This window comes from Xenopus laevis, chromosome 4L (genome assembly GCF_017654675.1).
Source record: "Xenopus laevis strain J_2021 chromosome 4L, Xenopus_laevis_v10.1, whole genome shotgun sequence".
Lineage (NCBI taxonomy): Eukaryota > Metazoa > Chordata > Amphibia > Anura > Pipidae > Xenopus > Xenopus laevis.
In genome coordinates this window covers 81,090,417-81,378,774 of record NC_054377.1, presented here as the reverse complement: position 1 = coordinate 81,378,774, position 288,358 = coordinate 81,090,417, and the positions used below count along the sequence as shown (strand labels likewise).

Genomic DNA, 288,358 nt, shown 5'->3' with positions numbered 1-288,358 from the left:
ACCCTTACACTGGTGAAACATGTACATTTGCTTACTACAGTTTATAAAACAATCTGCTGGGTAGCCTTGTGGGCAGCGATTCTAGTTGGAATTGGGCTATAGGGTACACATTTATATAAACAGATGTTTATAGAAAACAGGACATTTTGTGGCCAAGAAATACAACACTTTATATTATTACTGGTACTTTACCATAGACAATATATCGTGTGTTCTACCATACCTGTATGCAGCCACAGTTACTGCTCCTTAATGTGTTATACAAGAAAAAATGGAAAATAATGTGAAACACTTATACATAAACATCATCAAGAAATAAACAGTGTAATGGTTTGTGCATGGGCAGAGATTGAGCCGAGTGACTGTGAACAGAGATGTTCTGTGTGTAACACCATCGCTAGTCCCAGACATTTTCATGGTTTCACTAATGGTATATTATAACTTCTATAATGAAAACACAAATTCACACAGAATGCGCTGTTTGGGACTTTTTTAGAAGTAAAATTGCAATATCTAACTATATCTAACTATATCTAACTATATATATATATATATATATATATATATATATTGTATGGGACCCATTTACTAAGGGTCGAAGTGAATTTTCGAAATCAAAAACTTCTTTTTTGGGTACTTCTTTTGGGTACTTCAACCATCGAATAGGCCAATTCGAATCGAATATTTGACCATTCGAAAATCGAAGTACTGCCTTTAAAAACTTTGACTTCTACACTTCGCCACCTTAAACCTGCCGAATTGCTATGTTAGCCTATGGGGACCTCCTAGAACCTATAGCCAGTATTTGGCTAAGTTTTTAGAAGTCTAAGTTTTTTTTTTTGAAAATTGTTCGATCGATCGATTAAATTGTTCGAATTGAATGATTTCTACGTTCGATCGAGTGATTTGAATTCGATTGAAAACGGCTAAATTAACTCAAAAAAAAAAACTTTGACTATCGTTTTACCACTTCGAAATTCGACCATTATTAAATGTGCCCCTATGTGTGTGTAACTAAATAACTGCTCAAAATCTTTTTACGTCTAGTTTATTTTAACTAATTAGACATCTTGAAGTCTTTGCATCTGTCAATTGCATCTTCTCCAGCCACCAGAAAGAGAGTATATGCATACACAGATTAAAGGACAATTGCAATAATTGTTACAAAATACTTTTTTTTCTTTAAAGAAATATCTGTTCTAAATAATATCTTTAATATCGATGTACATTGTTCACATGATGACTAGATAGCTGTAGGACTGTAGGTCATTTGGTAAAATCATGCTTGGTATATTTGTGATCCAGTGTAGAGAAAAAAAATATTGTGCTACAATTGGGATGTTATGGGCTTTCAACCAGAAAGGACAGCTGCCTGGAATGCAACCAAACATTGCAGTGCAGAGCAGAACGCTTCCAGGTAGCAACGCTCTTCAGCCAACACTTAACACATTATTCAGATAACTGAGTAAAGTAATTCCTCTGCAGATATGAATAAAATAGCAAGTGGCACATGTCATCAGTATTAGCACTTGGGTAAACATTTGCATGTTTATCTCAACAACCGATTAAGTTTAAGCCCTTCTGCATAAATCTGGCATTTACTACATAGTTAATATACAGCTGTATTAAGTACTACACTTGGCATAGAAATGTTTTGTCAAAGGCAATTCTATATCATTGTGTAATCTGATTTATTCTGGCCAAAGTAATGAAAACAGCAAAAACATTTTCTTTTCTCATTATGTACAGGTAGAATTTGTTTGTCTTTTTGTATTTCCAAAGGAAATTAGATTTTTATACTTATTGGTCCCTTGCTATTACTTTCCATTTATTTTTAGTTTAGTAGTTGATTATTTTTAAATGATAAGTTTGGGGTTGGAAAAGAGTTGAGATGGGAGGGGAAATAAAAAAAAAAAACAAATATGCAAGAGAAAAATTAATAGAGAGAGGAAAAAATAAGACAGAATTTCAGAGAAGAAACACGTCGGGAGTGAAGAAAAGACAATAGAATAAAAAAATAAAGCAAATAGCATACAAGTACATACGAAGGAAATGTTTAGAATATCAAAAATATAAGATCAGAGAAGGACAAAGAAGAAGAGAAAAGAAGAAGGTACAAGGAAGTAAGGATGGCAAAATTGATAATGAGATGGTCAAGAGAGAGTGAGAGAGAGGGATTGACTGGTAGAAGCATGAAGAGTTTGGAAAGAGACATGAACTGGAAGGGGAAACAGGAAAACTCTTGAGTGTATACCAGAAACCTAAAATAAAAATATAATTGACAAATGGGTTATGAAACAGAAAGGGAGAAACAATTGGAAACAGGGATAGAGGCAAAAACAAAGGTAGAGAGATCGAGAAGCAGGGAATGAAGAAAGGTCAGACAAGAAATTTTTTTAAACAACTTTCCATTTATGCATTTATTATCAAATTTCAATTATGTTAATGTTATTTGTAAATATACTTGAAAGCAGTTTCTGTCTGTCCCTTCTTGCACTGCATATTCTGAGTATTAAAGGAGAAGGAAATTCCCTGGGCGCAAAAACCCTCCCCTGTGTTGCCCCCCCTCCCTCCTCCTCCTTCATGCGCCGAATGTCATGAAAACTTTGTGACATTCGGCGCATGCACAGTAGATCCGTATCCAGTAAATGCTCCTACTGCGCATGCGCCAAAAACGCCGGTCAAAGCAGGAAGAAGACCGCTTGGGAGAAGATGGCGCCTGTGAGCTTTGTGGACAGGACCTGCGCAGAGAGGTGAGTAACAAGTTAGGGGCATTTGCCCGGGGGGACAGGTAGGCCAGGGTGGAGGAGGGAGGGGGGCAACACAGGGGAGGGGGGAGGGATTTTTGCGCCCAGGGGGTTTCCTTCTCCTTTAATACAATATAGAAGAGGCCACTTGAATAACAGACCTTAGAAATAGCATGTAAAGCCTTAAAGCAGTATAAAACTTTGCTCGGAGTGAGCTGCAAAAAAAGCCCATTGACTTTTGTACTAAGAAAAAACTCCTATTGACTTAGGGCTAGTCCACACGGGGAGATAGCGACGCGTTTGCGGTCGCGGCGACAAAGCGCCGCGACAGTCGCCGCGACCGGCGCAGGCGACAGTTTTGTATGGGCGCCTATGTAAAAACGCCTGTGCTAACCACACGAGGCGATGCGCTTTTCAACAGTCGCCTGAAAAAGCCTGGCGAGGCATTTTCAGGCGACTGTTGAAAAGCGCATCGCCTCGTGTGGTTAGCACAGGCGTTTTTACATAGGCACCCATACAAAACTGTCGCCTGCGCCGGTCGCGGCGCTTTGTCGCGGCGACCACAAACGCGTCGCTATCTCCCCGTGTGGAATAGCCCTTAAATGCAGTTGGAGTGACAAAAAAACCTCCCATTTACTACAATGCATTAGGCATGAGAAAGAACTTAAGAAAAAACTCCCATTGACTTTAATGCACCTGGAGTGAAGAAAAAACACTACAGAAAAACGCATAATGACTTTAGTGCACTTTGAAAAGTTTTCCACAGTTTCCCAAATGTTTTGCTAAAGCGAAATGGGACAGATTCACTCATCACTATTAATGACTAATTACAATAATATAACAGAATTAAAATGTATGTATCATATATAGTGTGTTTACTTTTACTACCCAGTTAATTATAAGTCACAAAGGACTTTCATAACTAAAATATTTGTCAATAAAGGACGCATTTATTATTACTAATTGGATTATGACGTGGCTAAATATATAATTCTTAGTTGTCAGATATATTAATAATTTTAAATAATATTAATAATTTAAAATTCATTTTTGCTGTTGGTTTATTCAGAGAATTCCCAGTAGATATAACATTTTTGTCTATATATAGGTTTGTGTCCTGTGTGGGTTCTGAACACTTCTAGCACAGTGAGCACTCAGAGTAATAAGGACCAGTACAGGCTGAACATTTGTCAGACTCCCCAGAGAATGCTCTGGTTTAAATATGAAAGATTATTCATAATCCAATCCTTTTGCTAATGGATGACCTTGCTATGCAGTTATCTGCAATGTATCACAAGCCCAAGAAAAGATTTGAAATCAGTGTTGTTATTGGGAGCTCTAATATATTTATGTGAGTATTGCCAATGATTTCAGCAAAATGTAAAAGATATTTCTCAGGTGCAACCTTGTTCACTAATGACAAAAGGGGATCAATAATATGACAATTGTATATAAATAGTAACATTTATATATATATATATATATATATATATATATATATATATATATATATATATATATATATATATATATATATATATATATATATATATATATATATATATATATATATAGTCATTTTGTTGAACCGGCACTCACCGTTAACTAGTCATATCCCGGGTGCTTCTTCAAAAAAAGAGCATATAGAGTAGTTAAGAGCACTCACGGGTATTGTGACAAAAAGCTTTTATTGGAGCATTACAATCGACCCCACATCAACGTGTTTCGGTTCTCTCTGAACCGTCGTCACCGAAACGCGTTGATGTGGGGTAGATTGTAATGCTCCAATAAAAGCTTTTTGTCACAATACCCGTGAGTGCTCTTAACTACTCTATCTATATATATATATATATATATATATATATATATATATATATATATATATATATATATATATATATACACACACACAATAGTCCTCTGCACTCAACCCATTATCAATATATTTTAGACATTGAGACTAGAGATGCACCGAATCCAGGATTCGGTCCGGGATTCTGCCAGGATTCTGGCTTTTTCAGCAGGATTCGGCCGAATCCTTCTTCCCGGCCGAACCAAATCCTAATTTGCATATGCAAATTAGGGGAGGTGAGGGAAATTGCGTGACTTTTTGTCACAAAACAAGGAAGATGTTTTTCCCTTCCCACCCCTAATTTGCTTATGCAAATTAGGATTCAGTTCGGTATTCAGTCGAATCTTTCACAAAGGATTTGGGGGGTTCGGCCGAATCCAAAATAGTGGATTCGGTGCATCCCTAATTGAGACATTTTGTGCATACAGCTACTAAAAATGCCTTACCCTTTAAACAAAACAGGGATTGTTTGTCCATATATTGCAATATATTTAAGCTGGCCAAGTCATCCCATGTCTGGCCAGTCCTACACTCAAATTGCATCTGATTCATTAAGAATTCTATTGCTTCATTATACATTTTTCAAAGGGACTAAGTTTTACCTGAAGCTTACTTGCTGCTTTTAAGGTTAAAACTCCCAAACTTGGTTGCCCTTTTATTGGCCACTACTGGGATAACCTGACTGTAGCTGGGAAGGGTGGGAGCTTGACACACACACACACACACACACACCACACACACACACACACACACCATACACCCCATATTTCCAATAAACACACACCAATATTTATTGATGGGGTACCTTAAAAGCTTCTCTAGAAAGCCTTAGATTGTCCTGGATTGACTCTGCATAGCAAATGTCTATTGGATGAGAATCAACAGGAAACATAATACAGTAGTATTTTTCTGTCACTACTTTGGCCATTTATAAATGCTGGCTTTCTGAGCATTTTTATACAATTAAACCAGTCCAAGATCAATTCACAGCTGAAGGACATTTCAGTTGAATGGCCTGGTTCTTAGCAAATGTCAGACAATGTCGGCCCTAAAATGATTTCCAATTTATTTAATCAGGTTAAGAAAAGAGATGGAAAATTTGCTGATCTGAGACTGTCAGGGAAGATGGAAAGTGGCCAAGTTAGCAAAGGAGAATATTGACAGGGACCAGCTGTAGAAATCATGTGTCAGCCAGAGAAGCCCAGATATTTCCCCAAACATTGAGCATAAGCATATTGTTCCTGAACACAGACAAGAAATCAAGTATTCAGTTGGTGTATATGATCAGGTTCCTAATGGAGCATGGTTAACCATTCTTATTTATGCATCATTAAAATAAATTATTTTGCATAGATAAAACAGTTCAGGGATGTGCCTAATATACATACAAATCTGTTTTAAACACTGCCTACTTAGTTCCAAATGTTGCATTAATTATTCATCTTAAAATATGAAGCATAACACGTATAAGAAAGCTTTCACATTTTCACATGTGTGTTTTTGCTAAATTGCATAGTAAGAAATGCTGGCAGTCTGTAAGGCCATGCATTTGACATTCTAGCGCTCAACAAAAACCTCTATTCAAAATACAATTTAGACTAAAAGTCTAAATAAATATTTATGCTGGAATTAGCTTTGTTGGCAGAAATCGTAATCCTAAATCCTTGTTGCAAAGAGAATGAAAAGAGTTTGGATACCTGGCCCACTACCTGACATCACTATAAAATGATTATATACAGTATGGCCAGCTCTAAGGACAGATCGGAAAAAGCTACTTAAATGAATTGCATATAACCACAAAAGGTTTAAATATTAGAAAGAGACCACCCTTCAAGCCATGACCCAACCTGTGTTTAAATGAGTGTCAACCCAAATCTTCTTAGTCACAAAGCAGCAGCCGATAGCTTGGGTGAGGTTAATACAGATCAATGTTTCTTTCATTGCCCAACGTTGCCCAAAGTCTTTAGTGGTCGGGTCCCCACTGAAGTTTAAAAAAAAATGTTCTCGTCCCTTCCTTGGTATCCAACCATCAACATTTCTTGGGGGGGGGTTCCCCAAAATAAAATAAATTATTCCACTAAGCTTTGACTCTAAGAAGGTTATATATTAAAGGTTGAATTTTAGAGCTATGTGAGCTTTTTTAAAGCTCGAATGAACTCGCAATTTGAATGGTTTGTAATTTAAGAAAGAACTCCCATGGAAAAAACTCAAATCAGCGAGTTCAGGGTTAACAACCTGAAACTCGAATTTATCAAGTTTTACGGCAAAAAAAACCTTGAATTCATTGCGTTCTCAAGCGAAACCCACCAAATAAAACCTTGGACATCATGAAGGCTATTAACATCTTCAAATAGTTCAAGGAACCTTAACTATTGACTTCTACATAACCTAGATAGGTTTTAGATGGTACATTTTCAGATTCAAGCTATTTCCAGGGTTGGGGGTATAATACATTTAGAAAAATTTTAGTTTTTTTTTTTCATTGATTTTTGACCAAAAAATAACCTTGAAAAGTTTTATGGAAAACACAACTCGTCCCTTAATATACCTGCCCCTTAATGCTTTACTTGCATGAAGAGTCAAAGCTTAGTATATTAACAAACATATTAAAGAATGTGCAGTAAAGTGTGTATTCAATGGTTTTACCCAAGGCAATTTTAATTTCCTGCTATATAAATGTTTTTTTCAGGTGCTTTGTCACCCCACAGGAAGTATGATCTCCCATGGCAAAAGGAGCACCCACTGTGCCATCATCCAAGACAACTAAGTATGTTGTCTGCCTGGAGAAAAGGTGAATCCACATCGATACTATTGTGTTTCCACACTGAAATTGACAAGTTGATGTTGTTCCTGTCGGATAGGCTTTTGCAATGTGTCACTGGGAGTGGAAGTAAAACAAAAGAAGGGAATGTACCAGTGGCGTAACTTCGGATGCCAGGGCCCCCCTGCAAAAAAAAATTTCAGGGCCCCCTCTGCACATATATAATAGTGGGAGAATCAGATGGCACAATTGCAACTTTGAACATTAAGGCAAGGAAAGGGGTTAAAGCAGTGTCGGACAACACCCATTTTTGTGGCCATTTTACACAATTTGGCAGGTTATGAAAGTTTGAACATATTTCTGTTTTTTTCAGTTATTACAGTTTTGCACAGTGCCACTCCTAGAGACCCTTTACCAATTACTTTGTCCCCAAATAATTTTTTTGTAGGTTTTTGGATTTTTTGTAGGTTTTTTTGTAGTTTCTTTGTAGTTTTTTTTCTCAGTTCTATCTGCCCCCCCTCCCTGCAACAGTTCAACAGTCTGACAGTCAATTTTACCCCCAGATCACTTTCAAATGGCTACAGAACCTCCTGCCAGCCTGGCCTGACTGCCCCCTCCTCCCCCCTCACGAGCCAGTCAGACAGTCCCAATCCCACTCTTCAAAAATATACTAAAACAAAAAAATATATACTAAAAAAAAAAACGTCACGTCAAGCCCTGTACAAATATGTCACAGCTGCCTTTACACTAAGTGCAAAGTTCTTTGCTGCTTTCTGTTTTTCCAAAATAGGGTCTACAGTATTTTAACTGTACAGATCTGTTGGCATTTTCCTGGGCCAGATACGCTTGTTAAGTAGGTTTCATTATTTTTGTTTTTTTGTGATCATACTAGGTCGAGTTTTTTTTCCAAAGAGTGGCACTTAAAATTGGAAAAGAAAATATAGTGAAATGAAAAAAAAGTTAGTACCTGTGTCACCTTATGTAATGCAATGCTGCAGCAGAGGATTCAGTAAAGGCAGTAAAGTCTGGTTTGATGTGCCAAAGCCAAGATCTGCACTTCTGCTCTCAGTCTCCCCTTGTTCACACTCACTAAATAATCCATCCCCATCTGCATCAGAGAGCCGGACCTATAGAAGTGCCATGTGGGATGAGTTAAGTCTGCTGTCTCCTGCTGCCTGAAACGTAGGATTTACGTTCAGACTGTTCACTCGTGCAGGCACAGCACAGGCCAGCCGCCAGCATCAAAGAGACGGCTCCATTAATCACATGAAGTTGATGACGCAACATTTGGGTCCTCGGCTCCAAGCCTCCACTGGGACGGGTTACAGCTCTATCGGCAGATGCATAGTAATGCGAAAGGCTGGTGTGCACAGAAGGCTCTGCTGATTTGGTGGGGGCCCACAACCGGCATTTTTAACTAATGGCTGGTTGGCCTGCCTGGTAAAAAATTATTTATTTTTGTGGTGTACTGGCAAATTAACTAAAAAGATGGCGTAGGGGCCCACCAAGGCCGGTTCCCCGGCAGGCCAGTCCGACCCTGTCCAGGCCCGGGCCCCTAGAGCTAGGCGGGCCCTAGGCAGATGCGGGTACCTAGCGGGTAATCCGGCTCTGGGGACAGCAGGTTGAGAGGTATGCGGTATCCCCATACTACTGAGGAAGCAGGCCCTGTCCGGGCCCCCTGTACTCCGGGCCCCCCTGCGGCTGCGGGGTCTGCTTCCTCGGTAGTTACGCCACTGGAATGTACTAAAAGTTGTTAACAGAAAAAATATCTAAAATGCAAACATTTATTCAAAAATGTTTTCTTTGTGCAAATGTAATGTAATATGAACTTGGAAACTACGCCTGACCTTATCTGCAAGTGAAAGAAAGATTGTCAATTTATGCACTTGTGTGCAGTATAAGTAATACAATTTGTACTGAAAAAGTTATTTTTGTGTAAAAAGAGTAGGCCACATTTAAAGGAAAGTTCAAATCACTAGGGGGTGATAAATGCTAGGCTACTCCCACCAGAGCCGGGCCAAGCCGGCCGGGTACATTAGGCAAACTGGCCTGGCAAACCCCCCACGCACGCGCTTGTGTCCTGTGCGACTAAGAGAGCTACTGTAGAGGAGGGAGTCGGCCGGCCAGACTGATAGAGCAGGGAGGGAACCGGCATGAGCCGCACGACTGACAGAGGAGGGAGCCTACTGACCCAACTGATAGAGCAGGGAGGGAAGTGAGAACAGGGAAGGAGCCTGGCGGCGTGACTGACAGAGTAGGGAGGGAAGTGAGAGCAGGGAGGGAGCCTGCCGGCGTGACTGGCAGAGGAGGGCGGGAAGTGAGAGCAGGGAGGGCGCCTGCCGGCGTGACTGGCAGAGGAGGGCGGGACTGACAGAGGAGGGAGGGACTGACAGAGGAGGGCGGGTGCCAACCCGACTCAGAGAGAAGAGAGGGGTGATAAAGGGAGTGGACAGTGATGGAGAGGAGGGTCACAGGAGGGAAGGAAGACCAATGAGTGCTGACTAGGGGTAGGCAGAGGACAATTTTAGAGGTAGCTGCCCAGCGCCCCCCTATCACTGCGCCCTAGGCTGCTGCCTCTTCTGCCTATCCCTAGTTCCGGCCCTGACTCCCACTGATTACAGTCACTTACCTGAAACCCTGGAACAGTGCTCATGTTTGCTGAACACTGCACCGACCTGGAGTATTTCTGAAGGCCTCCTTCATTTAAGAGATACTGACACCAGAAAATAATCTTTTTTAATATCTATCATAACATGTTTGATTTCTATTTCTAATTTTGCCATAAAAGTATCTGCCTGATGCTTTTACATTACTTTTCTTACCCCCTTTTTCCCCCTATGAGCGTGCTGCCATATTTGTGCAGTAGAAGTCTGTTAGCATTAGAAACTCCAGGGGGCCCATTTACTAAGTGTCAAAGTGAATTTTCAAATTCAAAAACTTCGAATTTCAAAGTAATTTTTGGGTACTTCGACCATTGAATAGGCCAAAATTCGATTCGAATTGAACATACTTCACAAATGCAACCATTCGAAAATCAAAGTACTGTCTCTTTAAAAAACTTCGAATTCGACACTTCGCCACCTTAAACCTTCCAAATTGCTGTTTAGCCTATGAGGACCCGAGTGTTTGGCTAAGTTTTGAGTAGTCAAAGTATTTTTTTGTAAAATCGTTCCAACGATTTAATCGATCGGTCAAATGATTTTTACTTTGATTATCCTGTTTTCAATCAAAAAAATACTTTGACTCAAATTCGATGTTAACTTTTAACTTCGAAATTCGATCCTTAGTAAATGTGCCCCTTACTGACATGTTGAGAAGGGACAGTCAGGTTGACAAAACAATCAGGTTTAGTAACTTCAAGTAACAATTACTTACAAAAGCAGCTCTATCAGTGAAAAACGATCAGCATGACCTATAGGTAACTTTTCATGTAGATTAATATTTTGAAATAAAAAATTTTGTGTCGGTATCACTTTAACACCGCCAGTGATTTGAACTTTCATTGTTCTTTAAGCAGGCCTTATTCTGTGCACAATTTTGAAAAGTCATACTCCTCAAAAAAAAAAATTCACATTAAAGCGATACTGACACCTTTGTTATATCCATCATAAGATTATCTTTGAATGCTATTTATAATTTTGCCTGAGCTTTTACATTACCTTTCTTACCCCCTCTGTTCCTCTATGGGCTGCCATATCTGTGCAGCAGTAGTTTGTTAGCATTGGAAACTAGTGATGGGCAAATTTATTCGCCAGGCGCAAATTCGTGGCGAATTCCCGTGATTCGCAGCCGCGAAAATTTGCTGGCATCCAAAAAAAAACGGACGCCGGCATCAAAAAGGGATGGCCCCAGATAGCCCAGTTTGATACTGATAGCAGCCCACCATTCTGTAGAATCCATCTGCACTCCCTTCCAAGTCTCTGATTAATACACACAGTTACATACTGTAAATGCAGCAGGCAGCTGCTTTGTAAAAAATTGTACGTACAGATGAGAGATTCTGATGTGTCACGTGTGGGGGGGAAAAAAAAGAGAGATTGTAAAAAAAAAAAAAGAAGTTGGACAGACTGGTCTTATCCACTTTCCGTTTCTTTCTGAATCAAGATTGGGTCTCTGTACTTGTCAAGCTTCATTTAAATCTGGTCTTTTACTAACGCCTCCTTAGCAGCGGAAGGTCAGAAACAATTATTGTTTTGCCTCCAGGGACTTTCCTCTCTGTAAAAAATTAACAAAAAGATTTCTGTCTGAGTTTTAGAAGCAGGTCCCACCATCCCCCATCCCTCTATCACTTTCTCTCACTCTCTATCTCATTCTATTGGCTATGCAGATTCCTCATAATACTTAATCTTGCAAATAAAGTCCATATGGGCTCTGGATAGCTGCAATGTAATTCTGTTCAGGGACTTTCCAGATGAAAGTCCAGCCAGTCACCAGACCTACTCCAAGAATGGAAATCCCCTTTTTTCCCTTTAACCTGTTTCTGTTAGATTAGAGCTACATTCCGATTTGAGTTAAAGAGCAACATTGTGTTTTAACAGGTTATGGGCAGATGAGTCATTTTTATGGGGCTGAGAAAAAGAATGTGAAAATGCTTCTTGTTTATGTTTATAAACACAGGAACCTGTAGTCTGGTTACCATAAGCACAATGCACAAATAACACTGAATTGGTTTACATTTTCTGTAAAATATTTCTTATAAGACTGATGCTTCATTTGCATGGCTCAGCTATATGGCTATGAACAACTTTAATGCTATAATGCACAAGATTTATGACTAAGCTGTAAAATGTATTACCATCACTTATTTGTATCGTGCCAACAAATTAAGCAGCACTTTAAAGGGGTTGTTCACCTTTGAGTTAACTTTTATTATGACGTAGAGAGTGATATTCCAAAAAAAAAAAAATTGCAATGGTTTTCATTTTTTATTATTTGTGGTTTTTGAGTTATTTAGCTTTTTATTCAATAGCTCTTCAGTTTGTAATTTCAGCAAACTGGTTGCTAGAGTCCAAATTACCCTAGCAACCATGCATTGATTTGAATGTGACTGGAATAGGAGAGGCCTAAATAGAAAGATGAGTAATAAACAGTAGCAATAACAATACGTTTGTAGCCATACAGAGCATTTGTTTTTTAGATGGGGTCATTGACCCCCATTTGAAAGCCGGAAAGAATCAGAAGAAGAAGGCAAATAATTCAAAAACGATAAAATAGAAAAAATGAAGAACAATTGAAAAGTTGCTTAGAATTGGCCATTCTATTACATACTAAATGTTAACTTAAAGGCTAACCAGCCGGTCTTGCAAAGGCAATTTGTAACAAATGTTACATATTCCTATAAATACAGGAACACAGGGCCCTATTCACATGACTTTACAATCGAAAAGGGAAAATAATTGATAAATAAGATTGATTGGTAATAATTATTTAAGCTATTTTAACATCTTGTGTAGGATGCTGTTCTCCAAACAGGTGGAGCATTGCCATATTAATTAGAGATTAGTGATGTCATCAGTTGTAATCCGTGCTTAGTGATATCACTTGCGTAACAAGTTATTTTTATGCATTAAGGGTGCTTACCCCATTTATTGTGACCACCTATGTATCAACATTTTAGGGGCAATCCTCCCTTTGTCAGAATAAAGACGAAAGGTGGGTTGTGCCCCTGAAATGTTGCAAGTAACCACACTGCCTTAACATTGCGCATGTGGGGCTCCTTATAAGTATTCATATTGCTGTTTGACTTTGCTAGTCATGGGAGGAAGTCTGCACCACCAGTGCAGTGAAGTGTGAATTGTGTGGTTTGTGTGGCTATAACTTTTCTTAATTAAAATTTTGATGAAACCAGGACAACATTTTGGCTTGACAATTTTCTCCAGCAATGCAGCAAGAAAATACAGATTGGCCCCAGTGTAAAAAAATAAAAATAAAAAAAAGTTGCTACTGAAAAAACCCCATTGATTTCAATATATTTTGATTGGAAAAAGTCCCCACAAAAAAAAACCCTGACCCGCACATCACTAATATACAGTAATACAGGACATAGTAGAAACAAAATAACATTCCTCCAGAACCCATGGTGCTATACATAAAACTATACTGGGTACATCAAGTGTGAGTTTTTGAAGTGAACATCCCTAGCAGGTACACAGTCCCGCTGGGCAAGTCGGGCATACAAGGTGGGGCATACATTTTAGTAAAGTAATTCAGTGGTTTTATTCAGTTCCCTCATGAATGTATTCAGTTCAGTCCTTGGGAGTTGAGATGCCTGATGACAGAGCCAGAATACTGCGGTATCTTTTACCGGATGGCAGGAGGGTAAATGTGCAGATCATGTGACAATGCTGGCAGCCTTCTGGAGACAGCGAGTGTGGCAAATACCCATGATGGCGGGAAGCGAGACCCCAATGATCTTTTCCACTGTCCTCACGACCTGCTGCAGTTTCCATACCAGGTAGTGATGCAGCTGCATAAAATGCTTTCAATAGACCTTCTGTAAAAGATAGTGAGGATAGATGGTGGAAGGTGGGCTTTTTTCAGCTTTTGTAGAAAGTAGAGACGCTGCTGTGCCTTCTTCACTATAGAGCTGGTGTTAAGGGTCCAGGAGAGGTTCTCCGCCAGATGTACCCCAAGGAATTTGGTACTCAACGATTTCCACCAGAGATCCGTCAATTTACAGTGGAGAATGATCCCCACGTGTTCTCCTGAAGTCAGCAACTATTTCCTTTGTTTTGTTTGTGTTCATACAGACAGATTGTTAACTTTGCTCCATTAGCCATTTCACCTCTTGCTGACTCTTTGTTTTTGCTGATGAGACCCACCATGGTTGTATCGTCAGCGAACTTGATTGGACCCATGACTTGCCACATAGTCAGGAGTCAGCAGTGTGAACAGCAGTGGACTAAGCACACAGCCTTGAGGGGCCCCCGTGCTCATTGTTATGGTACTGGAGATGTTTCTTCCCATTCGGACTACCTGAGGTCTCTTGGTCAGGAAGTCCAAGATCCAGTTTCAGATAGAGATGTTCAGGCCCAACATGTTCAGCTTAACACTCTGAGGAATGATTGTATTGAATGCTGAAAGTCTATGAACAGCATTCGTACATATGTGTCTTTATTGTCTAGGTGAGTAAGTGCCAAGTGCATGGTACTGGCAATGGCATCGTCCGTTGAGTGATTGGAACGGTAGGCGAACTGCAGTGGATCCAGAGATAGTGAGAGCAGGCCTTTGATGTGTCTCATGACCAGCCTCTAAAAGCACATCATTATGGTGGATTTAAGTGCGATAGGACTATAGTCGTTAAGGCAAACCCCCCCTTTTTTTAAAATGCAAATTGAAGTGCTGGAGGGGTAAAGGTGATTTGGGTGATGGTAGAGTTCACTCAACACCGGGTCCACCATGGCAGGCAGCTGTGTAGCAAGTCTGTCCCAGTCTCCTCCTCTGCCATGGCAAGAGCTGCTGTCTGTCATCCTTACATTTAGGGCATTGCCGTGGTGAGCGACAACCGGGAGTTGGGGGACATAGTGCTGTGACCAGGCTCTGAGGCTCGGGCTCTGTGTGGCTGGTGCAGGGTGATTTCATTGGGACGGCACAGATAACTGTTTGGTCAGCAGCTCCTGACTCTGTAGGCCTGATGTGCACATATCGCTCATCCCTAGTTAGCCCTGCTTTGTGCTTAAAACATACACTCTCAGCCATTTAACGGCTTGCTTAGTATTTGGCACACAAACTTTACTGAACTGCGCTTTTCTCACTTAGAGGCAAATTCACTAACAGGCGAAAATTCGCCAGCGATGGCTTCGCGCACATCGCAACATTTCACCAGGCGTATATTTGCCTGGACAACGCTAATTCAAGATGTGATCCGAAGATCCGAAGTTGCGCATAGGTTACTGAACGCTGGCGAAATTACGCCTGTGACATTACGCTCTGCAGTTCGAAGTTACGCTAGCGTTGGCTAATTAGCATATGGCGTGCAGTTAAAGTACAATGGCCGTGTATGCTGCAACAAATATATTACACTACACAAGTCCAGGGAACCTTAAAAAAATTATATAAAGTTGTTATAATGCCCTACACATGTAAAAATGTACGATCTTTTTCAGCCTATCACTCTTTAAACAGGAAAAAACGCCAGCATTTTTTGGGACTTAGAAATTTTTTTCTGAGGAACTCCTATCTACTCTATTGCACTTCGCCTGGTCTGAGGTGGCAAAGGCAAGTCTGGCGATAAAGTTAATGGTCAGTAAAATCAAAAACGTAGTGAATTTGCGTAGTAACGCTCTTTGCCAGACTGAAAATTTGCCTGGCGTTAGAGTGCGAAGTTGCGCCAGAGTCTATCTCCTTGGCGAAATTACGCCAGCAAATTTACGCCAGCTACCATTAGTAAATCGGCAAAGTGCCGAAATAACGTCACACTGGTGAATTTTTGACAGCGTTAGCCACTTTGCCCTTTAGTAAATTTCCCCCATAAAGTGAGCGGGTAATTGGTAACTTTTTGTTTTTTAGACTGCCCTAGCTTGTCTGTTCCTGATATGGGGGGGGGTAGGGTGAATCCTCACAAACTGCTGTACATATGCAGCAGCTACATCTGCCGAAGAATGCAGGCATGACACTAGGAGGGTAAATTAACCTTCAGGCTGGAATAAAGAGGACCATGTGGAATAATGATTTATGATGAACTTCAATGGGTTTTTCCTCTTTAATGTAGAAAAGTTGTTGTTCCAGACACTGCATTGATTTTATACCCTTATTGTTTTGCTTTATTTTATTAAGATTTTCAGTGTACAAATTGGGTTAAAAATTTGAACATGCATGGACATTTTACTACTTGCAAAGTGTAGAGTTTGAGTGACAGGAGGAGGAGGGCATCACAAAATTGGCGTCCATTTTACTTAAATGTGACAAATTCCCGGCCTGCATCCCACAAAGTGCATGTAAAGCTGCCCATATCAATACTATAGAATGAAGCACTTGTTGGTAGGTGTATGGTCTTCCTCTGAGCCTGACAGATTGAACTAAAATATACAGGGACAGAATTCAGGCAAAATTGACCTTCATAAAAGCTGTTGTTGATTTCCAGAAGAATGCTGCTAAGGCATGCTGGGAGTCGTAGTTATGAAACCACGGCATAGTCACATCTCTGATATGAAAAGTGAACTTGAAAGGTTGTGACCTGTATCATGGCATGGGGCCACAGACCCAGTCCCAATATATTACACAATCCCATCCTTCAATAACATTATGATAAGTTCCCTTTCAGATGCCTATCACCACTTGTTTACAAGGCATGTGTTCGCTCAGGCACTGACATTTACTGCTGCAACAAATGCTGCTGTTTATTCATTCCGTTCAATAACGATTCATTGCTCCTGATGACTAAAACACGACACATATTGTAATTTATACCACACTAGACTGAAGGGAATGAGTCTGTCAGGAACAAAGCTAGTCTCTGGGGGTGGGGGGATTAGGGGTAAAGAAAGGGTCAGGTCTGGGGCCTAATTTCAAGGCAGCTGTTTGAAGCTTCTCCTTTCACAGGGGCCTTGCTTCTTCTGACAAGGTGCCGCTTGTTCTTTTCACTTTCTCTGCCCTCTGAATCAGCACACTGTCATGTGACCACACAGGACTCCTCGCTGAGTCACAGCAATGATGGGAATTGTGCCGCACACCATAGATTCATTCCCAGAAACCCCAAGCAATACCAGCAGGGACACCGTTTACCTGAAACATCACTTAGCCTCTTTAGAAACTAGATTGCTTTAAAATTTAACATACAGTGTAATGAGCAGCATTTTGGAACAGAGCTGGTTTACTGGCATTGCTGTGTTAATGAGTATTCCAAGGAAGGGTGCATATTCTCAAATGCATTATGTATTTATAGCAGACCGTTTTATAGGGTATGATAAAGCTGAGATCTCTTACAAACATAAGCCCTTTGCATAGGTATCTGATATTATACCAAATATTTATATGCTTTTGTAAACAAGTTGAGATGGGGCGCAAGGTGGTCTCCTGGCAATGCACAAAAGCTGTGGAGAAAAACAATATATATTGGGGTTATTTAGCTTGTGGATCTTGTGAATAACATCTGCAACTTGTATGTTTCTGAGACATATATACTGGAAATAATAAAATGTAAACAATATTATGTATATGTAAGGGGGCATCATATGTAAGGGAGAAACATAATAATGGAGGGCCCTGGTGCAAGACTGGAATTTGGTGCCCACCCCTTCCTTGAAATAAAACACAATAACTGCAGCCAGTATTAAAACCAGGGGGTTCCCTAAAGTTTCTGGTACCCCCACACCATACCTCCTAACATTTCAAAAACAGAGAGGGACAAAAAGGTCTGCCACGAGCAGCATGGAGAAAATCTTTTTGACCATGCCCATTTTATGGTAACACCCCCTAAATGCCATGTCCATTTTACAAAATTTGAAAGGTTATGGAAAGTTTGAACACATTTCTGGGCGTTTTAGGGCAATGTTTTATGTGTTATAACAGCTTTGCTAATGAAGGTGAATAGCTCTTTAAGCTGTAGTTCTCCCAAGAGACTTGCTTATCTTAAATAGTTATGAAAAATATATAAAAAAAAATAGTTACGTAAATCATTATGAATGTATCAAAGTGCAGGTGCTGAGCATTCTGGGCTCTCTGCCAAGAGCTTCATTTTCTTAAATTTCAGAAACTTTGTATCTTTTTAGGCTGTGCAGGAGATCAAAGAGAAAGTCAGGACATTTCACTAACAATCTGGGACTGTGGGCTGAGCTGTCAAAATTGGGGGGGGGGGGCAGTTGGGAGGTATGCCACACCACTGCAGGTCCGGACTGAGAATTAAAATAGGCCCTGACATTTCAGGTACACAGAGGCCCACTCAGCCCACATAGAGGCCCAAACAGCCCCCAGCAGCCCACTAAATACGGACTTTCTATGGCACATTATAACAGCCCCTCTGGCATTTGCCAGAACCCACAGATTGCCAGTCCATGGCCTGCACCACTGTACACCCCTGTACTGACCACACAGCAAATAGTTCTGCCCTAGGCAAATTCCCTCTCTGATCCTCCTTTAAAATGTCCCTATGCCCTTGGTAGTCTGTTCCAGTTTTCTGTTATTATTGTTTGCTTGTGTAGTTGTGCTGCAGTTGGTCAGAATGAATGTGCACAACGCCTATACCAGTGATGCCCATCCTGTTGGTCACCAGCTTTTGTGTAGGAAGTTGCTGGACTTTACAGTACAAAAACAGTTCAATGCAGGGGCACATTTGATGGAAGGTCCCACTTATTATCAGAATACCTATGCCCACAAAGACTTCCTAGTCCCACAAAATGAGTTAGTTATTTATACCTATAGAGCCTTTTATGGTCCTAGTGTTATAACCCTACTGGAGGGCTGTAAGATGGAACTTCCTTGTCTCCACTTTAGTAGAATTGGTATATGAATATAAGCATGAATTTTCACTCTTTCTTTGTTATTACAAAGAGTGGGCTAGAGCACTGATTAGCCAGTAAGCAAAAAAATACAGCAGTGAAATGTGAGACTTGCAGTTTCCATTTCTATTTCATGAATGTCACTCATACAAAGTGTTGGTAATTATGGTACAGACTGTTATTCACATTATTTTTATTGTATTATTATTCACACACCATCTGGATTCCCCCATTCTATATTTAGTAAATCTGTCCCTAAATGTCCCTTGAGGTAAATATACTACAGTATAATACACAGAGCAGGACCATGTCGCTGAAGTGTTTGTGAGGGTTGACGGAAGATGGGCCACCCTACAAGATTGTTATTAATAGCCACATATTCAAATCTATTTCTCCATCTGAAGTCAATGCTTTCCAGCTAATCTGTATTCTGCCCACCATAGAGGCAGTGAGACTTCAGATCCCAGAATTCATCACTTTAACATGGAACAAAGTGAATAATTCTTCCAACCTAAATCAAGGGTAGAGAAATGGTCCATGTGAGTCAGATGCAGACCATTGTGGTTTCCTCTTAATCTGTGAAATCCAATAAATCTCTATAAAAAATATACATTTTTGGCGGTATTTTCTCTTTTCAAATTAAAAATGTTTAAATTTAAACATAAATTGTGAAGTTTTTAAGATACATTGTGAGGTTTGGCAAAGGATATTTCTGTTGTGAATTTGTGTGTCTAAGTAACCTAACTAGATTGTAAGAAGTATGGGGCAGGGACCTCCTACCTCTTGTCTCTGACACTTAGCGCTTACTCTTTAATGCAACTGTACTTCATTTTATTGTACTTTGTACTGATGCCTGTTTGTTGACTTGAATATTTTGCTGTTAAGTACTGTGTACATAAGTAATGCTATATAAATACAAATACACATAAATACAAAATGGATGTGGCTTGAAAACTGATTATATCTTGCCCATGCTACTCATCCAACATCTGAATATTACTTTTTAAAGGAGAACTAAAGTTTAACTAACAAAGTAGTCTAGAAATGTTGTACATTATGTTTTTGGCTTCTGTACCAGCCCAAGACAACCACAGCCCTTTAGCAGGGAAGATCTGTGCCTCCAAAGGTGCCCCATTAGCTCCCCATCTTTTTTTCTGCTGATTCTTTGCACATGCTCTGTGCTGCTTAGGGACCCACTCACAATATACAATAAACATAGAATATAACTGTCACAATATATAAATACATGTTAATAATAATAATAATAAAATATGAGGCTGATTAGTAATTAATACAGATAATTATTACATGGCAGCACTTGAACCAGTGCAACTAGCATCAGCCTTGTAGCATCAGCTTATACTACAAGCCAACCTCATTTTCTGCTTGATATTTTGCGACAACCCCTAAGCTTAACTTCTCAACAGCTGCTCAGAGCCCACTGAGCATGTGAGTGTCACAGATACTTTCCAAGATGGTGACCCCATTTGACAGGTTTGAAGTCCTGGATCATTGCTGCTATTGAGAAGCTGAAACTTTAGGCTGGTGCAATAAGTTAAGTATATAAAATAATGCATTTTAGCCATATTCATTTTTTTAGGGGTTAGTTCTCCTTTAAATCTGGTCACAATATCCATACTGGAAAATCAGTAACAGGTGAACTGCTACAGGTCAGCCAAGAGTTTTTGCGGTATGAAGATCGTGCTATCCAACACCATACTCAAGCTTTAGAATAGTAGTAATTGTTAGGGATATTGTAAATAGTTGCCAAAATAGACAATATATTAACTCAATTAATTTTCATTTTAGGAAAGAAAGCTTAAGAAATGTTGTTTTCAAGACAGAGGAATATTAATGGGTATGTGCTTATTATTTATGGCATATGGCTATTGGGATAAACAAAGGGTTATTTTGCCAGCTCTTCAACATACCTCTTCTGATTTAGAAGAGCACCATGTATCTTATAGTTCACAGTGACATTGCCATCATAACTGGCAGTTCTGCATAAGCTGTAAAATATTCATAGGCATGCACACTGAGTGATTAAGAGAGAGAGAACATGTAATCGATACTTTACTTGATTATGTGCCATAAAATGCCATCAAGCTGCTTTTAAGAACCAGCCTTGAATCCACAAGATATTGAGTTTCATTTGTAATCTTGCTCTGTAATGCACCACTAACGTTTGTGGTTGGTGTCAGAGTACTGATTCTGTGAAAAGATATCACACTTTAGAAAAGACACATATAACCAGTGGAAATGTGTTCCTTCTAGCCAATCACAAAAAGCATCATGTTCCTGAAACATTAAATCATATGTTGCAACATCCAGAAAAAATAAAGGAGTCATCAATCAAAAACCATTACATTCACTGGGGATTATTTTAAAGGAGAACTGTGGTACAAACTATGAAAATGAACATTTTGTATAAGCTTTATCTCATGGAAATAAGAAACTTTCTAAATATAATCAATTAAATATTCTGTACTATGTCTAGAAATAATCAAGATAATCTTCTCTATTCCTCTCTCAGCAATCTGTCTAAATGCAGAAGTCAGATATTGATTATTAAATTGACAGAAATTTGTGCTGGAATCCCTTATTTTGAAAAAGTGAGATAGTTACATAGTTAAATTGGGTTGAAAAAAGACAAAGTCCATCAAGTTCAACCCCTCCAAATGAAAACCCAGCATCCATACACACACCTCTCCCTACTTTTAATTAAAATTCTATATACCCATACCTATACTAACTATAGAGTTTAGTATCACAATAGCCTTTGATATTATGTCTGTCCAAAAAATTGGCTTGGATGATTTTTTGGACAGACATAATATCAAAGACTATTGTGATACTAAACTCTATAGTTAGTATAGGTATGGGTATATAGAATTTTAATTAAAAGTAGGGAGAGGTGTGTGTATGGATGCTGGGTTTTCATTTGGAGGGGTTGAACTTGATGGACTTTGTCTTTTTTCAACCCAATTTAACTATGTAACTATGTAACACATCTAGGCAACTAACTGTCAATCAAACTCTGACTCCTGCTTAAGACCGGTTGCTGAAAGGGGGATAGAGTAGCTTAGAAACAGTACCACACTTTTAATTTTAATTTATTTTTAATTTTAATTATTTTCATTTTTTTACTTTTCATTTTAACAGTTACCTGTGAGGCAAAACCCCTGGGACTGCTTTCTAGATTGCTCCCTCTTGTGAACAGGAGACTGCTGTCAGGAGAGGTCTTCACTAATGCCCTTTTGGGGCCCAGAGCTTTTTGCTGCAGTCCAACAGGGAACCCAAACATAGCAGAGATTGATCCAGAATGTGGTACAACAAAGGGATAAAAAGAATAATGTGGTCCAGAATGCTTTTTCCTCCAATACTGCTCCTCCTCCTATACTGCTCCTCCTCCTGTTTCTGTTGAAGGGCATCAGGAAGATTGTGGACTCCCTGAAGGTCAGAGTTAATAGCCATTACCTTATACACTGGAAGGGGGTTGACAATAAGGAGAAGTCCTGGGTTTCAGCTAGGGACACCCATGCTCCCTGTCCCTTTTCCATAGAAAACTTCCTGAGAAAAAGGGTGTAGGAGAAGACTGGCCCCTACAGGGGTCTGATTGGATCAACCTCTGCTGTGTTCAGATTCCCTGTCAGTCTGCAGCAGAAAGTTCCTGAGCCTAAAAAGGGTGTCAGAGAAGACTGGCCTCAGCAGGGGTCACTATATTTTGTCTTCAGAAGCCATTTTATCTGCTGTTGATCAATGATCAGAATTAAGACAAATCTATAGATGCTAGTGATATAGCATACATGTGTAGAATTGTGTTTAAGCCTCTTTGTAAATTATATAGTGAATAAGGTACCCCTTTTGTGAAATATATAGTGAATAAAGTACCCCCACTTGTAAAATATAAGGATATTATAAGTTACCTCTGAGTTTCATGACCATATAAAAACACATGACTCACAAATTTCAGTGAGTCATGTGACAGAAATGACATCAGAACTCACCATTTATAATGATATAATTTACAAGATATTCATAGCTTTTGTGTATTATATAGTGAATAAAGTACCCCCTCTTGTAAAATATAAGGCTATTATAAGTTACCGAGGAGTTTCATGACCATATAAAAACACGAGGCCGAAGGCCGAGTGTTTTTATACTGGTCATGGAACTCCGAGGTAACTTATAATATCCTCATATTTTACAACTGGGGGTACTTTATTAATTATAATACACAAATTTTAGTGAGTCATGTGACAGAAATTACATCACTACTCACCGTTTATAACTGATGACATCACTACTCACCGTTTATAAGGATATCATTTACAAGATATTCATGGCTTTTGTGTATTATAAGGCTATTATAAGTTACTGAGGCCTTTGTGTTTTTATACAGGTCATGGAACGCCTAGGTGACTTTAAATATCCTCATATGTTGCAACAGGGTCTACTTTATTATAATACACAAGTTTCAGTGATGTGACAGAAATGACATCACTAAGCTCCGATTATAACTGATAACATCACTAAGCACTGTTTATAAAGATATAATTTACAGCATATTCATGGTTTTTGTGTATTATATAGTTTTAATAGGCACTCCACACAATGTTCCTTCTAAGCTGTGCACTCGTGCACGCATTCAAATTTTGAGGCCAACACACACAAGAAATTGTGGTGCGCACAAAGAATTTCTTGTGAAAACACAACATTTTGCATTCATTCTTACCTGTGCACACCGTTTTTAAAACTACTTTTTTTTTGCGCGCATAGCCAAGAAAAAGTTAGAGGGAACATTGCACATGGTTAACTTTTATGTCAATGAAGTTTTAAAATTCATGTCATAATATGACATCTAATAAAAATTGCATGTAGAGCATGAAAACTGCATTACGAATCTCAAATTTGAGCTTTCCTAATAGGGATGCTAAAGGAAAGTAAAAATTAAAGATTTTGGATGCACCTGTGTTGCTATTGTTCAGCTGATCTAGTGATTGTATGTGGCCAATAAAATATGTCAAAAAGTCGATAGGATGTTGACCTGTGGCCATTGATTCAATATGCCATGTTTCTACTACGTATGCTTACTACTAACCCCCGCATCTTGCTACCTGACTGCACTGATATAAATGTATTATGAGATTCCTGCACTGAAATAAATGTATTATAAGATTCAGTTAGAAAAGGTTACATAATCACAATTTGGGGGCCGATTCACAAAGGGTCGAATATCGAGGGTTAATTAACCCTCGATATTTGACTGGGAATTAAAATCCTTCGACTTTGAATATCGAAGTCGAAGGATTTTAGCGCAAATAGTGCGATCGAACGATTGAAGGATAAAATACTTTGAATCCAACGATTCGAAGGATTTTAATCCAACGATCGAAGGATTATCCTTCGACCAAAAAAACTTTGGAAAGCCTATGGGGACCTTCCCCATAGGCTAACATTGACTTCGGTAGCTTTTAGATGGCGAACTAGGGGGTCAAAGTTTTTTCTTAAAGAGACAGTACTTCGACTATCGAATGGTCGAACGATTTGTAGTTCGAATAGTTCGATTCGAAGTCGTAGTCATAGTCGAAGGTCGAAGTAGCCCATTCGATGGTCGAAGTAGCCCAAAAAACACTTCGAAATTCAAAGTTTTTTTTACTTCGAATCCTTCACTCGAAGTTAGTGAATCGGCCCCTTAATGTTGGAAAAATAGGGTAAGTATCAAAGTCCAGTATATATTTATTAGGTTTTGATGCAGTTGTTCCAATTTAAAAAATACAGTAGGCAAAATTGCGATTCTATTCTTCCTCCAATTGTGTTAAAACAGGAGTTCTAAAATGTAAACTCTTGCAAAAAAAAAAAGACTTTTTGTTAACTAAAGTTACATTAAAATGTAGCCATCCAGAAGAAAGTTATTTTAAAATGGGCCTTGCAATGTGTTCCTTGTAGCCACTCTCCTTTTCTATGCTCCAAGTCACTACTGCACCAAGTTAATTAAAAACGCCGACACAGGTGTTAAGCTTACAATATGTTTTTACTACCTCCATTTACAGGACATTTTAGGGTCCAACAGATGCCAGCAATATAGGAAACACATTTTATGGCTTTTGAAAAATCATTTAATTCTGCATTGGAAATGTATACCATGGAAAACTTTTTTTTTCTTCTTGTTTATTCAGCTTTATTATACTAAAGATCTCACATTTTCAGCTCTAACACACTAGTTATGTGATGAATGTATTTCTTATTTAGTTTTCCCTATTGATTGGAACTTTTTAATGTTAAAATAACCAATGTAATCATTACCGTAACAGACACGGAGTGTGAAAAGCAGAGAATATACAACTGTTTGAATTAGATTATTTCTGTTCTCTGTGGTTTTACCAGTCCCTACATAGTTCTTTGATAGCAGAAAATCTGAATCAAAAGGCATGCCAACATTTTGCTAGATTAGTATTCATGCCCTTTTAATATTGTGATTGATATTAAACACTGTACATTTTAATCTAAAAATATTTTTCAGCAATGCAAGTGTTTAAGGACACATGACCCAAAGTAATCAAGGCAAAGATCTTCAGCATACATGGTTGGATATAATTTGAGACAGGTGCTATAATTCCGTTAATTCATTTCTGAGCTTTTTACAGAATTCAATGATTTAAACCCCCCCCCATATGTAAAGAAACAGTCTGGTGACCAGTACTGCTTCCTGCTGATTGGTTGCTATAGGTTACTGCACCTAGACAAACACTGTGCCTTAAAGGAGAAGGAAACCTAGTCGGCGCAAAAACACTCCCCCCCTCCCATGTGTTGCCCACCCTCCCTCCTCCCCCCTGGCCTACCCGTCCCGCTGGGCAAATGCGCTTCTGCGCAGGTCCAGTCTACGGAGTTCACCGACGCCATCTTCTTCTATGCTATCTTCTTCCTGCTTTGACCGGCGCATGCGCAGTAGGAGCATTTCCCCGGAACGATCTACTGCGCATGCGCCAAAAGTCATGAAGTCTCGGAAAACTTTGTGACTTTTGGCACATGCGCAGTAGATCCGTACCGGCGAAATGCTCCTACTGCGCATGCGCCAAAACGCCGTTCAAAGCAGGAAGAAGATCGCGTGGAAGAAGATGGTGCCTGTGAACTCCGTGGACTGGACCTGCGCAGAAGGGTAAGTAACAAGTTAGGGGCATTTGCCCAGCGGGACGGGTAGGCCAGGGGGGAGGAGAGAGGGTGGGCAACACACGGGAGGGGGGGGTTTTTGCACCGACTAGGTTTCCTTCTCCTTTATGTTGCACAGAGTGCTACCCTGTGGATTTCATAATACTTGTTTACTAGCATTTAATAAAACTAGGCACATAAATGCTTGTCTTTTCCTTGTTTTTTTTTACTGTATGCAACTTTTTTTAACACACAAACGCATACAGATACATTTCTCTTTGAAATTATTGTTTTGCGTTATCTCAAGGTGAATTCACTGCAAAATAAATTATTGACATTAAATTACTTTTAATATTTGTGTCTCCACTTGTTCAAGATTACTGCTGGGGCCTCTAAACATTTGCTTTGTTTTGCTATCAGCATTTGTAAAAAATAAACAGTAGTTTTGGCAAAACCTCAGGATTAAAGGACAAGGAAAGGCTGGACCCCAAGTATGCAGTATGTAATAGTATCCCCCATGCTGTATCTGATTGCTAAAGTAATATGTTTAAATACTCTAAATACTTTGTTTTCTTCTGCTGTTCCCACTGATACTACCTTCTATAAATACCCTGTTGTGACTACCATGTTCCTTCCCCCGATGTCACTAAGATGGCCGTGTTGAACGACCTGAGCTAATTCTTACTCTTACTTCATAGAAGATGCGCTCACGAATAATATTAATGCGCATACAGGATCGGACTGTAGCCTTCGGGGCCCACTTGGGCTGCAAACGAAGGGCCCTCCTCGCAGTCCTCGAGGGTCCCCTTCCGATTCCCTGGTCAGGACACATCATGCTCTGCGCACATGTGCAAACACTGCATGCAGGCTTAATTATTTTTTACTTAAGTCAGCGGTTTTTACTACAGTGTTGCAATTGAACTGAAAATGGACTTCACACAGAGAATGAATATGGAAGATGGCAACACTGGAGGTATGTCTTTCAATGGAGGTATACTCTTTACAAACTTTTCCTTGTCCTTTAAACTTGGATAAAAAGGAATACATTGACATACCTGGAAATTTATGCATATATTCAGTATTATTCCTGTATCATCTAACCATTTTGGAGAATTCAATAAGTAGTCTAAAGTTTACTAACCCATAGCAACCAACAAGACTGGAACATTTACTGGTCAGTTGTTTGAAAACACACATCTATTTAAATATTAATGGGGTGGTTCACTTTTAGTATTTTAACTTTAGAATGACTAGTTCTAAGCAACTTTTTAACTAGCCTTCATAGTTTTTGAATTATTTAACTTCTACTTCTGACTCTTTCCAGCTTTCAAATAAGGGTCACTAACCCCCAACATCTAAAAAAACAAATCCTCTTTATAATTTTATTGTTATTGCAACTTTTATTATTGCTCATCTTTCTATTTTGGCCCTCTCCTATTCATATTTTAGTGTGTCATTCAAATCAATGCCAGGGTGCTAGGGACCATGCTAAAAGTTGATTTACAGGTAAACAACCCCTTTAAGTAAAACTATTGCTTAATTAAATAAAAAACAAAGCTTACGTTCAAAAAAACATAAGTGGAAATTAAGGCAGTTTATGTTTATTTTTACATGCATATGTAAAATATGGGGAGAAAAGGGGAATAACGTGATTTTGTTGTAAGTATTTGTTATGAAGACGTAGTGTCATACAAGAATTCCTTCTAGGTATAACACCATGAAAGGTGCAAATATCAAAGTATATTTAATCTCTCTGTCTGCTGGCTCATAATCCTGAAGCTCTCAGATGTTGCTTTGGTTTCCAAAAAGGTTGCAGCTGAAGGACAGCCAAAAGTACATGGCGTTTCCTTCTTGTCTGTGTCATTGAATCAAAATATGTTTTGTCTTTGTATTTTACTTGAATCATTTAATTCTTTAGTGTACTAGTGCGCCTATACAGTGCTTGGCAATAACATTTGTTTTTTTTGTGAGGGTAGATTAACATATATTGTGGTCTTTTCAAACCGGAAGGAAATACAGAAAATACAAAATAAGAAAATTAATAAATTATCTCCTGTCAAATGCAATGTTAAAAAGCCAAACTCCTCCAGTACTCATATTTTTAAAATATATTTCCACAATGTAAATACCTTTATAAATATGCTTTATGTGTGTAAGAATGATGGCATTCACTTGCTGATAAACTTTTCTTTTGTGTTTATATCACATACTGTGTCATAGATATGATGCCACAATGACACCATCAATATCTTTCCCCTACACTAGGGGTTTAATTGCCTGAATTTATTTAAATCTTAAGAGCAGCTGCATTAAATTAATATTTTTGACCTAGATAAGGTCAGTGAGTACCTATTTCCTTCAAAACATGGACACGCATATGGAGCATATATTCTGTATCCTCCATATACACTATATATATAGTGTGCAGCAAAGGGCAGCCAAGTTTGGGAGTTTTACTTTTCAAAGCAGCAAGCAAGTTGCAGGTAAAACTTAGTCCCTTTGTAAAATGTATAATGAAGCAATAGAATTCTTAATGAATCAGATGAAAATTAAGCGTAGGACTGGGCAGATATGGGATGACTTTGACGTAGTTGGCCAGCTTAAATATATTGCAATATATTGACCAACAATCCCTGTTTTTTTTTTAAAAGGTATGGAATTTTTTAGTATCTGTATGCACAAAATGTCTCTATCTTAAATATGTTGATAATGGGTTGAGTGCAGAGGACTCTATATGTATATATTTGAATGCATGTAACTGCTCATTACTCATTACTGGCAACACCAAATTGGTTGGGTTAGCTGTCTAAATGAACTAGGGATAATCCATAACTTTTGGATTCAACTGAATACCTAATCCTCTGCAAAATGTTTGGCTGAATATTACATGAAATACAAAACTTCATTTGTATATTGTTTTCTTTTATCCATAACTCTAACTTATATGACTTTATGAATTAGCTACAGTTCAGCATAGAGTTCTGCCTTTGCATTCCCCTAACTTGTTAGTTAGCGACTTGAAGGACATGGGACATAACTGTTCAGTTAGTTACACAACAGTTATGATCCATATGGCCCTCCTTCAAGTTACTGATTGGTTACTGACTGGTATAATGATAGAGAGCTATAAAGGAAAAAGTAGCGTTCTGATATTCAGTCAGTCCAGCTTTTATAGATTACAGCAAAGCTGTTGTGCACTGCAATTGTAAATTTGTTTTTGTTTCTTATAGAAATAACTTTTCCTCTCAACCATTCCTGTTCTCTCCTCCAATGGTTTTAAGCAGGAGGCAAGGAAATTAAAAATAACACCCAGGATTCATGTGGAAATGATCCAAATTGCACAGTTTATCTCAGTGTAAAGCCCTTGCTAGATGGTTGATGTCATTGGTACTTGGAAAGGCACAATCCACTTTTAGGGAGGCATTACAAAATCATTTGAAGGTGAAGTTCATTTTGGAATGAACTTCGATTATGTTGTAGATGGGCCTATATTAAGTAACTAAGTAGTGTTTATTTAGTTTGTTTTTTTTTTAAATTATTGGCATTCCTATTCTGCCTAATTCCAACTTGCAACTAACAATGATATGAGGGTTAAAGCGCAGAACAAAAGAATGAAACAAAATAATTAAATATTTCATTTAAAAATGATAATAGCAAACTGTCTTCCATCAGTTTATTGGGTATTCAGTAACAGGGGTAAGTCGGTTCTTAAGGAGATAATAGTTGAAATGATATTAATAATGCTGTTGCCCTGCTGCTCGAGCACTTGCACTTAGGCAATGGTTTGTGCAAATTGGGCTTTGAATCTTGTGGCAGATGAAAAAAGGTGTAGAGTGGCATAGAACTGGACTGTATCTGTTACTGCTCATAAAAGCTTATTTATTTTGATGAAATACTTTGGGTGTTATCTTACTAAACCTCAAATTTATCTGGTTAGGCTTTTTTGGGCAAAAACTCAAATTTTTTCAAGGTTTATTATACCCTGATACTGCAAAAAACCCGAATCCAAAAATCCGTCATGTCAGACTTGTCGAGTTCATGTATAAGTCAATGGAAAATATCCCTATCCCAATTGGAAGATATTATATAGTATATATTTTAGTAAATAACTGCCTTTATTATAAATTATCTGCATGCCCAGGACCCCCAAAGGGCTCACCAACTCCACGCTTACCAATTACTCCCTAGTCCCCCTACATACATATAATTTATTACAATAAAACAGTGTGAGAATTATTGCAATCCTGAATTCATAAGTATGCACATCCCATATTCAAGAGGCACCTATACTTATAGGGCACTAAGGGAGTTAGCCAGCATTATACTTTACAGTTCAGCATGATTGGTGACTACCACACCATGCAGCTTCCAGTACCAAGCATTATCTTTATACTGGATAGTAGTTATTAGTAGGTATAGTTATATTCACCTGGGGGCACATTTTCTAAGCTCGAGTGAAGGATTCAAAGTAAAAAAACTTCGAATTTCTAAGTATTTTTTTGGGTACTTCGACCATCGAATAGGCTACTACAACCTTCGACTTCGATTCGAATGATTCGAAGTAAAAATCGTTCGACTATTCGACCATTCGATAGTCGAAGTACCGTCTCTTTAAAAAAAACTTTGACTACATACTTTGCCACTTAAAACCTACCTAGGTACAATGTTAGCCTATAGGGAACTTTCCCCATCAGTTTTTGAACCTTTTTTTGATCGAAGAAAAATCCTTCGATCCGATATGATTTCATCATTCGATTGAACGATTTTTACTTCGATCGATTGATCGGAGGATTTGCGCAAAATCCTTCGAATTTGAATATTCGAATTCAAAGGATTTTACTTTGAGGGTCGAATTTGAGGGTTTATTAACCCTCGATATTCGACCCTTAGTAAATGTGCCCCCTAGTGTTTCTCCCCATCCTATTATCACTGTTGACTTCAAACAATATATGCTTCACAGTAGTGTTGGATATTACCTCCACAACTCTCATGGCCTTTCACATGTGCCCCACGCCCACTCTCTCCTCTGTCTGGCACTTCGTTATCTGAACTTCAGCTCCCCATTTGCCACTCCACTCTACCACCTCATTGCCTCCACGGATCCGAAAATGCTGCACTGTTATACACAACACCTCTTTTGGGTAACATGCCCCAGTTACATCATATTGACCTTAAATACCCATACTTATTGCAATTGTAGGGATTAGTGCAACCTTTCTCATGGCATACAATACCCCTTGCAATACAGATAGTAAGAAATTTGTAAATGAGCTCCATTACAAATCATATTAAATTACAGAGCTGTACAACATATGGTCGATTTTATTTCTACTGCTTGGAAACTCAGAATTCAGAATTTTGCTTGCTGATGGTAATGCAATGCTATTATATTACAAGGTGAAGTGGCAGTCAGTAGCTGTAGGCATTTTAATCTCTTTGGTTCTACCTGAGGGCACTGAGGTGCTCAATAAGACCTTGCCTTTAAAGCTATAAGAGTTTTGTTAAAACATTAACAACAGTTTAAACTTATATAAGAGTTTTGTTAAAACATTAACAAGAGTTTAAACTTACTGAATGTGATCCACAACATCCCACCTACCATGACTGTGAAATATGACACGTAAATACATTTGTTAAATTACTGTATAAAATCATAAGCTGCATAGGTTGGAAAAAAGGCAAAATCATACACCAATGAATATCGAAAAGCAAAGCAGCTGGTTCTCTTACTCACGCTGCCACAGATCTGGCAATCTGCCATTCTCTTCTGTCCCACATAGCAACCATCTGGGCTTTTCCCAGATCATTCCTTATTAATACAGTATCAATATCTCTTTGTCATGTTTGGTGTCCAAATGCTGCTATTACTGTTTGTGAAATGAGTACATAAAATGCTAGTAGTTTGTGACAGCAGATGGTACTTTCTCTCTAAAATAAATCAGTTGGAATATAGACTCAAGACTATATTTTGTATGTTAACAAAAATGAAGAACACACTGCAGAAAAATTGCCATAAGGAACCTGTCTGCAAATTCAAGCAAACACTTGTACACAGAAGCTATAAATAGGGCAAAATTATAAGGTGCATTTTGTAAGACTAACTCAGTAAAGTGCTTGCTGGAACAAGTTCTTTTTGATGCTACAAAGATAACAGGAGCCATATAGACACTCCCTGTTATTAATGCAAATGTTTGTTACTTCAGCACTCAATAACCAGGACAGAGCATTTTAGACAAATGCATTAATATAAACCTAATTATGTGATGAGACAATAACCCTAGCTTCTTTATAGTCAGTGTAAATCAGGTCGTATATATAGGTAAATAGTCATTAACCTTAAAGGAACCTTAATGTCATTTGAGGAAAACTGTGCTACAGTTCTACATGTGGAAGCATTTTTGTTAAGGAACTTCTTACAAACATATAATTAAAGATACAACTAAAAAAGGCATTCTACATTTTTAGTTCAATATTTGCATTTGTGGGGGGGGGGGGTTCACCAACTGAAAAAAAGGTTTTCATTCTAGGGTTGGCTTATATGTTTTAAAGGAAAACTATACCACCCCAAACAATTGTGAGCGAGCTATAACACGCGCCTGTGCCTGAAGGATCCTGTAAGTATTATCTAAGCAGGGATCCGGTGCAGGTAACTAAGGCAGCGCACAACTTGTCTTTTTGTATCTTTGAGGCTGAGCAAGTGGAGGAGTTGGTTCTCGGGAGAGAAATATTGCTAAGAACCAGTCAAGGTGCAGGATACATACCTGGAACTTTGAGTGACCTGAGGCTATCTAAAGTCGCTTGAAATTAAGTGAGACTCTTATTTGGAACAAAGGTTTTATTATAGGAAGCGCATACAAATCTTCTAAAGTCATATATATTTTTGGGGGTGGAATCCCTTTTGTGTGATTGCGCATCCACACAAGGTGCAAATCTTGTGTCTTTTGCTTCAACACTTCTTCCTGTTACAGTTAGAGTTGTAGTATTTCTGGTCAGGTGATCTCTGAGGCAGCACACAGACCATCACGAAATGGTGGCTCAAGGCAAGAAATGTAAAAGGGCAATATTTACTTAAGTATATAGAACAGTTTGGTAAGATTCTTTATTATGCCACTTAATATGATATAAACTATCTGTTGCTTAAGTGTTCATTTTGGGGGTATAGTTTTCCTTTAAGGTGGCCACATACAGGCCAGCAATAGCAGGTTCACGTTGTAGTTTTTGATATTGGTCCTGTCCCCTCATCTTGAAAATATCTGTGCATGTAGCCATATTTGTACTGCAGCAAAAGACAAATGTATGTGTATGTATGTACAAATGTATGTGTATGATCTAAATTATACTGTATGTTCAATACCTGTTTCCCAGCACTCAAAAGAATAACTGTATATACATTCTGCCTCTACCAACTACCTTCTAATATTATTTTCATTTCAGATCTCTTATAAAATATATAAAATGTCATACTGTATTATCTAATCTTATTGACGAGAAAAATAGCCAAATACCAGCATCATCAACCCAGGCTGACGTTATTTAGCTTGAAAACTTCTCTATTTTACATTGTAAGAAATCATTTTTCTTGAAATAATCTGGAAATCCCTACAGATAACCAGGAAACCATAGAAATTTCCATCTGAAAATTATACTAATTATAAGTCTAATTATAACTCTGTATAATAATATAAAGTACATTAGGAGGGTTATTTATCAAAGGTCAAGTTGTGTTTTTCATGAACATTTTGAGTTTTCAAGGGTAGTTTCAGTAAAAACTAGAATTTTTCGAGATTTATTATACCCCGAATCTGCAAAATGCTTGAATCCGAAAATACTCCACTTAAAATCTGTCAAAGTCATTGGCATAGGTCCTTTGAACCATTTGAAGATGTTTTTAGCCTTCATGGTTTTTGTATTATTATCAGTGGTTTGCACGCTATCATTTCGAGTTATTTGAGGTTTTTTTCACTGATTACTCCATCAATTTGAGTATATGAGTCGCCCCCCCCTCCCCGATTGCATTCAGTCAAGTTTTTACATTTAGGGTTTTTATTAAATAAGCAAACATATGAGTTGTGAGTTTATTTGAGGTAGAAAAGAACCTCACAAACTCGACTTTTGATAAATAACCCCTGCTTAGATGAATACAATTAAAATTAACATAAAGGGGCAGATTTATCTAGGGTCGAATTTCGAAGTTGAAAATGCTTCGAAATTCGACCATCGAATTTAAATACTTCGAATTCGAATATCAAATTCAAAGTTTTTTCAGCAAATTTGGCAATCCTGCGATCGAATAAAAATCAAACAATTCGAAAAATTTCAGCGATCGATCGAACGATTTTTATTCGATGTGTAAAGACTTGGAAAAAGTTTGTAGAAGGTCCCCATAGGCTAACATAGCAATTCGGCAGGTTTAATTTGGCGAATTATTGAAGTCAAAGTTTTTTTTAAAGAGACAGTACTTCGATTATCGAATATTCGAACTATTTTACTTCGAATCGAATTCGAAATAAATTCAAAGTCGTAGTATCCTATTCGATGGTCGAAGTATCCAAATATTTTTTAACTTTGAAAATTCCATCGAATTCACTTCGACCCTTGATAAATCTGCCCCAAAATGTAAGAAGAGGTAAAAAGTTTATATCCTCAAATTGAATCTTGCCCATGACTTTTCACGTGCTAAACTATGACATAACTTTGTTCTGAACAATTGTGAGGTACGGTAATATGTATGGGAAAAGTGAAAGCAGGCAGTTTTATAGTTTTTTCATTATTAATATATTTGGTCACAACTGGCAGGAAAAGCCTCTTTAACTTCTATACTTATGAATCTATATATGTACCATAGCTTTGCCACCTGATAAAAATAAGGCTGTAGGAAATAATAATTAGTTAGTTAGTTATTGTGGTTCAAAACGTACTATTTAGTACCCTATACAGAAGACGATAGAGCAGAGCTGCCCAAAAGGTAGATCTGGATCTACCAGTAGACCTTTAGCTGGTGATTAGCTTAGTAAACATCCGTTTACTAAAGCGCAATAAAAATATTCGCAGAAAATATAGACAGATTTGTTGCAGAATATGTTTTCGCCAGTTAACTAACCTGCGGTAAATATAAATTTGCAAATTTTCTTGCGCAAAAATATCGCCACCTATGTAGTGGCGTAAAAGTATTTTTTCCCAGAAAATTCTCAAGGGGCAGGAAATATCCCATAATACTTTTTTTTTTAACCCATCATTCTTTGCTGACAGGAGAGAGAGATCTGTAGCTATTGCTGACAGGATGTTTTGGCTTCTGCTTCTATCTGCTGCAACAGCAGCAGTTTCAGCTCAGAGGCGAATTATTGACAGCGGGCATTCGTCAACCTCTACTATTTTTTTGGTTTCATTGTGATTGGCTACATTATACTGTGCATTTCTATGAAGCAAAGAGATTGACTGGTATGATTTCTTGTTCATATGATTCTGTTGGCAGAAGGTTTTATATGATGCATAAATGTTTGATTGGTGTTACTCTTGTAATGTTGTTGGATGGTATAATCATCAGTCAATAAAGTTTATGAGTTTTGAAGATGCATTTCTGGCCATAAATATCACAGAAATTGCCATAATAACCGCCATAAAACAAGACTATTTTATAGCATAAATATTTGCAAAAACGTAATTTGTCGCCAGAAAATTCGTAACTCGCTAGTTACCGCAAGTGATCGCAATGACTTCTGAGCACATCGCTGTTTAGTAAACTTGGTCCCTGCGAATATTCTGGCCGAAAAATATTCTCAGCGATAAAATGCGGAAACTTGGGGGCACATTTACTATGGGTCAAATATCGAGGATTAATTAACCCTCGATATTCGACCATCAAAGTTAAATCCTTCGACTTCGAATATCGAAGTTGAAGGATATACCGCAATTCGTTCAATCGAACTTTTAATCCATCGATCGAACAATTTTCCTTCTATCAGAAATTGCTAGGAAAGCCTATGGGGACCGTCCCCATAGGCTAACATTGGTGCTCGGTAGGTTTTAGGTGGCGAAGTAGGTGGTCGAAGTTTTTTTTAAAGAGACAGTCGAATTTCGAATAGTGGAACGATTTTTAGTTTGAATCGTTCGATTCGAAGTCGTAGTCGAAGGGCGAAGTAGCCAAAAAAATACTTCAAAATTCGAAGTATTTTTCATTCTTATCCTTCACTCGAGCTTAGTAAATGCACCCCCTAAGGTCAGATTTACCGCACTTTAGTAAACGGACCCCATCCTATATACTAACCGAAGGCCTATCTATGTCCCGAGTGGAGGGGAGGCAGATGCGCACGCAACTTCGGTTAGGATCTATGAGATGCGCGCGCAACTTCAGCCGAAAGACATAGATGCGGCCTTCGATTAGCAGATGTGCTGGAAGGTTAGGATCAGAACAGGTTAGGATCGGGGAGGCAGATGCGCTGGAAGGTTAGGATCTAGGGAGGCAGATGCGCTCACCGTCTCCTTCTGCCTCCCGCCGCCTCTTCTTTCCTGCTCACTCAGGCGGCGACCGCTGGAAGGTTAGGATCTAGGGAGGCAGATGCGCTCACCGTCACACTAGGGGAACCGGTTGCGTACCTGCACGAAAGTCTGTATAAGCGTCGGCCATCTTGCTACTCCTCTGCGACTTTGTCATCCGCCCACTGCCAAATCCGCCCACTAAAGTCTGTATAAGCGTCGGCCATCTTGCTACTCCTCTGCGCGTTTGTCATCCGCCCACTAAAGTCTGTATAAGCATCGGCCATCTTGCTACTCCTTTGCAAGTTTGTCTAATGGCGGCGCTAGCGTCACTCTAGGAGGGGAACCGGTTGCGTACCTGCACGAAAGTCTGTATAAGCGTCGGCCATCTTGCTACTCCTCTGCGACTTTGTCATCCGCCCACTGCCAAATCCGCCCACTAAAGTCTGTATAAGCGTCGGCCATCTTGCTACTCCTCTGCGAGTTTGTCATCCGCCCACTAAAGTCTGTATAAGCGTCGGCCATCTTGCTACTCCTTTGCAAGTTTGTCTAATGGCGGCGCTAGCGTCACTCTAGGAGGGGAACCGGTTGCGTACCTGCGTGGGTGGCCATTTTTAGCAAAACGGGCTATATTATCTCCAAAAAATATTGATGTTGACATGATAAACAACCAAGTGATTGCATTACTTCCTGGACAAAGCTGTGTCTTTCTGAGTACTGACTGTATTGATTCTGAAGACGAAAGTGAGAAACTTAACTTCCCATTAGAATATTTAAACACTATCAACAATGCTGGATTACCACAACACAATCTTATACTCAAAGTAGGAACAATAGTCATGCTGTTAAGAAACCTTAAGGGTAGGGGCACACGGCGCGATTTCGCCGCGATTCTGCGCTAAGCGAGTTGTCGCTGCGTTTTTTAAGCCGAAATAGCTTTGCTAACTTTGGCGCTGGCGTCAATGCAAATCGCGGCAAAATCGCTGCGCTAATTCACACGCGGCGATTCGTTTTCTATTGTCGTCCGAAGTTGCCTCGCTGAGCGTTTCCGGGCGACAGTAGAAAAAGAATCGCCGCGTGTGAATTAGCGCAGCGATTTCGCCGCGATTTGCATTGACGCCAGCGCCAAAGTTAGCAAAGCTATTTCGGCTTAAAAAACGCAGCGACAACTCGCCCAGCGCAGAATCGCGGCGAAATCGCGCCGTGTGCCCCTACCCTAACACTAAGCAAGGTTTATGTAACGGTACACGGTTGGTTGTGAAGAGCATGAGACAAAATGTTATCAAGGCAGAAGTGCTTACAGGATCCCATAGCGGTGATACTGTTTTGATTCCCAGAATTGACCTTACCAGTTCTGACCAGGAATTACCTTTTAAACTTAAACGACGACAATTCCCCATTAAGGCTGCATTTGCCATGACAATCAACAAATCACAAGGACAAACATTGGATAAAGTCGGCATTTACCTATCTGAGCCTGTGTTTGGTCATGGTCAACTTTATGTTGCATTTTCAAGAGTGCAGCGTTCATCTGATGTTAAAGTCAAGATTTTAAGTACAGCTCACCAGGGAGAACTCATTCAAGGACAGGAGAACATTTTCACAAAAAATGTTGTTTATAAAGAAATTTTTCAGTAACACTTTACTACCAATAAACTCAAAATTTAAGAATTCTAATAGCAGATAGGTAATAACAAGCAATAGGCACAGATTCACTCTACATCCCCACAAATTAGCGTCGCCAGTTGCTGCCTGGGGATGCAGAGTGAATCAGCACCCATCGCATTTTGCTGCCTCACTGTTGTTACCATTCTTTCATTAACGATTCTTTAGAGAATCGGGGGTTTACTGGTTGTCAACTAACAGCTTGTCTAAATCACATTCCTGTTTCTTGCTTTTCATTCAGATATTTATTATGTTAAGGTTACATAAGAAATAGTTGTTTGTTAAATATAACAATATACATAAATCAATGTTTAAGTAATATTTTCCATGGAACAGAATGATAACAATGTTTTAATGGATGTAGATCATAATGGGACATCACCACTAAAAAGTAGACCTCCCATTAGTAAAGTATGAACACTCCTGCAATAGAGTAATGCTGCCATCTTTGAAATGCTATACAAAAACATTGATATTAAAAATGCAGTAACTGTTCAAATATGCATAAACCAGACCCCAGACAGAGGGCTCTCTGTTACAGGTATGGGATCCATTATCCGGAAACCTGTTATCCAGAAAGTTCAGAATTATGGGAAGGCCATCTCCCATGGACTTAATTTTAATCAAATAATTCAGATGTTAAAAAATGATTTCCTTTTCTCTGTAATAATAAAGCAGTTCCAGGAAATTGTTGCCATATACAGTATGCAGATTTATTCCATACATAACTGAAATTGCCAGGGTTGTTTTTAAAGTCTTTGCAAACGTTTTCCTTTTATTTTTTGCTCAGTCTTTGACACTTCATTGCTGGGCTTCTTGGTACTTAATAATTGATCTCACTAGTGGAATGTCTCTGAAGGCCAAGCACCAAGCTGTCAAAGGTTGTACTCTGTGTCACACGCACAGCACAAAGAGAGGAGTGGAGTGAAAAATAGTTTTACACAGCCTACTGAAAAGCAGCAAAGAAGATAATCAAATTAGATTATGAATGTTTATGAGCATTACAATGCTCCTATTCTTTAGACATAAGTAACCTTTTTAGCACATGATCTTTTTATAATGTAAAGTTTTCTATTCTGTTCCATGCATTCCTTATTTCCCTTATTCCTCTATGTAATCATCCTTCCTATGCATTTTTGCTACAACTTCTTCTGCTTTGTTACTTGAGTAGCCTGCCGGCAACAAGGCATTCAGTGTGATATTTTGTTTCCATCAGCTTTTTTGGTTCACAATTAATTGCCACAATAACCCAACATACTTTTTTTGTCAATATGTCAAAATGCTAGCCGACTTACCATAAAGTACATGGTACTGTTTTATCATTATATACAGAGACAAATTTAATTATTTTTGTAAAAAAAAACTAATTATCTGCTTAAAATGCAGTCTTTGTACTCCAATGAACTTTATTGTGTCTTTTCTTAATTTGGCACTTACTGAATAGCAGGTTTAATTTTCAATCAGCTTTTAGCATTATAACACACTAATTACTGATTCCCAGTCCCTGATGTATCTTGAAGGCTTTGTGTATGGAAATTACCATTATGTTTGAATTGGTCTTCAGACGTGTGAGCAGTATGTTTCTGTGTGCTCCACAATTTGTTCGCTGGTATCAAATTCATACGTGTGCTTAAGGGTGCCAAGCTTAGTGGGAACACTGACTTTGTTTGTCAGGTACTGCCATATAATCCCTGGTTTCTGAGTCAGCAATGTCTGTGACCTGCCTCGGTACAAGAATGTTGGCATAGTACCTAATATTTTAGTACATTAGGTCACGATTCCTTGAGTAACAACATTGCATTGATTCCCAAGCCAAGTCATTTGCCAGCATGGCAGCTGAGCTCCATATATTCCTATGTGTGCTCAGGGGTGCCAAGTTTAGTGGGAGCACTGACTTTGTTTGGCAGGTACTGCCATATAATCCCTGGTTTCTGAGTCAGCGATTTCTGTAACCTGCCTTGGTACAAGAATGTTGGCATAGTCACTAATTTTTTAGTGCATTGGTTCATGTTTCCTTGAGTAACCGCATTACATTGATTCCCAAGCCAAGTCATTTGCCAGCATGGCAGCTGAGCTCCTCAGTTTACACAATATTTTATCATTCTATTTTTCAGATTGTATGGTCTTGCAAGCAAAGCCTTATAATCATACTGTTGAATTATATTTATTAATTTGTTGTAAGGTTCCTGCTTATTATGTTATTGTAATAAATACCACTTGCGATGATGATGAGTGCTGCACCCTTAGCCTTGTCTGTGTAATGTGGCGGTGCTGAGTTAGCAGACACAAGACTGAGCAGAACTTAGTTTTATTACAGAGCTTCTCTCACACGTGCTCTCCTTGTGGGCATGTCCAGATTCACCATATTGCTTCCTATTACATTACTAGCTAGTGCAGTGCTGCTGCTACAGGTGCTGACATAGTCCAATATACTACAGTCTGCTTGTCTGTATTTGCAATTGCTCTTGGATTCTCTCATGTTAGTACTGTGGTTTAAAATTATGCCCTATATCTGTAAAGTGCTGCATAGATGGGGTGCAGAAGTTTGTATGTCATAGGTGTATTTGTCTCTTGTCTGTCTGCCATTTGCTCAGGATTGGGCAGACATTAAAAAATAAACAAAACCGTCTGTTTTGAGAGTGCAGGCTAAATGCTTGCACTGTCCCTGAATTGGGACATAAGCAGTCTGTTTAATTACAGGTTAACTCAGTTCACACAGCACAATATTCCTGTACCTGTTTTTTCTCTGCCAGTATTGCTCTGCTGCCAGGAAACACACTAGTTTATTTGTATTGCACAGGTGCAGACCAAACATTCCCTCCAAATGCAGCAGACATAGTGAAATACACATTATTTTATGTTTTTAAAGGCAGATGAAATCAGAATTACCCATTTATACATATTTTAGACCTGTACGTCTCAGTTTATTGATTCAGCCAAACATACGGTGCTCTGTTCAGAGTAAGGATTTAATTCCTTAGTGATATTAAGGAAATATTAGACAAATTTATTATCTTATAGCAGTTCAAGGGACCTGCTCTAAAACCAAAAAGATAAGGTTTCTGCATTTATGGAAGGGTTTGGGTTTAAGTTCAAGTTATGGGTTTTGGGTATATGTAATCTGCCCTTTACAAGGCACTGTTTGGCTTCACAAACTCTCCATAGTGGAGTAGATAGATCCATGGGATCCACCAACCATGTGTAAAGGACTGTCTGGAAAGGTTGAGCCAAATATTAGTGTATCTGAATATGCTCAGCTCTAGAATGTTAGTCTAGTTGATTATCTTAGTCCAAGTGAATCAGAAGGTGCAGTTTATTATCAACAAAAGAATAGTGAAAGGATGCCATAGACTGCAGAGCTCTGCTGCGTTAGTGCTTTATTGTACACACAAAGGAGTGCCTGCTATTGCAAAGATTGGGGATAAGCTGGTAATTCGTTTGTTGGAGTGCAGTTTATTATATACTGCTCCATAAGTTAGCTTTATGCTTTATGTAAAGGGATGCATTGCATTGTGTAAGTGATTGGATGCACATGAACAGATTTAAAGTGATTGCTGACTCATTACAGCTTGCCTTTATGAGATAACTAATAAAACTAATTCAACACTGTGTGCTAAACATATATGTAGCATATTATAGCTCACCCTATATCCATTGTATATAGGTACATTTACCACTGTCGATTCTAGGTGCATTCGGCAGTGTAATATATGTATAATAACAATAAAGCTGTTCTTTTCTGTAATATCTTGTATCTCATATGCACAGTATGACGTGAAACATACAGTATACCTATCAAAGCTTCTTTTGAATCTAAATATAGACATTAATATGCAGCCTACTGATGAACAGAAATTTTGTATCATTGGACAAGACCAAAGATTAATAAAAGATTATTAATGTGAGTGGGAAGATCTGGAAATAGAAGCTTATTTAGTCGGACAAATCATTTTATAATGTTGTTCTCTCCAAGTAACTTACATTCGTTTATTTAACAGTATGGGGCAAATTCATCAAGGGTCGAATATCGAGGGTTAATTAACCCTCGATATTCGACTGGGGAATGAAAATCCTTTGACTTCGAATATGGAAGTCGAAGGATTTTGTGCAAATACTTCGATTGAACGATCGAAGGAATAATCATTCGATTCGAAGGATTTTAATCCATCAATCGAAGGATTATCCTTCGACCAAAAAAAGTTAGGCATGCCTATGGGGACCTTCCCCATAGGCTAACATTGAGCTCGGTAGCTTTTAGGTGGCGAACTAGGGGGTCGAAGTTTTTTCTTAAAGAGACAGTACTTCGACTATCGAATGGTCGAATAGTTGAACGATTTTTAGTTTGAATCATTCGATTCGAAGTCGAAGGTCGAAGTAGCCCATTCGATGGTCGAAGTAGCCAAAAAAACACTTCGAAATTCGAAGTTTTTTTTCTTCTATTCCTTCACTCGAAGTTAATGAATGGGCCCCTGTGTGTCGGAATGCTAATTTTTTGTTGTATTTTCAGCAAAGGATTGGGTTTCCAAACCTAGAAAGTTGAGTTTGTAATGGTTTTCAGTGATAGTTTCTTTACCACTTCTAGGTAGAGTTATTTTCTAGTGCTAGGGGAAATTGTATTTTATAGTCTTTTTTAGTAACTTGAAAATAATGAATTGTTTCTCATGTAAGTTGTATTTCCCTTTAAAATCTGTCCAGGTAAACATAATCCCACTTGTGGATCTACTGCTTCTTTTAGTAAAAAATGTCTTTGTTTTTCAGATTGTAGTATATGTATGATCCAACAATGTGAAATAAATAGTTATACCTTATGATTCAGTGTCCAAACAATCGAGACCCTGGGCAGACGTACATGAGCACTAGGGGGTGCTAATAGAATAAAATATTAAATGTGTGGAACATTAAGGGGCAGATTTACTAACGTTTGGCTTTCTTTTTTTCCTGAATCGTATTTTTTCCTCTAATAATTTGTGATTTTTAAAATATTTCTAAAATTCAAAAATGTCAAGATTTACTAAGGGTCGAAGTGAATTTTCGAATTTTAGAAATTTGAATTTCGAGCTATTTTTTGTGCACTTCGACTAGGGAATAGTCCAAATTCGATTCAAATTTGAAAAAAATTAGAATACCGACGACTCGCCATCTAAAACCTGCCAAATTGCTGTTTTGGCCTATGGGGGGGACCTCCTAGAACCTATTTGGTATAAATTGGTTGACTTTGAAAAATCTAAGTTTTTTGGGAATAACTTTGAATCGAATTCGATTGAATGCTCTATTCCTTCGATTCGTACCTAGTCGAGCAAAATATAAACTTAATTTCAGTTGGTCTTTTTGAATTAGAATTTTGAAGTTTTTTCAATTCGAAATTTGACCCTTGATAAATCTGCCCCTAATTGAACCATGAAAAACTCTAATACAAAACTTTGCCAAGTAAAAGCAGTTGAGGTCCCAAAGAAGTCAGTGGGAACTGCGCTGATCCCAGCATTTTTTTGCATTCAAACTTTTTATAATCAGATCTTTTGTTAACTTTCATGGTTCTAGAGAAAATGAGTTTAATCGTGGTTTCAAAAATCTCTCATATCACTAAAATTCTAACTTTTTAGAAATGGGCCTCCCTGTCTATTATTTCATTTCTGAAGAGATATTCTTTCTTTCAACAAAAAACTATGCATCAGAGCCATCGGCTCACATGCCTTGTGAATATTCAAGTTATTCATTGTGTTTGATATCTCAATAAATCACTATCTCAAAATGACCTTTAAGGACTGTACACAGATGGTGATATATATTCTCTGTGAGATGAATCATACATATCATACATATATATATATATATATATATATATATATATATATATATATATTGACTTTACAAGGGTAGCACTAACAATCTATCTCTACCAAATATTAGATTATATAAACAGGAAAAAGGTGGTATTGACACTGTTTTGGCATAAAGTTGACTTCTTCAGCTAAAAGACTTGTAATTTTCTTATTCAAACAAGGCACACGCTTTCCAAAACATTGAATGTCTGGAACTATCCTTACTATATATGTATGTTAAATAGACTCAGTGTCGGGAATTCCTTTCCAGATTGTTAACCCTTCAGCTGTCTCATTTCAATGCAATAGTAGAAAATATTCATTTCAGATTAAAGTTCCAATTAAGGCCTAAAATGTTCTATTTGTAACATCTTTGTTTGTTTTTTGTTTTAATTATTTATTTTAATTGTTATGCACAGCTGTTTAATTGATTTGGTTCTGTAGATCCAATGTAATTTTCATTAATTAATTTAATGGATGTTTAATTTATTTAATTAATTTATTAATTTAATGCCATTAAATAATTAAATCAAATCATTAATTAATGTAATAATTTCCATAATTAATTTGGTTCTGTAGATCCAATGAACATTGCCTTATTAAAACAACTACCACTCAAGAATATTTGTAACAATGTCAATAAAGATACAGTACATCTGTATACTTTCATCAAATTTGCAAAACCATATTCTAGTGCATTGGTCCCCAACCAGTAGCTCGCGAGCAACATGTTGCTCTCCAACCCCTTGGATGTTGCTCTCAGGGTCCTTAAAGCAGGTGCTTATTTTTGAATTCCAAGCTTGAAAGCAAGTTTTAATTGCATAAAAACTGAGTATAGTGCCAAGTAGAGACTCCTGTAGGCTACCAGTCCACATAGGGGCTACCAAATAGCCAATCACAGCCCTTATTTTGCACCCCAAGGGACTTTTTTATGCTTGTGTTGCTCCCCAACTCTTTTTACATTTGAATGTGGCTCACAGGTAAAAAAGGTTGGGGACCCCTGTTCTAGTGTATGATCCTGGTTTCCAAGTAATATTCTGTTCATTTGATTGGACAGTTGGCCCACTACAAAGTCTAGCCCTACTTGTGAATATTTTGTTTATTATGTAAATAATTATTGTTCAATAATAACAGTAACTCGCACTTGATCCACACTAAGATATAATTAATCCTCCATGTATCGAGTTTGGTCAAATTCAAAACAAATTTGATTCGAGTTTTCTGGTCGGTAAAATTTTTTTTCTTTAATAGCCCCCAGGTGAATCAGAGCATATTCGAATTTACAGGGGGTTTTAAAAAAACTCACATGAATTCGAAATTCGTCCTTTGATAAATGTGCCTTAATTTTTCTATGGTCAAAACTGTCAAATTCGACTAGGGAGCAATTCAAATTAGATCTGAGTTTTTTAAAAATTCAAATTTGATTTTTGAGATTTATCATACCCTTTAACAAAGCGAATTTGACGATTTGCCACCTAAAACCTGCAGAATTGCTGCTTAAGTCAATTGGAGAGGTCCAGGGAACAATTTGGGGTTGTTTGCAGCCTTCCTTACATTTCGGAGAAAAAACTCGAATCAAGTTTTTTAAATTCGAATTCGAGTTGATTTAATTCATCCTAGTTTTAAAAATTAAATTTTTTCAAATAAATTTAGATTGGTCGAATTTTGAATTTATGGGAGTTTAGGGTAGTTTTTAAAAACTCACATTAATTCGAAATGCGACCTTGATAAATGTGCCTCCAAGTGTTGCCAGTAAACACGCAATTGATTTTTAGCAGACATAAGGTCTGTTGATCCAAATTACGTAAGGATCCTTTATCCAGAAAACCCCAGGTCCAAAGCATTCTGTATTATATGTCCTGTACCTATAAAAGGCTTAATTATAAAAACTTCATTCTACTGTAGGTAAACTTACAGAAATGCCATGAAAAACAATTGTGTATATCCTTTTCTGGGCAAGACTTTAATTGGAAAATATTTTTGTAATTATGCACTTTCGCTTTGCTTTCTGCTGACATTGCATATTTGCATGCCCATTGCCCATACTGCTTCTCCTTTTAGATTGTATGCTCTTTTAGAGCAGGACCCTCTTTACATATGATATATAAGTTGTACTTTTGTATGTAATCTGTATGTTCAGTAAATATACCCGTCACTGTGGGGTTGGTGCTTCATAAATATGTAATTGTTATTATTATTATAATTCCGTAGAGGCAAGCAAGAATAGAGCTAAGCATGATCCTAAAAAATCTACTGAGATTTAAATTGGTAGCTAAAAAGACCCACCCTAAATTGTCATTTTATTTTTTAGCAACAAAAACAACCAGATGATCGCCCCTCCTCTTTTTTCTAGTAAGTGCCCTTCAGATTAAACATTGCTAAGGACATGTGTACCAAGTTCACTGTTGACTGACAGATTGCTATAAACGAGAGCACACAAAAGCCGGAAACACCTGGATGTCTAATATTACTGTAAAAGTATCTGTTACCTTCTTTGTCCTTGTCACCAATGAAAGGCTACGAAAAGAAAGGCTTTTTATATGTGTCAACAAAAAAGACTGAATAACATAAAAGACTTGAGCATGAAAATCTATCATCTGCTATAGACCACCTAGGTAGCCAATTCAAGGGTATCTTCTACACTGCATAAGATACAACATGTTACAACATGTTACTATATATATATACACATATATATATATTGTGGCTGTGACCACAAAATTCATACAGACAAATACAAGAGGTCCTTTGCACTCAACCCATTACTGATATATTAAGGACATTGAGACATTTTGTGACTTAAATGACTAAAAATGCCCTCCCCTTTAAAAAAAAAAAAGGGGGTTGTTTGTTTGTGTATACAGTATATATATATATATATACTGGCCAGTTGCCCTAGGCGACCTTTTTTTATTTTTTAAAAACATTAGGCGGGGGTGCAATGAATCAGATGAAAATTAAGCGTAGGACTGGCCAGATATGGGATGACTTTGACGTAGTTGGCCAGCTTAAATATATTGCAATATATGGACAAACAATCCCTGTGTTGTTTAAAGGGTAAAGCCTTTTTTAGTAGCAGTATGCACAAAATGTCTCTGTCTTAAATATATTGATAATGGGTTGAGTGCAGAGGACTCTTGTAGTTGACTATATGTATTTTGTGGTCACACCCTCATTGCACCCCCCGCCTAATGTTTTTAAAAAATAGTGGTGAGCACAACTTTCCCTTGTTTGTTATAGTTATACAGGAGCAGTGACCAGCTCCATGTTGTAGCTCCCACCCTTCCCAGCTATAGTCAGGTGATCCCACTGGTGTCTAATAAAAGGGCAGCCAAGTTTGGGAGTTTTACTTTGAAAGCAGCTAGTAAGTTGCAGGTAAAACTTAGTCCCTTTGTAAAATGTATAATTAAGCAATTGAATTCTTAATGAATCAGATGAAAATTAAGCGTAGGACTGGCCAGATATGGGATGACTTTGACGTAGTTGGCCAGCTTAAATATATTGCAATATATGGACAGACAATCCCTGTTTTGTTTAAAGGGTAAGGCATTTTTTAGTAGCAGTATGCACAAAATGTCACTGTCTTAAATATATTGATAATGGGTTGAGTGCAGAGGAATCTTGTATTTGACTATATGTATTTTTTGGTCACACCCTCATTGCACCCCCGCCTAATGTTTTTAAAAAATAGTGGTGAGCACAACTTTCCCTTGTTTGTATATATATATATATATATATATATATATATATATATATGGAAGACCAGCAGCATCATGATTTCTTATGAAATTAACAATTGTATTAAAAAGTGGGCTGCACATGCACTTTTTAATATAATTGTAAGAAATCCTGTTGCTGCTGGTCTTCCTTCGAGTAAAAAAATATATATATATATATATATATATATATATATATATATATATACACACACACAGAGAAAAGGGACACAGATGGGCAATATCATTCTATCGGCTTGCGGAGCACCAGCAGGGGTCATGAAGGACCCCAAATATTTGTATAATAATAAGCAGTATAAGGTCAGCTTAAAATGAGCCTAGTTTGTGTGTGTGTTTTGAGTCAATGTGCTTAGATTGAAAGCTCCCCTGGGACAAACATGATAAACAAAGTGCTGCATATACATAAATACTGACACAAAGGGGCAGATTTATCAAGGATCTAATTGCAAATTCAAAGCAAAAAAAAAGCAAATTTTCAAGCTATTTTTGTGTACTTCGACTAGGGAATAGACCAAATTCGAATCAATTTTGAAAAAAATTTGAAAATTCAAGTATCGAAATTTATCATGTACTGTCTCTTTAAAACTTTGTCTTCAACCAATTGCCATTTAAAACGTGCTGAATTGCTGTTTTAGCCTATGGGGGACATCGTAGAACCTATTTGGAGTCAATTGGTGGACTTTGAAAATTCTAAGTTTTTTTTTTTTTTTTGAAGATACTTTGAATGTAATTTAATCGAATATGATATTACTTGGAATACAGCCTATTCACCTGCAGAAAAAAACGTTGAATTTTTTATTCGAATTTTGGAGTTATGGGAGTTCCCATTACTTCGAAATTCGACCCTTGATAAATCTGCCCCTTAGGGTCCCATTTACTAACAATCAAATGTAATTTTTTTAAAAGAATCTCTAAAATGTTGTGGTCTTCGTATTTTTTTTAAAAAAGCTCTAAAAATGCATGTCTGTTACATGAGTCCAACAAAGAGAAACTTAAATAATGCCATGCTGTAGACAAAGAATGAGTTTGTGTGTGTGTATATATATATATATATATATATGTTTAATATATATATATATATATATATATATATATATATATATATATATATATATATACAGTCCAAAGCTGGTGCACCCGTCACTCAAAGATAATGCCTGGGTGCTGGTTAAAGGAAGTAATCTGTAATGCACAAAAAACCGCACACACAGGTCTTTGTAGTGAAAAAACAAAGATGGTTTGCTTTATTGCGACGTTTCGGCTCCTAAACTCGAGCCATCATCAGGAAGTGAAACCCCAAACACAACAACCCCTTTTGAACCCTAAAATGGCGCCAAGAATCAGGATGTGACATCATAGGTAACAGAATAAAAAGCATTGGTGCGCTGCCCATACTGTAAATAATACAATGCTAGTGAGACATCTCAGTGTGAAGGGCCCAGGTCCCCGTGCATGTACAACGTGAGTATCTGTGTCAGCGCCTGTCAAAACTGTGTGTAACATCTAAGTGAGAGTGCGCACAGCCAATCTCTTAGACCCGCACTTACCAGCAAGGATCCAACTAGCCCGACGAGAGGGATCAATTTCACAGAGAAGAATCGTAGTGATTTCGCCAATACTGCAGGCAACGGACCAACCATCCGTGTCACACGTGTGTCAGCGGACCATCAATTCTCAGGTATTGTAAAACGCCGTCAATGTTTACAAAGCTGGAGGCGCGTGCTGTCCTTCGGCCCGTCACTTCGGCCCATATGATTTTTGTGACTGAATGGTCCGACACAAGCCCGCAGTTGAAAGATGCCTTGAAGGACCGATGGGAAATAATTAACACTGATAATAGCTTACCTTTTTTTGGACAGAGAGATCCAATGTTGGCATACAAAAGAGGACGAAACCTCAGTGATTTACTTGTGGTAAAGGACTTACCGAGTGATCCTACCGTAAAAAACACCTGGTTACAGAGACCACTAAAAGACGGTTGCTATAAATGCACCAATTGCCTTACATGCAGGGGGATGCTACAGGGCACACACTTCACCCATCCTAGGACTGGAACTAAATTTCGGATCAACCACAGGGTTACTTGTACTACAGATCACGTCGTATATATGGCCTGGTGTCCGTGTGGACTACACTATATTGGGAAGGCATCCACCACATATCACGAACGGATGAACAACCATCGTTGTGCCATCAGAAGTGCCCTGACTACGGGGAAAGCTGATCAACCCATTTTGAAACATTGGCTGAACAGTAAGCACACCCTCCCACAATTTCGGCACATGATCATAGATCATGTGCCTGTTCCTAGGAGGGGTGGCAACAGAGGCCTCCTACTACTACAGAAGGAATCCATGTGGATTTACAAACTAGATACCTTGGCACCGAAAGGTTTGAACGAAACTCTTCCTATGTCCCCCTTTTATTGAGATCAGACCATTGGGTCATAAATAATCCACATTATAATTACCTCAAATGAAGACTTTGACAATGGAGTTTGATTAACTTTTATTGTGTTGGTTTTTATGATCATGTGCATTTTTTGACCCTTTATTATCTGGACAATATGAATATCACAACAGTTAAAACATAGATTTGTAGGTATGGGCCCAGGCGGCTGGGAGCCGGACTCGTCGTCTGTGTCCAAATTGTTTTCTCTTTAGCATTTAGAGCTGTTCGTTTTCTCACATTCCAGGATGCTGGAGTCGGTCTGATCCAGCTATAACAAAATATGTACAATAATATTCTTGATTAATGACAGGTGGCTTTTCTGATTGTGCTATAGGCTACTAATGACATACGGATTACATATATGTTATCTTTACTACAGGCCAGCTTCCATAGTGACGAGGGGGACAACAACAGAATACTTCGGTCGGCCCTTTTGCATGATGAAGGACCAACCAGTCATATATGTGCTAAGAAGTCTTACGAGAGCTAGCTCCCTAATTAGCACACCACACTGCACTAGGTCTGATAGGAAACGTGGCTCGGCCGTCAGGTACATACAGCCTAAATATGCCCAGTGGGGTGTGAGCATGGGGTGGACCTTTCATCTGCCTCTAACTGACATTCCAGGGCAGCGCTGTCTGGACGGTGTAACGAATCCACAAATATGGTGTTTTGACCAAAGGACTGCAGTATCCCTTGTAGGGATTCCCTCACTGGGCGGTGCGTGAGGAGGTGTGGCTGACAAATACGAATTGTAATAGGACGGAGCTTCTCGTGACGGGCCGAAGGACAGCACGCGCCTCCAGCTTTGTAAACATTGACGGCGTTTTACAATACCTGAGAATTGATGGTCCGCTGACACACGTGTGACACGGATGGTTGGTCCGTTGCCTGCAGTATGGGCGAAATCACTATGATTGTTCTCTGTGAAATTGATCCCTCTCATCGGGCTAGTTGGATCCTTGCTGTTAAGTGCGGGTCTAAGAGATTGGCTGTGCGCACTCTCACTTAGATGTTACACACAGTTTTGACAGGCGCTGACACAGATACTCACGTTGTACATGCACGGGGACCTGGGCCCTTCACACTGAGATGTCTCACTAGCATTGTATTATTTACAGTATGGGCAGCGCACCAATGCTTTTTATTCTGTTACCTATGATGTCACATCCTGATTCTTGGCGCCATTTTAGGGTTCAAAAAGGGTTGTTGTGTTTGGGGTTTCACTTCCTGATGATGGCTCGAGTTTAGGAGCCGAAACGTCGCAATAAAGCAAACCATCTTTGTTTTTTCACTACAAAGACCTGTGTGTGCAGTTTTTTGTGCATTATATATATATATATATATATATATATATATATATGTTTAATACATAAAAGTAGATTTTTCTTTACTTATTTTAAATGAACTTAATATATATTATACCCAATTTCATTAATAAATATATTGTTTGTAATGTTGTTGTGTGTAAAAATTTATAAAGGGTGTGTAAAATATTCTCTGCCAGAAAATTGGCTTTTAAACAATAGCAGGTATATTAAGCTCTATTTGTTGTCCTTACATGTATGCCATTGTGATTTTATTGTGATACTGGGGGCAGATGTATGAAGGGTCGAATATCGAGGGTTAATTAACCCTCGATATTCGACTAGGAACTAAAATCGTTCGACTTCGAATATCGAAGTCGAACGATTTATCGCAAATCCTACGATCGAAAGATTATTCGACGATTCGAAGGATTTTAATCCAACGATCGAAGGAATATCCTTCGATCAAAAAAACTCAGGCAAGCCTATGGGGACCTTCCCCATAGGCTACCTTGAGTTCGGTAGCTTTTAGCTGCCGAACTAGGGGGTCGAAGTTTTTCTTAAAGAGACAGTACTTCGACTATCGAATGGTCGAATAGTCGAACGATTTTTAGTTCGAATCGTTTGATTCGAAGTAGTAGTCGAAGGTCGAAGTAGCCCATTCGATGGTCGAAGTAGCCCAAAAAACACTTTGAAATTCGAAGTTTTTTTAATTCGAATCCTTCACTCGAGCTTTGTAAATGTGCCCCTAGAAATTCACTACAAATACGTCATCTTAAGCATAGTTATAAAGGTGTATAAATTTAAATTTTATTATTATTTTTTTTAATCCAGACAAAATATTAAAATAATGCAGATATTTTATATCACTCTAGACCTGGCAAAAGACAACAGGACAAATTCAGGTGACAAATAATTTCTGGCATAAAATACGTTGTAAAATCTGGCATATAAAAGTAATAATACACAGTGTACCATGGCATGTTTTTGTATATTTAAAGGGTGTTTTACAAACATTTCTAAATCTTCACTCAACTCATCTCTTTTGACAGTGCATTGTTGATTCCACCCAGTTTATCTATACATTAAGCAATGGGCATGGGTGTGATATGATGAGTTATTTTTACCATCTGCTAGAATTATTAGAGACAGCTTGACATAAACTTCACACCCTCCATATCTTGAGGCTAGAAATGTTACTATTCAATATTGATACATATATTTTCTTCTTCTAGAATCGCCAAAGATAATACGTTTATATTTTTTTGCTAAATGTGACAGTAAAGAGTCAATGCCAAAGTACATTTGCCCTGGGCTATAATGTTATTTGTCTTTCAGTATGGCATGGAAAATACCTAACTGTTTAAAAACAGCTCACAGTTTTGTATTTTTTTTTTTATTCTAGTTTATTAAGTTGCTACCAGTGTTTCCGAACTGTGATTATGTGCAGGGTAGCAATTTTGAAGTGTCCTATAAAGCAGCCAATGCTGCAAAACACAATATGGGTTCATTGAATGTAGTTATGAAGCAAAGCAAAGGACAGCAAGAGTATTTTGTAGAGTACTATAATTTTTCGAAAACAGTGCCTGAGTAAGCAATACCAAGATTCTTTTATGTCCGTAAATTGTAATGTTATAATGTGCATGACCACCCTGGTAACAAAAAAAGTCTATAAGGTTGAACAGGGAGCTTTGTACATCTGTATTAGGCTTATGTTTTGTTTCTTGGAAGTCCACTTCAATAACTTTCTTTAATGTAGGATATACAGGTTTACATTTGCTACACTCTACACACTTGATTATAAGGACTGCAAATGCAGTTGTGGCATTGACTCCATTCATTAACGGTATTTGGTTCCAAAGTTGCTCCACATACTTGTGCTTGTAGCTGTTGTGTCTGTACTGCCTTCTCTTGTGAATCATGTGCAAGTGTGCCTTGCAGGCTGATTTCTGCCCGTCTGGCCCTAGCCTAATACCAGCAAATGAAAAACTTTTGTATGCATTTAAACACAATATACTGTTACACCTGACTGGTCAAAAGTGTGTGTTTGTTTCAGAAGGACTGCAAACGCTTATATGAACAAGTTGCCATGTAGCCATGGGGGCACCCATTCAAGTTGGGCTAGAGGGCACACATTTACATAGCAGATACCAGATAAGCTGTGCAGAATACAATGGTTTTAGTTTTAACACAGAAAGATAACCAGAGGTCAAATTCCTTTTGTGACTTTCTACAGAACTATAGAATGAAAGCCTCTTTCGTAAAAATGTTGCCTAGAAACACTTTATTCATAGGTGCCGATGAACAGATGCAAACTTGAACATGTAAGAAAAAATATTTTCATTTATAGCATTTAAAACGTTTTATTCTTTACTGTGTTTATTCTTTACTATTTTACTATTTTAAAAACCCTTGTTTGTATACCGTTTACTTGGTTAATATCCCTATTGGACATCTAACTGAGCACACTAATAATGCGCTGTTGTCTGTTTTCAACCCAATTGAACTGTAATTATGTAACTATAAGGGGGAGTAAAGGATTCGAAGGTAAAAAACTTCGAAGTTTATATGGGGTACTTCGACCATCGAATGGGCTACTTCGACCTTTGACTATGACTTTGAATCGAAGGATTCGTAGTAAAAATTATCCTTCGATCGTTCGATCGAACTATCTGCGCTAAATCCTTCGACTTCGATATTCGAAGTCTAAGGATTTTAATTCCTAGTCGAATATCGAGGGTTAATTAACCCTCGATATTCGACCCTTAGTGAATCGGCCCCTAAATGTTTTGGTTTTACATATAAATAGTAAAATATAAGACAGTTTCCCCACACCGCCTTTGATGACTATCTTGCAAAAAGCCAATAAGCTCATCACGCAATTTGTTTGGGCTAATAAGTCACCCCGAATCAAAAAGTCAGTATTGCACAGGCGCAAACAGAATGGAGGAGCAGGCTTGCCCGACTTATATACTTATTGGCAAGCAGCAACCTGCACTAGACTGGTAGACTGTTTTCACCATCGGGATCAAAAAGATTGGATTCAGATTGAACAGTCTCAGGTGAAGCAGCCTTTAGAGGCGTTGCCTTGGATTATTCCCAAAGATAGGCAAGACGCTTCGATGCTACCCATAACTATACACAATATATTATTGACATGGGGCAAACTCATACGTCTAATACCCTTGTCGGTTAGGACAGGGCCAATGACTCCCCTGATTGGGAATCCTACATTTCCGCCAGGTATGCTTAGTAAGGGTTTCTTGGCTAAACGACAGAGGGAGAATTATCCCTTTATACAGGTGAGAAGTTTGACAGGTGTGGCCCCTCTAGAAAATATTTTAGAAACTCCCACGCAGTCCTTTGCACAGAGGTTTATGCACCATCAATTGACCCATTGGTTTCAAACGCACCCGGGGAAAGACTTGCTATTGGCGGACAGTACAGCGTTTGATGATCTCTGTTTAGCTAAATTGAAACCTGCCCATACTCTAGCGCAGGTGTACTCCATACTCTTGGAGCTGAAGGGTACCCAAGAACTTAAATTTAAGGCACACTGGGAGAGAGACCTCAATACTTCCTTCAGTGATAAAGACTGGGAACAATCCTTTGTTCTTACTCACAAATTGGCAACTGCGTGCAAAGCGCAGGAGACTAACTATAAGATTCTCACCAGGTGGTATAGGTGCCCCACGACCCTGCATATTATTTACCCCGGGGTGCCCGATTTATGCTGGCGCTGTAACGTGGAGAAAGGGGATATGACACATATTTGGTGGGGCTGTCATTTATTGCAACCCTTTTGGGTGTCAGTCTTCCAGCTCATCTCTCAAGTCATTGGGGTAGATATCCCACCTGACCCCTCATTAGCACTGCTAACGATACCTTCCCCCACTGCACAGCTGAAAATTGTACCTAAAGGCTTTGTAGCATTTGCAATAGCGGCAGCCCGAACTGTCATTCCTAGATTATGGAAGTGTACTAGACCTCCTACAGTGGCTGAATGGGTAGTGGAACTTAACCAGATACAACGTATGGAAGAGTTATTCTCATACACAACCAAATCCCCCACCAAGTATATCGAAACCTGGGCATCCTGGACCCTATTCAAATCCTCCCTGGATTATACCCGTGCTTTAGCTGCAGTGTGATGTTCCTTACTGAGATGGGTAATGTCTGCATCTGTGAACCTCTTTTTTCTGTGCACTAGATGATAGATCGTGATGATGATGATGATGCTGTTGTATCAGTAGTATTTGTTTGATTGTGATGTACTGATCCACCCTTGTCTTTTTATTATTTTGATGACCCTTACTACAACTGATTAAAAGGAAGTTCATGGGTTCTACTTATGCTGTTTCCGAGATAATGTCAACTATTGTGTACTACTGACTGCATTGCATGTATATACATCTTGTGAATGCTACCAGGGGTCGCACCCTTCTGATTTTATTTTTTATTATTCTTATTATTTTATGTTTTCTTCTTTCTGTATATTGTCTTTGTTTTACCCTTTTGAAAAAGAAAAACCAAATAAAGAATATGAAGAAAAAAAAAATATAAGACAGTTGAGAGTGGGACCCAAAAATTAAGTATAAATGGAACTTGAGAAAAAATATTACATATTCAGTGAAGAGCATTATATACTCACCTGCTTACTGCCTGTCATAAATGTCTGGATTATTAGATAAAATGCTGTCTGGCAAAGCAGAAAGAGCAATTCAATTCTGCTGTACCCAAATGAATAACTCAGCAGGTCAAACAAATCAAATTTCTCATTGTTCTTGAAGTTAATATGTTGGTGAGAATACAAAAGGTCTTCAAAAATAAAGCTATCCCACTTCTGAAATGTTCAAATGGCGTCAGACAAATTATGTTCTGGTGTGTCTCTAATTAATGATGTGTTGTTGAAATGCAACCTTTTTCTTCTGCTATCACTTATATATCTTGAACAAAGAATATATCAAGGGGAAATATATTGGCAAGTTACAAATGAGATGTAATGTTAACATACAGTATTTAAATGACTTAAAGACAAAACTCACCATGTTTTTTAAATCCACAATGTTCTTTGTCATAACTTGGAAAGCCTATAGGCACAGCATAAAGATAAGGTCCTCTACTAGTGATGAGCGAATTTATTCGCCAGCCACGGATTCACAGTGCAATTCCGAATTTTTTGTGCAAATTTTTTTGCGAAAATTTGCTGCGGAAAATTTTCCGCGGACAAACACCCACAAGAAAAAACACCCATTGACTTTAATGCATTTGGAGAAAAAAGTCGCCATAAGAAAAAGCACCCATTGACTTTAATGCATTTGGACATTTGGGCATTTGCAGTTTTGCAAGTTTTCCAGCAAAGCCAGAAATTAAAGGGATTTGGTACACCTGAGAATGCTACATCTTTCACCAAACCCATTATGCATGAGAGCAGGCATAAATTGCAAATTGCGCTCTGAACTAATACACAGGAGCATGGGAAATTTCTGAATGGCAATTTTGCAGCATTTTTACACCCTATAGAGGTTATGTAATACAAGGTGCAAAGTTTGCTACCATTTTTTATCACTTATAGCAACAAATTTGCATGTAATATTTCCTGGCAAGATTTGTGCTCTTTATTACATATGGGTGAGTGGGTTATATTCTAAAATAAGCTCTTTAGATTATTACTACTATTATACTATGATTAAAGTATAATAGTAATTATCATATAGAAAATATTATTTATATCAAATGCATTACTTTAGACAATAACTTAAAAAGCAAAAAAATTGTTCTTAATTTCAAGTGCATTATTTTATTAACTAAGTAAAAATGTATGTAAAGGACTGAGTTGTGGGCAGTCACAGCTTAGCATCTCAGAAAGCAGGTGCTCGCACTGCCGTTTAAATAGATGCAGTATACTGTATGCAGGGAATGTGTGATGCTTTTGGCAGCCATTATCTAAAACAAAGTCTTTTCAGCTTGGATTTTCCTAAAAAATTCAAAGAATGCACAGGGCAACAAGAAGAGAAAGAAACTGAAGAATCAAAAGGGCTAACTTTGGAAGCATGCACACGACTTCTTACATGAATGGATGTTGCTAAGCAAAAGGAAATAAAACACACATGCAGGAACGTAAGTTTTGAACATGGAATTCCATGATTAATGCAAGGAATCTAATGCTTGTGCATTTTTACAAGACAATTTCTATGGACAGAACCCTTTTGAATTTGATCAATTCGTTTGGGAATCAAAGTCAATAAAAAGAAAAAAAGAAGGAAAAGCTATATACAATATATTGCTTTATTTATTTATTTATTTTTACAATAAATGCGATATTCAACATGGTTTAAATAAACAAAATCCATAATATTTTCACTATATTTTAGCCAAGCTACTGAATAAGGCACAAAATAATGAAACTAAATGTATGGCTGCCCATTTCATTTCTGCCTTTTCCCCCCAAATATATCCCGTCTCTCAAAATTGCATTATCACAAGTGTTAACCACTGCAGCCAAAAATATTTAACACAGGGCCATACATACATAGTCAGCTGATGTAGTTACTGGACAAAAGCACATTTTTGCACAAAACCCAAAAAGGTTGGACTTTTTGGGCTAATTCCAGCGCAGACCACAGAAACTTCAAAATAGTATGGGGACCTGTAACGTTCACAGCGGGAAACCGCTGCAATGGGAGATAAATTCACACTTGGTAGTGCGTGTGGTGGAAGCCCAGGGAAAAAGCCACAAATACTTGAAGCAGGCATGGTGAATAAACAGGATTTAATGGAACTGAAGCAAAACAGGAGCAGGTCAAAAATAAAGTCTTTACCAGGCAGGCAAATTAAAAACAGGAACAAAAACACAGGAACAAGACTGGAACTTGAAACAAGGAATATCCAGGAACAGAGCAAAATATAAACAGTTTCAAACTCATACACAATGACTCAGCCCTGAGCAAAGCAAAGGGCAAACAATTAGTGAATAGGAGACACATGAGGGTGAACAAGGTGGGTGGAAAACAGGGAGGAAACATACTGAGAACAGGCAGATGAACAGAACCTTAAACACAAGAGTTCATGATAGCCCAAAGAGCCCCCAGTGGCTCACATTTGGTAAGTACACCGACTGTGCACTGAAAGTCCAGTAACCCCAATCCCAGTGTTCAAATCCTGGATGGTCCTTACAGGACCTCTGCCATTGACTTATACACAACCTTGGCAGGATGCCGGATTTTCGGATTCTGCCTTTTTGCTGCATTGGACTTTAAAAAATCTTGAAAAATTAGAACCTAGAAAAAACAACTAAAAATTAAAGTTTTGTCCCATAAAGCCTGACCAGAGTTTAGTAAAAAAAAAAAAACCTTGATGTCAATGAATTTTTAATTCTTAACATATGCTGTTTTGTTTTTTTCCTGTAGGACATTTTTAAATAAGAAGGAAAATTAAATTGAGACCAGAAAAACAGCAGGTCCTCAATATTTTTCTAATGATAAAAACACATTTTCAGCCTGATACATTTGTGTGTTTTTCCAAGGAGTCAAAGCAGCTATAAATGATGTCTAGAATTTGCAGCACTGGCCCTACCTAGATTATGGGTCTGGAAGAATAAATGACTTCGAAAAGTTATGTAAAACATACGAATGTATTGAAAATACATAGAGTGAGGCATACATTTCTTAGACCACAGACACATGCATATTAGAGGAGTCTGGGCAAATATTTAAGATCACTATATTTTCCTATTAATCAAAGTCAATTATGCAGCCATTACAATATCCTCATTCATACTTTAATGATGAAGAAAGAAAATCACTATGTAAGTTAATGCTCAACAAGTTACTTAGTGATGCATTCTGAGGTATTTACAGGACTTATAATTATGAAGTTTATCCCTCAACAAATCTGACATTTTACCTTCTTTTCTCTGAGGTGCATTTCTATTTACACCAATGTCTGTGAATAAATCCCTGCAGCAAAAATACAATATTTACTTTCTTATATTCCCCAAATTCTTTATACTTATACATACCTATACATACTTATAATTTAAGCATATGTACATTGAGGGGGTTATTTATCAAAGGTTGAATTTTAGAGCTTCGTGAGGTTTTTTTATACCTCAAATTAACGCACAGCTCAAATTAACTTTGATTTAAGAAAAAATTTGAATGGAAAAAAATTGAATCTGTAAATTCGAGGGGAACAACCCAAAAACTCGTATTGATCAAGTTTTCCGCAGAAAAAACTTGATCGCTCAAATTGATAGAGTTTTCGAGCAAAATCCACCGAAAAAATCTTGAACATCATAAAAATGACTATGAAATTACTAAATAATGGATTTATTATCAGTTTTCTTTATTTTGCTCATGATGAAAAAAGGTGTATAAAGGTGTATGCCCTTGATGTTGACTACTTCTACCACCAATGTGTATTTTCTTTTTCATATATCCTCAGGCTTTACAGATACTGAATTCAGTGCATCCCTGTGCAATGCAATCCCTAGATACATTAAAGCTTCATTTCCAGCATTCATGTGAGTCATTTGAGAACTTCTGTACATTTATTGCTTTGCTAGTCATAAGTTACATTTATATTTTATATGCAGCAGGGACAGTATTAATTTCATACCGCACAATGAGAAGGCAAGACAAGGATCTGAGAGAACCCAGAGCTCTTTATTTCACCTGGAAATTGAGTATGGTAGGCAGGCTCAGACTGGCAATCTGTTAGTTGTGGCAAATGCCAGAGGGGCTGCTATAAGATGTCATAGACAGTCACTTTCAGTTGGGCTGGTGGAGGCTATTTGGGCCTCTGTGTACTTGATATGCCAGGGCCTTTTTTAAATCCAAGTGCCAACCTGATAGTATATTAGCACTAGAAATCATTGCATATGCTCTGGGTCACAAGAAGTAGGGCTAATATACCAATTGACCTTGTCAATAAAAATGAAACTGAGATCACAAACAAACAATGTCAACAAATCAAACAATGTAACAACAATGTAGCTTAAGAATTATTCCTGTTGGAATAGGTTTTTGCTCATGTTGGGGAGTTTCCCACCCAATATGCAGTGTCATAATGTTATACACCTTAAAAGTCCCTACACAAATTCCCCAGTAAAAATTCCTCAGAAAAATAGGCTTGCACAGAAAACACAGTGGGGTAGATATTAAAACACAGTCCTGAAACTGCATGTCATCATGCCTATGTACCGACATTTTAAACCCATAGCTCATTCCACCATCCGAAAAGCAAGTGCATGGACCTAACAGGATAGATTCAAAGAAAGAATCCAGGGTACTTCATATTTTTAAAAAATAAATACAATGTTTTTGTAAGTTTACCATGTGCTTCATATTTACCTACTTAAAATTAATTTTTGTCTGTCATTTTTTCTCTAATCATGCCTTGTCAGCTTGCTCTCTTGGGGGTATATTTATAAAAGAGTGAAGTTAGAGATCTTCACAGTCCGCTAGAGTGAAATACCACCACTCTCCATTCATTCATTTCTATGGCCTGATGAAGTGTTGCGATGGCTGCTAAGCCAACGCTGTAGAATTTTCGCCATTTCGTAAATTTACCCCCTAATATCAAGGAAGATGAGCTTCCTTACACATTTCATGGATCACCATAATGCATGGTAGACAAAGTACACACAAAAATGCCTTGCCTAACAATTATATAACTTATTTGCTACAGCAGCAACAAACAGGGATATTGCTTATGGATTTATATATTCAGACTATTCTTATCCTATTTGCTCTTTTATCCTCACTTTACTGTTGCATTTATGTGCCCTGCCATGTATATACAGTAATTAACAACAGTACAATATCTTACTAAAATGATTGCTTTTTATAGAGACTGCAATAATACATTTCTCTAGTGTAAATTTCAAGACAAGCACAAATCCATTTCTCTTTGTTTAGCAACCTTTAAAAATCTTTGTAAGTATCGGTGTGATTAATGTTTAGGCTGAATACGAAAAATCAATGTTTCATTGACCTAGCAGTTAAAGATTCTTTAGCCATATTTGCTTTTAGTTAGCTTGCTGTATTTTTTTGTATGAACTCAGTGACTTATCAGACTGCTGCTGTAAAATAACATTTTGTCAGTTTGCTCAAAGTGCTATCAGATTTGTCCCAACTTTGTTCCAAGAATCTAGTGCTTACAACGATGACCTTTTGTATGAAGAATACATGCTGTAGTTTCTTTTGATGTCTGTGCAATGCACATAGACTGAACTCTCAACTACCTCCAGTGACTTACGAGTAGCAGCAGCATATTTCTAGTAGAGACCTAAACTGCCAAGAATAACATTGTTCGATTATCAATTTCGCCTGGCTAAATCTAATCCTATAGGTACAAAGATAGGGACACTTTTGACAGTAACGGGTGATGCAAATAGGGAGTCAGAAGGGTGCTAATAAAAGGGGGCCTGGGGTATTGCTCCTCTTAAGTCTGATGAGCAAGTATATTATGACAACATAATAGCAGGGCATGCATTAGTTGTACAACTACTGTATGTCTGGCTAGACATGGTGGGAATAGGTCCTCTTCCTGGCATGTGTTCAAAGGGGGCAGATAGTTGGTAGGTAGTGATGGGCGAATTTTTCCTGTTTTGCTTCGCCAATTTGATAACTCCGGCAACAATTCCAACATGCATTAAAGTCAATGGCGTGCGTTTAATTGTCGCCGGCGTCTGAATTGTCGTTGGCATCGGAATTGTCGCCGGCATCAAAAAACCTTTGATGCTGGCAAATATTCATGGCAAACATATTCAGCTGTTGCGAAACACGGAAATTTGCCGCAAAATTGCACCTGCCGAATAAGTTCGCCTTTCACTATTGGTAAGTGTTCTCTGAAAGGTCCCCTAACTTGTTTATCATTCAGATTTGCAGGCTGGCCCCGGGGACCCCAATGAGCAGTAAAGCTGTGCATTTGTACACACCAGTACTTATTGCAGGTATTACATACATGGCTACCTTGCATCTGACATCACTGTACTCTACAAATTCTGAGCAAGAGTGCAACCAGAGCAGACTGTCGCTGCCATAAATTAGCTCACGGCATGTGTATCCAGCCATACATGTGTGTGATTGCAGAGTGCGACCTTTGATTGTAAGCTCAAATGGAACAGGGACTGATGTGAATGATGTAAAATCTCTGTGAAGTGATGGCAACTATATCAGTGAAATATAAATAAAGAGACTTGAAAAATATTCTGCAAATTTACTTTCACTTTTTCAAAGCCTTTATTTCCCCTTCAAGCAGGAAATCTTTAAAATCATTTCATCAGCTACTTGCAGGTAATTACTTAATAAAACATTATTTTGTAAAGCAAAAATAATAGCTGCGCTTGTTGCTTTTTACACCTCCAGTTATTTGAATTTCTGAGCAATCACTTGTGCTTGTGAAACAGAAATCTTCCTTTACAAATACATCAAACAGAGCAGAAAGAATGACAGAACACATTTTAATGAAGGATAAAAGGGTTTAAATATACTGTTGCTAAGTTTTGGCGCTCTCGTTTTGGCCACATAACAAAGTAAAGATCAGGTTACTTTTTAACTTTTTCTCATGAGAGATTGCCTACAGGACAAAACAACTGGGCCAATCACCGATAAAGAAAGACTGACAAATCAGAAATAAGCTTACAAAAGACACACACACCAGCCTTTCAAACAGGAATTTACAGACGCACAGAGACATTGCAATCTAGCGTAATCTTTCAGTTAAAGCAAGTAAGTGTCTGTTACCAAACAGTTGCTTCATTGAAGTCAGTTTTTTTTAAAAAGAGAAATACAATAATTAGCACTTAGTTATGTGAATGCAGCTAAACTACATACAGACAGGTTTGTTTCTACATTTTCCCTTCACTAGAGTATGTCTATGAAAAACTAAATATACAGATCTGCAAAGGAATCTGTTCCATCTGTCACAGGTCATACTTTGTGTTCTCTTTAAAAGGGACAGTCACTTAGGTCAAATTATACTGTGTGTTTATATTCCAAATAAAAGATTGGTGTTCTGGAAAAATATAGTTTTCCAAAGAGTTTAGTTACTCTCTTATTATTCCATATTTTTGTGTTGGAAAACTACATTAACATTCACTAGTACATTGCTTTAAGTAAAAAAAACTTTATTTTACATTTACTCAAATGTAAATGTTTCCTCTTGCTTGATAGATATTTTCAAAACAGTTCCGATTCCTCGTCTATTCAGCTATTAACTCTTCCACCTATGTTCTTATCTGTGGCTAAATTTAGTTATCCTTTAACAGCCTACGCCACTTTCATCCCATGCAAAACAGCAATGTCCACCTATAACTGCTCTCATGCTATTAAATGGAACGTTCCCTATCTGAACCAAACAAAGAGGTGACAAGCAGACCTCCGCACAGAAACACTCTGAGTGTTTTGGATAATATCATGGTTTTTCAAAGGCAATAGTTGCAGTATCTCAATTCAGAACAGGAGACAGGAAAGACTAAGGGGTAGATTTATTATAGGGTGAAGTGACTAATGCTGTTGAGGATTCGCCAGCGTTACCGCTTTCAGGGACATTGCCATTTTACTAACGGGCGCAGGCGTCACTTTGCTACTGAAGAAGATAGACACTAGCAGTGATTCGAACTCTAACGCCAGACGACTTTTTGCTCTGGCGAATGGACTCTGCAAATTCACTAAAATGCTAGTTGCAGCTAGTCTGCGGTGGGCAGGAAAATTTTCAGACAGTCTGCTTCCGCTATAGTTACGCCACAGAAAAATGCCATCTCTGGTCCTCTGGATGGATGCATGGCTTTAGTACAGTATCAACTTTCTAGTATACAGTATAGTAATTACTAATGTTCAATGCTTTTAAACGCCCTTGTAAATGTAATTGCTATTAAAAAGCAGCATCTACCTGTCTGCACTTCTGGTTCTGACTCCAGAGGCAACTGACTGGAGGATAAGGAACTATGTTGCTATGTTGTTGCAGGCGTCAAAACCAGATAACAGAAGGGATAAACAAATACTGAATACAAGAACTTAACATATTGAAAAGCGGCTTAGAATTATTTTTTCATTATGTAAGAAAAAACTGTTTGCTGTTTAAGAAGGAATGTGTTTGTCTTCATAGTATGAGGGTAAGAAAAAGTAATACTTCTAACTAATTCAGGTTGTCAAGGATGTTGAAAATCCTTCCTCAAGAAACAATGAAACCCTCAAACACTTTGGCAACATGGGTCGATCCACAACATAGCCTTCTTGATTTATCATGTCATATGCTATGTCTAAAAACATGAAAAATCGCCTAGATGTGGCTAGTTCCATGAAGCCTTTCAGACAAATGGAAATTTTTGAGATTGAGTGGAAATGTAATATTCCATTTTCAGTCCTACGCATTCTACCTGAAAAAGAAGTCATTTTCACAAAGTCTGGATCAAAGCTTCATGTTTACTGTAACTTGGACGTCTGCCTCTTCAGACATGTACATATTTAATATTGACTCAGACTGCTTCTTAAAATGGTCATGTAAATATTTATTATTCATTACAGCTGTTTGACTTAACCTGTGTCAAGGGAAACTTTGTACTCAGATGAATAAAAAAGGCTTCATATTTTGTTTTCCAGGATTTTGAGAACAAGAGCAATTTTTTTGTGCTGTGTTAGCCATCTTAAAGCAAAATCAAGCCACACTGTAAAGCAAACACACTTAATTTCTTGCTTGCTCTGTTAGGAATTTGCTAACGGCAAAGGGTTTTCTTTTCTTTTGTACAGGACCACATTAAAGGAGAACTATAGGCATATTATGTTTGCCCAAATAGTCAACTAAAGGTGGCCATAAACTGTTAGAGTTAATCTGCCGATTCAGGCCCTTTTCACTGATTCAACAGTTTATCTACCCATGTATGGGGACCTCTGATGGACTCACCCGACCAATATATGACTAAAAATCGGGCAGATGTCAATTGGGCAGGCCCGATTTTTCAGTTATATTGGGGGGGCTACATCGGCTAGTTGATGCAGTCCTCACTCTGACGGCTTATATTTCTGCCATTGCAATTTGATTGTTTTGGCATATCGGGGAAAGATTCCCTTGTTTAAAGCAGTCGCCAAATGAGCATATCTTTCCCGGATATGCCCACCTAAACTTGGAAATATCTGTCTTTAATCTAATCTAAGTGTATGACCATCTTTAGTCTCCCATATACCCATATCAGCAATACAATCTGTAGAACACAAACATTTTTATATATTTGTATGTTTTTACTGTGTCTCTATAGCTTAGTTTAGCTCACACCCTCTAACATCTTTTAGGCAGGTTATCTTGCCTGTGAACATGTTAAGTGAACATGATAGTAGAATTATACTGTGTACTTCTGCAAGTGGGGACTGATGTTGATGAATAATATCTGTAAAATGCTGCTTGGCATGTCAGTATTGTATTAAGAAAGGATAGCATTTAGCACTTACAGTATAACCTTGTACTGTATATTCCCATTTACTTACAGTATGTCTTTGGAGCTTATTTGCTTGATCCCAAGGAAGTTACTACATATAGCAGTTGTGGTAAGGGCCATGGCACGAATGGTGATTCTAGGCATATAGAGTTGAAAATCGCTTTCCGTTCATTTTGGTGCCAATCATGTGGACTTTCGGATAAACTTGTATGCTGACCTGTGAGTCCAGGCGATGGTGTATGGTAATTCTGATACAGTTGTATTTTCCAGTACTACACAGCTTTGTGTCGTTATGCCTATTCATAGGGGAAAAAAATTAGAATCTTTTTAAATCTACAATTAATACAGGGAATTCTCATTATTTACAATATATAGAGGCCTATTTATTAAAGGAGAAGGAATACCATTTTACACAAGGGGGTGGCAAAAGTTAGGCATCCCCAAGTGATTACTTTTACTTAACTGACACCCTGGGCTGGTGTTCCTATCAGCAGAAAACCGCATCGGCCTGGGGTTCTTCTGGCAAGCAACATGGAGTGATCCTCTTCCTGCTTCTTCGGGTTTTCTTGTGGCTGCACATGTGCAGTAGAGCGAAAAGCCGAACTTTAACGAAAAAGCCAACTATTTCGCTCTGCTGCCCATGCATCTGCCCTGGGAAATTTGAAAGCCGAAGCAGCAGGAAGAGGATCACTCTGTGGTGCTCGCTAGAATAACCCTGGGCTGGTGCGGTTTTCTGTTGAAAGGAGCACCGGCCTGGGGTGTTAGGAAAGTAAAATTAATTACTTGGGGGTGCTTAACTTTTGGCGAAAAATAATTTTTTTAGCGATTTATTATACCCCAAAGCTGCTAAAAATCTGAAAATACTAATACTATAGCTAAAACCTGTCTAGTTTATGTGGTGATCTCCTCTGGTTTTCGTGCAATAATCCACAAAAGTATGAGTTTCGGGTGACAACAAAATTTGTATAATTGCATCAAATTTTATATAGTTGTATGATTTGAATTTTCACATGATTTTGTCGACTGACTTTTTCAAGCTGATTTTGTGATAAAATTAGGAGTTAGGCCGACTTTGTTTTAACAAAAAATGGGATAAATTCGAGTTTTAGTAAATACCCCCATAGAATTTCCAGGGGAAATGTTTTTAAGGTCACAATCACTTAAGGTTGATACCTCTATTGAGAACTGCTTGTAAATATGTATGCATATTTAGATGCTGCTTGTTAAACTTTGGTGATTTCAGCAGCAGTCCCATTTTATGTGCTGGGACTTGCCAGAATATTAAAACAGGTCTGTAGACAAAATAATCAAAGTAGTCACTTTGTTGGTATTAAGTTGTAACTATATTCAAAGAAAGTATGAGAAGGATACAACCATAATCCACGACTTTTTTGTTTTTTTATGGCACTTCACTTGAAGAAGAGGCAAGTAGACTTGTTTGTGTCACAAGGTTTGCCCCAGTGCTACCCACAAGAATAGCACAGGCAGCATAACTGATCATCAAAACACTAGAGACATTATAATGCAGGGAAAACTGCAAAAGAGAAGTTGGCCAACTACATAGTAATGGGCAGACACTTTCTGTGTACATGCACATCCATTAACCATAAAGTGTACTTCTTAATGGTGAGAATAAATACCTTTAAAATTGTTCCTTGAAGTCTTATAACCTCAGTCTTTCTCTATGCAGATGCAGTAGGCAAGAATTCTGTTTAAGTTTACATATTGTTTATGTTTTTGTTATTTCTTGAGCTAGACAGAGCAAACAGGGAAACTGAAGCTACTCCATATTTCATCCTTGCTAGGTAGTTTGATTTCCAGTATATAACCGCCTGTCTACCCAGGCCCGGATTTGTGGCGAGGCCACAAAAGCCTGTGCCTAGGGTGGCATGATTTCTGGGGCAGCATGCCACCAAGCTGCACCATCTGCCAATGCATAGAGGACTGCGTGCATGGCAAATTTCCTACTTACTTACATGCAGTCCTCAGTGCAGATAGGGTATGGGGAAGTTTGCTTGTGCACCGGAGGGGAGGGGGCAGAGCCGGCCTAGGGGCACCGGAAAGAGAAATCCAGCCCTGTGCCTACCCCCAACTGTTGTGACTGTTTTGTCACATTATGTGTGGGGATTATCTGTGCACTGATAACGTAAATATCTACCAAAACCAAACATGGATTAGCTTCAAATTCCCTCTGTGCCCTGTTTAGCTCAATAAATAACAAAACCATATATTTTTCTTCATTAAAACAATAGACCAAAAGTATGTTCAGCACAAGCCCTATTCATTGAGCTCATGTTAAACAAGGGAGTATACTGCCCATTTAATCGCCCTTTCTTTCCTGCAGGTTTCACAAATGTAATGAAGGTTTATTTATCATGTATTCTTTTAGTTGATCTATGGTGTCTGTTTTACCAGATTTCTTTAGCCAACATACAATAAGAACACTTAACTTCTTTGTGGGCTGAAGCCTGTCTGCAGCTGAGTTGTATTTGTAGGTCCAAAGCCAAAGGTGGTAGCTAGAGGAAGAAGACCATGCTAAAGACAGTACCCTTCTGTGTCAGCTAGCTAATAGAAAACAACGTTACCTTGCATGAAGGTAACATTTTGGCCACAAAGCTCAGATCAGTTTCTCAGAGGGTTGAAAAAAGCTTTTTTCTTTTTTCAATCCTCTAAGAAACTGAGTTAACAGATGCCTCTACTATTGCTGGGTCACTAACTACCTATCTTGAAATAGACAGTGGGCCATAGACAACGTGACATGGCATTTTCAATGAATAACATATATATACAGTGTATATATATATATTGTTAAATGCAGCACCCTTACTAAATAAAGCATTACAGTCTTACCTTATCCCAAGAATAAACGCTAAATATAGCATTCCATTTATAGCTCAACCAAAGCCAAAGGTAAATATAGCTTTGTAGCCTTTGTTAGTGTTATAACATAGTGCTGCTATCGGGGGAAAGTGGACCCATGTCATAAGACTAATAAACCAAGGCTGCTATATTAATGCCCCATCTTCATTGCCATTTAAAGCTAATGGAAGCAATAGCGATAATTTTTAAAGGAGAACTAAGCCCCCTTTCTAATAAAAACACCTACCCCCTTCCTGCTCCCGAAGCACAGGTGTTCACACAAGTAAATGCCCCATAGCTGGTAATTACCCCTCATTGGAGAGTCAGCGCAGTGGAGCTCATGAAAGGCCATCTTATGCTTATGCTTATAAAGTAAGCACTGTATCGGCTCATGCACAGTTGTAGCAATATTACGGTCCTGAACAACTGTGCATGCGACGAAAGCCATAGAGATTGCCGAAGTGACCCAAAGATTCCCGAAGCGCTGCAAGATGACGCCTGTGAGCTCCACTGCACTAACTCTGCAATGTGGAGTATTTACCAGCTATGGGGCATTTACTTGTGTGAACACCTGTGCGGGGGGCAGGGAGGGGGGACTATGGGGGGGGGTAGGGGTTTTTATTAGAAAGGGAGTTTCGTTTTCCTTTAGGGCAGAACAGCACCCAAACAGGCACACATGCTGCATATTGTTATTCTACACCTAGCAATAACAGCAACTGGTGCATTTTTCACATGTGTGTATGTATGTATACATCTTCCAACTGCTATTTAGTGTACATCCTGAGAATTTAGAGTGCTTCTAGATCCTGTAGATGCCATCTTGCTTCTGTAGATGCCATCTAAATATTGCTGCAGGTTCAGGTATTGTTGTTGTTATTTATAAAGCTGCAACCTTTTATACAGCTCTGCACAATAGAACTATCTATTTTATGCCCATCCAGGGCCACTCCTGCAATGAGGTAAGGTGAGAGCCTTTCATCAGGTGGCAGCAAGTGCCGGCAAATAGCTGCCTTTGGTAACTTTAAAGGGGTTGTTCACCTTCCAACACTTTTTTCAGTTCAGCTGGTTTTAAATAGTTCACAAGAAATAAAGACCTTTTTCAATTACTTTCTATGTTCTTTGTGTGTCTGTTTTTCTAATGTAGAGGGGCCCATTCATTAAGTTCGAGTGAAGGAATAGAAGAAAAAAAAACATAGAATTTGTTTTTTTGGCTACTTCGACTATCGAATGGGCTACTTCGACCTTCGGCTTCGTCTTCGAATCGAACGATTCGAACTAAAAATCGTTCGACTATTTGACCATTTGATAGTCGAAGTACTGACTCTTTAAGAAAAAACTTCGACCTCCTAGTTCGCCACCTAAAAGCTACCGGACTCAATGTTAGTCTATGGGGAAGGTCCCCATAGGCTTGGCTAACTTTTTTTGGTCGAAGGATAATCCTCTGATCGTTTGATTAAAATCCTTCGAATCGTTCGATTTGAAGGATTTAATCGTTCAATCGATTATTCCTTCGATCGTGCGATCGAAGTATTTGCGCAAAATCCTTCGACTTCAATATTCGAAGTCGAAGGATTTTCATTCCCCAGTCGAATATCAAGGGTTAATTAAACCTCGATATTCGACCCTTGATGCATTTGCCCCTAAGTGTAAAGCATAATTTTTCACCTTCTAAAGCTGCTCTGGGAACGGGGGGGGGGGGTCACTGACCCTGTAAACTGTTCTAAATTAATACATTTAGTTGATACTTTTCTTATCTTTGTCCCTGCTGAGCAAAATCCCTGGGTTTTTATTAAAGGCAGCAGTTAGAACTGATACAATATTTGCTAATACTCCAGAGATGCTACTGAAAGCACAGTTTAGAGCAGTTTTCCAACCAGGGGCTCGTGAGCAACATGTTGCTCTCCAACCCCTTGGATGTTGCTCCCAGTGGCCTCAAAGCAGGTGTTTATTTTTGAATTCCTGGCTTGTAAATGTTTTTAAATTCCATAAAAACCAAAGAGCCTTCTGTAGGTTGACTGTCCACAAAGGAGCCACCAGTACTCAACCACAGTTTATAATTGGCACCCCAGTAACTTTTTGCATGCTTGTGTTGCTCTCCAACTTTTTTAACATTTAAATGTGGCTCATGGGTAAAAAAGGTTGGGGATATATAATAATAGAAAATAACATGCTTACGGTATATATTTCACAATGTAAATGTTTTTAATTTATAAAACTAATTAGTACATCTGTTGGCTGAGGAACACCCACTCTAAGAATGGTGGTCCAGTCTTTTTTGAAAGATCCCAAACCATGAGAGAGAATGCATATCCTTGTAATGTCCTGCACTGGGGTTTTGCACAGGGGAGGATTTATATGAGACTGTAAATGCTGGATTTGATTTCTGCAGGCGCCGGTGCTGCATGCACAGAATACTAAGAGGAGAGTTACGAGGCATTAAGCAATGGCATGACCAGGCATGTGCACAAGAGCAGATGCTTTTAACTGCCTAATAAAATAATTAAGATGGTGTTTGTAATAATACTACGCTGATACAGGGACAAGGGAGTCACTGGCGTATCTCTCAGTGGATAGGTTTGTCCTATTTAGCAATGTCGTAGGCACCAGAGGGGACACTGACCCTGAATTTAATCATTTTGAGTGGTAATGTTTTATTGGCTATTAATTTTTTTATTTATTTATTTTTTTGAGAAGACAATGCTGTAGGTCAATGGATTTATCCTTTATGGAATGCATTTGAGGATCTAATAAATCAGAAACTTTAGCAGTGGGTGCCTGTTGCATTTATCAGTGTCTTCTTAAATGATATTGATAAATCAAAACATTAGGCATATTATAACTGGAGGTTTGTGGAACAGAAAACTTGAAAAAAGTCTAGCAGATATTTAAAGAGGAAATTCATCTGAATTATACATACAAATAGCAATCTACGCAGCTTTAAAAAAAAGGGTCTAGTGGAACAGGTTTTACTGATCTTCTTTAGTGTCCCAGTTTTGACAGAAGGGTGGTTCTTTAGGAGGCTAAACGCAAATCCAATACCTAAATATTGTGCATTCAACAGGGAGTGAATTAAGGAGATTAAATGGTAGTTCTGATAAAGAAGTGCTCTCTTCTGACTTAATTTCCATGTCATCAGACTGTATGTAACATGCAGACAAGAAGATCATGTTCCATCCTTGTTGTCCTTTAAACAACCTCTATGGCCCAGAATGCACTTAACATGCAGGCAAACTTGGAAGAAGAAATGATTAATATTCACTTCCAGTTTATTTCAAAGTAGCATTTAAACATTGTAGCTATAGAAGGCTGACAGCTCTGTCTGAATTAAGATTCATTATACAGAAAGAGATTGAGGGAGTCTTTAAATAGAGGTCAGCTGGCTTGTTTTGGTGTCTGTGACTGGCTGAATCGTTTGGCTTTTAATCAAACCAGACGGAAAGGGAGTATACATTTCATAATTGACTTTTTTCAATAAACGAGTACCTTTTTCCAGAAAGAAATACCCAATACTATATTTTTGACAATATCTAAAGTCTGTTTTTGATTATTATTTTCTTGGGACTGATTGTGTGAAGTGTGCATACCGCAAAGCACTTTATTTAGTATTCATTTAATAATACATTTAAAATACTGTATGCTATTTATATAACTTTCTTTAACAGTTGAAAACTAGATTTAATAAAACCACCCACTGGAATTTTTTATCTATAGACAGCATTAGAAGGGTGTTAACCATTCAGATTTTTGCAGCAGCTAATGGTGGCCATACACGATAAGATCCGCTCACTTGTCGAGGTCGCCAAACAAATGGATCTTTTCCTGATATGCTCACCAATGGCAGGGTGATATTGGGTTAATACAAATGCACGTCCCTAGGGCAGGGTGATATTGGGTTAATACAAATGCACGTCCCTAGGGCCAAAAGATCGGATTCTACAAAGGAAATGGGTGCCGACGGGTTGTAGGACCACATCAGCCAACCGATGTGGTGCTCAATCGCAGGAAAAATTAAACCTGTCCGATCAATATCTGACCAATTTTTGGGCCTATTATGGATAGGGGAGACCCGTCCGAAGCCCCACACATGGGCAGATAAGCTGCCGAATCAGTTTTAGGACCGATATTGGCAGCTTTAATCTGCCTGTGTGAAACAGAATAATTCTTAAAGGATCCCCCCCACAAGGGGCTCTTAATTTTAAAGTTTCATCAGTCGATTTTTGTGCATGTTTTTTTTAGCAGTTCTGTACCCAGAAGGTCTATTTTTTTGCCCAATTCACAATAACAGAAATGGTGCTTTGTTTAAACTGTAATTGTTTTTAAAAATCCCTGTTGTTAGTGAGATCATTTGTCTGCTGTGCTGCAAAGGAAGCACACTCTCTATTCTTTTCCAATGTGTGCTACCAAAGGAAAGCCCAAGGTGCTCTTAATTACAGGAACTCTGCTTTGAACCTGCTCTGTAATCTTCTGTGACACCCCTTTGATCTAAAATGGGTATACACATAGGGGCCGATTCACTAAATTCGAGTGAAGGATTCGAAGTAAAAAAACTTCGAATTTCGAAGTATTTTTTGGGCTACTTCGACCATCGAATGGGCTACTTCGACCTTCGACTACGACTTCGAATCGAACGATTCGAACTAAAAATCGTTCGAATATTCGACCATTCGATAGTCGAAGTACTGTCTCTTTAAAAAAAACTTCGACCCCCTAGTTCGGCAGCTAAAAGCTACCGAAGTCAATGTTAGCCTATGGGGAAGGTCCCCATAGGCTTGCCTACGTTTTTTTGATCGAAGGATATTCCTTCGATCGTTGGATTAAAATCCTTCGAACCGTTCGATTCAAAGGATTTAATGGTTCGATCGAAGGAATAATCCATTGATCGTACGATCGCAGTATTTGCGCTAAATCCTTCGACTTTGATATTCGAAGTCGAAGGATTTCAATTCCTAGTCGAATATCGAGGGTTAATTAACCCTCGATATTCGACCCTTAGTGAGCCCCATAGTGTTACATCGAATGTTCTCCCATTACATGCTTGGATAGTATTAATGTGACATAAAAAACGTAAACACCTTTTTTGGACTTGATCCCAGTATCATTATACTGAATTGTGTATGTCCCTTATGTGTTAAAACATTAGTTCTTTTGTTAGTAATACTGAGTCAATGAACTTCACAAAACTTTCCTGTATGTAACTGTAATAGAAAAATTTTTTACTAGCCTTTATTTATTTGCTATCCACCAGTCAAGAAAACCCCGGTTCATGTCCTGGCCTTCTGTCCATTAGGCCAATAAGTTTAGGGGGCGATTCACAAATTAAAATCCTTCATCTTCGAATATCGAAGTCGAAGGATTTTAGCGCAAATAGTGCGATCGAACGATCAAAGGATTATTCCTTCGATCGAACGATAAAATCCTTCGAATCGAACGATTCGAAGGATTTTAATCCGACGATCGAAGGAATATCCTTCGATCAAAAAAAGTTAGCCAAGCCTATGGGGACCTTCCCCATCGGCTAACATCGAGTTTGGTAGCTTTTAGATGGCGAACTAGGGGGTCGAAGTTTTTCCTTAAAGAGACAGTACTTCGACTATCGAATGGTCGAATGGTTGAATGATTTTTAGTTCGAATAGTTCGATTCGAAGTCGTAGTCGGAGGTCGTAGTAGCCCATTCGATGGTCGAAGTAGCCCAAAAAACACTTAGAAATTCGAAGTTTTTTACTTCGAATCCTTCACTCGAAGTTAGTGAAGCGGCCCCTAGATGTTATTACACATTCAAATATACCCTACAGCTCAATAGACCTGTCTAATCTGATCAATCTGCTCAAATGCAGATATTACATTTATTTGAAAATGAATGTGTGAAAACGTGAAGTATGAGAAAACAGACTACTGAAGCATGAGAAACAGTACAACCTGAATGGTTATCAGTAGAGCTTCACAAAACAATCTTATTATCCAAATTAGAGGGAAATAATAAAAGACATTTAAACTTGAACTCGGAATTAATGACCAGTCCAGGCTAGGGTGTTTTCCCCACGCCTTGGAAATTGTTACTGTAGCTAAAGCAAATGTTTTTTTTTTCCTAGCACTAAAAACAACCAGCATGTGACATATACAGAAAGCAGAACAAATAACTGCCTAATGCTGTGCATAACATGATAATAAAATTAGGGAACACAATTATAATACCGTTTTTGAAACTGCGTGTACTGTAATACAAACAGGAGTAGTTTTGAAATCCTGAGCTCCTTTAAAGGCAACACTCACAAGCATACAGGAAAAACTGCATCCTAGATGTGCTTCAGCAACTGACAAGTTTTGACTGTTCCTCATAAAGGAGGTTGTGCAACCCAAAAGGAAATAAGAATAGGGCTATAAATAACCCCTGGGACAACATGAAACGGTATCATTTCCTTGTTGTGTCTCTGAGTTATCTTGTTTAGCAACAAAGTTAGAAGTTCCTCAAGAATAGGTCATGGTTTCAGGAAGTTGCTGTAAATGATTTTACAAAGTCCAGATTTTTTTAAATGCCTAAAGAAAGGAACAGTAATAAACTAACAGCAAAGTACAATGTTAATTGTATAGAAAGTGCTATCCTTGAAATGAATGGAGACATGGTCTGACATTTATCTACTGATGTTTCTGTTTCTTCTGTGGAACCAGGAAAAACCTGGTCACTGAATTCTGATAGAAACTTCCAACACCTAATTCGTCCTGTACTAAAAACATTCATTGATAAATACAGCAATCATATGCCAAGTAAAGTGTCCTTTACAAGGCTCCCCAAACATATACCCTGGAGGATTGGCAATATTTGTTAACAAATGCATACATTACCTAGTTTGCAATGTAAATTGTATGTGCCATGTCTATTAAACTACTGAGCCTTGTGGAATGATTACTCTTTTATATTTAAGGTCCACTGTAAACAAATTCTCTACATGTATTTAATTTCAGATACACATAGAATGCAGCAACAAAAAGGGGAAGAAGTCTACTACGTGGGAATAGATGTGGGGACAGCAAGTGTGCGTGTGGCTTTGGTAGACCAGTTTGGAACAGTGGTAGACCAAGTGGAACAGTCAATCAAAATATGGGAACCTCAGCCTGACCACTATGAGCAATCTTCTGATGACATCTGGGCTGCTTGTTGCCAGGTTACAAAGGTATTTGCATTTACAATAACTATTACAGAACAAGTCTGCTATTAAAGGAATTGTTCAGTGTAAAAATAAAAACTGGGTGAATAGACAGGCTGTACAAAATAAAAAATGTTTCTAATATAGTTAGTTAGGCACAAATGTAATGTATAAAGGCTGGAGTGACTGGATGTGTAATATATTAGCCAGAACTCTACTTCCTGCTTTTCAGCTCTCTTGGTTTACACTGACTGGTTACCCTGGTTACCAGGCAGTAACCAATCAGTGACTTGAGGGAGGGCCACATGGGTCATATCTGTTGCTTTTGAATCTGAGCTGAATGCTGAGGATCAATTACAAACTCACTGAACAGAAATGTACCATGTGGCCCCCCTTCAAGTCGCTGACTAACTCAGAGTTATAGAGCTGAAAAGCAGGAAGTAGTGTTCTGGTTATTATATTAGATATAAAGTCTCTCCAGCCTTTACAAATTACATTTTTGGCTAACTAACTATATTAGAAACATTTTTTATTTTGCACAGCTTATCTATTTACCCAGTTTTTATTTTCACACTGAACTATTCCTTTAAGGCATATTGCTTCAATACCCAACAGTTTTCCACATATGTTCATCTCATTAAAAGAGAAATAAAGCTGTGATGCCAGTTTGTTAGCACCCTCCCCACAGTGATTCTAGACAGTAAGCTGCTACTTAGTCATATTTATTTATTTTAGCATTTTATGAAAGGAACAGCATACTAAATAATTATTGGGTTTTTATAACATTTTTCTCTAATGAAAAACGGGATGGATTTGGACATTACAGGTCCTTTTTAATAAGAAAGAAAGTTGAGTTTATCATTCATTTTATTAATCATCAAATAGCCCCAAATGCGGGCCAATCAGATGCAGGTTTAGTCTAGAAGAGCCGAGTCTGTAGCTTTTATTGGTCGATGTATTAAGTGGTATAAGTATTTGCTATGCTTTTAAACTCCAGTGAGTCAGCATCATCATATAGGTAAGGTGACTTATTTAAAAGAAAATCCTAAGGTTAGGGCTACACGGGGACCAATAAGCTAGATGAAATATGCTGTCTGATTTCAGCGTTACTGTGGACTTTAGCCTCTTCTCTATTCCACATTAAATAGGCTCTGCATGAACAGTCTGCAGCGGATTTAGGCTCAATATACAGAGACTCGCAGTTCTTTGCTGAAATCTGCCAAGTCTGTTCAATGATGTCACAATACACTCATTGGCACTTTACAATTAGAACTTCACATCCATGTGCATGGTGTAAGAATACCTAGCCTAGTCCAAAAGTTAATCCTTTTGTTCTTTGTATCTACTGACCTGAATCCAATTTCATTTTAGTTGATCAACTAGAGATATTAACTATAACTGCCACTGATAAGTTGTATTCAAAAGCTTGGCAGAGGCTAAATAAATATAGCTAGAGCAAGAAAAATCAATACTGAATGATGCACTAAAAATACAAATACAAAAAAGAATCCGTAAATCTCTAAAAGTCAGAATGGCTAAAAGAAAGGGCCAATAGGATCAGCGCTGCTCCCTTTACTTCTATTGGACCTTGACTGTGAAATTTTGTATTAGAGTTTTCCATGGTTTTTACACTTTGATCTTAAATTATTAGAGTTTTAGAGAAATAAAAATTTAAATTTTCAGAGAAAAAATATATTTTGTGAAAAAAAACTGTAGAAACCCCAAATGTTAGTAAATTGACCCTTTTGTTTAAGATATTAGTAATGGTAGCAACTGCAACCATTGGGCTTCTGTAGAAATAATATATCCTTCTAATGGATATCAGCAGTGAGAGAAGCAATCAAGCTGAAGAGGGCAACCTTTAGAGCAGTGGTCCTGGAATAACTGAACTTTTGAAGCTCAGTAGAGGTAGACAGGATCTTGTTTAAGCAGAGTTAGCAAATATAGGGAACCACACCACATGGGATATAGTTTTGCTTTGAAAGCAGGTCTGGACTGAGAATTAAAATAGGCCCTGGCATTTCAGGTACACAGAGGCCCAATCAGCCCAAACAGAGGCCCAAACAGCCCCCCACCAGCCCACTAAATATTGACTTTCTATGGTATCTTATAGCAGCCCCTCTGGCATTTGCCAGAACCCACAGATTACCAGTCCGGGCCTGTCTGAAAGGTTCACTTTGGCTCACTCCTCACACAAATGGTCATACCCTGCAATCAGGAGCCAGCACTGAATCTTTTTGAGCAAAGCTGGGGCCCCTGGATATGATGCATCCCTCTAAACCATTTTCATGGACCTCAACCTGCCAAATCTGGTTTATACAAATGGCATTAACTTTTCATTTTGTTTGATCCTTACATGTGGTATGGTGCATAATTAGAACATTGGAACCCATCACTGGGACTGACATACTATGGTTGTCAGACACCTCCACTAAAGTTGCATTGATGAAAGAGACCCTACTAGATATGCTGAAAGCAGGAGTAAAATATGTTTGAGATTGTGATTAATCTGTGCAGTTCTGTTGTAAAGTCGTTTTCCATCATTGTCCTAATCTGTAGAAATGCTTGTTTTCTGTTGCGTATTTGCGGGATATTTTATTATTCAGAAACCTACTAATGCATTCCCTATTCTCTTATTATGGTTAAAAGTGGTATAAATTAGGTTTATTTGTAGACAGTTTAATGATGTGTTGTTCCTCCAAAATGAGAGTGCCCAGATGAGGTGATTTGTGTATTTCATAAAGGCCCACCTTGGTCTGTTGATGCTGGTTCTTTTCTGAACATGTTCCACTGAGAGGAGACCTTCAAAAATTCACCTGATACAGAAAGCATCGCCCATTTAGCCTGAGGACTCTTTTGTATTCCAAAAAAAACATTTGACTGATTTTGGTAAATGAATGACTTGGTCTTTTACTTTTGTATAGTTCATTTTTTCATATTTAAATTTATTTATAAACACCCGCACTGTGTACCTAATAGAGCGCTGCTGAACTTATAAAGGGGTTTTTGGGTCAGCATTTTAAAATCATTAATGTAAAATAAATGAAAACGCAATAATTATAGTAAAGTTCTTTTATTGAAAAATATTTTAAAAATATTAAATAAAGATCAAGGCTACTTTCCTCAGTAGATTGTCATGGTTGGAGTTGCTACACACAATGACCATTTAGCCTTCAAGCTGTGCATAAACAAAAACATGATTAGATGTCTTCTAGTATTCCATAAACATGAAAAGCAAAATTAGAAGACGGTCTGCGTTCCTTTAGGAAATCCATTTGTTTCATTATTCATTATGTCGACGGATGATGGGGCAGCTGACTGTACTTATGTTATTGATTATTCTGTTAAAACATTAATGAGTGCACTTCTGCATTGCTGAAATAAAACAAAAACCGCATACTGTGGATTGAACAAAAAAAAAAAACCAGAGGAATGAACATCCATCATGTATTAACACATTTTTTTTTTAAAAAAAGTTACATTAACTAAATATTACTGATAGGCCTTTCCTATTCTTTGTTTAAAGAAATATATAGATTTATATAACTGTTCAAACTTGGAAATGTTTACAGGGACAAAAAAAAAACTCTTTTACTATTGGCTTTATGTTAAATAGCAGAATATTATTTATGCTGGCTACATGGACAGTATAGTTTGGCTATGTACCAAGGATAAAACAAGACAGAGCGTATCAGAGCAATATACCATTGATGTTGTTATTATTACTGTTGTCAATAAATTAAGTGCCAAACTAATTCAGTATCTCTGTCTATATTTAGAGAAAGGTAAATAGTGATGCACGACTACAGAGTTCAAATGTAGAATATACATCACAGACATAGAAAAGGTCATAATGTTGTAGATTCTGTGTTTCTGTTCATCTCTTTCAATTATGTCTGACAAGCAAAGGGTTAAAATACTAGAGGCCTCAGCTAATGAGAGAGACTTCTTAATTTTTGTTTTGTTTCTCTTTATTATGTTAATAAAATGTATATGTGGATAATGTGCATGAGAAGTCTTTTATTTATGTACAACCTCATTACAATTTTATTAAAATGATCATTTATTTTAACAGCAAGTTGTGCGTACCAAAGACCCTAGATGCATTCGAGGACTTGGATTTGATGCCACGTGTTCTTTAGTGGTACTTGACACACAGTTCCAACCACTGGCAGTGAATTCACAAGGTAGAGCCTTTATCTCTCATACTAAAATATTTATCAAAGGTCGAATTTTACAGCTTTGTGAGCTTTTTTTTAAACCTTGAATGAACTCACAACTCGATTGGTTTCTAATTTAAAGAATCAGTGAGTTCGGGTTAACAACCCAAAAACTTGAATCACTATAATTGATCGAGTTTTCAAGCAAAACCCACCAAAAAACACAAAAAAATCAAACATCATTCAAATCGTTCAAGGGACCTCTGTCATTGACCTTGACAGGTTTTTGATGGTGTATTTTCAGACTCTAGCTATTTCCAGGGTCGGGGTATAATAAATCTTGAAAAATTCAAGGTTTTTTTTAACCCAAAAAATCGATTTTTGACTCAAAAATACCCTAGAAAACTTGCATTTTCCTTGGAAAAAACAACTCGACCTTTAATAAATCTGCCCCTTACAGTGATAGTGACACCAAAAATTTTCTTTTCAAAATATTAATCTAGATTAAGGGGCAGTTTTATCAAGGGTCGAATTTCGAATTCGACCCTCGAAGTAAAATCCTTCGAATTCGAAGGATTTAGCGCAAATGCTTCGATCGAACGATTCAAACGATTTTAAGCGATCGATTGAAGGATTTTTATTCAATCAAAAAAAGCTTAGAAAAGTGCTGGGGAAGGTCCCCATTGCAGCTCGGTAGGTTTAAAGTGGCGAAGTATGAAGTCAAAGTATTTTTTAAAGAGACAGTACTTCAAGTATCGAATGGCCGAATAGTTGAACGATTTTTACTTAGAATCGTTTGAATCATTCTATTCGATCGAATTTGACCTATTCGATGGTCGAAGTACACAAAAAAATACTTCGAAATTCAAATTTTTTTTCATTCGAATTCTTCACTCGAGCTTAGTAAATCTGCCCCTAAAAGTTACATATAGGTCACATTGATAGTTCTGCTTTTGTAAATAATTATTACTTGAAGTTCCTAAACCTGACTGTTTTGTCAACCTGACTGTCCCATCTCAGCCTGTCAGTTAGAGTTTCTAATGCTAACGGACTCCTGCTGCACAAATATGGCATAATGTTATGATGGATATAAAAAAAGGTTATTTTCTGGTGTCAGTATCTCTTTAAAGGAGAAGGAAATGTTAAAACTAAGTAAGCCTTATCAGAAAGCTACCTAAATATACCAGAAAACCCACAAGGTAGTGCTGCTCTGAGTCCTCTGTCAAAAGAAACATTGCATGTCTTTCCTTCTATTGTGTACACATGGGCTTCTGTATCAGACTTCCTGCCTTCAGCTTAAACCTTCTTGCCCCGGGTGAGAGCATGCTCAGATACTCAGGCAGGAAGTGGTGTCACACCAAGCTAATATTGTAGCTGCTATCCTAAACAACCAGAGAGCTTTACTACAGAATAAAAATAGAATTCTCGCTTGCATTATTGCAGTTAATCTATTTGCAATAAAATGCCTCTGTAGCTTTCTTTTTCCTTTAAGGTCATTTTATCATTCTGTAAGTTGTGCACATATTGGGGCTCATTTATCAACACTGGGCAAATTTGCCCCATGGGCAGTTACCTATAGCAACCAATCAGTGATTAGCTTTATAAAGCCAGCTGCAAGTAGAACAATGAATGCAGCAATCTGATTGGTTGCTATGGGTTACTGCCCATGAGCAAATTTGTCCAGTGTTGATAAATGACCCCCACTATCTGAATACAGGTATGGGGCCTGTTATCTAGAATGATCAGGACCTGGGGTTTTCCAGATAAGGAATCTTTCCATATTTTGGATCTCCATACCTGGAGTCTATGGGAGATGACCTTCCTGTAATTAGGCGCTCTCTGGATAATGGGTTTCCAGATACCTGACCCCATACCTGTATATGTTTGTTTTTAAGAGGAGGACAAATTCTGTGTTTCACAACTAGGTTATGAATTTTTAAACAGCTCTGCTCTACCAACATTGTGTGAATTAAGTACATACTATGAATGTAGATCTGATTTGTGGATACATGTACCTAATAGCACAGCATTTAAATCTCAAGAGAGAAGGAATGTGGGATCTGCACTACTAGAGTATGTGTAGTAATACAGGTTATGTTTGATTGCTCAGGGCCCTGCCCATGACCCATTGCTTTAGTTTTATGGATTAGGGTATGATTTTAATAATATATATAGTTTTCTATAAAATCAAAATACTTTATTACATTAAGGCACATGTAAATTGATACTTGTAGCCCTCCAGACATGCTGAAAAGAGTCTTCACTTGTGTTGGGATGTTATAATTTAATCTGCAAGTCTGAAGTGTTTTGGCTAAGAAGTGTAGTTCATCCACAGAGGTAGTAGTATAGACTGTCTGTTTATTTGATGGTGTGCTGCTTGCTGCGCTTTACAAAGCAACTGTACAAAATGAATATATGTTATGTTACTGAACAAGGAAATGTCTGAAAATCTCCTGTTGGTGTTGTGTATTTAACCCCCGTTTATACAGACCTTCTGTATAATGAATTTCTGATAATTATAGAAAATTATTTTATTGACATTATTTATGTAGATTGTTTTAAGAAATGTTCATTCCATTTCCTTTATCTTGGTTTTTAGTGTATATATTAGCTGCAAAGTATCACACGTGCATTCTTCTCCTCTATCAAATGTGCTGAAATCCTCTGACAAATGAGGTGTTCTGTAAAGTCATATGGAAAGAAAGCTAGTCTTTATCAAAGTGAAAAAGCTACTTTCTTAAAACAATAACTACTGTTTCAATGACGGGGTTAATTAGGTTGTCAAATCATTTTTCAACCGCTGGTAAATGTACATTCTCATGTCATTGCTAATGGTCATTGCAAACTTCAGATCCAGTAGATATTTTTGCGTTTTTAATAATATTTAAGTAATATACTGAAAGGCTTTAGGCAGCATGAATAGTGCATACTTAGAAGGTTGTTGAATGTACTTGTAAAGCTTTAAATTCCTTTATATTTGGCATATTAGATTAAAGTTATTCATATGAACACTTGCGAACATTTGCATGCAGGATACATATCCCAATTAACCAGCATCGTTTATATACAGGTATAGGATCCCTTATCCAGAAACCCGATACCCAGAAAGCTCCGACTCCCATAGACTCCATTTTATCCAAATAATCCAAATTTTTAAAAATGATTTCCTTTTTCTCTGTAATAATAAAACAGTAGCTTGTACTTGATCCCAACTAAGATATAATTAATCCTTACTGGAAGCAAAACCAGCCTATTGGGTTTATTTAATGTTTAAATGAATTTCTAGTAGACTTAAGGCATGAAGACCCAAATTATGGAAAGATCCGTTATCCGGAAACCCCCAGATCCCCAGCATTCTGGATAACAGGTCCCATACCTGTATACTATACTTACCCTATGAATAGCGAACCCTCTATGACTGGACTATTTAATAAAAATAAACTCATTGTGGCCATACACACATTGATCTTACTCTCATATATATATATAATGACCTGTTTTTTTAAATGCATTAAATAAAATTGAACTATTTGAAAAACGTTCAATATCAAGTACAGTATTTATAAATTCGTTGAACCCCCTTCAAGTATAAAAAAAGATGTCCTGCCTTAGCACATATGTCATTAGCACAAAGTACCTGTGAAAATAACTGAGCTCATTTATATATCATTAAAAATAGTTTGTATAAAATACATTTCCAAAATTGTTATACAGATGAAAAGGTGGTAAATAACAGAATGTGATCCATTTATATATTTTTTTTATATTGATATAGAAAGTTATTTCTCATTAAACAATATTTTTTCTGAAGGTGAGCATAAGAGAAACATAATAATGTGGATGGACCATCGCGCTGGATGTCAAGTTGATCGTATAAATCGCACGAATCACAAGGTGTTGAGATATGTTGGTGGAGTTATGTCTGTTGAAATGCAGCCACCCAAGCTCCTTTGGTTAAAGGAAGTGAGTATGTTAGCTTTGTCTCCTAAAATAATATGTACATTATTGAAAACTATTCATTGCATATTTTCTTTATTGGAACTTACATAGTGACATCAGTCATTTCAGATGAATACTGGAAAAAAGAACCTTTGTACTGGCTCATATTATCTAACAATAATTTCTGCTTGAAAAAAGATAAGTAAAAAGACATGACAAATGAAATATAATTGAGTCACTTTCGATGGTTAATGCTATTGAGTGGTTTATAGCAACATTTGATTTTCATTGTAGGCTGATCAGGGCGGGTATCTGACATCAGTACTGTTTACCATTTTCAGAAATTTTAGTTTTGTGTCTGCCCAAAGTTATTTGGGTAGTACAATAGTGTAGCAACCAGTTCAACAAAAAATTCTTGCAGCAAACATTTTAACTACATCATGGCCTAAGTTTTGTGTTCTGTGCTCTTGCTCTGTACTTATACAAAGTACTGTAGTACCTAGCGACTATGCATGCTATTCATTATAGACCTTCCTACAGTCTTATATGCTGGAGTACTGAAACTGAACCAGATTTGGAAGAAAGCAGGTATGGGAAAGACCAACAAACTCCGCTCATTGGGAAAGACCAAGATTTTGCTGTTTTATGTTAAATGGAGCATAGGTTCATAATTATTTCTATTTACAAAGCACTGGTAGGGCACCATGTAGTACATGCAGTGCTGAATGAGAAATTCCAGAGAAGAGCTACTAGCCTGATAAAGTCTATGGATGGTCTCAGCTATGAAGAAAGGCTGGCCAATTAATGTTAATGCAGGGCTTCCCAACTATTTTTACCCGTGAACCACATTCAAAGGTAAAAAGAGTTGCAGAGCAACACAAGCATGAAAAAAGTCCAAAACACTGTAAGGGTTGTGATTGGCTATTTGGTAGCCACTATGTGGACTTGCAGCCTAAAAGAGTTTGGCAGTACCCCTGTTTTTATGGTACCAAAACTTGCCTCTAATGATGGGCGAATAAATCCGCCTCCTGCAAATTTGCAACAAATTTCCGTGTTTCGCCTCCCGCAAATAAATTCAAAACTGCCGCAAAAATTCATTGTGCCGAAAAAATTTGGGTGTGCGTTAGTGTGAATAGTCACGCACAGAAACATTGTTTCACGTCAAAATTATTCGGACGCCCGTTGACTTTAATGCATTTCACTGGAAATTTGCAATTTTTTTGGCGTTGGCCTGTTAACTGTACTAGTGAATTAAGTCTGTCTTGCTTTGAACTATTGGATTCATGCTTCTTTATAAACATAAAACATTGTATAGCAACAAGGTGCAGACAGTGAAAGGTCAGCAGTAATAATGACCTGAAACAAACCTTGACAGCTTCATGTTAATGGGAATAATTAACTTTAGTTTAAGAGTGGTCATTTTCTTTGAAAGGTTGATATCAATTGTTTAAGTCCATTTTCTGCCTCCATTACTTAAGTGGAATAAATCAACTTCTAAAAGCATTCTGGCTGAATGTGCAAAAGATTTATTATGGAAAGCTCCTGGTGCAGAAGAATACATAAATCAAGTACTTGCACTTTATTGCTCTGAATTAGAAGCCTGCCTCAGAACGTTCAGTGCCTATGTCTCTATTGAGCTATTATTTTTTGTTTATATGCTCCATGAATTAAAATGTTTGCTATACATAGGACACAGCTAAGATATACAGTCTAGCTGTACATGCAAGGCAAGCTTCAGTTTAAATACACATTCAGACGCAGTTAAAGGTATAATGTTATGGGGAAACGTGTCTTTCAAAACGCATCAATTAACAGTGCTTCTCAACCTTAATCCTGTGCTGAAATCTGTAGTTTTAAATAGCAAGTCAACATTTTTTACAATGTCTATATAATATATGCATCACACAAGCCTTTTTAGTTCTTTCTCCTGAATCTATTCTATTCTCCTGATTTGTGCCTTGATAAGCACTTTCTTTACTTCTGCCCTTCAAATTGATATCAGTACTTACCCACCCTACAGCTGATGTGAACAGAGCCTTGCAGTGGCGTAACTAGATATTATTGGGCCCCACAGCAAATTATTTTTCAGGCCCCCAAAATGTCTAGAGGTTGACCTGTTTTACCAATATTTATTAAAATTGTAGATAAATTACAGCCTCATGGGGCCCCTATACCTCCTGGACCCCCGTGCAGCCACAGGGTCTGCTTCCTCTATAGTTATGCCCCTCTTAGAGCTTTGTCTGTTCAGGCTGGCTTTAGAACAAAAGACAAGTTACAAAATAGCAGCTCTCCCTGTGAGGTTACTCATCTGTGTCAGCATCCTCAGGCATGCTCCTGTCTCCAAGCGTCTTGCGGTCCTGCATATGAACGGTGATACACAGTGTTTTGATGCACATACAAAGACGTCAGATGTTATGTAAGTGATGGAGCACTGCATCCTGATGCAGCCCCGTTTTGGCGCCAATTCTGCCTATTTAAAGGATGCTGAAGGCCTGCTTCATTGCCCGGTTGCATTGGTCCTTTCCAGAAGCCTAGCCGTATTCCTCCGTTGATTTCCTGTTGTGACCTTTTGCCTGTCTACGTCATTTCTTTTGGACAGCCCTGACCCTTGGCCCAACTCTGGCTACAAATCTGTGCAGCTGTTAAAAGATATGCGGCAGCAGATAGTGTAAAACCTTTTTATTCTAAAATGATTATTAAAAAATGCACTCACATGGCATCTCATATAAAAAGCATAACTATGCTCCTTCCTGGAAGGAACCGTCCCCTTGTGGAGTGCGCACAGTCTCTGGTATCTGTGAAGTGTAAAAACCAGCCTGCAGCGTTTTCCTCGTGTCCACAAGAAGGACATTTGAGATAAACGCTGGAAAGTTTCTTTATATGCCAGATAAAAAATTTACGTTTGTGAGTACCCACCTTGAAATTCATTAAGGAAAGTTTACAAAGCCTTTCTCTTTTTTAAAAAACCTAAGGTGGTGGCAAGACTTACAAGGGTTCACACTTAGGGGCAGATTTACTAAGGGTCGAATATCGAGGGTTAATTAACCCTCGATATTCGACTAGGAACTAAAATCGTTCGACTTCGAATATCGAAGTCGAACGATTTAGCGCTAATCCTACGATCGTACGATCGAAGGATTATTCGTTCGATCGAACGATTAAATCCTTCAAATCGAACGATTTGAAGGATTTTAATACAACGATCGAAGGAATATCCTTCGATCAAAAAAACGCAGGCAAGCCTATGGGGACCTTCCCCATAGGCTAACATTGACTTCGGTAGCTTTTAGCTGCCGAAGTAGGGGGTCGAAGTTTTTCTTAAAGAGACAGTACTTCGATTATCGAATGGTCGAATAGTCGAACGATTTTTAGTTCGAATCGTTCGATTCGAAGTCGAAGTAGTAGTCGAAGGTCGAAGTAGCCCATTCGATGGTCGAAGTAGCCAAAAAAACACTTCGAAATTCGAAGTTTTTTTAATTCGAATCCTTCACTCGAGCTTTGTAAATGTGCCCCTTAGTGTTATAGCTAAGCCCTACCTCTGAGCACAAAAGCGGTGTTAATTGAAACAATTTTACCCTATATTTTGTTTGTTGGTCTTGTGCTTATGGCACTGGCTCTTATATTCTAGATACTGTGATTTTGGACTTGAGGGGATACAAGTGCAAGCCGGACAAGGACTGTGAACACAATTGACATTTCTGGGACTCAAAATTGTTTTTGGACTTATACAAATCTGTGCTGCATGCCTCTGACCTCTGATCTGTTGACTACTATCTGTCTCAACCCCTTGGTACTTTTTTCTAGCTTATTCTCACTGGCTACTCTCCACTACATCAGCCCCCTGTTCACACTCCAGGTGGGTTTTGTGTTGTGTGAGGCGTGTGTGAGTCGCCTTCTTCAAAGACCATTGCTCCTTCACCGATGGATCGCACTGGTAAGCCTGACACTTCCTGATACCTCTCCTGAAGGATTCATCCGCTTGAACTGATAGGAACTCATTGTTTTATCACTATTGTGTTTTGGGCTAGTACAAAGTGTTGTTGGATAAACTATCCTGTATTTTAGAGAGTGGAGAAAAGCCCAGTGCTGAATTTATTTTATTTTAAGGGCTACAACATGGTGTTCAAAACAACCATCTGTCTCTGTTACTGCTTCTGAAAATACCACGTGTAAAGCACTATGGCTGATCAACATGGAGCAGAGACAGGTGGACCTATGTCCGCCCAGTGACAAAAGCATTTTAGCTGCCTCTGAAAAGCTCAAAATGCTGGCCCATGATGGAACCAGTGACTTCTACCAGGTGAACTCAGCATAGAATGAGTATGTTGGTTGACGAACTCACTCATTTAATAACTCATTAAATATATAAATCAAAAATAAATTCTATGACTAATTATGAGACAAATTTAATTTATATTTAAAGTGTTATGATTCCACTTTAGGGTGCATTTGGTGGACTGGTAAGAGCTCAGTTATAGAATTATCAGTTGCTACAAAAAGATATTGTATTAAATATTATATTATATAGCTTGCCATGAGTAGCCTGAGAGTGTTTCCTATCTTCAAAGACATTACAGCAATTACTTGAATTTCTAATGTGGTGGTGGTCTCTCCTTCATATAATTATCTATATTCTTTTTAAAACTACTACTACTACTTATTTTAAACAAGGTTGTATGGAAAGTAGTTCCATGATGAGGTCCTGATAAATATACCTATAGCGCTAAAGCTTACCATAGACGTGACGATTCTTCTTGCCGAACGACCGATTTTAGGGAAGTCTGACCAATCCTTCTAAATTATCGTGCGGATAGTGGGATTCGAACGATCGTACATCGACATCTGTCAGGAAATTGATCGGCCAGGTCAAAAAATCTTTGTCGGTCCCAGTGCAATCTATCTATGTTTGCAGGGCCAAGCAGGCAGCTCCCCTTTGTTTTCCTGGCAAATTGTTTTTTTTAGTTGATGGTAAATTCGTACGATCGTTCCGAGAAGATCGTGGTCTCACAATGAGGATCTGATCTATTAAAAATCTCAACATCTATGGCCAGCTTTAGAATGGCTAGCTACATAGCTTAGCTTTGACAGGCAGACACAGAATAATGATAAAGCTATTCAGCATATAGGATGTAAGTAATTATGGGAAAATGTACGTAATTATTGTTTTATTAAGAAAAATGTTGTGGTCTCTTAAATTATGAAAAATAGCATAATTTGTAATAGGAGATAAAATAATAATACTAGGAACCTCTTCAGAAACATCTGCTTTCAACCATTAAGCAATTAATCAAGCCTCTTAAAATACCATCAGTTTTAAAATACTAGATTTCATAGTGGTGGGAAGGATTAAAGCATTACAAGCAAGTTTTAGCAAATTATACCAAATTTGGTTAATTATCTGTAAAAAAAATGTTTGATGATCTTTCACTGAGCTATGGGATAGATTTCTGACAATACTTATATATTGCATCTCATCTATATCCAGATGGGAAACTCTTTTAGCCTTTTTTTTAAAATTCATACTATTTTGCCTTGGCTTGAAAAAAGAGCATTCTTGGAAAAATAAAAATCTGGGTAAGAAAAATAAAATATTTTAGCTGCAATATTATCTACTAAACTTAGTCAGTCCAGTTCTTCAATGCCTTGATTAATGAGATCCATGTAGTGCAAGACAAAGAATGCAGAGGCTGCAGAGAAAACTGATAATGTAATCCCATTTCTTGTTCTGTATAATACAATTGAATATGAAAGCATTTACTATTTTAGGAATTAGCATTGTTATATCATGCAGTAGAAAAAAAATCGTATTTCCTTTCTTACAGGCATTAGACAAGGCATTAGATAAGACCTGGCCAGAATCAGCTAACTTACCAATTCTGACCTTTAATTTTAGTCCATAGTCATATGATTTGGAACTTTAATATTAGAAGTTACTCCTACTCGGTAATATTCATTTTTAGATACTTTTGAATTGAGAAACCCATATTACAACTAGGAATCCCATTTACCTAATGTTCCAATGTAATAGACCTGTTTTGACAAAAAAAGTAGAGTTCACAAAACTGGTCTGCAAAAAGTATTCCAGTTTCCCATGTCAACAATGACAATTTTGCTTTCATAATTCTAACTGTAGTTGTCCAGTTAAAGGTGAATTTTGTTGGTTTGCTATGGAATACTACTCTAGAGTAATATATACCTGTTTTCTAAATTCACCATTCTCTTCAATTAGTGGCACTGTACCTGTAAAATATATTTAAGGGGATGTTCACTTTTAAATCAACTTTAAGGATGATGTAGAGAGTGATATTGTGAGATGATTTGTAACAGTTTATTTTTTATTATTTGTGTTTTTTGAGTTATTTAGCTTTTCATTCAGCAGCTCTCCAGTTTGCAATTTGAGCAATCTGGTCAAATCATCCTAGCAACCATAGATTGATTTCAATAAGAGATTGCAATATGAATAGGAGAAGGCCTGCATAGAAAGGTGATGTAGTAATAACAATACATTTGTAGCCTTACAGAACATTTGTTCTGCGAATAATTCAAAATCTATATAAAAATACTTAAAGTTAACTTAAAGATGAACCACCACTTTAACTTCAATATAGTGCATAGGGGCATTATTGCCCAAAAATTACTTTATAAACGTTTTGTAGGTTTTTGTCTCATCATTGTCAAATAATCTACAGCAATAGAGCAATAAATATAGCTTTTGTACAAATTGCAGTGATTACCAAAAAGAAGGTTACTAGCCAGTAACGTAACTTGGTGGGGGCGGGCCCTGGTGCGAGCTGTGCGCGAGCTGTGCCGCTGCAGCCGACTCCAGCCGGCTGCAGCACGCACGATCTTCCGGGGGGGCCCTGCGGGGGTGCGGGCCCTGGCCCATTTGCACCCCCTGCTCCCCCGGTAGTTACGCCCCTGTTACTAGCCCAGCAAATAGCTTGTAGAAGTAGCAGACCTTTATTGCCTCTTCAAAATGATGCAAAATCTTTAGTGTCTTTGAACTGGAAATGCCATTTTGACATCACATTACAGTCTTGGGTGTGAACGCTATCCAACAAATGATCAGCAGACTCAAGCTAACTTATAGCTATTGAAGTTTTGGTCAATAGTGATGTGCTGGTCAGGAAAAACTCAACCAGCACCTGACCCTTACCCATAAAACCTTAACCCGTACCAAGCCCATAAATTGTTGCCATTGTCGGACCACTTCCAAACCAGTACAAGTGTCTTTTCGCTTTGATACTTTTCGCTACTTCTGTGTGGGACTCTGGTTCCAAGACAGGGAATCAATGGTCACCCAATTTCAACCTAAAGCCACCCAACTTGCAATAAACCCAGGGCCAAAGCTAAATTTATCAAAGCTCTCACTATTATTAGCACACATAATTTTTGAAAAATGTTATTGCTTCATAAATGCCATTGCTAAATTAATAAAAAAAACATGGGCATAGTGTTCTAACCTAAAAAAAATTGGAAGCCATCATACGTCTAGGTGCTGCCATTGAGAAAATATTTGTGGTGTAAATATCTATATCATTTAGTATTGCTATTAGATTCTTAATTCTAGTTTTGTGTTAAGCCCATAAAACTACTTTATATCTGCCCCATGCATATTTAAATTTCTTTCCTCTAATTCAACATGCAATACGGTATGACAAACACATTAATTAGTGATTCTACATTGAAAAGTATTCTGAGAATCCAACAATCAGTATTTGATTCATTTGTGCTTTATTTTTTTTTTAGAACTTGCGAGAAGAGTGTTGGAATAAATCAGGGCAATTATTTGATCTACCAGACTTCTTAACTTGGAAAGCAACTGGAGACAACACAAGGTAGGCATAACATTTATGCAAATATTAAAATCTCCTATTGCATTCAAGCTTTCGTTTTACTGTATTATGACATTTTCAATTTGTAATATTTTGCAGATTTTTTTTAAAAAAAGCTTTTTATATAAAAAAATACTTATTTGCTATAATGCCTATGCCTATTTCACCCCATATAAAAAAAGCAAATACAAAAGACATCTGCCATTTTAATAGAAAAATTGCATCAGAATTAATTCAGTCACTGAGATATGAATCTTTAACCTCAATGTCATTAATCACAGCAATGAATTAGAAAGAGACAAATGTGTGACAAGAGAGGGAGGTAGGAATAGGGTAGCTAATTCCCTTTATTTTGACAGAAGCATTCCAAAAATTCTATCTTGAGAAAGTAGTGAAGTGGATGGGCTAGAATGTTATGCTAGTAGGAGCATGATAAATGAAATCAGAATGGTGGGGCAATCAATAAGGAGGCATGTAACCTAGACAGGACTGTTGAATCTAGTATGATAGCTAGAACAATGAACACAATAGAAAGTGACATTTTAGAAGAAAAATGGGAAGATAAAGAAAAATGTATTTAATAAAGAAAAATGTATTTAATAAAGAAAATGCAAATGTAGGCTAATTGGCAGCTTATTGGAGGCCAAAAGCATGGAGTATAAAGGGGCAGAACATTTTCACAAGCACACATTTAACACAAAGTTATCTTATGGAAGTGTGTTGAGGCATAACATAATACAGACTGCCAAACAGATGCAACTGACTTTTGGTGATAATCTAAATATTAAGGATTGTATCTCCAGAACTTCTTGGGAAGTAAATCTATAAGGGCATCTCTGCAACATATAAAGTGGGAAATGCGTTTCACAGGGTTAAACACGGAACAAAAATGGAATGTCTTTAAAATGCTGCTTAATAATATTCAATATTCCCCTTGTAAGCAAGGAACATTGTTGCAAAGCAAACCCTTTTTGGTGCAATATAAGGTACAAGGAGGCCAATAAATCATGCAAAAAAGCTGAGATTCTGAACTGTTATTTTTTTCGGCTGTCTACACAAAAGAGGAACCAGTTAATGAAGGTTTCCTTCTTAATAGTCCTAATTCTAGTACAGGTATGGGATCTGTTTTCCGGAAACCAGTTATCCAGAAAGTTCCGAATTACAGAAAGTCTGTTTCCCATAGACTCCATTATAATCAAATAATCCATATTTTTAAAAACGATTTCCTTTTTCTCTGTAATGATAAAACAGTACCTTGTACTTGATCCCAACTAAGATATAATTAATCCTTATTGGAGGCAAAACCAGCATATTGTGTTTATTTCATGTTTACATGATTTTCTTGTAGTATTAAGGTGTGAAGATCCAAATTACGGAAAGATCCCTTATCCAGAAACCCCCTGGTCCCGAGCATTCTGGATAAAAGGTCCCATACCTGTAATACAACTAATGACGCATGGTTCACACATGAGGAAATTCAAAAGAGACTAGAACATTTTAAGATAAACAAAGGTCCGGGCCAGGATGGTATTCATCCCAGGGTACTTAGCAAGCTTAGCTTTGTGATTGTCAAACCTCTATACTTAATTTTTCATGATTCATTGAGGTCTGGCATGGTGCAGAGAGACTGGCGAATTGCTAATGTGGTGCCGCTATTCAAAAAGGGATCGCGTTCTCAGCCTCAAACCTATAGGTCAGTTAGTCTGACGTCAGTGGTAGGAAAGCTTTTTGAAGAGTTAATTAAGGCTAAGATACTGGACTTCATATCAAATCATAATACTATGAGTTTGTGCCAGCATGTTTTTATGCGTAATAGATCTTGCCAGACTAAAGTAATTTCCTTTTCTGAGAAGGTGAGCAGGGACCTCAGTTCTGGGATGGCAGTGGATGTGATTTACTTGACTTTGCTAAAGAAATGATACAGTGCCACACAAAAGGTTACTGGTTAAATTAAGGAATGTTGGCCTGGAACATAGTAGAACATTTTCTAATTGGACCAGTGTTGTTAGTGGAGTACAGCAGGGCTCTGTACTAGGTTCCTTGCTTTTCAACTTGTTTATTAATGACCTGGAGGTGGGCATTGCAAGTACTGTTTCTATTTTTGCTGATGATACTAAATTGTGCAGAACTATATGTTCCATACAGGATGCTGCCACTTTGCAGAGTAATTTGACAAAGTTGGAAAACTGAGCAACAATTTGGAAAATGAGGTTCATGATTTTGCACTTTACCAAAAATAATATAAATGCAAGTAATACATTAAATGGCAGTGTGTTGGGAGTTTCCTTAACTGAGAAGGATCTAGGTTTTTTTTTGTAGATAACAAGTTGTCTAATGCTGGGCAGTGTCATTCTGTGGCCACTAAAGCAAATAAAGTACTGTCTTAAACTGTCTTACGGGCATAAACTCAACAGATGAAAACATAATTATGCCTCTTTATAGGTCCATGGTAAGGCCACACCTGGAGTATGCAGTGCAGTTTTGGACCCCAGTCCTTAAGAGGGATATAAATGAGCTGGAGAGAATGCAACTAAAACTCAAATAAACTGGTTAGGGGGATGGAAGACTTAAAGAAGATGTAAACCCTTGCTACTAAAATCCCATACTCCCCTACCCTACATAGACCCCCCTCCCTGCTCCCCCCCAGCCTAGGTGGCACCTTTGCTAAATGCCCCTAACTCTTTACTTACTCCTCGGTGCAGATTCAGGGCATCAGCGTTCACGGAAGCCATCTTATTCTCTTTGGTAATCGTCAGGAAGTAAGTGCCGTATCGGTGCATGCACAGTTGGAGCAAAGTCACGCGATTTTCCTCCCTGCCTCTAATTAGGATTTGGATTCGGTTCAGCCTGGAAGAAGGATTCGGCCGAATCCGAATCCTGCTGAAAAAGGCTGAATCCTGGCTGAATCCCGAACCGAATCCTGGATTCGGTGCATCCCTATTATAGACAAATAGCAGGGGGCCTTTTTACCCATAAAGAGAATCACTGCACCAGAGGCCACCCCTTCAGACTAGAAACATAGGTGGTTCTTTACAGTCAGGACAGCAAGGTTGTGGAATGCACTGCCGGGTGATGTTGTGATGGCTGATTCAGTTAATGCCTTTAAAGAAAAACTATACCCCCCAAACAATGTAGGTCTCTATTAAAAGATATTGAGTAAAACAGCTCATGTGTAAAACCCTGCTTCATGTAAATGAACCATTATCATAATAATATACTTTTTTAGTAGTATGTGCCATTGGGTAATCATAAATAGAAAATTGCCATTTTAAAAAATAAGGACCGCCCCCTGAGATCGTAAGATTCACTGTGCACACATACAAACCACATGTAAGGTCACATGAGCCAATTAACAGACAGAGTTCTGCCTTTTGCTTCCTCACTTCTTCCTGTTACAGTTAGGGGCAGATGTATGAAGGGTCAAATATCGAGGGTTAATTAACCCTCGATATTCGACTAGGAACTAAAATCGTTCGACTTCGAATATCGAAGTCGAACGATTTAGCGCAAATCCTGCGATCGAACGATCGAAGGATTATTCGTTCGATCGAACGATTAAATCCTTCGAATCGAACGATTCGAAGGACAACGATCGAAGGAATATCCTTCGATCAAAAAATCTCAGGCAAGCCTATGGGGACCTTCCCCATAGGCTAACATTGACTTCCGAAGTAGGGGGTCGAAGTTTTTCTTAAAGAGACAGTACTTCGACTATCGAATGGTCGAATAGTCGAACGATTTTTAGTTCGAATCGTTCGATTCGAAGTCGAAGTAGTAGCTGAAGGTCGAAGTAGCCCATTCGATGGTCGAAGTAGCCCAAAAAACACTTCGAAATTCGAAGTTTTTTTAATTCGAATCCTTCACTCGAGCTTTGTAAATGTGCCCCTTAGTGTTGTAGTATTTCTGGTCAGGTGATCTCTGAGGCAGCACAGATAGAGTCACGAAATGGTGGTTCAAGGCAAGAGATGTAAAAGGGCAATATTTATGTAAATATATGTTCCAGTTTGGTAAGATTCTTTAATATGTCATTCAATTTGATATAAACTATCTGTTGCTTAAGTATTCATTTTGGGGGTATAGTTTTCCTTTAAGAGTGGCTTGGATGATTTCTTGGACACACATAATATCAAAGGCTATTGTGATGCTAAACTCTATAGTTAGAATAGATATGGGTATATATAATTTTTGTGAGGGTATGGAGGGGTTTATGTATGGATGCTGGGTTTCATTTGGAGGGATTGAACTTCATGGACTTCGTCTTTTTTCAACTCTTTTTACCTATGTAACTATATAACTATTTATACAGTAGTTCTAATATGTAAAAAGGGAAGATAATAGCAATTATATATATATATATATATATATATATATATATATATATATATATATATATATATATATATATATATATATATATATATATATATATATATATATATATATATATATATATATATATATACACAGGTATGGGACCTGTTATCCAGAATGAATGCTGATCTAGCCCTGATTTGAATATGCAATAACATGGTGCTTAACATTTATTTAAGATGTTCACAGTTGGCATGTCAACACAGAACCATTCACTTTAACCTTTTAAAAACAAGTTTGATCTTCATATTGTTCCAGGATCTCTATGCCACTGTCTGTCCTATTGCTGCAATCTGATACTGCAAACCCACAAGGGCCTGAAACCTTGTAACTGTTTTTCTGTGCTTTTAATGAAACTGGATACCCTTCTTGCTGAAGCTGTATTAGACACAACTTTTCTTTTCTTTGATATCAGCCTAATTTATCATCTTTCTGATCTTCATAGAATTGATACTGGTTGTGTTTTCAAGAGCCAAGAGATTCACATCACAGGAATGTAAATGTTTTATGAATTTAAAACACAAAAGCTTATTATGTACAGCCTAACACTGTAACAGATGTTGAAAAACAATACGAAAACTTCATATTAGACCACCCTTACTTCTGGGTTTCAATTGTTTTCTTGACAGCATTACTCAATATGCAATATCTGGTTTCTTATTTCAAAGCATGCTTGTAACAAAGATTCATAATTTTTCTTGAACAGAACAGTAACTTGCACTTGTGCTGAAATGTGAAAAATAGTTACTGTCTGCACATAATCTTATACAGTTACTTACCATATCTGGCATAATATACATGACATCAAGTCTTGGACCCTTTTTGTATCAAAATCCTGGGCTAGTCCCCTTGTCTTTGTCCTTCCCCTTTTAGCAGTGGCTAATCTCCATAACCTCTAGTCTCAGACCGAGCCAACTTCTACCATGGCTCCAGTCAGCTGACTCCACGCTACTACCTTCCTAAACCTCCCCTTCCCCTAGATCCTCACCTAACTATGGGGTTGGTGGGCTGGGCTAAAAAAGGTAAAATGGAGCTGATCCCCCAACTGCTTTTCCCTCTTATCCCCTTCCACTCCCTCTAGCCAATCCCCTGCAGGGCTGCAAGCTGCACAACCCTTTGCAACATTCAACTTCTGGGCCTGCTTTCCTATATCTGTCATGGGCCTGTCCCTCCATTTCCTTGTGGTCCTTAAAGCGGACCTGTCACCTACACATAAAAAGTGGTATAATAAAAATCATTTGCAAATTAAACATGGAACCCAAATCCTTTTTTTCATTAAAACATCCATACCTGTTATAAAGGTGTTTAAATATCTGTCAATAAGTTATTAATCATATATTGCCTTTTTCACTATTCATTCAGCACTTGCGAGATATCACTGCACTCCCCACATTCCCCCTCCCTCCTAGCACTCTATTATTGTGTAGGGCACTATGTATGAGTATTAGGTTTCCCATTCTGGTGCATACACACCATTTTGGGGTGATACACTCCTTGTCTTAAAATCAGTGTCCACAAAATGGCTCCTGTCTGTGTACTGTGATTGTATAATTCCAAGGCATAAAGAAATACAATGTAAACAATAAATGTAGTGTAAGTAAAGTTTATTTTGCTCAACTACCATGTAATAAAATAATTTGGAATTATTTCTTAGGGTGACAGGTCCTCTTTAAGGGCCTTCTGAACTGTTGCAAAAATGTACACATGACACTAAATAGAACACCGCTCCTCTATGGTTCTCACATCCCCAATAACCATGCATACTCATTGTTCCCTTTCTCATTTCATTTTTTATCACCCATTATCCTACATCATGTCTGTCACTGTCTGCTATCTGTCTATGCCCTCTGTATCTGGTTTTCATCCCCTGATAGCCTTTTGTGCTGTGTGTTGTTCTCAGCTGTCCCTCCCTGCTTTCCTCCATAGCCCATGCATGAATAATATTCCCACCATCTTTTTTAGCAGCAGACAACTTTCCTTTTATGCCCATACCTATAATTTTTGAACAAGGGGTTGCTAAAGCATAAATCCATGTCAGAAACAAAACACAAAATAACATAACTTAGGTAAGCTCCACCAAAGTTAAGTTCCTTCCCAGATGAGAAGTTAAAAACAGCGATCTCTTGTTGAAATAAACATATACAGCGAAACCTGAGTTATACATCCCCTGATTTTAAGTTTCCTGCATTTTCCTGTAATCTTACTTCCACTGCTGTGTCTCTAATCAGTTTCCAGGTTCCCAAAAACTGTATTAAATCTGCAAAAAGGAAAATTTGTTCATGCAGAGCTATACATTTTGGCATTGCAAATATTTTTCCCGTTACTGACTTTTATTATATTGCCCCATTATTGTGTATGGCTATACCTTACATTTGCTTAGCTATAACAACTGTGGTTGCATATCAATACTTTCACTGCAAGGACCTTTGGCATGACTCCCAGTAGCATAATTCCAATCACAGATATTTCTACAATACAAATGTAGAATTTGAGATAAATGGGAGTGCCAATCTTTAAATAGCTTTTATGAAACAGCTGGATGAATATCTGATAGTTATTGATTATCCAGTGGAAAAATTAGGCTGCAGTGAAGGACACTAAATAATTATATATTGAGATAATGGGATGGCAGCTTACTTAAGTAATCAAATAATTCCCTCTTGTAGTAAACACTAGAAAACACAATACACACACACACATGTTCATATATTATATACAGTAGTAGCTTATAAGAAGCCAAGTTCTGATTTGATGAGTAATGGAATTACCGTATTTTGTAGTTGTTAAGCAGGATATGACAAAAGTAGTATTCTAGTAACACAGTAACAGAAAATGGTACTAGTAATGTTTTCAACATTATTGCTCCAGAATATTAATATCTGTATGGTAATAGTTGCCAAATCAACATGACTTTGAAACAGCCCCATGGTAGCAATGAACTCGTCTGAAAATTTGTGTAAATAAATATTGATATAATGACACAAATTGGCAAATAATTATAATATTAAAATTAGCCAAAATAGACTCACACCAGCCCACTCCACTTCATGTAATATGCAGCATTTTTTATTAACTATCTTTAGGTCTGTTTATTAAATGTAAAACTCCAATGGATTTTAATTTGCCTTTTTTTACAAATAGTCTTTATTATTTTGTTTTTAGTTGTGTATAGATACCCAATCATTTATTTATAAATTCCTCAGCCTAGTATGTTTTCCAAATGCAAACTTTATGTAAAATTATTTGATTAGAATGTAGTATATGGGAGATGACCTTCCTATTATTCGGAGCTTTCTGGATAATGAATCCTATACCTGTAACTTTGCAGAATTCCACCTGTTTCTTATAGGGTTTACGAGCTAGGAAGTTCAATAGGAATACACAAATTAAACATCCAGAGACCAATTCACCTGCATTTAAAAAGGTTATTACCATGTTTGCATACTGTAATAATGTCATGGCCAAAACACATTTCATGTCATGGAACCAGTAGTTGTAGCCGTACAACTGCAGTACAATCATCAGGCAGGTGAGGTAAGATGCAGGTAAAGAATTGGCAGCAGACAGAATTATCCATATACAAGCACAGGTCAGGTCAGAATATGTGGCACACAAGCCTAGGCCAAGCACAGGCCAAGTTCCAGAAACCAGGGATTCAATCTGTCAGAAGCAGAAATATGTGAGTGGACAGTTTCACAAAGCAAATCTATAAATGCAAAACTGTTTCAATGCCAAACATATTTGTCATGTGGAACAATCATCAGGCATGTGAAATCAAGTGCTGCATTGCAGTTGGCCACTAAGAGGCAAATTCCCTAAGATTCGTAGTTGCGACAGCGTCCGATTCGCCGCACTTCGCCAGGCGTATTTTCGCCAGCGCTACGCAAATTCACTAAAATCCGAAGTTGCGCCCAGGGGAAGCGTAAGGTTGCGAAGTTGCGCTAGCATTAATTTGCCAAGCAAAGCGAAGTTATGCTAGCAATGCTTAATTTGAATACGGCGCCAAATTGAAGTTCTACGCAAGCCTGGGAAACCTTCAAAACAGCAAAAAATATTTTTATTTTGCCCTACATATGTGCCCACTGTATACTTAAGGTGCCAAGAGTTAGGAAATGTTGGGGGGAAGGAGGGTAGCCCCAAAAAAATTTTCAGCCTATCACCCTTAAAAAAGAAAAACGCCAGCGTTTTTTGGGACTTGGAAAAATTTTGAACTTTTTTTTAAAGCAACCCCTATCTACTCTATTGCACTTCGCCTGGTCTGAGGTGGCGAAGGAAGTCTGGCGTAAAAGGTAGCGTTCAGAAAAATGCGCGCGTTAGTGAATTTGCGTAGTTACATCCATTGCGCAAATTCGCCAGGCGTAAGGGTGCGAAGTAACACTAGCGAATTTACGCCAGTGTCCGTTAGTGAATCGGCGAATTAACGAAAATGCGATACGCTAGCGAATTAACGCTAGCGTTAGGCTCTTTGTCCTTTAGTGAATTTGCCCCTAAAATGCTGAAGGTTCTTTGGAACACCTTAGACCAGGCACATCACTCAAAAAAAAAATTTTCCTTCCACATTCTCTTACCCCCTCCTGTGGCCATTTTCTTGTAGACAGATTGTCCTGGTGCTCTTTTTGGTTGCATTCAATGTTCCATCCCTTTCCTATTCTGATTTATTTGTTTAGGTAAATAGGTCCGTGCTTTGTGGTCATCCATGGATTCAGCCACCTGTCCATCTAATGAGTCATCGGACAGATAGCCCAAATGTTAACATGAATGCATAGGTATGTTTGTATATTTTGAAAGTCCATAATATGCACTGACACCCCCTAGCTAAGGCATGGCAAAACATAAATATTGTACTAGTTAAATCAAAGCAACCATTATAAAATGTGTTTTTCTAATAACCATTTTCATTTTATTACCCAAAATATATGGGAAAGTGATTTTATTGAATGCAGCAAAAACTAAAATAAATGTATGTTTATTACTTTAACAGCAAGATTATAGCCTTTCATGTAATATATAATTGCACTTGGAAGTACATGCATTACTCTATTTACCAGAAGCATTCACTGTATGTCTGTCTGGTACTTGGCTGTTCTTACATTCTATTGCCAGACAAGTCAGAGAAATGATGCAGGAGAGGTTGCAGATGTATTACTGGCATCCTGCCACAAACATTGGACTGGGAGCCAAGCATGAAGTCATCCTACACTGGAGTCCAACTGAGCCACGGCAATGTGTCTTCATTTGACAAAGTAAAGGCTACTTGATAAACTATTGAACAAGGGTCAGTGTGAAGTGTCTGCAACACAAGTTTCATCCGAAACTATGTAATCTGAGAATGTCTCCTATTTGCATGAAACTCCTCCAGTTTGCACACATATCTAGCTACAGATTAGCCTTTGCAGTTTGGCTTGAACCAGATACAAAACTAGAGGTATTCATGTAGTCTTCTATTTTAGGAACATTACCTCAGACACTAAATGCGCATTTGTAGACTTAAAAAAAATGATATTTTGTGTTATGTTTCAGCTGAGATAAAATAGAACATGATAGCATTCTGCATGCAGCAGCAATTCTCAGCAACTATCAGCAATAAACTCCAGAGTCTTAAAAAATAATCTGTCACATTGAAACCAGAATACCTTAATAGGTAGGTTCCCCCAGTACTTGTAAAGCTACTGAGGCTTAAAGTGGGTAAAAATGGACAGAGAGTATGCATGGGGCAATGCAGGTCAAAGAAAGCTATTTCAGTATTCAGTATGTCCATTTATGTATCTTTGTTTAATTCAACATTTGCCATCAATGCTGATGATATGTGATTTTTTTTTTGTAACTGAAATATTTTATTGAGGTTTTTTTTTTCCATTTCCTTTTAATGCATGCACTGATGAAATGTGATTATGTAAATGGTAAAGAAATATATTTTTACAGAAAAGCTTACAAAATAAATATATAGGAATTAATAATATATAAATTTATATTATAAATATATATATATATATATATATATTTATAGTATTTATGAATATTTATATATAATTATATATATTTATATACAGTAATAATACATATACTCTTATATGGTATCTCTCTCTACAGGATATAAATAATCTAGAGAGTTGCTCTCTCTGCTGCCATGTTTGTCTGACCTCACTCACCACTGATATTAGTGGCGTAACAAGCAAATGCAGGGCCCCCATCAAAAACTTTGAAAGGGGTCATGTGCACATAAGCTACTCCAGCCAACACCAATTCCTGACTCCTCCCACCCCCCGGTCGCTTGCAAATATTTAAAGAAGATACGGATGCCTGGTCAAACATCGGTGCAAGAATATTTAAATAAGGCTGGGGAGGGGAGTTTTCAAGCTATGGAGGAAGCCAACCCCATGTTTCAGGCCACCAGCTCTTCCTCCACTGCCCCCTGTGCTTGTATGGCAAGCTCCCTTCTGCCTGCTTATTATGGGATTATAACCCATTACAAGGTCTATGAGAGATGATAAGGATACCTATGCCCAGCAATGCTGAAAGACAAAAAATCCAAAGCACTATAGATATGTTCAGCTTTATGGAAAGAGAAGTGAAATAAAGCAAAACAAGAGGGTGAGGCAAAGAAGGGGATGGGGAGAAAGGAAATGTCGGTGAAAAGAACTTTGAGGAGAAACAAGAAAGAAGTAGAAAGATAATGAAAATGATGTAAGAAACTTTGTAAGGATAAAAAGAAGTTGGTTATTTGAGGAATAAAAGGGGAGCAGATAAGACAGGATACTTTTAAAATAGAAAAATGGAATAATGATTGTGAATGAACAAAAGATTAACTTATGGATCCTGGTTTATCTCACCTACGTATACTAGAAGCCAGATACTGGCCATGCCCATGTTCCCCCTTTTGAACCTATGCTGTTTAATCTGTAATTTTCTGTCACTGAGAGTCACATATTTCTTTGCATTATAATTCAATAATATACTTTATTTTAGCAAACAAACCCTGTATACATGATTAGATCCAGTGTGAAAGTGCACACCCTAAATTAAAACTATTTTTGTACAAGCATAAATCAGGATATACTGTAGAAGGCTGCTTTATATGTATGGGTTCTAAGTGCAGTTTATTGTGGTATTTTCCTTCCCAGAGCTTTCCCAGAGCCATAATAGGAGGTCTGGTCTAATGTTTATGATTTCCCAGCTGTAGAGAGTTGATTACTTCTAAAGCGACTGTTTTCTTTTCCTGTCGAAGATTTTTTTTCTTGCTCATTATTTGTTATAATTGCAAGGTTAAGAAAGGCTTTCTGGGTGAAAAACATTTCAGTATGTCTATAAATGCAGTCTCACACAAAACTGCACCTATTCTGCATAAAACTGAAATCCAGTGGGGCAGCACCATTAACATTAGATTGCACTATCATGAAATACGGAGCTACAATAAATTAGAATAGCTACTTATAATATTAAGGGAGGAACTATATTTGTCTAATGAATGTGAAACGTTCATGGTTTCTTTTGCCATATATGGTGCTATAGGAACATAATAAGTTAGGTTAAAAAAGAATTAAGTTCAATAAGTACAATATATGCTGATCCAGAAGAAGGTAAATAGTTTCCACCTCCTCAACAAACCAGAAGACCAGTTGTGTGATGACATGTTATGGCTTTGGGAAGGGGGGGTGTTGACACTAATTACTTTTCCTGACTGCTTAAAGTTCCACAGTGTTTTTAAAATGTCCAAGCAATGTGTGTCATTTGGGTCTCCAAGGCATGGAGCATGTTAATGTCTGCAGCAACTCTGAATATGTGCAGGCATCAAATGAGATGCACAGTGCCACTCACGTGCACAAGGTATTTGAGAATAATTCTAGTACTATGTGTTTTTTTAAAAAAATAATTGATATCATTATAGGTATTTTTGTAGGCACGTAAATGTGTTTTGTTTTTTTAGTTCTATGTTGCCTGTACACTGTGCTGTTGACATTATTTTTGACCATCAACATATCTATCAACATATCTATCAACATAGATATATAAAACTCTAAAAATGAATATGGCTAAAAATGCCATATTTTGTATATTGAATTTATTTTATTGAATTTATTGCACCAGCCTAAAGTTTTAGCTTCTCAATAGCAGCAGTTAACAGAACATCAAACTTGTCACAGGGGGTCACCATCTTGGAAAGTATCTGTGACACTCACATGCTCAGTGGGTTCTGGGCAGCTGTTGAGAAGCTAAGCTTAGGGGTTGTCACAGATTATCAATCAGAAAATGAGGCTGGCCTGTAATATAAGATGATGCTACAGGGCTGATTATTACAGGGCTGATTATTAAGGGAGAAGTAAACCCTAAAGTTAAAAAAAAACCTACCCCCTATCCTACTTAGACCCCCTCCCTCCTCCCCCAGCCTAAGTGTTACCCCGGGCAAATGCCCCTAACGTTTACTTAGCCCCTCAGTGCAGATTCAGACATCGGAGTTCATGGGTGCAATTTCCTCTCTTCGGAAATCTTCGGAATGAGACTGGCATTACCGAGGTGTAAGTAAAACGTTAGGGTAACACTTAGGCTGGGGGAGGAGGTCTATGTAGGGTAGGGGGATAGGGTTTTTTTTCACATTAGGGTTGAATTCTCCTTTAAATGCTGATGCTAGTTCTACTGGTTTCTGTGCTGCCATGTAGTAATTATCTGTATTAATTATTAATCAGCCTTATATTGTGACATTTATTTTCTATGTCTACTTTATATTTTGAGTTGGTCCCTAAGCTCTGTAAGTGACAGCAGCACAGAGCATGTGCAGTGAATCAGCAGAAAAGAAGATGGGGAGCTACTGGGACATCTTTGGAGAAACAGAGTTTCCATGCTAAAGGGTTGTGGTTGCCTTGGGCTGGTACAGAAGCTCAGAACATAATATACAACATTTCTAGCCTACATCTTTAGTAAAGCTTTAGTTCTCCTGCAATGGCAGCCAGTGCATATCTGTACTCTGCACCTATATCCAGATTTTTTACACACACACCGATTTTACTGCCTAAACAGCCCCAAATGCTCTACTGGTCATTATGCAGAGTGATATATTTCATCTTATCTAATGACTGTAAATATTGGCGCTCCAACTTCAAAGGCAATTCATTCCTTACTCAAAACACTAATATCATTTAGCCAACCTTTTGACCTTTAAAATAGCACACTCTTCAGCCTATGATGTACTCATAATGGCTATCAAAGATCAAGGGTAAAATGTACTAAAAGTGCACATCTGAAGAGTTCAGGTAATTGTGTTCTTTTATATTTTGCCTTTGAAATAACACCTGATGTGTAGGCCCTTTTAGCATATAGTTTCAACTTACTGTACATTTGTTTGACTTTATCCCCTTAATGGCCCTGAAAGACAATGGGGGGGGATATAATAAATGTTGTTGAAAAATAGCATCAAAGCAAAAATATACATTTTGCGGTTATACTGTATATACTTCGTTAGATGATTCATAATTTGCACATTTTTGCATAGTACATTTTTTTAATAGAACAATTTTAATTTTAAATAGTACAGTTTTTTAAGGTGGGTTATTTTTAGTTTTATCACATAAACTGCCTGGTGGCACATACTAGAGACTGCACAATTGTGCCATATGTTTCTTTTTGGAGCTTATTTATTCAAGGCTATAGAGTACTAGGTATTCTAGTACCAAGAGACAATTTAAATCAGATTGATTGTAGATCTCACTTTTTGGCAAATTTTGAGGCAAAAAAAAAAATAGATTTTTTAAATACTTATAAGAGCATGTAACACTGTAAACTCCTGTAGTGAAAACAATGGGCATTTCTTGAAGGCATAGTGCCTTTGGAGCATACTGGATGCTTTATTGTAGGAATTGCAGAGCAGTAGGCAAGATGTGAAAAACTGCACAATTTGGACTTTTTCAATCGATGAATGTAATATGATGTACATTAAAGTGAATATAAACTTAAAAATTAAATATTGAAAGATACTAAAAGAAATTACAATTCTAATATCATTATAAAGTTCTAAATAATAATTCTAATACAATTCTAATTCAGTTATCTGTAAATATATTTGATATGAAAGTATTTTTCTACACTTCTAGTTCAGATTATTATCATTATTAATTGTATTTTTAGAGCGCCAACATATTGTGCAGTGTCGTATACTGAAACAATGTAGCAGGAGCCAGCTGATTAAAAGACCCTTGCATAAGTATGCAAGGCAGTGACATAACTAGATGTTTCTGGGCCCCACAGCAAATTCAAATTAGGGCCCCAAAACATTGTTAAATTGACCAATTCTACTAAGATACTGTATACTGAATACTGATTCATTTGTAGTTACGCCCCTGATGCAAGGTATTGCTGGAAATGCAGTCTTCACTGCAGGATAGCTGACTTCTACATAGTTAGAACCAGCAGTGCAGAAAGGGACAGTAAAACAGGGTTTTCAGTTACATTTACAATTTTTTTTAAAACTCGCTGACAATTTTTAATGAATGTATATTGGACAAATATATACAGCACAAATTACAGTGGCCAAATACGTAGAAAAGTGCAGTGGCATATAGGACTGTGCTTTGTAAACGTCTTTGCATTAAAAGGGACAGTTTCCCTTTATGTTAACTCTCAGTATCTTATAGGATGGTCTACGTTAGACACTTTGGGGCTGATTCACTAAGGGTCGAATATCAAGGGTTAATTAACCCTCGATATTCGACTAGGAATTAAAATCCTTCGACTTCGAATATCGAAGTCCAAGGATTTAGCGCAGAAGGATATTCCTTCGATCGAACGATAAAATCCTTCGAATCGAAGGAATATCCTTCGATCAAAAAAAGTAAGCCAAGCCTATGGGGACCTTCCCCATAGGCTAACATTGACTTCGGTAGCTTTTAGATGGCGAACTAGGGGGTCGAAGTTTTTTTTAAAGAGACAGTACTTCGACTATCGAATAGTCGAATAGTCGAACGATTTTTACTTCGAATCCTTCGATAGTCGTAGTCGAAGGTCGAAGTAGCCCATTCGATGGTCGAAGTAGCCCAAAAAAAAAGTTCAATCTGCGCCAGACTGAACCCACCAAGCCCCACCTAGCCTGCCACGGCACTGTTACTTATATACATGTGCCCAACTGCGTTTTGATTGTCAGGAAAGGAGTTGGGACAAGGACGGGCAGGGTGGAGGGGGCTGGTGGAGAATGAGACCTGCCATCCACCTGGAGGGGCAATCAGTCAGGCCACTCCGTGCATCACTACTCTGTAAGGCTGCAATTGTTTTTTTATGATTATTTTGCATTACTTACCTTGCTGTATAGACTAGAGGGGCCACTATAAAAAGAGAAATATTTTGTGAAAACTGGACATATATGTATAACAGTTGTAATTAAGTATTTATTGGGGATGCCCAACCTGCTGTCCACCAAACTGAGCTGAAGCCTTTTTTTAGATTGAGTCCCTAGCTTTTCTGCCCAGACACTCGCCTTCTCTAACCCTGCAGTTATTCCTTTCAGTCAGTACTATCTTAAATTGTAATTTTAATTCTGTTGTGTTCCAGTGCCAAGAATTCAGCCCTCGAAAAGTTGTGAAAGCCAAACAGAAAAATGTTGATTAAAAAGGCAAAAAATAATATGAAAATGCAAGCTGACAGCTGCATTAACACTTTATCATTTGGGGTGCAGGAGATGAAATTGTGTGTGGGTGACGGAAAACAGAATGAACAGGGCTTGTCAACTAAACAATAGAATCTTTCTTTTAAACTCATGCAGAAGGTGCCTATTGAAATTAGAACTGGTCACCTGGAAAAAGAATCTGCAACAGTAAGTTTATTACTGTGTTTCGCCAAAACACCACAGTTCAAAAATCTGTGCAGCTTACAAGTACTTTACAGTTGAATGATTAATGACAGCACTCAGGGTTAGTCAGCCTCTGGCTCTGCATTTGTTGTAGAACTACAACCTCGAATGTACCCTTTCCAGCTGGAGCGTTACCTGTTCTTAAGCTACTTTATTTAAATGTTATTTTGACAGATTTTATGACATTAGGGGTAGGGTTGAGTCATTTTGTTCGCCCTGTACAGTTTCATAGTTTCAAGTGGCAAAATTATTTGTGATTAAGAGCTAGAATTTCACTATGCGTTTTGTATCGTTGTAAAAAAAAAATGGGCCAAAAACAGTAGAAAAAACAGCGTTATTTGAATTTTTTAACTGAAAAAAAAACCTGCTTTTTTTGTGACTTGTGTTTAATTAATTCCATCCAGGATGTGGCATCCTTGTAACAGGATCTTGACCAATTGGCAATCTGAGCAGCTAAGTGGCAAATGAGATTCAATGTTAATAAATGTAAAGTCATGCACCTGGGATGTAAAAATATTCAAGCCACTTATACCCTTAAAGGAGAAGGAAACCCCCTGGGTGCAAAAATCTCTCCCCTCTCCCCTGTGTTGCGTATTTCACGTTTTTTTCATGGTGAAATGTTGCAGCAGTCTTGCAAAAATAAAAACGGTAAACACGCATTTAAATTTCACCCATCACCCTTAACTATTTCTTTAACTATGAAAAATGCACATTATTCGAGCTCAGCAATTTCTGACACCTAAGTATTCTTTAAAAGTGTTCTGAATGAAATCCACAGTTCATGGAGCCCAATATTACCACCTGCTGTATCCCTGCACTATAAAAATCTGGTAGGGATACTTTGCTTTTGAATAGCTTATAGTGATTAATAAATTACTGCAGACGCAGTGGGTGTGGACACTGAATTAATTCACTTGTAGGCACCCAAACATTAGTAAATTTTCATGAATATTTCTCATAGTTAGTCTATACAGTGCAATTAAAAATACATGAATTCAGCCTCACGGATTGCTTCCTGGAAACAGACAGTGATTTTTATTGGCTTCATTATGCACAGTTTAGTGGATAATTTAACTAAACAAAAATGAAATGCACATTTTTTGAAGATGCTTGCAAAAATCAAACAATGCAATCAAGCCTTCTGCGTTTTGGTTTCTTAAATATCAAGTTTAGTTGAGAAATCTTATTAGCATTAGTTATTATTAAATTATGTAATTTGATGCATAGACTGGATATTTTACATAATGTGAACAAACAAGTGGACATATTTATGGAAATGCGTGTTGTTCTGAAGGGTTTTTCCATCACATATTAAGTTACTTAAAGCACTTTAAGGAATCAGCCACATGAATTAACATGAACATTGCCTCAAGTGTTTTTTTTTCCTGAAGTTTCCATTATATTAGAATCTCTCCTAATTTCAGGGGTTTGGGGAGCCCGATTTATAAATCATTATAAGGAAATGGTATTAGAATATGGTTGCATTTTTAAATTTATATTAATACTCCGGTTATAATGAAGAGGCCCAGTTTAACTATTGGACAATTAGTTAATTTGTATTATAGTTCTCTTTTCAATTTACCTCTGGTCTGACTGGCAAAAGCTTCCCTTTCAATACACTATTTCAGATAAGTACTATTGTCTTTATATCCCCTTCCAAGGACAGTCTTTTTTTATTTGATGGGCTATTTTCTATTCTATCTTCACCCAGGTCCAATTTATATAGTACATCTCTTACACAGTATACAGCATCTTCCAACATATTTTTTTCATTTGGTTACATATGGAAGCACAGCCACTTCATACTTACATTTCTCTAACCCCCCCTTAACCACATTTAGATTCTTACCTTTCCCTCTTTCTATCTTCCCTCTCCTTGTATCCTTCTCAACAACCACCCTGAAATGTTAGGCACACCCAAGCGATTGTAATCACTTACCTGATGCCGAGAGCCGATGCTCCTGTTAGCAGAAAACTGTGCCTGCCTGGAGTACTTACCAACAAGCACCATAGAGAGATCAGATCCTCTTCTTGTTTATTCTTTTTTTTTGTACCAAAATTTTACCCAAATTTAAGAAAGACTTTGCTCTACTTTCCTTCTCTTTTAACAAATAACTAATAAATACACATTCATTCATGATCTGCTCAAAATCATTTAATTTCTTAACCCTAACAGAAACCTTATTGTAATCTTATACTCTGAATAATACTGTAATGAAGACTCACCCTGGTAGTCTAGTGGGGGGACGGCATGGACGCCTGCCGCCCCCTCGGCGGGGACGCCCGTTGCGCCGCTTCTCTTCTTGCGCCGGCTCCCTAGTGCGCGCGCGCATGCGCACTTCCGGGTTTAAAGGCGCATGCACGCTGGCGTAATGACGTCAGCGCGCAATGGCGCCAAATTTAAAGTATTAAAGGGGCATTCCCACTGATTGTCTTTGCCCATGATAGGATTGTATTCCTGGTGCTCCTGAGCCTTGTGCTATTTGTCTGATTCCTTCTGAACCTGTCTGATTCCTGTTTTGACCCCTGCCTGGCTATTTTGACTATTCTGATTTCTGGATCCTGACATTGCCTGCTTACGACTACTCTACAGTTTAACCCCTCGATTGATCACCTGGTTTTGACCCTTTTGCCTGTTTGACGATTCTTGCTATCTGCCTGCCTCGACCCAGCCTGTCTGACCATCCGCTCGCCTTGACCTTTTGTACCGTGACCTTCAACCTAAAAGACTCTGCTAAACAGCCGTGCCCTTTGCCAGCCAGAACATCTCGCCTTGCACCCCCGTTAAGTCCAGGTGGCACCCAAGTAAGCTGAGGGCTCCTCCCGAAGCCCAACGGTGGTCACACTACTGGTGAAGCCGAGCCGAGACCAGGGTGCTTGGCATTTGTTCTGGTATCGGGTACCGGCCGTGACAAATACCACCATCAAGGCTTTACTTTGTCATGGTAACCTCCCTTTTTCTCACACCCCTCTGACCAATGGCTGTTTACTAACTTCTTGTTTAATAGCGTCTTACCTTTACATCATAGAAGCTAGTTGAAAAGAGTCAGATTGTGAGGTATGTTTATTCTTTCAGTATATCTGGCTTGGCATTATATAAAAGGATGGAACCATTTCTCATGAGAAGACTATGGTTGAATGTGTAGTCGTTCTATTTATAAGAAACTTCCGTAGCCATTTAAAAAGTTTTTACTGGGAAGAGGAATACAACACTTCTGTAATACTAATCTATACATCTATTATTATTATTATTTTTATGGCTAATGCCGAATTAGATAATTTGTAAGTGGCACAAGATTGGCACACATGCAAACTGTTACATTTAAATGTGCATCTGCATGACCAGGCAATTCCAATTGTATAAAATTAAAATGATTTCATAACATTGTCACCACAGCTTGGTAAAAACCACTGATAAATCACGCCACAAGCCAAATCACCAGTCTTTTTTTTTTTTTGCTTTTTTATAATATCATTTTCCACTAACAGCCTCCACAGCTGTTAAACAAAAGAGACAGGTCTTAATGACAGCTCTGTTTTAAGCCTCAGGGAATTTCCATTTACTTGCAAAAACGTGGAAAAACCTTATCATGAACCTATTAGGAAGATGTCTGCCTGTTTTTTTGTAAGCTGTGGAGAGGAAAATTGTATCCTTTGGAATTCAAAACATGACAATATAGGTTTCTAAATCAACCCAATGTCTGAAAACCACATAAGGGGTGATTCGGAGTAAATATTTCTTTTTTTGTCATGGACACTGTGTGAATCATATGGTTGCTATGACACCAGTGTTTCTCTACATATTCATAAAAAAGAGAAGGGAATATTGATTTTCTGACCCCCTGTTTCATAAGTTATCTGTGCAAGTGCAGGTATTTTCTGAAACAGGAGTTTTCAGTTACAAAGTTATGATCATAAATTTGGTAAGCCACCTTACGATAAACTGCATATGATGGTCCTAACTATTTATCTCCTTTTGGGAAAAGTGTCTCCCAACCTGGGCATTGGTCTCAGTCTCGATCTATACATATTCAAATACATTATAAGTTAAGAGGGCTGGCCTAAAGGTCAGTTAGGGAGAGATCTAGGGTTGATGCTTATTTGATGTCCAGATACTGCTGGAACTATAGCAGGGTGACTGTTTCCGCAACATTTCTATCTGAAAAATAACTGTGAGCTGACTAAATACTGGGCTTCAAACCAAAAGGTCTGTAAGCTTCTACCATATGTTATATGAATAAAAGTATTGTAGGGGTTTTCTTAACTGTAGAGAATTAGTACACTACCAGATATTTAAATTCCAGCAAGAATAAACTGCCAAGCACACTAAGGGGCCTGTTCATGAAGCTGGGTAAAAAAGTATATAAATACAACACGCATCATGTCTGAACACCAGGCATCATCACCTAAAATCCAGCTTACACATTCAGGTGTGTATTAATTATAGGCTTACCTGTGCATAGTGTAACATTTTGGCGTAAAAAGCAGTGGGTGCTTTAAAACATACTGTGTAAAAATGGTGTATACTCCATTATGTTGCTCCTTTTTGTCTTAGGTTCTCTTTAAAAGAATCAACAACATGTTCTGTTTTTCTGATGCCGCATAATGTCGTCGATTCTTTGAGATTATGACACGCTGCACAGAATTGCCAAAATCATTTCAAATAAAAAGCTGAAAACGGCCAGTTTTCTTGGATGCAGGAAATACATAGAGCTGCAATTGATAAGTTTAAATAGGTACAGGTATGTGATCTCTTATCCAAAAACCCATTATCCAGAAAGCTCCGAATTATGGAAGGGCTGTCTCCCATACTATTTTATCTAAATAATCCAATTTTTTAAAAAAATGATTTCCTTTTACTCTGTAATAATGAAACAGTAGCTTGTACTTGATACAAGCTTATTCAGGGGGTTATTTATCAAGGAAGTATTTCTAACATAAAAATCCGATCAACTCCAACTGCCTGAATGGACCTTATTTATCATTAAAAAAGTCCGAAAAAATTTGGTCGGGCAAAAATCCGGTAACTTCAGAGCTTTGCCCGAAAAGTATGAATTTTTCATACTTTTCCGCAAATACTACTTATTTTTCAGACTTTTTGGTCCAAAATCCCCGAAATTATTCCCCATTGACTTATACAGGAGGTTTGAGATGTCAGATTTTCGGAGTTGGACTTTTAAAACCATCAGACTTTAATAAATTTCGTAAAAATTTGTTGTTTGTTTTTTTTAGTTTGAAAACTCAGAATTATTAAAATTTCAGATATTTGGAGCATAATAAATAACTCCCTTAATGTTTATACGATTTTTCTACTAGATAAAGTATGAAGATTCAAAATACAAAAAGATACATTATCCAGAAAACCGAGCATTCTGGATAACAGGTCCCATACCTGTATTTAATTTATTTGGTTTTTTTTTATGGTATTTGGAAAAGTAGGTTATATTACTTTGATCATTTATTGTGGAATTTAGACTGCAAGCTCTTGTGAGTAGGGCCTTCTAATCCTATTCTTACTCTGTAAACCCTTGTTTGCTAAATGTTTGCAAGATCATTGTTTGTTATAAATTAACATATAGCACTGCGTGATTTGTTGGCACTATAAATAAATAAATGGTGATGATGATGAAGAATTTAACCTTATAAGTAAAAAAACATAAACTAACCACGGATGGTGTAAGTATTTTTTTAAGCATGGGAAATATGTCTTTCACATATCTTACATTTAAAAAAAATCGATGCTACATGTCAAAATGTTTTTTGCTGTATTGGAAAGTGCATAATAATACAATCACAATGCTATTTCGAATAGCAACAAAATATTGTACTCAGGACACAGCTCAGAATGCCATCAAGCTGTCATCGTGTTCTGATGAAATATGGAGACATTAACTGTGGAATGTGATGACTTTACGTCTTTGCAGAAGTTGAGATGACAGATATATGCTGTGCATCCTCACACAGAAAAGATTTCCAATTAATCAAAGCATTTGGAAACTGCCTTTTTAAATTAGCTCTGCGGGAAAGGCACGGATTGCCTTAATTACTGTGCTTCTAGTCACTAGTGTTTATTCAAAATATAATTACAGGTATGGGATCCGTTATCTGGAAACCTGTTATGCAGAAAGATCCAAATTACGGAAAGGCCATCTCTCTATAGACTCCATTTAATTCAAATAATCCAACTCTTTAAAAATGATTTCCTTTTTCTCTGTAATAATAAAACAGTAGTACACTTGATCCAAACTAAGATACAATTAATCCTTACTGGAAGCAAAACCAGCTTTCTGTATAACAGGTCCCATACCATACTGTTTAAATGCCAAAATGAGAATCCTTTGCTAATCTATTATATAATACATTACTCTTATACTGCTTTGCTCTATCTATAGATCATTTTGTACACTGGTATGCAAATGGACCTATTCTTTAGATCACGGATGGGATGATAGTTTTTGGAAGGAGATTGGGTTGGAGGATATTTGCGAGGGGAACTATGTAAAAATAGGTAAGTAAATTGTTTATAATGTGATGTAGGGTAAGTTAATAAGGAAGGGTTATTTCATGCATAAGTATAATATAGCATTTGATCATAATTATGATGGTGGATTTTATGATGGTTTCTTGTTTCCAACTGTTCTGGAAATGATCATATATTGAGAACACCCCTTACCACAAAGAAAGAGAAAAACCCTTACCACAGAGAAAACCAAATTTTCTAGCATGCTATATTTCAGAAAAATACTTTCCATGTACCTAAGCACATAAATGTTAGTTCATCACAAAATGGTTTTGTCAGTGGTTTAGCATATATATATAGTAATGCCACCCATAAGGCTGATATCCACTACATTTTCTTCTTTTAATAAAGGCTTGATCTTCAAAGCTGGTTATATTTGTTTTACCAGATTAGCAGATTTCATTAATACTACAGGTTTTTCAAGGCATATATGTCACATGGGGGCGTGTGATTCTGTCTGCTGATTCATGTTCACAGTAGGTGTATTTTTCATTGGCAAATGAAGAAACAAGAGGGGTGGGAGACAGTACTAGCTCAATATGTTTTGCACTGTGTGGTTTGATCATAGGAAGAAACAACATACGTCATAACTGACACCAGGGGGCAAATTCACTAATGGACGAATTTTTGCCTGTGAAGGGTTCACCACACTTTGCTCCACTTCGACAGGCGCAAATTTGCTACCACTATGCTAATTCACTAAAATGCAAAGTTGTGTCTCAGCAGCTGAATGCTGGCGAAGTTTCACTACCATTAATTCGTCAATGCGACCATTTCATAGTGAACTTTCGCTAATGTTCATTTCTGTCTAGGGAAACTTCGTTAATACTCTTAAGTCAGTTTGAATACTGTGGGTACATATATGTCATTTCGGAGACGGTGCAAATGCTTGAAGTGGCCACTTATTATTACAAATGTTCAAGGAAGCAAAATAAAAACAAAAGAGATCCTCTAATGTCCTAGACATGAGCCCACCTTAAAACAAATGTAGCATGCCCCTCAAATGGTTCAAAAAAGTTAAAATTTGTAATAGTTACAACTTTTAAATACAATCCCGCTTTAAAATATGAAAAAACAGCATTTTTTTTATCATTCTTATAACTTTTCAGCATACAGGATATGATGTCACTGACATAAGATTGAGGAGGATGTAGCTTCATTTTATCAGTTTCCCAGGTCTGAGGTGAAAAAGGAAACTGGCGAAAGAGGTAATGTTCTGTAAAATTCGCACTTTAGTGAATTTGCAGAGTAACGATTGTTCGCTTGAGCAAAAATTTGCCTGGTCAAAGTGTTATGTTTTGGTTAGCCGAGGATGAGTAGAGTAGAGTATAACAGTGCTTTACTAGCAGGCTCGTGCAGGCATTACACAACAGTAACTTTTACTTTCACTTTTAAGCTGTCCAGGAAGTATGCACAGTATAAGTCTTGAGCACAGTGACATCTACAGGCCATTTGTATAAACACCACACAAAGGGCATGAAACTGCACTAGCGATGGTCTCTTTCATTAGCGAATTGTCCTGTTAGTAAATTGGCGAATTTTTGCTAGTGATGGCCACTTCGCTCTTTAGTAAATCTGTGCCTAGGAGTCACAACAGACCTTGTAGCATAAATTGAACAAGAAAACTCTTAAGTGCATTAGAACACAGTCTATTTAATAACCCATGCTTGAGCCACCAGTGCAGGTGACAAAATGCCAGAAAATGGCAGTGTATTAAAACATTTGAATCATGAAAGCGCTGGAAAATGCCTTCTGATGCATTATCTGGCATTTACAAAATTCAAATATTTTACTACTGCATAGCAATATAAAGGTATTTTTGGAGGTTTTGTTGCCAGCACTGGAGGAAATTCAGTACAGATGACAAAATGTACTGTGTGTTGCACTTAAGGGTTGTCTTTTCAGCTATGTATCACCTAAATAAATAAAACACATAGTGCAAAACATATTGAGCTAGTTCTGTCTCCCCAGCTAATCCCTCTTAATGTTTTAATGTTTGTGGCTGACTGTTACAGTACTGTTTGTTTCATGAACCCTTGCCAAAGATTGCTGATGACACCCGAAGATTGCTGTCAAAGATATTGAAATTTTACAAAAGTAACTATTGTTTTTTTTTTTTTTACAAATGTCAGATTTATGTTATTTATATTCTCATGCCTCTCTTTAATTCTCCCATTGAATTGAGCACAGTTTCTTCTTTATACTGAGAAAGAAGGTTATGTTCAACCATAATTTTCGAATTTGACAATTAATGGACTGAATATCAAATGTATGCAAAAAATGGCGTGTTTATGGATTTATGAGCAAGTTAAAGAACAAACATGATCAAAACCTCTAGTAGTGCCAGCTCTTGACTATGGCTTTGTACAGTCTGAACAAAGGTCAAAAAGAGCAATCAGTACTGATTAACTTTGAACCTCTAGATTCCACTGATGTTTATTTTAGAAATAGTTATTATAAAGCCCTTCACTGTACTATACCTAATGTGGAATGGGTTAATATTTAAACTATATGATCCTGCCACAGTCAAGATATTATATGCACTACAGTCAGCTTTATTCTAATTGTGTTATTTTCTTTAATAATTATGGAAAATGGGGGCTGTGTTAGAAAAATACGAGACAAATATTTACACAAATATTTCTTCTAGTCTGGGTAGAGCACATACAGTATAGCAATACCTGGATATGTTCTCCCCGTCATGAGATCAAATCTTACATCAACAAACAACATAAAGGTGTCATATGCAACTTTAACAAGGACATGTAATGGAATTAACATGAATATCTGAATATGAAAAGTACAAATCAAAAATAAAACACTGAACAATTCACAAAAAATCTCTAAAGATATCTCTAAAAATCTGATTGAGATCTGATTTACTAGAGAAAAAAATCTAAAAACCTCTAAAATTCTGCATAGTTAAAAAAAAGGTTCAACAGGATCAGCACATCTCCCATTGACTTTTATGGGATCTTGACTGCTTTTACTAAGAAAAGTTTTGTATTATAGTTTTTCGTGGTTTTTACACTTAGGGGTAGCTTTATCAATGGTCGAGGTGAATTTTCAAATGAATAAAATTTGAATTTCCAGCTATTTTTGTGTACTTCTACTAGGGAATAGTCTAAATTTCAAAAAAATTTGAAAATTCCAATATTGAAATTTATCATGTACTGTCTCTTTAAAAATTAGACTTCGACCATTTACCATCTAGAACCTGCCGAATTGCTGTTTTAGCCTATTGGGGGCCCTCTTAGAACCTATTTGGAGTCAAATGGTGGGCTTTGAAAAATCAAAGTTTTTTTTGGGAAAAACTTTTAATCGAATTCGATCAAATGCGCATTTCTACGTTTTTTAAATTCGGAATTTGACCCTTGACAAATATGCCCCTTAAATCTCACATTTTTTTTGCGTTTTAGAGAATTAGAAAAAAAAAATATTTAGAGAAAAAAACAATTTGTGAAAAAAGGAAATCCGAATTTTAATAAATCAGTCCGTAGAGTCCATTTGTATTTTGGTTGCTAGGATCTGTGACTAAATATCTGCAGGCTGGAATGAAGCAAAATAGGAATGCTAATAAATAAAATAAAAAACAAAACAAAATGAATACTGATGGGCAAATCTATCTATAAAATACCAGAATGTAATCTAAAGTTAAACCTCTCCTTTAAGCATGAACAGAATTACTAAGTTCCTCTACTATAGGGGGCAGATTTATCAAAATGTGAGTCTAGAGCACCTAAAACACCTACATTCTATTCATTCTTATGGGAATTTAAGAACTGCATTTATCAAATGGTGAGTTCTAACTTTCACCCATTGATAAATACAATTCTAAAGGAAACATGGGTGAGTTTTTATTTATTAACCTCTAAACTTACATTTTCATAACCCTGCCCCTAAATTTTCTTTTAACTCGTTTTGTTGTGGACTTATGTAATTCTGACATGATTTTTGAGGTTTTGCAGCTCAAACAACGTTATGTGCATTTTTTTTTTTATAAAAGAAAACTTTTTGTTGTTGTTCTTGGAGCCAAATTATAGCCTGGCATATATTTAATGCGTTGTGGAGGCACTTCTGGAATCATTTTCCTTATGCCTAATGGGATTCAGGCAAGATCATACTGGACTTCATCCATCCATCATAAAGGGATATAGCCATTGTGTTAAATTATCTCTATACATGGTCCATATTGTGATGTTGTGTATTTTTTATTATACAACATAGGGTAATATGGGGGAGGTCTGTATATACAGTAGAAGGAGTTTGTTCCCTCCAACTCAGCACAGTTGCCCAAGCCCCCTGCCACTTGTTTGAGATCATTTAGTTCATCTGGGCCCAATGGTTATACCCTATGACATCATATAACTGAATAAGAATATTGAATTGATGTTGGATTGCTGATATGACGTAATATTAAGCAGCAGGGTTGCCTGGTGTTTAGATTGAGGGAAGTAGCTCTCAGTACTACAAATAAATGTTTTGAATAGATGTATCCACTCACTGGACAAACCCAGTCATTGACTATTGTTAATGGATTCAGTCTTCTTTCTGGGTCTCTGTTTGGGTGTCAAAAAGACAAGATGACATTAAGCTGTCTTGCTAATATGGCTATGTGATGGTAAATGCTGTGAGTAGTGATTTGTGATGATATCGGACACTGCACATGATAGTGATAATAATTTTGTATATCGCTTCTGGTGTAATTTTCCATATATGTAATAATATTTGGTTATATGATTTCTACGCCACTTTCTCTATACCATGTGGAAGGGTATTGAGATTGCGCAATGTGAATCAGGACAGAGGGTGGACATTCCCCTTTAGTTTTAGTTTTCTTTGCCATAGGTTGTGTGTGTTTAATGCCAGTAGTTTTTTTTGTAATACCAGTACAATGCTTCCCTGCCTATTTTGTAAACTAGAATTGTAGTCTGAGCCTAATGGAAAGAGGCAGTAATAATATGAGGCCTAGGTAGTCAAACTCACATTCATGAAATTGAGCCTAGGACTGAATTCTAGTTATGGGCGAATCTGTGGCGTTTCGCTTCGATGAATAATTTGCAAATTTCCTGTGTAATTCGGCTTCTCGTCTTTGATGCCGGCGTCCTTTTTTTTTTGCGCCAGCGCACATTCGCCGGAGAAAATGCATCCAAGTAAAAAAAATGAACGAATTTTTTTCGTCAATTCGCCGTGTTTTCACGCCTGGCGAATAAATTTGCCCATCACTACTGAATTCATGAACAACTATAATTGTCATTAATCCTTTTGATTAAATGTTATTCCTTTGTTACTGCAAATGTCCTTTATTTACAGCAACGGTTTATGCTGCATTTTATGCTTATTCCGCTGTCAACCATAGAGAAGATGAAAAAATGCAGAATTAGGCTCTGAAAAAGATGACTTCTTGTATGTGTACATTCTTTGCATGCTTTAAAAATTCCCAATAACAAAATAAATATTCTTTATGCCCTTTTCTGCAATGTGTTAAGGTGGAGTACATATCTGCTTTCTTGTGGGATTCATTTATAAGGCAGTATCCCAGCAGATGGAACTGTAGCTTTCCAGTATTTGGGTCAGCTCCCAATTACTGTATGTTATTCAAGTAATTCCTACGTACTGTACACTTATTCCATGTGTTTATTTCACAAAAAATTACATCATTGGAAGCAGTTGCAATCCCACTTACTGCTCTTTTAAAATTAAAAGAAACATAAAGTAAATATAAAGAGACTCCGAATTAACACCTCCATTTAAAATCAAGGTACTTTTTTATGATCTTAATTTTCTGCATTCTATGAATCACACTCTTTTTTACATTTTCTCCAGTGTTTTTCTTGGCTTTTTTCATTTCTTTTGGCTGAAATGTACATAATGGAGTTTTCAAAATGGTTTTCCAATTGATAATGACCTTGTTTCTTGGCTACCTTGCTTGAACTTTCTTGTATTTGGGGCTATTAAGTTAGACAATATTTTGGAACCGCAAATGGTAATTCAGCTTGAAAAATATTCTGAATTGTTATGAATTGTTCCTAGAAATTATATAACCCTATGGATGTCCCAGCCCCTGAAATGCCTAGAAGCTGAGCTAGTGATGTGATTTTCTCTGCTGCAATATACAAAATTTAGAAATGAAATAGCACATTTATTGCAAATCCAATGTTTTAGTTGTGCTAGTCAAATGCTGAGAAAGTTTATGCAACAATATGGTAGAAAATTGATATTCTCAAACCATAATGTATAACCCACATGAAAAAAAAACTCTTTTTGATGCTCTTAGCTAATAGAGTTAAGACAGATATTAAGATAAGCAAGAAGTTTATGTCAAATAAAACTAACTTTTGTTTTATTGATCCAAGTCAGTAAAAATCAAGTATTTTTTATCTCATTTATTTAAAAGTAAATATTAATAAAAAAAATAGTTGAAGATGATTACTAATTATATATATATATATATATATATATATATATATATATATATATATATATATATATATATATATATATATATATATATATATATATATATATATATATATATATATAACCACAAAATACTTCTGTCATCATACAGAATATATAACTGAAAAATGCTATACTCAGGGGGCCACACCATACTGGATTTAGGGGGAGTGGTATTAGTATTTTGGAGTGCAAAGACCAATGGACTCTCAAAGTGATGCTGCATGCATAGTGGAGATGAAAAACAAAAACATATGGTTTGTGTCTGTTTTTTGCACTTTGTACCCTATAGTTCTTTTTAATCTTGTATATTGCTTATATATATGTATGAAGAGTTGGCTGGCTTACCAAGTTTACAACTAGAGTGGTAAAACGTAAAATAGAGAACACTATAAAATATTTTCATAAGAAAAGCTTATTACATACCAAGGTTTAGTTATGAGAGTAAGGCTGCAGGATAGAAATTGTTAAAGGCAAACAGTTTGGGTTTTCCTTTTCACACCATGACACCTGTGCAGCAGGGATTTGTGCAAATAAAACTTACACAGTCAACTTTATATATAGATATATATATATATATATATATATATATATATATATATATATATATCTCGAATAAGATCCGCACTCTCAGGTCTTATGAATATTGATTTTTTTTTAATTAAACCACTATATATATATATATATATATATATGGGATCAAACAAATCCTTCCCCTGTTTTTCTGTCTGTGACATCATCTAGCCCTGTTACTGGCTGGAGAGCCATCCGATTGGAGAGTGGGTGTGCCTGACTTTGGAGCCAAATGTACAGGGTCTCCAACAGAGCTTAAAGGGGTTGTTGTCCTTTAAATTAACTTTTAGTATGATATAGAGACTGATATTCTGAGACCATTTGCAATTGGTTTTAATTTTATTTTATTTGTGGTTTTTGAGTTATTTAGCTTTTTTTTCAGCCACTCTCCAGTTTTCAATGTCAGCAGTCTGGTTGCTAGTGTCCCAATTACCCTAGCAACCATGCATTGATTTGAATAAGAGACTGGAAAATAAATAGGGGAAGGCCTGAATAGAAAGATGACTAATACAAAGTAGCAATAACAATAAATGTGTAGCTTTACAGAGTGTTTGAATTTAGATGGGGTAAGTGACCCCCATTTAAAAGCTGGAAAGCATTGGAAGAAGGCAAATAGTTAAAAAACAATAAAAAATTATTTAAAAAAAATAATTAAGACCAACTGAAAAGTTGCTTGGAATCAGCCATTCTATAACATACTAAAAGTGAACTTAAAGGTGAACCACCCCTTTAACATGGGCTCTATGCTGCATCATCCAGCCAGAACCAGTTTTTGGGAGTCCAAGAGTGCAGAGAAGCTGTTGCATCTCTAGAAGTACAGAAAGAGCCCATCCTGTTCCATGCCAAGCTGCTAGAGACTCAGAAGGAGAAAGGTGCCACTGGTGAGACTGATCCTGCTGCAGAGCTGCCTGTAATCTCCAGTATGACTGCCTCTGAGAGCCCCCTGGTGAGTGAGCCACCCAAGGGAGCATACTGGCAAGGATACAAATGTGGGGCCCCAGTTTGAGGGCAGGTTTTGTGCATTTACCTGCTACGTGGGAGCAGCTGCTACGTTCTAAAGGGAGAGGTACTTTTGGGATAGCACTACCTGGGGTATAAGTGGGGTATAAGTGCTCTGGGGAAGGGACATTTCAATTGAACTGAACTGTGTGGTCATTAACTCCTTCCATAGGATTGGTACTTTGATAAAAAGGACTGTGTTGGAGAAACAGTCAAATACCTAATAGTGAGATAGGTAGGTCCCACGTGTCCCCAGTGCAGGAGTGCATTGTGTATTAGATTGCCCAAGTTCTTTCACTACTGTTTAATATAAAGTTTATATCTGTTTATATCTTTTTCTAAATGTGTGTTTTATTTTTCCTAGTGGAAATCCCCTGAGGTGTGCTCCTCAGTGTTCCCTGCGCTGTAAATCTCAGTTCCCAGTAGTTTTCATATGCAAAAGGGACTCGGGGCCCCTGGATTGCCAAGGGTTAATTGCTATTTAAAGAGACCGTAACCAAATTATATATATATATATATATATATATATATATATATATATATATATATATATATATATACACAACATATAACAACACGACCAAAAGCCAGTAAATGGCTAGCTAGGAACAGGTAGGAAATAATAATAATTATTTGTGTTCCACTAAATGTATGGTCTCTGCAACATGTTTATATTCAGTGCAGATGACTAGGAAATAAATTAGCAAAAGCAGCAAAATGTTGGGAACTGTAAATATCTCAGTATTTTCCTTTAAACAACCATTACTTGGGGCTTCTAATGCTCATTCATTTATGCATTGGTGTCTAATCCATTTATAAAATACGCCCATTTTTTTTTACACCACCCTACACTAAAATGTTTTTTTTTTCAGAAAGCTGAAGTAAAAAGTATTCCACCAATATAGTACAGGTTTGGGATTCGGAAACCCGTTTATGGAATAGCCATCTCTAATAGACTCAATTTCAATTAAATCATTCTGATTTTTTTAAATGATTAGCTTTTTCTCTGTAATAATAAAACCATAACTTGTACTTGATCCCAACTAAGATATAATCCATCCTTAATGGAGGCAAAACAGTCCTATTAGGTTTAATTCATGTTTAAATGATTATTTGGTAGACATAAGTTTGGGTGATCCAAATTACAGAAAGACCCTTATATGGAAAACCCCAGGTCCCGATCATTCTGGTTAACAGGTCCCATACCTGTAAAAGTTTCTGAACTTCAGGCAAAATGAAATATGTGATATGTGAGAAAAGTGTCGTATAGTGTTGACCAGCAAGGATAGAAAATATACTGAATTCATTCACCTGGGTTAAGGACAATTATTTCTTACTGTCTGAAATGCAAAGAGCAAAATGTTGATTTTTTTTCCATTACATTTGGGCATGTCCATTTTTTACAACTTTATGGGAAAAAATTATACGTTACATTAAAGAAGTGGTTAATTTGAAAATAATATTGAAACCCCAAAATGCATTATTAGATCTCAAGGATTCATTTCAGCTATCTCGTAATAGCTCTTCTAGGAAGATTACAGATGAAATATTGTCTTTTTGTTGGCTGGTTATGGCCGCTACTCGAAAGTCTATATTTTTGTGTTGGATTAGGGATAATCCCCCTTCTTTGAAAGATGTGCTCTCATATTTACATAATTGATGTATGCAGGAGGTAATTAGATTTAGGATGGATGATTCTATTCAGAGAAATAAAGTTAAATGCAGGTGGTCCCTGTATATTTCATCTTTAGATGCTACTAAAAAAGAATTTATTCTTAAACTGATGGGGCAAGATGTTTGCTAATGAACGAATTTGGTAACTTTATATTGTCTTTTCATTCACACAAATATTAATTTGTCATTATTCTATGAGATTTTTTCAAATTTATTTATCCTGCTTTGCCATGTCTTAATTTCTTTAAAAAGTACGGGTCTTTTTGTTTTGGACATTTCATGTTTATTGTTAAGTTCACATGAAAAAATAATATTTTTTTTTTTTGAACTCTATTCATATGAATTTTTCTTTTACTTTGGAACATTATAGGATTGTTCATATATTTAATTCAATGTACTTTAATGAAAAGTCAATAAAAAGAATTTTAAAAGAAAAGAAAGAAAATATACTGCTTTCCTTCTCCCTTCAATCCTATTTGCTGCGGTATGTGTGGCTTTGAACAAAAATTCAGTCTGTAAATTTAATGCAAACAAGAAAGACGCCTATCTCAGAGTAGTCCATCTAGGTTAGTCCAAGATTTTCACCGTATAGAATCAACACTGACATAAAAATACTTTTTTGCCAGTTCTGTATATTGTCTGCTTCAGAGTCTCAGTTTGAGCTGTGCCAGACAACATGGAGTACAACAATATCAGAGAGGCCCGGCACTGAAAGGTTAATGATGTATTATATTGTAACAATTTGTAATGTTTTTGCAGAGACTTCATTTACTGCAGTGGAAAATGACTGCCAAGTTGTGCCATGTTAAGCACTTGATGAAAGCCTGCTCTGTCTGTACAATTTGAACATCTATTCGCACCTGTTAAAATGTATATTTACTACTGAAACAACAAAAACCCATCAAAATTATTTTGAGGCCTTAACAATAAAGGATTTACCGAGAATTCCATTTAATATCTAAGTAAGCAGTTTGCTCAAGTGGGCACATAAGCTTGTGTCTCTGTAGGGTTCGGGTTGCAATTATCAAATTATGAAAAGTAAAATCAATGAAAATACATGCTGACCGCTCCATTTCTTCATAACTGATATTCCCCTATTGCACGTTCAGCTTTGTTATGAAGAAGCATAGATTTCTCTTTGAAACTCAGTAAAACAAATGTTAGCCATGCAATTGTGCACTCCTATTATTTCAGACGACCTGGGCCCTGGGAGAGTTGATACTTAATGTTTTGGCCTTAAATGATATCTCTTTTGTTTGTCTGCACTGATTTCTTAAAGGGACAGTACGCCAATCTGTTTTGACTTTGAAGCACAAATTATTTTGTATTCTTATGTAGTCAGCTAGAAATCTAATAAGCCACTTGCATCATTACACTCTTCTCAGAACACCCCAAAGCACACTCAGTTTAGCTATACACAGATTGGCTGCTTTGCTAATAGAGATGCTAAATGGCACCAATTGTATGTCAGGACCAATCAGAGCCTTGTATTTCATAATTTTTATTTGACTGTTTAAAGGAGACATATAGGATTATAGGCAATTATAAGTAATATATGGTGTTGCTTTTAAATGGTGCTAAAATTAATATTATATTTGAAAATAGCCCCTGGAGCTATGAGCTCCCTATAGTTCTCTGGTCCCTGTTTGTGTTTCAAATGAGAGGTGGGCGTGTCCTAATGGTCCCTGCACAGCCTGGGAATTCAGGGAGCAGGAAATGGAAGGGAGGGATTATTAGGGTTTTTGCAGAAATATTAAATAAATCAGCCTGAAACACACCTTTTTAAAGCACAATTCTTCTATATCTAAATGGGTATAACGCACTGGTACATTCTTGTTTTTTACATAAAATGTCTCCTTTAAAACAGTTGCACAACTGGGCAGCAAATTGGCAAATGATGTTCAGACTCAGAGTTGATAAATGCAAGGTAACACATTTGGGCAAAAATAACAAAAATGTCTAAAATAAATGTCAGTATGTTGGGGGGCTAAATAAAAAGGTTACTAGACTTTGTAAATCAGTGTCAGTCAGTAGGGGACACATAGTATAACCCCAGGTAGAATTGCAAACACATTAAGCGGTACATGAGTTTCAATTTAATAAGGCCCTTGATCACTGGACTATTCTATACACCAGATCTTTCCAAACTATTGGCATGACACCCTAGTGGGCATAGATTATTAGTTTTGGTGCCTGTAAATGAACATTATTATACAGCCTAGGTGCGTCACTGGTTATTGCAAATGATGCATGGAAATGCCTTCCAGTAATTATGGTGGAACTAATTCCAGAAAAAGTAAGATTTTAAGGGCAAACACACACATTCTTCACAACACAAGTCCAAATGGAATATATCTAGTATTTAAATAGCAGATCTAAATGTGCCTTTAAGCTCATATGATTGATTATATTAAGGGGCAGATTTATGAAGGGTCGAATTGAAAATTTTAAGTAAAAAAATTAGAATTTTTAGATATTTTTGTGTACTTCGACTATGGAATAGTCCAAAATTTGATTTTAATATCGAATATCGAAATGTATCAGGTACTGTCTCTTTAAAACTTCGACTTCAACCATTCGCCATCTAAAACCTGCCGAACTGCTATTTTAGCCCATGGGGGACCTCTTAGAACCTATTTGGAGTCATTTGGTAGACTTTGAAAAATCAAAGTTTTTTTGAGGCAAATCGTTGATTCGAATTCAATGTGCTAAAACTTCAATTCAAACGATTCTATACAGCCTATTCACCCTAAGTTAAAAACTTCGATTTTTTTAATACATTTCGACTGGTCTTTTTTTATTTGAATTTCGAAGTTATAAATTTTGAAATTCGACTCTTGATAAATCTGCCCCTATATGTTTCTTTATGCCCCCATTCAGTAGCACCTCTTGCTCTGTGTAGACAGCAATTTTTTTTTTTTTTTTTAAAAAAAGTCAAATTTTCTTGCTCCAAATACATTAAAGTCAATGGGAGTTTTTTTCTTGTGACAACTAGTTTTGTCTCTACAACTTTTTTATCTAAATGCATTAGTAAATGGGCATATAAAAAAATTAAGTTGAGTAGCCCACTGACTATACTGACTAAACCACTAGTATACCGCATTTCATACAGACAATAGTTACAAAAATATTAAAAATAAATCTGAGTGCAGTCTGATAAGAGACAAGACTCACAATTTACCCCTGTGGCTAGTCATTCTTTCAGAAATATAATTTAACTAAATTGATCCATGATACTGCTAATTTAATGGTGTTTACTATATGTTCATAAATGTTGTTGAAAGGGCATACAGATACTGGATGTATAGCCTGGATATTTCTTCATAAATCCTGATATTATGGCTAATGGAAGTCATTGGATTTATTTTGCTTTCAATCCTGATTTATCTTTTATATTTCTTGCTTTTGTTTTTCTTTTTTGTTTGGTAAGTTTGAGCTGTGTCCATGTTGGACATGACTGTTTTAAAATTAAAACTCAATAAAAAGATAATAATGTAAAAAAAAAGAGTGCTCAAACCACTCTATTTGCTTGGGTGAAGTTATGAGGAAAAACATTAGAGAGAGAGAGAGAGAGAGAGAGAGAGAGAGAGAGAGAGAGAGGCAGAATAGCAAATTAAATAATAGAGAAATGTGCAACAAATACATGGTTAAGTGCTGTGTTACTAAGAGTAGTTGGATTTCCCTTTGATATTATATTTCAGTACAATACAGCCATGGACAGGTTATATTAGTACATATCCTTATATCCCTTCTGATCAGTCGAACAGACTGTATGAACATGATTTATATAAAAACATCTGGTTCCCAACTGCCTGAGACAGGCTGACCCTTTTGTTACACCAAGTGTAATTCATCATTTGAGGACATCAAAAAAATATGCTGAGTGCTAAACTGCAGTTTGTTTTTTCATGGGGAAGGAAGGATTATTTTCGATGCTTTGTTCTCTCTCTTTCTCTTTCTTAAAAGAAAATAAATACATTTCATAAACCTCATGAAGTTTATATTCGAGCCAACACTATCGCAGGCGCAACAACTTCTTTAAACTCTAAGCCCTACGTTAGAACACTGGTTCAGTTATATACAGCCCAGCATAATAACAGCATTTTGAAATGTGTTCTATGCTAAAAATATGTTTCCTGATGAGTTTATATCCAAAAAAGGTTGCTCGATATTAAAATGCAAGCTTGTTTTGGAGACACTAAAGGGCTTCAGTAAAGAATTAAAATTGAATATTGCGGTTCCACTGTTTTCATGTGTTTTCAAGTACACGTGTATGAAATTATACATTTGTGACCCACTATTTTGGCTATAAGTGAGATGGGATAACATGTACTCAAATTCAACTTGCAGGTCACTCTCATCAAAAACACCTCACTGTTGCAGATTGCTGGCTAAAAACAAAAACACTCTCTTTTAATTAGGGATGCATGCAATCCAGGATTGGGTTTGGAATTCGGGCAGGATTCTTTCTGCACGCCCGAACCAAATCCTAATTTGCATATGCAAATTAGGTGCGGGGAGGGAAATCAAGTGACTTTTTGTCACTAAACAAGGAAGTAAAAAATTTTTACGCCCTCTCATCCCTAAGTTGCATTTGGAAATTTGGATTTGGTTCGGTATTCGGCCGAATCTTTTGTGAGGGATTCAAAATAGTGGATTTGGTGCATCCCTACTTTTAATGTACGTTTACTATAGTTCAGAAAGCAAAATCAAGCAACTATACATACTGTATGCTTACATCATTCTAAATGCACTAGTGTCTCGACCAGTGATCCCTAACCAACCCATTGGATGTTGCTCTCAGTGGCCTCAAAGTAGGTGCTTATTTTTGAATTCCTGGCTTAGAAGCAAGCTTCTGTTGCATACAAAAACAGGTGTACTGTCAAACAGACCCTCCAGTAGTTTGCCAACCCACATAGGGCCACCCCTGTGCCAATCACAGCCCTTATTTGGCACCCCCAAAAACTGGTGCTGCTGCTCTCTACCTTTTTTTTATATTTGAATGTGGCTCACGTGTAAAAAAAATTTGGGGACCCTGGTCTAAAACAATCAAATCAATAAAAGAGTGATTAGGCTAAGGCAAATATGCACCATGTTACTAAAAATGTTTACTGTTTGTGCAAGTGGTGCTGATGGATCTCAAATGTATTTCTTAACAGTAGTTTTCAGAGCCAGCAGTAATTTTGCCTTATCTCTCCCGTTAGGAAAAAGTGCATAAGCACTAGTCTTACTGATTACACTGTCATCAGTGATCTATTCAACATACATTGAAATTCCTGCTTATGGAGTAGTCTACCAGATTGTCAAGACTGATGATCTGATTTGTGTATGACCTATATTGCATTTCAGTCATCAGTAGCACTTTTGCCAAGGACTGCTAAAGGTCCTAATGATGCATAAACTGTGGGAAAAAAACCAAAACATGTAACTAGGGGTACTGAGCGAAACGCCAGTATTTAAACTGTTTACCTACATGTCTGTATGTCTGCCCAATGACATTATGAAATTCCATATTAAAGGAAAACTATGTAGCAAAGCATTTTGGACACAAAACCTACTACAGCATGGGTGTGCATAGAATTATAGAGCAAAGCTCCACTATAAATAAAAAATTACAGTTAATCATTAAATGTAATGCAGAGCACTCAATAAAACAAAACACATGCATATGTCATATTTGTGCGTGTGTAACGTGCTATATTTTTAATGCAATGTTATTTGGCAGTGATGTCAATCTAAAATAAAAATGTATTTAAACTTTATAGGGACAATGTAGTATACAGCTCTTTGATTTTCTATAATTCATAGGTTTGTGCACAAGTGGAAATTACACTCTATATTCCCTTTCACAGGATGAGACCCATACTAGAGTTAATTTCATCAGGAGATAAGTTGCAGTTTTTGTAAAACCAGAGCATCCAGAGGAATCCTACACAAACAAAGAGAACATACACATCCCATGCAGATATTTCTGTAGTCAAACTCGAACGTAAGGAGGTGGCAGATTTGCTAGCATTGCAGCCTTGCGGAACCACTGTGCCTCTTTGCTTTTTCTGTATGGGAATTACCAAGAAGTACAACTTTTGTTGTGTATATTGTGTATGTGGGGTTCTGTATCATCAACCACCAATGATTAAATAGTAGAAAAAAATTATTTATAACTTCCAGAAATATGGTTTCCAAAATATTCTCTGGTTTGTGGGCAGGAAAGAGATCCAGTCATAAACATTTGTCTCAATAAAAGGTAAGCTGTCTCTTAAGGTTCAGAGAAATGACTGATTCCGCTGAGGTATTTTCCCTCAGTATTTGCTGCCCAGTACCCTATATTCATCAAGCAGTCGCTTCTTCTCAATAAATACAGGGTATATGACAAGCAATTTGTCAAGGAGTTGTAACTGTTTTGACAGCAATTTCAAAGCATCACTTATAATAATAAATGTACCTTTGAGTTTAATACCACTAAATTGGAAAATACCTCTAGTATTGGTAGTTTTTGGACTAATGTTAAAGTAAACAGCAAACCTATTTTTCAGACATTTAATGAAAAATAACTTGGTCTGAAAGATCAAAATAAGCACATTGAACTGAATTGAGCCCTTTCACTGTTATAGATTGTTTTTCTAGGCTGAGTATTGGCATGGAGAGGTAGTGACAAGAGAGCCTGGGTGAATTGCCAAGCCATCTCTGAGGTCTAGCCTGAGCTTCCTCAGCATGTGGTTGCTTCTGCTATACTGTAGATTGAGTATGAATGTTATGAAAACTGAATGTATCATGAAATGCACAGTTAAACAAAACAATTTTTTTATGAAAACATGTACAAAATATTGTTTCACATAATAAGAATAGATGCCAGGCTCCTTTAGGGCGGATTATTTTTGGGAGCACTAAAGTCTATAAATATACTATTACTTACAATGCTGTATTTTATATACTGAACTGACTGCACCAACAGATAGATTTTAGCAGCTCTACAAAAGTAATGAGCCAGACCTTCAAAGTTGTCCACAGGAGCTCACCATCTTGGATCTTGTTAGGCCATCTTTTGAATGTTCTAGTTAAACATAACTGGGATTAACCAATAAAACAGGAGGACCAAATTAAAATCTCTGCTGCAGTATATGAAATGCATAGTTTATAAAAGGGAGCATTTTATTTTACACTGACAATATTATAAAACTATTTTCCATTTTCCATGATTGCAGTGTTAACACTACTGGTGCACTTCAGCTTTAAAGGAGAAGGAAACCCCCTTGGCGCAAAACCCCTCCCCCCTCCACCGTGTTGCCCCCCTCCCTCCTCCCCCCTGGCCTACCTGTCCCACTGGGCAAATGCCCCTAACTTGTTACTCACCCCTCTGCGCAGGTCCTGTCCACGGAGTTCACAGTCGCCATCTTCTCCCACGCGCGTCTTCTTCCTGCTTTGACCGGCGTCTTCTGGCGCATGCGCAGTAGATCCGTACCGGTAACTGTTCCTACTGCGCATTCGCCAGAAGACGCCGGTCAAAGCAGGAAGAAGACGCGCGTGGGAGAAGATGGCGACTGTGAACTCCGTGGACAGGACCTGCGCAGAGAGGTGAGTAACAAGTTAGGGGCATTTGCCCGGGGGGACAGGTAGGCCAGGGGGAGGAGGGAGGGGGGCAACACAGGGGAGGGGGAGGGGTTTTGCGCCCAGGGGGTTTCCTTCTCCTTTAAGCATATCTGCTAATGCAAAGAATCTGGGTGCACCACTTATAAAATCTATATTTCAGAGTTATTCTGAATTCTGAAAATCCCAAAATCATAAAATTCAATGGACTTGGTGAAGCCATTAAAGTGTATGGGAATAGACTAGTGTAAAATTGCATAAAATTGGTTTAGGGTATATTTATTTAGTGTTTAATAAGTTGGTATTGTCAGCTGTAGGCGCTCTTCCTTCAATTCGTATTTTATATTCAAACTAGTGTAGCTAGTAAAGTTGCACAAGAATGCACTCACTAGTTGCTAGATGTTTCAGTCTAAAATTTGTATTGTGGTTTATACAGTTTTTACACAGATTTTGAAATATAAGCCCAAGTGTATTTCTTACAGTATTCCCATATATTATGAATACTAAATAGCTACATGTGACATAACCAGCATTATTCATAAGAAGTCCTTGTTAAATATGTGGAAAGAGTTTAAATGAGATTAGCCTAGTTACACACCATAGAGTTTGACAGCAACAGATACATGCTGTAGTATGTGTCTGAATTGATTGCTTAACAGTCATGCAGCACATCTGCTTTACAGGTGGCCGGTCTCAAGAAATTACCCAGAAACCCTAAGGACAGCCCTTTATGTTACAGTTATCTTAAACCTCCCTATTTAAAGGGAAATGTTGAGTCACTTAAAAAAACACATACATCAGATGCATGTTAAAAAGATGTTGCCATCTCACAACTTTAAAACCAGACACATGCTAAGACTACACTCTACAGGGCTAATTACCATTTAAATTAGATGCATGCTGCAGACTTTCCTTGTGATCCTCAATTATAACATGCTACAACTGTATATTCTTAAATAAAACACCAAACTCTAGTGGACTTTAAAACATCAATTTTACAAATGGCCTTCATTATTTTTTATCAATGTTAAAACATTTAATGCTTCTTATTTGGGTGTTTCCTAAACCTAAGCATTAGCTATTTACCACCATTATATATGAAATATTCATGGTTTCTTATCCACTAGGACACATTTTGAGGTCACATTACAATTCACACACAGAAATAAATGGAGCTATTGAACAGATATCTTTAGGTCCACATCCAGACCACAATATGACCAGGTTATATTGACTTACATGCAAGATAAGGGTAAATAGGTGTATGCATACTGTACAACATAATGAAGAAAGGGGCAGTGTTTGGACACTGACACCGTGGCTGACTTATGGACAATTATATTTTAGTATTTTATTTGCCCACTGCTCAGTAGTCAAAGGTTATACATATACTGTACAGCACATTTTGCAACTCCTGAAATTAGCAGTTGTTGAGCATACAGAACTGACTGACGTAGATCTGAGAGTGTGAATGCAACATTTGAAAAAGCCTTCTGTATACTTTCTGTTAATTAAGGATGGTTGTTTTTTATTCTGTCTGCCCAGGAAACCAAGTCATGTCTCCAGGAGCTTCCATAGGGAATTGTCTAACTGCCACAGCTGCCAAAGAACTTGGTCTTCCAGAAGGACTTCCAGTGGCTGCTTCACTTATTGATGCCCATGCGGGAGGTTTAGGTATGTAAATGCTGCACAGAAACACCTAACAAATAAGAGTACAGATACTTTAGATTTGCTAAGAAGAAATCAGGCAAGGATGCAGAGAATCCTTACATAATCATGAATTCTCTTAGATCCCCAGTGTTTCTCAGTGGATGGACAAGTTTTGTCCCCTGAAAATAAAAACACCAGACTGCCATAATAAGTTTACTCCATTGCAAAGTACAATTGCAAATGTTTATTAGACTAGAGCAGAGTTGTCAACTGGTCTAGAGGAAAAGGTTGAACAGTTCTAAACTAGAGTTTTCATGATGTCAAGTCTGAAAAAAAAATCTGTATCCCCCTACTGTAATATCAATTATTTTGTGATTGAAAACAACCAGCTCGAGCAATAGTGAAAGGTCATCAGCTCTCCTTTAATTTTCCACACTTTTGCACAACCACTGCTAACAACTCTTGTACTTACCACAGATGATAGACAGGCGGACAGACACATAGATAGATCTAGATTGTGCAAACATATATGAATACATGGTTTACAAAATATAACAGTGCTCTTGGCTTTTTTCTTTTTTTTAATATTCTTCTTTCCATATACCAGAGTGATTACATGAGGACACAGGCTATCTACATGGACTGTCTCTTTCTCTCTCTCACACACATATGCACATGCACACTCATGCACATGCTTATTTGTAATTTTGGCCCATAGGTTGATGGACCACTTCCTGTCACTCTTTAATATAGTGTTTGGAAAGGGGTGTAACTTCCCCTTTGGTCTTCATCTGTTGATCTGTGGTGGATGTTTAAGGGAGCCTGGGATCAACAAGTCCCAATAAAGCTGTCCTAGAGGGACAGCCCTTCTAGTGTAAGTTGGAAAACAAGGACCGCATGAATGAGGTTTAGTCTGTAAGGATTTAGTTACTGTTACAGGACATTCGAGGAATGTGAGACAGACAGAACTAACGATAAAAAGCAGCCTGAGCTCCATACAGAAGGCATATAAGGGGTATAGCTCTCCCTTAGGCTGCAGTACTGAAGAGGTAATCAAGCTAGTGTTCTTTCCTTGAACCATTTCTACTGTTAGGGATCCAGACCACACTTTGTAGAAACCATAGAACATGAACCTTCAAATCCTAAACTGTCTCCACAATGGCGTCCCAGAACCTGGCTCTAGTTTGACTGTACTGCCATTTTACAATACTACTTGTAAGTGTAGTGATTATTAACCCTGTGGTAGAAAAGATAGGGTTAAATATATTTATATATACTTTAAGGATTAGAACACACATTGTCAAATGTAAAATATTCATTTTTTAATGATTGTCTGCAGGTGTCATTAAGGGGGTTATTTATTGAAGTCCAAATTTATCAACATTTTTTCTGAAAAAACTCCAAATCCGCAGTGTTTTTTTTTTGCCTTATTTATTAAAACAGTTTTCCGAAAATTTTGTTTGCTGGAAAAAAACCTGAAAAAAATTAGTGAAAAATACGAATCGTACAATCTTTGTATAAATTCAGATTCTATACTAAAAAAAAAAAAATGTTTGAGTTTTTGACATTCAGAGTTTAGTAAATAACCTCATAAATGTGTATATGGAAATATCCTTTCTCTTTTCTGTGAACCATAGTGAGAAAAATTCCTGAGAGATTATATAAAAAAACTAATTCTCAACACTGTAGTGCTGGCATTAATGAGGGTATGCACTGGCTAGCAGAAAAATGTCCCCCATATTTATAAATACAAAAACTGTCTTTTCTCAGCAATGCATATTCAATCAAACAGAATAACTGCATTTTTGTATTCATTTACATCAGTTATAACCATATCTCATTGTTGCTATGACACCATCCTTGGCTTTATTTATAGGTTACAATTCAAAAGTGCCATACTGTACAGTGAGATCACAATGTTACTGTACAGAAAAATCTAACATGCCCCTTGGAAATCAATTTTTAAACATGAAAGATATTGAATGTATTACTTTTTTTCAAGTACAGCTGATTGGAATTGTGAAATGTTACCCCTTTTATAAAAATCTAAAAGCAGTTAAAAGGTACATGGGAATTTGCTTAAACTATGGCTTTCTCTTTGGAAATGAAATCCAGTGGGACCTGCAGAACATTAGAGGTCTGCTCTTGCTGAGAAGGTGATGACAGCCTAAGGAAATGCCTAAATTACAATCATTTTCCAATAACATAAAGATGAGAACTAGTGCCCTAGCTGCAGGTACACACTGGATCCATAGTTAATATGAAGTGGTTACTTGCAGCTGTATTTTAGGCATGTGCGGCAGTTAATCAGGCATTTTTGACCACAGCTGTTAAACAAGTGGCTCTGTCAATTAATTGCTGGTTATAAAAGTCAATGCTTATACAGCTGTTCTCATTAAATCTAAATCTGCTATTGCAAGGGCAGAATATAATATTACAGCATAGAGCCTGGCTGGTGATAATAGATTTGCAGTTGTACCTAAAGGTGTTGTAACATCTTCCCATTAATTGAACTGAAGAATTAGGCCTGCTTGGTTGTTATTAAATTTACAAGGACAACAAACTGAAAAATGTAGACGCTGCTTTGATTCTGTACCCAAGTCCCTTGTAGCTATTGATGCAACCTACTAAGCAGGGACCCTTGGAATTACCATATGGTTCTGACTGACCATTATCCCAGTAAGTCATCACTGCAGACTGCAGGAGCACATTGGTGCTTGTTGTAAGGAACATAAAAGACACAGGTACCTTTCTGAAAAGCCTCATTGTATGCTCTGTTTTGCATCAATTTTAGCTCTTTGCATAAATAAGCCCAATACTGTATCTGCATGCTCCATACTGATAATTAACATACCCCCAGTATTAAAAACAGCAGGACTACAGTATTGCATTATGGGACATAATGTCTTTTTTAGTGATAATACCTTATAAATAATAACTGGTTACACCACTTACATCATAGATTGATAAAAATTGATATTTAACAAGTGTTGTGGGATCATAGCTGCTTTGGAACAATACTTCATCAAGAATGATTAAATATTATTACTATGACATTATCATATTATTACTATAACATTGTCTGATTTCTTTTGTGATCTAGTTTTAATCATTATTTCTTTTATTGTATTTATTTTGACTAAAGGTGTGATTGGAGCCAGTCTGAAGGAATATGGCCTAGAGGGGGAACATCATCCAATCACATCCAGATTAGCCCTGATTTGTGGAACATCTTCATGTCATATGGGGGTAAGTATTCATTGGACATGATGTCCAATTTTGTTTCCACTAAACAAATCCTGAGTTTATTTGTAAATATTTTTTTTATATTTATTATGCATAATGCAGCAAGAAATCAGAAGCAAATTTTAAAAACATTGTATTACAAGTATGGGACCAGAATGCAATTTGGATCACCATACCTTAAGTCTGCTAAAAATCATTTAAAAATTAATTAAACCCAATAGGATTGTTATGCCTCCAATAATGATTAAATATATCTTAGTTGGGATCAAGTACTGTTTTTTTATTACAGAAAAAAAGGAAATCATAAAAATAGAGTCTATGGGAGAGGGCCATCCTCTAATTCAGAGCTTTCTGGATAACTGGTCTCCGGATAACTGATCCCGTACCCGTGTATTGTTATTCATATGGAGTGTGAATTGTAATTTGGTATTCTGGAAATGATGCAATGTAGGAATATTTCCCCTATGAAGTTGGAAATAAAAAAAATCCAGATGTTCCATGAAAATGTAAAGGCACTAGACTCAACAGATTTTAATGTGACCACAGAACTCAGAAGTTTAAAAGTAAAAAACAAAGTAAACATAAGCATTTATAAGCAATATGACTCCACTCCATCGTCCTTCAGCCTCATGCAGCAGCTTAGCTACAAATTCCCGATATGTGAGGAAAGAGTATCAGCTATAGCTGAAGGACGATAGAAGCAGTATTTCTGCAATACCTGGTGGACTGATTAACATCATAAACATTTAAGTTGACAGTATGTTATTGCATTCAGTACAAGAATAATGAGAGGGTGCAGTAAGTTGCAAGGGCTGCAGGTTGTAAATGAATGTTATGTTTGTTATTCCTTTAGAATGCATAAATGACAAGTCCAATGGTCCATAATGATGTTATAATTGTATTTCTGTGACAATAATATACAGAGTAGAGATGCACCGAATCCACTAAAAGATTCAACTGAATACTGAACCGAATCCAAACTATAACTTGCATATGTAAATTAGGGAAATAAGGAGGAAAGAGAGTCAAAAATGTTTGACTTTTGTGATGAAAAGTCATGTGATTCTTTGGTTTCGGATTTGGTTTGACCAGACACTTGGATTCGGCTGAATCCTGCTGAAAAAGGCAACATCTTGAACCGAATCCTGAATTTGGTGCATTCCTAATACAGAGCAAATATTTGCATGAAGGTTGTTGATTTTTGAGACACACTGCTTAAATCACAAAGGGAAGATGAACCATGGTCAAGAACGATTTAAAAAAAGTTGCATAGTTTATAATTGTAAATGGCAACCATGTCTATAAGATGTAAGAGCAGTTATAGGTATACAATGCAAACCTAGGGCTAAATGACATCCTAAATGAAGCCTCTATTCAGTCTTAAGATTTCACCTACTCTAGCTTGTTCATTCCAGCATTCGTCAGCAATTTGCATTCAGTTCTGATTTCAATTGTTTTCATAAGTTCTAGTAACCCACAGAACTCAATCAGCAGATATAATGTCAGCCTACTGTTTGAAAGCACACATCTAATAGGTTGCTAATAGTTAGCAGACCTGGAGTAAACTGTGTGCCTGTTCCTAAAAGATATAGCATCATTGGTCATTGCTTCATTTTCCCAGCCTAAATGGTCTTTAGCTTTGTTTAAACACCTGCTGGTACTTTGGTACATCTTTATATGCACAATTTATTACAGCATTTTCCAAACACATCACATTGTGTTCCATGCAGTGTGGCACATATCATATTTCTTGCTAATTTCTTCTCAGTTTAAATACATTTCAATTACTTTTTTTTAAAGAATGGAACTTCTGTCCTGGAGAGGCTCTAGACATGAACCAAACTCATAAGCGTGTCAGTTATAGTTCTCTGCTAATTGTAATTACTAGTATTTTACAAATTAGTAATCTCATTATGAATCATGTCATGCAGAAAACGCATCCACATTTGCAGTGTGTTTCTCCGTGTAATATTTGATGTGGCTTTAGTAAACCATAACATAACCCACAGTCAATCAACATGTAAGTAATGTTCATTACCTTTAAAAAATTTCATTACAGACTCAATAATCAGAGACTATTCTGCATTCAATAAAGTACATGCATACTGAAAAACAGGCTCTGTAAACATTCCATTTTTCTACATCTTTTGCTTTTATTAAATCACACTCACTGTGATACTGTACCTGGAAAACAGCATCAAAGTCATCTATGATCTGGTTCTTCCTACGCTTATTTTCATCTAATTGATTTCAAATTTTTAACGTTTACAAAGAATTTATATCAGGACTAATTTTAACTGCAAATTGCTTTCCTAAGGTTAAACCTTAACTATAGGGGCGAAAAGCAAAAGATACAAAGGAGCCTCGCACACACAAAATTATGCATGAGATTTTTGCCTTTTATTATGATCGCCAATGCATCAACTTCTCAGGGGAGATAGCCTTACATTCATCATGATACAAAATAAATGTGCAAACCAATAATTTAGTTTTAAGAAAATCCTTTGTCCCAAGAAACAGAGGCTAATTTTATTAAAGGTCTAATTTTAGTGGTACAGGTATAGAATCCCTTATCCGGAAACCCGATATCCAGAATGCTCCGAATTACGGAATGGCTGTCTCCCATAGACTCCATTTTATCCAAATAATCCACATTTTTAAAAATAATTTCCCTTTTCTCTGTAATAATAAAACAGTAGCTTGTACTTGGTCCCAACTAAGATATAATTAATCCTTATTGGAAGCAAAACCAGCCTATTGGGTTTATTTAATGTTTAAATGAATTTCCAGTAGACTTAAGGCATGAAGACCCAAATTACGGAAAGATCTTGTTATCTGGAAAACCCCTGGTCTTGAGCATTCTGGATAACAGGTCCCATACCTGTATTAGAGCTTTTTGAAACCATGTTTAAACTCTATTTCTCTAAAAAACACAAATGCCATGAAAGGTATTATACGTTCCAAATATAAATCTATAAATAAATATCAGGTTATCACATGTACAGTATAAGGTACTATGGTAGCAAGGCAAAGCGCCAATCAGTTGATCATGGCTTAATTTACAAAACTGGAAGAGGTTTTTTGATGTTACTGTTCTTTTAAAAAGAGAATAAAGGAGTGGCAGCTGCCTTCCTGTAAACAAAATTTCAATTAGAAAATGGTGTCTGAATAAGAATCTGGCAGATACCTGCAAATTTGAAAAACTCTAAAAAAAATATATCTGTTTGAAGCAATGGGAAGAATTAGAAGTTTAAATCAGTTGAGAAAAGCCTAAGCAGGATGGCATATGTTGCAGGTGAATGTATTTGCTTTGGACGAAACCAAACTTTCTTCAGCCAAAATGTCTGATTGCGCTTTTCAAAAGCAGTGTTTGTAAAAACATATCCCAAATATGATGTATGGGAAATCATTCATTTTGTGCAAAGCTAATTCTAAGTTGTGGGTTGGCTACCAGTAAGAGTAATAAAACACTTTTTTTTACTGTCATAAAATGTCTGATAAAGAAATCAAGTTAATGGAGAACAGACTTCTACAGAGACTACATTGAAGTGTCTTTAACCACTTCAGTTGCAGTTTCCTGTTTTTTTTTAATTGGATACAGCTTAATCTTAATGAATCATATATACATTCTTCACACTTCTACGTTTTATGCAGTCAGGACTGGAAACCCGACAAGTCCACTCAACAAGGACAAGTGGAAAATTGAAAGAAACATTAGTAGCTAACATACAGTTGGCAGCTACAGCAAAACCTCCAGGGAAGTGAAACTATCCATCATCATTTAGCTTCATAAATATATTAGCTGTTTGGAGTTTTATAAAAAAAAAAAAAAAAGAGGTAAATCTTGTGTGCTGTGTGCTTTTACTTACTGTATATACTGGACCAATACTAGGTAATACAATAGAGAATGATTGCTTTCCTCTCCTAGAGGGTCTGTCTTACAGCTGCTAGCCTAAAAGCAACCGTCATTCATCATCCATGTTTCTATGTAGTCCTTTCATTCATATCTACTTATACTACAGAGTAGCCATGAATAACCTGTAAAATACTATGGGGCAGATTCACTAAAGGACGAAGTGACTAACGCAAGCGACAATTCACCAGAAATCCCATCTGCAGGGACATCAACAGGCGTAGAGGACAATTCGCTAGCAAACTAGACCGTCTCTAGCGAATGTTCACACCCTATCACCAGGCAACTTTTCGCTCTGGTGAACGGTCATTACAACGCAAATTTACCTTTTACTTTGCCACCTCAAACCAGGCGAACTGATAAAACAAAGCTACATCTTCCTCAATCTTATGTTAGTGACATCATATCCTGTATGCCGAAAATTCATTAAAGTTGTAAAAAAATGCTGGCGACTTTTACTTTTTTTTTAAAGCAGAATGGCCTTCAAAAGTCCGAACTATTAAAGATTTTTGTGTTAACATTTTTTTTCAGACATTTGAGGGTATTGCCACATTTGTTTTAAGATGGGCTTATGTGTAAGACATTAGAGGATCTATTCTGTCTTCATTATGGTTCCTAAAAAGTGGCCACTTCAAGCATTTGCACCAACATCACTAATAAAGACGCCCATAAGACTTTTATGTATAAGTCCTATTCAAATTGACCTAAGTGTAAGAGTACTAACAAATGAAATTCTCCCACTGCCAAAGTATCGCTAGCGAAAATTCGCCAGCGTTCGGATGCTGAGAATAAACTATCCATTCTAGTGAATTAGCGTAGTGGTAACGAATTTGCCCCTGGCGAGGTAGCGCAAAGTGTGGCAAAGCAGTCGCTGGTGAAAAATTCGCCCTTTCGTGAATTTGCCCCTATATTTACATATAAATGCTGCTTGGTGTTGTCATCAGATTGGGCTTTTCAATGGTCTTTAGTTATGTCACTTGTGCCATGTTCTGACTCGTTATTATAAGAGAAAATATACCCAGGGTCGGAGAAGGCTGGAAGGACCCTGTGAAAAAACCTAGTGGCATAGTAAATTCAAATTAGTATGTGTACACTTAACCAATTTGTTGAATTCACTAGATCTAGAAGCATTTGTTTCTTTGAGGGCACATTTCCCCTGTTGACACTACTAATGCACTGCAAGCAATTCTTTTCTTTCTAGAAAAGCTCATGTAATCTCAAGGCATAAAATGAAGGCAGTCTGGGTTTGGCAGGAGAATGCAAATTGCTGGAATGTGCAATACCAGCCAGAAAGTAAAGTAGAGGAGGAATAATGAGTTTCCATGGTTTGGTCTAGGCCCATTGGTTCTATTGTAAGCAAACCTCTATGTTGGTTTAGAGAATTCTGTGGAATAGATACTTTGTCATGGGTTTGTGAAGGTAAATTGAAATGGTATGCACTGTTTTAAATAAAATAAGTAAAGGTAAGAGATTGGTTATCCAGAAAGCTCCAAATTATGGGAAGGCCATCTCCCATAGACTCTATTTTAATCAAATTATTCTAAGTTTTAAAAATGATTTCCTTTTTTCTCTGTAGCAATAAAACAATACCACGTACTGGATCCAAATTAAGATATAATTAATCCTTGTTGGAGGCAGATAGTGATTGGAGAATCCGTGGCGTTTCGCCCAAAAATTCTGGAATGTATCGCAAAATTTGCGAAGCGTGTTGAAGTCAAGATAATTTTGATGCACGACAATTTTGACTGAAGTGTCAATTTTTATACATGCGACTATTTTGTCCAAATGCATTAAGTCAATGGGTGTCTGAATAATTCTGACATGCAACAATTTTTTTGTCACGGGGGATTTTTCATCTGCGAATTTTCGCCACAGTTTCAAATTTATTTACTGGCACAAAACGTGGTAGTTTGCTGCGAATCCATGCCTGCCAAATGTATTCGCCCATCACTAGAGGCAGAACAATCCTGTTGGGTTTAATTAAAGTTTAAATATTTTTTTAGTAGACAAGATATGGAGATCCAAATGACAGAAAACTCCCTTATCTGGAAAATCCCTGGTCCCAAGCATTCTGGATAACAGGTCCCATAGCTGTATTAAATATATCACACCTTGCATCTTATGCTTTTTCTTTCAGATTGTACTCTCTAATGAGCATGGCCCTCTTTACCTTCTGTACCTGTCATTATTTGTATGCAGTCTGTATGTTTGATATACTGTACAGTAGTCACACTTCTGTTGTGCAGCAATGTGGAATATGCTGACTTTCTGTAAATACATGTTATTAATAATAATAATTATAATAACAGCAGTGTTTTTGAAGTAATGTGTAGAAGAAGAAGAAGGAAACGTGGGGAGGGGTTGCACAAGCGTTTCTAACTGAATGCAGAGCATGGGAAGCCTGTGTGGTCAGGCTGGCATTTTAATACTTTTACATTTCAGGTACACAAAACTCCAGTTTGGGCAGCAACAAAACCACCTTTGTGTGATTTCTGGAGAAATGCAGAGAGTGAATGCTCCGTGTGAAAAACCTCGGGCACTCTTTGTTGTGGTTTTGGCAAATGAAAACAGCCAACTGTCAGGAGGAATTTAAGAAACAATAAACAGGAAGGGGGTGTTGTTTGTGAGGAGTCTAGTGTTTGCAAAGATCCATCGTGGGAAGTATTTGAAATAAAATCTCATACCAAGGTTTGCCATATTGGATAGGTGCCTGTTTACTGCAATTGAAATAGTCAAACTGTGGGCACTTGTTTCATGTACAGTCACGATTAAAATGTATTTTGTTAGTACAGCTATGGGACCTGTTATCTGGAATGCTTGGGACCTGGGGTTTTCCGAATAACGGATTTTTCCGTAATTTGGGTCTTCATGCCTTAAGTCTACTAGAAATCGATTTAAACATTAAATAAACCCAAATAGGCTGGTTTTGCTTCCAATAAGGATTAATTATATCTTAGTTGGGATCAAGTACAAGCTACTGTTTTATTATTACAGAGAAAAAGGAAATCATTTTTAAAAATTTGGGTTATTTGGATAAAATGGAGTTTATGGGAGATGGCCATTCTGTAATTCGGAGCTTTCTGGATATCGGGTTTCCGGATAAGGGATCCTATACCTGTATTGCTGTAATCATGATTGGCTAATTAAAATGGAGAAACCAATAACTCAATTCTCGTATAATAGAAAGCAACTGCGCAGTACTAAAGGATACAAAAACATTGATCAAATAAGAAAATACTAATTGATAGATGAGTTTAAAACAAAACATGTTACTATAAAATGAGTAACTCAAATGCGATACGTCGCCACCTAAAACCTGCCGAGTTCATGTAGAAGTCAATGGCAGAGGTCCACTGACCTATTTGAAGAAGTTAATAGCCTTCCTGACATCCGAGTTTTTCCCTGAAAAAAAACTCGGATGTCAGGAAGGCTATTACCTACTTTATAAAAAGCCATCCAACCCCTTCTTAAAGCTTTCTAATGTATCATCCACTATGACTAATTCAGGGAGAGAATTCAACATCCTCACAGCTCTCACTGTAAAAATACCCCTTCCAAATATTTTGACAGAATCTCCTTTCTTCTAATCAGAATGGGTGCCCTTGTGCCAGCTGGAAGGCCCTACTGGTAAACATGGCTGGCTGGGCACCTCAGGCAACTCTGCCAGCCACGTCACTCCTCTCCCCCCACGTGGCCGTGCTCAAACGAGGACTCAAGTGTGCAGCCTTGCGCAAATGAGCGAGGACGGGCCTGCGTCAGTGAGTGCCTCCGTTTAACCTTTATCAATGGTGGACTAGGGGTAGGCTGCTTATGAGGTATGTGTCTGGCGCCCCCCAAGCTTTGCTCCCTAGGCATGTTCCTCTTCTGCCTACCCCTAGTTCCGGCCCTGCTGGTAAATAAAGCATTAGAGAGATTATTGTATGATCCCTGTATATATTTATACATAGTTATCATATCACCCTTTAAGAGCCTCTTCTACAGTGTATACACCCCCAACCTGGCCAGTCTTTTTTCATAGCTGAGACTTTCCATACCTTTTACCAGCTTAGTTGCCCTTTTCTGGACCCTCAGTGACCACCCGATGAAACTACAACTATGAAAACAGGGTGTGAGGCTCAGGTTAGTCCTGGGACTCTCCGGTGCTGTAGGAGAAACAGTTTGGTGTTTGTGTAGTATGTTCCAACACCATGGGGCAGATTTACTACGGTTCAAATTGTACATTTTTTTTGGTCAAAACTCACAATTTGGAGTTTAAAATGACCACTTAAAATTGAATTTGAGTTCATGTAGAAGTTAATGGCAGAGGTCCAGTGACCTATTTAAAGAAGTAAATAGCCTTCCTAACATCCGAGTTCCTTTCGGAGAAAAACTCGATTCGAATTGTGTTCAAATTTGTTTCAAATTTGATTCAAGTTTTCTGGTCGGTAACATTCATTAGAATTTTAGTAGTTGGAGTTTTTTCTTAAACATTCGACCTGTGATAAATCAGCCCCAAACGTTTGTAATAGGAAATAGCATCTCTTTCTGGGGTAATACACTTGCCAGCTCTTCTGTGCCATTGACAGACGCTGCACAGAGAAAGCGAGAGAAAGAGAGAGAAAGAGCTTTTGAGGGGACAAATGTAGCAGCAGAACATGGGTGGAAAGTTGAAGAGGTGCAAGTGCCACAATGGTTGTGTAAACAGAAGCACAAAAAAGTATGTTTGGTTACTGGTTGACTGCAAAATGTGTCCAGTGGACAAAAAGGTCCAAAAGTCCAAGTTTGGCCAACTTACAAACTTTTCACACTTGACTTGATGAGTGCTTTTTGTCCCCTCGAAACTTTTAGTTTCAAGTGACAAAAGCGAGTAACAATACACTTCTAACACAAAAAAACTTCAATGGAAACTTTAATGCAATATTCTCCAAACTCCAAGACTCGAAAATGCTCAGAATGAGAGTTTTAACACGTTTTCTAAATCAGTTAAAAGAGGCTTTTGAATGTGAACAGTGACTTTTGTACTAAGTAAGGAAAACCCAAGTGCATGTATTGGCTCACTTTTCGACTTGTTTGTGAGGCAAATAAACAGTTAAGTGAAAATTTAAACTGCCTAATAAATAAGGAAAGGTACACCCAAGAATTCATGTCAGCATCTTAAAAAGAAATGCACTCCAACGTTATACAGTTTATTGCAAGGATATCATTGTAACTGAATAATCATCTACTTTTAAACGATATATATACTGTACAAAGTGTTTCTAGCTGATTTAGAGAGAACCTGAGACCTAACACAGGATTCCAAGCTAATTGATATGCTGAAATTGAATTGTTACTGTATGAAATAAAACCCTCATTTAGGTTCCCGCACAGCTTGAGATTGATCCTTTCTGTCCAGCAGTGAGTCAGATATTGTAACTGGAAAAGGTCAGTGGACACATTAGGATTGCTGGATGTTATTCCTGCTAAGCACGTGGCTTTGACTAAGCGTACTTCTTTAGCTTTTATTGCAGATTCTACATGAAACATTTGGCAAGGGGTTATACTAAAAAGTACATTATTTCTTATTTTGGTTTTCAAGTTTTATTTGAATGTATTAGAAAACAAGTTCCCTGTTCCAATGAACAAACGTTACCTACAGTATATGAAATAGAAGCAGCCCCAGGTATAGGGTATTGGAACAATATGGTGCTTGGGAATAGGGGCAAAGAAAAGATTTCTCTGTTACTGCTCTTCTGGAGGAGCTTAATCATTTTTTACTGTGACAAACTTTTTTTGTTCCTTGTTTTTCACAGAACCCCCAACATCCATACAAATGTACATACATCATATGGATGGAATTATAAAGTAATAGTTGCTTTCCACTGTTACCTGAAGTGACCCTGGACTGACTGGGCTTGAGGAAACAGGGGGTTAGGGGTTTTACCTGTAGAATGCCACTGTTAGAAGAATTGATTTCCTCTCTTACTATTAGCACAGGAGCAATATTTTTTTTCAGTGTTTTCATAAAAGCATAGTTTATGGAACTACTATTGCAGAAGCAAAAGGAATCAAGCCCATTCAAATGCAAGAGACAGCTACTGAAACTCTTAGGCAGGCTGATCATAGCAGGGACAGCTAACTCCTGAATATTCCAAGACAAAGCAAAAGCAATGTCAGATAGATGTTGTCTCAGTCTGTCTAGTCCTCTCACTCCTCCACTGGATAAGATTTGCAGCAGCAGCTACATTAAATGGACCCTATACTTAAAATCTGTATTGTGCACAGTAAAATGACTTTCCAAAATATGTTCATTAAACATAGGCAGTTGTTTCAAACTTATGTAAATGCTATTGAAATGAATGGTGCACTACTGCAGCTATCTTACTGAAGGAACACTGGAGCTTCTGCTCCCCTGGACCTGGTAGCTCCGACAGCAGGTGACTTCAATAGGCAGCACCCAAAAGTGATTTCTCCTCCTTTTTGGTGACAAAATGTTCTCATGAACACAAGCTAAGAAAACACTATTTGGCAAATTCACTAAGAGGCGAAAATGCGATAGCGACGCCTTCTCCGCACTTCGCCTGGTGAAGTTTCGTCAGGGCGCCGCTAATTCACTAAAATCCGAAGTTGTGCTCAGGGAAGCGAAAGGTAGTGAAGTTGCGCTACCGTTAATTCGTCAAGCAAAGTGAAGTTACGATAGTGATGCCTAATTTGCATATGGTGCCAAGTTAAAGTACAATGGACGTATATGTAGCAGCAAATACATTACACTACACAAACCTGGGAAAGCTTCATAAAATAAAATAGAGTTGTTATTTTGCCCTACACATGTGCCCACTGTATAGTTTAGGTGCCATATGTTAGGAAATGTAGGGGGGAAGGAGGGTACCCCCAAAAAATTTACAAACTTTCTCAACCTATCACCCTTAAAAAAGTAAAAGACGCCAGCGTTTTTTGGGACTTAGAAAAAATTTCAACTTTTTTTGCCCTATCTACTCTATTGCACTTCACCTGGTCTGAGGTGGCGAAGGGAAGTCTGGCTCAAGAAGTAATGTTCAGTAAAATCCGCAAGTTAGTGAATTATCGTAGTTACGTCCCTTCGACATAGCGCAACTTCGCCTGGCGTTTGGGGGTGAAGTAGCGCTAGAGTAGGTCCACTTCGCTAGCAAATTTACTCTAGCACCCTTTAGTAAATCAGCTAAGTAACGAAATTACGTCACTCTGGCGAATTTTCACTAGCGTTAGCCACTTCGCCCTTTAGTAAATTTGCCCCTATGAAACTATAAAATCATGATTATGTTAAATGAATAAAATAACTGATTATGTTAAATGCATAAAAGAACTATAGCATGCATTAAGATATGCAAAAGATTTGCAATGAAGAAAATACAGAAAAAACACAAAATGCAATTAATAAATAATATTTTTGACAATATATTTGGACTTTATTGCTTTAAAAAATTATAAAAGGATTTAGACTTTTGGCTGCACAAAAACATGATGCCCATGTGAGATTTTCTCTAACTTTCAATTATAAATGCTTCCAATTTTGCAATAGTTTTATATAATATTTTTAAGGTGGTTCTTATGTTTACTTACCTGTTAGAGTTATATACGATAATATATAATTCAAATACACTCTCCGTGGTTTAGGTACTCTTTCCCAATTTTTCTTTTGAAATGTGTACTTGGTTTTTATTAATCACAAGTGTAGAAAAGCAAAGGTTTTTCTATGCCCCAGGGAATGTGTTAGCCAGCTAGGCTGGGTCCATTTTCCCGGCGGGAGGGGGAGTAGTTCTCAGATGTTATAAAAAGGGATGATCCCATGTGTTCGGGCTCTCTTTCTGGTATACCCACTTGCTGGAGGAGGTGATGTGTGGCTCGGAGGGTCTGAGGTGGAGGTAGGCCTCAGTATAGTAGCAAGCAAGTGTCAGGTCAGAAACTGTAATAGGTCACTATAGGCGTGACAGATAGGTTCAGGAAAGTTAGTGAGCAGCTAAGGCTCCAACAAAGAGTTTAGTGAAGGTTTAGCACCCTGCGGTGACAAGGCCGCCAGGTTAGGGACGCAAGTGGTTAGACTCAGGGATAGAGAGAACCTTGGAGCTTAAGACAAGCTGTGGGATTCTCCTTCATTTAGGATTGTGCACCAAAGGCAGGCAAGGTTACCCAATTCAGAAAGTTGACAAAGGATCAAACAGTGTCCGTGAGTAATATATTTGTGTAAATGACCTGCTGCCACTACTTGTTTGTGGAGTGTACCTTCTGAGCATACACCTTGAATATGTGATTGACCATTGAAAAGTGTACCATCAGTTAAATAAATCGTTTGGCTGTTTTAAAGAACCACTGGCGCAAAAAGTTATTTGATCAAGAGTGAATATTGTGTGCTTATACCAGAGTGGTAATCCCTTCCTCCATACCATAAGAGATAAGGATAAAGAGACCAATTATACTGTGCCTTTCCAGGAGTTGCTGGGAGTTGGATTGCAACTATTAAGGAAAAATATACCACATTTTTAAAACGGGTTTCATTTATTTGTAGAATTATAAATAATGCTTATTTTGATCAGCCTGTCAAGTCAGAATGTTGTATTTTTCTGCATATAATAAAATCTCACAGTTGCAACGTTCCTTTATAGATGCAGTTAACTATTAAATCATGTATGACTTGCTGTTATTCCTTCAGATAAGTGAGAAGCCAATATTTGTACCTGGAGTATGGGGTCCATATTACTCTGCTATGATTCCAGGTCTCTGGCTGAATGAGGGTGGTCAGAGTGCTACTGGGAAACTGGTGAGCATTTCATAATAGGCAATTTTTATATTGCAACTTGTACCAAGTCAGTTACTAGTCTGCAAACAGGCAAATCTTTGCTCAGTTTGGCTGTGCTACCCAGCTGTTATTTATATACAATATGTGCCCCAACTAGATATCCATCAAGCAAGGGAACTTTTTAAACTCATACATGGTCATTATACTTCTGAGTCATTCAACAGTAACAAATGGCAAATGCAAAACTCTGCCTGTGTATGGACATTTTAATTAGGTGCATATTTGTGATTATATTATATATATCATATCATAAACTCATCCACAGACTCCAGAGAAAAGTCTTCTCGCCAAATTTTCAAAATTTGAACAACTCATCTCATAGACTTGACAGTAGCAATTCTTTATTCAAGAAGAAAAATCATGCAACACGTAATGGTTTGTAAAATAGCTTAGTTTTACAAATTTAGGTTCACATGTTAGTACGCTAAATCTGCTTTGACTTTAGAGTCCCTGATTACTGGATCCTTAAACTTATCTGAAATCGAATGAAATCGATTTTAAATAATAAATAAAATTAAACTTGACACATTTCTTTAATGCTGGCTTTATCTGTAGACTACAACATTATTCCTGGAGAAAACCCACATTGCAGTACTTTATGATTGCTGCATTCCTCCCTGAAAGAGTACAATTGTAGTAAGAAATGCCCATATACCATCACACTAAAATCATATAGTAAACTCTGGCACCTTCCCTAAAAACCTCTTGGAAAAGAAAACACTTCCTACAACTTTTCTAACTTCCAATCCTCTTAAAGGTCGCTCTGGTCCTTACTCTACTTTCTTGGATCACTTTGCTGCTTGGGTTCCATCCTTTCTCTCAAGCCATACACCAGCTCTCATTTTAGATGACTTCAATATTCCCATTGACAACTCTGCTTCACCAGCTACTTCTAAATTCCCCTCTCTAACAACTTCATTTCCTCTTTCTCAGTGGACTGACTCTCCTACATTGAGGGTCATGATCTTATATTCTGCCACTCGTGTAACCCTTCCAACCTTACTAACTCCACCTTCCCTGTATCTGACCATCACCTACTTTCCTACTTTCCTTTCAGATAACATTTTGCACTATCACAGCTATCTCTCTCTACCCACACATACAGAAACCTCAACACATTTGATTCACAACAATTATCAACAGTAGCAGCACAGAGGATCTCTCACATTAACAACCATTCCTGTAAAATATGGCAGCTTCTCTCTTTCAACAGCTCTACCACCCGTCGCAGTCAACCAGCTAAACCCCAACCCTGGCATACTAGCTTAACTCGGTACCTCAGAAAATGTAGTAGATCAGCTGAACGAAAGTGGAGAAAGTCAAGAACTGATGCTGACATCATCCACTTCAAGTTCATGCTCTCCTGCTACAATCAAGCTCTATCAATAGCCAAACGACTTTACTTCTCTTCTTTAATCTCCACTCTAAACTACACTTCTAGCCTGCTGAAAACCCATAACCTGCTCCCATGACCCCATACCTTCTAATCTCCTTTATCCAATATCTGATACACTCTCTCCTACACTTAGGGGCAGATTTATCAAGGGTCGAATTTGGAAGTGGAAAATACTTAAAAATTCAACCATCGAATAGAATCCTCCGACATCGGAGGATTTTATTCATCATACGATCATATTCTGATCGTACTTTGAATCGTACGATTCAAACGATTTTATTGTGTGATTTTCCTTCGAATATAAAAAACTTTGCTCTGGAAGGTCCCCATAGGTTAACATAGCACTTCGGCAGGTTTAAGTTGGCGAAGTATTGAAGTCTAAGTTTTTTTTTAAAGAGACAGTACTTTGATTATCAATTGGTCGAAAAGTCGAAGTCAAAGTAAATTCAAAGTCGTAGTATCCTATTCGATGGTCGAAGTATTCAAAAAATGACTTCGAAATTCGAACTTTTTGTACTTCGAAAATTCACTCGAACCTTAGTAAATCTGCCCCTTAGCCACCTATTTATCTTTTCATTTCTATTTGTACATTTCCATCTTTATTCAAACAAGCACTAATCACTCCTATCCTCAAAACACCTTCCCTTGAGCCCAGCTCTCCCACCAACTATAATCCAGTTTCCCTTCTTCTATTCACATCCAAATTGCTGGAAAGGCTTGTTTACAAACGCCTGGTCCAGCATCTTACTCACAACTTCCTTCTCAACCCCCTACAATATGGCTTCCACCAAACAAACTCAACTGAAACTGCACTCACCAAAGTAAGCAATGATCTTCTCCTGGCAAAGTCTAACGGTCACTATTTCATACCCATCCTTCTAGATCTCTCTGCAGCCTTTGACACAGTTGACGACAAACACAAACTCCTCCTAGACATTATATACTCAGCTGGCATTTGTGACACTACTCTTTCATGGTTTACATCCTATATTTCATCTCTCAAAATACACTCCTTCGCCCAACCTTCGCTCTGCTGCTGAGATTTGCCTCTCTTCTTGTCTCATCACTTAAGCCAATTATCATCTACAAGACTTCTCTCAGGGTTCTGCTTTTTTCTGCCTTAAGCAGTCAGACGCTCTCCTTTCTTACAAACTTTAAATGTTCCCTAAAGACTGACCTGTTTAAGGAAGCTTATTCATTATCTTAATTAATCAGTCATATTATAAATCATAAATTTGTTTCCAAAATCCCTATGTCTAAATTGTACCCTAAAAATTTAGTTTGTTAACTCTTGCAAGAAGGGCCCTCTAATCCTATTGTACTTGTTGCTGATGTAATTTTAGTAGAATGATTAACAAAGGTTATGGTGTATGCTTATATAACATGCATTATGTATGTGTGCTTGTATCCTATTGAATAAACAGGCCATGTATATCCAGCTATGCAAATCATTTTAATTAATTTCATTTGCCTGTTTCTTTAAGATTGATCATGTTGTGCATGGCCACATTGCTTTTATGGAATTAGAAAATCAAGCTAAAGCCAGGTCAGTACTTATTTTTTCTTCCTATCCCCTTGCCTACTGGAAGCTGTTTTAATTTGCCATTACTATAATGATAAAGAAGCAGAAATGTTCATACATCTGCAACAAAAGAAGAAAAATCTGCCAAGATGTCCTTGCTGCTAATCACCTTTGTCTGTTACTCATTGAAAGCTTGTGAATAGATTCCGATAATATGGAATGGAGATCAAAGGTATAAGGAAATCAAAACAAGAAAAATTGTAAAAATAAAAAAAGATTGTATTTCGCATGGCACCACAAAGTATTTTGCCTAGGGTGATTATAAAATCCACAAAAGCTAAATTCTGTATCTCTGCCTGCCTGGTTCACATTTTGGAAATCTCTTTGTTAAAGTCAGCCTTGTCATTTGGCCAATGGAACTTTGCATTGTTATAATATGATTTTGCTTTGGCAGTTCTGGGTACAGTAAAGCTTTTGTTAATTTAACAAACACTAATGTGTACTAGAGATAAAGACATATATCTTTAGTAGGATGTTGGTATATATGGCATACCACCACATTTTAAAATCATACTTTCATACCTTAAGGACATAGTTATAAACAGAACTGTTTTTAAAAGAGGTATATTTATACAGGACTGTAAAGGTGGTGAAGGCACAAGTACAAAATAGTTTAAGAAGCCATTTAAGTAACCTTGGTAGACACTATTGAAGCAAGTACAATGGAAAAAGAATATGAAGATAAGTACATTCATTTACATAATTTAACTTCCTACTCGGTTTATTTTACCACCAATGGGCCAATAAGGAAAGCAAGGTTATAAAAGAAGCTCAAAATAAAGGAAAGAAGATCTATAATGCCATGACTGGCGGTCTCTTTAAGGATTTATAAACCCTGATATTTCTGGCATTCCATTTTTGACGTGGTGATAAATCACATGAAATAAATGTCATTACATTTTCAGGTCAGTTTGAACAGGCATTCAGGGTGGTCTTAAAATGTAGCTGACTGCAGTTTTGTGCTGTTTGGAAATCATAGCACTTGTTTTAGTTTGAACTTTTAATTTAACTAACGTGAACAAACAATTCCACAAGTCCACAGAGGACCCTTGACTCCTATTCCTTATTAAAAAGCAGGTTGTCTCTGTTGTGTTGGAATTGTCTCACAGACTGCCTACTGAACCTGTGTAGGACCTACTGTATATCTGCCTTTGATATAAATGTCTAACCCCCGTATGTAATAAAAGGCACTATGTTTGACCAGGAGCAGTAACCCACAACAACCAATAAGATGCTCTCTTTTCCTCAGAAGGAACAGCAGTATTGTAGTATAATATTGTAGTATAACATTATGTTATTTTAATATATTGTATTCCGATCTCTGAATTATACCTTTTAAATTATTGTGGCTGTTAAATAAGTCATTTTTCTGTTGTAGGCCTTATCATAGCCACAATACATAACATTAATACTTTGAATGCTGATATATATACTTGGAACATTGCAGTATAACTTAGTAGGCAGATTGTGTATGATTTATTTAGTTAATATCAACTGTCGATAATCCATTATGCTCTACAGTCCCATTATGTTGGATACATAATGAATAAATATGTTTGCATAAATGATTATAGAGAAGCTGAAAGTAGAGTGCATTAGGAAAAAAATATATGAAAAAAACAATTGTTTAACGTTTTAAATGACCACAACTCAATTCCAAGAAGGCATAAAGTTTAAAATTATGTGACGTGTGATGTGAATTAATTATTTTAATGCCTTCCAAGTGGAGTTCATTCTGAGTGATATACTTTAGCAGGGTGCACATGTTAAATTATAATTGAAAAAACATGTAGCTAAATGGATGAATGCAAAGAATAAATATACAGCTGCTAGGAGGTCAGAAGTCAACGTGGTGAGCATATGCAAGATTCCTTTAGGGATTTCATTAGTGTGTGGTTCTATGTACATGTGCAGCTAAATGAATATCAGGATTTTGCTTTAAATTGGACAATGGTCGGTCAATTGTTATTGAGATGTTATGGAGCTGTTAAAAAGACATGTTTGAAATGAGATTCCATAAGACCTCTATGAATGCACAGTCCATAAACCCTTTATTGCAATCTGTGTTCCCTTTAAACCAAGGCTCTGATAAATATGGGGGTCTGACAACACGATCAATTTGTTTGTCTGTTTTTTTACTATCCACAATAATAAAATAAGTACTTTCTGCACTACAAAACTGCCTGCAAAACTTCCATAATTATAGATGTTTATAAACTACCCTGTGCTAACAAGATGAACTTGAACTTGTTTGTATATATTTCTGCATATTCATTCATGCCTATGAATAAGTACCGGTGGGTACAAAACGCGTAAGGCGAAACATCAATTGGTCTGTATGCCTACTTTTTAATATTTATGCTAAATAAAGAATAATTTTTTAACTTTGAAAGAATGTTTTGGAATATATTTTTGGACTTGATATATGTGCCCTTTGAGCTGGACAGCAATATTCCAATGATTTTGGCCCTTTTTGACAGGCCTTCATAGACTGAAGCAGTTGGTCAGTGAATCTCCAAAAAATGGGCATTTTCCCCCGTAATCAGTGTAGTTGGTGTAAATACGGTCAGTGCTACAGCCAACTATATTTTCAGCTGATTCAACGGGTGGTAGCAGAGAGATATGTGCATAATATGGGGCCCATTTACTAACATTCAAATTCTTCTCTTTTCCATGAATTGTGTAAATTGTAGAATCTACCAATTACACTAACCCATGAGAAAATCATAATGTATTAAACATTAAAGCCACAAAAAATACTAATACAAAACTTTGTAAACTTTGAAGTTGAAGATGCCCCAGCCCTCTTACCAGCGCACTAAGCGAGGATCTCCGTCTCCGTCCCCACTTAATATGTAGAAAAAAGGAATGGAGCAGCACACAATCTTTGCAAAAAGTGTGTATTAAGATTCAACACATCTGTGTTGAATCATAAAGCATACTTTTTGCAAAGATTGTGTGCTGCTCCATTCCTATTTTCTACATATATATATATATATATATATATATATATATATATATATATATATATATATATATATATATATATATTAGTACAAAGAGTATATGCATGCCAATGCGAAATAATTGTATAATTGGATATATATATATATAACAATAGGCTGAGTTTGGAAATGATCCAAATTTGATATTTGATATTTTGTCACTCAACAGATTTTTGGGGTGACTCCATTATAGTTATACATTATAGTTCATCATTATGACTTAAGCATATGATAGGCCATGTGACCTAAGATGTTTTAAATGTTAAAGTAGATGCGAAATGATTCATTGTTGGCTTGATAAAGGCAGTGGAGACTTTTAAATTGCCACATTTTTTATATTTTGCAAAATAAAATGAACCCGAAGACGGAACAATACAGTTCAGTTTGTACACTTCATAAATATTTGGGATGTGGATTTCCTTGTGCCTTGTGAGCAAAAATTATTAACATAATAATTTTGATTTAGTATCTGTAGCTGTTTCCCTTTAAAGATATTCACAGTTCTTTCCAAGATCCATGAAAACAGTTGTGCAATGATAACTCCTCCCCCTTTTATGAGCATGTGCTGCTGGATCCTACTGATCACTAATGAAAATGATATGTGTTTTTGCTTGGAACTTGGTAATTGCATCTTTTGATGAATTTTCTTTTCCAGCCCAGATGTACAAATGTTTACATCCTAGAGGATAAATCTTTTTTATGTTTTATTTCCAGGGGCCAACATATATATACATACTTAAACAATCACCTGGATAAAATTAAGAAGTCTGGGCCTGTGGGCTTTTTAGCGGCTGATTTACATGTTTGGCCAGATTTCCATGGGAACCGCTCTCCCTTGGCAGATCTCACAATGAAAGGCATGGTAAGAAACAGGGTCGCAATCAAAATGTGTCTGCAATACAAAAGAGGAATATATATGTGACCTTGAAGTGCATAGCACTAAAAAAGAACCACATTTTACCTTGTACAAATACCAGCAGCTTGCTTTGTATTTATTATGGCAGTGCAAATTATACTGACATATATCAGTTTATGAGAAAGCCTTCGGAGATGTATATAGTGCTGGGAAAATACTGCTCCAGTGAAAGAGATTAAGGTGCCATGAACTTGCAGTTTGTTGTATGTGGAAGAGGGCCTACATTAATACAATGTATTATGATGACTGTTGGTTCATCAACCCACACAAACAACATCAAATACATGTGGTTTTAACCTCTGGTTGTGCCAATATCCTCAGTTCACTGCAGAAGATGAAGGAGAAAAAGAAGGTTCTAAAACTTCTCTTTTTTATTCACCATGTTTTTATTTACCATGTCTGTCTCTACCTTGTTTGAGATTTATTAACTGATTTTAAGTTATATACTTAGGGTGTTATTTATCAAAGGTCAAATGTTAAGAGTTTTTTATACAGTACCTCGAATGAACTTAAATGAACGCGATTGAACTCACAACTTGAATGGTATCTTATTTAAGAAAAATTTGACTGGAAAAAAACAAATTCTCAAATTAATCGAGTTTTCCACAGGAAAAAATGTGAATCGCTCAAATTATCAAGTTTTCAGGCAAAACTTTGAACATTGTGCAGGCTGTTAACATCCTCAAATGGTTCAAGGGACCTCTGCCATTGACTTCTACGTGACCTCACCAGGTTTTAAATGGTGTATTTAGGGATTCAAGCTATTTCCAGGGTTGGGGTATAATAAATCTTGGAAAATTTAAGTTTTTTTTAAACCTGAAAATGTTTTAACCAAAAAAAATCAACTCAAAAACTTGAATTTTTGTGGAAAACACAACTCGAACCTTAATAAATAACCCCCATAGTCTTTGTGTTTGCTCTCAAAGTATACACTGGGAGCCAGAGATTCCTTTAAAGTCTATACATCTTATTAATATTGCCAGTTTGTGATATATTTCACTAGACCAGTAATCCATAGCAAACAGCAGTACCAGTTTTGTAATAAAAGTAAATTACTGGGTTTACTACTTTTTTGCTATGGTTTATTGCAATGGTACAGTTTAGGAACTGCATTAATAAAGAAGCACATATCTTGTGATGGTTTATATTAGTGTTCCCCAACCTTTTATACCTGTGAGCCATACTTAAATATAAAAAGAGTTGGGGAGCAACACAAGCCTGCAAAAGGTGTCTGGTGTACCAAATTTGGGTTTTGATTGCCTATTTGACAGTCCCTATGTGGACTTTCAGCATATAGGAGGCAACACACCTGGTTTTTAAGCAACCAAAACTTACCTCCAAGCTCGGAATCCAAAAATAAGCACCTGCTTTGGGGCCACTGCAATCCAAGGGATTGATGAGCAACATGTTGCTTGCGAGCCACTAGTTGGCGATCGTTGGTTTCTATATTCTACCTTATTTATGTACCTAAATTAAGATGGAGTAGTACCTCATCTTATTATCCATAATATAGATTAGTTTTACACATTCTTTAGAGCTGTGCAACTAGGGAAGCAACCATTGCTCTGAGAAGCAGTTAGTCTAGAAGGGAAACTGCGAGGAGAAAGCCTACAAAGATGCTATATAATATAAACTTAATGTAAGTTTAACCCTGCAGGTTGTTGGACTGACTTTATCTAAAAGCTTGGATGATTTGGCTACTCTTTACTTGGCCACAATACAAGCCATTGCGGTAAGATATCTTACTTTTCATAAACCGGAATATTATTGTGTTATGTTTGTCACTACGTTACAGCTTGCACTAAGCTATATGAATAAAAGTAAGGCAAACCATTTTTAGTTGGCAAAACAAAGAGATATTTCTGTAAGCAAAATTCTATGAAGGCGGTGGTTGTTTTGAAATGATCACTTTGGTTTCAATGTGCAGAATAGAAGTTAGATTTTAAGTACTGTATCTAATCCAATTGATAGTCCTAAAAGGTTTGAGTTCACAAACAGCTCCAATTTAAGGGAGTGGGGCTGGATTCAACCACACTGTCAAATTTATTATGTAAATTCATATTTTGTCTGCAACTAAAACCTTTGAACTATTCTTTTACATCCCCTCTTAACACCACTACCCTCAGAAAATAAAGAATAGAAAGAGAGAATAGACAAAGAAAAAAGAATGTATCACTATGACACTATCACATTGCTAAATGTTTGTATCTCTTAAATCCTGATCAAGAAGTGATTTCTTTTCAGTCACAAAATAGGGACATGAATTGTCTATATACCGATAATAATGCTGCAAAGAGATAATCCTCTATTTCTAAAATGAATACAATTAGAGGGTTAGTGGAAATATTACACCACAATATAAAAAGCATAAATCAAGTCAAATCTGACATCTAATATCAAATAATTAAAGAGCATATTTGGAAGGCTAAATGATTATCAGATATCAGATTATGGGCAAAATGCACTGTGTTTTAATATTGGGCATTGTTGCTTCCTCTCAGCAATATTGATTGCAAGCATATGCCAGTGTATCGAATTACAGAACTCAATCTGAGAGCTCAGGGCATCTTGGTGGAATTTCCTGAAGTCCCAGGAATCATTTTATAGCAGTAAAGAGGATTATTTGATAGTTGAAGTTAGCTCTCATTTCAAAGAAACAAATGTTAAGAAGGTTTAATTTTACGGTTGTGGTAAATATGAGTTAAAAGAACACTGAATTTCTATTATCCCAGGATGAATAAAGCATAGTCATAATTTCTATGCAATATGACACATGGGTTTTCCTGTGGTTTAGGTCTATGTTATATCTAGAAAGTAAATAGCTTTAGCAAGATACTTCTATGTCCTAAAAATGATCCACCATGCACATAAATGTGAGGGAGAGAGTTTGTTTTTTGTATGCCTCTTTTGAGTATACTTATCATTTTAATTGTTTCTCCAGTTGGGAACAAGGCACATTCTGGAAACAATGCAAACTGCAGGCCATCACATCAGCACTTTGCATCTTTGTGGTGGACTGAGCAAGAACCCTCTCTTTGTGCAGATGCATGCAGACATTACTGGTAAGACTAGCACCTAGTTACAATGACAAGTTATATATTTTGCAATACAGCATACAAATATTGTGGTGGCTGGGTCTGGGAATTATTTGTTCATATAAGGAGAGTGACTGCAGATAGATGGTACGAAAGATCTTGATAGAAAAGGAAGCATGATAGCATGAATTGTCCAGACAACCACAGACTGAGGCAGGACAGGATGTAAAGTGCAAAAAACAGGTGCAGGCCGCCATGCTTTGCACACTTCTCAACTTGCCCTGCCATCAGCAGTGCACCCACAGGTCCTTGCACTGGACAGAGCTATACGCAGCCACAATGAAGTTGGAATTCATGCATGATGGGAAAATCATGCTGATTTGCCCATTGCATCATGTGCTGCATTCATGAGACTTCTGTTATTTACTTTATGTACAGGTCAGCTAATTACAAAGTGCAAGGCATTAAGAGTAATGGAGTCTTGGCTGTAGGAGAGCAGATTATGGCTACATTATTTCAATGGCAATTCCATTTGCAAATAACTTTAAAATAAAATAATAACATGTACTAAGTTGCTGTACCTTGTCCTTTTTCCAAAGCAATATTGTATAACAAAGTATTCTGAAAATGAAATATGCTGACTGCTTTTCTACATCTTTGAAATTTCAATTAGATTAAATTTTTTGTAATCGTTTTCAGAATATTAGTCATTTTTAAACCACTGATATGATGAATTTGACACAACAGCACCACTTGCATGTTATTTCTGCCGACTGTCAACATTCATGAAAAAAAAATATTTTCTAATAAAAGAAATGTCAGACTCTTTTCTTCTTACTTACTCTTAAGTTTAAAAAAGGCTAAAATCTTGAAAACTATAAAAAAAGAATATGAATTAAAAAACTGCTTAGATGAGAGCTGAGCAATTTTATATTAATCTGGTTTACATTTCCTTTAATTAGTGCTGCACACTATGTTGGCACTCTAAAAATACATGATAATAATAATAATAACATTAAAAAAACAAATTGGATTGGTTTGCCACCGGTATGGATTCATGCTAGCTTTGCTATTATTAGAGAGAAAAGCAATTTCCCAGAAATGAGGAGTTGCTGGATTCAGTAGGTAAATGGCGCCATATTACTGGGCTTTCTGGATGATGGATTTCCTCATAATAGATCCCATATCTGTGAACTATTCATATTTCGATACTTTGCTAGTATCTGATGTATAAACTGACCATTTAGCAGACAAGCAGTTAAAATGAATAGCATTGCAAGGATATGTTTTCTTACATAAATCAAGAGTTCATGGAATCTGTTCAGCTCCCACCAGTGGAATTTGTATTGAGATGTGGAAACATTTCTGTTTGCTAGGATACCTAGATAAAACATTAAGCTTAACAGGATTATTCTGAATGATTAACCAAGTCAAATATGCATTTTTACATCACTGGGATTCCCTTGTTTTTTTCTGTTTGGTCTATTGCGAACTACTTTTAAATGGCATAATCCCCATTTGTACAAACATTTATGTTTTAGTTTGCCCACTTTTAGTAAGTAAAGTACTGTAATATGCAAAGGAGTTTACAAGCTAGGTACTGTACAGAATTGAGAAAAGTACTGGTCAATTAATCTACCAAGAAATAATCAGTAATTTTATTGGATAATTTGTTGACAGCCGCATCACCATGTGGGGCCTGCACACCCCGATGGCACCCCCTGCCTCTCCTTCACCACCCCCACAGGCCCCCTTCCCCAGCCGCATACCCCCCGCCAGCACGTACCTTCTTATGGTTGCATACAATTTCAGCCGGCCGCAGGGAGCGTGTCTGGGCGACCAACAAAAGCCAGTCCGACCCTGGTTACCATGGCCAACAAATCTCCCTAAAATGCTTTCCTACCGGCAATGAAGTAAATCACCAGTGGGAAGACTGTTTATAATGAAAATGCAGTTTTTGTACTTCTTTCTCAGCACCCTAACTGTGCATCTGTCTATCTGCTTAGGCTTACCTGTGGTCTTATCTAAAGAGGTAGAATCTGTGCTAGTCGGAGCTGCAATTCTTGGGGCCTGTGCATCTGGAGATTTTCCTTCAATAAAGGTGACTTTATTCTATAGTTATTTTCATGCTTGGGCTCATTTAACAAGGTACAAAAAACAGTCACAAATAACATTCTGGTTTTGCACCCCTACATAACACCGAGCACTGTGAGACACAACTCTGTGCACCTCCATTATAGATAGGTCCATGGTGCTTAGTGTATAGTGCTATAAGAGGCACAGTTTTCAGCATGCGTGCAGCTGCATATATGGAGTATTGCCTAGTCAAGTTAATAACAAGGCTCCTTTGAGCCAATGAGTACTGCACTTATCCAATCTAAGGTAGACACAAATGCTTTAAAATATTATCATCGGAATTACAATCTGGTGTCTATAAGGATTGATGATTTTAACAGTGCCCTGAAGCAAAAGCTTTATTTAAAACAACTGGGGAACAAGGTTTTCTTATCTAATAAATATGTGTTGTTTGTACCACCTATCAGAATGTGCTCTTCCATCTCTACATCTTTATTGTAAGAATGTTAAGAGTTAAAAAGCTATAAGCTTATATGCTTGTATGCCATTCTTTAGAATCAAGTTATGCTGAAACATGCTTGTGATGGTCCAATAAATATTTTAATGTATTATTATGTGGTTACCAACCACACTTTTCCATGTGAGTACATACTGGAATCATGTTACTGTATTAAAAAGAGAGAAATGTGCACTAACAGCACCACCACTAGGGAAATTTAGCAATCTGAATCAGTAAGAACTGTCCCAGCAATACAAATATAATCCCAGACACGTTCACGTTGCAGATTGTTAAAAAAAAAAAGGCAAATTAAAATAAACATTTAATTCTAAGCCTGAATCAGTCACACTCATACACTACAGTAGTTGTACTGGCCACAAGAGAGCTATAACCGGAGGTCATCCAAGCTCCTGTTAACAACACCTACCACTGCCACTAGCATTTGATTTACTGACTCATTATGCCTTAGGCCATTTTCCAGTGGGAGTTGCCTCTACAAAATGTACTAAAGAAATTAAACAGGTGCTCCTAAGTGTAAAGGTCTGCTACAAATATACCTTTTGTTTCCTATGTCTTCAATTGCATTACAACTTAAATGTGTAATCCAAACAGATTTCCTTCTGTTCTAGACTGGAATTAGCATCCCATATAAAACAGTGGTCTAAATTCCTCTTGTAGGTCCCTGAATAAGTGTAATTGTTTTATAGCTAGGCAGTGCACCACTATAACAGCTTTGTCCTTTCAACTATAATATACATTTCCCTTCTTAGTAAAGCTTCACAGGCTGGCAGAGGATTTCCTCGAATATTTGCTTTCTGTGTTATATTGTGAATCTGGCACATGCCAGGCTCGGCTCTTCTTGCCCTTCTCACACATCTGGTACATTCATTTTCCCCCAATATGTTTCTTTTATGCCTCTGCCATCATGTACTAAGCACCACTAAAGTAGATGTGTCTTCTTTTGGCGATGCTGTGCCACTGACATAAAGAATCATGCGTTCTGAATTACTGTTCAGTTATTTGTGTTTTTACATAGCTTTTAATAAAAAATGTATCAACTTGTATATCAACTTGCAAATACACAAATACATTATTTACTACACAGCACAGTGACAAAGGCAGCATCAAGCACTGTGGAGGAAAGGAACTGCCGTAACTTTTACCCCCCGTGGCTCCCCCTTTTACTTGACTTCCTTTCATGAGCCCTTCTCCCTACATACAATTATATTAATATCAAAATATAAAATATACAGATCCACAGGTATACAAACTTGAAACATAAGGTAAGAACCCTGCTTTCCAAGGAATGCTTGCTAAATATTCTATCACTTCCTGGGCTACCGGGTATGCCAGCCATACATTTACTAAGGGTCGAAGTGAATTTTCGAATTTGAAAACTTCGAATTTCGAAATAATTTTTGGGTACTTCGACCATCGAATAGGCCAAAATTCGATTTGAATTGAAAAAACTTTGAATATTCGACCATTCGAAAATCAAAGTACTGTCTCTTCGAAACTTCGAATTCAACACTTCGCCACCTTAAACCTGCCGAATTGCTATGTTAGCCTATGGGGACCTCCTAGAACCTATAGCCAATATTTGCTACCTTTTTAGAAGTCAAAGTGTTTTGTTTGAAAATTGATCGATCGATTAAATTGTTCGAATCGATTTTAATTCGATCGAAAACAGCTAAATTCAAACAAAAAAAAACTTCGACTGTCTTCGACTAATTTTTTAAATTTGATGGTCGAATTTCGAAGTTCTAGCACTTCGAAATTCGACCGTTAGTAAATGTGCCCCTTAGTGTTGGGTAGGCATGTGAAACCTCAGGAAACATATAATAGTAAATATATGTGTGTGTGTATGTGTGTGTCCTTTAAAAAAAACACTTTATTGCAAAGCACATTTTACTGTAAAGCAGATTCATAAATAATATTTTTAGTTATTGATTCATAGGCAAAGTTATACAAATGTGTTCCATTAGTTTAATTAGTTAATTAGTTCAATCAGCTCCATACTACATAAAGATGACCATGGGAAAAGCAAGGAGTCTCACCTAATGCTATCAACTTTAAGAAGTTGCCCTTGAGCTATGAAGATGGATGTTACAAATGTAAGAGAAACTGAAAACATCTGAATGAAAATGCATTTCTGCATTGGGATAGTTTGTACTCTTAATGCTATCTATATATCTACTTATGCTGAACCTGTCTTCTATTATGATGTATATACTAAAACTGTGGTATATGTGTTTCTCCAAATTGCTTGCTGAGTAGTTCACTACTATGGAATGTTGCAGTTTCATTAGTCTTTTGTCTTTGGAGGGTTTTGCCCAACATGTTCTACTAATGTATTGTAATCTGATAGATGTAGGTCTTTCTGTGAACAATAATGGAAAAAAAGAAGCAAGTAAAGTCATCCTCAATTGCTGCAGACCAAAACAAAGACAATCTTAGAAGATGCTTCTACTTTGCATGCAGAGCAATTTCTGAATAATACTGACCTTTATCCTTGCCATTTGCTTGCACTGCAAGAGCTGGACTTCTCAGGCATTTGACTTCAAGTAACCTCATTCAGCTTTACGTCTGAAGTGGTATAAAGTTTGTGTTGGATCAAACAAATAAGAGGGAGACTCCCTACAAGACAGTAGTATCTATTTCATCAGTCAGCAAATCTGCAAGTTGGGAAAATCACAAGTCAACAAAACTAGACCACAATTGCCTGTTCTCCTACTAATAAACCAGCATAGTGCTGACCCCTTAAATTTAATAGCTGGAAAGCTGAAACAGTTTGCAATAAAATGTAAAGAGTTTGGGGAAAATGAATTTTAAGAGAATGCGCTTGCCAGAGAAAAACACTATCGTGAGCAATAGTCTGCTAAACAGTGGAGCATTGTTTTCCTGTGTCTTTGTCACTTGTTTTGATTCAGTGATATGAAGATGGGGTTACTTTAGTGTAATGTAGAACACTTTTCAGCTTGAGAGCCTTAATCGCCTTGATTTTAGGTTTTGCCTTAAGTCAGAATAGGCAATATAGACAAAATGTTTGCATCATTAATGTATTAACATAGTCCACACATAGTCCATAACGTACTCCATACACAGTTAAACGTCACAGTCACACAAAGTAAAAAGAATGAGCATTTGCTGCACATTAATTGTTCTTTTTTTTGTATTAACAATGTCTATAGAAATGTCTAGACTGTGTATGATTCATATTTGAAAGACACAGGGCAATTTTCAGCCGGTGAAAAATAAGTCGCCCACAGTGTGGCTTGCTTTTTGTGGAGCACATTAAATAGGACACTTGTAAACATCATGAGGTCTTCTGGCACAGTTACAGTTTGTTCATAATATCCTGCCTCTTGAATCTGGCTTCAGTTGCAGATTATGGACTTGCAAGTATTACTTATATACAGTAGTGATTAGCCATTCGCATCACTTTCAGAATCATCATCATCATCATCATTTATTTATATAGCGCTGTCAAGATACGCAGTGCTTTGAATGAGAATGAGAAATTAGGTTTCTTGGAACCACAGGCAAGTTGTCTTTAGGCTATGTGATGCTTCTGGTCTGAAAGATGGAAGCACAGGGGATGTATAGTGTGGACATTGGATGGTTAAAGGCTGAAGCCATTACAGCACTAGTGATGGGCGAATCTGTACAAAACAAAATAATTTGCAAAATCGAAGTCAATGGGAGTCAAAATAAGTTTGATGCCTGCCAATTTTGAGGCGAATGACAATTTTTATACACAAGACTATTTGGTCCAAATGCATTAAAGTCAATGGGCATCCAAATAATTTTGATGCGCTACAATTTTTATGTGCGCTTGCGGCGAAACACAGAAATTCGCTGCAAATTTGTGTCTGGCGAATTCATTGGCCCATCACTACTAGCAACCGTTAAGAACTGCAAGCTTGAGCCAATGGAAGGCTATGGCATGGGGTCACTAAGAAGTTTTCTGTTGGGGCCATTGATGTTCTCAAAGTAAGATGGGATTTCAGTCTTATAATTTATACAGCACCAACATATTCTGCAGTACTTTACATAGATTATACATCAGTCACATCCTAGCAAAATGCCCAGTCATGCATTACCACTTCATCCCATTGAGTATAAAAACCAAACCACTGTACATGTCACCATATTTGATAAGTGCTTGTCAACTAAATCTAAGCACCCAGTTTAGTGGGTAATGCTTATGTAAGTCAAATATCCAAATAAACAAATATCCTGCTTTTTATACTGAATACTAAACTTCAGCTCATAGATTCCCTGAACAAATTTTATAGGAATCTGTACTGTTTCAACTAGTAAGTCATAACAGGAGAATAACTGTACATTTTGAGGGAAAAATTGAAACTGGTTTCAATGGAGAGTGTGCTAAGCCCCATGACTGAAATGATGGTGTATTCTGTTTACCTCTCAGATGACAGAACAGTTGTGTTGTTGAGAATTAGAAAATTTGGTGAACCTCACACTTGACACTCGACCCTGCATTGCTCTATTAACTAACCTCCTGCATGCTTGATCTGCAATATCTGTGTTTGTTAGTGGTTTCAGACAGTATTTGTGGAACTAACAGAGATGTGATACAATATATCAGGTGCCCAGGAAGAACATATCAAAACCTTAAAGAAAAAGCATTGTGCTTTTGTCTAAAATCTTGTTTTGGGGTTTAACCGATGGTAATTATTGACATTGCATCTGGCATATTTAAGTTGTGTACAGGACACATGCATTACTGAGGATACAGTTTATAATTTTAGGAATTGAAACTTTGCAGATGTATTTAAGAATAAAACCATTATCTCACACTTATTGGGCAATATGATATACGCAGTAAACTTTTTTTTTGTTAGTGTTAGTTGTACTCCAGAATACTGTTGTACAGATATAACCACCCTACGCATAGCTGTGCTGTCATTCACATGTATTCTTATAGCACATGGAAATCTGAGAAAATTAATATGCTGAAATATTTTTTGAAACACAAAGAGTAAAGGTAATTCAAAAGGCAATAGGAATTGTCTCACGCAGCTTTATTTTATTTCTATCCAGTTTACTACATTCAAGATTTCCAGCCTCATTTAATGCCAAAGAAATAATATGATTGTCAGTTTATGTGCGACTTTTCTTTTGCTACAATGTGGCCAAAAAACAGCTGTGGAGAAAGTCATGGGAGTTTTTTTTTTTTCCCAGTTGCAATTTTTTCCCTCAAACTTGAATCCCTGAATAAATATAATCAAGCACTTGTTTAACCCATATTTATTGTAGGGATGCACCGAATACACTATTTTGGATTCAGCTGAACCCCCGAATCCTTCTCAAAAGATTCGGCCGAATACTGAACCGAATCCGAATCCTAATTTGCATATGCAAATTAGGGGTGGGAAGGGGAAAACATTTTTTACTTCCTTGTTTTGTCATAAAAAGTCACGTGATTTCCATCCCCGCCCCTAGTTTGCATATGCAAATTAGGATTCGGATTCGGTTAGGCCGGGCAGAAGGATTCCCGAACCGATTCCTGGATTCGGTACATCCCTAATTTATTGCTCTGCATGTACAATTCTTACACTTTTGTATCTATGTATAGCAAGGCACTGGATTTTGGTATACTGCTAATAATTATTGCATTTATATTGTTTTATTTATATATTTTAATAATTGTTTTTCAAACGCTTTTATTTCTCATATAGGCTATTCTGCATGAGCTGTACATTTTGTGCACGTAGGTTCCATCCACAATTATATTTAGATGGGATTTCAGATTGGTTAAAAACACCGTAAGGTTTGGGTTCAAAAAAAAAATTAACAAAAGGGGTTGGTCACTCCATGGACCATTTGAGTCACCCTATGCACAAAGCTTTCCTTTTAATTTACCTGTTGTTTGTAACTAGTAATTTACAAATTAATGATCTTAACAAATAACAAATATTGTGACTTCCTGCCTTATTTCTGTAATATGCCCCTGCATTTTAAAGGACAAATTAAAGATGCTAATGCTTCCCCCCCACAATCATCATTGAGGCCCAAAAAGGGCATTAAAATCTAAAAATACTAAAATGAACCCCCTATTTAACCAAGCCAAAGCCAGAACATGTTGTTCCTGAAAGCTCTAAGGACACTGGGATGCAATCATAAAAGCACTACCAGAACAGGACAGAAAGGCGAATTATTATTAGGGACACACTGAGGTCTATTTATCAAAATTTAAATTTGCATAGTTTTAGAGTTTTTTCAACCATGGCTAAACTCTCATTTTAAAAAAGCACAAATGCCTGCTTATTCATTAAACGATCTGCATATAAAAAGCACAAATAAATAAAAACGTGGAACAAATTCAAATAATAATACAAAAACCTCAAAATCCTTGTTTACTTTGAGATTTTTGTGCATTTACAAGCGAAAAAAAAACGTTGAAAAATTCTAAAACCTCAAAGTAACTATTTTAAAATTTGTTAAGTACAGCTCCCACTGACTTCTACATGACCTTGACAGCTTTTATATGGCGTACTTTTACATTGCACTACATTGAGTTATTCATGTTTTTTATCATCATCATTTATTTATATAGCGCTGTCACGATACGCATTGCTTTACAAAACAAACAAAATTCGTGCTTAAAAAACATTCTTCGCATGCAAGATTTTTAGTGCTAAAAAGCTTGAATGGTGAAAAAAAAAAGAACTTTAATAAATTGGCCCCAATAATGTGATAGGTTGCTCCATTATAGTACAATAAAGGGGTTATTTACTAAACCTCAATTTATTCTGGTCAAGGTCTTTGGGCAAAAACTCTTTTTCAAGATTTATTATACCCTGAAGCTGCAAAAAGTCCAAATCTGAAAATGCGCCATCTCAAACCTGTCGAGATCATGTATAATTGGGAATATAGTGACCTGCTCTGAGTTTCGTCTGATAATCTGAAAAATTTGGGGTTTTCCCCCAAAAATCTAGCGATTCAGGCGTCAAATCCCAAAAAAATTCATATGATTTGGGTTTTCACTCAATTTGATCGAGTTTTTTCCCAACCCAACTTTTTTGAGTAAATTTACTAAATAAGTTAAAATCACAGATGGGAGTTTGATCGAGCTTGATTTAATAAAAACATAAATTAAAGTTTTAGTAAATAACCCCCATTGCCTCTGTTTCTTTAAATGCAATTGTCTGTCAGATTGATTCAGGATTGTTTCTTAGTTCACAGCACAGCCCAAAGTGTAGCAGTCATTTAATTAGTGTTAAATTTAGCTTATCTTACATTATTTTGGCCTTGGATTTAGTTATTCTTTGGTGAATGCTCTGTAACATTATGCAGCTTATTCACACAATATATGTTTTTATAGTCAGTAGAGGGAAAAAAGCCAATGTTGCTTCTAAAAACCTACAGTTGTAAATCTTGTGACCTTGACAGCATCAACAGATGACTTGGCAGATGTTTTTATATGGTCACCTGGGTCACATATAACTCAGGATAAAAATAAATAGCTGTGTTTCAGAGAACTACAAGAAGCCATTACCTTACTAATTGTTTTTACTTTCCCAGAGCATATTTTTCTTTCCAAAATACATAGAAAATGTAGTGTTTCTCTTTCAAATCTTACCAAAAAAAATGTTCAATTAAGAGCTGTTTTATATACAATATGCCACCAAGATGTTCATCAAGGGTTGCAAGCAAAGGTATCCAAGAAAAGCATTTCTAACAATAGTGAGAATATAATGACTGATTTTTCATTAGTAATTGACCCAACTTGATAGGATCATTACTATAAGGTTCTTGTTTGTTGACTGTACATGATTGTCTTAAAACAGCATCTCAGAACATAAATGTTTAATGGGCATTATTTGCTAATGGGGGCTGATCCTATCCTCTGGGTATACTGTAAAGGGCTGTAAGAATCAACCACCCTCACTTAGCTTTTGTGTGTTTAGGAGCATGGCATAATATTTTGCTCTAATTTAGTCAAGTCAGTCATATCCATTATTATTTGTTTATAATGTATACCATATTGTACACTCAAATAAAAGAAAAGGTATAATGAATAAACATTAGTAATAGTTATTTATGGACTGAGCTCCATGACCCAACAATTTAAAAAAATGGACAGATGTGGGTTTGGCTAATATAATATTTCAGGGTTGGCATGAAAATATGTAATGACGAATATATTTGACAACTTACACTTCTCTGGTGCTGGTTTTCACGGTGATGCTATTCCTAGACGCACAACCATGTCATCACAAATCAAAATTACAAACGTACTACATCTCCCTTACCACAAAATGCAGAACAAAATTTTGGGGGTCTATACCTCCCTGACAAAGGAAAGTGTAGACCCCCCCCCCAAAACGTTCTGCATTTTGTGGTAAATCTGGCTCAATAAAGGATTCATTGCACATCAAGAAATGGTCAAGTGCTTTATCTGTTTATGATTTTGCCATGTTGGGATGGATCCATTAGAGATGTCCTTAAAGAAGAATTCAATCCTAACATTAAAAAAAACCTACCCCGCTACCCTACATAGGACCCCCCTCCTTCCTCCCCCCAGCCTAAGTGTTACCCCAGGCAAATGCCCCTAAAGTTTTACTTGCCCCTCAATGCAGATTCAGGCATCGGAGTTCACAGGCGCCATCTTCTTCTCTTTGGAAACCTTTGGAATAAGGCCAGCGTGGCGGCATACGCAATTGGCGGAATTTTTTGCCTTGCGACAACTGCGCATGCACCGAAACTAACTAAAATTGCCAAAGCGCCGGTCTCATTCCGAATATTACTGAAGTGGCTGAAGATGGAGTGAACCCAGATGTCTGAATCTGCACTGAGGGGTAAGTAAAACGTTAGGGGCATTTGCCCGGGGTAACACTTAGGGGCAGATGTATCAAGGGTCGAATATCGAGGGTTAATTAACCCTCGATATTCGACTGGCAAATTAAAATCCTTCGACTTCGAATATTGAAGTCGAAGGATTTTGCGCAATTCGTTCGATCAAACGAATAATCGAAGGAATAATCGTTCGATTCAAAGGATTTTAATCCATGGATCGAAGGATTATCCTTCGATCAGAAAAAACTTGGAAAGCCTATGGGGACCTTCCCCATAGGCTAACATTGGCCTCGGTAGGTTTTAGGTGGTGAACTAGGGGTTCGAAGAATTTTTTAAAGAGACAGTACTTTGATTATCGAATGGTTGAATAGTCAAACGATTTTTAGTTCGAATCGCTTGATTCAAAGTCGAAGGTCGTAGTCGAAGGTCAAAGTAGCCAAAAAAAACATTCGAAAATCAAACTATTTTTCCCCTATTCCTTCACTCGAACTTAGTGAATGGGCCCCCTAGACTGGGGGAGGAGGGAGGGGGGTCTATGTAGGGTAGGGTTTTTTTAATGTTAGGGTTGAATTCTCCTTTAAGGGATGATATGATTACTGTGTTTAAACATATAAGTCAACACTTTGATGTTTTATTAAGTAGTAGATCTATTAAAAGGGAACAAGGCATACTGTGTGATTAGCAGAACCCAGGGGGTTTCATCTTATGTTTTCATGTACAGTGAGAGTTGTAAAGTAGTTGGACATGCAGCTATGTTACAAAGAGGTAGATATGTATTGTGCATATGCAAGTGTGGAAATACAGTATCAATAACTTTTGTTGATCCTTGTACTGGTTTGATGGCTGCTTTGGTCAAGAAGGAATTTTTATATTCCCCTTCTGAAGCAAACAGGAAACTGCTGGAGATGTTTTATGTCTTCTTCTGGATAATCTAGAGAAGTTAGATAGGGTAGGATTTTTTGAGGCAAAATGTTGAACTTGATTCTCCTGGGCCTTTTCTCAAACTCAGCTACTATGTATGTTCAATATGTGGATTAATGTTTACCACTGATGTATGGGAATATATAAACATATTACTAGTTTCACATAAAATTGCTGTATGTCAAATGCAGAAGGTAAATATAGGCACTGTTGTGTGTGCAGTTTGCTGTTCACAGGCATCCATAATTCCATGCAAAGGGAATTCAACATTGCACCTACATTTAGATAATTATACATAATCGTTAATATTCAAGAAATATCCTAGATGGGTGGGCAAAATACACCTCTGACTTCATATTCATAGTAATATCTACATATACATTGCTAAGAATAATCCCTCAGCCTCCATTTGTGGCAGTGTGCCCCACTTATGTATTTATGTAAGGAAAAAGAGGGGATTTAATAACAATATGGGGCCCATTTATTAAACCTCAATTTTTTTCTGGTCGAGGTTTTTAGGGGAAAAGTCAAATGAATTTATTCGTGGAAAAATAAAAAACTCATAAAAAACTGAGATTAATTGGAGTTTTAGTAAATAACCCCCAATATGTGCACGGGCCCAGTATTATAAGCCTTTGACAATACCTTTTGTCTTTAAGGCATAAAAAACGATAACCCATCAACACAGAAAGTTCTAGCATGCCCAGGAAAAGTGCACTTCATATTGAGATAAGAACTTTATATGACATCACTGCATAGAGAGGAAACTCTCACAAAAAGAAAAACTACTGCTTTACAGAAATGTTTATACAACAATACAGTATGTTACAACAACAATATAAATAAATGAAAATGCTGATTTCCCATGACACTTTTAATACATAGTACAAAAGTTTTATTTCAGAAAAGTGGGCCTTAAACCCAAACTGAGACTTTTAAATATGATTATTGGGAGTGTCGGACTGGGGTGTGAGGGGCCCACCGAGACTGTCGCCTCAGGGCCCCCCAGCCCCTACATCCCAGTCATGGAACTTGGAGCCGGCACTACGTTCTCGATCAGAGCGGGATTGGGTCAGCGGGGCCCACAAGCTGCCAGTGCCATTAGGTTTTTTCCTGGTGTCCCACCAGGCAAGTTGGACACTGGGTACTGAAAATCACCCCATAACTTCAGTTAGGAAAAAAAATATTTGTAGTTATACATTTTAGGTGGTTGATTCTGGTTACACAAAATAAACCTCCATTTATGCAAAATAAAATAACTTATTCCATTTAAATGGGATCACGGACTAAAGCTGGCCATACATTGAAAGATCTGATCAAATCAGCATTGCCCAATATGTTGGCGCTCTAAAAATACATGTTATTAATAATAATAATCGAATCAGTTGGCGAGGTTGGGTGAGGACAGCATCAACGAGCCAATTTGGTCCTCACCCCAACAGGAATTTTAAATCTGCCTGAACTATATCTGGTCATTTTTTTGCCAAGATTACTAGGGAAGGTCCATTGGAGGGCCCCATTCGTGGCCAGATAAGTTGCAGACTAGGTCTGAAGGGGCCAAATCAGCATCTTAAATTTGGTCGTGAATGCAATATTAAGATGCTGAGGTTTCCCGTGCATGTGGCTGCCTTTTATGACAGTATCAAGCTGGATCCAAATTTGGTAATAAGTGCACAGGAAGTGCATGGAGTGGTTCTATAACTGCAGACTAGAACCAACAGAATTCATTAAAATTTTGACCAAAAATAATAGCTGAACTTAACAAAGAAGAGATAACCAAGAAGGGGTGGTACTGTCACCTTAAAAGTTAGTGCCAATGATGGCCATGACTATTTATTCACTTTATGGGATTACTGGTCCTTTAAGGATGCTGTTACAGATCTGTAGGTAGATTGTAGACTAATACCTCACTTATGAAAAATCAGACAGAAACAGTCTTTGTTTCTGAACTTTTTCCTATTCTGCATATTTTGAATTGCATTTGTTTATATTTATTAGTTTATTTGTGTTTCCCTACCATTATGCATTTACCTTTTCATTTACAACTTTTCGTTTTCTGAGATGTATTTATTGCATAATGAGCAATGATAATCAGAGCACAAAGTAGCAAAAGTTTCAACCAAGACACAAGCAGTAAGGCAGCTGTCGGTGATGCAGGGAATATACAATTTCTACTACAGTATTAATTAGGACATACAAATGAAGCGTTAATCCAGTAATGACAAATGTTCTCTGCAGGGGGCTCAGTGCTGTGTGTATATATGTTGGAACTGTAAGCTCTAAGTATCCTGACTATTTGGCACCTGTTCCAGTGTTGTGACCGTAACCTTGGGTTAAGCATTATGTCCTGACGGTTACTTCTGTGAAAGAACAATAGATGCTCCATTTACTGTTTACATTAGGAGCAGATGGAAGCATAAACCCTCAATCCATAAAAATATCTTCTTTTTAACCCGCAACTAAGTGGTGGAGATACTGGTACTTAATGCTGATTAAAGCGGTACGTGTCCTGATTAAATATTTATACAGCGGAGAAGGGCGGAATGCGGCTCATGCTCTGTGTTTGGAATAGAGAGGGATTATTTTGTGGATGCCTTATTGAATCATCACAACAGAGTGTCTGACAAAAGAACTAGACTGCAATAAATAAAGATTATCACTGACAAATCACGGCATAAAATCTATACAGTCTATCCGTATAATCCTGTAGAGATTTAATAGTGAGCCCTTAGGCATCTTTACAACTATCAAAATGTACTCAGATCTTTGAACAGAACGGGACAGTACATAGAGATCCTGCTGTGTATTGCACTTGAACAAATCCATTAGTGCATTAAGGACCAAAGCATCAGCACTCTCTTTGAAAGATGGTAATTTTATATGGAGTGTCTAGAATATAATGTAATCGAATATAAAGTAGAATGTTTACCTTATACTGATACAAATACAATAAAGCAGTAATAGCATGAGATAACTGCAAGTTAAACTGCTGTTTGTTTATAAAGGCATTAAAGGGTCAATATAATTTAATTTTATTATTTTTTCCTTTGTATTTGTCTAATGAAATTATTAAAGGGCGATTAAAGGGCATTTTCTACAGATTTACTGTTTCTCTGCAATAAGTATATAGTACATTGTACTTAATGATAACTAAGCTAACAAAAACAGGGCCGGACTCCACTGTTGCTCCCCCGCTGCTCTCTCTCCCCCGGTCACTCAAAAGTATAAGGATGGTGTGCATGTGGGGAGGGGCTGTCGTTGGGTAAGCAGGCAGTGGGGGCCCTAGAGGGGGTATGGGGGCCCCTGGGGTAGCACACCTCAGTCCAACCCTGAACAAAAAAAACACACTTATTGAAAAAACAATCTTGGGTTTTAATTGTTTTAGTAGCTTTAAAAGGGTGGCTCTCTAGAAAGATTATTTAAGGCAGTCTACTTGTAAATTTAAATTATTATTAGTGCGCCCAGTTAACCCCCACCACCTTACAAGCTAAGCTGTGACACTTTGACATCTATAGGACCTCAACAACTTTTAGATGGCATAGTTTTACATTAGTTTTTTTGTGGTTGTTACATTTAAAGGGGTGGTTCACCTTTATAACTTTTAGTATGTTATAGAATGGCTAAGCAACTTTTCAGTTGGTCTTCATTATTTATTTTTTTATAGTTTTTTAATTAGTTGCCTTTTACTTCTGACGCTTTCAAATGGGGATCACTGACCCCATCTAAAAACAAATGCTCTGTAAGGCTACAAATGTATTGTTATTGCTACTTTTTATTAATCATCTTTCTATTAAGGCCTCTTTTATTCATATTCCAGTCTCGTATTCAAATCAATGCCTGGTTACTAGGGTAATTTCAACATTAGCAACCAGATTGCTGAAATTGCAAACTGGAGAGCTGCTGAATAAAAAGCTGAATAACTCAAAAACCACAAATAATAAAAAATTAAAACCAATTGCAAATTGTCTCAGAATATCACTTCATACTAACAGTTATATCAAAGGTGTACAACCCCTTTACTTAATATTGAAAACTGAATCTTTTAAAACCATTCTTCACAAGATTTTTTAGAGCTACAAAAGTTAGAATCGTGAAAAAATATATATGAATGTTAATAAATCACCCCCTTGATATGTGTAAAATGAAACCTGGAAAACGATTGTGCCAGATTAAGTTAATCTGCCCTCACAGAGATCCATCATAGATGTTTCCAGTAAATTATTAACAGATTCCTGATTCCATATGCAAATATTTTGTAGACAGACAGTAAGAAGAGATTACACCATTTTCCATGGACTCCATGTGTTGTTGTAGGGAGGCTCCACATTGTATAAAAACATGACCTGTTCACAATTGCAGTGTGCCTCAAACTCCTTGATGAAAACATCCATTATCATCCATTTCAGTCTGATCTCTTGCTAAGGTTATCAGTGAAATATTTCCCACGCATTATTGAACTGTTTTAGATGCCAGTCTGAATTTTTGTGAGGATATAAAATGAGCATGGTCAGTTATAACAGAAAGCCTGGATGATTAGTAGTAGTAGGGGTATTAGTGGTGGACAAGCACATTCATGAAAGATATAAGGCAGACTCTCTGTGTTTTTTTTTCTTAGAATAGAGACACTTGTGCAATTAAACCTATGTTTCTTATACCTTGTCTGGAACAGCTGATAAATCTTTCAGATTCACGTGAGAACACAGTATGAAATCCCAAAAGCCTGTTCTCCTCCCTCCTAAAAATAGCAAAGATTTATTAATCCTTGCACTGTATAAACATGTCATTCTCTTTCAATCATTGTGTTCCCACATGCTTAGTCTCTTTTGAAAAGGGGTAACAAAGTTACCACTGGCTATCTAGCAAGCTATTTTTGATGGAAATAAAGTTCTTTTAAGAAACATGTCTGCATTAAAAGTCAATGCTACTGACTGTGTTTGCTCTTTTTTTCTTCTTTCACGTAATATAAAGATGCACTTTGCCCTTCTCTTGCACATAACTTAATTGCCACAGATCTGCAGCAAACAGAATACAAAGACCTGACCTCCACGATGTATACAGTACTGCCTGTTTTCAGCAGAGATATATTCCTAAGGGGTGGGCAGAAGTAGTAGTAGTACTTCAGCCCACCCCGTACATGTCTCCTAACTTGGTTTTATTCAGGCCTACAAGTTAGGGAGTGACCTGTACTTTCCACCTTCTCCCTGCGCAGCTACACCCCAGAAAAAAGTGCTTTGTGAATAGGCACTAAGAGGTGCTTTTTTTGTCCTTTGTAAAGGATCCCATATCATTTTTTTTTCGTAAGATTTTCTTTGTTGAGTGGAAATCATGCACCTCCTCTTAATTGTCTTAGAGTAGCACCCCCTGTGTTGTGTTTATAGTGCTCTAAACTGTCACCCTAGTTTCTATCCCCATGGCCTTGTTATCATGAACTGTTCTGGGGTTAATATTCCTTACATTACCCCAGCCTCTATCCCAATGGGATCATTATTATCTGTTGTGGAGTTAATGGTGCCCTGCCATCACCCCAGCCTTTACCCCATGTTGTGCTTTTTGGGGTTCAGGCTCAGGCTGCCATACACCAGCACTTATATAATGAATGTCACTCAGTATATACCACTGGGCTGTTTATCATGGAGTTGTTTGGGATACATTGTTTTGTCAGCACCTTTCTCTCTCCCACTGGGTTGTTTATCACGTTCATTTTTGGGGAGTTACAGTGCCCTTCCAGCACCTCCCTATGTGTCCTGGTGGGCTACTTGTTATTCTCTGCTTAGTGTGTTATACCCTTCAAAACCAAACTGCCGCTGCTTTTCGTACTGATCTGTCTGGGTTATAATGCCCCTCTAGTACCCCTCTCAATCTCACTATCCTTATCAGGCCCAGACTGGCAATCTGTGGGTTCTGGCAAATGCCAGAGGGGCTGCTTCACATTGCCATAGACAGTTACTATTTAGTGGGCTGGTGGTGGTGTTTGGGCCTCTGTGTATTTGAAATGCTAGGGTCTATTTTGGATCCCAGTCCAGGCCTGATCCTTATCATGCTTAGTTGCGCAGATCAGTGGAGTAACTAGATGTTCCTAGGAAAAAAAGCCCAAGGTCTAATTGTGTCCACAAATCCCAGCTGGCTCCTACTTGTATCCCTTCAAGTCCGAAAAAAATCACTAAAAATGAAAAGCCAGCGCCAAAGGCACAGGGGACAGACAAAACAGAATATAGGTGGGCGCCTCGCACGCGAGGAAAGGACGCTGTAAGCCGTCTTTACACCTTCCCAAGTAACTTTGATCTTTTGGGACCTTTTTGTGCGGACGTTTTACACAGGGGGAGCTTCCAGGAGGACGATGCATAGATATGCTTTTTAAATAACCATTGCCATGTGAGTGCATTTTAATCTGTGATTTTAAAAAATAAAGAGGTATTTTTACACTATTTGCTGCAGCATGTCAATTTACAGTTTATACCAGCAAGTTGATATCTTATGTTTGTGAGTACCCACCTAAACAAGTCTCTCTAAGGAAAGTTTTTTAACCCTTTGGTGGTGGTCAATACAGAATGAGGGTAACACTTATAAGGTGGAGTTAATTGTTTGTTTTTTTACACAAGAGGTGGCAACATTGTAAAACAATATTACCCTATATTCTGTTTTGTCTGTCTCCTGTGCGTTTGGCGCTGGCTTTTCATTTTTAGTGATTTTTTTGAGTAACTAGATGTTACTGGGCCCCACAACAAATTCAATTTAGGGCCCCAAAACATTGGTAAGTTGACCCAATTCTACAAAGATATATTGAAATTGCTTTTCACATGGATTGCTAGAAATAATAAGTAGGGATGCACCGAATCCACTATTTTGGATTCGCCCGAATCCCCGAATCCATCTTGGAAGATTCGGCCGAATACCGAACCAAATCCTAATTTGCATATGCAAATTATGGGCGGGAAAGGAAAAAATAGAAAAAATATGGTTTACTTCCTTGTTTTGTAACAAAAAGTGACATGAAATCCCGCCCTCCCCACAATTTACATATGCAAATTAGGATCTGAAAAAGGCAGAATCCCGAACCCTGGATTCGGTGCATCCCTAATAATAAGGCATATTTCTTACTGTGATATCGATACTGATCGCCTGGTCTGCGGTGGCGAAGGCAAGTCTGGTGCAAAAGGTAACGTTCAGGAAAATCCGCATCTTAGTGAATTAGCGTAGTTACGTCCATTCGCCAGTGCGAAAATTCTCCTGGCGTTAGAGTGCGAAGTAGCGCTACAATCTCCTTCGCTAGCGAAATTTCACCAGCGTTAGCCACTTCGCCCTTAAGTAAATTTGCCCCTATGTGTTGACCCCTAATAGAAGGGTGAAAGGGTGACCCCTGGACCCTTTGTGAGATAGTCTCTGTAGGGGCAGGGGGCTTATGTTAAATCCCTGTGATGTGTCCCTCGCTGGGGGGTCCAATATTGGTAGATGGGCTACCCCAAAATTCTAGGAGTCCAAGGAATCCAGTGTCCCTTTCTTAAGGATTCGCTAGTTTGAGTTAAAAAGACTGGCAAGAAGACACCAATATGTCATGGATTGTATGCCGGGCTGAGCTGCTGCCTTGGCGGGCTGCTTTGTGGAGATCTTTTTGCCACCATGTATAATTCACAGCTTGGCAGTAAAGATCATATTGTAGTTGATCCCCAGGTCCCGTAGGTGCCTTTAACCTTGTAGAAGATGTTGTGCTCTTTACTTCTGCTAAAGTAAAGAGAATTGCTTATTCTCTAATATTTTTCCAAACTGTTTTTAGCACACAGAAAGTATATCTAAATAATAGAGGTATTCATTTTTCAGTGTGTCTTGGCATAAAAACAGCCACAAGTTGCATCTGTTAAAATACCATAAGAAAATAATTTTACAATGCTAATTTCCACATTATGTCAACCTTGTAGCACCTAACAGATCTTAGGTTAAATGAGGTGCAAAGTACAATGTTCTAGATAACAACTGAAAAATCTACAAGTTCACATTATTCCTAATCTGACGATCATATACTTTACATGTGATTTTCAGCAGAATGCAAAGTATTGCCCCCATATTGATTGATTTGCACTCTAGTGGTAAATGCCAATTTGCAGGACAGATAAAGGCACCAGGATTGTGGGACAAAAGCAATGCTACTGACAAACACAAAACTCCATTTTATATATTTATATAGTATGAACTGTGGCCAGTTGTTTTGATTTAAAAGCATTGGAGATGGAATAAAAGTGCTGATTGTAAGACTCTGATCTACGAATTAAATCTGCCAGCCTATGTAGAGCTTGCCAACCACATTCCTATATTTTTACTTCAGTCAGAAGAAGCTGAAAATAACTTAATTCTGCTTAAAATGCCCATTTAGAAAACTTTGTACTTTGCTTTCCAAAAATCATAATATTTTTAAAGACCAGTCCTGAATTATAATCATTTCTGTAAACTTGGTATTTATTTTAAAACAAGATTGTACAAAACAGTACCTGCTTTTTTCCCCACAAAGAAGCATTTTAAGTCATTGATACCTATGTATAACCATATAATAATAATGAAAGATACATTGTATATTCTATGTTTGCGTGTACTGTGCTTCATATGATAATTACATCTTATCTTCCCCTTGAGCAAACAAACATGTATGTACTGAAAATTCTTTGAAATACCATCTGTGTGTGTTGCCAGTGGACATGTGGTGCATCATGTATGGCGCTGGCAAAATACTTTTATGTAGGTGCCATAAATTTGACGTTTGCCAGCAGGGTTAAAATGGTTAAAACTGTAACAATATGTTACATTCAAACATAACATATTTCCCTTGACATTGTAAAACTGTGCATTTTAAACATTTTACATTTATAGAACAGCATGGATCCAAAATGCATCCCAGATGTGACCATGTGATATTCAAGACACAATCCTTTGCTGACAAAAGCAAATATGTTTTGTATTTCTTCATCAATAGTGGGGGATTTTTTCCAAATCCCTTCAGATACAAATATTTACTGGCTTATCCATGGAAACCAATGTAAATATATACATGTTGATTTAAAGGGATACTTTAAAATCTTTTTATACTTGATGCAATCAGCATAACCATTACTGATAAGCTGCCATTTTAGACTATATGTATGAATTATTTTGCATTTAACTCATCTAACATGGGTACCTTGCACTAAACCACATCAACAAGACCATATTGGGACTAATGTCCAGGGCCCCCTGCAAACCCCTCGTCCCCTATATGACGCGCGGAGCGCGCATGGATGAAGGCACCGCAGCGCTCCTAAATCAACAGGTGCTGTGCGCAGCGCCTGAAAAAACTTTTTTTCCCCCAAATTTGATCGGGAGAGGGGACTGACCCGGCGGGGGCCCATTAAGGGTCACGGCCCACCGGGTTTTTTCCCGGTGTCCCGCCGGGCCAATCCGACACTGTGGTTAGTTAGAGAATAACTAACCATAGTTGCAGAGATAGAGAGCTGGTGAGTTACATATTGGTATTGAAGAATGACTCTGAGGTGTCCTTTCACACTACCAGTGCTCATACCATCAGGTTGAATTTAAGTAAACCAAATCGGTGCATTATGACCACTTTTAGTACAGACATTTTTTATCACATAAGGTATTACAAACTCCATAAATAGAAAATTCACTACACAACATAAAATTGGTGTTGTTTTTATTCTTTATTTTCATCTCTGCTTTAATGATGAAATGGTGAATTATGATGAAATCAGCTGACATGTACAAAAGAAGATAATAGTTAATATTTATGTCAAAAAAGTACTGCTGTTGGAAAAACACTGCAGATGTGGAAAGTAATGTGGAAACATGTGTTTTGCTTGAAATAAACACTATTGCTTCACATAAAACAGTGTGTGCTGATCCATCGTGCAACATATATATATATATATATATATATACTATAACAAACAAGGGAAAGTTGTGCTCACCACTATTTTTTAAAACCATTAGGCGGGGGTGCAATGAGGCTGTGACCACAAAATACATATAGTCAAATACAAGAGTCCTCTGCACTCAACCCATTATCAATATATTTAAGACAGCGACATTTTGTGCATACTGCTACTAAAAAATGCCTTACCCTTTAAACAAAACAGGGATTGTTTGTCCATATATTGCAATATATTTAAGCTGGCCAACTACGTCAAAGTCATCCCATATCTGGCCAGTCCTATGCTCAATTTTATCTGATTCATTAAGAATTCTATTGCTTCATTATACATTTTACAAAGGGACTAGGTATTACCTGCAACTTAACTTGCTGCTTTCAAAGTAAACCTCCATACTTGGCTGCCCTTTTATTAGACACCAGTGGGATCACCTGACTATAGCTGGGAAGGGTGGGAGCTACAACATAGAGCTGGTCACTGCTCCTGTATAAACTATAACAAACAAGGGAAAGTTGTGCTCACCACTATTTTTTAAAACCATTAGGCGGGGGTGCAATGAGGCTGTGACCACAAAATACATATAGTCAAATACAAGAGTCCTCTGCACTCAACCCATTATCAATATATTTAAGACAGCGACATTTTGTGCATACTGCTACTAAAAAATGCCTTACCCTTTAAACAAAACAGGGATTGTTTGTCCATATATTGCAATATATTTAAGCTAGTGGTGAGCACAACTTTCCCTTGTTTGTTATAGTTTATACAGGAGCAGTGACCAGCTCTATGTTGTAGCTCCCACCCTTCCCAGCTATAGTCAGGTGATCCCACTGGTGTCTAATAAAAGGGCAGCCAAGTATGGAGGTTTACTTTGAAAGCAGCAAGTTAAGTTGCAGGTAATACCTAGTCCCTTTGTAAAATGTATAATGAAGCAATAGAATTCTTAATGAATCAGATAAAATTGAGCATAGGACTGGCCAGATATGGGATGACTTTGACGTAGTTGGCCAGCTTAAATATATTGCAATATATGGACAAACAATCCCTGTTTTGTTTAAAGGGTAAGGCATTTTTTAGTAGCAGTATGCACAAAATGTCGCTGTCTTAAATATATTGATAATGGGTTGAGTGCAGAGGACTCTTGTATTTGACTATATATATAATATATATATATTATATATATATATATATATATATATATATATATATATATATATATATATATATATATATATATATATATATATATATATATATATAATACACAAAAGCCATGAATATCCTGTAAATTATATCCTTATAAATGGTGAGTTCTGATGTCATCAGTTATAAACGGTGAGTTCTGATGTCATTTCTGTCACATGACTCACTGAAACGTGTGTATTATAATAAATAAAGTACCCCCAGTTGCAAAATATGAGGATATTAGAAGTTACCTCGGAGTTCCATGACCAATATAAAAACACTCGGCCTTCGGCCTCGTGTTTTTATATGGTCATGAAACTCCTTGGTAACTTATAATATCCTTATATTTTACAAGAGGGGGTACTTTATTCACTATATATATATATATATATATATATATATATATATATATATATATACCTCCCCAAACTCCCAGCACTCACGATAAATACATTCACGTTGCCTGGGTGCACGCTTCACAAAGCTGCATACAACCCTCCCCGAAAGAAGCCGCACTGCTCAGGACTTATTAGAAAAAATAGTCGTTTATTTAGAAAATATATATATATATATATATATATATATATATACAGAATATGTAGACTGTGTATTATAGTTGTCCCTGTCCTTTGCAGAGTTCAAAACCAATTTGCATTACATTTATCTTAATTTACTAAACATTTGAGACCCTTCACAGATAATCTGTAAAGAAACTAACAAAAAAAATTTGAGAAATTTAATTAGAGACACAATGCAGTATTTAGTGAACAATACCACTTTGCTTGCTTTTTAAATTTGGGGATTATTTTAAAAATTCATTTATAATTTTCTTTCTTTTCCCAAAAACATTTTATTGAAAGTACTGCAATTACATATATTTCTCTGTTGCGAGTCTCCAAAATTAAAAAATATGTGTCTCCACTGCATTCTGAAGAAAAAGCATATGTTTGCTTGCACACTAATTCATTGCAAAAAAAACTATTTCGGGCTGAATCCACTCCAAACATGAAGTAAACATAGAACACTATATGTTAATGTTCATCAGTTCTCTCAAATGCCACTTAGCTCTGGTAGATGAATCAGCAGGGATAATAATAGAATGAAATAATTAGCTTGTTTTCTCCATTAGCGAGTATCACATGGCATTTCTATGCATGGGTCACTGTTTATTTAAGTGTATCTGTTTAAACCATTGCATTACAAAAATGAGTACTGGATCTTGAATGGGCTCTTTTATACACAATGCTCATTGGCTGGCGTTGGCTCTTCCGTGACTCTTCACTTTCTGCTTGCCCAGTCTTCAGAAAGGCTTACATTTTAGGGTTTATTTATAGTGTAGCCTTTGTGGAAAAAGAAGAAAGAAATGTTTAAAAAAAAGGGCGAGAAAGAATATTGAGGGTTTTTATGAAGAATGATTGCTTTGTATGAAAGAGTATTCTAAATTTTGTTGACAATGTGGTTTCTATTCAGAACGTAATGTTTAACCTGTATGTGGGAGTTAATAGAGTGCTTTCTGTTTAATGAGCTGTCACAAGCCTGGTGTCACGCAGAATCCAAAACAACAAAAATGAGCACACTCAGAAAAATTAATACAGTATTTGACATTAACATATATTTGAAAAAAATTGGTGAGAGAAATGAGAAAAGCAACTGATCAGTGCACAAAGGATCCAATTGGCCCAATATACAACAAAGAACAACTCTTTACGAGCTCTTTTTTCTACTGATTTTATTATGTTCACTACATTCAACATTTATCATAGTAAAGGAGGGTGATAAAGAGCACAAAGCACCAGCCCATGGTTCTATTGTAGGAGTTCTGCAGTGATAGTTGGGGGTTTCATTTTAAAGCAGTGTAAAATGAATTACACCATAAAAATGGCGTTAAAAAGGGGTTTATCAGGATCTTTCACCCTCAGTTTATCCCTTACATGTGTGTATTTATAAATCGATGGATTATTCCGCTACAACACATAAGTAAGCGAAAACCCATTCAACAATTGGGAAAATGTAGGCACCAAGAAGATTTCAACATAAGAAGCTTTGTATAAAACTCGCAGTGATGGGGAGCACCAGTTGTTTCACAGCATTAGTAAAGCAACTTTTTGATGCAAGAATTTCACACTTGACTTCAAATACAGTAAAGCTAAAATCATGCAGCTCCAATATTGTGTCAGGAACTGAAAGTTTAATTGCTTAATTGGCAACAATACCTTTGCAAAGATGTTGTATTCTTCTTTCAGTTAATGATAAGTACAGAATATAATAATATATAAAGAGGTATTTTGTATAACTTTTAAACTATATAGCCATAAGACATTATGATAACTTCCTAAGCGAAAAAAGAGGGCAGTATATATAAATTATACTTAAATTATACTTAAGAAAATAGCCCATTGGCATTAAGGTGCACCACATTGTTCACATACTGTACAATTTATTGGTCTACTTCTAACTGAATTACTTGAGCCATTTATTGTGTCACTTAAGCAAATTAATCAGACATCAAACTAAAGGTCTGACATACATGGCAAGATATTGTGGCATCCAAACACGAAAAAGACAATAATACAGGTATGGGACCTATTTTCCAGAATGCTTGGGACCTGGGGTTTTCCGGATAAGGGATCTTTCCGTAATTTGGATTTTCATAACTTAGGTCTGTTAAAAAACTATTTGAACATTAAATAAACCCAATATGTACAAGCTACTGTTTTATTATTACAGAGAAAAAGGAAATAATTTTAAAAAAATTGGATAATTTGGATAAAATGGAATCTGTCATCCCGTAATTCGAAGCTTTCTGGATAATGCATTTCCGGATCCCTTACCTGTACCTGATGTATTGCAGTCGGGTTTTCTCAAATGGATATATAAACTGGTGATGGAGGTGACCAGCTCTAATATCTGCTATCCCTTTACTAATATTTATGAAAGATATTATTGGTCGTTCTTGACCCTGCTCCCCTTAGTGTCCTAGGAGCATTAGCGTCTGTGGCAGAGAGCAGGAGACGCAGTTCAGCCCTGTCTTGATAGGGCCCCAATGTGTGTGTATGTCCTGCTGCTCCTCTGAATGATGGCCATGGCACAGGGCAGGAGAGATGCCTACATGCCACCCCCGCTTGCCTCATTTTAATCGAGCACTGCCTAACAAAGGCAGCAGTCTGATTCTTTCATTTGCTCTTTGCACACACTGTGTTTCAGTTTGCAAATGAGCCCCATTGTGGTAAAACCAATGAACGGTGAATCAGTAACATGCAGACTGCTGTCTTTAAAGTGTTATCATTCCATGCCAGTTGGAAACAAGTCAGAACATCTTCCATTGCCACTTTAATTCTATCGTTATCTATTGACTATACATGAACAGATATTATCATCTGAACAATTTATAAACCTGTACTAAATGCCATAGCACGAATACTGTATTTCTCAATCTAATGACAATATCTGTATGTGTATGTCCAGTTTTAGCCACACCAGATAATGCGTAATAGGACGAGATACAATAGAAAAATCAGAACATGCTATGCTACATATTGACTTAAATATACATAGATGTGGATTCATATACGAGTATACCTGTAAGTATATGATATATAAGTTAATACATAACATTAATGCAAATATATTTAAATTTTTAACAGGAAGCCATGGAGAAAATGTCAAAAGTGGGCAAAATCATTTTCCCTAACCACGAAGATAAAAGGTACTGTTACATATGCCATAGAAGCTTGTTTTTATAGATGCCATATTTCTAGCTACAAAATGCACATGAATATAAAATGCTAAATATAAAATAGAAGTATTGTGCTGTGCATTACTCTGGTGGCTCCTTTAGACCGCACCCTGAACCGCACCCTGAACTGCGTGCGTTCTACACTTGTGCTGTTATCAGCAAGAGACAAAATATGGGGCTGGAGTGCCACCTTCAGGGCTACAGAAGCACAGATGTAAATATATTCTTAGTCATGAGATGCATTACACTTATTTATACTGTATATATATATATATCAAACACAGGGGAAATATTTGCTGCTGACGGATAGAGGAACAGACATAACATATGTACACTGGCTAAAAACAAAATGGGGGTCATTTCTAAAGTTCGCGCATCGCATATTTTTTCGCAAATGGTTGTATTGCCCATGTTTTTTTTCTGAACGCTAATATATTGCACTGCTCTGCCCGTCTTTTAGGTTTTTGCGAATTTGCATTGTGAATAAATTTTCACAAATGGCGCACAAATGAGACGGGAGTTTGTGCGAGGTTGTTGTGCGCAAAACTGTTTTGCGAATATTTTCTCCGCCACCATTACGTTGTGGCGTAATTCAGTGCCAGAGTGTGCGCACAAATGTTCGCAATTTGTGATTTTTTACATATTTAAAAAGCTCTTATAGACATTCGCATTGTGAAAAAAAAATCCCAATTCTGTTTGCACCGCAGCTTTATAAATATAACCATGCACAGGGCAAATATATTCACTTTGCGAACCAATCTGCCTTGCGCAAAGTTTATAAATGACCACCGATGGGGTATATTTATCAAAGAGTGAAGTTAGAGGTCGCCCTCTATTCTCTATTCATTTCTATGGGATTTTTAAAAGTGTATTTATCAATGGGTGAAAGTGAAAGTTCATCCTTTGATAAATACGCCTTTCAAAATCCCATAGAAATGAATGGAGAGTGGCGGAATTTCAGTCTAGAGGACTGTGGCGACCTCTAACTTCACTGTTTGATAAATATACCCCATAGAGTGGGGGCTGCTTTAGGTTCTCTCAGGATGATATTAGAGGTGAAATTTCTTCAGCGAATATTTGTCAGTTTACTAAGAACAGAACAATGAATTTTCGCAAGAGAAATTTAGGCTGAGGCTGACAAACTACCATTATACCGACAAAGCCATACTTATGAGGATTATAACAGGTACATCTATCCTAATATTTTGTTATGCTAATGCATTGTTATTTTGTTTCTTCCCCTCTCCCATTTTGCAGATTTTATGATAAGAAGTATGAAGTATTTCTAAAGTTATCTTCTCACCAGAAGGAGTATCAGGCTATCATGGGAAGAATGTGACTCCAACACCACATCCTGCAATGCAACAACAAGATTTGTAATTAAAGTACGAAGATTAAACAACTTATAAATTACCAGCGCTTGGCTCTCATCCAAACCTTGTTGGACCAAAAAAGGGGGTCTATAGTCTTAAAGGGGAACTATGGTGAAATTAAATATAAATCACATGGAAATAGGAAACTTTCTAAATATAATCAATTAAAAACTGGGTACTATACATGAAACAATTGTTACTCTTCATTATCCCTCTCTCAGAAATCTCTCTCTATATTCAGGAGTCAGATTTTGATTAACAGTAGGAATGCACAGAATTTGACCAAAGCCAAAGGGGCAAATTCAATAAAGGGCGAATTTTCGACAGCAACGCTTTGCCACATTCCACAATACTTTGCCAGGCGCAAATTCGGTACCACTACGCTAATATGCAAAGCTGCGTATCAGCAGATGAACGCTGGTGAATTTTCACTAGAGAGCATTTCATAGCGAATATTCGTTACTGTTCATTTCTGCCTAGTGAAACTTCGCTAGCACTCTTGCACTTAGGTTAATTTCAATAGGGCAGGTACCTAAAAGTCGTATGGACGTCTTTATTAGTGATGTTGGTGTAAATGCTTGAAGTGGCCCCTTTTTCAAACACATGTCCAATGAGCCATAATAAAGGCAGAGGAGGAAATGACCAAGGCATGAGCCCACATTTAAAAAAATGTGGCATGCCCCTCAAATTAGGTTTAAAAAATTCCTCACACATAAATCGGTAATAGTTTGGACTTTTGAAGGCAGTCACACTTTAAAAAAAAACAAAACTTTAATGTATTTCCGGCATACAGGATATGATGTCACTGACATAACATTGAAGAAGATGTAGCTTCATTTTATCAGTTTGCCTGGTGTGAGGTGGCGAAGAAGTAACATTCAGTAAAATTCGCATTTTTAGTGAAATTGCGAAGTAACGACGGTTTGCCAGATCGAAAAGTCGCCTGGCAATAGGGTGGGAATGAACGCTAGCAATGTTCGTTATCGAATTAGTCAGTTAGTGAATTGGCGATGTCACTGTGGATGAGATTTATGGTGAATTTTCGCTAGCGTCGGGCACTTTGCCCTTTAGTGAATCTGCCCCCAAATCTTTTATGAAGGATTCAGCCAAATCCTAATATGCAAATTATAGAGTGCAGAAGGGGTATACAGTATTACAAAAAAACATATTGCCATAAGAACTTGCTTGCGCTGGGTAGCAGTGAGCAGGAGTAAATTCCCTTTTGGTATAAACAAATGAGTAAATGACAGGATAAAGCTGCACATGTGAAAATAAATATATAGGCAGTTGGTATATACATTTTTTTAAAGATCTCTTTATTTATGCACTCCATACTGTATATCGGTGCTGGAGTGGTTGATAAGGTCAATGTTTCTAAACCACATTCCCACAACTAGTGCACGTGGCTTTATTTACCTTTTTGCAATATTTGTTGTGCTGGACATAAAAGCCATGCTCCTGTGTCTCTGTGATACTGTCTGTTTTTTATCCTGTCTGTCCTTAAAATAATTCAGCGCTCTTGTGTTTACTCACTGATGGGCTTATTTTTATGTCCCTATAATATTTCCCTATGTAAAATTTCACACATTGTCTCACAGCAATGCAAGCCATTTTAGATGTCTGTTGCCAATTTATTTCCAGTGTCTTGCAAATAAACTAAGCCTGTATGAGCACAGTTGCAGAAACAGGTAATTAGTGATTTATTATATAGCTATATAACTCTGTTCCATGTTCACATAAGATTATTGTGTTTCTCACGCACTACATAATTCCAATGGAAGTAAGAAGAATAAATTACATTGCCTCCAACCATCTCTCCAGTATTATAAATATAGCATTAACAACTTAAACATTAGTAAATCTTGTACATTTTGTTTAGTAAAGTTACTAATGCCCCCTTTCCATCCATGCAAGACTACTTGTACCATAAGCATAGCACTAGTAGAGTGTTCATATATAATATGTGAAAAATAGGAGGGTCTACTCCCTAGACAGAACTGCTGAGACCACAAATGTTCTGCAGAGAAGTCTACAGTATGTCTGGGAATCTAGATGGGATAGGGATTGGTCAGGCAATATAATACTCAGCATGTGAAACCAAATCCTGTCTAGAATTAGACTTGTCAGAAACCAAGGGGCCAAAGCATACTGTTTCCAGGAGCCAAGGGTATAGCGAGGAAACTGAATCAGGACACAGGCAAGCAGGTACTTGAACAGAAACAAGTATTACTGTAGCACTAGCAGGCAAAACAAAGTAGGGCGTTAAGCACTGGCACAGGCATGTTACAGGGCAGAAGATGTAGGTAGTAAATCAGGCAATTCAGGACAGCCAAGGTACATAAAAATAACATGCACTGGAACAGGCAAGGAGGGCAAGATAAGATAAGCAAACGTCCACAACAAAGAAAACAGCGTTAAACAGTTAAAAAGTCCAAGTCTGAGCAAAAGTTAAACAGGCACAGGTTCAGGAGGCAAGGTGACAGTAGTGGACTTTTAGGACCTTATTTACTAAAGCTCAAATTAATATTAGTTTTTATGAAAACAAAGTCCACCAAACTCCCTTCCGTGAATAGAACTCATTAATCAATAATTTTTCTCGAAAAAATCACAGCGACAAAATGTCATGATAAAATCAAGCGTCAATTAGCTTTGTACACTTGACGTTCAAAAAACTCAACTCGAATTTTCACTCGAAAAAACAACTTTTTCTGATTATCGGATGAAAACCCCAACTTTTTTGGATTATCTAGCGCAGATCAACATACACAAGAAACAACTTCAGGAACATCTGCCATTGACTTCTACATGACCTTGACAGGTTTGAGAAGGAGTTTTTTCAGATTCGGATTTTTAGCAGCTATGGGGTTTGATAAATCTCTAAAAATTTGAGTTTTAATTTTTCCACTAAAAATTTTTTTTTTTCCCCCCAAAACCCTCTACCACAATAAATCGAGGTTTAATATATATGGGTCGAAAACTGAAAATACTTTGGTTTGTGCTACTGCCACATAACAAAAAGTGTCTATGGTACCACACAACAAATAAGTATTAAAGGAGTAAAGATACAAAAATATAATAGAAAAAATAATAAAGGAGAAACACTCACCTCAGTCCCAAGGTGCAAAGACCAAAAACACTGTATACAAAAGGATGTGAGGATCTCCAAAAATAAAGAGACAAATATAAAAAGTAGAAAAATTTATTAGGACATGAAGACCTAACGCGTTTCGTGCCTATTGGGGCACTTACTCATAGGCTGCCAGCCAGCTCTGCAACGTCATAATCAAAAAGGCTGATGGACATGGGCGGACAGTGAGAAAGCTTACTCAATATACTCAATATACAGGAAGGGTCTATGCAGACAAAGTAGTTATAGCAACATGTAAAAAAACATAAATTCACTACATAAAAAATGATGCTGGGCATTGTGGCATGCCCATTCATTCAAAATGATGCAGATGAACAAATACGATGCACAGGAGCCAAAGAATACACGTAAAAATGTGTACTTACATCAAAAAAGTTATTCTAAGCAACATTATAATATACATAAATTACATATTTTCAATGGTTTTAAAGCTATTTGTAAATATAATTGCTATTGAATGCAATATTTCTGGCTGTATATTCTGTATAATCTGCTCTATTGGATCTGATGCCTGAAAAGGTGTTGCAAGAACGCATATTTATAGCTCAGTAATTCAGATTAAAACTGGAGCTCCATTTCTCATAGCACTTAGGAGAAAAACTATCTATCTAGGGATATATAACTGAAATTTCCTTATTTTTAAATTCAGAGACACTCTAGATCCTAACGCTCCATAACAGGGGTTCCCAACATTTTTTACCAGTGAGCCACAATAAATTGTAAAAAACAGTTGGGGAGCAACACAAGCATGAAAACATTTCCTGGGGTGACAAATAAGGGCTGTGATTGGCTATTTTGTAGCACCTATGTGAACAGGCAGTCTAAAGGAAGCTCTGCTTGGCAGTATATCTCAGTTTTATGCAACCAAAAGCTCCCTCCAAGCCATGAATTCAAAAATAAGCACCTGCTTTGAGGCAACTGGGAGCAACAGCCAATAGTTTGGTGAACAACAGGTTGTTCCCGAGCCACCGATAGGGGATCACTGCTCCATACTATAGAAATGGGCGTAAAGTTTCAATATTATTATATTTAAACATGTATTTCTTATGTTACCTTAACACAAATATCTGAATGAAAACATAAAAAAAGGAGAGTGATTTAGACAAGCTGTTTGTTGACAGTGTCTTGAGATTGACTGATCACCAGCTAAAGATATCCATTTTTTTCAGTGTGCTACAGGTGTTTTTCTGTATTGTCCAGATGCATGGATAGAAACAATGTTCCATACAGGATTTGCACTTCTTTAGTTCCACAGGAAGCTGAACATTCCAGAACCAAGGGGAAATGTACATGAAGTAGGGAAACAGGAACTCACTTATCACAAATTGTACAGTGTTCACATAATACTTGCTAAGGAAAAACAATAGCTAAAGTACATGGAAGGGCATTCTGTAACCTTACTAACACAGTGCATGGGCTTCTTTTCAGAACTTGATAGAGGTGAAGATGATTTATGTTACATCTCTTGCTTAGAGGGACAACACTATTCTGACATTTTTGCAGTAGCACTCCTGGAACTTGATATCCTGGGCACGGCAGTTTTTTTTTTATATACATTACCATATTTTTAAGGCTAGAGATTAGTAGCTTGACTTGTTGGCTTTAGGAAATTAGGCTACTGCTTCCTGCAAATAAACTCTACAGCAACACAACGGAATAGAGAACCATTTAAACATCTGGGGATGGCATGTGTTGATAGTATGTTTATAATACACAATAGCCACAATTATACTATTACTTCCTGGCATTCATAAACTTCCAAACAGCAACGTGGCTATCATTTAACTTATCTACTGGTTGAACTTACATAAAAGCATTACTGTTCAGCTTCCCTAGTGTCATACTACATCTTGAGTAACACAATGTAACCGCAAGGGTTGGGTTCCTCTTCTACCCAGACCTTACACAAAGCTTTTTCAAAAATTCCAGCTCTGAAAAACCTACAATTTGTGAGTCACACCCTGTGCAGGATACAAGTAGTCAAACAGGTTCAGAATGGCCCTTTTATTTCTCCACCTCCAATGAAGTAAGGAACAAAGACAGATCACACCATGTTCTTGAACTACAACCTTCCAGCCCCACATACCTTGCTACTCTTGCATGTGTTAGGAGCCAGGTTCAGAAATGTGATTTAAAATAGGCCCTGGAATTTCATCTACAGAGAGACCCAAGCAGCACTCCCACAGGCCCAATAAATAGTGATTATCTTGCATTTGCCAGAACCTACAGATTGCCAGTCTAGATTTGTTATATAGTCATAATCTCTTTTTTTATAAAGAAATACTGCAAATATTTGACTCACAAAACTCTTCATTTATACAAATTTATGTTTAAAGCGATAGTGATGTCCTATAAAATCCTTAGAAATGTGTCAGTATTACTGGGGGAGTTTAGGCATCAACTTTTTCAAAATGTACCCAAGGTACAGATTACTTACCTTATACGACATTCCGACACAGTTTAGTGCCCTGTTTGATTCTGTCAGTCATGTTGTGCCTTCCATAGACTTCAGCAGTTTTCATTTATAATCTGCCTATGGAAGGATCAAGCCACCTCTAGCACAGCATGAAGAAAACAGTGTGGTGTCTGCCCTTCTCTTTCCCAATACCGAATTGCAGGTATCTCTGAGCTGGGGGTGGCATAGGGGCATTAAAAAAACAGAAAAAAGTTAATCTCTAACCTCCCCCACCTGTAATACTAACATGTTCCAATTTTTATAGTGTCAGTATTGCTTTAATAAGATAAATCTACTTTTGCATATAGGTTCAATTCCTTTGATACACAATAAAAGAAGAAACTTCAACCTTTTCAGTCTTTCTCAAAAATGTATTTTTAGGGTATGTGTTTAAACAATACTTTAATTTAATTTGCTACTTATGGTTGTCCTTAGAATTACTGTCAGAATACAAAAAAAAACCCACCACAATCCTGGTCTTTGAATGTTTTATTGAAAAAAATACACGTAATACAATGAACAAATTTAATATAATAAATACAAAAGTGTGTGCATACACCCTGTAACATTGCATTCAAGTACATCAATGTGCTCAATACTGGAAGTACAATTTATACACATTTTCATCTTTAAAATTCATTAATTAATCCAAATTAAATGATATCAGTGCTAAATTCTATTGATCCCTTTGGAGGGATCTACAAAGAAATACAACTAATGTAGTTAAAACAATGTAAGGGGTGAAATGGCTATTCCCCTTGTCGTCATAAAAAATGTTTTCAATGTAAAAAGCAACTTATTTCATATTTGTGCTGGCCTTCTTTGTACTGGTTTCAGGTAGACAGTACTGTTGTTTTTGTATGCAAAGCGCTAAAAAAAAAACTATAACAAAACAAACTACTTTTCAACTAGCAGGTTCATACCAGATTCTGTGATGCTTGTATGATAACCTGGGTTACCTTATTGTGTGATGTAGTTGTGTTGTACAGTAGGCTACTTATATTAACATAAGAGTACAGTATAGAACTTCAGTGGAATAATCCATTAAATTAACGTTGCCTTTAGAATTCATTTCAAGATGAAAACTGCCATTTTATTGCATCCACCCACCATACCCCAATGAAATTGGAGCCCTGAAGGGCCATTGATACTTCTTGATGGCCAGCTGTTGGTTCTTTGCAAGGTACTGGCAACACTTAAATATAAATATAGTGTTGCACTAATATACCTGCAGCTGAACCAGTATTGAATATGCCACTTTCCATGTCTGCAAAACTTAAAACACAGTATAAAATGGATGCTTTTGGGGCATCTGCCTCATCTATAGAGCCATGGAACATTTTGTCTAGGTGTGCCATCACCATGGAAACTAATCGCTTAGGTTGCTCTTCAGCCTTTAACGTACATAAATGTTAAAAATGAAGAAATCGAATAGATAGCATTTGTAGAAGATTTCAAACAAAATGAATTGGCAGATTGTGCTGGTCAGTATTCTGACACGTTGTTTTCTGCTGTAGAATGGCCTATGCTCCTGCCTTCCTGGCCAAGCTGCTGGAAAATGTTTATAACACAAATTAGAAGAAGGAAGACAACAACTAGGTCATCAATAATACTGAGGATTCCACACATGGGGTCTGGGATTGCATCAAATGGGGAAGACAAGCACACGATTGCTCCAAATAAGCACACTAAAATCCTAAGGCAGAAGACCCACACAAGTCCACCCATAGTGAAGATTCTTCTCAAAGCCAGATGCAGCAGTGATGGCATATCATAAAGGTAATCTGTGAACTGCAAGAAAAAGATATGTTACGCCTCTGGCTCAATTTCTTTAAAATCATTATCAAAATGTATATGTTCATTTTCTATCAATGGGTAAAAGGAGATTTGGTCTTAGGCCTCATTAATAGAACAGACTAAGTTAAGGAGCATTCATTTAATCCTAACAAATCTGCAAATCACATGATGCAATTTTAACACAAGTCAGTAGGATTTGAGTCCCATAGAAAGATAAAAATGAATTAAAGCAACTTAAACTGCATCTTACTATTTTGCATTGGGTTATGGTGTTCTTACTAAGCTGATAGAAGGCCTGGAAGCTCTGATTTATGAGAAAAGAGATTTTTCAAGTGGAAATATGATAACAATGTATACATATATAAAGGGGATTAATCAATAAACTATCTGATGTTTTATTCACCAGTAGATCATTCTGAGGGATTCAAGAGCATCCTTCCAGATCTCACCTGGCCCCTGCTACTAGCACTCAAATATCTCATGGCCATAGACACAATGGGGGTCATTTATCAACACTGGGCAAATTTGCCCATGGGCAGTAACCCATGGTCACCAATCGAATTGCTGCATTCATTGTTCTACTTCCAGCTGGCTTTAGAAAGCTAATCGCTGATTGGTTGCTATAGGTAACTGCCCATGGGCAAATTTGCCCAGTGTTGATAAATGAGCCCCAATGTATTTATTTCTAAAAAATCTACATGAGTGAAACACCGATATAAAATGTAGATTCTTTAAATGCATTGCATTATCATGCAATTGCTGTTTGAATGTATTCAGTTTGTTCATCTAATGGAGGCATTAATATTCACACTGTAAGATTCATCGGCTCATTTACTTACAGGTCTTGGTTTCCCTGAGAACCGATTGTTGTAATGCCTTATGTCTTGTACGATGTCTCTGCTCAGCTGGTCTGGCTGATTTTCCCAAAAATCATTGTAAAGTATAACAACCTAAGAATGAAAATGATATGCTTTGTTAGAACAGTTTATGCTGTGTTAGCGTATAGTTTAAGTAGTGCTAATAACTTCACATTACAAATGCTAAATAAAATGTACTACATTTATGCCACAGGCTAAGAATGGAGCCAAGCCAGAAAGTACAGTAGTTAAAAATGCTTTGGCCAGTCTTCTGTGGTTGTTGCCATATAAATTAGTACTGCAGAGAAAGTGTTCAATATGGTTGCTGTTTTGGTGTTATGGAATTTAGTATCATAAATGCAGTATTTCAGCAAATACTAAATAAAAAGCCTATAAATGAAAAGACATACAGAATCATTTAGCAGAAATATTCTCTCCTTGTGTTAATGGGGGTAATATTCCCTACCATTTGAAAGGAAAATGGTGCTATTTTTTGAGCGAGATAGTCGCTCAAAAGACGAGGCGATTAGTCGCCAGGCGACAAAATCTCCCCGAATCTCCTTGTGTGGACTAGCCCTAAATTTAAAAACTGACCCTTTCTACAGACTAAGAGCCCAGTTTTGTCAGTTTATCATATCAGCAATGTTACCTTTTGTCTGCAAAGTGGACAACTCATAGCTCCTAACCAGGGGTCATGCCTCCAGTAGGTCATCAGACAGGAGCCTAGAACAAAGAGAAACAGGCTGCTTATAGAACAGGTAATCAAAGATTCTTTCTGATTTGTAATTTATATAAACTATTCTCAGTCCAAGTGCTCACCATGCAAAATCAAATGTTTCTGAATGTCATAGTCACACAGGTAGGTAGATTAAAAAAAAAAATAGTAGTTGATCAAGGGCAACCCTTCAATATACCACTGAGTGATGTTGTTCCACAGGAAGGCAACATATACTATCCCCCATATGTAATACAAACTAAGCTTGCCTTGGTGCAGTAATTCATAGGATGTGAATGCTGCCTGCTGATTGGTTGTTGTGGGTTACTGCACCTAGACAAACTTAGGGTCTTTTATTACATAACCCCATTACATAACCCCATTAAGCTGTTGCTGCATGACTGTGCACATGATAGGATCTGTTTCCGAAATATCTATTTGTCTGTTTTTTTGTACATCTGAAAGTTTTGATTCCTGTCCTGTGTGTTTTTACAGTAAGACCTGGTTTAGTTTTTGGTTGGTGTTGCCCAAATATGAACACCAGTATTAAGTGTAAAGACCTTTGGAGGTCTGAATTTAATTGACGTGAGTTATGAACAATGTCACTATGCTAGCTTGAATAAAAAAATATCACTTTTGGTATTTTATTTTATTTAATTAAAGTGTACTAAATCTAGCCCAAAACCATTTATTTGGCAACAGGCTTATTAATATTACAAGACATTGTCCCAAACCAGCTGTGTAGTTTGTGAACTGCCAAAAAAATTTTTTTTACAATGGGAAGAGAATGACCACACTGCTTTCAATTGCAATTGCATTACTTTAAAATAATTGAAAATGTATGATTCAGCAATTTGTAATTTAAACTTAATTCAGCTACAATAGTAAAATGTCTGGACAGATTCCCATGCCAGTGTGAGCTTCTTAGCTCAAGTACTGTATACAATACAATATAGCTTAATGCAGTGTAGAAATAAAACAGCCATGAAAATCACTTGTCGCATTTCAAAACAACAATACAAACAATTGCCAGAAAAAGCAGGAGTTTTATGATATTGTTTGGGTCATTAACAAGACCAGTAAAACATATGAATCGGCAAACAAATAAAATTTGTATTAAATAAGTTTGTTTTATGTGGATAGCAATTATATATGAACACATGCATGCACATTTACACACTGCTTCCTGAACACGTGTTCCTTGATCAATGCCTCAATGAAAGGGCATGGCAGCTGAGCAGGAATTAGAACAAATCAGATTTGACATTTCCTGCACACAATTTGTAACCATTTTGAGGGTAGACAACGACAATTATTCACAAAGCAATAACGTGACCTGTTATTATTAACATTTTGTTTATTTAAATGGAGTTGCATTGATCCAGATCCCAGCTGTTTCCTCAGTATGGATGCCCAGCTGGTTCAAAATCCTGGCCAGGTCACAATCATGCAGAATGTAACTGGAACTGTGTTTTTTTTGTTTCGTTCTATACTAACATTTTTTTGAAAAAAAAAAAAAAAATTTATGGTACAGGTCCTTTAATAGTGCTGCTCCAGCAGAATTCTGCACTTAAATACATTTCTTAAAAAAGCAAACATATTTTTTTATATTTAATTTTCAAATCTGACATGGGGCTAGACATATTGTCAGTTTCCCAGCTGCCCCCTAGTCATGACCTTGAGGTGGGCGATATCGGGCTGATCCGATCGTGGGCCCTAGGGCCCAACTATCAGATCATAACAACAGGCATACGGGCGGTCGGATTGCGGGGCCACATCAACTAACAAATGCGGTCTGCGATCAAACAGGATTTTTACCACTGCCCAATTGTGGAAACCCATCAGAGGGCCCCATACACGGGCCAATAAGCTGCCGACTCAGTCTGTTGGCAGCTTTTAACAGCCAGTGTATGGTCTCCTTTACACAGTTTACATTGCAAATAATTCACTCGACCATTTAAAATGTTTTTCCTGAACCAACAAATGTATTTTTTTAGCTATAATATTGGTGTGGAGGCAGTCATCTCAGTGCATTGTGCCTTATCCTGAGCTTTGACAAGTAGCCAGCACTTCAACTGCAATGAGACAGGTGTTGTTTCTCCCCTTCTCAATGTACTAGCCCCACCTAGTGGTAGACATAAGAATAGCACCCAAGCAGGAAAAAAGCAAACAGATCCTTCAGCAAAGGTGTCAGGTAGCTACTATCTGGTTAGCTGTTCATTGTTCTGTTGATATGATGCTGATGGACTGCTGGGGGGGGGGAGGAAGTGGTTTGATATCTCTCCAACTTGCAGTGTAGCAGAAAAGAGTGACTAAAGTTTATCATAGCACAAGATACATCATTGTGGGCACCTAGGAAATGGACATCATGTCTAGCTCCATGCCAAATTTCAAAATTAAATATAAAAAAAATCTGGATTTTAGTGCAGAATTCTGCTATTATCAATTGATGCATTTTGTAAAAAAAAATTTTCTCTCTTCAAAAAGAGCTGAGGTCAGGTGGAAAGGAAACTTAAAAAATAATCATCTTGTTTGGCATCAGATGTTGCTGGTAGGGATGCACGGAATCCACTATTTTGGATTTGGCCGAACCCCCAAATCCTTTGCGATAGATTCGGCCGAATACCAAACCGAATTCTAATTTGTATATGCAAGTTGGAAAGGGGAAAACTTTTTTTTACTTCCAATTGCCTTAACTTGATTTATAGTAAATATTTAGAATTTATAAAGCAACATATTTCAAACCTTCTAATTATGATTTTGACAGGCGTGTGAATGAATCGCTAGTCATGAGCTGAATTATTTTGGAGTCCTGGGACTCCAAAAGGTGACTTATTTAAACATTTATTTACTGTTTCTTGCAAGGTGCTGTAATATTTACATAATTACTACAGAAACCTATATACAAAATGATAGTGCTTTGTAATGCATTAAGCACATGCATCCACACAAAGCTTATATTCAGACGGGTGCACATAAACTGAAGTGTTTTGTAATATAGGTGTGTTTAGTGCTCACCTTTCACTTACTTTTTACTCCCCTTTCACCAAGAATTAAACTTGAGCAGAGGGGTGTGTGTTAGCGTAATGCTATGATCAGTTATACGTCATTAGAATCTTGCGTAAGTACAGTTCAGGTATATGGATTTCATTATCTCTATGCATTTTTTTGCAGTACTATGACCTGTTAGGTAACAATATTGTAATACTAGGACAGTGGCACCTTTCGCCTATATATGGTATTGAACGTGTTACCAATGCTGTGTTATGTAAGACATCCTAGGCAATGTCTAAAAAAAAGCAATGAGCGACATATGGACATGTTGAACAGAGAGATGATGTATAGGAGAACCCAATTTTGTCTCTAAATTTTACATTTTCCTGGAATCGACACTAATTGTTTACAGTCCCACATAGGTAAAAATACAGTTTAGGTTCTACTGTATATTGGACTGTATAAATAAATATTTACAGTATTTGGATTCTAGAAAAAAGTTGAAAAAAAACTTTTTTGTATTTTACAGTCCTGGGCTCCTTCAGTAAAAGCAGATCCATGGCTAAAATAACAGTTAGTCTGATATAGGAAGGCTAGATCCTTTACTCCTTCTGTGTTTTACATAATGACTGGAAATAGACTCTTCTGTCTCTGTAAATGTTCAAATTCTTTATAGAGCAGAAACCTGTGCTGGATATTGTATCGGGCCTGCAAAGCATTGTCTCCTGTAAACAAATGCAAATTGCGTTTGCTTGTAAACATTGAGAGCCATTTTTAGGATTTTTAAAAAATGGAACAGGAAATAACTAATGATGTTGAGGTGCACAAACCACCAAAGAACAACCCTTTAAAGCACATTCATGATGTTGCTTACCACAAAATAAGTGGCCGCAGTTGGTCTCTACTGGCATAGTAGCTGTTTGTAGGCAGACTGGGCAGTTGAGATCATTGTGGAAATGAGACTGCCGGCATTTGTAGCTGTCCTGAAACCATAAATGGATACCTCAAAGGTCAGTCAATTAATGCCTTACAAATACTCGAAACAATCAAAGGCTATCATTTTATCCTCACATTTATGTATAAGTTTTTACTTAATTGTTTTGTTTTGTTACAGATATTGTATGCTAGAACACATTTCTCTCTAATGCACAAAATATATTTTCATTTGTAATGAAATTTTTTAAATAAATTATGTTATGGCACAAAAAGGACAGGACAAAATGATTACTACATCATTTTAGTTTATATTCTTTGTTCAGTTTAAGTAATCATCAGAAGGCTGTTTGAAAGTAAAACAAACCCCTGAAACATTTCTGAAATGTGCTGCGAGACTTAGGGGTCGATTCACTAACTTCGAGTGAAGGATTCGAAGTTAAAAACTTCGAATTTCGAAGTTTTTTTGGGCTACTTCGACCATCGAATGGGCTACTTCGACCTTCGACTACGAATCGAAGGATTCGTAGTAAAAATCGACCACCTAGTTCGCCATCTAAAAGCTACCGAACTCAATGTTAGCCTATGGGGAAGGTCCCCATAGGCTTGGCTAACTTTTTTTGATCGAAAGATATTCCTTCGATCGTTGGATTAAAATCCTTTGAATCGTTCGATTCGAAGGATTTAATCGTTCGATCAAAGGAATTATCCTTCGATCGAACTATCTGCACTAAATCCTTCGACTTCGATATTCGAAGTCGAAGGATTTTAATTCCTAGTCGAATATCGAGGGTTAATCAAGCCTCGATATTCGACCCTTAGTGAATCGGCCCCATAAAGTGCTTCTAAGAGGCTTGTGCACATATCTATGCATATATTTACAAAACAGTGTGTTTGATACTGTTCAGAATATTACATATCTTAAAAATAAATAGTGGTACTAAGTCCAATTTAGCCAATGGCCAATGTTTTATGACTATGTTTTGGCAAACCTTATTTTGTCCTATGATCCTTTATTTACATTGGGACATATATGATCAAGGCTTGATGGGCATATGACCAAAAATGTTCTCCAGGAGTTGGACGTATCTATATATCATTGTTGCCTAACCTGCAAACTATAGGTTGGCCAGTAGTTCATTATAAGAGTAATGTTTTCTGCACCAAGCCTTGTGACAACCAAAGTAAGACTTCCGGTGCAGAACTAGGTTTGCATATACTAGTACAAATGCACACCTGCTTTTCCAGTATAAATTAATCTGTTCAACTTAAAGCTAGTTGGTCTCCGTCACTCACTTTGTTCTTTGCCAGAGACAGCTTTTCCTTTTCTGGTTTTGGTGAATTCATATCAAGCTTGTACTCACAAGAAAACCTGTAAATAAATAATTCTGTTACAAAGTGTTTGTAATGTCTAGTGTATAATCCTGGTTTGTTAGGGGGCACTTATAAGGGAAAATCTTTCCCCCAGCAGAGATGTGGGCTAATAGAGCCCCCACTAGGGCTATGCCATCAGCGATAAGAAGAACCGCCCAATATGAGCAGCCATGTTTCATGACTTAATAAGGAAGCCTCCTGTCTCACTGTATGTGCATAGCCCCAGTAGGTGCTCTTTAACTTGGATACTGTCATCAGAATTATAAACAATTTACATTAACTAAAAACAATGTAACAAATTATATTAAATACTATAGTTTTTTAAACAAATCTTTATCACTACTTTTTGGTCTTCCATGTGGGAATCTAATTCCTGTTTCTATTTTTTAAAACAGCAGATATATATATATATATAGTCTGAACCCAGGATCAGAGTCTGTGTTCTACACAGTATATAAGGTTTCAAATTGTATAACTTATTACAGTAAACAATGGCCTCTAGTCATCTGATTCAAAGTGGTAGAACTCTTGTTTTGATTTACTGAGCAAACAATATTGAACACAGAACCTCTCAGACCTAGGAATATTACTATTTTACTTGGAATTTGAATGAGCCAGTGCATTACCCCTTTATAGCAGTCATAATTTTACTCATAATTATATTCAGTTTCCAGACTCATTTATTTTTAATGATAGGTTTTTCTTCTTGTCACGATGATGATGATGATGATGATAACATGCCAATCACAGAGCCCTTTCCAGGGGAAAGCTTGTCTAACTGCAGTGAATAATTAGAGGTCAGCTGACAGTCATAAGGAGTTGCTCTTTGCTGTACAAAGGTCTGTCATTTCAGGAATGTATGAAATTTAAGCTAAAAATGAACCAGTTGACCTACAAACAGTTAAAATGATTGGCTGAAATCTCAGTTTACAAACATTATTGGCCTTGCTGCTGATCACTCGCCTTATTAACTGAGGCACAATTCTGAACTTTTACTAAACCTGCTTAAAGGAACAATAACACCAAAAAATGTAAGTGTTTTAAAGTAATGAAAATATCATTGAGTGTTGCCCTGCACTGGTAAAACTGATGTGTTTGCTTCAGAAACACTACTATAGTTCATATAAACAAGCTGCTGTGGAGCAATGGCGGGAATTGAAAAACGGCTATGTGGCACAGGTTAAATAGTGGATAAAAGATAACACCATTAGACAGATAGAGCTTATTTGCTATCTGCTGTGTAACTTGGGCTTTTTCTCCTTTGAATGGCTGCCTCCATTGCTACACAGCAGCTTATTTATATAAACAATAGAAGTGTTTCTTAAGCAAACACAGGAGTTTTACCAGTGCAGGGCAACACAGCATTATATTTTCATTACTTTAAAACACTTATTTTTTGACATTACTGTTCCTTTAAGTAATGTCTAAAGAAATAAATTAGTAGTAGATGTATTGTATTATTTCAATATATTTTATTTATTAAATTATTTAGGTTTTTATCAAACTAACTAGTGCCAATAACCAGTACTTGTATTAGTTATATAGTTGTTAGCATTTTGATTAAGGCATAGAATGCTCAGCAAATGCTCTCTCTTCTCTTATCAAACTTAAGGGCTATGTTACACAAACCAGCACTTCCTTATTTACTCCAGGGGAGAAATTGTCAATATGTGCCCATCTGCAACATTATCAGTGAGTGCTGGCAGAAATTACAAGTCGCCTGTCTGTAGGGAGCAGGTCAGCTGATTCTTCCCTGGAGTAAATACGGTGGCAGAGAAAATGCCTAGTGAGACATAGCCCACAGACTTGTTAAATTATTGTGTAAGATAAAAGCCTATTCTCACTGCAAGAAAAGCATTTTTTTTCTTTCACAGATAAGTGGCAAACTAGATGGAACCTTTTTTTATCGCTGTCAAACTTTCTAGATGCATTTTCTGTTTAGTGAGAATGTTTCTTTTATCTATGAATATTTGCATATAAGTATAATGTTAAGATTCAAGAATAAATTTACATGACAGACTATAAGCAACTAAGTATCCTTTGCTCAGGCTCCTGTGCACTAATTGTGCATACAGGTGATCACACTTGTAGTTACATGACTCTGCAGCTATTAAAAGTAAGCCTTCAGAAAAGTGTAGTTCAACAAACATGTATGGTTACATGCTAGAGATAAAATCAGCCCGTGCATACAGCTACACACTTACCCTTTAACAAGCTGCACTCTCCTGTCCACCCCCATCCCCCAGTCACTATGAAAACACTGAGGTTTGTTATGGTAAAATTTAGTCGTGCAGAAATAAAGTGACCATGTGCTTACTTTATATCCGTTCAGTAACATTATGTACACTTTAGTAGTTATTTTGCCAGAAAGTATGTATTTCTGAATGACTTCTTTTTAAAAAAAAAAAAGTCATGTTTTAGACTTTATAAAATATGGTCCCCACATTTAGTATATTGACTCTTGTTGCAGACAAATCTACAGTGCTCAATATTAGCAACATAACAGATATATACAAAACAGGGGCATCAAAAGTTTGCTCAGCTGTGCTCCATTTCTTTGTGTCGCATAAGAAGGAATATTATTTATATCCCAGAGGCAGCTATATGTTGAATAGCAGAAAAACTAGAATTGTATGCTGGTAATATTTAGTTTTAAAATATAAAACCTAGCTAAACGGCACAATCCTTAACTTCTTTAAATAGATATGTACTGTATATACTAGTTGTAATAACATAAACATCCAGCACTAATAAAAGAAGCTCTTTAAAATAGTAGAAACTTGAAGCACAGTTGTTCCCATTGAATTGAATTTTTACTATTCGTATAGTACATTTGGTGCTAAAAAGCCCACATTTAGACATCTACGCAGTACTTTTAAATACAGCACATTTTCTTACCTGGTTTCTGACGGGCTGCAAAATGTGTGACTGAGCATAGTGCCTTGAGCATATGTCAAACAAGGAAGAAGTCTGCACGTCCTGCACATAGACCAGCTGACAGGGAACTATTGTAATGTGGCCTCATTCCACACACAACTAGAGAGCTGTCTGTCTCTGTTAAACATTAATTTCATAAGCCCATGTCAAGGTTTTCCTAATAAAGCTTAACCATGAAAGGTAGTTTAAGAAAAGATCTTTATTTGCATAGAATTAATTTTAAACAACGCTAAAGTGATTAAAAAGCAAATCTTGGCTTTTTTTCCTATCAAATGCTAACATTGAGAAATATTTCAATACCTGGTCTATTAACCATTAACTTGATCATGGCCATGTCACAAGTATTTTGATCATATGACACAAGGGAAGTGAACGCATTGCCAGGCAGATGCAGTTTGTTGTACAACATTGCTTAAACCCTGCTGACAATTTCTCGTAAAGATGACTTTCTGAAACTGCATTTTCATTGGAAATTAGGCAATGGCAATGACCTAATCTAAACAATACCCATTCTAAGGGTAGAAGTATAGTGATCCTATAAATAAGTTGTTTATATATGTATGATAAAACTCTACAACAATTATAGGTATGAAGTATGCTAATGACATTAAACGGCTTGTAAAATCCTAAGTATTTATAAAACTGTGCTATAAACGCTGGTGTTTGTGTAGCATGGTATACAATACTGGCATATAAAGAGGTGTTATCTTAAAAAAGTTGTATAAAAAGTTCTATAATTCCTGACATAAACTGGGCAATCTGCCAATTCCCCTCCCCAATCTGCCCCTTGCCTCTGTGATGTCACTGCCCCACCCACACCATCTGGTAAGATTCCACCAGAAAGGTGGCAACCCTCCATTTGTTTGGTCCAGGAACCATACTTACAGTATACTATGCCTGTAATCAGTGTACTATCCATTTGCTGGCCGATTTCTAGCATTTCCAAGTTTCTCATGCTGACCTCAGATTGTATTAAGCCAGGCTGCCTCTTGCCCTTATTTCTTATGTAATTACAGCTCAACACAATTTTCTACTTAAAGGTATACTGTCATCGGAAAACATGTTTTTTTCAAAATGCATCAGTTAATAGTACTACTCCAGCAGATTTCTGCACTGAAATCCATTTCTCAAAAGAGCAAACAGATTTTTTTATATTCAACTTTGAAATCTGACATGGGGCTAGACATTTTGTCAATTTCCCAGCTGCCCCCAGTCATGTGGCTTGTGCCTGCACTTTAGGAGAGAAATGCTTTCTGGCAGGCTGCTGTTTTTCCTTCTCAATGTAACTGAACGTGTCTCAGTGGGACATGGGTTTTTACTATTGAGTGCTGTTCTTAGATCTACCAGGCAGCTGTTATCTTGTGTTAGGGAGCTGCTATCTGGTTACCTTCCCATTGTTCTTTTGTTTGGCTGCTGGGGGGGAAAAGGGAGGGGGTGATATCACTCCAACTTGCAGTACAGCAGTAAAGAGTGATTGAAGTTTATCAGAGCACAAGTCACATGACTTGGGGCAGCTGGGAAATTGACAATATGTCTAGCCCCATGTCAGATTTCAAAATTGAATATAAAAAAAACTGTTTGCTCTTTTGAAAAATAAAAAAAATGTTTTTTCCCATGACAGTATCCCTTTAAATAAGCCTCTGTCTGTTAATTGAAAATGCTGGCCTGTAACCAGCTTGACCTATTAATTATCTAGAGCATCTGTTCCTACTGCTTTAGTTAGGGCATGGACACACATGCGTTCTTTTATGGTGCGGTTTTTAAAAAGACAGCGTAAATATGCACAGCAGCAGCAGGCGTTTTTCAGCCAAGCGCATTGTTGCATCCAAATTGCAATGCGCCTAATCTCGTTTCCCTAAACGGAAGATATCCAGTGGTCATAGGTCAGCCATTTTGAAAACAGCATCAGATATTGGGCAATGTGCGCGAGATCTAGCGGATTCCATATAATTCAATGGGTAGCAGATGTGGTGCTTATATCCAGGTCAGAAACAGAGCGAAAGCACAAGATCACTGAAGGAATTACTCTGTCATGAGACCAGAATAATGCGTTTTCAAGCTTAGGCAATGCGCACTTGGTTTAGCGTATTTGCGAGGCGGATGCAATGTAAAAACTAAGTAAAAATGCATGTGTGTCCATGCCCTTAAAGTGATACTGACACTAAAAAACTACTTTTTAAAATATGAATGTACAGGTCTTTTTTGCTGAAAGGTTTGTTTTTGTAAGCAATTGTTAGTTGAAATTTCTAAACCTGACTGTTTTGCCAACCTGACTGTCCCATCTCAGCCTGTCAGTTAAGGTGGCCATAGACGTGCTGATATAATTGTACGATTTTCAGACTGTGTGTGGAGAGTCCCAACATTTTTCGTACCGTGGAAATTGGTTGTTTGGTCAATCGGACAGGTTAAAAGATTTCTGACGGCTAACGATAATATCTCTGCATGTATTGCCGATCTGACGATATCAAAGGGAGCTTGTCACTAGAATTTGTCGGACATAACTTTGGTATGATTGCTGTCACTGGCAGGATATCGTCTGCTTTGTTCCCTTTGCTCCTTTTACTACTTTATTTGATCTGAATGGTTAGTGGCAGGTCGGAAGAAGAGGCATTGAACAAACGTTCGTCCAATACGAAGCCTATATCTGCATGTCTATGGCCAGCTTTAGGGCTCTTACACACTGGCAGTTTTTCCTGCACTCCCCTGTGTTTTGCTTTCTTCCGTCCAGCCGCAGGGGAGCTCAGGAGTAGACGCACTCAATTATTGTGAAGGGGGCTGTACTCACACAGGCGCATGTATGCACCGAACACAGGTGAAATGCAACAAGCTGCGTCCCACCTGCGTTTGGCACTTATATGCATTCTTATTCTAAATCCAGATATTTCAGTTCTCATAGACCAAAGACAGATGTTCATCACTTTAATGCAAAAATTAGGATTCACCATAAATTGGGAAAAGGCAGTACTAAACCCTTGCCAATCAATAACATTTCTGGGATTCACAGTAGATACAACAAGGTTAACCCTTTCCATTCCAAAAGAAAAGTGGGAACATATTCAGGTTTTCATAGGCCAGTTGCTACCACTTCGTCAGGTTTCCCTACGTTTACTTGCAGCAGCAATAGGGAAAATAATTGCTTTGTCCGCAGGATGCACTCAAGCACCTCTTCTGTGTTGGCACTCACAAATGTGGCTAGCACAAAAATAAAGGAAAAACATTCACTGGAACAAAAAATCTCGTTCTAATAACCTGGCTAACCCAGCCTTTACCCAAGCCACTTATAAAAAATGATTATGACATCATCATAACAACGGGTATTTGGTCAGGAAAAGAAAAAATACTTCACATAAATGTATTAGAGCTAAAAGCTATGTTTTTAGGTTTAAAGGCTCTCATTTCCTCAAATATTCAAAAGTCTGTGTTAATTCAGTCAGACAACAAAACAGTAGTTTCATATGTAAACAGAATGGGAGGAACAAAATCAAAAACACTTTGTTATTTGCATTAGACCTTTGGGATTGGCTTTTTCCAATCAAATCACATTACACGCCACATACATTCCCGGAGAGGAAAAGAATTAGCAGACGCTTTATCACGTCAAAAGATAACGCTATCACAAATCTCACTAAAAAAAGGAAATTTTTCCACAAAATAGAGTCACAACTGGGAGAAAGATCAATAAATGTATTTGCATCCCAGACATCAGCTCAAACAAAGAAATTTGTAGCCAGAACCTGGACAAGCAATGCATGGAGAATGGATGCACTTTCCTTCCCATGGACAGACTTAACAAACCTTTCTGCCTTACTCCCTCCATATATTCTCCCGAATGTTCTCCAAAAAATTCAAATGGAGGGAGTCAGAGATCTAGTCCTGGTGTATCGAATTTGGCCATCCAACCCATGGTTTCCACTGATACAACCCCTAATTTCAGGCAGGAAGGTTCCTTTGGGGTTCACTCAGGACTGTTTTCAGGGTACACAAGAGATACTGAAGAACCTACCACTAATGTGGATTGCAGCTCCAATTTCTTTTACCAAAATCCTTCCTTGAAACATTCGACCATAAAGCTAATAAATTCTTCCCTTCGATCTAGATCATTTAAAAAATATAATTCACTCATTGCTGAATTTAAAACTTGGATGTACCCTCATTTACAGGACTCAGATTTAAGATTAATTAGAGGAGCTTGCTTATCAAGACCAATTTGTCCTAAATATGACCACACTTGGGACACAGAACCTCTGTTGCAGTACCTATCTACGATAGATAATCAGAACGCAGACTTGAGAAGCCTTACTATCAAATTGACTACTCCCTTAGCTTTAGCTCTAGCAGCAAGAGGGGCTGAACTAATTATCACCCACATAACAGACCCATGGTTTTCTTGAACCCCAGGTGGTTACCACATTATCCTTAAATGGGTGGTTCACCTTTAAGATAACTTGTAGTATGTTATAGAATGGCCAATTCTAAGCAACTTTTCAATTGGCTTTCATTATTTATTTTTTATAGTTATTTGCCTTTTTCTTCTGACTCTTTGCACCTTTCAAATGGGCGTCGCTGACCCCTTCCTAAAAGCAAATGCTCTGTAAGGCTATAAATGTATTGTTATTTTTATTACTCATCTTTTTATTCAGGCCCACTATTGTTCAAATTCCAGTCTCTTATTCTAATCAATGTATGGTTGCTAGGGTAATTTGGACCCTAGCTACCAGATTGCTTAAAATACTATAAGTCTCAAAGGTGAACCACCCCTTTAAGGGTAGAGCTAAAACTCTAATTGAAAACTCATCTCCAGTGGAAGTGGACTTAATTAGAGATGAGGAAGATACATCGTTATGTATTGTATCAGCTTTATCCACCTATTTAGAAAAATCTAGGGAGGTGAGAGGTGATATGTCGCAATTACTCTTGACAACAAGAAATCCTTTTCGTCCTGCTAAAGTAAACACAATTAGAGGGTGGATACTGCATGCTATGAGTCAGGCCTCAATTGATACTACCATATTTAAAGCACACTCTCTAAGATCAGCCAAAGCCACAAAGGCAGCATCAAAGGGGTATCACTTCCCATCATACCCTAAAGCCGCCAGGTGGTCTTCTCAGAGGACATTTTCTAAATATTATTGGAGACCTACAGAGCAAGACAAACTCAATTTAATTCGGACAACCACCAGGTGTGTGCTATTCTACCCAACAGCTGTTGCTAGGTGGCATCCTCCCGACGACCAAAGAGGAGTTTGCAGGAATCTATGATCTGTGAACTTTATTTGTTCTAGGGAATAAGGATAGCCACCTAGCAACAGCGCCCATCCCACCCACCCAAGTTAACTGGTGGTTTAGTTTTACATGTGTTAAATTGATAAACAGATAATAAACAAAGATTTTCTTTTCTCTGCAGGATTCAAAAAACCAGCTAAGGTGGACAATAACTCTACTAAAGATACAAAGTAGAAGATATTTCAGCCAAACAAGATACACACTGCAATTTTATTTCAATTGAATTACAAAGTATCTCATACCAATTTTAGTTCTCAAATGTCACTAAAAGACTGTAATTTGTTACAATTACAAATATCTTGCTAAAAAGTTTTTTTTTTTAATCTCTTACTCATTTAAAAAATTGTTTTTTTAAAAGGTATACTTAAAGGGATACGGTCATGGGAAAAACATTTTTTTCCAAAATGAATCAGTTAATAGTGCTGCTCCAGCAGAATTCTGCACTGAAATCCATTTCTCAAAAGAGCAAACATATTTTGTTATATTCAATTTTGAAATCTGACATGGGGCTAGACATATTGTCAATTTCCCAGCTGCCCCAAGTCATGTGACTTGTGCTCTGATAAACTTCAATCACTCTTTACTGCTGTACTGCAAGTTAGAGTGATATCACCCCCTCCCTTTTCCCCCCAGCAGCCAAACAAAAGAACAATGGGAAGGTAACCAGATAGCAGCTCCCTAACACAAGTTAACAACTGCCTGGTAGATCTAAGAACAAAAATCAATAGTAAAAACCCATGTCCCACTGAGACACATTCAGTTACATTGAGAAGGAAAAACAGCAGCCTGCCAGAAAGCATTTCTCTCCTAAAGTGCAGGCACAAGTCACATGACCAGGGGCAGCTGGGAAATTGACAAAATGTCTAGCCCCATGTCAGATTTCAAAATTGAATATAAAAAAATATGTTTGCTCTTTTGAGAAATGGATTTCAGTGCAGAAGTCTGCTGCAGTAGCACTATTAACTGATGCATTTTGAAAAAAACATGTTTTCTCATGACAGTATCCCTTTAAGGATAGCCATCCCCAGTCTTCCAAAAAATTCTGACAGGAACAAGATCTCGCGAGAGTTAAGAGATCCTGTTCCTGTAACTTTTTCCCGCTCTTTTTAGAGCATTCAGAAGTTTCCAGCGATATATTCGGGAGGCTGCTGCCTAACCCAACAGCTGTTGCTAGGTGGCTATCCTTATTCTCTAGAACAAATAGAGTTTGCAGATCATAGATTCCTGCAAACTCCTTTGTCCTGCCTGCACCCATAACAATTGTTTCGGCCCGGGTGCAGGCTAGGGTTGCCACCTGTCCAGTTTTGACCAGGACAACCTAGTTTTCAGAAACCTGCCAATTTTTTCAAATTAGAAAAACTGGTGCAGGACTCCTAGATCGATATTGCGATCAGTGATCGCCACATCATAGCCCTGTCCCATGCTAGCACTAGTCTGCCCTTATGAAATCACATCCCTGCCTCCTGATGGTACGGCCCATCTGTCTGCCCAGCCTTCCTTTAAGAGAAAGGTGGGAACCCTAGCAGGGGCATGTGACGCTGGCATAAGCTTCCGATCATGTCGAAATACAAAAGTTTCCATCCTCACTCCAAAATTCTCTGTATTTGTGCCTGCACCCATCTGACACAATAGTTCTAGGTGCAGCCAGGACAGGAGGATAAAGCCACCATGATGTGGGCTGATTTTTTGCCCACATATTTCAGTAGGCCGAATTTGGCCCCTGTATGGCAATTTTAGCCTAAGGGACCGGGTCACAAATAGACTGGGAGAGGATAGCTTTGCTGAAGGTGTAAGGGGCCGGGACATAAGGCTGGTCAACTGGAGGAGGGGCACAACACTGTTATAAGAAGTCGGGAGAGTCAAAGTGCGGAATGAGGAGTAAGGGACTGGGGCACAAGTCTGCAGCTGTGTTGGAGAAGGAGAGAGTGGGGGAAAGACACATGAAGCAGTTTGGAGAAGCAATATGTCCTGAAGTTTCTTTACTGCTGAAACAGTAAAGCTCAGTAAAGTAACAGTGTTTCAAACAAACAATATACCTACACATTGATGTGTCCTTCACACATTACCCCTGTTTTACATTTTCCTGGATTTTATATATTTTTCAACGGTCCCTTGACAAAAGCATAGTTAAATTGCTTACAAGAAAGCCGCACTATTGAAATCAGGCAACACACGCTATCTTACCAATCAAATACATCCTTCATTATATCTCCAATGTGATTGGTTTGGGTGCCCCTTATACTTTTACTTTGGATTGGTTCTGAGCCCGTGGCAATCACCTGTTATTACACGAAGAGGTTGGGAATTCCACCTGTACACTACGGGCTGTAGTCTAGAGCGGCAACAGCAAGCGTAGACGTACGTACAGTTTGATATTCACAGAGCACGATTCTGCTTCTTTTGCTACGTGACGCGTGTATACTCCTTTGCACAGAAGGAGGAGGCTATAGCTTTTCAGCCCATGCCTCCTAGTCTCTATGATCCCGCCCCTGTTCTTCAGGTGAGGTCAACCGCAGTCGGAGGAAGAAGGGGGTGGGGGGAAAAAAGTGACAGGTCTGGGATTAAAAAAAGGAAGCGACTGCAATCATGGCCGAGAAGGAGAACGAGCTGTGCGAGAGTCTAATTATCTGGGTAAGAAGGGGCTTAATGTACATGGCAAGGCTGACGTCATTTGAGCCTTTGGGAGTTGGGTAACCGAGTTACAATTAAGTGTCTTTTAACCTGAGCTCTAAGTCTCAGGACATTTTAGAGGGGATGCTGGGAGTTGTAGTTAATAAAACCAGAGGGCTGCGTTGATCCAGTCTGTAATGTAATGCTACGTATTGCAGAATAACTAACAAGCAGTTGGGAATTGCTGGAAGTGACTGGGAGAGGGGAGACCTTTAACCCGTGTGGGAATTGAGTAGAAACATCTCGAGGTCCCTGTTATAAGAGGCTACAGAAGGTGACTGTCACATTGCGGAATCATTTGCTAGGAAGTGCCATCAATCAGGAACTGCAGAGACACAGCACATGGCCATCATATACAGTAGATCCCCTATTTTATGTTTTTTCTGAGACCATGGAAATAAATATGTAAAATCTAGGAAAATGTAAAAATAAGAGAAATGTGACACATACAGTTAGCTCCATAAATATTTGGACAGATAATTTTTTTTTTTCTACTTTTAGTTCTGTACGTTACCACAATGAATTTGAAATGAAACAACTCAGATGCAGTTGAACTGCAGACTTTCCGCTTCAATTCAGTGGGTTGAACAAAAAGATTGCATAAAAATGTGAGGAACTAAAGCCTTTTTTTTAACACAATCACTTCATTTGAGGGGCTTAAAAGAAATTGGACAAATTAAAACACTGAAAATAAAATGTTCATTTCGAATAACAGCCTGAAGTCTTGAACTCATGGACATCACCAGATTCTGGGTTTCCTCCTTTTTAATGCTCTGCCAGGCCTTTACTGCAGCCGCTTTCAGTTGCTGTTTGTTTGTGGGCCTTTCTGTCCAAAATTTAGTCTTCAACAAGTGAAATGCATGCTATAGTGGGTTCAGATCAGATGACTGACTTGGCCATTCAAGAATATTGCACTTCTTTGCTTTAATAAACGCCTGGGTTGCTTTGGCTGTATGTTTTGGGTCATTGTCCATCTGTATTATGTAACGCCTCCCAATTAATTTGACTGCATTAAGCTGGATTTGAGCAGACAGTATGTCTCTGAGCACCTCAGAATTCATTTGGCTGCTTCTGTCCTGTGTCACATCATGGATAAACACTAGTGTCCCAGTGCCACTGGCAGCCATGCACGCCCAAGCCATCACACTGCCTCCTCCATGTTTTAATGGTCAGGCTGGGCCCTGCCGTCCCAGACCGACCCTGGTCCCCATGACGTCATGGGGGAGCTAATCAGCACTAGGAACCAGCCGCAACCTTAGCTCCTAACCATTTGGCGGAAAGTTTTGAGGGGGGAAAGTGAAAGTGTCGCAGCCGCTGTTTGGAGGAGAGGGTAAGGATTCCTGTCAGAGCCCGCATCGTTTCTCCCGAGGGTGGTCCCTGTCAAACGTTCCCTCAGTCAGTGACACATTTGCGGCCTGCATCGTTCCTTCATGCCCCCGCCGCAGCATGGCTGGTGAGCTCCGCCCGTGGGAGATAGCACATACCCCTCTACTGCCTGTGCACGAAGGCCGCTCTGCCTTGTTGTAAAAGCACGCACACGCAGGGGTATGTGGCGGCAGCGGCACAGAATTGTTTGTGGCTGGGGGGCCCCCCAGTCCGACACTGCATGTTTTACAGATGATGTGGTATGCTTTGGATCATGAGATGTTCCGCACCTTCTCCATACTTTTTTCTTGCCATCATTCTGGTAGAGGTTGATCTTGGTTTCATCTGCCCAAAGCATGTTTTTCCAGAACTGTGCTGGCTTTTTTTTTAGATTTTTTTTTTAGATTTTTTTTTTTTTAGCAAAGTCCAATCTAGCCTTTCTATTCTTGATGCTTATGAGTGACTTGCACCTTGCAGTGCACCTTCTGTATTTACTATCATGCAGTCTTCTCCTGGAGAGTGTTGTTCACTTCTTTGGCTGTTGTGAAGGGGTTTCTCTTCACCATGGAAATGATTCTGCGGTCACTTGCAGAGTGATTTGTCTAAGTTGGAAAACTGGGCAGCAAACTGGAAAATGAGGTTCAATGTTGATAAATGCAAGGTTATGCACTTTGGCAAAAATAATATAAATGCAAGTTATACACTAAATGGCAGTTTGTTGGGAGTTTCCTTAAATGAGAAGGATCTAGGGTTTTTTTGTAGATAACAAGTTGTTGGGATGAAAACATAATTATGCCTCTTTATATGTCCCTGGTGAGGCCTCATCTGGAGTATGCAGTGCAGTTTTGAACTCCAGTCTTTAAGAGGAATATAAATGAGCTGGAGAGACGTGCAACTAAATTGGTTAGAGGGATGGAAGACTTAAATTATGAGGGTAGACTGTCAATGTTGGGGTTGTTTTCTCTGGAAAAAAGGCACTTGCGAGGGGACATGATTACACTTTACAAGTACATTAGAGGACATTATAGACAAATAGCAGGGGACCTCTTTATCCATAAAGTGGATCACCGTACCAGAGGCCACCCCTTCAGACTAGAAGAAAAGAACTTTCATTTGAAGCAACGTAGGGGGTTCTTCACAGTCAGGACAGTGAGGTTGTGGAACGCACTGCCGGGTGATGTTGTGATGGCTGATTCAGTTAATGCCTTTAAGAATGGCTTGGATGATTTTCTGAACAGACATAATATCAAAGGCTATTGTGATACTAAACTCTATAGTTAGTATAGGTTTGGGTATATAGAATTTGTGTGAAAGTAGGGAGGAGTGTGTGTATGGATGCTGGGTTTTCATTTGGAGGGGTTGAACTTGATGGACTTTGTCTTTTTTCAACCTGATTTAACTATGTAACTGTGTCATCCACCACTGTTGTCTTTCGTGGACATCCAGGTCTTTTGGCGAGTTCACCAGTGTTTTCTTTCTTTCTCCGGATGTACTGTAGATTTTGCCACTCCTAATAATGTAGCAATTTCTCGGATGGGTTTTTTCTGTTATTGCAGCTTAAGGATGGCCCACACATGCCCATGAAATAGCCTTTAAGTAAATTGTCCAATTACTTTTGAGCCCCTGAAATTAAGTGATGGTTTTAAAAAAGGCTTAAGTTCCTCACATTTTATGCAATCTTTTTGTTCAACCCACTGAATTAAAGCTGAAAGTCTGCAGTTCAACTGCATCTGAGTTGTTTCATTTAAAATTCCTTGTGGTAGTGTACAGAGCCAAAATTAGAAAAAAAAAGTTGTCTGTCCAAATATTTATGGACCTAACTGTGTGTGCAGGAATAATTTATTTGAGATAGTTACTTTACTGCATTATTTCACAGGTTTTAGCAGTAATGTACAGAAACTTCAGCACAGGTTGCCTCTCCAAACTGCTTCTAACAGTCTTGTGTTTTTTCCCCACTCCCTCCTTGTTCAATACAGCTGCTGCTTCCCTTTACTACTCACAGCCTTGTGTCCTGGCCCCTTTCTCCTCTAAAGATACCCATTAACCAGTCATTACACAGCTTTAGGACTGCACATGAATTTAAAGAAAGAAATACTGAGTGACAAGGGTTGGGCTCTGTTCTTTGTACAAAAAATCATAAAACAAAATTAGAAAAGAAAAAAGGAAGGAGAGTTATGCAGCAGTCTCTCCCTGGGAGAACCCCCAGTCCAAGGGTTTTCAGACGTTCTGAAGTATACCAAATTTTAAAGGTGGGAAGAGACCCAATGGAAGTAAAGCAATAGCCCAAGAATTAATAAAGTTAATTAATAAAGTCCTTTGTTAGGACATACATAAGCCCCGTGCCTGAGTGGGCACTTACTCATAGGCTGATGAGTAAGTGTTCACTCAGGCACAAAACGCGTTAGGCTTATGTATGTCCTAATAAAGTCTTTTTAACTTTATTAGTACTTGGGCTGCTGCTTTACTTCCAGTGGGATATGTTTGGGCATTTGAGTACTTCAGATGCCAGGGTCTATTTTGGATCTCAGTCCAGACCTTACAGCTGGGCTGCTTACATGCACAATACATTAAAATCGAAACTTCAGTCAAACTTACTTTACGGCTCATATGCACAGCCCAGATTTGTAGTGATGATCCCTAGCCAGAAAAGAAGATGGCAGGGTGGCACTCACTAGAGTACTATGCTGGGCAAAGAGGAGCGAGCCTGCACAAATATAATCACTGTGGGGTTGTTAACAAATTGGCAGCCCACCCTTGGTTCTGTTTAGCATGGTGTTATGTGTTCATGTGCAGTGCAGTGTAACATATTTTGCACATTTTTAATGAATATGCCACTAGGAATTTTGCAGGACATTATTGGCTATAAGAATCTGTGAGTTATTTTCATGGCAGTGCACCATAAATTCCAAGCCCATCAATAATTGTAGGATAATAATAACGAGTAATGTAAAGTCGCCCATGATAGCTATCGGCAACACTTGGCCTATTTACCAAGTTTGAAACAGTAACTTTACCCCAGTGTTGCAGTGAATTAGAAGATGGTGCCTTCTCAGTTATTGAAAACTGTAATTAGTAGACCACAATTTTTAAAAGTATTCTAACGATTTTAGGCAGGCAAGCAGTATAAAAAAACAGAAAAATGTGTGTGTGAAAATTAGTAAATCAAATATTTGTCTGAAATCTAACTGTTCAACCGGTTATTTCTGATATTAGGATCAGGCCCGGACTGAGAATTAAAAAAGGCCCTGGCATTTCAGGTACACAGAGGCCCAATCAGCCCACAAAGAGGCCCAAACAGACCCCACCAGCCCACTAAATACTGACTTTCTATGGGACCTTATAGCAGCCCCTCTGGCATTTGCCAGAACCCACAGATTGCCAGTCCGGGCCTGATTAGGATCCATACCAATGTATCCAAACATAATATCCAGCCAATGGTTAATTGCCTCTAGTGAGAAATGCGTAAGGCTTTTTCAGAGATGCTTTATCAATAAAAATATTTCCTGCTTCATTTATTTGGCCTGAATGTTGACTTCATGAGGGCCCACTTGTTTTTTTTTGTTTTGTAACATACAGTCATTTGAAAGAGTAACTACACCTCATTTAAAGTTTTTTTTTCTTTTTTTAACATCCGTAGAGAGATCAATATTTGATCTTCATTCAAATAGTATATAGAGGTAAAGGTGTTGTAATTAAACCAAAGACAAAATTGACTTTGAAATTATTTATTTAACAAAGAAAATAAACATTATAGGCTGTTTCATTCTATGGAAAAAGTATGTTTCCTAATACCTTGTTTTGCCTACCCCCTTTGGCAGAAATGACCACAAGCAGGCAATTCTTATAACTGTCTACCCATCTTTGACATAATCAGTCATGTTGCAAAGTCCATTTTTGGTTGACCTTTAACCAGATGGTATCACATTATTCTTAACACCCTCTAGTACAATGAAGAATTCATAGTGGATTCTGTTATTGTGAGCTGGCCAGGATCCGATGCAGCACAACAGCACAAAACCATAACATTTCCACGTCCATGCTTTAAAATTGGTATCTGCTTCTTCTGGTGAAATGGTTGGTTTTTGCCAACTGTGGGGACAAATAACTCTATCTGTGCCTTGTCTGTCCAGAACACATTGTTCCAAAGGTTTCATAGACTACAAAAGAAAAAAAAACATGATCTATTTGAGTAATATGTTGGCTGTATAGGGTAGTGTATTCTAGTGCAAAGCTCCCGATCATGTATATGCAGACAGACAGAGAGAGAGAGAGAGACTGTATTTTGCTCACAAAATGCTGTGCACTTTAGATGCCCATCAATTAAACATTTGCTGTGTATGTCCTGTTTATCTATTGGTAACCCTCAGATATTACGTTTTTTTTGTTTCTCGTTTGCAATTCACATTCATCACTTGGTTATTTCTCAACAGCAATAACAAGCAAACATTCTTCAGCTTGCTCAGACTTCACCCTTCTGTACACTGTCTTATTTTACAATCTGTATTTTTTTTAGTGTAGTTTTACCATAGGAGCCTATGTCAAGCTTCCTGCTCTGCAGGAATACACCCAGTGCTAATCACTGACTATCAGTTAAGCTTTTATTGTATGTTTGATTTGTGCATCACATAATTACTGCCTTGTATAATTAATACAAGCCAAATATGACACACAGGCCATTTCAACAGCCAGTACTAATTAAGTACTTAAAACTGACTTTGCAACACGGTTACTTTCAGTACAGAAAAATATATTTCTATTAAATGGTCTTATGTTAGTTAGCCTTTGCTCACACTCTCACCTGTTTTCATGCTCCATGCAGAAAGTCTATGTATGCTTCAAACGCACTTGACCATCTTTGCAATGATGCAGGGGTCACATTGGTAGCCTACCTGTCATCACCACCCATCAGGTCATATTTTTACAATGAACATGTTTATGTTGGCTCCAATGCACCCTCCCAAACAATAGCCTTAACAACGAATGTGTCCATGTATCACTCATCATCATCATTTATTTATATAGCGCTGTCAAGATACGCAGTGCTTTACTGCAGTTATAGCAAACAGGGAATAAATGGTGGATAACAAACAAGGATTACAGAGTACAATAGGGTTAGAAGGGCCTAGAGATTAGAGTTTACAAACTAAAAGGTTAGGGTACAATTGAGACATTAGGATTATATAAACATTTTGTCATTTTTGATACAGCAATGATTGATTAAGGTACATCAAATAAGCCTCTTTAAACAGATGGGTCTTTAAGGAGCGCTTGAAAGTTTGGAAAGAAGGAGAAAGTCTGACAGCTTGTGGCAGAGAGTTCCAGAGAAAAGCAGAAGCCCGAGAGAAGTCTTGTAGACGAGAATGGGCAGAAGTGATCAGAGGAGAAGTGAGGCGAAGATCAGAAGCAGAGCGAAGGTTTCGTGAAGGAGTGTATTTGGAGATTAGAGATGAAATATAGGGAGGGGTTTCATTATTAAGGACCTTGAATGTGAGTGTAAGTAATTTGAATTTGAATCACTAGCAACAAGGCAGAGATCATCAGTGTTGTTTGCAGCAACATCCTTGGTAACCCATTATTTCCTATTGCCTGCTTGGGTCACCATCTGAAAGTGATGCCAAAAAATATGCAGGCTGTAAACATCATTGCCATTCTCCATAACCTTGCCTATGGCACATGGACACAGTTTGGTAAGTGAACTATAAGCTAACATTTACTGGGATGCTTTCCTGTAAGGGATTCAGCTATAAAATACACCCAAACTGTTTAGACTTATATATAGACTTTCAAATATAAATCAGATTATTAGAAAGATGACCAGTAAATGTTGCCCTGGGTTACTTGACCTGTAGCAGACTTTGCACCTTTTATTACATTACACTTAGATGGTTCATTACTTTACTCCACAGCCAAACCGGTCCGGACTGAGAATTAATCAAGTACATAGAGGCCCAATCAGCCCACACAGAGGCCCAAACAGCCCCCCACCAGCCCACTAAATACTGACTTTCTATGGCACCTAATAGCAGCCCCTCTGGCATTTGCCAGAACCCACAGATTGCCAGTCCGGGCCTGCAGCCAAACATTGTTTCCTGCTACAGTTAGTTTTCTTGCTGTTTGACAGTTCGGTTTTCTAAGTCGCTGGCAGTTTGTGTTACCTGGGAAATTACCCAAGCTTGTTCCTTAACCACAACATTCTTTATCTTTTCATTTTTACAAGTTACTAAGGGATCTTAAGGACTGTGGTAAATAAGAACAGGGTTGCAAAAAAAGCCCTAGGTCCCATAATTCAAATATAGAAAAGTGTTCTGCACTCCGCAAACTCTTAAATTACAAAAGTACTTATTAAAGCATAATTTAAAAAATACAGACTCCACAGTCTATGGCCTAAAGCTCTAGCCCTGTCCACAGAATTTGTATATTTTAAGTTATGCTTAAATAAAGAGTTTTGCAATTTATAGAAGAGTTTTGGAGTGCAAAAAGATTTTCTATAGTCTTCATCTGTTGCTTCTATTAAGTCTGGTACTTGTTATAAAAGAAACTGGAAGGCTGAAAGAATGCACAAATATTATTTGGAATAGAACAATGTATTCATTTAGGGGCCTATTTATTAAGCCTCAGATATTTCTGGTCAAGTTTTTAAAGGGAAAAATCTGAATTTTTAGGGTAGGACTACATAGATGTTTTCGGCTCGATCTGATACGCCGCAAGAAAACAGCAAATCGCATGTGACGGAAATAAGGTAAGTGAATGAATTGTCGGATGGTGTCGCAGCGTTGATCCGACGTGACACGACTGTCGGTTGCAGACGCTGCAGGTTGCGTCTGCATGCGACAGTCGTGTCGGATCAATGCTGCGACTTCATCCGACATTTCCATTAGGGATGCACTGAATCCAGGAGTCGGTACAGGATTCGGCCTTTTTCAGCAGGATTCGGATTCGGCCGAATCTTTCTGGCCGAACCGAATCCTAATTTGCATATACAAATTAGGGTTGGAGAGGGAAATTGTGTGACTTTTTGCGATTTGACGCCGGCGTTTTCTTGCAGTGCATCGGATCGCGCTGAAAATGTCCATGTAGTCCTACCCTTAGAGGGAAATAAACCTTGAATTTTTGAAGATTTATTAAGCTCCAAAAATAAGAATCCAAAAATACTACAGCTGAAACCTGTTGAAGTCATGTAAAATGAAGATGTTTTTTGCCTTTGTCATGTTCAAGGGTTTTGGGCAGTTTGATGCTGGTTTTTGTTTGAAAATTGGAAAAATTTGTGGTTTTCGGGCGATAATTAGAAAAAGTGGTACAATTTGAACTGTCGCAGATTTTGTAAATACTTTTCCTGCATGTACAATTTTCGTTTGGATTTTTTAGTTAATTAAGACAAATTGTGGTTGGGAGTTAGGTCGAATTTTTATTTTTTAAATAATGAGATAAATTGAAGTCTTAATAAATACCCCCCATAGTGTTATCTCCAGTATAATTTATGTGTAAAAATAATAAATGTGATACAATAAAACAGTAGCTTGTACTTGATCCAAACTAAGCTATAATTAATCCTTATAGGAGGCAAACCAGTATATTGGGATTGTTTTAATGTTTATATGAATTTGTAGTAGACTTAAGGTATGAAGATCCAGATTACAGAAAGATCTGTTATCCAGATTGCGCATTCTGGATAACAGGTCCCATACCTGTATTAGACTCTAAAGAAAATGTTCTATCAGTTCTTGGAAGGCATGCTGCATTCTGCTTTTTTTTTATCCAACAAGATGTCGGCAGGTTTTTTTCTTTTCCACGTGCATCTATGTAAGTTAATATGATTGAATAGATGCAGTTCTTTACAGGCGGTAGCCATCACTGAATGTCTGCTTCAAATAGTTTTAATCACATCATAAGCATAAATGGAATTAAATAATTGCATACATTTCTTAATTTTAACTTTTGTGAGATAAGGAATATGATAAATGTGATGTTTTCTATTCTATAACTGTAGTGTGAGACACCCCGTATTTGAACATAACCAGATCTTGACTTGCGCTAAAGTCTTGCATACAACTTGATTTGGCTTATTTTACCACAGTATATGCTAGAATCCTGATTTTTACATGGGGTTGTTGTGCAAGTAAGCATTTGTATTAATATTGTCTGTCCAGCTTTACAGCATGGTTGTGTTTTAAAAGGCAACAGGACGCTCTATAATTTCCTGTAATTTGATGTAGCCGTCTGTGTGATCTTAAGCTTGTCAAATATTTAAAAGCACACTGGGAGGTAGTTTCATTCAGCATTTTGAGGTCAGTTTACAATGGTACTTTTATTTTATGCTGTTGTAGGTGTGAAACGTTACAGGAACACTATACTTAAACAGAATCTAAAAATAAATTGGCATCTTTTTTGTTTTTTCCTATACTTGTGTAAGACTATAATAAATTGAGCGGCCCCATTATTCTAACTTGTAGCTTTACCCCACTAATGGCTCAGGAAGAGACCTATATTCCTCAAGGGGTGAGCCCTCACAACGGTGTACTGGCAGGGTGTCGTGAAACTGTAACTGTATGCAATGCACAATTATTGGGCACCAGTGGAGCTTGAACAGTAACTGAACTGATTTATTAACACAGATCCACATCGGAGAATAGAGCAATGATACAACCATGGTGTAATAGTCAATACATACTCACAATGCAGACCAATTGTAGATCTTTCCCTTTGATAGTGCTTGAGAGGGAAATATCAGTCTACCCAGTGTTTCTCCTGTTTCCTCTGGGGACACCTCTTATGGGAAACCCAGGGGGAGCTATCTAAGGCCCTATTGCCCTGTCTCTGGTTCCCTGACAAGGCAACAATGCCCTTGGGATCTAATCCCTTCAATCACTCCTTGGAGGAGCCAAAGCTATTCAATATAGGTAGCCCTAAATTAGCTTTCTCTCCTAGAGATACTATTACAACACCTAGCTACGCCTTACTAGTTCTGACTAATGACGGGAGGCTCAAATCCACTTAGGAGAGAGAGGTTCAGGAAAAAGCCTCTGGCAAAATCCCTCCTGAGCCCACATGGCTCAAGCAATATATATTATAGCACAGTGGCACCTAGCGCCTGGGATAGCTAGGGGTTATACTGTGACCTAAGAAATGGGGCATTACACCTTCCCTTAGACCAAGGGTCCCCTTGGGCACAATCTTTTGGGGAATGCCAAGTATTATAAAGTTTATTATTACGCTGTACCTTGTACTTGATTCAAACTAAGTTATAATTAATAGGGATGCACTGAATCCACCATTTTGGATTCGGCCGAACCCCCGAGTCCTTTGCGAAAGATTCGGCCGAATACCGAACCAAATCCTAATTTGCATATGCAAATTAGGGGTGGGAATGGGGGATACATTTTTTACTTCCTTGTTCTGTGACAAAAAGTCACACAATCTCCCTCCCGCCCTAATTTGCATATTCGCATATGCACAGGCAGAAGGATTCGGCCGAATCCTGCTGAAAAAGCGCGAATCCCGAACTGAATCCTGGATTCGGTGCATCCCTAATAATTAATCCTTATTGGAAGCAAAACCAGTCTATTCAGTTTATTTAATGTTTAAATGATTTTCTAGTAGACTTAAGGTATGAAGATCCAATTTTTGGAAAGATCCATTATCTGGAAGACCCCAGGTCCCGAGCATTCTGGATAAAGGGTCGCATACCTGTATTTATTATCCTGGCTAAGATTGGTGTATTTAATGCCAAACCGAATTGCACATTTTTAATCACACTGCAAATGTCCATAAGGGCTTTTTAAATATGGTATAAATGCAAATTGTAAATACCGTATTTATGCACACAATCTGCATTTGAGTTACAACAGAACTTTGGTGGTGGAGAAAATATTAGCAACACGGTTTTCACAAATTGCGAATTGAAATTACAACCTTATACATACCCATATAATTTGAGAGCCATTTGCTAATATTTTTGTGCAATGTGAAAATCGCAAAAAAAACGGAAAGTCAGGCAATATTTCAGCGTTCAGGAAAAAACGCGCAATACAACCATTTGCGAATAAATATGCACTGCACAAACTTTATAAATGACCCCCACTGTGCTTACACATACATGCTAGGTTATGTCACCCAATGAATGGACAGGTCTGTGTCTTTTACTCCCACACTTCTTCCTGTTACAGACTGGGATTCACAATAGGCCTCTGCATTCCAAGTACACAAAGGCCCAAACAGTCCTCAAGGGGCCCAATAAGTAGTAACTGTCTATGACAACTTACAGCAGCCCATTTTGTATGTCACACAATATTGCCAGTCCGGGCATTGGCAAAAAGACGTGTCTATGGGCAACTGTAAGGAGGTGCTGTGGACTTACAAACATGCCTCTGCTGCCTTCTCCACCAGCCCTGTCAGTACTGTGCATCCAGTGCTAACTGTCAAGGTAACTAGCAAGTGCGTTGCGAGTGAATGGCATGGTGACAAGGGGGATTTAAATTTGGGTGGTAGCCAAGCAGGCGCCTTGCCTTGGGTGCCTGTCCCCACTGGCCCAGCTCTGGTTACAGTTAGCACTGTATTATTTCCTGCCAAGTGATCTCTAAGGGATTGCACAGACCATCACATAATGGTGGCTCATGTTAATAGATGTAAAAAAAGCAATATTTACTGATACCATATTGTCAAGATTCTTTAATAGGTCACTTGTTAACATACATGATCTGTTGGTTAAGTATTGATTCTGAAGGTATACTTTCCCTTTAATATAAATGTTTTTATTTTTAGCTTTAGTCATTTGTTCATTTTTTTTAGTTCATAAATGTCATCAAGAGCTGTGGCAGTTTGTCCTCCATGGAATTCTCAGGGAGAACACCCTCAATTGCCTGTCAGAAAATTAATAGAAAGCCGTGAAAGACTGTAGTGACAGGCAAATAACACTCTCTCCTTGTGGAAGTCACAGCACCACATGTACTATAGCTGGTATACTCAAGATCAGTTCTGATTAAAGTGACAAAAGCAGATTATTTTGTATGCAGTTCTCAGAATGTGTCAGCTGATACTAACTGTAGTAGTGTACAGATAGTGCAGGTATGGGATCTGTTATCCGGAAACCTGTTATCCAGAAAGCTTGGAATTACGGAAAAGCCGTCTCCAATAGACTCCCAAAAAATTATTTCCTTTTTCTCTGTAGTAAAGAAACCATACATTGTACTTGATCCTAACTAAGATATAATGAATCCTTATTGGAGGCAAAGCAGTTTTATTGGGTTTTATGTTTTCATTTTTTTTTTTTTGTAAAGGTAAGGTATGGAGCTCCAAATTACAGAAAGGCCCCTTATTCAGAAAACCCAGGTCCCGACCATTCTGCATAACAGGTCCCAAACCTGTAATGCTCTTCTTCTCTTTGCTCTGGAATTGTAAAGATTGTCATTGTACAGGTATAGGATCTGTTATCCAGAAAGCTCAGGATTAAGGGAAGGCCATCTCCCCTAGAATGTTTTTTTAGCAGACTTAAGGCATGTAGATCCAAATTACAGGAAGATTCCTTATCTGGAAAAAATCAGGTGCCAAAGATTTTGGATAATAGATCCCATACCTGCAGTAGGTTTTGCTGTAACTGGAACCAAACCAAGAAGCCTAAGCATGAAATATATATTCTCTGACCATTATTCATGCTCCATCCAGCTTTTCATTTGGTATTGTTCATTCAGGTGTACATTCTGTTACATGTCCTCAATGAGTGTTCCAGCTGAGTACATGTGATTGAAAACAGAGAGTCTGGATACTTTGGAAAATGTATATTTATTGAACCACCCTCCTTTCATAATACTAAGCTGAATGTAAATACCAGAGTCATCATAAAATCTGTGCCGGAAATACGGCATACCCATGTTTGGACTTTTTCCTTGTGCTAATTTTCACTTTGTTTCGACAGCTGCAAACTTTCAATACTGCTGCTCCTTGTCAAACTATCCAGGACTTGACCAATGGTGTTGCCATGGCACAGATACTGCATGAGATGTAAGTTGTTACACAGAACTGAAGATGACATGCATTCCCCTTATATCATCTCCATATTATATCAAATTGAACCAGTCTATTCCCTTTGTTTACACAAGTGGTGTTTTCATATTTAATTTAATGGTTTGTGCCAGTCCCTATTGCCTAAATAACTATTTTTTTAAAATGTCATTAAAAATGGTCACTTGAGACCGTTTTGAGTACTGGAAAAGTTGCTATGTTTTATATTTTGTAGTAAAGATGTCCCTTACCTTATCAGGAGCCTTCTGTATCCCACTGGGTACCTTCATGTACAGTGGCAACAAGTATTAGTCATATTGCCAGCCACACAAATATGTTAGGAAGAGATGAGGCATCCGCAATAGTGGAAATTGGTCTCTTATAGCCTGCTTCATGGGCAACATTGCTTGATCTTTTAATTGATATATGAACTAACTTCTCTTTTGAAATTACATCAGCTACCCTCCAGTCCATTTAAAACTATATCAGATAAGAAAGGGAAAAAAATAAATAGTTGCCTGGCTAAAATTGAGCCGAATTCATGGGTAGTTCCATCAAATCCCATGGTATTGTTCACTTTAATTTGCTTACATGTTTGAGTACAGCTATGGAATCAATAATTTGGAAATTGTAATCCAGAAAAGTCTAAATTACAGGAAAGGCCATCTCACATATAGTCCATTTTAAGCAAATAATTCTTAAGGATAATTTCCTATATTCTTTCTGCTAATACAACAGTGCCTTGTACTTGATCCCAACTAAGCTGCATGACTCTATATTGGTCACACAAAATCCTATTGGTTTTATTTAATGTTTAAACGTTTTTTAGCAAGTGTATTGTATCCTGATCTAGAATACAGAAATGTTCCAATCCCAGGCATTCTGGATAAGGGATCCTATACCGGTACCATATTCTGCATCAGCATATCTGTTTGTAATCCTACAAAGTGGTTCTGTATACAACAGAGGAGTCAAAGTTTTTCTATGTTCTGTAAATTCTCTCAACCAACACTGCAGATTAATTTTCATTATGTTGGGACTGGACTTTTTGTGTGAAGCAATAAATGTGTATGTATTTTGGTGGTCTCATTTATGTCCCATCCTGCCAAAAGCAGTGTCTCATGTAGCAGACATAAGCTGCAATGGGTTAAAATAATGCATAATACCTAGGCACTGGAAAATCAGCAAATATTGAATTGAATGCTGAAAATCTGTTACATTTAGGGGCTTATTTTCTAAACCTCAAATTTATCTGGTCTGGTGTTTTGGGGCCAAAAAAATAACCCCCCTTAATGTATTGCATATTATACTAGATACTTTGGTGTGAATTTTTAGGGTGCATCATAACTTTCCTTTATCTTTTAACAGAGATTACACATGGTTTGACGAAGGCTGGCTTTCCCGCATTAAAGATGATGTAGGGGACAATAAAAGAATTAAGGTAATTGTTTATCTTTTTATTTTATGGTATGCAAATAGCTGACAGTATGAAAATACAATTCTATGCAGTAGTGTAAATGTGTATAGTAAATGCAACTATTATATCTATACCCTCTAAAATGTGATTATCCTTCAAGCATGAAAACAAAGCTCTTTTAACTTGGCTGTGCGTAACTGCTAATATGAACTTGGCTGTAGGAGAGTATTTCTTCCTGTCCTGATTAATCTTGCAATCTTAATCTTCCAGTAATACATTTAATTTATTACACACAGGACATAAAACTGCATTTGCTGTGCTTGAGTCACCTGCAGTGTTTAGGGGCATGGTTTTCCGTAAGGACTAGGCAAATGGTCTGAGTCAGAGACAGACCACAATTTCTTTGTCAGGATCTGAGAAATGATGTATGTCTGTATAAATATAAATGTGTGTATGTATATTTGTGTGTGTATATATATATATATATATATATATATATATATATATATATTATTTTTTTGGCCCAATCAAATTAATATTCAGGTGATTATTACGTGAGGCAAACTACAGAAAATGAGCTTATGTCAAAAGGATGGGTATTTTTTCCCCTTCATAACCATGGTAACCAAAAATATTAAACTGTTATCGTTTTGTATTTAAGATTAATAATCTAAAGAAGATCCTACAAGGAATTGTTGATTATTACCGTGAGGTAAGAATGTTTCTATGACAGTTCTTAATTGTTTTTCCCTGTATTTCACAAACATTTAACTTTTATAAATTCTGATGCGTTCTTTCCTTTTCTTAAAGGGGTAGTATATGTAAGCCTATATAAATACTTTTAACAAGCATAGTAAACAGGACATGTTAAAAATGTGTTCTGCCTATTAATTTAAAAAAAAAAAAAAATCAAATGTGCACCAAAGACCATAACTATGGGATCCATAAAATACAGGAAAAACAAGTTTGTGCAATAAATTGCTATTTTGCGCCAGTAGCCTATTTTTATGTTTTTATTTTTTAGAATTATATATTTACCCTAATTCTTAGATCTCTTTCACAAATGCCCTATTGTTAATCCCTAAAGGGTTCTTCAAGAATGTAAACCAACAACTCCTGCCAAAATGGATGCAATTGTTGGATGTATTATTATTGTTGACATGTATTTATAAGGCACCAACATATTCCTCAGCAATGTACAATGAATCGGTGTATACATCAAACATACAAAGCAATTAATAACTGATAGAAGAGGTATTGATGCACCTAAACATGCCCCTAGCTGTTAGAGAAAATTTCACAAGAGACTTTGGGTCATCAAGGCTCAAGGTGCAGTTTATTTGCAGTTACACACTCGGTGTGGTGACAAGTTCGGTGATTCCCAAAGTTGTCCAACATAAGTTAAAAACTGTGGTCCTTTGTACAGATTGTTACACCCTGCAGCTGTTTGGGAAATAACTAGTTTAAAGAATGTCATTTTGATTTTGCACATGTGCGGTAGAATAACTGTGGCCATCTTAATGATGTCAAGCTAGCAGATATGGTGCATGCGTCGAATCGGTCTAATAGGAACTACTCAGAAGCGGCCACAGGGGAATTAAAAGGTTTCTAACAAAGAGGTAGTGTCCGGGTACGAAATAATTTACTCAAACTTATGGTAAAGGCTTTCCTTGTCCTTTAACAAAATAAGGGTATCCTCTCCTATTGCATACTGGTCCAGAATGTGGGTACCCAGGCTGCTAATGGGTGGATGTGTACTTAATTGTACATCTTTCCTCATTAAGTTTTATGGTAAATGGTTAACTATGCAGTGACATTTCTATTGAAAATAAAACAATAATTCTCCTTTAAAAGAAATGGGTCACTGCAATGAAGGCACTTTTCTTAATACAACATTTAAATTAATGCATGTTTGAGGCCAGTTACAAATTGTCCCCCCCCCCATTATAAATATAAATGTACCTCTTTGACCTATTTCATACATTTCCCTATATATCGGTATATACTGTATGTTTGAAACTGTAAAAGTGAATGCAGACACATGAGATACAAAACAGCTACTAAAGTTTTAACGTGTTTATTGTGACTATTTTATTGTTTCCAACTGAATATTAAATAAATACTGGGAGATGTAAAGTAACAATTAACGCAACATTTTAAAAAGTAAAACATTTTTTTCTTAGTTCTTAGACCAGCCTATTTCGGAATTCCTCCTTCCAAACCTAAATCTAATTGCAGACCATTCCGATGCAACAGAAATGGGCCGGTTACTTCAGTTGATATTGGGTTGTGCTGTTAACTGTGAAAAGAAACAAGGTACATTGCTCACATTATAGTTTCTCCTGACCTGTTTCCTCTACTACAGCTAGCACAACATGTTTTATACCTACTGCAGCTGAAGGGATTGTCATTTAAAATTTTTTTAAATGTAATATGTTCTCCTAGCTCCAAACTCCTTGTATCCTTTATTTGGGTTTAACTTAAATGGCTTCACATTTCTTGCAAGTTATTGCAACTCTTCTTTGTAACTAAGGAGGATAAACGGTGGAGGCCTTCAGATTTGACATTTTCAACTTAGAACAGTTTCTTAACCTTTTTCTCTGGGGACCCAGATTCATTACACTCATTTATTTTATTTTTTTCAGTTGTAGCAGGGCATTTGACTTTGTTAAAGGGTATAACTGAAGCCATCCTAAATATCATGGGCACTAATTCTTGGGTTCTCACCAATTTTATTTGACATTATGTGACATTCTTTGACTGTTTATTATAACAATCTTTAAAAGGAATGTAAACCTAAAATACATTTTTGCTAATTTCTTATGCATTCATTAAAATTTTTTATATTTTTTGGGGATTTTAAGTAAGTTGTAAATGTGATCGCTACTGAAAGCTGCATCTCTATGTCCCTTGTTCTCTGCACTAGTGGTTCTGACTTTTGAACAGCTGATTAATAGACCTTCCTTAAGGATCTGTAAGTGCAGAACCAGGACTTCAGAAAAGCCCAGTCAGATAAATTTTTTAGATTGCAGCAGCATTTAAAAATTTAAGCCATTTAACATTTTTAATTTACTGTTTGCATATTTGAAAGTTGCTTAGAACTACTTCTTTCATAAGGTAAAGATTTTTTGGGGAATTTACACCTCTTATCAGCTGTGGCTTTGTAGCCATAGCTGAACTACAGCTTACAGTATTCTAATGGCAAAGCTGAACATTTGCTGTTTGTTTTGCTAGTGTTTACAGACTTCTAATATACACCAACTACAGTAAGCAAGTGTCCCAGCTGATGCCGTGGTCTCACTAGATCACTAGTGAGATCACATCAGTAAAACACTAGATCAAACCAGTAATTTCCATATTTGCATGTTAACCAAGAGCCCCAACACACCTATCACATTAGAAGAACTGGAAAACTTAGTATATGCAGTTGCTCATTTTTATGTTCAACAGCAGTTTGTGCACCACAAGAATTGCTGTTTACAAGCTTTAAAGACTACAGAAAAAATTAAAATCTCTGGGACAGAGAAAGTGCTCCATCAGAAGTGATTGTGAACTAGGGGGCACATTTACTTAGCTCGAGTGAAGGATTAGAATGAAAAAACTTCGGATTTCGAAGTTTTTCTTGGCTACTTCGACCATCGAATTGGCTACTTCGACTTCGAATTGAACGATTCGAACTAAAAATCGTTTGACTATACGACCATTTGATAGTCGAAGTACTGTCTCTTTTAAAAAAAACTTTGACTACCTACTTAGCCACCTAAAACCTACCGAGCACCAATGTTAGCCTATGGGGACCTTCCCCATAAGCTTTCCTAGCAATTGCTGATCGAAGGAAAATCGTTTGATCGATGGATTAAAATCCTTTGAATCGTTTGATTTGAAGAATTTAATCGTTCAATCGAACGATTTTTCCTTTGATCGTTCGATCAAACTAAATGCGTTAAATCCTTCGACTTCGATATTCGAAGTCGAAGGATTTTACTTTGATGGTCGAATATCGAGGGTTAATTATATTCGACCCTTAGTAAATGTGCCCCTAGGTGTCAGGAAGGAAGAGGGTTCTGACGTGTTTACAGTCATAGATGCATGATTACTTTTTTTAATAAAATCATACCGTTGTAAATTAAAAATGCTGAAAAAAAGTATAAAGGAACTGTATTTATTCTATAGTTTGTCATAAATTAGCTTTTTTTCTTTCAGAACACATTCAGGTCATTATGACACTGGAAGAGTCAGTTCAGCATGTTGTCATGACTGCTATTCAAGAGGTAAGAATGCGATAAAAAATAAAAATAGATAACTGAAGATATCAGTGCAGATAAAAAATGATTCAGCTTCTTTATGCCACACACATCGGTTATATGACATCAGTACTCAGATGATTTCATTTGATCTTTTACCTTAACTAAGGACATCATGTTATGGAGGAATGTCGCACAGTACAACCTAAACTCTTGAGAATGAACATGTGTCTAGTTATACACTGCATGTTCATTAAAGGACACAGCCAAATTTACTATGGGGGGGGGGTGCCAAAAAAGTTGTGCAGTAAAATCCAAATATTTTAACTTGTCCTTTTTAAGAATTTTTTCTCTGAGTAAAGTAATTTACATCCAACAGCTGTCCCTGAATTAAGTATATGTTTTCATAGGTATTGTTGTCTGTTATTTAAATGGGCTGTAAAGCCTTTGAAAGAAATTGTAATTCTTAGCAAGTTTCCCATATACAATAATTTATTATCAAGGTTTCCAGATGTATATCATGCAGAAAAGGCATTAGAAACTGCAAAATGCTTAAATGCAAATTAGTGCACAAAATAAAAAATTTGAATATTAATGGTGACAATTGGTTTAATTATATAGAATATTAAACACAGAAACCGTGTTTTTCAATGTCTGGCTTTCCCTGTGCTAATGGTATAGCTGATATTTAAGCACCAGGAATATTGCTTCAGATTTTCAGATGTCATAACATACATTGTAGTGCAGATGGTAAATTGCAGAGCTCCCTTCCCCCACACTTCTATTTTATAGGGTGTCAATGCTTTGGAGATACCTCTCTAATTATTTATATAATCTTTATGAATCTGCTGCTGCCAACCCTTGTCAGTTTGAATAGATAAGTGTCAGTTCTTTCCCTGACATAGTTATTAAATGGTGTAACTGTATCAGAGAAGGTGGGAAAACATACAGCAGGCAGAATAACTGCTAATAAGTTTTTATTTTATGTCCACACGACATGTTTCAGGCTGCAAAGGCCCTTTCTCAAGTGTGTGACGCCTTCTCTGATACAGTTACATGATTTATGGATATCAGGACGGAGCAGGGGAATTACATACTAACAGCCTTCTAATCAAAGATTAACAAATGACGGTGTGCACCTTCCACTGGATCAAGTTATTAAAGGACCAGTAACATCAAATTTTTTTTTACAAAATTCGTTAGTATACATCGAAAAAAAACACCAACACAAATTAAACTTTAAAATAGCAAAGCCTTTATTAAGAAATAACTTACCGAAACTCCACATCCGGTCCTCTTCAGAAAAGGCGACACGGCGACCATCCATCCTGCGGAGCTTGATTTCTTCTCCTAGCTTTTGTAGTGACAGCATGTGAAGGAGTCCGATTTACAGCTTTGCCGGCAGAACTGGTGCTTTTTGACTCAATGGACGCGCTGCCCTCCTCTCCCTTGCTACACATCATGCGGACTCGGGCAGGCGAATCGCTTCTCCCCGGTGTGGGTTAGCAGGATCCTCTGCAGCTCGTCCCAGTGTGTGAATCTGTTGCCCGCAGAAAAACCAGTTGCAGACAAGGGCCGCTTCCCGGTGTAGCAGCGCAGGTGCACTTTTAGATGCGACTGAAGTGTCGAGTCCTGCTGCACTATAGTCCGTATCCCAAGGCTGCTGGGACAGCCACAAAGGGATCCGGAGGAGCTGGTAGCCGGGGGACAGTCCGGACACGGCAAGTTCTTTCCCTCCTGCCCTTTCCTCCAACAGCAATGGGGCACCAGGCCACAGGTATGGACAGGTATTGGGGCAGCTTTCTAGGGAAGAACCGGACCGCGCCAGCGAGCCAGTGTACCCCGAGATGTCTGTGCAACAGGTCCGTCTGCGCTCCTTCCACACCTGGCCACGGGAGCCCTGAGGAACTGACTGGAGCCGGCTTCTTCTACACCGGTGCTCTGCAGGGCTCCCTCCACTCCCAACTGGCACGGACTATAGTGCAGCAGGACTGGGACACTTCAGTCGCATCTAAAAGTGCACCTGCGCTGCTACACCGGGAAGCGGCCCTTGTCTGCAACTGGTTTTTCTGCGGGCAACTGATTCACACACTGGGACGAGCTGCAGAGGATCCTGCAAACCCACACCGGGGAGAAGCGATTCGCCTGCCCGAGTCCACATGATGTGTAGCAAGGGAGAGGAGGGCAGCGCGTCCATTGAGTCAAAAAGCACCAGTTCTGCCGGCAAAGCTGTAAATCGGATTCCTTCACATGTTGTCACTACAAAAGCCAGGAGAAGAAATCAAGCGCCGCAGGATGGATGGTCGCCGTGTCGCCTTTTCTGAAGAGGGCCGGATTTGGAGTTTCGGTAAGTTATTTCTTAATAAAGGCTTTGCTTTTTTAAAGTTTAATTTGTGTTGGTGTTTTTTTTCGATGTATACTAACGAATTTTGTAAAAAAAATTTTTATGTTACTGGTCCTTTAAATGGTGTTAACAGCATAGAGGCAATTTAGGTGGCATATATATTCGTTAGTTCACACCTTGATAAATATTTTATTAAAAATACCATATAAGAATGGCAGACTTTCACTATGGCACAGCATTACATCGTATCAATTTTTTTTACAGTTGATGAGTAAGGAAACTTTGGATTATTCTACAGCTGATCTATCAGGAGACATGGAAAGCCAGGTATGTAATGGAAAAGTCAAATTTCATATGTCATATCCATGCCAAATCGTGCAATAAAGCTACTATTTTACACAATTAAAACAATGAAAGTAACATCTTGCCTTACTTTTAGAGCCACCTTTGTAAAATCATAGGAAGGGCGTAAAACAGCAAGAAGTAGACTAAAGAATAGGGATTCATCCAAGAGCATGAATAATGGAAATGAACAACCCCTTGCGATTTACAGTTTTTCAGTCATGTTGCATTTGTAGCTGGCATAGGTACCATGTTGTCACTTTTGTACATAAACTCTTAGAGCTATATGAAATAACCTTAGAGACATTTTAGTATTTCTACACTACCAAACGACTCTGCTAAGAAATGTTTTCCCACTAAAAAATATTTTAAATGTTTATGATTGTGTTTATCTTCATTGTCACCTGTAAGCTAAGGAGGACAATTGATGCACTACATGAAGCCCAAGCAGAAAAAGAAGAGCTACAACAACGTTACGAAGAGCTTGACTTACAGGTAAGCTACTCTAGTCCAATGAAAAAATGTTGTATAGCGCTAGAAAATGGAATTAATTTTCTCTCCAACATTTATGGAAAGTAAGATTTTCTATATAAAATCCCTACAACTGGAACATTGTAAAAACAAAATATTAGTAGACTGTAATAATGCTTTCATATTTTAATCAAAGTAGGATAAGCGCACTAAGAGGTGCAAAATCTCACCCTCTTAGTGCTGAGTTAAGCACATGCACCTACCTACCTCTCTGTGTCCACACTCAAATATACTTCAATAGGGTGCTTGATCAAATATGGATCAATATCAGCATGCATATCTTATGAATAAAATGTTCTTGTATTGTCAAACACTGTGCATTGATTGATTGAATATATATATATATATATATATATATATATATATATATATATATATATATATATATATATATATATATATAGTATAAATAGAAGCTTTAGTAAAAGCTCGTTTATAAAAGTTAGTTGTAAAATGTTTGGATAGTTGTGTAACATACATTTTGATGTTCTATTCCTGTCCCTTAGTTAATGAATGACTAAGAAATCAGGCATTGTGATCATATTGACCAATTTTGCTGGCCTTGCTCACGTTTTATGCAAGAATAACCACTCCTTATTTGTCAACCTTGACATAGACCATGATTTTAGTAGTTATGCTCCATTATACGTTTTTTCTACCTGTGATCAATTGCATAACATTTGTAATCGTTCTGCACCAGTAATAAGTATAAGTGAATTGAACTTTTATCTTATGTTGGCCTCAAAGCCCTGACCTCGACCTTGTACTTTGTCAACATTTTATTACATTTTTACTCGTTACCTGCCTGCCATACAGAAGTGTATCTTCTGCTTTCAAAAGATGGTTTTAAGAGTGTAAGAGTATCATATATTTGTGTTGTAGAAGCAACATTTAAGGTTCCCCTGAGCACAGGTGTATGGGATATGTTTTTAAGCAGGGTGATGGCAGCACCGGCACTGGAGACAGGATGTCCTGTCTTCAGCATGGGAGACAAAATATTAGGAAGGTATCTTCCTACTGCCATTAATGTAAATCACCTTTGGGAAAACATATGATTTGCATATGCTTCACGTAGTAGCCTGAAATTGCAAGGCAACTTTTTGGCTTCTACACAATGCATATGTTTTACCACCAGTGATTTATATTAATGCCAGTAGGAAGGTTACTTAATACCCCAAGGTTAGAGAATACCCCAACTCTACAATATCTTTGGTCAGATGCAAGACCATTAGAGTCTGCTTCTTTCTAAGCTGGTGATAATGCTTGAACATTCAAGAACTCATCCAGAACAAGGTGCTTTCCTAAAACAGTCCGGTAGAAACACAATTATATACATGTTACAAGAAATCGACAGGATCATTAAACCAGGCAAAATAAAAGCAACCTTGCTTGTATAAATATAGCAGAAGAGGTTGGAGCTTCAAGCCTCTTCTCATTTAAAGCTGTTAATACAGAAACTGGACACCTTGTATTCATTTTGTGGGCTGGGCATTAAAAGGAGAACTTTAGAAAGGGCTAATCGGTTCAGCTTTAGAATATTTCAGGTTTGTCTGGTTTGCTCTGATACTTAAATTGGAGAGCATCTGATATGTGTTAGAGCTTCTTTTATAAATGCATAGCAATTTTAAATTAATTCCTGACCAATTTACTTGTACGATTTAATTCACCAATGATATTTGCCAAGAATGTGACTGTATGTTAAAACTGTTTTGAGATATAATGTGTGACTGCCTTAGTAACATTCTGGTGTTTGTAATGCACTGAGCTTCTTTAGGGCAGCTTTCACACTACTAAACTGATGTCAGTGTTTGTGCTTGCTGAATGTAGCTTATGCATACTTTTGAAGCATGACTTGGCTACTCCCAAACTTTTATTCTGTGTTACAACTCTAGGACTTTTAAGTACATCTAAAACAGAATATTCTTCTTGATGCATGTTAGATGTAAGTGACAAATTCTGTTAATTTCCATAGATATAATCTGTTTGAATTGAATTCCTTCTTCCGTGCATTCCTATAGGTGGCTGCTCTCCAGGATGAAAGAAACTGTTTAATTGCTGAAAATGAACTTCAGAATGAAAGACTCAACCAGCTGGATACATTAGACGAACCAAGCACTGTGGTGTCAAAGAAATATTCTCAAATGCAAATGCAGTTAGAGCACATGAAAGAAGAAAACTACAGGTAGCTATTTCTAAGGGGAAGGAAAGGGTTAATTACTAGGGCAATTTGTTAGGCACCCCCAGTGAATATTATTGCTTACCATCATACCTCCACCTTTTCACCTGTCCCAGGGATCCCTTGTAGTTTCCGTAAGCTATCCGATTTTGAGTAGAGCAAAATTGGAAATTTTTATGTGCACGTGCATACATCAGGGCTGCTTCAAAAACATTCTCTCTGGTTTCTCCTCTGTTCATCTAGGCCCTAGTTGAACAGAGGAGAAATCAGAGAGAAGGTTTTTGCAGCAGCCCAGATGTATGCACGTGCACATAAAAATTACTAGGCCCTATTCACCTCTTATTAGTCCCCTTCATACCTTCCCTAGATATGAAGCCATTTCCTTTGCTACACATATGCTAAGCCCTGTGCACAAGTAATGTGTTTAATTATAAATTCTTTTCTGCCAACATTTAGGAGTAAAGGAGAAGGAAAGATCTTTTAACTTGGAGGTGCCAAAAGTTAGGCATCCCCAAGTGATCACATGTACTTACCTGAAACCTCCGGGTCAGGGGGAAAACTGCACTGGCCTGGGATTCTTCCAGCGTGCACCACAGAGCAATCGTCTTCTGGCTTCTTCTTTCATCAAATTTCCCTGGGCAGGCGAATGCACAGTAGAACTAAAAAGCCAGAAGACGATTGTTCCGTGGTGATCGCTGTAAGAATTAGGGCTGGTGCAGTTTTCTTCTGATAGGAGCACTGGCCGGGGGTTTCAGTTAAGCAATAACTTGGGGGTGCCTCACTTTTGGCACCCCCAAGTTAAAAGACCTTCTTTAAAGAGTACGCCTGAAAACTTTGGCTATTTATATACATTTTTTGTTTTTATTGATTTCAGAGATATTCGCAATTGATTCAGTTTTAAACTGCTAGGCATGCTTTCATATCCGCACCTTTCTTTGAAAGCCCAGAGTGTCTGCTACCCTAGTTGTCAATGCACTTTTAATGCACTATGTTGAGCCAAAAGCCTAGTGTTTGTAAATGTTTCAGGAACTGATAGTAAGTGAGTGTAGATTACAAAAGTGCTCAGTTAAGAACTCTAAATCTATATGAGTTTAGATCCCTTTTAATCTATCATTTCAATGTAATGGAAGCATGGATACAATTGAAGCATTATCCTTCTTACGATATTTTTGCTTTTACTTATTATTTTGTGTATAATATTTTATTTTGGTTTTCATGACAAAATCTAGTAAACAAACTCAACCTTCCATTTACAGACTTGAAGCAGCAAAAGAGGACTATAGGATTCACTGTGAGGAACTAGAAAAACAGTTGGTTGAAACACAAAATAGAAATGTAGAATTGGCCAGCCTTGCTGAAGAATCAAGGGCTTTGAAAGATGAAATCGATATTCTAAGGTACATGAGGAAAAAATTATTTCACCTTGGTTATGTGTGTATAGTGGAATTTCTCTATTCTTGTGCACAACTTTGAAGACCTTCATCATTACTATTATAGAGATGTGAACCTTTAGGCTGGTCAATAAGTTTATAAAATATGAATGTAAAATATGGCATTTCTAGACATTCATTTTTCAAGTTTAGTACCCCTTTATGAGGTTATTTTTACTACAGGCATTGTACTGTAATAAAAATTGAATAGAGCATTTATTTTTTTGTTTTTTAATTATTTTACATCTTTTGTTTCACAGCTTTCCATATTGGCCATTAACCTGGTATATCTTTGCTAACTAAGATCAGTAACTCAGTAACTATGCATTTTTTGTTTTAGTGACCCTATAAATGACCTAGTAATATAGATCATTTGCACAGTTGCATAGATTTCTTGGCAGCATCTACCAGATATTTAGCTAATCTTTACATGTACTTCACCCCTAATGTAGATGTGTACAGGGGATTTCTGCTTAAGCTTTTTTTTTTCCTGTTCAAATTAATTTATTGTAGTGCTTCTTCTTAGCCTGCCTCTTTTAATATCAGGCAATAATTCTACAAACATTCTTGGCAATAAAGTAGATGAATTCAATTAAATGTCACTCTTTTATAATACCAATATTGGCCTGTGCTTTAAGCAGTCGCATTATTGAAGCAGCACTGTAATTGCATTTGCTCATTCTTTATGGTTAGAAATATAATTGATCTTTGTAACAGACAGTCTAATATCCTGTTCAGGCTTTTACACAGTAGTTTGCAATGCAGTAACATTTATAACTGCTCACAGTAGAAGCAGTTGGTAGCAAATATATTGTGATTTTGTGTGGCAAATTTCCAAGCCTGGGAAAAGCACTATACACTACATATTTTTATACTGGGCAGAAAAGGTACTGTATTTTTACCGGCTAACATGCATGGTTTGATTGACCTCAGGATTTCAGCCTGATCTACCAAGAGACGTATAAATCTCATACAACTTTTAGAATGCCTAAAATAACCTTAATTTTTGTCATTCACATTTGTGTCAGTGCGCAGGGTAATTTGCCTTGAAGGAATAGGTCACCTTCCAAACTATTTTTTTAAACAGTATACCAGAAATAATAATTGTTTTCAATTGTTTTTTAGATCCTTTTTCTTTTTGACCGTTTTTTCTAAAATTAAACTTTAATATTTCTCTGTGTTTCCAGAATTCCTGCTCCGTAATCCAGGGGCAGACCTTGACAGTTTGCTACATTATCTGATATATTTTTCAGCATGGAGTGTAGAATGTTAGCAACTTTTGTATTCGTTATAACAGCTGCCTTTTATAAAACTCGGGGATTACAGCCAGGCCTTGATTTGTGATAAAAAAAGGCCCAGACCTTGGGCAGCACAAATGAAGGGACAGCATGTTGCCCAGCCACATGTAAAGTTTGCTTAAATCCGGAGCACTAGGGACAAGGCACGCAGGAGATTTTGCATGATTTTTTTAATCTACATGCGTCCTGTCTGTACTCTGGATGTAGGAACAAAGGACCATGGGCATGATCCTGTGGGAGGGGAGGGGGCGAAGGAGAAAGTCAGCCTCCAAGCACCCTCAGTAGAAATCCGGCCCTGATTACAGTGGAACTGCACTTTTATATTTTTCCTGGGACTGACAAAAACTTGGGAAAAAGTAAAATCTGGGAAGAAATTAACGCAGCTTACCTGCACCAGATTTACTATAAACAACGTCATATCCAGGAAATGTAATCTCCAGAGACGTAAAACAGGGGTTCCACTGTATTCTCATTACTAACATGACATGACGTTGTTAAAAGCTTTTTTTTCTTTTCCAAATATTTGGCTATATACGGAACAGTGGTGTAACTAGATATTACTGGGCCACATCGCACATTATTTTACAGGCCCCAAAATGTCTATAGGCTAACCTGTTTTACCAATATTTATTTAAAATGTATATAATGGATGCTGGGTCTTTTTCCTCTGTAGCTATGCCCTGATACAGAATTAGATAAGTTGAATTTATACATTAAAATATTATTTTCTCCACGTCGTACATTAGAGCTACTGCAGATAAAGCATCGAAGCTCGAATCAACAGTGGAGACTTATCGTAAGAAACTGGAGGATCTTGCTGATTTGCGCAGACAAGTGAAATCTCTGGAAGATACTAATTTAGTGTACATGCATAATACTGTAAGCTTGGAAGAGGAATTAAAGAAGGCAAATGCTGCTCGTGTGCAGTTAGAAAGTTACAAAAGGCAGGTAAGAATAAAGTTTCTACTATTTGGGTGTTCTCTTGGGGGCTGATTTATCAAAGGCTGAGTGTTGAGAGGTTTTTTACCTCAAAACTCTTATTTATAAAAAAACTGGAACGTCTAGAATTCAAACTGGACCGACCAGAAAACTCGAATCAAACTCAATTTGAAACAAGTTTTTCTCTAAAAAAAAAAAACTCGAATGTCAGGAACTTCTTCTTCAAGTGGGTCAGCGGACCTTTGCCATTGACTTCTACATGAACTCGACAGGTTTTAGGTGGCGACCTATCGAAAGAGAAAGTTACTTCCAGGAAAGAGGGATGATAAATCTCAGATTTAAATTCGAGCTGGTGGTTTTAAATTAGAAGTTGTGAGTTTTGACCAAAAAATCAACTTTAAAATTTTAAATGTTACCATTTTTACCTTAGTTAATCTGCCCCTTGATGTTTTATGCAGTATAAAACATGTTTTATGTTATTTATTGGGTGCCCCAAAATGTCACATGTGCCAAGCTCCTTGCATCTGGCCCTGCAACTTTTGATTTTGTTTTTTATATGGATCGATTCACTAATAGTTTGGAAAAAAAATGCTTTTTATTCTGTTATTTTCAAAAGGTTCAGGAGCTTCATAACAAACTTTCTTTGGAGTCTAAACGAGCAGACACATTGGCTTATGAGATGAAAAGTGTTAAGGAAAAGCAGGAGACGCTGTTAAAGGAAAAGGAGGTAAGAACATATACTGTATTTTTAAATTTTTATATAATGTATTTGATCTTTTTTTCATAATTACAGCAGAACTCCCCATTTTAATTTTTTTTCAGGGGTCCAGAAAGAACTGATATAACATCAGGAAATGCATTATGCATAATACATTTCTGGGACCAATGGTATAAAATGAGGGCAAACTTAAAATTAGGGGATGTAAAATTGATGTTATACAAAACACCCCTTCTATGTGCAGCTGATTATTCACAAAATGGCTTAAAGGGGTAGTTTACCCTTCGGTCAATGTTAGCATGATATAGAATGTCCTGTTTTTAGCATCTTTTCAGTTGGTTTTCATTATTTTTATTTAGCTTTTCAGTTATTTGCCTTCCTCTTCTGTTTTTTTATTTATTTTTTTGCTTTCAAACTTGGGGTCCCTGACAATGGCAACCTTTTTGCTCTGTGTAACTGCCAGTTTATTGGTTTTTGTCAAAGTATAATCCACACTCACTAATGGTATTGTTACTTTTTAATGAAATGATCTCTCAAGTTTTTAATTATTATTAACATGTATTTATATAGCGCCAACATATTGCGTAGCACTGTAAAGTAAATGTGATTATACAACTACATCACATGAATTACATACATAGAATATATGGAGTAACAAACATCACAATCAATACAGGTACAAAAAGGTGAGGAAGGCCCTATGCATAGGCATACAGTCTAAAGGGAAGGGAGTAATACACAAGGTGTGGGAGTGGGCAAGATCGAATTAAGTGGGTGAGAAATGTGGTATTGCGTTTGGTAGTTAAGCAGAGTGAGGGTAGGCTTCTCGAAAGAAGTGCGTTTTCAGAGATTTCTTGAAAGTAGAAAGGTTGGGAGAAAGTCGGACAGACCGTGGGAGAGCGTTCCAGAGGAGGGGTGCAGCCCTTGCAAAGTCTTGAATGCGAGCATGTGAGGAGGTAATGAGAGAAGAGTTGAGTAGCAGGTCAGTAGAGGAGCGTAGTAAGCGAGTGGGTGAGTATATAGAGATGAGTTTAGAGATGTAGGGTGGGGCAGAGTTATGAAGTGCTTTGAAAGTCAGTGTCATTAATTTGAATTTGATTCTGAAAGGTAACGGAAGCCAGTGCAGGGATTGACAGAATGGCGAGGCAGAGGAGGAGCGGTTGCTGAGGTGTATGAGCCTCGCAGCAGTGTTCATTATGGACTGGAGAGGTGACAGTCTCTGGAGGGGGAGGCCAATTAAAAGAGAGTTACAGTAGTCTAGACGCGATATGATGAGAGAGTGAATAAGAATTTTGGCAGCGTCTTGGGTGATAAATGATCGTATTTTGGATATGTTCCTTAGGTGGAAGTGACAAGATTTAATAAGTGACTGGATATGAGGAGTGAATGACAGGGCAGAATCTAGGATAACCCCAAGGCACCGGGCCTGGGGAGAGGGGGTGATAGTGGAATTGTTAACTATGATGGATACTTCGGGGATGCTACTGGTGTTAGTTGGAGGAAAGAGAACCATTTCAGTTTTAGAGAGGTTTAATTTAAGGTAGCGTTGTGACATCCAGGTAGAGATAGCGGACAGGCAGGAGGAGACGCGAGTTAGGAGTTCTGGGTTGAGATCAGGAGATGAGAGATAGATCTGAGTATCGTCAGCATAGAGGTGGTAGTGGAAACCATAAGAATTTATTAATTTGCCAAGGGAGGAAGTATAGAGGGAGAATAGTAATGGTCCCAGGACAGAGCCTTGGGGAACTCCAACAGAAAGAGGTAGGGGAGAAGATGCTACTCCATTGTAGGAGACACTGAAGGAACGATTGGTGATGTAAGAAGAGAACCAAGACAGGGCTGTGTCACGAAGGCCAAGTGACTGGAGGGACTGGAGGAGGAGAGGGTGATCTACAGTGTCAAATGCGGCTGAGAGGTCAAGCAGTATTAGTAGTGAGAAGTGATTGTTGGCTTTAGCGGTTAAAAGGTCATTAGTCAGTCGAGTCAGGGCAGTTTCCGTGGAGTGTTGTGGCTTAAAACCAGATTGTAGGGGGTCCAGCAGGTTATTGTCAGAGAGGAATGAGGTAAGTCGGTTGTAGACTAGGCGCTCAAGTAGTTTAGAGATGAAAGGTAGCAGAGAGATAGGTCGGAGGTTGTCAAGATTGGAGGGATCAAGAGAGGGTTTTTTCAGGATGGGGGTGACAAGAGCATGTTTTAGTTGAGAAGGAAACAGTCCAGTTGAGAGGGAAAGATTAAATAGGTGAGTTAAGGCTTTGATTAGACACGGATTGGTATTGCGGAGAAGTTTTGAGGGAATTGGATCAAGCGGGCAGGTGGTAAGGTGAGAAGAGGCCAGAAGCTTTGAGACTTCCTCATCAGTGACAGGGGTGAAGGAGCACAGGAGGGACTGGGGAGTGTGGAGGGAGGGTGGTGGAAGTCTAGGGGGGTTGAGTAGTGTAATGTCCCTTCTGATAGTGTCAATTTTGTTTTTGAAGTGCTCAGCAATATCTTGAGCAGAGACAGATGTGCATGGAGGGGGTGGAGAAGGGGAAAGGAGAGTGTTAAAGGTGGAGAAAAGTTGTGCTGGTTTTTTAGAAAGGGAGTTAATGAGTGAAGTAAAGTATGTTTGTTTGGCTTGGAAGAGGCTGGTGTTAAAGGAGCGCAGGGCAGATTTGTAGCTCCAAAAGTCTGATTCTGAACGGGATTTGCGCCAGCGACGCTCAAGTGCACGTGAGTGTCTTTGGAGCGCTTTTGTATGAGCAGTATGCCAAGGTTGAAGTGGTTTGGGTCTAGAACGTTTAGTTTTTAAAGGAGCAAGCTCATTTAGGGCAGTGGTGAGAGTACTATAGTAGACAGAGGTAGCCACATTAGGACATGAGATGGCTGAGATATTAGAGTGAAGAGAGTCAAAGGAAGAAGAGAGATGTGACACGTCTATAGCTTGCAAGTCACGGTAGGTACGTGTTTGGGGAATAGCAGGGGGTGAGGAGGGAGTTAGTGAGAGTTGAAATGTGAGCATATTGTGATCAGAGAGGGGAAATGGTGAGTTAGTAAAATTGGTGGTTGAACAGAGTCTGGTAAATATGAGATCCAGAGCATTACCATTGGAGTGAGAGGGGGAGTCTGAGCACAAAGATAAGCCTAGGGAGGAGGTTAGTGAAAGAAGTTTAGAGACAGAAGTAATTCACACCATTAACTGGTAGCTAGATTACGTTGAACACTGGCAGCGAGATAAATTATAATATTTTAAACTGCCAACCTGCTAGACAAAAAGCTAAATAATTTAAAATCCACAAATAAAATTAAAACCAAATGCAACTTGTCTCCAAATAACACTCACTATCTGAGATATCATGCAATGTTCTCATTTAAATGTGCACTACCGCTTTAATGACTGCAGCCCAAAGCAGTTGTATTAATATTTCAAATCTGTTTTTCAGAGGCTTTTAGTTCAATGCTCAGCTCTAAAGGAGACTAATGAGGAGCTAAGATGTTCCATGATACAACAAGATCATCTCAGTCAGTCTGGTAACTTATATTATTTACATTTTTCGAATATATACCCTTTCACTTTAGGTTGTTTATATTACTCAAACATGAAACACATTTGAAAATATAATTCAAGCTTCTAAGGTCTATTAATAGCCAATCTTTGTTTTAGCGTATTTTTTCCAATTTTATTTGTCTAAACCACCATTGGAGGAGAGTACTACGTGTGAGAGCACCAAGTCAAAGGCTTCTAGTTATGAATATTTTCTTTTAAGCTTCAGTTTGTACTGAGAGAGGCTACTAAATGTTATACTGTATTTAATATATTTAACTTTTTTTTAAATATTTAACCTTCATTCTTTTAGATGGAGTGAAAAACTTTGACAATCTAGCTGCAGAGCTTCTGCCTGCTGAATACCGGTAACTAAAATCATTGTTTTCAAGTAAATGCACCCTTGGGTCATCCGTATGTTCAAGTTTCTGTTTTCATTGAAGGAATATGTATTTTCTATTATCTACTGTCCTGAATATGGAGGCAGCTAACAAGAATAAGGGGCTTATTTATTATGCTGTGTAAAACAGTGATGATAAACATCACTGGTAATGTTGCCCATAGCAACCAATCCACAATTTGATTTCAACAGTTGCCTACGAAAGCAAAGATCTGACTGGTTGCTATGGGCATAATCACTGGCGATGTTTCTCTCCACTGTTTCACATAGCGTGATAAATAGGCCCCTAAGTGTAGTTCCAATGCCGGTCATACACTGTAAGATCAGCTTATGTGGCAGGTCACCAAATGAGCAGATATTTACCCAATTGGGGCATCAACAGACTGAGCCCAATGGGACAATCTCTCTGGCCAAAGATCAGATCATTTGAATTCGGCCAAACCCAAGTGCCTAGCTATACCGAATCGTAACCCTAACAAAGAATAAAAATTGTCTTTTGGCTGTACAATACAGGTGTGTGTGTGTGTGTTTTTTAAAGCAATCCAAGCATTCATTTGTATATGCACAATAGGGTTTGGATTCAGTTCAGGATTTAAATAAATCATGGGTGAAGGATTTGTACTTTGGCCCATTCCCAAAAAAAGAGCATTCGGTGTATCCCTAGTTTTTTGTTGCAGTGGCTATACACTTCAGTCACTGTAGTAGGCTTAAACATGGCATGCATGTAAGTAAGCTTTATGTATATGTTTTTTTGGAACTAAAAATGTATCATTAAATGGAAGTTTATTTTTTTTTCTTTACCCTAAAGTATGCAACCTGTCTTTGTCTGACCTTCTAGTTTACCAGGTTCAAATCCCAGATACTGACTCATCCACATGTTTGCACACTCAGAACAAAAACAATTTGGCAAAAAAAGGTGGTTTGAAAGTCAAGTTTTACTATTTGTTCAGAAAAACATTTAATACAGACAATGCCTTACAATATGGCATAATTTTCACAATGTTTAAAAGTAAGTATCAACCACCCATTAGTTATATACAGCAAGGGAGCGGATACACCTACCAGAAAAATGAGAATGGCCCCAACGTTTCGGCACCAAGGCCTTTGTCAAGGGGATTCTCTTGAGAATCTCATTTTTCTGGTAGGTGTATCCGCTCCCTTGCTGTTTTCTTTCTCGCTGTATATAACTAATGGGTGGTTGATACTTACTTTTAAACATTGTGAAAATTATGCCATATTGTAAGGCATTGTCTGTATTAAATGTTTTTCTGAACAAATAGTAAAAATTGACTTTCAAACCACCTTTTTTTGCCAAATTGTTTTTGTTCTGAGTGTGCAAACATGTGGATGAGTCAGTGATGTTGGTTACCTTAGGTAGGGGTAACAATTGTTTTTGCACCTCTAACTAATCTTTGAACTTTTCTGGTGTGTAGTGATGGGCAAATTTATTCGCCAGGCGCGAATTCGCGGCGAATTTGCGCGATTCGCGCCGCGCGAATAAAAATAAATAAATTTGCGAAACGCCCGCGAAAATTCGCGCTAAAATTCGCCGGCGTGAAAATTTTTTTTTCGAAAAACGGGCGCCGGCGTCAAAAACGGGCGCCGGCGTCAAAAACGAGACGCCGGCGCCGTTTCGCGAATTTTTCGCCATTTCGCGCAAAATTCGCGAATTTTTCGGCAAAGCGAAACGGCGCAAATTCGCCCATCACTACTGGTGTGCCCTCCATTCATTATTAATTCAAATCCCAGATACCACAGAGCAACAGTGTCAAATGCCGTTCTCCTATTTACTTGCAAGTTTAAATACTAATGGTTGTCTTCTACTCTGTATAACAGGGAGATGTTTATTAGGCTACAACATGAAAATAAGATGCTGCGTCTACAACAAGAGGGGTCAGAAAATCAAAAAATTACAGATTTGCAGTCCCAGCTGGAAGAAAAGCAGCGCAAGATGAGTGAACTGGAAACAGAAAACAGGTGACATGAAGAGAAGTTACATAACATGTGCAGGATATATAATTCAGAATTGCATAACAGGTGTCAGTTTCCTGGCCAGCCCGGTGTTCTTTTGAGCAGATGAAATTCTCACCCTGCTGAGGGGCCCTTTATGAAAATAAGAAGTAGAATTGCAAAACCACTCCTATAACCTAAAATGGCACATTGATTAAAGTGTTAAAGCAGGAAAAGCAAGTTACTGGGTATTTGCTGCTTAGGGTTTGGGTATAATCACAGGAAATGAAATGAGGAGCTGTGAACACAGTGTTACTAAGGCAATCACACTGCAAGTGTGTGTAGATTAAACTACTAATCACAAGAGAAGAAAAAGAAGAAGTGAAATCAAAACACTGTTAGTCCATAAACACTCACTTCTGTGTGGCGTCTATATAGTATAACTGGCAAAACTGCCTTATATAAAACGTAACCTTTAATAAAATTAGACTAAAAAGAGGAATGCCCACAAATGACAACCCACTTCTAAAAGCCCATTAGGCCGCCGTGCAGGAACAATGTCCTTTTAAAACATTCATTTAAAAACTAGCAGATGGTGGAAACGGTGGTATCTTAATCAGCCAACAAACACGCTTCGCCGGGAGTAGTATTACCCATTGGTTACAGTGCAAACACTACCCGCTCCCACCCTTCCATTTGTGCCCCAAGTTTGCCAGCAAAAACTGCCTGTCTACGTAGGGACAAAGTGGGAGCTAAGCTGCCACCGTCCACTTATGCCGCCCAACGCGTTTCGCTGACTACTTCAGCTTCCTCAGTGGCATAAGTGCACTGTAACCAATGGGTTATACTACTACTACCAGCGAAGAGTGTTTGTTGGCTGATTAAGATACCACCGTTTCCACCATCTGCTGGTTTTTAAATGAATATTTTTTAAGGACAATGGGCTTTTAGCAGTGGGTTGTCATTTGTGGGCATTCCTCTTTTAGCCTAATTTTATTAAAGGTTACGTTTTATATAAGGCAGTTTTGCCAGTTATACTATATAGGCGCCACACTGAACTAGTTTGCTTTGAAGTGAGTGTTTATGGACTAACAGTGTTTTGATTTCACTTTTTTTTCTTCTCTTACGTTTTGGGTCCCTGATTAAGTAGTGTTCAAATTATTTATGCCTAGATCTTACACCATGGGAAAATAAATACAATTAAGGGATCTGTTATTTGGAAACCCATTTTCCAGAAAGCTCTGAATTACAGAAAGGCTGTCACCCATAGACTCCATTTTATGCACATAAGCCATATTTTTAAAATGATATACCTTTTCTCTGTACTAATAAAACAGTACCTTGTACTTGATCCAAACTAAGATATAATTAATCCTTATTGGAAGCAAAACCAGCCTATTAGGTTTATTTTATTTTTACGTGATTTTCTAGTACACTTAAGGTATGAAGATCCAAATTATGGAAAGATCCATTATCTGGAAGACCCCAGGTCCCAAGCATTCTGGATAACAGATCCCATACCTGGGTACTTGACTTCTGTCTATTTTTTTTATTAACCGTAAATGCCATGTGAAAGGATGAGAGAACACATTAAAGGAAAACTAAAGTTTGGCAGAAATGTTGTAAATTATGTTCAGCCTTTTAGTAATGAATATTTGTGTCTCCAAACTTGCTCCCCGTCTTCTTTTCTGATGATTCCCTGGTATAGTATTCAGTATATAGAATATGGCATTTGTAGCAATATTTATTTTTAAGGTACACGTCTTATGTTTATGTGTATGTTTTGTCATTCATATCAACAACAGGAAGCACAGGGGTATGGTATCAAGCCACTAGTTGAACTACACAGGCATACAGTACAAATTCTATATGTGTTCCTCTAAGCATTCTGTTAAAATGTTATTTCCTTATTGACTCTCAGATTAAACATGGAGCGTGTAGAGGAGCTGCATTTGCAAGTTGGAGATCTGCAGAAGACACTGCAGAATGAAGGGACAGAGGCTGAAACAGCTGGTGTAAGTATCCGTTATGAACAGTAATAGTGCACCATAAGGAATGAAATAATCCATTAAAACCTATGGAAAAGATATGGATTTTAAATATGTGTTTTCTTATTGATTTGAATTTGGGCCATATTTTTAATGAATATGAATGGAACGTATTTTATTATATTCATGTCTGTTAAGATTCACTCAAATTGTATTATTTCATCCTACTTTTTTAATTTCTCAAACACTATGAGAAAAGTAATATACATGATTGGTTGTGATTAAGCCTGATGTTACCTATTTTTAATTTTTAGTTTGACTTAAATTAGCCAAACTAAAAAAAAAAAACATGACTTTTTCATATTTTACTGTGCAATGCTGCTCATAACGATAAACATGATTGTGAACAGCATTACTTTTAAGATTATATATGTTCTACACAAACTTATTTGTGCATGTCTAATTAACCATTTAAATTAAAGGGATTTTAAAATTAGCAGGATGCCGGTGCCACAGATTCTACAATTGTGCTCTTTAGTCTGCAGTATTATGGCATTAATACCACTTACTTTTATTTGCAGTCAAGCACATTGAAAAAAACAATTGAAGCTCGGATGTAAGTAAGACGTTTTGCTTTCTAAACAAACATTTGTTTTTGTAGTAATGTAACTGACAAGGGCTGACCTATTATTGCCCCACAGGGAAAAACTGAAGGAAGTACATGAAGCTATTGAGACCAAAAAGGAACTTCTTGCGGATCTGCAACCAGATGCAAATCAGAACAGTAAGTTGCCTATACTCACAAGCGACAACAGCCTTCTAGTGCTACTCTGAACAAGGCTCAATTCTATTTGCAAGTGGATTATTGGTTTCACACGAGTGTTGCTGCTACTATAGACTTCTGTGGGCATTGTGCAGAGTGATATTTGTGTAAGTGAACGTTTTCCAAGAGCTTAACAATTAGTACTATAAAATGGGGCAGGAATTTGGCTGCCTGCAGAAGTAAATGTATTCATATTTAACAGAATAGGGTTGTTTGAGTATAACTTTCTGATTACTGCCTGAAGCTCAGGTGATTTGGCTCTCCTTAGGCTAATGTCTGACACAACAGATCCGCTCTTACCATTCTTGCTGTACGGATACATTGCAATGGCCTGGGTGCAGGCAGACGTTGTGGATTTCGGTGCGAAAATGGAAGCCTTGCTTTTTGCCACTGAAATCCGCCACATTTGCCTGCACCCATGTAGTTGGATGAAGGCACATCAAGTAGTGTATGTAGGAGCAGATTCTCGCCCTGCATTTCTAATCTGATGTGGCATGTGTTGAGATTTATTTTGACATGTGAGAAAAGAATAAAGTGAACTGAGTGTATTTTGTGTTTCTCTCGATAGCTCAAAGGATCGAAGAATTAGAGGCAGCACTGCGCAAGAAAGATGAGGACATGAAAGCAATGGAAGATCGATACAAGGTTTATCTGGAGAAGGCAAAGAATGTAAGTGTGGTGTTAAGTGTAGTTAGTGCAGAATGGTTGTGCATGGATGCTGAGGCCCATCAGGCAAGTGACTGGGGTAAATTACTACTCAGAAGGCCTGTATAATTGCAATAAAAAACAAAAAAAGTTAAAATGTAAATGCATATGGGTCTAAAATAGCACGTTTTGGCATTTAGAGCTTTCCAGGTACACGTAACTTAGAGGAATGTCCACCCATTGTGTCTAGAAAGCTGGAAAAGCTCTAAATGCCAAAACGTGCTATTTTAGACCCATATGCATTTACATTTTGACTTTTTTTTGTTTTTTTGTCTAGGGGAACTAGCTAGCCCAGATTTTTGACATAAGAGCCACCTAACCAGTGGGGTAATAAGATATTACTGGGCACCAAAGCAAATAATGTTTCAGGCCATCAAAATGTCTAGAGCTTGACCAGTTTTGCCAATTTTTATTGAAATTCTATATAAATTAGGGCCTTGTGGGGCCCTAACCCTACTGGGCCCCCCTGCAGCCGCAGGGTCTGCTTTCTCTGTAGTTACACCCCTGAACCTTGTTAAGCTGCACACACACTATTGCTGCTTTGTTAATCACTGGCATATTCTTGTACTTACCACTTGTTCTGTACTGGGCACATTGAAGCCCTTTGCAACTTGTTGCTACACTTTACTTACTGACTGATAGCTCTTCCATTTTTTTCTCTAAGGTGATAAGAACTTTAGATCCAAAATTAAACCCGGCCTCAGCGGAAATAATGCTACTAAGAAAGCAGTTAACTGAAAAAGACAAAAAAATTGAGTTATTAGAGGTAAGTGCTATTTATTAAAGGGGAACTATTATGACATTTTTCTTAACCTTTAAAATTCCCTTAAACAAACTAATTTTCTAATCTATTCAGTTTCCTACCTTTTTGAAAATACAACTTTAAATATCGTCTACCTCAAAGCACATTTTCTCTCTGCTCCTCCTCTGCAATCTCTATGGTGATTCTCTGCCATCTCTCTGAAAATGCTGAGGAAGTGGGGTATTAAATCTGACCCTCTAGAAAGACCATTTAAAATGAAGTGCTAAGGGCACAGTTCTGTTTTCTTATCACTAAATGGGAAAATGTCAAGTATTCCAATAGTAAAAGGCTGTCTAAAATATGTGTGGATATTACTTGGCTGTGTTTTCAGGGCAAGCTTTTTGTTAAGTGCAGTCTCCTTTATCTAAATGTGTTTCCATGTGGGTGATTTAGTGTTCTGAGTGTCTTTGTTTTCTCTATTTGTATCATTTTAATAAAGATAAAATCCCTCCCTCCTAACTTTGCTTCTGACCCAGCAAAGTGCTTAAAGAGGTTGTTCACCTTTGAGTTAACTTTTAGTATGATGCAGGGATTGATATTCTGAGACAATTTGCAATTGGTTTTCATGTTTTATTACTTGCGTTTTTTGTTATTTAGCTTTTTATTGAGCAGCTCTCCAGATTGCAGTTTCAGCAATCTGGTTGCTAGGGTCCAAATTATCCTAACAACTATGCATTGATTTTAATAAAAGACTGGAATATGAATCAGAGAGACTTGAATAGAAAGATGATTAATAAATATGTTCTTTAGATGGGTCAGTGACCCCCATTGAAAGCTAGAAAAAGTCAGAAGAAAAAGGCAAATAATTCAAAAACTATAAATAATTGAAGAATCAATTGTAGAGTTGATTAGAATAAGGCACTCTATAACATACTAAATGTTAACTTAAAGGTATACTACCCCTTTAAACGGGTAATACACTTCAAATTATCTTTTAGTGCTGTAGGCAGCGATATTCTGAAACATTTTACAGTTGGTCTTCATTTTTTGTCGTGTTTGAATGATTTAGCTTTTTCTTTAGCAGTTCTCTGGTTTGGAGTTTCATCCACTATCTGGTTGTGGGGGTCCAGTTTACTCTAGCAACCAGGCAGATGTATGAATGCCTGAATTGAAAAGAATGAATAAAAAGTAACAATATCAATATTCAAAGAGCAATACGTTTATGGCTGTTGGGGTCAGCCCCCTATTATTCAAAAGCTGGAAAGATGCAAAAGAGTAAACCAAATAACTAAAAGCAATGAAAACAATATGTTGCTAAGAATAGGCCATTCTCTAACATACTAAAAGTTAACTTCAAGGTAAACTTCCCCTTTATTCTTTGTTTTAGCACTTGGCTCCTCTGTAATGTCTTAAAAATTCAGTCGCTCCTTACTTTTTTTTTTTTTTTTGAATGAGGGGACCTTTTGTTAATAAATATGTATTTAAAAAAAATAAAGCTTTGTAATACAGGTATGGGATCCGTTATCCGGAAACCCGTTATCCAGAAAGTTCAAATTATTCAAAGGCCGTCTCCATTTTATCCAATTAATCCAAATTTTTTAAAAACTATTTCCTTTTTCTCAGTAATAATAAAACAGTGCCTTGTACTTGATCCCAACTAAGATACTTGTTCTTTATTAGAAGCAAACCCATTGTTTTAATGTTTACATGATTTTCTAGTAGAATGAAGGTATGAAGATACAAATTAAAGGTCCAGTAATATAAAAACATTTTTTTAAAAAAATTTGTTTCTACATAATGAAAAAAAACACCAAGACACATTTAACTTTAAATTTGCAAAGTCTTTATTAAGAAATAACTGATTCTTTGCTTACGCTCCTCTTCAGAAAAGGCAACAGGGCAATGATCCATCGTGCGGCGCTCGATTTCTCCTCCCTACTATCTCCTATAGAAGTAGGGAGGAGAAATAGAGCGCCGCACGATGGATCATCGCCTTGTCACCGTTTCTGAAGGAGCGCAAGCGAAGAACCGGTAAGTTAATAAAGACTTTGCAAAAAATTAATTTTGTTACTAGTCCTTTAAGGAAAGATCGTTATTCGGAAAACCCCAGGTCTTGAGCATTCTGAATAACAGGTCCCATACCTGTAATATAAAGATATATAAACCCACAAAAGTAAGGGTGTTTCTTTTTTTAAGAATGGATTTGTCACAATGCTTTTTGTTTTCTGTCTAGAGTGAAGGTCAGCAAGCGAAACTGAGAGAATACGAGGAAAGACTAATCGTCACTGCTTGGTATAATAAGGTAATGGAATAGGAATTTGCTATGTGATCAGTGTTTGCCTTCTACCCAGTCTACACGACTTCACGCATTATGGGATAAAGACGTCACCATTGAAATATTTTTGGTTTTTTTCAGAGTTTAGTGCATCAAAAGCTGGCCATGGAGTCAAGGTTATCAGGAAGAAGAGGAATGGATTGTGAGGCTGGTTCCTCCGGCAGGTCTTTCCTTGCTCAGCAACGCAATGTGACCAATGCCAGGAGAACTATAGCTGTGACTGTACATCCTACTGCATCTAACTAAAGGGAAGAATATATATATATATATATATATATATACATACACACACTCAAGTGCACTTACTAGGATTTCTAGCTTCTCTTTCTTACCATGAAATAACGTGATGCAGGACATCAGCTAGTTATGTCCACATTCTGCGAATTGACGTGTTATTTTTCTATTTTTTTCATGCAATATAATACACTGTTTTTAAGAATCTGCTGACAAAGTGAGAGGAGGGTATGTTTTATTGGACAATACTTTAAATTACTAAAGTAATGTGTGTGTATATATCTATGCCTTGAGGTGTGTTCTATAGTAAGATACTGGCAAAGAAATCTATTTCATTATTTGTGTTTGCCAATCAAGAAAAGTGTTACAGAAATGTTCTGTAATATAGTTATTATGAGTAATTAGCTGATTTGGGCTGATGTTTTTTTGGTCATACAAATGTTTTTGTATGTATTTTTTTTTGTTTCTGCAGCTACAAAATAAGCTTTTTGTTTATCAGATTACACAGTATAGAAAGCCAGTACTTTGCCTAAAATAAATGTATTAACATTAAAATAGTGTTAAAATAACAGGGGACGATGCATTTGGATCCCCCCATGCCATCTTAGCTGCTTATTGAAATTCTGTGCATGAAAGGTATGCAGTCATTTCTCCAAATGCAATAATCCCTCAACCTCAACCTGCATCTATAAAAATACATTTTCTTAATATGGTTTTCACTCATTAAGCACTGGACGTGTCCTGTTCTCATTTACTGGCAGATTTACTTAAGGGCTAGCATTAATTCCCTAGTGTTATCAGCAATTTACTAACGGGCACAGGCACCAATTTGCTAGCGGTCATTCGCACTCTATCGCCTGACGATTTTCGCTTTGGCGAATGGACGTAACTCCACAAATTCATTGAAATGCGGATTTTACTGAACGTTACCTCTTTCTCCAGACTTTCCTTTGCCAGCTCAGACCAGGCGAAGTCCTTTGCAGTGCATAGATTGTCCTCAGTCTTCTGTTACATCATATTCTGAGTATAAAATGCATCAAAGTCCAAAAAACGCTGGCGTCTTTTCCTTTTTTCAGAGTGATAGCCTGTAAAAGTCCTAAAAACCGGTTTCCTCCATACATTTCCTAACATATGGCACATAAACTATACAGTGGGCTCATGTGTAGGGCATTATAACAACTCTATTTTCTTTATTAAGGTTCCCTGGGATTGTGTAATGTAATGTGTTTGATGCAACATATAGCATAAAGACGTCCAGCGACCTCTATCGAATGTGCACTAGGCAGAAATGAACGCTAGCGCAACTTCACTTTGAATTGCTCGCATTGCCTAAGGATGAAACTCTGCATGTTCATGAATTAGCGTTGTCTGGGCAGATTTCCGCCTGGCGATGTGTTGCGATAGTTGTGAAGCGGATGCTGCCCAATTTTCGCCGGTTAGTAAATCTTCCCCCTGGGCTGCTGCATTTATGTATATAAACACTTGGAGGGCTATTTATCAAAATTCTAATATGTGAGGTTTTAAAGGTCTTTTCTACTTGAATTAAAACTCAAATGTTTGCTCATTTATTAAAAAATTTGAACGAAAAAACTTGATTGAATACAATCATGGAAAAAACTAAAATGCCTCAAATTTGTTGAGTTTACAAGCTCAAAAAAACTTGAAAAAATGTCTAATTAAAAAATGGTTTAAATTTTGCCTGTATCAAACATTCAAATTTTTGAAAACATAACTTGAATTTGTGAGTTTTTGTGCAAAAAAAAAAAAATTCAAAATCACCCGCTTACTGTAGCGAGCTCTTATCTCACACTTTGATAAATGTGCCCATTTGTGACAATCCAACAAGGCTCTTGTAATCCCCAAACCTATCTTCTGCACATAGTAGGAGATGAACCATACCTGGAAAAATAAGCATCATTTACAGTAAGACAAAGTCATAGAGTAAGTCTAATTATTTACTGACAGTGTGTTTATGGCTTCAGTCGTCTTGTGGCGCTTGCCTAAATGACCCACAAGCTAGAGGGACACCATGTACCACCCACCACTCATGAATACAGGGCTGCCAAACACTGTCAACAATGTATTTATGGGAGGCAGGTTGTTGTGCACTATTTTGTGCCTATGGACACTATGCATGGCCAGGGCTGCACTTACTAAATCAGGCTTTGTGTCTTCTCCATGTATCTGTATGGATTTCCTCCTGCAAACATAACCGGAAGATTAATAGGTGTCTGAAGACATTTGCTAGTTAGAAATGGGTTAACATAGAAATCTGTTTGTGTATGTGACCCTTACATAAGAAAGGAACAGAAATCACACATACAGTAGTGTGTCTGGCCCAGCAGGATGTTTTGTTGATTCTTTTTATTTTTTTTAAATTATCTTCGCTCATGAAACTTGTTTATTTTATTGCTGTCTGTACTCTAGAACATGAATGTGTGTATGAGTTGCAAATACCTGCTGTTTTAAATGTTTTGTCAACAATGTAACTGAAATACCAGATTTTCTCATGATTCTAGTTTTAAACCATAATAGAGTTTAATAAAGTATTATTTTACCTTGAGTGGCGTTTCACTACGCAGCCTTATAAATGCCTCTTTGTAACCCATCCACTTTAGTATGAGTGATACAGTTTGTGGTCTTTTCTTGGGGGGGGGGGGTGCTATTAGATTACGGGGGTCATTTATCAAAGGTCAATAAGGTTTTTATACCTCAAATGAACTCACAACTGGAATGGTATCTTATTTAAGAAAAAACTCCAAAGGAAAGAACTAGATTCTCCGAGTTCGAGTTGCGGAACACAAAAACTCAAATTTCGGCAAAAAAATACTTTAATCATTTCAGTTTTTGGGCAAAACTCTGAAAAAAAACTTGAACATCATGAAGTCTATTATCATCGTCAAATGGTTCAAGGGACCTCTGCCATTGACTCCTACATGATCTCGAGAGGTTTTAGATGGTGTATTTTCGGATTCAAGCTATTTCCAGGGTTGAGGTATAATTAACCTCGAAAAATTCTAGTTTTTTTTTTTTTTTTTTTTAAAAACCCGAAAAATGTTAGTTTTAACTAGGGAAGCACCAAATCCACTATTTTGGATTCAGCTGAATCCTTTGCGAAAGATTTGTCTGAATACCGAATCCGCATATGCAAATTAGGGGTTGGAAGGGGAAAACATTTTTTACTTCCTTGTTTTGTGACAAAAAGTCACGCAATTTCCCTCCCCGCCCCTAATTTGCATATGCAAATTCAGATTTGGTTCAGCCGTGCAGAAGGATTTGTCCTGAATTCGGTTCCCTAGTTGTAACCAAAAAAACCAACTCGACCTTAATAAATCTGCCCCTAATAGTAAGCTTTTCAAAACGACCTGCATTTTTGGCATTAATTTCAGTCCTGTAATAAGATGTATAGCTATTTTAAAAACATATATATTCGACTAAACCACAGAAAAAATATCAAAACACATTTCATATTTTAACAAGGCTGAAAAGGACCGTAACAGTAAGTTTACCCCTGAAAACACTATAACTAAGTACATAGCATGATATCAGGTACTGTATATTAGATAAATATATCCCTTTATTTCAGACTCCAAATTCAGTGGTTTTACAGCATATTTCCCACATCCTTACATATAGTGACTGCTTGCATAATGTTTGGGGGTCTAGCTGACACTAGAAAACAGTATATATTGACAAATTAAAAGTGGGTAAATAGGCCTTTCTGTTTGAAACTAAAACAAATAATTGCATAAAAAAATGCATAAATTCACCCAAATTATCACACAGTGTAACTATCAAACACTCTGAGCATAAACACCTTTTAGGGCAAAAATGCATATTCGCTGATGCACTGCATTGAGTGAATTAAAAGGAAAAGGACTCTTGAATCACAATAAGTAACAAATTCTCAAAGGTCACAATCGGGGGCTGACAACCGTCAGAAGATCAGTGCACAAAAAAAAATTAGGAATAGAAAGAAACCCCGTCTTTGACAATTAATTAGTATCTAGTGATAGGGGTTGAATCTATCACTAGATACTAATTAATTGTCACAGATGGGGTTTCTTTCTATTCCTAATTTTTTTTTGTGCACTGAGTGTAATGACACGGAGTGAGTGTTTGTTCTTGTATGTCTGGTCTGGCATCCATGGAGATAGTAGCACCACAACACTGACTAGATTGTGAGCGGCATCTAGTGATGAGCGAATTTCTCCCGTTTTGCTTCACCAAAAAATTCGCAAAACAAATTATTACACCGGTGGCAATGCCGGTGACAATTCTGACACCAGTGACAATTCAGACGCACGTTAAAGTCAATGGGTGTCTATTAATTATCGCCGGCGTTGGAATTGTCGCTGGTGTCAAAAAGAAAAATTGAGGCGAATTTTCCTTCTAAACGTATATCCTTTCACTGTTACAAAGTTCTGGTAGTTAATAAAAACTCACATAGCTTTGAAACTGAAAGAAACAAATCATTATTGTTAATTGCAGAAGTGCTAAGATAAGAAAAGCACAAATATTTGCCCCTTTGCAAGTGCAAGGGGCCGGGTACAGCAATGCAATGGATGGACACATCTAAACAATTTTATGCTCTTCTATCCTAAGCATAAATAGATGACCCATATTATGAACCCCTAACTGCATTTTCACAAGCATGGTCTGTATCACATGATCTAGTAAGATTGTAGTTTCTCTCTATCAGCTATTGCTTAAAGGAGAAGGAAAGGTTAAAACTAAGTAAGCCTTATCAAAACATTCTACAGAATAAATATAGCATTATAGCTTGCACTACTGTGGTTAATCTATTGGCAATAAAATGCCTCCATTGCTTTCCTTCTCCTTTAAAGGAGAACTACCATAAAACTGAATGTGGATAGAAATGCCATATTTTATATACTGAATTTACTAAACCAGTTTAAAGGTTCAGCATCCAAAATGGATTTTGTTAGGAGTGCCTGTGACATGCACATGCTCAGTGGGCTCTGTTGAGAATCTAAGCTTAGGGGTCATCTCAAATCATCAAGCAGAAAATGAGGTTTGCCATATATGATGATGCTTACTGTGCTGGTTTCTAAGATGCCATGTAACAATAATCTGAATTATTTACTAATCAGCCTTCTATTCTGACATATACAGTATTTTATATATTCAGTATATTGTGTGTTAGTCCATTAGCTCAGTAAGTGACAGCAGCACAGAACATGTGCAGTGAATTAGCAGAAAAGAAGATGGGGAGTTACTGGGGCATCTTTGGAGGCACAAATCTTTACTGGTAAAGGGCTGTTGAGAAACAGTTAAGAAACAGAGCCCCACTAATTACCAGTATCAGCAAAAATGCTGCTCCTGGTAACTTTAAAAGAATTTCTGGTTTTCAAACATTCAGCTCTTCTAGTGCATAGAGAGCGCAATAGGGTCCTGCACCCCTCCACCAACATTGTGGATCCCCCTACAGTGCAAAAAAAGTGAGCATACAGGGGAGGTGTGACTATGAAGATTTTCATTCATCCAGGTCATGGTATATCTAGTATAGGTAAATCTAAAAACAACTGGACTTGCTGAGTAATCATTGAAGACGTTTCACTACTCATCCGAGCAGTTTATTCAGTTCAACTGACTGGTGTGGGAAGTTCTCGGCATATAAACTCTTTCACTAATCCAATCACAATGGCACATTGTAACTCTTCAAAGAGGTGACATCCTAAAATTCACAGAGGTGTTGCAGATTCACAGCAGTGGTTTACTTGAGCTGGTACAAAAGCCCAACACATAATGAACATCATTTCTGCCCTACCTCTCTCGTTAAACTTTAGTTCTCCTTTAAAGTTGCCATAAATAGGCTGATGTCACCAGCCAGCTGGGTCCACACATTTAGGACAGATAATCTGGTCCCTGGCTGCACTGGTTTCTATACACAGTCCAGAAACCTTGCAATTTCACAGGTACCTGTTTGATGGTGGTTGGCCAAGAGCAAAACATTGGATCCACTGACTTTAGCTGCTTTGTGGCTGGTCAAATTGTGTAAAGATCTTATAGTTTGACCAGTCCAATCTAATATGGATATGGCCATCTTTATACTATGCTTGTCAGTATTTAAATTGGTACTGAAGCTGTCACATCAGGACAGTCAAAAGCACTTTCATTCCAGCAGCATAAAGGTAACTATCCTCTGTTGAGCAGCAACTCATTTGGATTGTGCAGGACAGCGGGTGTTTGTTATTGGTTACTTGTTATGATTACTGGCCAATCTTGCGCTTGCTTCCTCATACACATTCATGTTAATATGTTCTCTCACACACAAAGTGCACAGCACATCATCACTACCAGGTGAATCATCAGTACCATTAGCTGCAGGAGAAGGCTGTCCATACACTCCATTATAAACAAATAATTCTAATTCAAAAATGATTTCCTTTTTCTCTGCAATAATAAAACAGTAGCTTGTACTTGATCCCAATTAAGATATAATTAATCCTATTCAGTTTTTTTTTTTTTAGATGGTGATCCACAACACAGAAAGACCCTGTATCCGGGTCCCGAGCATTCTGCTAAGTAACTAACTACAGCCGAGTATATAAAGTGATCCTGATCCCACAGCATAAACATTCCAGCAGCCTGTCATGTACAGCGAGCAAGGAAACCAAGTAACTATTTGAAGTTGCCCTTCATTAAATGAGTAGCCATAAGAAAAAGTTTGATTTATTTTATGGCTTTAAACAAAATGAACCAAGCCACTCTGAGTAAATCAATGACATTCTTGAAAGGAAACAAGAAAAATATACAGAAAACTGAACTGGCTTTATTCTTATTTTATGAAAGTGGTTCCTTATTTATCTTTTTCTTTCTGCTCTTTTGCTTTCTTCTCCCGTTCAATCTTCGCTTCTTCCTCTTCATGAAGTTTTATCAGCTCTTCTACTTCTTTCTGTTTCAGAACCCTTATTTTTGTCTTTCCACTTTCTCGTGTTAATGTAGCAAGCTCAACTTCAAAAGGAAAAAAAATGACCACAATTACCACTGAAAACACATATTTTGGGCATTTCTACATACACTAGTTATAAAAACAGTAATAATTCCGCAAATTGAAATTCAAGTTGCACCAATTACATAAATATATTTTAATAGAATATCAAAACTAATCAGAAGCCATATTTGCATATTACATTTTAAAAGGGTTGTTCATATGTAAATTAACTTTTAGGGCGTTTTTTTTAGTCATTTAGCTCTCTATTCAGCAGCATTTCAGTAATCGGGTTGCCCGAGTCGAAATTCCCCTAGCAACCATGCATGGATTTGAATAAGAGACTGGAATAATAGGAGAGGGCCTGAATAGTAAGAGGAGTTATTAAAAACTGAAAAGAGAGGCAAATCATTAAAGGACCAGTGTCATGTCTCCAGCACAAGCTGTCATCATGCTGCTACATTTCATTACTCACCTGACAAACTCCCTCTGCTGGACACTTGCTGTAATTGCGCAAGGCCACTTCCTATATTTGTTCTGCACATCCATATGGCTTATGGCAGAACTGCATTTGGACTAATCAGGCTACCATACTCCCACCATGTGACCTAGAGCAGTGCCTTGTGGGAGCTAAGACTCCATTTTACAGACCATGCTGTGGAAGAAGCACGCACAGTTTCATCTCTCCTCATGGTAGCATCGCTGGTAAGCAAATAGTTGCACCAAATCACCTCCACAGCTGCCAGCACCCCCAGAGACATTGCTGCATAGACTTTTCACGCCAGCTAGCATTTTGATGTTGCATTTATATGCATATATGTTTATATTGCACTGTTCATTGCAATCTATTTATCCTATTTTCTGTTATTTGTTACAGTTTCACCTATTCCCCTTTGCTATCCAGTAAAATCTACAGACTTCAGTTCACAGTCTCTTTATTGGAGTGTGGGGAGGTTTAGCTGTATGTCGAACTACACACTGCCCCAGGGTAATACGTAGGGAGGACAGAACAACCAGTAACATCAATTTTTAAAAAAAATTAAAAATATTTGTTAGTATACAACATAAAAAAAACCCAAACACAAATTAAACTTTGAAATCGCTAAGTCACTTGCACTTCTCTTCAGAAAAGGCGATCCACTGATCCATCGTGCGGCGCTCAATTTCTCCTCCCTGCCTTTCTTATAGGAGATAGCCAGGGAGGAGAAATTGAGCGCCGTATGTTCAATCGTCACCTTTTCTGAAGAGGAGCGCAAGTGGAGTTTCGGGAAGTTATTTCTTAATAAAGACTTAGCGATTTCAAAGTTTAATTTGTCTTTGTACGGCTTTTTTTCGTTGTATACTAACGAATTTAAAAAGAAAAAAAAAATTTGGTCCTTTAAACTATAAAAAAGAAAAAATGAAGGCCAATTGAAAAGTTGCATAGAATTGGCCATTCTACAACATACTAAAAGTTAAATGTAAACCACCCCTTTAATTTCTAAACCGAATTTAAAAAATGCTAATATTTCTATGTATGTGTATAAATTAATAACATAACTGATCCGTGGAATTAAAGCAGAGAAAAGTATGTTGTTTTACTGAATTGTCCCCTTTAGATCATAGGAACAAAATGGGTTAATGCTCGCACATTAGGAAACCTCCAGATCACACAGTTGAAGTAGTAGAGAAAGACTTTGTCAAGTCTGATCTGTCTGTAAGGGAGACACCACATTTCCAGTGAGTGAGGACAGTGGGGGTCATTTATCAACACTGGGCAAATTTGCCCATGGGCAGTAACCCATGGCAACCAATCAAATCACTGCATTCAATGTTCTATTTGCAGCTGGCTTCAAAAAGCTAATCACGGATTGGCTGTTATAGGTAACTGCCCATGGGCAAATTTGCCCAATGTTGATAAATGAGCCCCAGTGAGAGGCCAGTCTAGGACATCAAAAGGACCAAAAAAAAAAACAGTCTGAAAGAATATATATTTGATCTGGTATAATTTAGTCACTAGGAACCAGGAGCCAAGAAAATGTTCTTCCATCATCCATGTAAAATTTCATCCTGCCCCACAATGGGCGAGTTTCCTAAACTGACAAGGAAGATTTTTCATATGTGCAGAGTATACACGAAGTATATGGTGTGAGTAGGTGCCTTGTTCATGGTATGAAATTAATTTCTGCAGGATGACAATGAAGATTGTGATCTAAAAGCAAAAAATCATTTGGAACAGGACCTGTCTTGCAAAACATTTGTGAAGATACTTCCTCTGCTACAATGCACTACAAAGGACTCATTCATTACCTCAATGATCTCACGATCGAATTCCTTCAACTCCTTCTACTTGATTTTTCAATATTAGATAAATGAATAGCGCTTGTGCTCAATGTAATTAAAACAAAGGCAAAAAGTAAGAGATATGTGTGTGGCTTATCAACAGGCAGCCCCATCTGGCGACTGCTGCTCTCCTCCTGCTGAGGGGTTGATATCAATAAAATCCTAAAAACACGAAAAATGTATGGAAAAAATACTACACTACACAAAAGTTCATGGTCCCAGGGCCAAAATCACCAACATTCTGATTGCAAAACTAATAATAATAAAGTGAGATATGCTGATCTTATTTACAGTTTCATCTTGAAGAAACATGGGTAAAGAATCTGTGTAATTATATTACAATATTAGTCTATTTATTCCATTATTGCCTGGGAAATCAGCTCTGTGCATGTAAATGGTGAGCAGTACCCTAAGAGTGTTACACATTGGCAACAAATGTATCTATATTTTACATTAACACAGAACTTATGCCTAGGGATAATGGAAATATTTAGCAGCAAAAAAAAAAAACAAAACACCCATACATATAGTAAAAAAAAAATGTTGTGAAAAAAAACTCCACATCTACTTCAATGTGTTTGCCAACTTTTTGTGAATTTTCAGCAAAGAGAAACAGGTCAGATCTGCCAGTCCCTACTTATGTCAAATTATAAAAACAAAAAGTTACAACTAAATGGAACATATAAAATGGGCCTAAATACGAAATAGAACAAAGGAAAATACCTTTTTCTGCAGACAATTTGCTAACATCCATGGTCTTGTTGAGGACTTTAACAGCTAAAGCAAGAGCTGATTTCAGAGTCATTTCTCCTTCCTTGTAGTCTTGTTTTAACATGGAAACCGCTGCCTAGAAGGAAGCAATTTTTTAGCAGGTTTACATCAGTTTGCTGATTAGGAGACATAAATGAAAAGCACACTGTCACTTCCTCACAAACATTTTGCTTGATGTTGCACTAAATAAATACACTCACAGCCAATCCAACTAACAGACATGGAGGGCAGAAACAGATCCCCATAGCTTCTACACTAATAAGCTTTTCACGTATGGGCCAATTTTGTTTATTGAAATGTGCATAATATATGATTACATTGGTACAAGGGCAATCACTGGATGTTGCACAGATTGAGAAAAACAAAATCTACAATAGACACTTAGTAGGACAGAATGATATTTCATGGGGGTATTTACCCCTGGAATAATTTCTTTAATCTGAACTGGTGAGGCATAAGCACCTTTAGAGGGTATATCTAGTATAGGTAAATCTAAAAACAACTGGACTTGCTGAGTAATCAATGAAGACGTTTCACTACTCATCCGAGCAGCTTCTTCAGTTCAACTGACTGGTGTGGGAAATTCTCAGCATATAAACTCTTCCACTAATCCAATCACAATGGCACATTGTAACTCTTCAAAGAGGTGACATCCTAAAATTCACAGAGGTGTTGATTCTGTGTAGTTACTGTGATAGGATTATCCAATGTGTCATGCAACTCCTAGAAACAGGTGAGAGTTGCATGAAGGGATGTGTGATGTGTTCTGAAACCAACGGGGTACAGATGTTAGAACATCTATGTTAGTAAAATCAGACATAGGGGGTAGCAAAGAGATACAGACTGTATTACGGCCGACTAAAAATGGGTTGTTTCCTTGTTTGGCGTGTAACTGCTGCTCCAATTGCCAGAAAGGGGAGGTGGTATATCACCCAAGAAAAGGAACCAACATAAAAATTCGTGAACACTATACATGCGCATCAAGCTTTGTAGTATAAATTATAAAATGCCCTTGTGGCTTACTATATGTTGGGCAAACCTCTCACCCGTAAGAGATCACATGAGAGAGCATAAATCTGCCATCAGGACTGGCAAAAAGGAGCAAGCAGTTGCTGCCCATTTTATTGAAGTTGGCCATGGTATACATCAACTTAAATATCAAGTAGACTTTCAATGGGAAAGAGGAGAGCACTCGAACACAGATTGACTGCTTGTGATTAATATTTATTTAAGCTACTGTACAAGATATGTTTCGGGCTGTAATTGCACTTTCACACTTGAGAAAGGGCAATTACAGCCCGAAACATGTCATGTACAGCAGCTTAAATAAATATTAATCAAAAGCAGTCAATCTGCGTTCGAGTGCTCTCCTCTTTCCCACTGAAAGTCTAATAGTTTTGGATGTTCGGTGCATCTACTTAAGAGGATTGATGCATTCATCTATAAAGAGTTAATTGGCTGAGCGCGGATTCCCACTTCCTCTATTAAATATCAAGTAGTTGATCATGTACCCAGTCTTAAGACGTGGGGGAGACCGAGTGAAGTTACTTTTGAGAAAAGAGGATATTTGGATTAGAAAATTAGAGACATTAGCCCCACAGGGGCTGAATAGAGAATATGATCTCCAAGCTATTTTTCGCTAACTTTGGTTTTTAATTACTTTTTAATTGTTTTTATTGTATTATGTCTTCCAGACCTTTGTGGACAAAATGATCGGGGTTAACCTGTACAAAGTAAACAGTTTCTATTTTCTTTATTGATATTGTAACATTATTGGATTGACAAGTTTAACATTTTGTATATAAATTATTGTAACAATTTGTAACCAGTAGGTGGCGTGGTGCTGTCTATAAAAGGCCAAATTGGCCAGTGTTAAGTAAGCTTGATAAAAGGCCACAACGGCCTGAAACGTTGCTGACCAGGTTTGCCATGAAATTGTGAATAAATGCATTTTTTAACAACAAGGTGCTGTACGAAGAATTATTGTCTGGCTGTTCCTGGTGGATGATGGACCACTGATGGTACGTGCAGCTGGCCATTGAGAATTCAGGGTTAACTTGAGCTGACTCTAATTAGTTACTCAAGGCAGTTATATACAGAGATATTGCTCAGAGAAAGATCTGATCAGCATGGGATTGTTGAGCCAGTGTTTGCTTTCCAGTGGAGGCATACAGCTATTTTCTCACACACAAAAAGAACTGCTTAATGCACGGATGAACAATAAAACTTTATTGCTATGGCAAGTGTGGGGATCTGTTTTTCCCCTCTCTGGCAGTTGGTTGCATTTTAATAGTCTAAACTGTCAGTTATCCTAACAGCTGCATCAGTGCATTTTTACAGGTCTGCAAATCACATTCAGGGAAAAAAAGGATTTGAAGGAATCATTCAGGCATGAAAAAAAAAATTAAATCTAGTTAAATCTTAATGTTTCACTGAGCTGTAACCACATGGTACAATTTACATTGCAATGAAATAACAGTCACACAATATTAAATGTAAATGAAAACTTTTAAAATAGTACTTCAATAATATTGTAATCAGTTAACTATTATATCAAAAATACACCGCGTTTACTACTTATGGAAACAATAAAAGTACATACCGCACTGTTATTGCCAATGCATGTAGCTTTCCAGCCTCCATAATTTCCACTTGGGTCACTCTGGTAAAGCTGAAAGCCATAGTGCTTGTCCCAACCAATGTAAAGAAGGGACACACCAAATGGGCGTTTTCCTGTAAAAAAAAAAAAAAAAAAAAAAAAAAAAAAAAAAAAATGTAAATGTATTTTTCCAGTTCTTGATGACAAATCCCATCCAGACAGAACAAGAACTGTGCTACCTGTGGATAAACTAGAGACCCACGTCTGAAACAGAACAACTTTTAAACAGTGTTATAAAAAGTTTTATAAAACTTAGATGGAACAGATTTGTTGTATTTCAGAATGCAGCAGTATAGCTATTCCATTGCCCAGTAAAATTCACTACAGAAGAACTGATCAATGTATCTATGAAAGTGCATATATTTACAAAGACATGGGTTTTAAGTGACTTCAAAACTGTTGTTTGTGCACTTTCACAAACCAGCTTTATTTCCCCAACATAAGGAGGAGAAATGTTTGGGAAATAAAGTTGCTTTTTAACTCACTGCTGGTCTCTGGTTTGTGAAAGTGCACGCAACAGTTCTGAAGTGATTGTCGGCCAGGCCTCCCTAAGCTACGGGTTCGGGGTGTTGCACCCGAGCCAGAGTCGTGGAGCGGTGATTAACCTGATTTGAATGCTTATGAGAGTAACAATTAAAGCGACTGGTCCGGGGAATCTGCACCTGGACCCCCCCAGTTATAGGGTGAGCGATCATAAGAAGGATTTTTTTGCGTGTTACCTCATTGTTTTAAAATTATTGGCCGAGGGGTTAGAGCACATCCAAAAAAGTCTGTTTACAAATATACATGGGTTTTTAGTTACAAAGTTATGATCATACAATTGGTAAGCCACCAACTAGGACCAGAAGTAAATAGTTAGGCACCACCATATGGAGTTTACCTTGACGTGGTTTGGTGGCTTAACAATTTTTTACTTAGCCTTGGAGTGCTCCCACAACCACCCCCTTTTTACAGCAAAATTCACTGTTAATACTTCACAAAAAAACAGACTACAAGTGAACAAAGATTACCTCCAAATTGTGTATACGCTTGTTTTATATCACACAGCGCTGTGACCAGCTGTTCACAGGGGATTGGCTCTTGGTACTGTAGTAAATACCTAGTAAACAAAAAAACATATTTGAAGTATTAACTTGTGCCTCTGAAATTAAAATTGTTTTGTACGTTATTGCTTAAAAAGTGTAATATTTGTATCCCCAGTAGTTCCAATGAATTATCTTTATTAAAGAGAAATTAAGAGGTAGGAGCTCTTCTGTGGAAATTACTGTAAATGGTGAAAACCTGTGGTTGTATAGGGAAATGCATAAAAACTGTGCGATATGGTTTAAAAATAAATAGGGATGCACCGAATCCACTATTTTGGATTCGGCCGAACTCCCGAATCCTTCAGGAAGGATTCGGCCGAATACCGAACCGAATCCGAACCCTAATTTGCATATGCAAATTAGGGGTGGGAAGGAGAAAACATTTTTTACTTCCTTGTTTTGTGATAAAAAAAATCATGTGATTTCCCTCTCCGCCCCTAATTTGCATATGCAAATTAGGATTCAGTTGGGCTGGACAGAAGGATCCAGCCGAATCCGAATCCTGCTGAAAAAGGCCGAATCCTGGCCGAATCCCGAACCGAATCCGGGATTCGGTGCATCACTAAAAATAAAGTGTTTTCCCATGAGCAATATTTGTTCTTTTATGTACTGTTTAGAGGATCCCTTCTAAGTATGTTTGCATACATGTGAGGGGGTGATGATGGAATGCTTGTCTCAGCAAAGGCATACCAGATTTCAAAGTCTTCAAAGTGCAGTAAGAATGGTTAAAAACAGATCTGCTTGCTTAAAGTATTTTTCAAAAATGTAAGATACCTCTCTATTACCTTTGAGCAATTAAGCGTAGTTCGTTTGTTAGAACATTTGCATCTGAGGTTATTCCTGCCACACTGCATGCCATATCACTGAAAAATGAAATGAATATAATAAAAAAATCTCATTTGTTTTACATGTTGATTAAGAGAATTAATTTGAGCCAGGATAAGTGATGTAAAAACATAGTTGTTAGTAATTCTAAAAGACCAATGCAATGAAAAATGTCCTGTGTGGCATAGCTCTCAAAATTCAACAGTGATCTAAACAGCAGTATGAGATACATTCACAACAATAATAGGTGCAGTTTACTGATAAGATGCAGGCACTGGCTTCTGTGCCCAAAGATTTGCACCTATCCAAAAAAACAAAACCCCTTAAAGTGATACCGACACGTTCCTATAAAAATAGGAACGTGCCCATATCAAGGAGGTGCTGTACGCCGAATAGTTTCCACTAAAAGCCCCCCTCAAAGCAGCCCCGCTTTATAGGCCCACGGCATCCCGCCTCGCGGATGACGTCACAAAAGGGGCGGGGTGAACAGATGCACAGCTATAGTACCGGAAGTCGGCAGTGTAAGGTGGCGGGCGGGAAGAGCAGCAAGAAGACCTTGTAGGATACATGGAATATTACTTGTACATTCCAAAGAAAATGAGTGATTTCCTAATTTAACAACCAACATTTTTGCCGATTTATATTTAAAATCGGCAAAAACCTGCGGGTATCGGGCCAGCCCGTACATCACTAGTGACTAGCCTATGAAAGCATCATGCTGTCTGCAGACCAGTGTCACTGAAACAACACATAAAATCAATAAACAGTGTTGGAGGGTCAGGTTAACAAAGGTTCGTGGGACTGGGGGTGACTTTGGGGGCTTTTATTGGGAACTATTTGGCGTGCAGCAGCTCATAAATATGGACACATTCCTATGATTTCTGAAGGAACATGTCAGTATCGCTTTAACCCCATGATCAGACTATGCCAGAGGGCTGTCAAACCAAGGTAATTATATGTACTATGGATAGTAGAATCCCTAAGAATAACTGTGTCAAAGGTTATTCTAATATTCTTAAATACAACACATGCACATCAATGTAATATTGATGTGGCTCTAATTATTTGAGTAATAAATTAAATAGACTGTAAAGCTTTGTTATTTTAGTACATCTGTATAAATTATTTATGCATATGTGACAACTGAGCAAATAACCTTAGCCACATAAAAATTAGAATAATGATATGCAATGAAAGACATTCTAACGGCAAAGACTTGATATTGTACTGAAAATATTAATATCAACTTACTCATTTAGTTTATATATTTTCTCAGAGAAAAAGACTTCATCCAGAAGTTTGTGTATATTGCGTCTTTCTGCAGCTAGCAAAACACCATCATTGGCCAAAATTCCCAAACATGTGCCTGCATGGCCAATAGCTTCCATGGCATATTCTACCTGGTACAATCGTCCTGATAGACGAAAAGAAAACATATTTTTAAATATAATTTACATTATTCATATTTCAGACATTAATATTAATGTACAGTTTTGATATTTGAGGTGGATGTACAATATCTCACATTTACAAGTCACAAATTTCCCCAAGGTAACTGCTTTGCCCTTCAGGTCAGAAAGAACAATATAGCTTTTAAAGTGGTAGAGATATCACTTCTGGTGCAAGCTGCAAATAATGAATTATATGTCCTATTAGAGGAAAACTATACCCGCCAAATAATGTAGGTCTCTATAAATAGATATTGCATAAAATAGCTCATATGTAAAACCTTGCTTCATGTAACTAAACCATTTTCATAATAATATACTTTTCTAGTAGTATGTGCCATTGGGTAATCATAAATAGAAAATTGCCATTTTAAAAAATAAGGGCCTTCCCCTGGGATCGTACGATTCACTGTGTACACAAAAAAAAAAAAACAAACTATACTTCTTAGGTCACATGAGCCAATGAACAGACAGAGTGGTGTCTTTTGCTTCAACACTTCTTCCTGTTACAGTTAGAGTTGTAGTATTTCTGGTCAGGTGATCTCTGAGGCAGCACACAGACCATCATGAAATGGTGGCTCAAGGCAAGAGATGTAAAAGGGCAATACTTACTTAAACATATATTCCAGTTTGATAAGATTCTTTAATATGCCACTTAAGAAATAAACTGTTGCTTAAGTATTCATTTTGTGGGTATAGTTTTCCTTTAATATACATGTGTCCATTTAAATGAGGCCAACATAGATGTATGCAAAATTAGTCAACTAGGCAACTAGTCATCAGTGCAGTCAGCAGTGATGCCCAACAAGTGCTTTCTTTATGCTTTGCTGCAGGAGCCCTGATAATGCTTTCTCTGCTGCCTGCACTGATATGGAGTGCCAAGAAATATTTGCATGCATGCACATAAAATCAATTACATTTAAAAGAACAAGGAATGTGCTATTTACTGGGAGTTCCAATTTGTTAGGCAGCCCCACTATATTATCTATAACCTGGGACTCTGATGCAGTGTTCCTCTTGCTCTTTGAGTGCCCCTAAAAATTTGCATGCTGTTTGAAATTGTTTTAAAGGTATGATCTAGCTACCACATACAATTCATACATTGGAGAACCGCCCTTTATGAAATGTACATTGTGCAGTAGTTTACTGAAAATACATGTAATGTATGATATATGACAAAATATAGGTATAGAAACTGGTGCAATCAGATTGACCCTAGGCTTAAAACTTACCCTCTGGGGAGAAAATGGTAGTTCTGGAATCATATCTTCGAGACTATAAAAAAATATTACACAGAGTTGGAATCAATCTTGGCATTCATATTATTATGCAAATAGTATAAAACAGTTCCCTCTGGGGAAAAAAAACTTACCATGTTGTATAATATTCACTTTACTCTGCAAGACATAAAAACAAAAAAAAAAACCCCACCAGATTAAAACATTGATACTGAATACTGATTAAACATTTTATCATTGATCAATAAAGTCATATGTATATACTGTACTATAACAAACAGACATATTGTACTTATACTTATGTATGTTGGTAAATTTAATTTATTTTTAAAAGTCAACAGACACAAAGGGACACATTTTTCATTAGTGAAAAGATTTTGTAGAACAAAAAGACTTTAGAATATAATAGTTTATTTGCAAGGATCAGGGCAAATATTTTCCTCACTAGAATGAGCACATTTGCATTGGGGAACAGTCATTCTGACAGGTTAAGGTGCTTAGTGATTGCAGCCAACAGACCAGAGTGGTGTTGCACACACTACAATAGTATTCCAGGCCACTGCATTGTTTGGCAAAGAAACGCACTGCCCAGAAGTCTAAAGGTCCCCATAGACGCGACGATTCTTCTTGCCGAACGACCGATTTTAGGGAAACCCGACCAATCCTTCGAAATTATCGTGCGGTTAGTGGTATTCGAACGATCGTACATCTTACGATTTTTCGGCCGACATCTCTCAGGAAATTGATCGGCCAGGTGAAAAAATCTTTGTCGGTCCCAGTGCAATCTCTCTATGTTTGCAGGGCCAAGCAGGCAGCTACCCTTTGTTTTCCTGGTAAATCGGTCTTTTTAGTTGATGGTCGATTCGTACGATCGTTCTGAGAAGAGCGTGGTCTCACGATCAGGATCTGATCTTTTAAAAATCTCAACATCTATGGCCAGCTTAAAGCTGGCCATAGATGTTGAGATTTTTAAAAGATCCGGTCCTCATCGTGAGACCACGCTGTTCTCGGAACGATCGTACGAATTGACCATCAACTAAAAAGACCAATTTGCCAGAAAAACAAAGGGGAGCTGCCTGCTTGGCCCTGCAAACATAGATAGATTGCACTGGGACCGACAAAGATTTTTTGACCTGGCCGATCAATTTCCCGACAGATGTCGGCCGCAAAATCGTAAGATGTACGATCGTTCGAATCCCACTAACCGCACGATAATTTCGAAGGATTGGTCGGACTTCCCTAAATTCGGTCGTTCGGCAAGAAGAATTGTCGTGTCTATGGGGAGCTTAAAGTAAATGCTCGATGGGGGGGGGCCATAAATATTGGCACCTTCTAGTGGTTATTCCCCTTCATAATACACTGGAAACCTAAATACAATGGAACTTCAATTTTATATCCCCTGATTTACAGTGTTCCCTCGTTTTACATTTTTGTTTTGTGGTCCCACCTAGATATTATGCATAACACATTTCCCTGATTTTATATTTTCCTGGATTTTACGCCATTTTTTTCTGGACTCCTGAAAATGTAAAATGTGGGTTCTACTGCAAGTGCTTAGCAAGAAGCAGGAAGTTAGACATGGCCTGGTTGATCTGCTCAATGAACATTACTCATGTATATGTTTAATTTCAATACCAAATGTAACCGTGTCTCTCACAAGAATACATTCACAGCTACCTCAACTAATCTTTTTATTACCATCGTTTTTCTGAACGGAGACGCACTTTTTTTTGTCATTATTCATGCAGTGTGCCCTATCCTTTAAGGATTCAAGAAGAAGAAACTGAAAGTAAGCGCAGTGAACACCAAGACTCGGTACAGGAAAGTGTGCAATGTGCCCTGTCATCGCTCATTTCATGTGTCTGCATCAGCGACATAAAGTTCCGCCTGATCACAAAATCAACTGGAACAACCAGGTCTCCATTACATGCACTCACCAATTATCTTGTCACCTTCAAAGTGTAAAAACCGAGGGTATATATCCACCTAGCCGGCAAAATAGCCCAGTCACAGCACACAATATACAGCAAACATGGCCGCCAGCGCATGCCCAGTAAATTAAATGCTTTCTGTACGTGATACGTAGGCTTGGCTACGTATTAGGCGCAAAGCGCTGAAGCTGCTTATTGCCATATTGGATCCGGGCATGTATTTAGAGGCAAAGGGGATTTTCGTTCGCTATGAAATAGTAGTTTTCTGCTGCTCGGTTTAGGCCAAGTGTGACTTCTGGGTTTTATTGGGAAAGTACTGATATGTGATTTGAAGTGAAGGCGCTTAGAGGGTGTCCATACCTCCCAACATTTTAGAAAGAAAGAGGGACAAAAAAAAACGCTGGCGGATTTTTTTGACCACTCCCATTTTGTGGTCACACACACACACCCCCTAATTACAGTGTGCAAAATGTGTCAGGTTGTGAAAGTTTGAACACATTTCTGTGGTTTGTATGTGTTATTACTGTTTTGCTAATGAAGGGTAAATGCTGTTTAAACTGTGTGAGTCTAAGTTCCCCCCCAGAGACCTGCTTATCTCATATTGTTACAAAACTATCTATTCTGGGCTCTCTGCCAAAAGTCAAAGAAACATTGTATCTTTTTCTGGCTGTTAAAGGAAAAAGAAACCCTTTTACGAAAAAAACCCCACCCCACGTAGACCCCCCCCCCCTCCCCCCCAGGCTAATTACCCCCTGGGGAAATGCCCCATACTTAGGGTTGCCACCTGGCCGGTAAAAATTATGGTTGATCCCAATGTTATTAATAGGGAAAAAAGATAAATATATAGGAAGGCCAGTATTTTTTTATAGAAAAGGTGGCAACCCTACCCATACTCCATAATTACCCCTCGTCGCAGATTCTTCCAGCGGTGTTGCACGCATCCATCTTCTGCGTCATCGGTAAGCTGACTGGGAGATTGGCAAATTCCGCGCATGCGCAGTTGTTGCGAGCCAGCAAACTGCACCAACTGCGCATGCGCAGAAATACCGATCTCCCATCAGCTTACAGAGGGCACAGAAGATGGATGCGTGGAACTCCGCTGGAAGAATCTACGACGAGGGGTATGGAGTATGGGGGGGAGTTAGTTAGCCTGGGGGGAGGAGGGAGGGGGTCTACGTGGGGTGGGGGGTGAGGGTTTTTTTGTATAAGGGTTTCCTTCTCCTTTAAGTGCTGGAGATCAAACAATAATTGTCTACAAATTTATAAAGTTGACCAGCACACCAATTTCTGTAAATAAGTGAATTTTTATTCTTATCACTTGTGCATCCAGCGTTTCGGCCCACATTAGAGCCTTTATCTATATTTTATATTGTAAAATTCACAGTACAGTTTTATAAAATCATAAAATCATTACATGGCAACATAGAAACCTTCACATTCTACAACAGTGCCAATTATAAACCAACCTTGTAAGATCAACTTTGACAGATGTTTCTTCTGTTTTAATGATTTTTGTAGACTCGTAGGCTAAGTTCCTCAAGGGCACACTGAGCATGTGCAGTGTTAGTGGCACTCAAAAGATTGCCTAACAAGATCAAGATGGTGAGTTGCTGGGGACAGCTTAGAACATTTGCAGCACTACTGTTATAGGGTTACTGAACCTCTAGGCTAGTACTGTATATAATATACAGGATTTCTAGCCATATTTATTTTTAGGAGTTAGTTTTCCTTTAAATGAGGAAAATACTGGAATTGTATAAAATGATTTTCAGTACTAAACAAATACACACACACAATCAGACTTGAAGAACATCCTGTTTACAGCTCTTTCAAATATAGTAGGATGGGGTCCAGCTGTGCATTCTGCCCTGAGCTGAACTTCTGCAGTGCTTCAGTAATTTTTACAGGGCTTATACTTAAATTATAAATCAAGTTATAGTTGTGAATAAGACATTTGGCTTTTTCCTTTTCCACCATACCTGCAGAAAAGAAGATGACAATGAGGGATATACTCTAAACTGCAATTGTTTTCCTCTTTCTACACAATGGCATATATTGCACAAATTTATCTGAAATCAGTTCATTTTAGTTTAAAATTGCATAAAGCAAATATACAATGTCTCTGCAAGTTGGAAAAGCAAGAGAAAACTCTGGAAAAGCAAGCTATTTGGTACACATTTCTGGAAGTGTAATTTTCTATATGATTGAATTTTATTTTAAATTACTGATCGGTTTCATCATTGAGGTCTAAATTTTTAGGGTAGTTGTCTTTGGGGTTGTTGTCTTTACAATGTGCCACTAGATAATATTACTGCAATCAAATGTAAGTATTTACCACTAATAATATACCTTACTACCCTATTTGTATAGTGTGACTTATGGTTTATATGGGTGATTATTGCTAGGAATGAGCTAAATATTTATGAATAAATGCCCCTAATGTAAATTTGCATTTGGAAATGTTATTGCCTTTTCACAAACTCTGCCTTGTTCTGAAGTCTGCAGCAGAAAGTTCAGAGACCCCAAAAAAAATCATCATTGAAGCCTGGTCGTGGTATGGCTCTCCTGTTTGCCAAAGGGAGCCATCTTACATCTAGATGCCAACTCAGTTTGTCTAGGTGCAGTGACCCATAACAACCAATAAGATGCTTACTTTGAAACATGTGATCAGTATAGGATCTAATAGGTTGCTTTAGGTGATAAGGACTATACCAAACTTTGCAGCTTGTATCACATAACCCCGTTACTGTATATTGTAAGCTGCACGGGGCAGAGACAGTAACGTAACTAGAGGGGGGCGGGTCCTGGCACGGGACGCGCAGCCGGGCCCCCCGCCCCCCCTGGCCCAATCGCACCCACTGCTACCTCGGTAGTTATGCCACTGGCCAGAGACTGATGTAAATGATAAGCAATCTTTTAATGCACTGTGTACAATGTGTTGTCCCTATAACTCACATATAACAATAATTATACTTTCTCAAACATGCCATTGTTCACACAGTATATTATGTCGAGTAGCTATATTACTAGTATCAGTGGAATTCTTACTGTGATACAGGTCATGATATAAAATATCTAGCAGAGATAAGTCCAAAACAGCTGTTTTTTTAGTTCAACTATTTCTTGAGACAGTGGCTAAGCCTTATGCACAAGTACATATAGAATAGCACTAATATAGATGAGCAAATGTAAGTGCATGGGTGTATGTATGAAATTTTAAAGGCATAATCTACCTATGTTAGTACTTATCCCTGCCCCATAGCTTATTTCAAGACTAAGGTTTTCTGGATATGGTTCATCTTAGTGCTACATATAATTCCTGAAAGTCACAATAACCCCAAAGCAGCATCTTTCAGGATTTGCAAGGCAGCAGATAAAGGGTGATGGTCTGGTGTTAATTAATATAAACATGGCTTGGGTGAGCATGTTTTTGCAAGTTTAAAATAGTTTTATCTGTGTAACATTATTTTGCAAGTTTATTCAAATACATTACCACTGTTTTCTATCTGGCACAACTGCAGAGCATTTTCTAGTTTCTTGAATCGATCAATCCAAGTCTCTTGATCTATTGAGCTGCTTTGTTTAGAGTGATGTAAAACAGGTTCAGAGGCAGGTCTAATATTCCTCTGTGGCTGACACATTTTGCTCTCCCAGTTCAAATAACTTTTTAGAAAGTGTCTCCTTTGGCAAGTCCTATAGAACAACATTTAATTACGGTGTAATCCAAATGCAATAGTTGCTGGACAGAAGAGATGGTATGACATTAGGCAAGGAAGAAGAACATTTGAAACTTGGTCATATAAGGTTAGACCATGACTTTGCTGCCATTATACCTCTGACTGAGGCACAGTGTACTCCAATATGTGGCAGCTGCACCTTAGACCTGTGGTAAAAAGCAGGGCCTGGTCACAGAATGGGAGCTTAGTTTGCAGTTTTTATTAGTTGTGGCGATGGTTCCAACGTATAGACTGATGGGAAACCCTTTTCTCCAGCATATTTTTAATGGGGGGTTCAACATAAAACCTAACCAACAGCAGCATAGTGTGGATTTAGTGGCATTCTACAATTGCATCAATATGTGATATCCTTTACATTCATTATAAAGCACCCCCATGTGCAGATACGTTCACAAATGACATTGAATATGTTATATTACTGTACTTTTAACATTCAACCAGGCATAAATTCAATAAAAACTGTGGGGGTCGTTTACAAACAAATTTCCATCTGGGAAGTAACCCACAACAACCAATTAGATGTATGCTTTCGTTGTTTTCTCGGCATCTGTCTGAAAAAAAGCTAATCACTGATTGGTTGCTATGGGCTACTGCCCAGTTGCAGCTTTACCCAGTGTTGATAAATAAACCCCAGTATTTGGGAGATACATAAATATGTTGAAATAAATGTTATAATTGTAAGATGTTTTTACTGTACCCCTGGTTCATGGATGCCATCATTGGATCCTTTAATAATTGCTTGAGCACCTTCTCGTTTTCTTCCTTAAAATGTAGGAAGCGTTAATTTAAAATAATTTTAATACTTTTATGAGACATTCAGTTATTCAATCTGCTGTTATGTATAATGTGTAGTACGTTTGTGTCAATGTTATGAGAAAGCAGAATTTTTGTTTGTGAGAATGACCACCTTACATGGCAGTATATTGATTATTATTTATCAATGCATTTCCCTGTTCACTAGCTTTCCCAAGGAGATATTAGTGAGACGTATGCAGAAATGACAGATTGCAATATACATTTTTAATGATAGAATACATAAATAATCAGCCTTCTTGCAGATCACTTGGCAGCTGCTTTGTGTTCAAGCAGATGGCTGCAGGTTCAAGTCCAGATTTAGGAAGCTGAATGTATTCCAGTTTATTAAAAAGCACCATCTTTTCGATTAGCAGTATTACAGCACTGTTATCATTATACTGAAAACTCCTTTTATTTCTGGCAGGCAAATTAGCATTCTACCATTTCCCTAAAACCATATGATGAACAGCAATTTGTATGTGTAAAATATGCATTATAGACTAGGTGTCTGTCTGCCTTTATCAACTGACATTTCCAGAACCATCATGAGTACTGTCCCATGCTGAACCCATCATGTTCATAAAACAAGGTGAATCTAAGGTACACTGCTCTATCAGGGTTATTGCATACACGGGAAGAGGGCTGCTTTGGACACACCCTCCCAAAACCCTAAACAAACTGGCAGTCTATTTATCTGGCTCACAAAGACCAAACATAGGGGTCCATTTATTAAACCGTTTAGGTTTTTAGGGGGAAACTCAAACTTGTCGTGGAAAAATAAAAACTCGAATTTGTAGAGATTTATCATACCTCAAAGCTGCTAAAAATCCAAAAATACGCCATCTCTAACCTGTCAAGGTCATGTAGAAGTCAATAGCAGATGTACCTGAAGATGACATCTTGATTCGCGCTGGATTATACGAAAAAATTGGGGTTTTTGTCTGATAATCTGAAAAAGTTAGGTTTTTTGTCCTTTAATCTGAAAAAGTTGAGTTTACGCAGCTAAAATTCGATAAAGTCGAGCTTGTCGTGACATTCGTGATGGTCACTCTGGTTTTTTGAGAAAAATTTATGATTAATGAGTTTAATTCATGGAAGGGTGTTTGGTCGACACTGTTTTCATAAAAAATTGAGAATAATTCTAGTTTTAGTAAATAACCCCCCAAGTGTCCTGTCCGAAAAAGTCGAATTTTTGCAGGAAAAATTTGATAAAGTCGAGTTTTTGTATCGTCAGTCGTGCGATACAAATTGACGATTGGTTTTGTTTTGACACTCTGATTTTATTGAGGAAAATTATTGATAAATTCGTGGAAGGGTATTTGTTGAATTTGTTTTCATTACAAATTGAGATTAATTTGACTTTTAGTAAATAAGCCTCATAAATTTGTTATTAAAAAAATAGGAAAATAGTATGTTAAACGCAAGCCCTATTCAATGAACAAGAGAAGTTTACTTCTCCTTTAACTATTTACATCAGATAAAGGAAACTATACCTGTGACTACTGCAGGTCTCTATATTGCAAAACCATCCCATATGTAGAACAAAATGAACCATTTTTCATAAAAAATGCTTTTCGTAGTCATACAGTATGTGCCATTGGAAAATCCTAAATACAAAAAGGGCCACTCCCTGGCTCATATGATTCACTGCACTTACACACAAGCAAAGGGCACACATGCATGCTAGGTTATATTAGCCAGTGCAAGAATAGAGTTCCCTCTTTAACTCCTCCACTGCTTTCTGGTAAAGATCGAACTGCATTGTTTTCTGTTAGGTGATCTCGAAGGGAGCACACAGAACATCAAAAAATCGTGGCTCAAGGGAAAAGATATTGATATGCCAATATGTTAACAATTTTTTTAATGATATCAATTATCTGTTGGATAGTATTCATTCTGAAGATATAGATTGCCTTAAATATGCTCTTCAAAACTGTGATCCTCTTTATTCCCCCAAAAATATTTCAGGCAGGATAGATTATTCTTAAAAATGTTCTTAAAAATTTGCTGATTATTATTAACAATCATGGGACATCAATAAAACAAAATAAGTTACACTTCTTGCAATTACCTGTGTGCTCAACTTGTGGATCTGTAGTTTTGTGCAACAAATCAACAATTGCTTCCCATCTGTGAAATAAGTGATTATAGTGTAAGCAGACTTTTTTTCCATTTAGAGCTCAAGACATAATTGAATTTACCGTATTTTTCCTCCTTTGCAGAATAGGTTGTTATTCACAATAGCACTGAGCAGTGAAAGGGAAACAGGAGCTTGATGAGATGTGCAGACTGCCTGAAACTAAATAGTAAAGTTATTTTGTGGCATTGTGTTTTGGACCCAAATCAGCATTTCTTTCAAGTACAGTAAGAAAAACAGTATTTGTTTTTAAAGTAATTCAGATTTATGTTGGGACAGTGCTCGAGGTATCAAATCAGAATTCAAGTACTCACTGTCTTATTTCACTTATAAAAATGTTTGATATTTTTACAAGCATTGATGGTGGTTTAAACTTTAATACATTTTACCAACATTGATAATAAAAACAGACATATTATTGGTTGCTATGGGCTACTGCACCCAGGCAAGCTTTGTGCCTTTTGGGGTGGAATGTATGATCTGCTTGAAACATAACATAGAATATTCATGCTAAATGCAGTCATTGTTCAAAGCAAATATATCCACACCAACAACAAATACAAGATTAAAAGTGTAGCTACCAGGAAGCATTAAGTATAATGAGTGAGGAGGGAAAAAAGGAGTGAAAGGGAGAATTCAACACATTTATTTGTAGAAAGGAACACTTCTCTGGGGAGGGGACTATAATATAGCAGGCCTGTGGCCCAGGCCCCCCTGATCTCCAGGTATCACCTGCTGTGTGGAAGTTACACCATTGTGCACTGGGTGCTTTTTGGAATTCAATGACATTGTTACATCTAGGAAGAAAGAACTTTCAGGCAAAATGTTGGACAGGCTCATTAGAGAACTGTATTTAGGCTAGCTGTAGGCTGAATGCCCCATGCAGTGAGTGTGTGTCTTTGAACCCATGTCAACTGTGTCAGCAGCTTTTCAACTTTTTTTTTAAGTTGTTTGAATTCAGTGCCCGCTTACCCTCCTCTGGTGTGAAAGCGCAAGCTGTTCTCCCCAGGAGGAGGCTGGGCGCCATGCTGCCCCTAATATTCTGCCGCCCTATGCCCGGGCCTTTGTGGCCTCGCCACAAATCTGGGCCTGTTTGAATTATTAGTGTTTACATTTTTCCTCTTTCTAATGCTGTCTGATTGTTAGGGTCCCATTTACTTAGTTCGAGTGAAGGAATAGAATAAAAAAAACTTCGAATCGAACCATCGAATTGGATGCTTCGACTTTCGACTACGACTCCGACTTCGAATCGAACGATTCGAACTAAAAATCGTTCGAATATTCAACCATTCAATAGTCGAAAATCCTTTAATCCATTTAATCGTTCGATCGAACAATTTTTCGTTCTATCATAGACTTCATTGTATCCAAATGATTACAATTTTTATTTACTTTTTCTTTGCAGTAATAAAACAGTACCGAGTACATTATCCCAACTAAGATATCATTAATCCTTACTGAAGGCAAAATAATCCTATTGGGTTTAATTCATATTAAATGATTTTTTATTAGACTTCAGGTATGACAATCCAAATTATGAAAAAAACCCCTCAGGTACCGATGTAAGACAAACCAGTTGATTAACAGACCTGTCTGCTGGGGAACTAAGACTTTTGTAACATTGGGCCAGATGCAAAAACTTTTCTCCAAATTCAGCTCCAGTTTTTTCCCCATAGACTTCAATAGAATTTTCACATGATAAAGGATATTAAAGGACATGATAAAGATTTTAAAAATAATTTTTATAGTGCTTACAACTCCCTCCTAAGTTCTGAGACGTATGTCACGACCTTTATGCATGTGACACAGCTATGGGTTGAATATCGAGGGTTAATTAACCCTCAATATTCGACCATCGAAGTTAAATCCTTTGACTTTGAATATCGAAGTCGAAGGATTTACCGCAGTTTGTTCGATCGTACGATCGAAGGAAAAATCGTTAAATCCTTCGATTAAATCCTTCGAATCGAACGATTCAAAGGATTTTAATCCATCAATTGAACGATTTTCCTTCGATCAGAAATTGCTAGGGAAGCCTATGGGGACCTTCCTCATAGGCTAACATTGGTGCTTGTGAGGTTTTAGGTGGCGAAGTAGGTGGTCAAAGTTTTTTTAAAGAGACAAATACTTCGAATTTTTAGTTCGAATCGTTCGATTCAAAGTCGTAGTCGAAGGTCGAAGTAGCCAATTCGATGGTCGAAGTAGCCAAAAAAATACTTCGAAATTGGAAGTATTTTTTATTCTAATCCTTCACTCGAGCTAAGTAAATGTGCCCCTTAAGGTGCCTCAGTAACTGAGCATATCAGAAACCTGTCGGCCTTTCTAATGAGCACATACAGTATGCACTGCGATTTTTTGCTGTGCTATTGACTTGCAGACTTACAGACTTGCAGAGTTGGCACTTTTACTTTTCTTTTAAAATGTAATACTTTATATATATTTTTTCACATGTGCAAGCTAAAACAATGATACAAAATAATGATATATGCCTTGGATATTGCTAAAATACACATTAGTTAGTTATTTACCTCTTTGGGTGGGAGAAACCCACAGCATGACTGGTCTCTTTGTTGGAAACTTTGTCTTAAATTATTTATGTCATTCAAGTTACTGAAATTCTTGATTATCTGTGAGACAACATCTTCTTCTGTCTTTGTTTGTGTTCTAGAAATCAGATAATATATAGAGTCATACAGGCCTGGACTTACAAATCTGTAGTATCTGGCAAATGGGGTCTGCTGTCAGATGCCATACACAACCACAATTTAGTAAACCTGAGGGGGGGGGTTGGTTCTCTGTGTACCAGGGCCAATTTTTCATCCCAGTCCAGACATGGAGTTATAGGAGAGAAGAAAAAATATTTTTTTCTCTTTATGTAGAAACCCTCTTCACACAGGCTTTACAGTTTTGAGTGGTGGGCACCATTAAGTAGAATCAATTACATGCCCACATCCATCTTTCACAGTACCGTTTGCCTCATTAGGCACTGTTGGGGGCAGAGGAGTAAATGGCATGGCACTACTTACATCTCTGGTTTATCCACGCTATAGCGTACATATTTGCTTCCAACTATTTTCACTCTGATTTCAGGCATTGTCGCCTTTCCTGCCTGAGGGCTGCTTGTGTTAGACATGAATTCACAACAGTAAATTTATGCCCAGGTACACTGTAAATCTGAAATAGATAATGGTCATTTGGTGCCATTTTGAAAAGTTTGCTTTGCATTACCATACAATACCACATCCTCCATAACTAACCCCATTTTTAAGAAACAAAAACATCATTACTTACCCCATTTCGAAAGTTTATACCGTCACACAGAAACTGAAAACTATAATAAAATCAAACACATTTATGTGTACGTAGCAGCAGATTCCCCTGTTATTCAGCACAGCATACAACAAAACCCCAGTGTCCTTGTGTTTATATTCACCCTACCTTTGTACTGTAGACTCTGCGTTATGCTGGCTGCTTCAAGATAGTTCTTGTAACATGAATCGAGATCCATGAGTTTACACAAATTATATAAATTCTTCAGCAAAGGCAAACATATATGCAGTAAACATTGTAATCCCTACTACTCCCTTTTTGTTACTAAGGACGCTGGGTGGGAAAGTAAATATCAGATATGCTTTTGTACACACACAGGACTGGTTCCTGCTGTAAAATAGCAGGGTTATTTACATCAAAATAAATTAATCTACTTTACTTTCATATTTTCATATTCTGCCATCTATATTGCTTTAGTTGTTTTCAGATATTTAAAAGTATTTCCTTTATTATTTTTTGTACACATCGACATCAGCCTCTGTAAATTGTATCTAAATTTCCAGTTTATACAGGTGAATTGGAGTTTTCTGCTTTCGTTTCTTTTTAAGAAAACTTTAATGAAACTATTTTTAGAAATATTTTTACTGCCACCACAGATAATTCTAATTTCATCACAATACTTGTATTACTGATAAATACCATAGAAGAACATTAAATGGGTTGTTCACCTTTAAGTATGACATAGAGAGTGATATTCTGAGACAATGTGCAATTGGTTTTAATTTTTTATTATTGGTAGTTTTTGAGTTATTTAGGTTTTTGTTCAGCAGCTGCAATTTCAGCAGTCTGGTTGCTACGGTCCAAATTACCCTAGCAGCCATGCGTTGATTTGAACAAGAGACCGGAATATAAATAGAAGAGGGCCTGTATAGAAAGGTGAGTAATAAAAAATAGATGGGGGGTCAGTGACCCCCATTTGAAAGCTGGAAAGAGTCAGAGTTAAAAGGCAAATACTTAAAAAACTATAAATAAATAATGAAGACCAATGAAATTGCTTAGACTTGGCCATTCTATAACATACAAAAAATTAAACATAAAGCTGAATCACCCCTTTAAAATAAATGGCATTTATAGAGTGATGTAACTAGTTTCTGTTGAATAGCACAAACATTTTGGAGTCTCCAAACTTCCTGGTTTAACAAACATAGATTGACACTACAATCCTGACCCCTCACAGCAGCCTCTGATTCTGCTTTATTACCCCTGCAGTAATTGCAGAGATACTTTAATAGAATATCCTTAACTGCATGTACAAAGAGAGAAATATGATTCATGACAGGCATTGAGACACAAGGACACTTGTGACTTCCCTATCAGCATGGCCATTGACGCTAAAGGCCTCAGTGACAAGTAGAAAATTGCTCGGACTGTACTTTGAGCCTTCAGCCCACCTCAGATGAGGTCTTCACCTTACAGACCACATTGATTCTCATATGCAGTTTGGTTAATTAACACTTATGCAGACCTTTGCTTAACTTGAAAATACAATTTTAGAGGTGCTGTGCCCCCTAAACAGCATGGCAATATATATTGTACATCTTTTTAAAGTGCCTTTTTTGCTTTTAAAGACCACTAGATGGCAGCAATCCCTTTAGATATGCCACCTTCTCATGATAATGAATAAAAGAATGTATTTTGAAGGCAATTATGGCAGTACATGATAGCGATTTAGTGTTTGTGTTTTTGTGTCCCTGAGGGTAAGGGATAATGGAGACAATTATATTTATGATTATGCAAGATATTCATAGTATAAAGTGCCAGTTTGAACGGAAAAATGCACAAATAGTCTGTCCTAAACAGAAGAAAGCTCTAAACTGTGTAAAAAAAGACCATATCAAATTATTTTTAAAGGCTACAGTGTGTGCAGTTACACGTGTCACAAATTATATTTGTATACAGGGTTATGGGAGATAGCTCATAGTACAAGTTGATCCAGGGATTAGTCCGATTGCCATTTAGGCAATCAGGAAAGAATTTTTTCCCCCTCTGAGACAAATTGGAGAGGCTTCAAATGGGGTTTTTTGCCTTCCTCTGGATCAACTGGCAGTTAAGCGGGTTATATATAGATTTAAGATAAATCAACTAATGTGATTCAAAATACAGTATGTCATGATAAAAGTAAATCCAGTTTGTAAGCACAGACCCCCCTTCCCAAAAGCATGAACCAGAATTCTGAAAATGGCCCTGCTCTCTAAAAAGGCAGGGGTTGGCAACTGCTATGTCTGGCCATGCCACTCCTTGCCCCTTGCTCCCTGGCACTAAACAGAAAACATCTGCCCCGTTATTCACAGGGCAAGTTGTATTTTCAGGGTAATGTCAATGAACAGTACAATGTGAAAAATTACTTTGTGAGGTAGGTAACAGTCATGCAAATACTACACATTCTGTGCAGTTTTATCCAACAAGTAAATCTTGGATATCTGAATGGTTTCACTAATATTTGGTAAGATATAAAATGTTATACAGGTATGAGACCTATTATCCATAATGCACGGAACTTAGGGTTTTCCGAAAAAGGGGTCTCTCAGTAATTTGGATCTTCAAAATCTCCAAATCTGCTAAAAATCATTTAAACATTAAATAAACACAATTAAATCTTAGATCAAGTAAAAACTACAGGTTTATTATTATGAAAAAAAGGAAATAATTTTTCAACATTAGAATTATTTGCTTTCAGAGCTTTCTGGATAATGTATCCCATACCTGTACTCTCTCACTATACCACATAGAATTGGAAATGATGTACCTAATTCACTGTTATCACTGTTATCTTTGACAAGTCGTGATTTAACACACATGGGGAATTATTTATCAACAATCTAGTTTCCATACCAAACTCACAAACTATAAAACTACGAATGTCATGAGATTTATTAACAAATCATAATTAAAAAAGTAACAACAGAATATTATGCTGAACTCTTACACTAAAAAATCCAAAAATGTAGTTTTCGGACAATTACTAGCACAAAAAATATGAAAATCTCTTAAACTACAAATTGATTTAGAGCGGTCCAAAAAGATGAGTGCAGCTCCGATTGACTTCTATAGGACCCCGACAACTTTTACTGGCAAAGTTTTGTTTAGTGGTTTTTACACTTAATAGATCTAAAAATTTTAGATCTTTTTAAAATAATGAGAAAACCATGAATGAGATTCAAAGAAAAAAATTAAATCTGATTGTTAATATATGACCCCCTAAGGTTGTTGCAGAAGGAAGCTGAGCTTTTTGTTCATTCTTTATTAGCTGTCTTTCCCATGTAGCAAATAGTGAGCCTTTACTATCTGTGGGATGAATTGGAACACAGATTCAACAAAAGTGTTGAATGGAAGCTAATCCCACCTAGGCCTAGATTTGTGGAAAACCCACTAGGCCTAGGCCTAGGGAGGTAGGATTTTAGAGGGCGGCATGCTGCCCAACCACACCCACATTGACTCAGAAACACTGTGGATGCGCAGGAAATAAAATAGTGTTTTAAATTTCCTGTGCCCCAAGGGATGATGACAATTTGAGTGGATAAAAGGGAGGGGGCGGGGGTGACAAACGTCAGCGGGCCTAGGGGTGCCCCCTGTAATGTAGCCCTAATCTCAACAACAAGGTTCCAACATCAAGTGGAAAACTTCCCATAAAAGTAGATAGTAAAGGCTAGGGCCAGGCAATATGGAATCTCCTCAGGCAGAGAATCCGCTGGCCAGCTGCTCTCTCGCTCTCCTTTGCAGGCAGGGCAGATTTCGGTGCAAAACGTTGCGTTTCGGCACAAAAATCCACCATGTCTGCCTGCACTTGAGTGGAGACAATGCTTCCAGGCACAGGCAGAGCAGAGCAGCAGTGAGGAGCAGATTCTTGGTGTGCGTTTCTCTGCAGGCTAAGAACCGCAATTGTCTGGCCCGAGCCAAAGTCTATTTAAGCAGCAAAGACAGCTCGAACTTCATTTTAATACCCTTGGTTTCATAAAGAGATGTTGGCCAGGCAGAATAACAAAGAAAAACTAGATTTAAAATTACACTTTCTAATGATATGTTTGTATTTTAATGATCAGAACCGATTGTGACTGTGATGACTAGGCTCAGTGACTTTGTAGTTGAGTAGAATGCACATTAGAGAATTTCCAGATTGATTTTCTGTCTGGGAGTGGAAAGGTGCAAGGTATACCTTTTCTTACCGGAGATCCTCTTTTCATCTTCTCTTTCAGAACATTGACAACACTTGGGTGCTGTAAATCAGCATAATGAAATTAAGGGCTCAGAATTTATCGTTGGCAAAGAGAATGATTCTTTTATATTGCTTAGTTCAAACAGTAACATCTATTTTAAAATTATAGTCTAAAAACTTGTTCAGTGTGGGAAATGCAGAGAATCCACAAGACAGCAATAGATATATGAAGGATTTGTATAATGGGAGATTATGGCGCATGTTACTCTATAGCGCTGACCTTTTCAATACAATGCAACATGATGAACTGGCCATTTCAATTTTTACTGTTTCACTGCTCTTCCAGTGTCATGAGGGTGCTTAATGGGGCTGGAACATTAGGCATAATAAATTGGGATATTTCAAAAATAGGTTTAAAATACAGCCGGTAGACATGGGTATGTGTGTGCTAATCTGATTCTGAACCCAATTAATCAAT

General features: G+C 37.4%; 5 protein-coding genes and 1 long non-coding RNA gene across 11 annotated transcripts; 3 read left to right on the top strand and 3 right to left on the bottom strand.

Annotated features, from left to right (window-relative positions):
* Positions 1-7,199: 7,199 nt before the first annotated feature.
* On the top strand, positions 7,200-22,041 carry LOC121403044. The gene is made up of 3 exons (XR_005967002.1): positions 7,200-7,390; positions 20,605-20,653; positions 21,958-22,041. It is a non-coding gene; the product is annotated as an uncharacterized LOC121403044 (long non-coding RNA).
* A 37,804-nt stretch (positions 22,042-59,845) lies between these two features.
* Positions 59,846-188,019, top strand: fggy.L (FGGY carbohydrate kinase domain containing L homeolog). Of its 4 annotated transcripts, none has more exons than XM_041589342.1 (16): positions 59,846-59,920; positions 75,653-75,861; positions 79,910-80,021; positions 83,806-83,957; positions 91,683-91,771; positions 114,362-114,477; positions 133,324-133,452; positions 136,574-136,677; positions 149,232-149,339; positions 152,259-152,320; positions 156,076-156,223; positions 157,935-158,009; positions 159,219-159,339; positions 161,319-161,413; positions 186,372-186,433; positions 187,721-188,019. In XM_041589342.1, exons 1-16 carry the CDS (start codon positions 59,878-59,880, stop codon positions 187,800-187,802), a joined length of 1,707 nt encoding a protein of 568 aa, XP_041445276.1. In that variant the 5' UTR covers positions 59,846-59,877; the 3' UTR covers positions 187,803-188,019.
* Positions 188,020-193,913: 5,894 nt separating this feature from the next.
* Positions 193,914-212,743, bottom strand: XB5864909.L (provisional ortholog of ring finger protein 170 L homeolog). 2 transcript variants are annotated; one of them, XM_018258277.2, is made up of 6 exons: positions 212,609-212,743; positions 202,032-202,107; positions 200,677-200,785; positions 196,743-196,816; positions 196,076-196,186; positions 193,914-195,230 (listed from the first exon to the last, which is right to left on the bottom strand). In XM_018258277.2, exons 2-6 carry the CDS (start codon positions 202,080-202,082, stop codon positions 194,925-194,927), a joined length of 651 nt encoding a protein of 216 aa, XP_018113766.1. In that variant the 5' UTR covers positions 202,083-202,107; positions 212,609-212,743; the 3' UTR covers positions 193,914-194,924. The 2 variants fall into 2 exon arrangements, with proteins under 2 accessions (XP_018113766.1, XP_018113765.1); XM_018258276.2 differs by lacking the exon at positions 212,609-212,743 and adding an exon at positions 205,008-205,144.
* A 49-nt stretch (positions 212,744-212,792) lies between these two features.
* hook1.L (hook microtubule-tethering protein 1 L homeolog) lies at positions 212,793-257,057 on the top strand. Its single transcript, XM_018258275.2, has 22 exons — positions 212,793-212,960; positions 226,273-226,358; positions 227,727-227,799; positions 228,437-228,487; positions 229,959-230,091; positions 231,979-232,046; positions 234,628-234,690; positions 235,117-235,200; positions 237,255-237,418; positions 238,669-238,809; positions 240,887-241,088; positions 241,696-241,806; positions 245,217-245,304; positions 245,631-245,685; positions 247,554-247,694; positions 249,589-249,682; positions 250,237-250,271; positions 250,357-250,439; positions 251,047-251,147; positions 251,848-251,949; positions 254,159-254,227; positions 254,342-257,057. The coding sequence occupies exons 1-22, from the start codon at positions 212,916-212,918 to the stop codon at positions 254,504-254,506; spliced, it is 2,154 nt and encodes a 717-aa protein (XP_018113764.1). The 5' UTR covers positions 212,793-212,915; the 3' UTR covers positions 254,507-257,057.
* A 4,117-nt stretch (positions 257,058-261,174) lies between these two features.
* Positions 261,175-273,884, bottom strand: psma4.L (proteasome subunit alpha 4 L homeolog). 2 transcript variants are annotated; one of them, NM_001096342.1, is given in 9 exon segments: positions 261,271-261,472; positions 264,495-264,618; positions 267,145-267,275; positions 268,212-268,300; positions 269,072-269,149; positions 270,363-270,525; positions 271,792-271,834; positions 271,932-271,956; positions 273,735-273,784. In NM_001096342.1, coding segments are annotated over 8 exon segments (786 nt in total). In that variant the 5' UTR covers positions 271,935-271,956; positions 273,735-273,784; the 3' UTR covers positions 261,271-261,317.
* Positions 273,885-276,574: 2,690 nt separating this feature from the next.
* Positions 276,575-280,433, bottom strand: LOC121403043 (uncharacterized protein C1orf87-like). Its single transcript, XM_041590410.1, has 3 exons — positions 280,332-280,433; positions 278,163-278,227; positions 276,575-277,421 (listed from the first exon to the last, which is right to left on the bottom strand). The coding sequence occupies exons 1-3, from the start codon at positions 280,431-280,433 to the stop codon at positions 277,205-277,207; spliced, it is 384 nt and encodes a 127-aa protein (XP_041446344.1). The 3' UTR covers positions 276,575-277,204.
* Between the last annotated feature and the right edge of the window lie 7,925 nt (positions 280,434-288,358).

Coding starts and splice junctions, on each gene's coding strand:
- LOC121403043 (XM_041590410.1), bottom strand. CDS start 280,433: ATGGAAAAAAAGTCTGCTTACACTATAATCACTTATTTCACAGATGGG. Junction 278,228..280,331: donor TCCACAAGTTGAGCACACAG/GTAATTGCAAGA, acceptor CTACATTTTAAG/GAAGAAAACGAGAAGGTGCT. Junction 277,422..278,162: donor ATGGCATCCATGAACCAGGG/GTACAGTAAAAA, acceptor GTTGTTCTATAG/GACTTGCCAAAGGAGACACT.
- hook1.L (XM_018258275.2), top strand. CDS start 212,916: ATGGCCGAGAAGGAGAACGAGCTGTGCGAGAGTCTAATTATCTGG. Junction 241,807..245,216: donor CGCTGTTAAAGGAAAAGGAG/GTAAGAACATAT, acceptor TCTGTTTTTCAG/AGGCTTTTAGTTCAATGCTC. Junction 250,272..250,356: donor AAAACAATTGAAGCTCGGAT/GTAAGTAAGACG, acceptor ATTGCCCCACAG/GGAAAAACTGAAGGAAGTAC.
- fggy.L (XM_041589342.1), top strand. CDS start 59,878: ATGCAATCCCTAGATACATTAAAGCTTCATTTCCAGCATTCAT. Junction 152,321..156,075: donor GAAAATCAAGCTAAAGCCAG/GTCAGTACTTAT, acceptor TTTTATTTCCAG/GGGCCAACATATATATACAT. Junction 186,434..187,720: donor CCTAACCACGAAGATAAAAG/GTACTGTTACAT, acceptor CCCATTTTGCAG/ATTTTATGATAAGAAGTATG.
- XB5864909.L (XM_018258276.2), bottom strand. CDS start 205,096: ATGTGCAGGACGTGCAGACTTCTTCCTTGTTTGACATATGCTCAAGGC. Junction 196,817..200,676: donor CTGCGGCCACTTATTTTGTG/GTAAGCAACATC, acceptor TCTTTGTTCTAG/GCTCCTGTCTGATGACCTAC. Junction 196,187..196,742: donor GTCCACTTTGCAGACAAAAG/GTAACATTGCTG, acceptor TTTCATTCTTAG/GTTGTTATACTTTACAATGA.
- psma4.L (XM_041589435.1), bottom strand. Junction 270,526..271,791: donor TACCATTTTCTCCCCAGAGG/GTAAGTTTTAAG, acceptor TTCGTCTATCAG/GACGATTGTACCAGGTAGAA. Junction 268,301..270,362: donor AAAATATATAAACTAAATGA/GTAAGTTGATAT, acceptor TTTGTTTACTAG/GTATTTACTACAGTACCAAG.